The sequence below is a fragment of the Staurois parvus genome, unplaced genomic scaffold (assembly GCF_062004578.1).
Source record: "Staurois parvus isolate SC_StPar_1 unplaced genomic scaffold, SC_StPar_1.0 ptg000496l, whole genome shotgun sequence".
Lineage (NCBI taxonomy): Eukaryota > Metazoa > Chordata > Amphibia > Anura > Ranidae > Staurois > Staurois parvus.
The window spans coordinates 302,501-547,500 of record NW_028318292.1 but is presented as its reverse complement, the minus strand read 5'-3'; the positions used below and the strand labels follow the sequence as shown (position 1 = coordinate 547,500).

General features: G+C 46.9%; 2 protein-coding genes across 2 annotated transcripts in view; both read right to left on the bottom strand.

Annotated features, from left to right (window-relative positions):
* The window catches only part of LOC149452112 (galactosylgalactosylxylosylprotein 3-beta-glucuronosyltransferase 1-like), a 13,440-nt gene extending 1,471 nt beyond the window's left edge, over nt 1–11,969 (bottom strand). The window contains exons 1-2 of the mRNA XM_089689745.1: nt 11,900–11,969; nt 9,889–10,274 (exon numbers count right to left, since the gene is read on the bottom strand). Of these exons, the coding sequence (XP_089545871.1) occupies nt 9,889–10,274; nt 11,900–11,969 (456 nt within the window). The remainder of the gene's footprint in view (nt 1–9,888; nt 10,275–11,899) is intronic.
* Nucleotides 11,970–35,668: 23,699 nt separating this feature from the next.
* Nucleotides 35,669–217,644, bottom strand: BSN (bassoon presynaptic cytomatrix protein). The gene is made up of 12 exons (XM_089689755.1): nt 217,448–217,644; nt 172,927–173,332; nt 146,030–147,181; nt 64,259–64,804; nt 55,618–62,355; nt 51,273–53,478; nt 49,869–50,905; nt 47,984–48,080; nt 47,671–47,805; nt 43,877–43,931; nt 42,025–42,080; nt 35,669–39,000 (listed from the first exon to the last, which is right to left on the bottom strand). Exons 1-10 carry the CDS (start codon nt 217,570–217,572, stop codon nt 43,891–43,893), a joined length of 12,483 nt encoding a protein of 4,160 aa, XP_089545881.1. The 5' UTR covers nt 217,573–217,644; the 3' UTR covers nt 35,669–39,000; nt 42,025–42,080; nt 43,877–43,890.
* Nucleotides 217,645–245,000: the final 27,356 nt, after the last annotated feature.

Here is a 245,000-nt window from a genome sequence, read left to right as displayed (position 1 = left end):
ATAGAAATGAAAAAGTCCAAACATTTTGAAAAAAAAAACTGTTTTTCTTATAAAATTTTGCAAATAAATAATCTTTCTTCATAAATCTTGGCCAAAATTTATTCAGTTATCTTTTTAGTAAAAACAAAAAAATAACCCAAATTAGTTTATAACTAAAAATTATAATGTTTCAAAATTATTTTTTAGATTTTTTTTTTTAATTTTATTTTATTATTTATGTTTTTTTTTCACCCTAGCAGTACAGTGTCACCAGTGACACTGTACTACTTGTGGGGGGGTGATGAAGATTTTTTTTTTTTTACACTGATTGCTTTTACACCCATAAAGGCTTTAAAAGCAATCAGTTCTTCTCTCTGGCTGCATCCCTGCAGCCATTGAGAAATACTGTGTGAGCTGTGATTGGTCACAGCTTGTCACATGGTACAAGGCTGTTGTGAATAGCCCTGCACCATGTGACCTCTGTGATCATTCATAGATTTCACACGTAGTAAGCAATGATGTCAGGGAGTGACATCTTGATTACTACTATTCATGTGATCACTGATTGGCCAATCACTGATCACATGATCGGGACCTGCACTGCTCCTGTCCGGCCGTTTATATACATGGTTAATGTCAAATTTTCATTACTTTCAGTTGATTCTTTTTTCTATCTTTTGTAAACAATTTACCATTTCCCATCCACCCGGGCATAATCAAGTACATGTATGCCTACAGGCACATGGGTGTGCAGTGCGCCGCCCCTGTGACCACTGTGTCCAAAGGATTGCTGTTACCGGTATGTGATTGGTCATAGCGATCACATGATTACTATGTCCATAAAAAAAAATCATGATTGGTTCCCATTCATGACTTCTTGCTGATTGAAGCTGTGATTCACTCACAGCTATCACATGGTACCTGGCTACCTGTACTATGTGATTAGCTGTAGCCAATCACAGCATGTCAAAAAAAGTTGTCATAAATGTTAACTCATTCATGACAGCTAAAATGATTGCTTATAACAGTGAACTTCACTGTTGTATGCAAAAACAGTGTAAAAGAAAAATCCCTGATCATTGAACTACTCTGATGACAAGATGTAAAAAAAAAAAAATAGTAAAAAAAGAAGTTAAAAAAAGAAAAAAAATGGAATGAAAAATTATTTAATTTTTTTCTTTAACATTCTGTCACCAGTCAGTATTCCTAATCACCGCCATATCAGTCATATGATGACGCTGTACTGCACTGGTGACAGCATATTAAAAAAAAACTGTAAAAAAAACTAATTTTATTTCATTCATTTTCCAAAAAATTGTGACTAAAAATTACAACTTCAAAAAACTCTTCATGCCTCTTACTAAATTCCTCGGGGGAAGGGGGGCTTTGTACTGCCCTGGCATTTTAGAGCCTCAAGAAATGGGATAAGCAGTCAGTACAGCAGGATTGATCAATTTTCAGATATATACCATAGTTTGCAGACTCTAGCACTTTCATACATATTATACGCTGATTTGGGTAATTTTTTTTACCAAATAAATGTAGCAGAATACATTTTGACCTAAATTTCCGGAAAAATATTTATTTGCAAATTTTTTTTAACAAAAACGAAGAAACTGTTTTTTTTTCAAATTGTTAGGTGTTTTTTTAATTATATTGCAAAAAAAAAAAAAATTTAAAAAACCAAGTGGTGATTAAATACCACCAAAAGAAATATCTTTGTGTCTAAAAAAAAATGATATGGGTACAGCGTTGCATTAATCAGTAATTCAGTAAGTCATTCAAGGTGTAACAAAAAAAAGTATCAAAACTAAAAAAAAAAAATACACAGCTTTCTTTTTTGTGATCACTTAAACAAACAAAAAAGTTTTACTGTATAAATTGTATTCTATAATTTGTCCTATTTAAAATTACACTAAAATTGTTATTCTGGTAAAAAGTTTTGCAAAGTTATTTAGAAATAAAATGACATAAATATATAAATAAATACATACATAAAAGTTTTTTTTTTTCAATTGTTAAATCTGGCACAAAGAAATTAACAAATAAAATGGAAATAAAGTTTAAATATTAACGGTTAATAAAATATAAATAAAAAGGACTGATTAGGTTAAACTAAGAATTACCAAGGAGTTAACTAGACAATATTTTAAAGAAACTTTTTTTTTTTTACTTGTCAGGTAAAAGGATTTGTTTTTTGCCATTTGTCTATTGGGAGATTTTATTAAATTGTCGCATACATTTTTGCTAGAAAGTACTTTAAACCCCCCCAAGCAATTAGATATTTTCTGAAAGCAGAGACCCCAGAGAATAAAATGGTGGTAGTTGCAATTATTTATGCCAAAAGATAATTGCGCAGCTATTTATCAAATGCATATTTTCAGGGAAAAAAATACACAATTTTAGTGCAAATAAACACAATAGTATACCCATTTTGTTTGAGAAAATATAAAAGTTGGGGTTGCATCAAGTAAATAGATACCAAACATGTCAAGCCTTAATATTACGCATGCCTGTGAAATCGCAAAAAATAAGATGGTACCCAAAAATCTCCATAGGTGACATTTTGGAAGCTGTTACGGTTACTGATTTGAAGGTAACAATGAATGAAGCCCTAGAATTATTCCTCCCACTCCTACGTCCCCTCTGATATCGCAAATGTGTGGTGCAAATTGTGTTTACATGCACATGGTCTCCCTACAATGCGTGTTTAAATTGGGGCATGTACAGGGGTTACAGGGGTGCTATAAAACATTTTATTTGTCATTTTTATCTACATTATTTTTATTTACATTTTTTTCCTTTAAGTTTCTTGCTATCTATGTGATCGTATTGGGCAGATGACAGATCTCCTTCATGGAAACATTGGGGGGACATCAGGAGATTTACTAAAACGGGTGTGCTCAGAATCTGGGAGCCAATCAGCTTCTGACTTCAGCTTGTTAATGTGTTACTAATCCCCCGGACCCCGCATTCACTATATCCGCTCTCCCCGGACCCCGCATTCACTATATCCGGTCTCCCCGGACCCTGCATTCACTATATCCGCTCTTCCCGGACCCCGCATTCACTATATCTGGTCTCCCCGGACCCCGCATTCACTATATCCGCTCTCCCCAGACCCTGCATTCACTATATCCGCTCTCCCCAGACCCTGCATTCACTATATCCACTCTCCCCGGACCCCGCATTCACTATATCCGCTCTCCCCAGACCCTGCATTCACTATATCCGCTCTCCCCAGACCCTGCATTCACTATATCCACTCTCCCCGGACCCTGCATTCACTATATCCTCTCTACCCGGACCCCGCATTCACTATATCCGGTCTCCCAGGACCCTGCATTCACTATATCCGCTCTCTCCGGACCCTGCATTCACTATATCCGGTCTCCCAGGACCCTGCATTCATTATATCTGGTCTCCCCCAGACCCTGCATTCGCTATATCCGCTCTCCCCGGACCTTGCATTCACTATATCCGCTCTCCCCGGACCCTGCATTCACTATATCCGCTCTCCCCGTACCCTGCATTCATTATATCTGGTCTCCCCCAGACCCTGCATTCACTATATCCGCTCTACCCGGTCCCTGCATTCACTATATCTGCTCTCCCCGGTCCCTGCATTCATTATATCCGCTCTCCCTGGTCCCTGCATTCATTATATCCGCTCTCCCCGGTCCCTGCATTCACTATATCTGCTCTCCCCGGTCCCTGCATTCACTATATCCGCTCTCCCCGGTCCCTGCATTCATTATATCCGGTCTCCCCGGACCCTGCATTCATTATATCTGGTCTCCCTGGACCCTGCATTCCCTATATCTGGCCTCCCCGGACCCTGCATTCACTATATCCACTCTCCCCGGACCCTGCATTCACCATATTCGCTCTCCCCGGACCCTGCATTCACTATATCCGCTCTCCCCGGACCCCGCATTCACTAAATCCGCTCTCCCCGGACCCTGCATTCACTATATCCGCTCTCCCCGGACCCCGCATTCACTATATCCACTCTCCCCAGAGCCTGAATTCACTATATCCGCTCTCCCCGGACCCTGCATTCACTATATCCGCTCTCCCCGGACCCCGCATTCACTATATCTGATCTCCCACAGTACACAGAACATGGAAATGCAATTATTGTAGTAAATATAAAATTCTAAATACCTTTTCTCATCAGCAGTATATAGCAGTCTTGTGACTTCTATCAGTGTCCAGCAGAGCACTGTTTAAAGCTTGTAGGAGGAGTTTTCATTCTGCTCTAGGAGGATGCAGGACCCCTTACCTCTGTCTGGACATTGCTGATTGGCCCTGTGCTGATCACATGCACTCTCCCAAGAGAAAAACAAACACTCCCTAGCAATACAGACCAAACTGAGCATGTGCAGCTTGCCCCAAGGCTCTGTTCTATCAGCAGATGAATTGGGAACAGTAGAAGAAGGGGAGGATCAGAGAAGACAGGATCAAACAGCCTTTTTAAACAATGTGGAGGATTAACCCCTTAGGTTCCACAGTGAGTATAACAAGCATGTTTTCCTGCATCTACAGACTGATTGTACTTTAAATTAAGCTTTGGCAATAAAATCTGGAAGCTGATTGGTTTCTATGCAGAGCTGCACCAGATTTTTCACGCTCCAGCTTTAGTAAATAACCCCCCCATGCCCCCCGTCCTCTACTTCAGCTAACCAAGTACAAATTGTGCTTGTTTAGCTGCTTCCTTGGCTTCAGTAGCCGAGGGACGACAGCTGTGACCCCGGAAGTGAGGCAATACACGTCATTTATAAACGTTTGTTGGTATAGAAGGGTTAACTGAGAACAAATGCAGATGGAAGCTCTTCCCCTGGATCTGCTGATGAATGAAAGACCTGAGGTACAACAATGTGACTTTGTATCCATTTGGCCTCAGAACAATGTTGATAAACACTTGTTGGACGATCTCTTATTGACGGCAGCAGCTGCTAGAGCCGCTGTATTTACACAGGAACTCCCAGCTTCATTTAAAGAGCTGCGAATTGTCAGCAACTGAGCGGCGGGGGGGTTAGGAAACGAGTGTTCTCTGGCTTGGATGCAGCTTCTCGGCCATGGAAACCCATTCCATGAAGCTCTCTACGCACTGTTGTTGGGCTCATCTGAAGGCCACACCAAGTTTGGAGGTCTTTAGCTATGGACTCTGCAGACAGTTGGCGACTTCTGCGCACTGTGCGCTTCAGCATGCGCTGACCCCGCCCTGTCATGTGACGTGGCCTACCACTTGGTGGCTGAGTTGCTGTTGTTCCCAGTTGCTTCCACTTTGTTATAATCCCACTAACAGTTGAGCGTGGAATATTTAGTAGCCAGGAAATGTCACGGATGGACTTATTGCCCAGGTGGCCACCTATCACGGGACCACGCTTGGAGTCACTGAGCTCCTGAGAGCGACCCATTCTTTCACCAATGTTTGTAGAAGCCGTCTGCATGCCTAGGGGCTTGATTGTATACACCTGTGTCCATGGAGGGGATTGGAGCACCTGAATCACATGATATGGAGGGGATTGGAACACCTGAATCACATGATATGGAGGGGATTGGAACACCTGAATCACATGATTGGGAGGGGATTGGAACACCTGAATCACATGATTTGGAGGGGATTGGAACACCTGAATCACATGATTGGGAGGGGATTGGAACACCTGAACCACATGATATGGAGGGTGGGCTGAATACTTTGGCAATATAGTGCGTATATAATATATATATATATATATATATATATATATATATACACATACACATAGTATATGTGAGTTTCAGAACCATTTTCAGAATTGTATAAAGCTGGAAAAGGAGATCTGAGTTATTCTGAAAGGCTGTATCTTTATTAACTCAAGTTGACCAATAAAGCAGATCACTTGTACCGCAAACTTTCAGCATTGACCAACGGATATTACAGGAGAAGACTCTGCTGTAGCTTTTAGATAACTCATTATTCTTTTGACTTTTCTTGCTGCGATCTCAAGCCTAATGTCTACTGTGAAAGACATGGATCTCCCTTTCAAAACTTTCCTTTTTCAAAAAGTTGTATTTATGTCCACGATTCCTGAAATTTGGCGCACACTCAAATCATGCGGTGTCACACTGGAGGCCATATGTCTTGGAGAGATGTACAGGGGCAGATTCAGTGAAGCTCTTTTTCTGCTTTCAGTCTTCTGTATTTCTATGTATACAGAACTCCCTTCTCTGTGAGTGTTACAGTCCACGCATGGTCCCTTCTGGTCATAGCTGGTTGAGCGTGGAATATTTAGTAGCCAGGAAATGATGGACTTATTGCCCAGGTGGCCACCTATCAAGGGACCAGTGAGCTCCTGAGAGCGACCCATTCTTTCACCAATGTTTGTAGAAGCAGTCTGCATGCCTAGGGGCTTGATTGTATACACCTGTGTCCATGGAGGGGATTGGAACACCTGAATCACATGATTGGGAGGGCGGGGCCAGTACTTTTAGCAATATAGTGTATTTGAGACCCTTACCATGATAATACCAACAAGAACAATCACTGACATTTCAATACGGAAAAAATGGCATTAAACATATGTGAGATCCTAACCATGATGATAGCACCAACCAACACCTGTGGCCATGGAGGTGGTTGGAACACCTAAATCCAGTGATCTGGAAGGGTGGTCCAATACTTTTGGCAATATAGTGTATTTGAGACCCTTACCATGATAATACCAACAAGAACCATCACTGACATTTCAATACAGAAAAAATGGCATCCAACATATGTGAGATCCTATGCATGAGGATAGCACCACCCAACACCTGTGGCCATGGAGGTGATTGGAACACCTGAATGCCATGATTTGGAGGGCGGGGCCAATACTTTTGGCACTATAGTGTATTTAAGATCCTTACCATGATAATACCAACAAGAACCATCACTGACATTTCAATACAGGAAAATTGGCATCCAACATATGTGAGATCCTAACCATGATGATAGCGCCAACCAACACCTGTGGCCATGGAGGGGATTGGAACACTTTAATCTAATGATCTAGAGGGCAGGGTCAATACTTTTGGCAATATAGTGTATTTGAGATCCTTACCATGATAATACCAACAAGAACCATCACTGACATTTCAATACAGAAAAAATGGCATCCAACATATGGGAGATCCTGACCATGATGATAGCACCACCCAACACCTGTGGCCATGGAGAGGATTGGGACACCTGAATCCAATGATCTGGAGGGCAGGCCCAATTCTCTTGGCAATATAGTGTATAGAAACTGTTCAGCTGCAAGATTCAGTCCCTGTTGCCACCTTGTTGGAACTTTGTGTTAATACGTTGTGCTGCATTCTCTGGTCTCCGTGTGCATTTACTTCCCGTTGGGTACCAAACATCTGGCCCCGCTCATAAGCCAGCAACCAATAAGACAGGGAACACTTTAATCAGAAGTATGTAATGTACTTCACAACGTACAGAGTTATGTAATGGACATCACAGCGTACAGAGCACAGGGGTCATGAGAATACAAAGTATACACAAGAGACAGAGTTTAGTGGTCAGGAGTATGTAATGCAATATACAGTATAGTGTACAGAGTGCTACAGTCAGGAGTATGTAACATACAGCCCTGTACATGGTGGCCAGCGAGATGAAGTGTCCCCAGCTGTTGTGGTCATTGGAAGGAAAAATTCCTCAACATTGCTGCTCAGTGGAAGGAATATTTTCCTTTGTCGGTAGTCAGGGAAAGGAGTTCACATATTTGGTGGTCTGTGGGAGGAAAAATTCTCATAATAGGTGGACAGTGGGAGGAAGATTGTCCATTACATAGGTGGTGCGTAGATGGAAGACTGTCCATTACATTGGTGGTGCGTAGATGGAAGACTGTCTATTACATTGGTGGTGCGTAGATGGAAGACTGTCCATAACATTGGTGGTGAGGTGGAGGAAAACTATCCATTACATTGGTGGTGAGGTGGAGGAAAACTATCCATTACATTGGTGGTGAGGCGGAGGAAAACGATCCATTACATTGGTGGTGTGTAGATGGAGGACTGTCCATTACATTGGTGGTCAGCAGGACAAAACTGTCAATTCTATTGGGTATGAGTTGAAGGAAGACTGTCCATTACATTGGTGGTGAGAAGGAGGAAAACTGTCCATTACATTGGCGGTCAGTGGGACAAAACTGTCAATTCTATTGGGTATGAGTTGGGGGAAGACTGTCCATTACATTGGTGGTGAGAAGGAGGAAAATTTTCCATTACTTTGGCGGTCAGTAGGACAAAACTGTCAATTTTATCGGGTATGAGTTGAAGGAAGACTGTCCATTACATTGGTGGTGAGAAGGAGGAAAACTGTCCATTACATTAGTGGTCAGTGGGACAAAACTGTCAATTCTATCGGGTATGAGTTGGGGAAGACTGTCCATTACATTGGTGGTGAGAAGGAGGAAAATTTTCCATTACTTTGGCGGTCAGTAGGACAAAACTGTCAATTCTATCGGGTATGAGTTGAAGGAAGACTGTCCATTACATTGGTGGTGAGAAGGAGGAAAACTGTCCATTACATTAGTGGTCAGTGGGACAAAACTGTCAATTCTATCGGGTATGAGTTGGGGAAGACTGTCCATTACATTGGTGATGAGAAGGAGGAAAACTTTCCCTTACATTGGTGGTCAGTGGGACAAAACTGTCAATTCTATCGGGTATGAGTTGGAGGAAGACTGTCCATTACATTGCTGATGAGAAGGAGGAAAACTGTCCATTACATTGGCGGTCAGTGGGACAAAACTGTCAATTCTATTGGATATGTGTAGAGGGAAGACTGTCTATTACATTGGTGGTGAGAAGGAAGAAAACTGTCCATTACATTGGTGGTCAGTGGGACAAAACTGTCAATTCTATCGAGTATGAGTTGGGGGAAGACTGTCCATTATATTGGTGGTCTATAGGAAGGGCAATACACAGAACTGGTGCTCAGGAGGGGGAGGAAGACGTTCCCTGTCCTTTGCTGGGTTTTGGTGTACAATTGTATCACTTGGACAGAGGATTTATTTCAGTATGGTTGAGCCCAAAGACTGCGTGTTGGATGGACCATAAACCAACCCAGTAAATATATCCCTATTATAAAGAACAGTGGGCTCCAAATTGCAGCCTGTGGGCCGTATGCAGCCCTATGCTTGTTTGTTTCCGGCCCCTGGGGTACTGTCCCTTTCAATGACACAAGGCATTATTCCTTTCACTGACACCAACGATGGGGCACCAGTCCTTCCACTGACATCAACAGTGGGGCAAAATACCTGCACTTGACACTAACAGTGGGGCACTGTTCCTTCCACTAACAGCAACAATGGGGCACTATTCCCCCCAACCGACAACAATAATGGGGCACTATTCCTCCTCCTACTGACCAAAGGCACTATGTATTTTTTTTTCTCCCACAGCCCACCAAGCCTTTGTCTACTCCCAGTGGCTACAGTCTTACCCCCTAATGTCTGAAGGCCTGTAAACTGGTCCTTGTTTAGAAAGTTTGGAGATCTGTGATACAGAACATAAGGTCATTAAAATCTTTCTAAGACAGGGCATACACAGGTAGATCTCTCATCAACTGACCGTCTAACAGAGAGATTTTCTTTTTCCTCTCTGCAGATAAAACCCTGTTAGACCATTTTACATACTTGGGTGCTCATTTTGTTCTATTCACCAAAACATGATTTCCAAAAAGTTTGTTGTTTGCCAATTTCTACAGCTAGAGATGCCCAGAGTGGTCACACGGATATCACAAACCAATGTGTATATGGGCCAAGCTGATCATGATACTTGGCTGCATTCAGAATGAGACAAGGTCAGTGCAGCCTCTTTGACGCCCTCTGTGGATGACACTCAGATAGTGTAGATGTCCCCACTTCTCACCTCTTCAAAGATCTCCAGGCTGTAGGTGTTGTCATCATCAGCGAAGTACACCACACCCTCAGGGGCATCCTCGGGGTAAAACGTCTCCCGCAACCAGCTGAGGCCCAAATTCCTTTGGGAGGTCCCACGAGCTTTGGTCACCCCTTTCGTGGTCTTGATGCAAAGGTGAGTGTACGGGATCCCTGAGCTCTGCAGGAGGTTCCTGACTAGCTGAGTCTTTTGCAGGGCATCTTCCACCACAATCCAGTGCAGGGCCGGGACTTGACGAAACGTGTGGGTGAGGCGAGTCAGCTCTGCTTTCTGGACTAGACGTTTGTATGTTGGGGTGATGATGAAGATGGTGGGAATTATGACCTTCTCTGACACAAAACTCAGGAATTTAATAGCTGAAAAAATGAATATATGGATTATTCCCAATAACTTATAGTTTTTTTTTTAAACTTGCCAATTTTTGTGGTAAATGTTGAAAAATAAAAAGAGAATTGATAAGCTCTTAGGACGTGACTGGACTCAAATTGGTAAAACAGATATTCATCCTTAGATTTGCATGTTTGTAGTGGGATTGTCCCAGGGTTGGGCTCCAGGGTTGGCTCTCTATAGACCCCTTAGTAATGTTTACGCAAAAACACCATCAAAGAGCCACCAGAATCACCAGATAATCCTAGGCTTTAATTCCATTTCTCATCCAATCCCAAATTTAAACCTTACCCTAGTTCTACCTCCACCTCTCACCCTAGTTCCCATCTTTATTCGAACCCTAACACTAGTTCTGAACCCAATACTATTTCTTGTTTCTTTGTTCTAACCCAAGTTCTAGCTCTAACTCTGATTATCCTGGAGCGGGACTTTAATTCCATTTCTCATCCAATCCCAAATTCAAACTATACCCTAGTTCTTTACCAACCATTCTATATCTGCCATCCCTCTCTGCCAATCACTCCACTGGTCTCCACTCAGTGTCCTCCACCCCTCTCTGCCAATCCCTCCACTGGCCTCCACTCAGTATCCTCCACGCCTCTCTGCCAATTCCTCCACGGACCTCCACTCAGTGTCCTCTATCCCTCTCTGCCAATCCCTCCACTGACCTCCACTCAGTGTCCTCCGCCCCTCTCTGCCAATCCCTCCACTGGCCTCCATTCAGTGTCCTCCATCCCTCTCTGCCAATCCTTCAGCTGGCCTCCACTAAGTGTCCTCCACCCCTCTTTGCCAATCCCTCCACTGGCCTTCACTCAGTGTCCTCCATCGCTCTCTACCAATCCCTCCACTGGCCTTCACTCAGTGTCCTCAAACCCTCTCTACAAATCCATCCACTGGCTTCCCATTGCTCAATTAATAAAATTCAAAACATTAATAATCACATATAAAGCCATTCCCAACTCTGCCCCAAACTACTTCACCGATCTTGTCTCCAAATGTCACCCAAACCGTCCTCTCTGCTCCTCCCACGACCTCCTGCTCTCTAGCTCCCTTGTCTCCACCTCCCATGCTCATCTCCAAGATTTCTCCAGAGCCTCCCCCATCATCTGGAACTCTTTACCCCAATCTATCCGTCTATCGCCAACTCTGCCCACTTTTTGGATATCTCTGAAAACCTATCTCTTCAAGGAAGCCTATCCTGCCTTCAGCTAATAACTGAATCTTCTCTTCCTCCTACCAGTCCATCCCCCACAGTTATTATGTTTGCACCACCAGCCCCTCCCTCTTAGATTGTAAGCTCCAAGGATCAGGGCCTTTATAACCCTCTTGTATTGAACTGTATTGTTGCTGTATTGTCTCCCATTATATTGTAAAGCACTGAGCAAACTGTTGGCTCGATATAAATCCTGTATAATAATAATAACAGTTTTAATTATAGTTTTACACCTAACTTTGGTTGGACGAACTACTACTAGATATACCATGACCTGAATGAATGAGAACCTTCACATACAGTACATGCCGGCAATCATTTTGAGTTGTATACCCTGCAACTGGTGAGAATTGAAGAAGTGGCTCAAATAAGCTACAGTACCAGACGTCTTTAACACTACAGAACCAGAACAGAAGTCCAGTTGGATTCGACTAATTACTACTGGATACATTATGACGTAGATAAAAGGGAAATGTCGCAGACGTATTGGCAAACATTTTGAGATAACCCTGAGGACAACTGGTTCCTCCCTGGATGACTGGCGGTTTTGGAATTATGGTAGGTACGCAGCAAGCGGATGCGCAATCCCTCAGATACGAAACATCTTCCAGCCGGTCTTTCAGAGGGAGCATCAGTTTGAGCCACCAAAATCTGCTCCCCCAAGGGGAGAAGTCAGGCTGGTACGAATGGCAGCCAGAATCTGATCCAGAGGTATGACTGAGGTCGGCTCAGAGTCCTCCCTGGACAGCTCAGAGTATTGCCGTGACAAGGCATCAGCCCTGACATTCTTGGAGCCAGGCAAATAGGAGACCACATAGTTAAAACGCGACAAGAACAGAGCCCATCTGGCCTGACGGGGCGTCAACCTCTTAGCTTCCGAGAGATATGTCAGGTTCTTGTGGTCAGTGAGAATGAGAACCGGAACCGCAGAACCCTCGAGCAGGTGCCTCCATTCCTTGAGAGCCTGAATAATGGCCACCAACTCCTTGTCTTCAATCTGGTAGTTGCATTCTGCGGAGGAAAGCTTCCTGGAGTAGAACCCACAAGGAAGTAGGGGTCCCTCGGGTGACCGATGCTGAGACAAGAGGGCGCCTACTCCCGTCTCAGATGCATCAACCTCGAGGACAAAAGGCAACCCAGGATTGGGATGAGACAGTATCAGAGCCGAAGCGAAGGCGGATTTCAGAGCTTTGAAAGCTAAGATGGCCTCGGATGACCACTCGTGGGGATTACTGCCCTTCTTGGTCTGATCTGAGAGAGGCTTGGCCAGCGTGGAGAAGTTCCTGATAAACTTCCGATAATAGTTGGCGAATCCCAAAAAGCTCTGAATGGACCGAAGACCACTAGGATGAGGCCACTGCAGAACCGCCGAAACCTTCTGAGGGTCCATGGAAAATCCCACAGCGGAAATGATGTAGCCCAAAAAGGCAACCTGGGATCGGTGAAATTCACACTTCTCGAGCTTACAGAAAAGCCCGTTCTCACGTAATCGTTGCAGACTTGCTTAACATCCTGGATATGAGACTCCATAGACGCAGAGTAAACCAGGATGTAGTCCAAGTAAACCACCACGCACTGCTGCAACAAGTCATGAAAGACATCATTAATGAACTCCTGAAAGACCACAGGTGCGTTACACAACCCGAAGGGCATAACCAGGGATTCATAGTGGCCGGTTCTGGTGTTGAACGCGGTCTTCCACTCGTCGCCCTCCTTGATCCGTACGAGGTTGTACGCAGCCCTAAGGTCGAGTTTAGTAAAGACCGATGCTCCCTTGAGGCGGTCGAACAACTCGGTTATCAACGGAATTGGGTAAGCATTCATAATCGTGATTCAATTGAGACCCCTAAAATCAATGCAAGGCCTCAATTTACAAAGAAAAAGCCAGTTCCTGCAGGAGAAGTAGACTTGCGAATGTGCCCTCAGGAAAGCGCATCTGCAACGTACTCCTCCATGGCCTGATTCTACGCAACCGAAAGAAGATACACCCTGCCACGCGGAGGAGTGGCACCGGGTTGTAAGGTTATGGCACAATTGTATGGACGGTGAGGAGGCAGAGCACCGGCGTGCACCTTGTCAAACACAGAGTCCGAGGAGGCACAAAACACCTTAACAGGTCCACGGATGCACCCGGCCCCACAGTGTGGAGACCACGAGAGAATCTCGGCCGACCGCCAATCAAAGGTCGGATTGTGCTTCTGAAGCCAGGGATATCCCAAAACCACGGAGTAGTGTGGGGAAGAAATTACCTGGAAACAGGCCAACTCCCTGTGAACAGCCCCAATAGCTACTTCTACCGGCAGGGTCTCGTGGGTAACCTGCGGTGGTTCCAGGGGCCTGCCATCTATCGCCTCGAGGACCAATGGAGTAACTCGAGCCTGCAGAGGAATGGAGTACTGGGCAGCAAACGAACTGTCCATAAACAACCCTCCAGCACCAGAGTCTACCAACGCCTGGGCTGTCACCGAGCCTTCCGCCCAAGAGAGGACAACAGTGATTAGCGGTTCATCTTTGCGGAAAACCGGGGACGAGGAAACTCCACCCAAGATCTGCCCCCGACAGGATCTCAGGTGCAAGCGTTTCCCGGACGGACCGGACAGGACTGACGAAAATGCCCACCGAGACCACAGTACACGCAGCGACCCTCCCGATGCCGAGAGGCCCTCTCCCCCTCGGAAAGGCGAGCAAACCCCAGCTGCATGGGCTCACCACCAGACAAGCCATCCCCAGGAGGCGTGGGAGGAGAAGGAAGGAGGAGGGAGGAACGGGTGGGACAGAAAACGTAGGTGAGCGAGGGCGTACCTGCACCATCAGGATTCAGGGCATTCGTGTAGTGTCAGGGAGTGAGGAGCCAGACACACAAGGAGGTGCAATTAAAGGTAGGTTTATTAATATAAAAATAAGACAAGAGTCTATGCAAGTCCAACAGCGGAAATCGTAGCCAAAGCCGGGGTCAAGAGCCAGGAAGAATCGTCACCAGAGCCGGGATCAGGAGCCAGGAAGAATCGTCACCAGAGCCGGGATCAGGAGCCAGGAAGAATCGTCACCAGAGCCAAGATCAGGAGCCAGGAGGAGTCTTAGCCAAAGCCGAGTCGGTATCCAGGAAAGCAATGAGTAGCTAAACAGGAGCTTGCTGCTGTGCAACAGACAGGACACAAATGCAATGGACAGCCACAAACAGCAGACTTCTTTGTGATAAGCCGCCACCTCATGGGGGATGATCCGCAGAGGGCTGAAAGCATGAAGGATCCCACAATGCTTCGCAGACACCTAAGATGGATGCCAGCACATGGAGCAGCACAAGGTCTGAGGAAAGGTAGGACCTTGACAAACTCTTGTTCAAATATTACCCTTAGTTGAACCCTCCATGTACTTTAATCAGAAAATTGATAGAACACTTTACTCTGGCCCCTTTATCCATAGGAATGCATTGAAAATCAATTAATCCGTTCAGGAGGTCAGGAAAAAGTAAAAAAAAAGTATTTTATCTGTTCAAAACTCTTTATAAAGTGCACTTTAAAGGCATAAATACTGTACAGGGACATGATTAAAAAAAAAATTGTAAATGCATTGAAAACCAATTAATCCGTTCCGGAGGTCAGAAAAAAGTAAAAAAAAAGTTTTATCTGTTCAAAACTCTTTATAAATTGCACTTTAAAGGCATAAATACTGTACAGGGACACGATTAAAAAACAATTCATAAATGCACTGAAAACCAATTAATCCATTCTGGAGGTCAGAAAAAAATCTGAAAAAGTTTTATTTGTTCAAAACTCTTTATAAAGTGCACTTTAAAGGCATAAAGGGACATGATTAAAAAAAAATTTGTAAATGCATTGAAAACCAATTAATCCGTTCCGGAGGTCAGAAAAAAGTAAAAAAAAAAAAAGTCTTTTATCTGTTCAAAACTCTTTATAAAGTGCACTTTAAAGGCATAAATACTGTACAGGGACATGATTAAAAAACAATTCGTAAATGCATTGAAAACCAATTAATCCGTTCATATTGCAAAAAAAATTAGTAAACCGAGGCGTTAATGACAATGGATTTTCATTCGTAAACCGAAAATTGCGCTCCCCGAGGCCTTCGTAAACCGAGGTGCGCCTGTACGTGTATTCAATGGCTAACACTGAAGTGCAATAGTAGCTACTTTAACAGGTACCTACCTGGATCTACATACATACCCACCTGGGAGGTTTGCTGTATGCAGCGAAAAATAGCACAGAAGACCCAGAGAGAGAAGAAGCAGCAAGACGAGCAAAACCCTCCGTGACTTCATTGTGAAGACTTTATCCTGCAGAGTCAGCCAAACAATACAATATGACCAGATGGATAATAATGAACTTGCGTGTGCCAAAACATAACAACACGACATTCGCTTCCCTTACCGTGTAAGGAATGGAGAACATCAAAGAACACGAACAGAGAAGAGCTTCCAAAGCTGGCGATGGAGGTCCAAGTCCATAATGATGCCACACCAGGAGACCAGGAGAAGCGACACTCTGATATCTGAGGGTCCCAGATGGATAGTTCTAAAATAACGACCGATCGGATGTTGAATTTTCTCTGGTCGTATGAGATATGCGATCTCCTCCCTGCTTACCTCTCCCTGATATCAAATATGACACAAAAGGTATTGTCCCGGTTAGTGGGACGACGGGTGACCTTCTATAAAAGTTTTCTTGCTGATAAAACATTTGAACCGCCACCAATCCAGAACAAGAAGCACACAGTCTGCTCAGAGAATCCATAAAATATCCGGTTGTTGTGGATCGTGCATTAACTCCTTTAGTGCCTTTAACGAGGATTTAGAATAGGAGCCAAGCGCCAGGAATATATTCACTAAAAAATCCTCTAAGTAGGGGTGTGACTACGGATCATGGGGCCCCAGTTGATGGGGCCCCGAGTGTAAGCAGGTGCTTCCAAAGGGTTAACATTTTTTTTTTCTGTTGTGCTGACTCATGTTCTGGGTTCCTCAGGTCAACTTGTGTTTATGTGCAGACCAAATGTTACCGTGTATCTTTCTGCACCTTTTGTCCTTGGTTGACCTGCTAGGTTGGAACCTCCGAGAAGGAAAGGTTAACGCAATTGGTCGGGTTTTCCCACTTTTTCTCAGAATGTTACCACCCTCTGCAGGTCATACCGTACAAAAAGGGGCTCATCTGTGCCCCGGAGAGAGCTGATGAAAAGACTACCAAGATGTAGCTGTTACTCAGTTGGTCTTTGCTCTCATTTGAGGGACCAGTCGAGGTTCCCTGTTGGGTTTGAAGCCTGAGGGCATGGACTAATAGCTGCCAATTGTATACTCGGGGTCCCAGGACAATGACAGATTGATACTTGGGGTGCCAGAACATTGACACACTGACACTCGGGGTGCCAGAACATTGACACACTGACACTTGGGGGTCCCAGAACAATGACACACTGACACTTGGGGGTCCCAGAACATTGACACACTGACACTTGGGGCTCCCAGAACAATGACACATTGACACTTGGGGGTCTCAGAACAATGATAGACTAACACTTGGTGGTCCCAGAACAATGATAGACTGACACTTGGGGCTCCCAGAACAATGACACACTGACACTTGGGGTCCCAGAACAATGATAGATTGACACTTGGGGTCCCAGAACAATGACACATTGACACTTGGGGGTCCCAGGACAATGACACACTGCCACTTGGAGTTCAGAACAATGACACACTGACACTTGGGGGTCCCAGAACAATGATAGACTGACACTTGGGGGTCTCAGAACAATGACACATTGACACTTGGGGGTCCCAGAACAATGACACATTGACACTTTGGGGTCCCAGAACAATGACACAGTGACACTTGGGGCCCAGAACAATGACACAGTGATACTTGAGGTCCAGAACAATCTGGGGTGATCAAAAGGTTAACTATGTGCTGTGTGTGCTTTAATGTGTAAGCATGCTGCTGTGCAGAGCCATACAAAGCAGCATGCTGGAGCCAACAGGGACGAGATTGTATTGTTTACATACAGACCTCTCCCCCATCAGTGTTCCTCAGCGATTGCCGGGTGCCAGAGGGAAATCTCTGGCCAGGACCCTGTGATCAACAGCTGTAGCCGCCAATGGCAATGACTTGATTTTGCACAGCCCTGTTGCCCTTGTAGCAGTAGTTCTGCTATAGGGCGGTCGGGAAGCGGTTAATATCAGCTGGTTCAGTCTCAATGATGGCCTATAAGAAGGTGTCTCATTACCAAGGTGTGACACAAAAAGCAAAGAGCTCTCTCAAGACCTTCGCAACCTTATTGTTGCAAAACACACTGATGGCATTGGTTACAGAAGGAATTCTAAACTTCTCAATGTTCCATTGAGCACTGTTGGGGCCATAATCCAGAAGTGGAAAGAGCATCATTTCACCATAAACCGGCAAGATTTCTGACACAGGAGAAAAAAGAATTATCGGAAGAGTTGTGCACTTGAGGAGAGCTTCAGAAAGACCTGGAATTAGCTGGTACAACTGTTTCAAAGAAAACAATAAGTAATGCACTCAACCGCCATGGCCTGTATGCACGTCACCACGCAAAGACACCATTGCTGAAGAAGAAACATGTTGAAGATCACTTACAGTTTGCTGCACATTTAGACAAGCCTGTGACATATTGGGAGAACATAGTCTGGTCAGATGAGACCACAATGGACCTGTTTGGATGCCATAATACACACCATGGTTGGAGGTCAAATGGCACTGCACATTCCCTCAAAACACTGTACCAACTGTGAAGCATGGAGGTGGGAACATCATGGTGAGGGTCTGTTTTTCAGCATAAGGTACTGGCACACTTCATATCGTTGAAATAAGGACGAATAGAAAAATGTACCAGGACATTCCTGATAAAAATCTGCCGCCATCTACCGGGATGATGAAGATGAAACAAGGGCAGACATTTCAGCAAAGACAATGACCCTCAAACACAAAGCCATGGAGACTCTCCATTGGTTTCAAAGAAAGAAAATAAAGCTGCTAGAACGGCCCAGCCAATCAACTGACTTGAATCCAATAGAAAATCTATGGAAAGAACTAAAGCTCAGAGTTCATAGAAGAAGCCCTCGGAACCTTCAAGATTCGAAGACTGTGGAAGAATGGGCTAAAATCACACCCGAGCCACGCATGCGACTGGTTCCTACATACAGGAGGTGTCTTGAAGCCGTCATTACCAGCAAAGGATTTTGTACCAAGTATTAAATAAATTTCAGTTAGCGTGTTCAATACTTTTTCCTGGTGTCATTCCAGTTTATTGCACAGAACTGAATGTTCTTTATATGTGTGGATTGGATGGGTTGTTACCGCCATGTGGTGAGAATTTCATGCCAATAGCGCCTTTTAGAAATATATTTGCAGAGAAAAATGGTGACGGGTTCAATACTTATTTCACCCGCTGTGTGTGTGGTAGTTATTAGAGCCGAAGCACCCCCTCCTACATAATCTCTCCTCATACTATACCACAGCAGTCAGGACTGGTTTGGGAACATGTTAAGGACAGGCAGGGCCGTGGGGCTGGCAGCTGGGTGAATTGGATGTGGGCAGGGAGGGTGATCGGCATGGCAGGGGGGCAATTACTAGAACAAATCCACTATATGTCTCTCCCTGCAGCAGCTGAAATCCGGCTTCTTCTCCTCTCCTCTAACCCCCCCGCTGGCTTTCAGCTGCTGCATAGAGAGCCGTAGAGGGGATTGGTTCCAGTCATTGCCCCCCCCACCGCTGCCATCCCTCTCCCTGTGCACCATACTTTTCCCCCTGCTGCCCAGGCACCCAGGGAATGAACAATGACTGCCCCTTTAAAAATGGTACTTTTGGCAAAAAAATTTTTCACTGATTCATGTCCCTCAGGGCGGTCCTCGAGTCCCCATGCCCCTTTTATGGCCAATAACCTGGTCATTACGGCTCTCTCTGCAGCAGCTGAAAGCCGGCTCCTTCTCCTCTCCCCTGCTGCCAAGGCCCCCCTATGTGCCACCCACCACCCACAGTGCTTCCGGCTTCCCTCCTCTCCCCTGCTGCCAAGGCAGCCCAATGTGCCACCCACCACCCACAGTGCTGCTGGCTTCTTCTCCTCTCCCCTGCTGCCCAGGCCTCCCCTATGTGCCCCCCACCACCCACAGTGCTGCCGGATTCCCTCCTCTCCTTCCAGCCGGAAGCTGCAAGCACACAGGTGGATCTTTCAGGATAAAGAGTGGGGGAAGGGTCCAGTAAATATCACATTTACCAGCCCCTTGATTTCCTGAAAGAACACAATGAGTGATTGGTACTGATCACTTACTGCGTTCATTCATAACTGAAGCCTAGTAAACTGTTGTCTTTGGCGGGGGCCCCGTCAGGTTGGCTGTGTGGGGCCCCGTGGTGTCTAACAGCAGCCCTGAGGATGTGACGAGAGATATGAGAGATGTACAATATTTTAAGCGGTTTTTTTTCAAGCCGACCTTGATCTGCGATCTGTTTGCCATCCTAAAATGTTCCTCTCATTCTCTTTGTTTACTTTGATTGATAAGATACTGTATGGTGACCGATACCACAGATCCCATCGAATCGGGAGATAGGAATCGGAGGGATGATTGTCATCTGAGAAGTCGTGTTTTCCCTTCGTCCTCCTCTTCTCCTTGTAAAATGTTTTGTAGACCACGTGATGGAGCCATTCCTCCGAATCATAAAACATTTATTGTGCTTCTTTATGACTTCGTAACACAAGATAATTCTTGTTTAAGGTGTCTTCATAGTCCCATCCGGGATCGTAAATATGTCTTTACCAACACGTTCATATAACTGACTGGCACATTAGTCAGCGGGACGGTGACACCTATATCTTTGTACGAGAGTGACAGTGAAGGAAATGCGTATCTGCTCCCCTGCTGATTTTGAATGTTCGCCCCTCACACAGAAATGATCGGTCTACAAATCGAATGTTCGGTGTATTGTAACACTGAGAGACAGAATACAACAACAAATTCAGCAGAAATGCGTCTAACAAATGATGACTGATCTGCATGTTCATGAGGGAAATAAGGATTTGATCCCCTTCACAAAACATGACTTAGTACTTGGTGACAAATCCCTTGTTGGCAATCACAGATGTCAGACGTTTCTTGGAGTTGGCCCCCAGGTTTGCACACATCTCAGGAGGGATGTTGGCCCACTCCTCTTGACAGATCCTCTCCAAGTCATTAAGATTTGGTGGCTGACGTTTGGCAACTCGAACTTTCAGCTCCCTCCACAGATTTTCAATCGGATTAAGGTCTGGAGACTGGCTAGGCCACTCCAGGACCTTAATGTGCTTCTTCTTGAGCCGCTCCTTTGTTGCCTTGGCCGTGTGTTTTGGGTCATTGTCATGCTGGAACACCCATCCACGACCCATTTTCAATGCCCTGGCTGAGGGAAGAAGGTTCTCACTCAAAATTTGACAGTACATTGCCCCGTCCATCGTCCCTTTGATGCGGTGCAGTTGTCCTGTCCCCTTAGTAGAAAAACACCCCCAAAGCAGAATGTTTCCACCACCATGTTTCACAGTTGGGATGGTGTTCTTGGGGTCAAAGGCAGCATTTCTCCTCCGCCAAACACAGCGAGTTGAGTTGATGCCAAAGAGCTCAATTTTGGTCTCCTCTGACCACAACACTTTCCACCAGTCCTCCTCTGCATCATTCAGATGTTCAGTGGCAGACTTCAGACGGGCCTGGACATGTGCTTTCTTGAGCAGAGGGACCTTGCGGGCACTGCAGGATTTCAGTCCTTGTCGGCGTAGTGTGTTACTAATTGTTTTCTTGGTGACTGCGGTCCCAGCTGCCTGGAGATCATTGACAAGATCCTCACGTGTAGTTCTGGGATGATTCCTCACTGTTCTCATGATCATTGACACTCCACGAGGGGAGATCTTGCATGGTGCACCAGACCTAGGGAGACTGACACTTGTTTTGTGTTTCTTCCATTTGTGAATGATTGCACCAACTGTTGTCACCTTCTCACCAAGCTGCTTGGCCATAGTTTGGTAGCCCAGGCCAGCCTTGTGTAGGTCTACAATCTTGTCCCTGACATCCTTGGACAGCTCTTTGGTCTTTGCCATGGTGGAGAGTTTGGAATCTGATGGTTTGATTGCTCCTGTGGACAGGTGTCTTTTATACAGGTAACAAAATGAGATTAGCAGCACTCTCTTTAAGAGACTGCTTCTAATCTCAGCTTGTTACCTGTATGAAAGACACCTGGGAGCCAGAAATCCTGCTGAACGATAGGGGATCAAATACTTATTTCCTTCTGTCACTCTCGTACACAGATATAGGTGTCACCGTCCCGCTGACTACTGTGCCAATCAGTTATATGAAAGTGTTGGTAAAGATATATTTACGATCCCGGATGGGACTATGAAGACACCTTAAACAAGAATTATCTTGTGTTATGAAGTCATAAAAAAGCACAATAAATGTTTTATGATTCGGAGGCATGGCCTCACCACATGGTCTACAAAACATTTTACAAGGAGAAGAGGAGGACGAAGGGAAAAGCTCTATGTTTGTGAAAAAAAATGATAAAAACATTTTTTTAAAAAGTGCGTGGGGTTCCCCCTAAAAGCCACAGCAGGCCCTTTTGGGCCTGGTAGGACATTTAAGGGGATCCCCACCCTCAAACAATGGAGGGGTGAAAAACATGGGGTCCCCCCTGAATTCCTACCAGACCCTTGATCCGAGCACAGGCATGGCAGGAAAGGAAAAGGGGGGGGGGGGAATCAAGCGAGCACCCCCCCCTCCTCCACCATACCAGGCCAAACGCCCTTAGCATGGGGAAGGTGCTTTGGGGTAGGGGGGGGGTCTCCCCCAAAGCACCTTGTCCCCATATTGATGGGGACAAGAGCCTCTTCCCCACAACCCTGGGCTGTGGTTGTGGGGATCTACAGGGGGTGACAATGGGGCCCCCAAATCCTGCCCCCCCCCTTGCTAATGAGTATGGGGCACATGGTACCTCTACCCATTCACCAAAAGAGTATAAAATGTGAATAAAAAAACAACGGTTTTTGCCAAAAATAAAAAGCCAAAAAAAGGTTCCATCTTTGTAATCCATCGTCAATCATGGCGTCCAGCATTGTCAGGGCAATGACGACTGCCCAAAATAAAGAAACCCCGACACCCGCTGACCCGTCCACACCCGCCGAGCACTTGTCGCAATCTGACATTTTGTCACCGCTAGCTCCGCCCAGTTGTGCCGTGATTGGCCAAAGCATTGCCCCTGACCTGTAGGGGGTAAAGTGAATAACATTGATTTTCTCGTTACAATGGCATCTGAAAGTGGGCGGGATATATTAGGCAGCGAGTGAACATGTTGTCCCTGAAGTTGATGTGTTGAGAGCAGAAAAAATGTTCATCGCAGTGTGTTGTGTATGGGGCTGTGTAGCCACATACCGGTCAGGGTACCCATGCTAACCCGTCTCTACAGCCAGAAGTGCCTACAATGGGCACGTGAGCATCAGAACTGGACCACGGAGCAATGGAAGAAGGTGGCCTGCTCTGATGATCGATGTTTTCCATCATGTGGATGGCTGGGTGGGGGCGCATCACTTACCTGGGGAGGAGAAGGCACCAGGAAGCAGTATGGGGAGAAGACCAGCCGGCGGAGGCAGTGTGATGCTTTCAGCAAAGTTCTGCTGGGAGACCTTGGGTCCTGCCATTCCTGTGGATGTTACTGGACACCGACCACCTACCTAAACATTGCTGGTGACCAAGTACATCCCTTCATGGAAACCATCTTCCCTCATGGCAGTGGCCTCCTCCAGCAGGACCATCCTCTGTAAACCCTAGAGATGGTTGTGCGTGAAAATCCCAGATCAGCAGTTTTTGAAATACTCAGACCAGCCCGTCTGGCACCAACACCCGTGCCACGTTCAAAGTCACTTAAATCCCCTTTCTTCCCCATTCTGACGCTCGGTTTGAACTTCATCAAGTCGTCTTCACCACGTCTAGATGCCTACATGCACGGAGTTGCTGCCGTGTGATTGGCTGATTAGCAATTTGTGTTACTGAGCAATTGAACAGGCGGACCTAATAAAGTGGCCGGTGAGTGTAGATTCTATTAGCTAACGTCTTCTTTGTGGTGAATGTAGGAGGAAAGACGTCTTTGTGGTGAATGTAGGAGGAAAGACTTCTTTGTGGTGAATGTAGGAGGAAAGACTTCTATACGACGAATGTAGGAGGAAAGACTTCTATACAACAAATGTAGGAGGAAAGACTTCTATACGGCGAATGTAGGAGGAAAGACTTCAATATGGTGAATTTACGATCAAGGTCTTCTTTGTGGTGAATGTAGGCAGAAAGACTTCTTTGTGGTGAATGTAGGAGGAAAGACTTAAATGAGGCGAATGTAGGAGGAAAGATTTCTTTGTGGAGAATATAGGAGGAACAACATATTTCCAGTGAATATAGGAGAAAAGACTTCTTTGTGGTGAATGTAGGAGGAAAGATTTCTTTGCGGTGAATGAAAGAGGAAAGACTTCTATACAGTGAATGTAGGAGGAAAGACTTCTTTGTGGTGAATGTAGGAGGAAATACTTCTTTGCATTGAATATAGAAGTAAAGACTTCTATATGTAGGAAGAAATACTTCTTTGCAGTGAATGTAGGAGGAAAGACTTTTTTGTGGTGAATGTAGGAGGAAGGACTTCTTTGCGGTGAATATAGGAGGAAAGACTTCTTTGTGGTGAATGTAGGAGGAAAGACTTCTTTGTGGTGAATGTAGGAGGAAAGACTTCTTTGTGGTGAATGTAGGAGGAAAGACTTCTTTGTGGTGAATGTAGGAGGAAAGACTTCTATACGGTGAATGTAGGAGGAAAGACTTCGATATGGTGAATGTAGGAGGAAATACTTCTTTGCATTGACTATAGGAGGAAAGACTTCTATATGTAGGAAGAAAGACTTATTTGCAGTGAATGTAGGAGGAAAGACTTTTTTGTGGTGAATGTAGGAGGAAAGACTTCTTTGCAGTGAATATAGGAGAAAAAACTTCTTTGTGGTGAATGTAGGAGGAAAGACTTCTTTGTGGTGAATGTAGGAGGAAAGACTTCTTTGTGGTGAATGTAGGAGGAAAGACTTCTTTGTGGTGAATGTAGGAGGAAATACTTCTTTGCATTGACTATAGGAGGAAAGACTTCTATATGTAAGAAGAAAGACTTCTTTGCAGTGAATGTAGGAGGAAAGACTTCTTTGTGGTGAATGTAGGAGAAAAAACTTCTTTGTGGTGAATGTAGGAGGAAAGACTTCTTTGTGGTGAATGTAGGAGGAAAGACTTCTTTGTGGTGAATGTAGGAGGAAAGACTTCTTTGTGGTGAATGTAGGAGGAAAGACTTCTTTGTGGTGAATGTAGGAGAAAAAACTTCTTTGTGGTGAATGTAGGAGGAAAGACTTCTTTGTGGTGAATGCAGGAGGAAAGACTTCTTTGTGGTGAATGTAGGAGGAAAGACTTCTTTGCGATGGATGTAGGAGAAAAAACCTCTTTGTGGTGAATGTAGGAGGAAAGACTTCTTTGTGGTGAATGTAGGAGGAAAGACTTCTTTGTGGTGAATGTAGGAGGAAAGACTTTTTTGTGGTGAATGTAGGTGGAAAGACTCTTTTTGCTTTGACTGCATGAACAAAAGGATTCCTTGCAGTAATTGTAGAAGAGTTGTTTTTCCTTCTTCTCTGTGTAGAAGAATTTGGGGGCCAAATCTTTAGAGGTCTCTATAGGAAAACAGTTCATACTGGTTTGTGAGTTGTGTTCCCAAGTTGGTCCTCCAATGTCTTTCGATTGCAAGCTCCTCTGCAGGACAGGAACAGCTGTGAATGGATCTATGTACTGTATAAAGTGCTGCATGGTATGATGGTGGTGGAGGCGGTGTGATGTAATCTCACAAAGTGACACTAGGAGTCAGTATGGTCTCATACTTTATTATTCTGTCATTCATACCCAGCAGCAGGAAATTCTCTTCCCGCAGATCAGAATCTCCTTCATCCCAAAGCAATCTGATTCTTCCAAATCCTAAATTCCAAATGACTTTCCTTCCATGACCTCAGTCCTAACATGATGATGTCAGCGGTGTGAATCCACATGCGTTCGGCCATAGGGCTTTTTTTCAGTGGGAATGCGGGGGAACGCAATTCCAGAACCTCCAGCACTGAATGGATGGCAAGGGGTGCTGGTCTATTGATGCTGGCTGCTGGGGGATTTATTGTCACTGATGACACCTGATATATATTAGACACCTGATATAAGGGGGACCCTCATGGGGACACCTCAGGGGGCACTCTGATGGGGACACCAGATGTAAGGGGGCTAACTGATGGGGACACCTGATATGAGGGCACACTGATGGGGAACCTCATGTATGGTAACACCAGATGTATGGGGGCGCTCTGACTAGGACAACTGATTTAAGGGGGTACTCTGATGGGAACACCTGATATATGAAGGTTCTCTGATGGGGACATCTGATGTATGAGCGTACTCTTGTGAGGACAGCGGATATATGAGGGTTCTCTGATGTGGATACCTGATATAAGGGAGTTCTCTGATGGGGACACCTGATATAAGGGGGTTCTCTGATGGGGACACCTGATATAAGGGGGTTCTCTGATGGGGACACCTGATATAAGGGAGTTCTCTGATGGGGACACCTGATATAAGGGGGTTCTCTGATGGGGACACCTGATATAAGGGGGTTCTCTGATGGGGACACCTGATATATGAAGGTTCTCTGATGGGGACATCTGATATATGAGCATACTCTTGTGAGGACAGCGGATATATGAGGGTTCTCTGATGGGGACACCTGATATATGAGGTTCTCTGATGGGGACACCTGATATATGAAGGTTCTCTGATGGGGACACCTGATATATGAAGGTTCTCTGATGGGGACACCTGATATATGAGCGTACTTTTATGAGGACAGCGGATATATGAGGGTTCTCTGATGGGGACACCTGACATATGAGGGTACTCTGATGGGAACATCTGATATATGAGGGTTCTCTGATGGGGACATCTGATATAAGGGGGTTCTCTGATGGGGACATCTGATATATGAGCGTACTCTTATGAGGACAGCGGATATATGAGGGTTCTCTGATGGGGACACCTGATATAAGGGGGTTCTCTGATGGGGACACCTGATATAAGGGGGTTCTCTGATGGGGACACCTGATATATGAGGGTACTCTGATGGGGACAGCTGATACAAGGGGGTACTCTGATGGGGACACCTGATACAAGGGGGTACTCTGATGGGGACACCTGATATAAGGGGGTTCTCTGATGGGGACACCTGATATATGAGGTTCTCTGATGGGGACACCTGATATATGAGGGTTCTCTGATGGGGACACCTGATATATGAGGGTACTCTGATGGGGACACCTGATATATGAGGGTACTCTGATGGGGACACCTGATATATGAGGGTACTCTGATGGGGACACCTGATATATGAGGGTACTCTGATGGGGACACCTGATATATGAGGGTTCTCTGATGGGGACACCTGATATATGAGGGTACTCTGATGGGGACAGCTGATACAAGGGGGTACTCTGAAGGGGAAACCAGATTTAAGGGGGCACTCTGATGAGGACACCAGATTTAAAGGGGCAAACTGATGGGGAACCTCATGTATGGTGACACCAGATGTATGGGGGTAGAATTTTAGAAGCTTTTAGTAGAAGCAGCATTTACAAGCAGGAAAAAAGAAAACCCAGAGCCAGTGCATCCAGGAGCAGCAGCGTTTTGGCAGAAGAAACGCTTGACGCATATAAACATGCCTAAACGCGTGGTAATGCTCGGCATGCTTAGCGCTTGAGCAATCATTCATTTCAATGGATAGAATAAATTATTTTAAAAAATCAAGAAAATTAATGCCCAATCACTTGACTGTGTGCATGAGGCCCTAAGCATTTAGGAGCGTTAGCGTTTTTACACTACATGTAGGGAAAAAAAAGTTAGAAAACAGCTGTTTGGAGCGTTTTAGTAGCGTTTAGAGTTTTTTCCTGCTGGAAGGCTCTGTGCACAGTAGCATTGTTTTAAGCTCCTAGAAGCTGTTATCAGCATTTTTTTCTGCTGCTAGAAGCTACTAGTGTTCCCCTATGTGTCCATGCACACTATTTTAGGTGATTAGCGTTTTTTGAGCTTCAACGTCTAGGAGCAGAAAAAAAAATAGTATTCGTGGAGTTTTTTGGAGTATTTTTCTAAGGAGCTAAGCGCTCCTAAATGCTGCTAAATGCTACTTAACACTCCTAACAGCTTTTTTTATACATGTACTGTAAAAATCGCTAATAAAATGCTAATGCTCCTAAATGCTACTAAAAAATGCAATTACCAGTGGTTTTTATTCAGCATTTTTTCCAGCATTTTTTGAGCTTAACCCCTTCACGCCAGCCGCATGCAAATGTGAGGCCTCCAGGTGTCGGGTCTAGACTCGAGCGGCCGCACATTTGCATTCATGTAACAAAAAACATATGTGCTGAGAGCGCTCACCCTGCCCGCTCCCAGCACACACGTGAAGTACTCACGGAAAGGTCCCGGTCCGCTCTTTCCATCGGGACCTTCTTTCCCGATCATGTGACTGGCCGTGCCGTGACGTCACGGCGGCCACATGACACTAAGCCACACCCCGTCCCGCCCACCTCCTGGTGCAGGAACTCCTCTTCACGCCGATACGGCGTGAAGGGGTTAAAGTGATTCTAAAGGCTTGAATTAAAAAATATATATATACTTACCTGCTGTGTGTAGTGGTTTTGCACAGTGCAGCCCAGATCCTCATTTTCCCGGGTCCCCCGCAGGCTCTCCTGGCCCCTCCCTCCTTTCAGGTACCCCCACAGCAAGCAGCTTGCTATGGGGCACCCGAGCATACTCACTTCACAGCTACTGCTCCGTATGCCCATTCACACATGGAGCTGCAGCTCAGCCCCGCCCCCTCTTCTCATTGGCTCACTGGCTGTCAATGACAGTCTCAGCCAGTGAGGAGAGGGAGTACCGGGATAGCTTTACTCCAGTGCACATTACTGGGGGGGCTTAGGTGAGTAATAGGGGGGGCTGGGGCAGGGGCGGACTGACAACTCATGGGGCCCCTGGGCATTAGGGGATCATGGGGCCCCTGTGTCCTTGCCCAAACTAAAAAAAGCCTATGAAAAAGGTACCAGGGGCATCTCATGGGGCCCCCTACTGACCCCGAGTTTCCAAATGGTTAGTCCGCCCCTGGGTTTGGGGGTTGCTTACCTTCATGCATCCAATGCACAGAGGGCAAAAAAAACCTTCAACCTTTACAACGACTTTAACCGCTTTGCTCTCCAGAGGATTCCCCCCCCCCCCCCCTTCCTGACCAGGCCAATTTCTGCGATACGGCGCTGCGTTACTTTGACAATTGCGTGATCATGCGACGCTGCACCCAAATGAAATTTACTTCTTTTTTTCCCATGCATAGAGCTTTCTTTTGGTGGGATTTGATCGCCTGTGCGGTTTTAATTTTTTTGTGCTGTAAGCAAAAAAAGACCGACAATTAAAAAAACATTTGTGACTTTCTGCTATTAAACATGTCCAGCAAAAGAAATCAAAAATTCAAATTTCGCCATAAATTTAGACAAAAATGCATTCTGCTAAAAAAAAAAAAAAAATAAATCCCAATACGTGTAAATTAGTTGGTTAACGTGAAAGTTATAGCGTTTACAAATGGCGGGAAAGATACTGGGATTTCTTTTCTATACTAGTAATGGCGGCGATCAGCGACTTATAGTGGGACTGCGCCGGACATTCGACACTGAGGGTGGGAACTGACTTGGTGTCAATGACATCCCCAGTGACACCAATACACTGATCAGTGCTGATAAAAAGCACTGACGCTGTACTAGTGGCACTGGGCAGGAAGGGGTTAACACCTGGGGAGATCAAAGGGTTAACTGTGTGCTGTTTTACTAGGGAGACCTGCTGTGTAGAGATACACAGCAGCATGTCCTTGTGTGACAGGAGAGAGATCTGTTTACATACATTTCTCTCCCGTCACCTTTCCCCGACAATCGGCGGAATATCTGCTCGGGACCTGGTGATTGACATCCGTAGCGGCGCGGGCAGGTTTGCGCGCGTGCGCACCCCCTACCTGGAAATGAAAATCACGTATATTTATATGAGTTTTTGCGCAGCCCTGTAGGGCGACGGGGAAGCGGTTAAGGTTGCCTGCCCCTGATCTACATAAATCCTTCACCAGTTTTTGCCATCGTTGAATTTTTACCTTTTATAATGACGGCAAGCGATCAACTTCCAGAGAATAGTTTTATAGCAACAGAATCAGATCTGATTGGCTCCTGTGAATCTATTTTTTTTTTTTTTACAGTCCTCCAGCCTATGCCACGCCAGACTTTTGTATTATTACAGAATATTTGAAGTTGTAATTCTCATGAACGCGTCCTAATGACAATAATAATGTCACGGAATGTCGGCCCGCGCGTCTTCTGCGCCGTCACGCCAGGCCCTCCGCAGACACCGTGGAAAGTGATTTGTGGTCCCGCTGACTCCACACACAGAAATCGGAGAGGAAATGGATTTTTCTGTCTTCCGAGGTAATAGGAGAAGATTGTGTGCAGCCGCGGTGGAGATTGGAGGTCACGGAATTCAAGGTGAGACCAAGAAACCGACTCCAAGTCATACATCTGTACGTGTGTGTGTACGACGCTCCTGCCTCTGACAGTGACATGTGACCATCTCATGCGTGGGACGTCCTTCTGTGTATTGTGGAGAGGATGAGCCTCCCTCATCGCTGGGGGGGGGGGGGGATATTGTATATTTAGTCATGAGCGTGAATATTTTATGAATATTGACCACACCAGGGAGGAACTGAAAAATAGATGCTTCTTAAAGGAACACTCCATTCAGGCATGAACATTTTGCATTTAACCACTTGAGCTCCAGAACATTTTATCCCCTTCATCACCGGGACATTTTTTTTGCTATTCAGCACTGCGTTACTTTAACTGGCGGTCATGTAACGCTGCACCCAAATGAACTTTTTTTTTCATTCTTTCACACAAATAGAGCTTTCTTTTGGTGGTATTTGATCACCGCTAGATTTTTTTTTTGCTATTTAAACATAAAAAAGGACAATTTTGAAAAAAAAAACACCAAATAATATTTTCTACTTTGTCATAAAACATATCCAATAAAATCAAATTTTTGCATTAATTTAGGACAAAATATATTCTGCTACATGTCTTTGGTAAAAAAAAAGTGTATATTAATTGGTTTGTGTGAAAGTTATAGTGTCTACAAACTATGGGATATATACTGGATTTGAGCCTGAAGTACTGACAGCCTCTTTCATTTCTTGAGGTCCTAAAATGCCAGGACAGTACAAATCCCCCCAAATGTCAGGACAGTACAAATCCCCCCCAAACATCAGGACAGTACAAATCCCCCCCCAAATGTAGGGACAGTACAAATCCCCCCAATGTCAGGACAGTACAAATCCCCCCCTCCCCCCAAATGTCAGGACAATACAAATCCCCCCCAAATGTCAGGACAGTGCAAATCCCCCCAAATGTCAGGACAGTGCAAATCCCCCCAAATGTCAGGACAGTACAAATCCCCCCAAATGTCAGGACAGTACAAATACCCCCCAAATGTCAGGACAGTACATATCCCCCCTCCCCCTAAATGTCAGGACAGTACATATCCCCCCTCCCCCTAAATGTCAGGACAGTACATATCCCCCCTCCCCCTAAATGTCAGGACAGTACATATCCCCCCTCCCCCTAAATGTCAGGACAGTACATATCCCCCCTCCACCCAAATGTCAGGATAGTTCAAATCCCCCCAAATGTCAGGACAGTACTAATACCTCCCCCAAACGTCAGGACAGTACAAATAACACCCCCCTCTCCAAACATCAGTATGGTACAAGCACCCCCCAAATGTCAGGACGGTACAAATCTTGCCCCCAAACGTCAGGACGGTACAAATATCCCCAATGTCATGACAGTAAAAATACTACCCCCCCCCCCAAATGTCAGGGCAGTACAAATACCCCTTCAAATTTTCGAACGACACAAACGCCCCCCAAATGTCAGGACAGTATAAATAACCCCCAAATGTCAGGATGGTTTAAATATCCCCCAAATGTCAGGACAGTATAAATCCACCTGAATGTCAGGATAGCACAAATTGCCCCCAAATGTCAGGATGGTACAAACACCCCCCCAAATGTCAGGATGGTACAAACACCCCCCCAAATGTCAGGACGGTACAAACACCCCCAAATGTTAGGACGGTACAAATACCCCCCCCCAAATGTCAGGATAGTACAAATCCCCCTCCCAATGTCAGAACAGTATAAATACCCCCCAAATGTTAGTGATACATGACAGTCTCTCCAGTAACATGGTAATCTCTCTAGTAGGTTGGCAGTCTACTTAATACATGAGTGTCTCCAGCAACATGGCGGTTTCTCCTGTAGGATGGCACTTTATTTGCTACACGTAGTCCTCCCAGTTGCATGGCTGTCTCTCTGATAGAATGGCAGTCTCTCTGATAGGATGGAAGACTCTCCAATAGGATAGCAGTCTCTTCAGTAGGGTGGCAGTCTCTCCTATTGGGTGGCAGTCTCTCCGATTGGGTGGCAGTCTCTCCGATTGGGTGGCAGTCTCTCCGATTGGGTGGCAGTCTCACCGCAGCATATCAAATCATTAGCTTTCCTGGCTCTCCAGTAATATGCCAGTCTCTCCACAGGATAGCAGTCTATTTACTGCATGACATTCTCTACAGTCTCTCCATTAGCCTTCCAGTCTCTATAGTAACATACAGTATCAGTTGATGCAATCAGATGGCAATCAGTCAGATCTCCAGTAACATGGCAGTCTCTCCAATAGGAAGGCAGTCTCTCTACTACATGACAGTCTCTCCAGTAACATATCAGTCTCTGCAATTAGACAGCAGTCTATTTACTACTTTACAGTCTTTCCATTAACACAGCAGTCTCTACAATAGGAAGGGAGTCTCTCTGCAACATATCAGTCTCACTATTAGCTTTTCAGTGTCTATGATCACCAGTCTATGTATTACATGACAGTCTCGAAAGCGGTATTTTTGTACGATTTTCTGATCATGTGTACTAGGCTTAAATTATTTAGAGACTATTGCTGAGATTGTTATCTTAGAGACTTCTGTTATGAGAAGACTGCCAACCAACTGGAAGAGCCAACAAAGATCTCAAATTTATATAGGAAATGAAGAACTCTCTTCAGTGTGGATCTTGACCTCAACTCAAAATGAGACACCACCCTGCTTAAAGTGTGCCTGTGATGAGAAATATATATGGAGGATACCATAGTTTATTGGCTTCAATACTTTGTTTTTACTAATTAAACTGGAACCTGAAGCCAAACAAACATTTTGAACGTTCACAAGAAGATCAGTTGGATGGAGCTCCATCTTCAGGGTTGGATAATTGGGTACCTGGTCAGGATACCCACCATGAATACATTGAGTACCCATTTATTCTCCAGCTTTTAACGCCAAACATACATTTTGAACATTGTCTGTAAAGTTTTCCAGTGGATGTGAAGGACACAAGAAGACCATTTGGATGGCGCTCTATCTTCAGGGTTGGTTAACAGGGCACCTTGGTTAGGATACCTACCATGAATACATGGAACACCCATTTATTCTTCGACACTTGACTCCAAACATCGTGCAGTCCTGATTCCTGAAAACGGAAGGCCTTCTAGATTGACCCGAATGTTTCCTTTCATCTACTTTCACCTCATAGTAAATAAACTGCCAACCTATTGGAGAGATTACCATGTTACTGGAGAGACTGTTATGTAGAGACACCATCCTGCTTAAAGTGTACCTGTCATGAGAGATATGTATGGAGAATACCATAGCTTATTGGCTTCAACACTTTGTTTTTACTAATTAAACTGGAACTTGAAGCCAAACATTTTGAACGTTCTCTGTAAAGTTTCCCAGTGAATGTGAACAAAAGACCATTTGGATGGAGCTCCATCTTCAGGGCTGGTTAATAGGGCACCTGGTCAGGATACCCACCATGAATACGTGGAACACCAATTTATTCTTCGACACTTGACTCCAAACATTGGTGTCCCTTTATCATGCAGCGGTAAATGACATCTGCTCAGTTCTTTGGCGTTCTCAGAGGAGAGAGTTCTCCTCTGAATGCCTTTTTATGAAGCGGTGTAGATCGCTTCTCCGAATGAAAGGAGAAGCGATCTACAAATACTTTGAACGCTGGAAAACGGCTCCTGTTACTATAATCTCGTGAGATTACAGTCAGAGATCAGTCAAACACCGTTTACTAAGCAGCGGTAAATTATCGCTGCTTCGTTTGTGGTTCCAATTCTCCAGCTCTGGGTTGGAGAATCTGGAGGGAGAACACAGATCGCCAGTGAAGGGCTGACATCGCTCCTTCATACACTGGCCATCTGTGGCCTGAGATGATCAGTGGAGAACATGTTCTCCACTGATCAACTCTGTTTCCTAAACCACTAATGATCGGAGATCAGCAACGATTCTTAGGATCGCCGCTGATCTGTTTCATAAAAGGACACCATTGTGCAGTGCCGATTTCTGAAAACGCATTGAGTCATTGAGAAGCGGGAAGAACTCAAGAAGTTTTAACAGAATGTGAATTTCCAAACAGAAGGCCTTCTAGATTGACCTGAACGTTTCCTTTCATCTACTTTCACCTCGTAGTAAATAAACTGCCAACCTATTGGAGAGATTACCATGTTACTGGAGAGACTGTTATGTAGAGACACCACCCTGCTTAAAGTGTACCTGTCATGAGAGATACGTATGGAGGATACCATAGCTTATTGGCTTCAATACTTTGTTTTTACTAATTAAACTGGAACTTGAAGCAAAACAAAGATTTTGAATGTTCTCTGTAAAGTTTCCCAGTGGATGTAGACACAAGACCATTTGGATGGAGCTCCATCTTCATGACTGGTTAACAGGGCACCTGGTCAGGATACCCACCATGAATACGTGGAACACCCATTTATTCTTCAACACTTGACTCCAAACATTGGTGTCGATTATCATGCAGCGGTAAATGACATCTGCTCAGTTTTTTGGCATTCTCAGAGGAGAGAGTTCTCCTCTGAATGCCTTTTTATGAAGCGGTGTAGATCGCTTCTCCGAATGAAAGGAGAAGCGATCTACAAATACTTTGAACGCTGGAAAACAGCTCCTGTTACTATAATCTCGTGAGATTACAGTCAGAGATCAGCCAAACACCGTTTACTAAGCAGTGGTAAATTATCGCTGCTTTGTTTGTGGTTCTGATTCTCAAGCTCTGGGCTGGAGAATCTGGAGGGAGAACACAGATCGCCAGTGAGGGGCTGACATCGCTCCTTCATAGACTGGCCATCTGTGGCCTGAGATGATCAGTGGAGAACATGTTCTCCACTGATCAACTCTGTTTCCTAACCCACTAATGATCGGAGATCAGCAACGATTCTTAGGATCACCGCTGATCTGTTTCATAAAAGGACAACATTGTGCAGTGCCGATTTCTGAAAACGCATTGAGTCATTGAGAAGCGGGAAGAACTCAAGAAGTTTTAACAGAATGTGAATTTCCAAACAGAAGGCCTTCTAGATTGACCTGAACGTTTCCTTTCATCTACTTTCAACTCATAGTAAATAAACTGCCAACCTATTGGTGAGATTACCATGTTACTGGAGAGACTGTTATGTAGAGACACCACCCTGCTTAAAGTGTACCTGTCATGAGAGATATATATGGAGGATACCATAGCTTATTGGCTTCAATACTTTGTAAGTAACTAAACTGGAAGTACGTAGCCAGTGAAGGAAAACCTTCTGATTTAAATGCTTCTTTTAGGTTACAGGCTTAAAAGTAGAAGAGAACCTAGAAGAGTAATAGAGTACTTAGAAAGCATGAAAGACAAAGGAATGATTGTCCGTTAGCTAGAATCTGCAGAAGAAGGCAAGCAATGGTGGAGCCAACAGTTTACTTAAAATTGACATGGCTGAATAGGTGGAGCTGATTGTTGAAGGAGGAGACCTGGATAATGTATCTCACCTGGAACAAGAGGTTGGTAAAAACCAAAAGATGTTTGTCATTGAAGAGTTCAGAAATGAGACGAGTCATATCAATTCCTCTTTATTTTTGGGGTCACAGAAGTATCTGCTAGGGTCATTGGGATACTGAATTACAATACATGGGGTGACACATTCAGATACTACAGCAGGACAGACACAAATTACAATTGTCATATCAAGGGTTCAGCTCATTGCACTTACAACTGTAAACTTTAATCTTTTTTAGATTTTTAAATAGAATTTATTTATACATAACTTTCCTCTCCCCCCCTCCCCCGCCCATCTCTAAGCTGCTGCCCACCCGACTCGACCAGACCGATATAAAGGGCCTTGGCTCCACCCAAAGAAGTGGTGGCGTGTCCAATGGAACATTCCACGGCCCTTCAGGTGATACCCGCCCTAAAGTCGTGAAGAGTCGGCCATAATATATTATCCTATCTCTTTATATGAATATATCTTTCTTTTATACACAAAAAAGCATAAAGGTTGGCAGATGGACTTATAAGAACGCTGACAACAGCACACATGGCTATTGGTTGTCATGCTGGATTGTACAGTTGCTTTTTTTTGTGTTTTTTTTTACTTTTTTTTTTTTGTTTGCATCACTTATAATAACACCGTAACATTTACACACTGTACATTTATATACAATGGTGGCCAAAGAAACAGCAGACAGAACCGAATATGCAGACTGCAAAATGCCCCCAGACAAATGAATTGGATCTGTGCGCATCCAAGAGTGGTGTCACCCCCTCCCCTGAACATCCCACTTCTTATCATCCCTCTCCCCCCTAATATCTACGTGGCTTTGTAGCTGGGTGGAGGAAGCCAGCGAAAAAACTGTACAGCCTCCAATGTAACTCCTTATAGCTAGAAATATTTCTCTTCTATATAAGTTATCAGAGAAGAAGAACTGCTTGTGTGGTGTCAATGCATCATCGAAGGAGGAGACCTCTAATGTCACGTCTCCATCACCCCATCTTGACATTAAATTTTCTTCTCTTAGATTTTCATTTGTGTACTGTGTTCCTGATGTACATTTGCAAATTAGTGATATGTGGATATTAATACTAAATAAGACGTTCTGAAGGTTCTCTGTAAAGTTTCCCAATGGATATGAAGGACACAAAAAGATCAATTGGATGAAGCTCCATCTTCAGGGCTGGATAACTGGGCACCTGGTCAGGATACCCACCATGAATACATGGAATACCCATTTATTCTCCAACACTTGATGCCAAGCATATATTCTGAATGTTTTCTGTAAAGTTTCCCACTGGATGTGAAGGACACAACAAGATCAGTTGGATGGAGCTCCATCTTTAGGGCTGGATAACTGGGCACCTGGTCAGGATACCCACCATTAATACATGGAATACCCATTTATTCTCCAACACTTGATGCCAAGCATATATTCTGAACGTTCTCTGTAAAGTTTCCCACTGGATGTGAAGGACACAAGAAGATCAGTTGGATGGAGCTCCATCTTCAGGGTTGGATAATTGGGTACCTGGTCAGGTTACCCACCATGAATACATTGAACACCCATTTATTCTCCAACACTTGACGTCAGGCATACATTTTGAATGTTATCTGTAAAGTTTTCCAATGGATGTGAAGGACACAAGGAGACCATTTGGATGGAGCTCCATCTTCAGGGCTGGTTAACTGGGCACCTAGTCAAGAAAGCCACCATGATTTACATGGAACACCCATTTATTCACCGACACTTGACCCCAAACATTGTGCAGTACCGATTCCTAAAAACGTGTCGTGTCATCAAGAAGCAGGAAGAACTCAAGAATTTTTAACAGAATGTGAATTTCCAAACAGAAGACCTTCTGGCTTGACCTGAACGTTTCCTTTTATCTACTTTCACCTCATCGATTACACCACGTGCACAGACTGTTTGGACAGGGTTACTAAGAGTCCAGGAATATTTGGGGGAAAAATGTAAAATAAAACCTGTCGTACCAAGAATCTGTAATAAACATAAATGAGATGAAACCGTGCAAAGTACAAGAATTGCTAGCCATGCATTATGACGAGAGACGAATCATTGTACAGGCTATATGGCTACTAGCCTTTGGCAAAGTCCTGGGAGAGGTCAAACATGCCACTAACATCATACACACGGGGCATTAATATAAACATATCAATCTCAATAGCACATATTATAAATAAATCCATATACATAACATTGAAATGTCGTAAGATATGAACACGGTTTTACCCTCCCTCCCCCCTCCCCTCCCAAAATTTGTTGCATAGACAATCAGACATGATAATCAGTTGCCGCAACCCAAAATGGATGGAAGCGCCAATGGGCAGGACCAGGAGACGGTCAGCTTAGAGCATGCTCAACAGGACAGAGAATCGCCCAACCAGAAGCAGACACAGGAGCGACTTTTACAATACTGGAGCAATTCGGGGTAATGTGTAAGGTAACATGCGGCAGAAGTACGAGGCTCTTCTGTTCGAAGGCCGTGTCATCTCTTTGAACGTGCCGGCTGGCGATGGCTTAAAACTGGATTTGCACAGTCAATAGAAAAAGGGAGGACGAGGATGACAGGGCCTCATCTCCCCTCGTTAAGTATTTTGTGCTCTTTGACTGCTCTCTATTGCTTCTAGAGATACCTTATGTGCTAATCTGATCACAAAGAGAGATATACAAAAATGAATAAAATAAAAATAATGAGGTGAAGTACGCATGCTGAAGAGCAAAATAAATATGAGGTATATGAGTACGTGAATCTGGAATGGTTAAGGCTGCTCTGAAATGAACATAAGTAGAAATTAAAAGATACAGACATGGGTTTTCGCCATTGCAATGGCTCATTGATGGCTTACTGATCGCTGACAGAAATGTCTGGCCGAGGTGGGGCTCAGCCAGTCCACACACTGCCTCTCAGAGTCCTATGGCCTCGAGTTTCAGAAGGATGAACAGTGCTAGGTCCTCGCTTGTCTGTTTTGCAGACGCCTGGCGCCTTGGATTTGGTTTTTACGGCTCCTGGACAGTGCAGGAGCACAGGATCTTACCAGTGGTCAGAAATGGAATGCTGTAGGAGATGTGGAGCCCTCTTTTCAAAGCTCTTTAGTGGAGATCACGGAAGACATATAAAGACAGACCGGAGAAGTGCCAAGTTTCAGAACTCCGAGTATAAGATCGCACAGAGAACCGGTGGATTCTGCCTCCCGAGGAACAAGAATTACTCCCCAAGTGTCCTGGACCCCCATAGAAGGAACATTTGTTCATATATTTATATATTTCATAATCTCTTATAAAGTCTCTCATGAATCACACGAAGGGCCTCATCCAACACATGAATACTTGTTCAAGGGGTCACCATCGGGGGCATCCATTTTCCTTTAATAGACTGGAGAAGAGAGAAGTTGTCATTCCTTTATAACCACAAAGTGTATATATTAGAGTTCAATTCACAAAGACATCATATCTCCACTTCACCAGAATAAAACAGAAGTCAAAAGATAGCAACATAAACCAGACTTTGACAATGACTAGGAACTCGCTGTCAGAGTCATCTGGGGACCTTCTCTACATGTTGAGTGGTTATCTTATAGATTAGGTGAATAGCTGGCAGCCCTGAGACACTTTTTCCTATGAATTACACATTTAAAATCATGAATTATGTACAGTCATGGTCAAAAATATTGTCACCCACCTCGCATTTCTGTCAGATAATGCACCGCTTCGCACAGAAAATTGTTGCAATTACAAATGTTTTGGCATTCTCATGTTTATTTCTTTTGAAGAAACAAAAAAGCCAAATCTGACACGCAAAACCTCAAAAACTGATTAGACCAAAATATTGGCACCTTCTCGAAATTGTAAGAAACAATTGCAATTCAATTATGTGTGATGCTCCTGTAAATTGTAATTAAACTCACCTGTATCAATTAACAGATCTTAATGTTCCTGTGTCCACTGTGCGCAACATTGTCAAGAAGTCTACAGCCCATGGCACTGTAGCTAATCTCCCTGGACGTGGATGATAGAGAAAAACTGATCAAATATTGCAACAAAGGATTGGTCGATTGGTAGCTAAAGAACCTCGATCAATTTCCAGACAAATTCAAGCTGACCTTCAAGCTGACCATCTGAATGAAAAGGGATGCTATGGTAGGAGACCGACTGTTGACACAGAAACATAAAAAAGATAGATTGGAGTTTGCTAAAACTTACTTGAGGAAGCCAAAATCCTTTTGGGAGAATGTGCTGTGGACAGACAAAACAAAATGGTAGCTTTTTAGTAAAGCCCATCATTCTACTGTTCTCAGAAAAAGCAATGAGGCCTTTAAAGAAAAGAATCCACTCCCTCCAGTCACACATGGTGGGGGGTCACTGATGTTTTGAGGTGGCTTTGCTGCTTCAGGCACTGGATGTCTTGGCTGTGTGCATGGCATTATGAAATCTGAAGACTACCAAAGAATTCTGGGGTGCAATGTCGGGCCCGGAGTCGGAAAGTTGGGTCTCCATCAGAGGTCATGGGTCTTCCAGCAGGACAATGACTCAAAGCACATGTCAAAAAAACCCCAGAAATGGTTTCAAACAAAGCGCTGGAGAGGACTGAACTGGCCAGCAATGAGTCCAGAACTCCATCCCATAGAGCTCCTGTGGAGAGATCTCAGAACATCAGTTGGGAAAAGGAACCCTTCCAATCTGAGAGACCTGGAGGAGTTGGAGGAAGAAGAGCGCTCCAAAATTCCAGTAGAGAGGTGGAAGAAACTCATTGATGGTTACAGGAAGCCATTGATTTCAGGTATTTTTTCCAAGGGGTGTGCGACCAAATATTACATTGAGCGTGCCAATAATGTTGTCCAGTCCATTTTTGTGGTTTTGCGTGGAATGCATCAGATTTGGCTTTTTGTTTCTCTACTTTTTTTATGTCACCAATACAAACAAAAGAAATAAACATGAGAATGCCGAAACATTTGTCATTGTAGAAATTTTCTGGATGAAGTGGTGCGTTATCTGACAGAAATGCCTGGGGGGACAAGATTTTTGGCCATGACTGTATGTTTTTAATTGGTACATGAATTAATTGTTGTAGGAAGCGCTACACTGACAAATAGTCTATCTTATAGAACAAGATTCTATTATTTCTTCATGCCATTTAATGAATACAGAATATCTGCTTAATACGGCTCTCTGTTTTCGATTAATGATCATGCATTTTACTTTGTCACCAGAGACTTCACTTTCCTCCTCGTCATTTGTCAGTTACCATCATTATAGAGGAATGGAGCTGCAAAGACATAACAACCCTTGAAGGACATATTAGTTCAACTACGGCCCGCGGGACGTATACGGCCCGGCGGACCTTTTAATCCGGCCCGCAGAGCGTGGCAAACATCGGCTGTCAGAATGTATGTAGGCGGGGCAGCGTGAGGAACGTGAGGGGAGCTAGGCTCCTCTCACAGTCCGCCTTGAAGACCGGAACGGCGCGGGAACACGGCGAGAGGAACGCGCGGAGCAAAGGTAAGTGAATTGACACAGGGGGGACTTGGCTTACTACTTGGGGGGGGGATAGTACTGTGGGGGATGAAATACTATATGAGGGATGAATTAATATGGGGGATGAATTAATATGGGGAATGAATTACTATAGGGGGGATGAATTACTATGGGGGATGAATTACTATATGGGGGATGAATTACTATATGGGGGATGAATTACTATGGGGGATGAATTACTATATGGGGGGTGAATAACTATATGGGGGATGAATAACTATATGGGGGATGAATTACTATATGGGGGATGAATTACTATGGGGGATGAATTACTATATGGGGGATGAATTACTATGGGGGATGAATTACTATGGGGGATGAATTACTATATGGGGGATGAATTACTATGGGGGATGAATTACTATATGGGGGATGAATTACTATGGGGGATGAATTACTATATGGGGGATGAATTACTATGGGGGATGAATTACTATATGGGGGATGAATTACTATGGGGGATGAATTACTATATGGGGGATGAATTACTATGGGGGATGAATTACTATATGGGGGATTAATTACTATGCTTACTATGGGGGATTAATTACTATGCTTACTATGGGGGAATATTACTATACTTACTATGGATGACACATACACATCATTCATCTACTCTTGGTCCGGCCCCCGGGTCCAATATATGAACCCATTGCGGCCCTCAAGTCAAAAAGTTTGCCCACCCCTGTATTAGTTCCTGTCTGTTGTTCAGTCTGGGTCAAGACCTAACCAAACCTTCCGTTTACCTTCACCCTCCAAACCTTTCTCAAGCCTTGGCAAGAAGAGTAACTCTTATCCAACCCAAGTCCTATCAGTTAATTATCTCCAGTCTGTTGTCTCTGTATACATTGAGGACAATACTCACTTTTATACCCAGAGTTCAGTGTGGGGGCTTCATATGTCTCCATCGCTGGATCTCCACTATGTTGGTTTAGGAGAGAGAACAATTTAGACATGTCATCAAGGTACGTGATGGTAACAAAAGACACAGTCATAACAGAACTTCTTTCCATTGTGTCTCCATTGTGCAGCGGCAACAGGGCAATGTGCAGGAACCGTTCTCAGAAGAAAGGCAAAGTCAAGACATGCCATACAAAGCCATAAGATGTGCACCGTCCAGCCTCCGCTACCCAGTGAAGAGGACCATCCTTACATCCTCCAGCACATACACATAGCAGCCTTTTCAGTGCCAAAAGCGAGAACCCGTTATCCACCATTTCAAAATCTAGTATTCACCATTTCCCAAACCAGACATCACCATTTTAAAAACCAATATCCACCATCTACTGCAGGGGTGCTCAACCTTTCGAAAAGCGAGGGCCACTTAAGTGGTTTGGTAACTGGTCGCGGGTCACAATAAAATGAAATGGTTCAGAATTTCACATTTCTTCATTTTGAATAGCATAATGAACATTTTCCACCTGCAGTAGCTGAATGACGGTGGGAGGGAGAGGAGGAAAAGCCGGCTTTCAGTAGGTAGAGGAGGAAAATGGAGAGGATCGGTTCCTGTATACAGGGTCGTTTTAATAGCATAATGGGCCCCTGGGCAAAGTAATGCACTGGGGCCCCTACAAGCCTGCCCCAATTTACGCACCTACTTTAAATAATTAATGTATAAATAGTTGATAGAATGAAACGTATATTTATTAGTACTTTTAATAAAATTGATTTTAAACAAAACAAATGCCATAAATCAAAAACTAATCAACACAAAGGGAGGCAGGAGGGCACAGTACAGGGGGGGTCAGGAGGGCACAGTACAGGAGGAGTCAGGAGGGCACAGTACAGGGGGGGTCAGGAGGGCACAGTACAGGGGGAGTCAGGAGGGCACAGTACAGGGGGGATTCAAGAGGGCACAGTACAGGGGGAGTCAGGAGGGCACAGTACAGGGGGAGTCAGGAGGGCAAAGTACAGGGGGGAGTCAGGAGGGCACCGTACAGGGGGAATCAGGAGAGCACAGTACAGGGGGGAGTCAGGAGGGCACAGTACAGGGGGGAGTCAGGAGGGCACAGTACAGGGGGGAGTCAGGAGGGCACAGTACAGGGGGAGTCAGGAGGGCACAATACAGGGATCAGGAGGGCACAGTACAGGGGGAGTCAGGAGGGCACAATACAGGGATCAGGAGGGCACACTACAGGTTCTGGGATGCAGTTGACGAGCATGACATAATGCAAGATTATTATGGGCCCCCCGGGCACCTGGGCAGTGTGCCCATACATTAGGACAGCCCTGCCTTAATATGCTACCCTTGCAGCCTTCCTATCCAAGTGTAAAACAGAATGTGACAGGGAGGCTGCACGGGCCCCCCGCATGGGGCAAGGTCACCACTGCGATCCCTGACACTACACCAGTGGTTGGGGGTGTGGTAAAACCACAACTCAACTATGAGGTTTTAACGCCCCCCCCCAAACCGCAAATGTAAAGAAGCCCTTACTGTCCTGAGCCCCCTATAAGGCTGATTTCACACTGATACGCTGCAGTTTGCCATAGACTTCTACTATATCTTGCAGGTGTGGTGCACCAGAACTCCTACAGTTTTAGTTTGAGGGCCACATCAGAGGGCTTGGAGGTTGAGCACCCCTAATCTACTGTATATGCCATTCAGGACTCCCACATTTACATTGTTACAAACAGAGAGTGCTGTTATACAGACACCCAGACCTCCTACTCTTCATAGAAGGAAAGAGCTTACAATTAACTATGAAACTGTAACTCACCTTACAGAGCTCTTTTACCAAAATGATGAAAACTTCTTGCCGAACGCAGACACAGCTGTGAAATAAAGCACAAAAGCATGTCAATGTCACAAAAGAATAATGGTTTGTGTTACATATTTACATGCTAAGCAATACTGACATACATCATATCCTTTGTTGTGTCAGAGGCTTGGCCTGAGCTGAGAATATGTGTTCTGCGATGGATGTTATACGTCTGGACCAGAATCATGTTCCTATTCCCTCTTGTCAATGATGCAAGCCCATGTGGCTGGCTAACTGAGGTGAGGCCATTGACAGGGGTAGGAGGGAATGAGGGGGAGCTCGCTTCAAGTAAAACTGGTTGTGATACCCATTGGCCAATCAACCTTGGGGGAAAGGGTGGGGTATTCCTTTCCAAGCCCATAGGACGGTTCTGTGGTCCAAAGTGAATAGGGTTAAATGGGCCATGAATGGTTCTGATGGCTGGGTCAAGGATAGGATTTTCAACACCAGCTCATCGGTCCAATCGCAACAATACCAATCATCGCTTGGCTGTCGCGATCAGGCTCCCTTCCTAGCTCACAGGACGGTTCTGTGTTCCAAAGTGAATAGGGTTAAATGGGCCATGTATGGTTCTGATGGCTGGGTCAAGGATAGGATTTTCAACACCAGCTCATCGGTCCGATCGCAACAATAGCAATCATCGCTTGGCTGTCGCGATCAGGCTCCCTTCCTAGCTCACAGGACGGTTCTGTGGTCCAGAGTGAATAGGGTTAAATGGGCCATGTATGTTTCTGATGGCTGGGTCAAGGATATGATTTTAAACACCAGCACATCAATCCGATCGCAACAAGAATAATCACCGCTTGGCTGTCGCAATCAGGCTCCCTTTCCAGCCCACAAGACGGTTCTGTGTTCCAAAGTGAATAGGGTTAAATGGGCCATGAATGGTTCTGATGGACGGGTCAATGATAGGATTTTCAACACCAGCCCATCTGTCTGATCACAACAATACCAATCATCACTTGTCTGTCGCGATCAGGCTCCCTTCCAAGCCCACAGGACGGTTCTGTGGTCCAAAGTGAATAGGGTTAAATGGGCCATGAATGGTTCTGATGGCTGGGTCAAGGATAGGATTTTCAACATCAGCTCATCGGTCCGATCGCAACAATACCAATCATCGCTTGGCTGTCGCGATCAGGCTCCCTTCCTAGCTCACAGGGCGGTTCTGTGGTCCAGAGTGAATAGGGTTAAATGGGCCATGAATGGTTCTGATGGCTGGGTCAAAGATAGGATTTTTAACACCAGATCATTGGCTCGATCAAAACAATACCAATCATCGCTTGGCTGTTGCGATCAGGCTTCCTTCCCAGCCTACAGGACGGTTCTGTGTTCCAAAGTGAATTGGAATAAATGGGCCATGAATGGTCCTGATGGCTAGGTCAAGGATAGGATTGGCTGCCACAATCAGGCCCCACACAACCGTTTTGTGGGTTTCTCTCGGATTCTATATATACTACACAAACCATTTTATATGTACACGGACCCCAAAATGTGTCCGATCAGAAGGAATTATTTTCATCTCTCTAATATTTTAGTTTTTATGAGAGATAGAATAGATTCCTCTGATCTTTGATATACATCAATGGTCGTAGACATTTGGAAGCCTCCAGAGTGCACAGGCTTCATCCCCTGCCGGGCCTGAAGACAAACTGACTAGATCTTTCCTTTGAGGCTTCAGGAGGTGATAATTCTACATCTACAAGGATAGGGGAATTTTATTGGCACCCAGATGTCACTTCTGGTCTAAAGGCTTGCTCCTTTTCATACTTTAATTGAGGAACATATACGGGTTGGACAAAAGTATGGAAGCACCAGGTAAAAGAATGAAATCGTTACCCAATGTGGTGTTGGACCACCTTTGGCACCCAATACGGCCTGAATTCTCCTGGGAATTGACAAATATAAGTCTTGGATGGTGGATAATGGAATCTGATACCATACTTCATGCAAAAATCGCAGAGATGCCGGAGGTGGAAAACGAGCCTTGTTCTCCAAAATTGACCATAATGGCTTTATGATGTTGGGGACCGGTGACTGCGGTGCCCAAGGAGGGTCTGTATGATTATCAAACTTCGATTTGACAGCACCAGCTGTGTGAACTGGAGCGGTATCATCTTGGTAAATGGCGCTGTCTTCGGGAAACAATGTCTGCACCATGGGGTACACATGGTCGGCCAAAATGTGTACATAGTCACTGGCAGTGATTGTACCTTTCAAGGTGATGATGGGGCCTACAGAATACCAAGATATGGCCGCCCAAACCATGATTGCACCACCACCTTGCTATACCGTTGGCACAAGACAGTCCTGGCGGTAACACAAAATAAATAAGCACAGCGCTAAAAGTAATGAGTATTATAAATATCTGTCCATAAATATATAAATAAAATTAATACGTAATACGTAATGTATATACGTATTAAATGAATCAGTAGAGGTCCCCTTTAGGAGTTGGATATGATCCTGGTCAAGGATAATTCTCCCTCTAGGCAAGGTGGTGCTGTCAGGAGCTCACAGAAGGTAAAGGATCCAGCTGGCCAGAGGTCCCTTTAAGGGATGGATGGGTGTAGATGCCTGCTTACAGGAACCCCCCTCTCTGGATACTGCAGATAGCTGGGTCAGGTGGGCTCTACAAATAAATTGCTCCTTCTCCTTTGTCTTCAGAAAAGTCCTGAATCTTTCATCTGTTGGATCATTTTGTAATAGACTGTAAGAGCCGGACTCCAGCGGGAGGCCATCAGCGAGAAACAAGCAGCCTCACCTCTTCTCCTCACAACACCAAGGCCGACCTCTGACACAGGCACGCTTCTACACTTCAAAGCGGGCCTCCTTCCCCGCCCACGATTGGCTACTAGCAGGGGTGGACTGACAACTCATGGGGTCCCCGGGCAATAGGGGATTATGGGGCCCCCGTGTCCTCGCCCACACCCAAAAAAGACAATGAAAGGTACCAGGGGCATCTCATGGGGCCCCCCTACTGACCCTGGGCCCTCAGGCAGTGCCCAAGTGGCTAAATGGTCAGTCCGCCCCTGGTTACTAGCAATGTCAAGCTTGACCTTGCTGCTGGGGGTCAATTGTTGTTTGGATGGAACTAATGTTGAGTGGGGGGTCTACTGTTGCCGGGGGATCTATTGTTGCTGGAGGGGTCTCTTGTTGCTGATGGGCCTGTTGTTGCTGGGCAGGGTCTTATGTTGCTGGGGGGGTCAATTGTTGTTCAAATTAAACTACTTTTGAGGGAGCGGTCTACTGTTGATGGGGATCTATTGTTGCTGGAGGGTTTTATTGTTGATGATGGAACTATAGCTGCTGGGCAGGGTCCTATGTTGTTGAGGGGGGGTCAATTTTTGTTCGGATGGAACTACTGTTAGGGGGGGTCTACTGTTGCTGGGGATCTATTGTTGCTGGAGGGGTCTGTTGTTGCTGGCTGCATTGGATCTATTTTGCCGCTTTTCATGTTATAATGAACACATTCTTTAGCACCACAGAATGATATTTGGCTCTGTATCCTCTGAAAGGGGCAGTACTGGGAGGCAGGTAGGGGGTAGAACCAATGGACAGTACTCGGAGATGGGTAGGGGGGTGGACACAAGGGGGGGATTCGGAAGGGGGGGACCTACACCTTGGTTGCAGGTATTTACGCTTGTTGAATGTAATCAGCAAGTAAAGGATCAAATGATGTCTTCTATACCTGCCTGGAGTTCAGCCCACGTACTACCTCCAGGCCACACTGATGGGCCCCCCTTGAGCTTTACCTTCAGTAAGTTTGCCTGCTTGTTCAGCTGCACCTCCAGGAAGAATTTTGGAGAACATGCTCTCCCCTTCGGGTCCAGGATGTCCCGGTGCCGTTCCTCCAGGCGTTGCCATCGGCTTCTGACCAATTTTGATACCTGTGAAAAAAAAAAAAAGTCAGAGAGGTCAGAGAGTGCAGAAGGCTGATGAGGTTGAGCAGCACCTCCCATAAGCACCCCGTCCACTCTCCTCTATCTGATCATCTGCGGGGGGTTGTAGGAGGTGGTCACACTTTTCATGGAAAACTCCCTCACAATCCCAGAGCCATGAGCTTACCTGCAGCTGGCCCTGGTGCTGGAGCCTGCGGTCCCCTTACTGGCTGAGGAGTCGGTTTTGCAGCAGTCTTGGAACTGTCCACTGGCTCGACTTTCGGCTGGAATTGGAGAGAAGAAAAAATCTGTATAACATGCTTTCCTCGGGTTTCTCTTGGATCTTTCGCATACAGAAACTGACGAGATTCGCGGAGGGTGTCACAGGGCGAATATGCTACGTTGTGCCCCCCCCCTCCAAGATGTGCGAGCACTATGTGTCAGCAAAAATCCCCCCCAAAAAAATGTGAGCACTAATATGCATGCCTAGCCCCTAAGCATATATTCCCCCTCCTCCCAGTATAAACCCAGCCCCCTTCTGAAATCCCCCCTCCCAGCACAAATCCCTGCCCTACCCCATCCCCCCAGCTTAAATTCTTTCACTCCTCATATGCCCCTTCACAAACCCCCCCCCTAAAAAAAATCCCCCTCCTCCTATTTGTGAGCACTGTGTGTCAGCAAAAATCCCACCCCCCTCAAAAAAAAATTGAGCACTAGTAAGCATAAATCCCCCCCCCCAGTACAAATCCAGCCCCCTGCTGAAATCTCCCCTCCCTGCACAAATCTTCACAACACCCCCCCCCCCCCCCGTAAAAAAAAAATTCCCCCTCCTACCACAAGTCCTCTGCCCCTTAAACTTTCCATCCGAGCACAAATTATCTCCCACTCCCACACCAAATCCCCCCTCAAAACTCAAATTCCCCTCCCCTAATCCCCCATCCTAGCACAAATCCCCCCCCCCCCCCAAAAAAAATATTTTCCCCTTCTAGCATAAATCCCCCCCAGCACCATATTACCTTTTCTAGCACAACCCCCCTAAATCCCCCCTTCTAGCACAAATCCTCTTCCCACCCCAACACAAATCCCCCCCCCCCCCCCAAGTCACCACACCCCAAATGTCCCCTCCTTGAACAATTCTTACCCCCTGCAGCTCCCCAAATTCCCCCTTCCAATACAAGTCCCCTCCTCCCTGAATCCAGTGAAGGGAACTCTTAAGCAACATTTTTGACAATTTCATGCTCCCAACGTTGTGGGAAGAGTTTGGGGATGGCCCCTCCCTGTTCTAACATGACTGCCCACCAGTGCACCAAGCAAGGTCCACAAAGACATGGAGGAGCCAGTTTGAGGTGGAGGAACTTGACTGTCCTGCACAGAGTCCTGACCTCAACCCCATAGAACACCTTTGGGATGAATTAGAGTGGAGACTGCGAGCCAGGCCTCCTCCCCTGACATCAGTGCCTGACCTGACAAATGTGCTTCTGGAAGAATGGTCCAACCTTCCCATAGACACCCTCCTAAACCTTGTGGACGGCCTTCCCAGAAGAGTTGAAGCTGTTATAGCTGCAAAGGGCGGGGCCAACTCAATATTGAACCCTACGGACTAAGACTGGGGGGCCATTAAAGGTCATGTGTGTGGAAAGGGCGGGGCCAACTCAATATTGAACCCTACGGAGTAAGACTGGGGGCCATTAAAGGTCATGTGCGTAGAAAGGCTGGTGGACCATTACTTGGGACAGTATAGTGTATATCAAGCATGCTATCCCATGGGACATGAGTAGGGGCGGACTGACCATTTGAAACTCGGGCACTGCATGAGGGCCCAGGGTCAGCATGGGGCCCTATGAGATGCCCCTGGACAGGAGCCCCATGATCCCCTATTGCCCGGGGGCCCCATGAGTTGTCAGTTCGCCCCTGGACATGAGTGGCTTTTATAAAGACCAAACTTGATGTCCTTCAGTTAAAGCTGGCTTCCTCCCCTGCAGTAAACGTCTAGGCTTTTGTACATTAGCACTGATATTAATTGTTTAGTGACATTTACAAGTGATATTTGCACTGAAAGTTGTTTTACTTACTGGCACAGTCGATGGAGCACTGGACTGCAAGGTCTGTTGAGTCTGTTTTACTGGTTGTTGTGGCGGCGGCTGCTGCTGTTGCTGCTGTTGCTGCTGTTGTTGCTGCTGCTGCTGCTGTTGTGTTCTCGAGGTTGTCTGACCTTGACTTCCTTGTGGCGGCTGCTGCTGCTGCAGATGCTGCTGCTGCTGATGCTGCTGCTGCTGCTGCTGCTGCTGCTGCTGCTGTTGTTGTCGAGAAGCTGGCAGTCCTTGGCCTGCAGATTGCTGCTGTTGCTGCGGTTGTTGCTGTTGTCCCTGTCCTCTTGTTGGTTGAGACAAACCCTGCTGATGCTGAGTCTGAGGATGAGTCTGGTGGGAAGACGGTTGGTGAGATGTTTGATGTGAGCCTGGCTGATGAGAAGATGGATGAGAAGATTGTTGTGATGGTCCCATCTGCTGCTGTTGCCTTGAACCTTGTTGCTGAGGCTGCTGCTGTCTTGCTTGCTGTGCCTGGCCTGATTGGGACTGTTTAGTTTGCTGTGGAATCTGATGGTGGGAATCTGCTTTTTGTTGCTGAGACATCTGGGCCTGTCGTTGGGACTTCTGTGATTCTGAACTATGGTGATAACTGGATGATTGCCTCGACTGCTGTGAATACTCAGAACCTGGTGGATATCCACCCTGTGACCTTGCATCTGATGGCTGTGATTTTTTCATAGACGATGATGGTTGGGAATGTGATCGAGATTCATGACGCACTTGGTCCCTGGGATGTTGCTTAGAAGATCGCCTTGGCTGATCGTCTATATGACGGGAAGAGGAATGTCTTCCAGAATCTCCGTGATGTCTATGATCTTTAGAAGATGAATGGCGAGGCTGAGAATAGTCATCATGTTGCCACATATCCTCATCTGGAGGCTCATCGTAATCATGATAAGTGTGTTTAACTGGAATCTTTTTCTGAACCGAAGTGTGGCTGCCATGATACCTTGACCGCTCTGAACGAGCTTCTCTTGGTTTATCAAACCAGTCTGTTTCCTCCTGACCCAAATGATAGGCTTTGGAAACCAAAAACAAATCACGATCAGCTGTTGTGGCCAATGGTGAAGCGTAGATAGACTGAAGCCATGCAACAAATGGACAGGAAGCAGCTGATAACATGCAAAAGTGGTGGAAAAACACCAAAGAAACCATCAACTGACTGACAAAATAAAATATCGGGACGCACCATAATCAACGACATGAAACAGAAAAACACAAATGAAACTGCTGAACAGCACCATGCTGACACAAAAAATAGGATGAATAAGAAAGGCACATCATGCAAATTCAGGAAGAAGGCATATCATTCTATGAACTGCACGGGACAAAAATATGAGGCGCTCGACTCCAGCATGCTGAGATCTCACCATTTATAGTGTTTACCTTCACTGTCTGACACAACACAGTGTGAATCGTCCATCATGTAATTTTCTTCTGGCTTGTATATATGGTTTCTTGGCACTTCCTTTACATGTTCTTGTACATCAGGCAGTGAGTGACTGGAGCAGAACTGGGGACAACTATCCACTGTGGACTGGGACATTCCACCACTTGAACGAGACCCAGACTTTCCTAGTGGGCTGACAGGACTTTCTTCTTCTGAAGCCTGCGATCGCATTGGAGCTCGCCCCCGACTTTGACTCATAGTGAGTGTAGAAGGTTTGGAGCTTGACTTATGATACCTGTCCGATGAGTCCCTTTCGTAGGATTTGCTCCTACTGCTTCCTGAATCACGACTTGACTTTTCCAGACCATAACTGGATGCTGACCTTGAACGGCTTCCGGAACTGTAAATTCTATCGTCTTCTTCTACCATGTCTCTACCGGACATTCCATAATATTTTTGCTGCTCGTACACATTTTTCTTTAGGCCGTATGTTATCTCATCCTGAAGTTTTTTTGCTCTTGAGGACACACTACTACTACTGCTCATTGATGTTGTCACTGGATAGGAAGCTGCCAGGTCAGATTCGACGTCTTTAGCTTCCTCAATTGGAGAAAATTTAGAAATTTTTTGTTCCATTCCCTGTTTTCTGTGCTTGCTGCGCTTGGATGACACAACAGCTGGAGCCAAATTCTTGGAAGGGTGTTTTGGCATTCCCATGCTAGAACCATGTTTATCTAACCGTGACGGGTGTCGAGGATCATTATCTACATAGTAGTAAGAGCCACCAACAGAATCACGACCGTTACCATCACTGGTACGTTGATAGCTGTTTCTTCCACGATAATCTGAACCGTGGTGGTCATATACATCATCTTCCGACTCTTCCTCTGCTCTAGAATAACAACATGGCTTGTTTAAACTATCGCTTTCCATATGACCGTTTCTCTCCTTGATATGACGGCCATTGTTATTCTGTTGAAGAGACTGAGAAGGAGGTTCGATTTTTTGGCATTCTGATACTGGTGGGTTCTCTTTAGTCAGTTCACTTATATCGTCAATCATCACATAGTTACGAGGGATATTTTGTTCCAGATTTGTGTAAAGGGAGTCTGATGTGTAACTATTTGAGGGGCTTTCTGCTCCGTTACCTCTGTCAGTCTGCCTTGGGTCTCCTGCCTTGTACTGGTCAAAAGTGCTGGCTGCAGTTGTGCTACTGAAGGCTGTGTCTGGAGTTGCCGAGGATATGACCACAGTAGGATTTGCTATCACTTCATAATTTGTAGGAACTTTGTGTTCTAGATCAGCCAGCGATGTCTGCCTTGGCTTCTGGTGGGTGCTAAGTGTGTCTGTATGTGATGGAAAACCTGAGTTCAAAGAAGTTTGTAATGGAGTTTGATTTGCATAGGTAGTGTGGGCTTGATAATTAGGATTTGGTGGTCGGAAACCTGTATGATTTTGCAGGCCTAAATCTGTCTGATAGTTTGTTGTTGGGGCAATGTTGTGAGTCTGATATGTTTGTGTAGGATAATTTGATATTTGAGCCTGAAAGCTATTTTGAGATGGACCATTGGTAGATACAGGATATTGGGACTGCTCAAATCTGGTTTGTTGGAGAGAAGTAGTAACTGGGGTAACTGTTTGGCCGGTTGTGTACTGGTAAGTGTTAGAGATGTAAGAAGAAGTTGAAGTTTGAAACTGCTGTGCACTCTGTAACTCTGAATATTGAGGGGCAGGACCTGGCCTGTTCAATAGGTTGCTGCTGTCATAACCAGAAATCCGCATATTGTTGAGTTCACTGTCTGACATGTAATCCCTATTTTCACCCATAGATCTGATGTAAGAGACATCTCTTCTACCACCCGTATCTTTCACCAGAGACTCCTTCCTCTGAGTGATACCAAGCTCGAGATATTTGAGTTTAGCATCAATCTCCTTCTCTTCTTCTTCCAGTTCTGCTTGCTGCTTGCGAAGTTTTGTTGATTCTTGCTCTACAATCTTCAGGTCATGGTCAAGAGTTTTCATAAAACCAACTTTTGGCAGCTGAATTGCTTGCCCTGCTGTCATCTTCTGTGTGAGAATCGGCATGTACATTTGGGTGTGCGCCTGACTTGTGGTGAGAGGAAGATGACCTTCATCGGGAGGTGGACTGGGTAGAGTCCGCTTCACTTTGCGTGTCAATGTATTTGGCTGGAAAGCTGAAATCTACAATGAATAAAATACATGTGTAGACTGCCATGGTATATACAATTAACAATAAGCTAAGTATTGTCCAATAATAAATAATTAGATGACTCTAATACCTATATTAATAATAATATTGTATACAGACAACTAACAATGAACTGAAAACTGCCAACAAATCTATGTAACTGAGGAATCTATGTACTGAAGGAAAACCAAATGGTGTCATCTGTAGACAATATATTATACATTGGTGTTCTAGCCCAGGGGTCTCCAAACTTTCTCAACAAAAGTGCCACTTTACTGTCCTTCAGATTTTAGAGAGGCAGTTCCCCATCTTTGTATCAGTGGGAGGAATTGTGCTCCATCATTGATGTCAATGGCAGAAAAAGTGCCTCATCATTGGTATCAGTGGAATGAATAGTGTCCCATCATTGGTGTCAGTGGGAGGAATCGTGCCCCATCATTGGTGTCAGTACGAGGAATAGTGCCCCATCATTGGTGTCAGTGGGAGGAATAGTGTCCCATCATTGGTAGCAGTGGGATGAATAGTGTCCCATCATTGGTATCAGTGGGAGGAATAGTGCCCCATCATTGGTATCAGTGGGATGAATAGTGTCCCATCATTGGTATTAGTGGGAGGAATAGTGCCCCATCATTGGTGTCAGTGGAAGGAATAGTGCCCCATCATTGGTGTCAGTGGGAGGAATAGTGCCCCATCATTGGTATCAGTGGGAGGAATAGTGCCCCATCATTGGCATAAGTGGAGGGAATTGTGCCCCATCATTGGTATCAGTGGGAGGAATAGTGCCCCATTGTTGGAGTTAGTGGGAGAAATAATGCTCCATAATTGATGTCAGTGGGAGGAATAGTGCCCCATCATTGGTGTCAGTGGGAGGAATAGTGCCCCATCCTTGGTGTCAATGGGAGGAATAGTGCCCCATTATTGGTATCAGTGGGAGGAATACTGCTCCATAGTTGGTGTCTATGGGAGAAATAGTGTCCCATCATTGGTGTCAGTGGGAGGAATAGTGCCCCATCATTGGTATAAGTGGGGGGAATAGTGCCCCATCATTAGTATCAGTGGGATGAATAGTGCCCCATTGTTGGTGTCAGTGGGAGGAATAATGCTCCATAAATGGTGTCAATGGGAGGAATAGTGTCCCATCATTGGTAACAGTGAGAGGAATAGTGCCCAAGCATTGGTGTCAATGGGAGAAACAGTGCCTCATCATTGGTATTAGTGGAAGGAATGGTGCCCAATAATTGGTATCAGTGGAAGGAACAGTTCTCCATTGTTGGTGTCAGTGGAAGGAATATTTCCCCATTATTGGTTTCTAGAGGAGAAATTATTCCCCATTGTTGGTGTCAGTGGAAGGAATATTTCCCCATTATTGGTTTCTAGAGGAGAAATTATTCCCCATTGTTGGTGTCAGTGGGAAGAATAATGCCCCAAAGGCTGGATAAAGGCAATCAAATGGCCGCATCCGGCCCCTGGGCTGCAGTTTGGAGACCACTGTTCTAGCCTATTAGGACTAGGATGGGCCCATCCCCATCAAGAAAAACATTCTGAACAATACAGAAAGACACAATTCGGTTGTATAACTGATGAAGTGAGTCAGACTGGGAAGACCAATGGCCTTCTTATTAAAAATGGAATACTTTCCACTCCACCTTGATGGATTATTTCTATTTGGTCTATTTTAACTTTGTTCATCTGAATATAAACTTGGCCTGTCTTATTTCCAGTGCCTCAAAATACTAAACTTCTTTTAGAAAATATTTATGTAAAAATATTGTGGCTTCTGCTGCCTGGTGGGTCCTTGAGGTGTATCCTGAAATCAAGGTTATAAATCCACTCTGGCTGTATTGGCACTGATGAATCTCTGGCAAAAAATAAATAAATAATTAAATGTGTACCCTTGCAAGCGTAAAAAACTGGCTCTCATATTCTATCATTATAGGTAGATGAACAAATGCACACACCACCCGTCTCTTAAGGAGACTCTGGTAGAGTACAATCGAACATTTGTACACGTACTTAGAGAATGCATTCAAATCTGCACATAGCATAACAACAAAATGGAAAAAAATGTTTGATGTGTGTGTCTACGGAATGTCAGTGTAATGTTATGCAGGATAGTACAGAATACCTCTTACCTGGGCACCTTGCAGTAAGTGTTGCTGATACATAGAGAATCTGTCCTTGGCAGACTCCTCAGAGGTGGGGCTGATGGGTTTTGGATCTGACAAGGATCTTTGCATGCTTTTGATTGGACGGGGAAGTATCTGCTGCCGTTGGGTGGTTTCAGCTGTGAAATGTTTCTGCGGGGTGACGTGAGCTTTGTTGAGTCTCTCAGTAGAAGCAAATGTAGATTCCAGAAGTCTGTGAGGTGAGAGTGGAGATACTGGTGAATAAAGAACTTGGGGGGACTTGGGAGGTTGTCTATGAACTAGCTGAGAGAGAGTGTCTGAGGGAAGGTGGGACTGATAACCAATCTCCAGGGGATCAGGTTTCTTCTTTTCAAACTTTGCTGCTCCTTGTTGTCTTGCCAAATTAGCATCTAAAGGCCCAGATGTTCCAGTCTGGATATGGGAGGAATAAGGCAAAATTGTTGTAGGAACACTCAGCTGTGGTACCACAATGCCATGGGATTGAGTCTCTGGTTCTGTTTGGCAGGCCAGGCTCTCACCTCGATGTGTCTTCTCTGGAGCAGATATATATTTTACAATCTCCACTTTGGGATCTGGAGTAGTGATATGTATGGATGGGGAGACTCTCTGAAGCTGGTCTGGCTCTGTTTGCACTGAACAATCAGTGATGGTCTGGATGGCAATGCTAGACATTCCTTTGGAATCATGCTTGCTGTCTGAGCTGGAATCGGAATGCCGTGAAAACCTGGACCTACGTCTTCGGACTGGCTGCTCCCATTCTGCATTGTCTTCGTCATCTGTTTGAACGCTGCAATCGGTGCTCCTTTTTGTCCTGCGGCGTCGTGACATGTAAAACCTCTCTTCTCCATCTTCATCATCAGTCTGGACGCTGCTGTCCGTTATCTTCTTAACGATGTACGGTTCATGACCATCATCGGTGTTGTAAGCATCCCTTAGCCTTGGCATTGAGTTTCTCTTCTTAATGGTTCTGTTTACTTCCCACTGCTCTTCTGTTTGAAGAGACATCTCTGAAGCAGAGTTAGTTAGTGGCCTCTGTGGTCCAGGGTATCGTGGCTGTCCTTGCACATCTGGCACAGTAGGTGCCACAGCAATAAAGGGAGGGTTTATTTGCGGCCAATATTGCCCACTTTGGGCTAGGGTTCTTTGCATTTCAATTGCAATCTCAGCTGCTGTCTGGGCTGGCAACCTTGCTGGCTGCTCATTGGCTGGAGGAGGTGCAGCCTTTTGTCTCTTCTGTTCCTCCAGTTGGTGCTGAAGTTGATGCTGCAGCTGCTGAATCTGTTCAAGCTGCAATCTTTGTTGGGCCAGCTGCTCCCGCTGTAAGGCAAACTGCGCTTGGCGTTCTTCCTGCTGCTGTTGCAGAACTTGATGCTTGATGGATTGCAACTCTTGCAGCTCCCTCTGAACGAGCATCTGTTCCTTTTCTCTGTGTCGTTGTAGTTCTAAGCGTTCCCTTTCCAACTCTTCATGTAACCGCATTTGTCTCAGAGCCTCTATTTCCACTCTTTCTCTTTCAATCTGAAGAAGATGTTCTTGCTGTTTCCTCTGTCGCTCCTCTTCTTTCTCTTTTTCGTCTTTTTCATTTGTGACTTTTTGAGCTGATCTGGTTATCTGGCTTTCTGGAACTGGCCTTTGGCTGGCGGGCTGCTGTCCAGCATCTTTAGCATTCACTTGCGTTGCAGAGGTGGCCCCAGGATGCTCCTCAGAGGTTGCTGCCGTTGTAGGTTCTGCATGTACAGTTGAGGCAACAACAGTGGTTGTAGGTGTTGTTGAAACAGGAAGAGATGACACTGTACTTGTGGTAACTGTACATGTAGTAGTTGTTGTTGGAAAAGTGCTAGCGGGTTTTCCCAAGTAAACAGGAGCCTCGATTACTGACGCTGTAGAAGCAGGAGGAAATCTACTTACTCCAGGGTAGCGATACACCGGTTGTGATCCTAGTGCCATCCGTGGAGCAACAAGTGGCACTCTAGTCAAGCTTGCCAGTGGTACAGCTGTGATGTTCCCTGGGCCATATGGTCTGTACAAACCTCTTATCATTGGTCGAAGTACAGAGCCTGGCTGTGTGGTGATTGGAAGGGTGGAGGCAATGGGTGTATTTATTGTTGAGTAAATCATGCCATCGGCAGCTCTGACAGTGGCGGGAGATGGGTACATCTGTCTAATAGCTGCAGACCGGGCACCAGCAACATTATACTGTCCTAAACCTCCAAAGCCTTGACGTGTTTCTGGGAAATGGGGACCATACATTATGTTTTGCCTAATGGGTGTAATTCCTTGCTGACCGGGTGCCATGTTTGCTCCAGGCCCTGTCCCTATTGTGGTAGGACCATACTGCAGAATATCTGCACTGTTTGCATGTCGACCCCCATACTGATCCATAGAGTTTAAGGCTGCACACATCCTGCTGATTTCTCTAGCTGTTGTGGCACTATACTGAGCAAGGCTAGACTCTTGAAAGTTAGACAGGTCTCTAGAGGAATATCTGTAGTCAGAATATATATTAGACATTGAATTGTACCGTCTCATAGGTAACGAGTTATTAAATAAATCGGTGGGCTGACGTAAGTCTGTAAAGGACCCATACTGCATTCCCTGGCTTAGGTAGTTCCCATCAGAGAAGTTCATGCTGTAGGAGCTTTTCATGGTAGTTAGGTCCATCGCACTCTCTCCACCGCCAGCATGGTAGGGATGATATAAACCGATATCTGAAAGATTGGTCTCTGACATGGAGGAGTACAGCCTTCCAGGAGGACCATAAGGATAAAATTTTTGCTCTTCATATAAATTCTGAGTGGGTACAACAGGTGCTGGTTGTACTGGTGGCATTGGTTTGGACTCCCTATAATGATAATTATCTGCAAGCTCTTGTTCTCTCTGCCCATAGTACTGACCCCCAGGCCTGACTGCTTGAGCTGGTTCTGCACTTTTTTCTGCTACCTTAGGGTTATATGCACCTGCACAACTTCCACCAAAGGGGAACTTGTAGACCACATCACAGCACACCACCTGGTTCTCGGGTTTTATGTTTGTTAGGTCCAAAGCATTTGATGGCTGTTCTTCTTTCACAAGTTTTGTAACTGTGTTAGATGCCATCTCATCAAGCTGTACCATCATGGTGTGAGGCTGGGCTCCAGCAATGTTCACCGGTGGATGTTGTACTTTAGGCTCTGGAACACCCTTATACGCTTCAGGAAAACCCATGGCCTGCTCCTGATGAAACTGTCTGGGCATGGCACTGATGTTAGCAATGTTCTGAACATTACCAGTCTGTGATACAATATCTCGTTTAACCGCTGATGTTACCTGACTTGGAAGATTGTATCTGGCAAATATGTCCTTCTGCATAGCGCTAATATCTTCTGGCTTTCCAATGGGTGCCGCAGTGCCAGCACTAATAACTCCTGCCCTCATACCAGGTTGTGCTGCTTGTTCCATCTGCCTGACTTGTGTCAAGCACACTGCGCTTCCAGTGCCCTGACCGAAGTCCACCCTATTCTGAAAAGGATCCCCATACACTACAGGCTGCTTTGGCTGTGATACAATCATGGACGTTGCAACAGTTATGCTGACAGTTGTGGCTGTGCCGATAACAGCATGTGGCTGCTCTTGGGCATTTAAATTCACAATTAGCGGCTGCACAGCTGTAGTCTGCCGTGTGGGAGATTGGTCCATCGATAGAGAGTATCGTCTTGATTCTGTAGCCAAAGATGTGAGATCCATGCCTTGGTCAGTCATAATGACTGGTGCGGATTTAATTGCAGTCCGTAAATCAACAGCACTGCTACTAGGCTTTGGCCCAGGCTCAACCCTAGATGTTCCAGGTACAGAGGAAATTCTACACAGTGAGATATTTTCAGGTGGCAAAGAACCCCAGTTATAAGTGTTGGATGAGCTATCTACCATTGCTGTCTGCTGTCCTTTAGCAACTGTATGCATTGCCATAGTGGGAGCTCTTTCTATAACTGTGTGTCCCTTACTGTAGCTAGGCTGTATTTGCTCTTGCTGGGTTTGTGAACCACTAGCTGATGTCTGGCTATAGCTGTGAATGGTTTGCTGGCGGTTTAATCTAGTAGGAGATGTGACTGGTGAGGTAGAGGAGCTAACACTCTTAGGCCTAGTTTGGCTGGATGAATCTGATGCTAGTGTAATAACCATAAATGGAGAATCTTGGGAAGATTGCTGCCTAGACAGACGAGGTGACCTAGTGCGCTCGGGTGTCTGTGTACCTTGCGCTACCATAGGGGAAGAGCCACCAGATGAGGGCCCACTTATATCAGTCCTGTGGATGGTTTGAGTCTGGGATGAAAATTCCGCAGTACTTTTGCTTCCCGTTGACATACTTATTCTTGGAGATGAATGAGTTGGACTTTGTGTGGGAGAGGTAGGGGAAAGTGGGGGACTAGTACTCTTAAAAAAAGAAATAACTTTTGATGTCAGTGACACATTTGTGCCCACATTCTGTGCTTTATCTCTTGATGATATGTTAACATCTGCAGCCATTCTGTTTCTATATTGTTCTTCATTGATGCTATAGTCAGGAGTTGCTCTGGTATGTGAGTAGCTTCTGTGAGAAGGAGAAGTAGACGAGACATCAGTACTTGCAGTAGACGTAGTAGCTGTGGACACTTTGCTGTACTGGTGGGTTGATGTCATTGTCTTTGAGGTGGGTACGGTAGAGGAACTGTGGAGTTTCGTCTGGTCATGTCCATCTTTGGAGAAGTGCTGTGTAACACGTACATCAGGTATGACTCTTCCTGAGCTGGTTTCAGAAGATGAAAAGGACACTGGTGCAGACAGCTGAGTCGGACTTGTTCCAGGAGTAAGAGGACCGCTCACTTGCTTCATCATTTCATTATATGCATTTTCAGCATTTAAAAATTGCTTTTCAGTGTAGGCATCTGTCTTCTTATCATCTTGTAACGAGAAGTCAATCGATGACGACTGATGCATTCTTGAGATATTTTGAGACGTCTGTAAAATTTCATCATACACTGTTCCAGAGGTTGACATGTCAAGATGGTAGTCATTTTGCGTAGAACCAATTCTACTACTGTCATAGCCATAATCATCGATATACTGGTACTCAAAGTTGTTCTGGCTCTCTGTGCCCACATAACCAACCTGCTGGTAACTGTTTCCATACATCACATTTTGTTGCGGTTGCTGCTGTTTCTGAAACATTTCGGCTTTTCTCATCATCTCCTCATAGACCTCTTCTGCACTCTTCAGTGGCTTGTTACCAGAGCCAGCAGATGTCTTTTCTGTTGGAGAGTACAGAGACATAAATGTAGGCAAATTGTATTCACTCCCTGACTTGTACAGCTTTGAAGCCATGATCTCGAATCCCTCTGCCTCTGAGTCAATAGATGGTGAATATTCTGAACAAGAAGACCTATGCAGCTCTTCCATTTCTGCTGCCTGTCTCATTTCTTCAGTAGGCGAGGCATCTTCAATTGGAGACAGATTGCTAGGCGGTGTTTTTGATCGTTCTCTTCTTCTTTGTGCTCTTAGTTCTTCCTTGTCTCTTTTGGTCTTGCGTGCAGTGCTTCGAATTCTTTGTTGTTCTACTTCTCTCATTTTTTCCTGTTCTCGAAGAAGCTCTTCCTCTTCTCGCAGTTCTTCTTCTTCTGAGGAGTCCTCAATTGTAGGTAGTAAGGGACCATGTGAGCGATGTCGAGCTTTCCTTTGCTGCTTTACCTCCTCCAGTCTCTGTCTTCGACTAGGGCTGCTGTCACTATCTTCTTCAAGGGATGATAAGGATGTGGGTGATGTACCACTGGTGTAACTTGGAGTTGTTGCAGGTAATGTGGATGAGTACTCTCCCCTAGACCTTTCCTCGGGGGATCCAGTCAGACTTTCCATCTCCAATTCAGGTTCCCTGTCTAAACTAATGTCTGTCTCATGGTCAAGTTCAATGTCTCGATTGTAGTTGTTTGTGCTGTTCAATTCAATAGTCTTAAACCGTCGGAGTCCCCCTTGAGATGCAGTCATATCTTCATCTTCCACCTCTATACCTTTTCCATTCTCGTCATATAAGTTAGATGAATTGTAGGCAAGGGATCTCTTTGAGGTACTTTTGGATTTTTCTGAGTCTGCTTTGTGTCCATTTTTACCACTGCTGTACTTGACATGGTTATATTGTTCGTCATCATCTTCAAGATTGTCTTCTTCTGCACTCATTTCTAAGAGCTGTCTCCTCATAAACTCTTCATCGGTGAAGTTTCCTTGAGGCTGCCTTGTTGGTAAAGGTGAGAAGCCTTCACTACTGTCTTCGACATAATCATGACGAAGTTTGCTGCCAAATTCATCAGACGACTCCATGCGCTCTCTTTGGTCTCGCTGGTTTTCCCATTCAAGAGAGTCTTCATCTTCTTCCAAGATATCTTCCAGTTCCTCATCAGAGTCAAATGCTTCGGGTGTAATGGTTAGTGATTTGGGTCTCTGCTTTTGTTTTTGATCTTCCCGTAAGCTATGGAACAGCTTCCCATTGTCGCTTTTTGATTCCAGCAGGGGCCGCATAGAGCTTTCCAGCTTGGTTAATTCAGATGGGCTTGGTGGGCTACGCTGAGAGATGCCAGTTGTGTTCAGTTTTTCTTCCTCTTGTTGTAGGAGTCCTGCAATCTCACTTTGAGAGCTGGAGATTCCATCGGAAGAATATCCGGTGTCACTAAGACTTTGAGGGCTGCGGGATAAGTCATGGGAATAAGGCTTGCTGATATCCTGTAGAAAAAAACAACAACAAAAAAAGACTGGTTTATGCTAGAAATCACAGTATCAATTTTTATACGGTGAGTACATTGATCCACAAATCAGGATAATCCAACAGGCTGATAAATCTGACATTTTTTGGTGAACGGATTTCTTTGATGAAGACCAGATTTTTTTTTCCTCTCCACTAACAACCACACAATTCGTCAGTCCTGATTGCCAGGATTCCCACATTGAGTGATTCCCCTCAGGTCTGACAAATCCACTTAAACAAGATATTAAAGAAATCGCAAGCTGCCAGACATTATTATACTGTATGTGTCCAATTAGGAGATCAATTGACTCATCTTTACTGGTGAATAAATATAATTGGTTATCCCGAAGGATAGAAGAAGCAGCAGGACCTTTACTGAGAAAATGAAACACAAATTTTCTTTAGAGGATATAATTTTATGTTATAGGCCAGGGGTGTCCAAACTATGGCCCTCCAGGTGTTGAGGAACTGCAAGTCCCATGAGGCCTTGCAAGACTCTGACATCCACAGGCAAGACACCCAGAGGCAGAGGAATGATGGGACTTGTAGTACTTCAACAGCTGGAGGGCCATAGTTAGGACACCCTTGCTATAGGCTCAGCTCCACCCCAGGTTTGGGCCTAGTGAGGGAGGGTTAGAGACCCTACTGGCTTTTTAATTGCTCAAAGACAGACGCCCACAATATATTCCTAGGATGTATGTCGCAACCCAACAGCAAACCACCATAGCAAATGTATGAAAAACATATGGAAAAAAGGAGGACCCAACTGTAGCAAACACTACTGCTTTATTGCATTCTGTAACCCTTTCTCTGCCAGGTCTGTACATTTTACGGACCTGACAGTGGGGAGTTTTCCACACTGCGGCTGCAGCCACCAAGATTGTGTCTAAAACACTTCTGCCTGTCAGATGGAAGCAGTCGGGTGGCTGCTTGATTGCTTCCACAACCCCCAGTAACGTGCTCCTCCATGCGCCCCCGCCAATGGGGTATTTAGGTTTTGTGCTGCCCTAGGCAACACAAAAATTGGCCTCCTCCACAGAGAGAGAGAGACCTTGACACTGTCCACATGGGGAGACACTGACATTGACCAACAACACCCCTGTCCCCTCACCCAAGAGAGCCTTCCACTACCATCACCCCCGATACACCAGACGCCCAACCCCCCCCGACAAGAGAGAGAAGACACAGCTCCGGACATCCCCAGGAACTAGAGTCGGGCTCTACATACACCGTCAAGCAGTCCGCAGTCTCTCTCAGTTTCCACCTGGTCCCCATGGCGCGTGTGTCCCTTCTTCCTTCTCTTCTTCCAGGTGGTGCTGCCCCCCCCCTGAAAAACGCCACCCTAGGCAAATGCCTTGTTTGCCTTGTGATAAACATGCCCCTGGCCCCTGCCATGTATTCCGGGCTCTGCTTGCCCATTTGCGGGCCCGGGGTGATATGGCAGGTGCAGGCTGGTGGAGCGGAGAGGACACACATCCCTTCTTGCTGTGGCCCACAAAGCAATGTAGATGATATCACTTTCGGGTCACCCTGTCAATTTCCCCGGCTAGAATAGCCAGAGCGAGATGTATTGCAATGCAACTCCAATACATCCAGTGGAGCCCAGAGGAGATATTGGGGGTCTTTTAGACCCTGCATGTCCCATTAAAGAGAACCTGTCACCTAAAAATTATCATATGAGGGACTTTGTGTCCCTTATGTGAGGAATGAAAAGTTAATTAAAAAACAATAGTTTTTTGGTGCAAAAAAATAAAGTTACACCAAAGACATAACAACCCCCTCAAAAAAATTTTGAGGCCACCCCACCCGCACATATACGCACACACAAATAAATGCTTGCACCGGGGGCTCCTACGCGTAAAATGTGGAATTCAATCTCACCTCTTGATCTTTGATTTTTTGAATTTCGGATGATGACTTCCCATTCCTGGAAATGGCTTCTTTTTTGCTGCTTACAGTTTTACTCTTTGGCACCGTCTGCTTTGACACCTTTTGAGACTCTGCAGGAGTTCTGTGCTGCGAAGTGTCCTCAGGGGCTTTTTTCTCTTCAGTCCTGGGCTGGGTTTTAACCTGTTCTGAACTCTTGGGTTGGCTGAGTTGAGAAACTCGCTTGTCCTGTATTGATTCTGGAAGATGTGCTGTGACAAGCTTCTGCTGGCTTGCTATGCCAACTTGGTGTTGTGGAGATGCAGTCGGTCCTGTTTTCTGGTGTAGAGGTGATGCAGTCTGGCTTGGTGCCGGCTGGTGCCTTGGTGAACCTGTCGATATTGCTCCTGGAACATGCTTGGGAGATCCTGTTGGGGTAACTCCTGGCTGGTGCCGTGGGGATCCTTGCTTGGATAAAGGCAAGGGTGAAGGTGGACCATCTCCTAAGCTTCCCTCCAATAGCCTTTGAGTTTGGCAGTTCAGGCATAACCATTCATTTTTCTGTAAATACAAAAAAAAATGTGGTTAGAGAGCAGTTCTGAAACTCTACAAATCCGACTGAACAGATCGAAACAGTCAACCACCAACAGACTCTACTGAAACCATGAAGCAGTCACAATGGTTGGTCATTGGCTGCTTTGATCCATTTTGGAACTGAAAAACCTGATGATGGACATACAAATGGTGGTTCTAAGGTCATTTCAAACTATTTCAACTAGTTTTTCATCTACAAATCCAACTGAACAGATGGAAACAGCCAACCACCAACAGTCTCTACTGAAACCATGAAGCAGTCACAGTGGTTGGTCATTGGCTGCTCTGATCCATTTTGGAAATGAAAAATCTGATCATGGAAACACAAATGGTGTTTCTAAGGTAATTTCAAACTGTTTCAACCAGTTTTTCATCTACAAAACGGACTGAACAGATCGAAACAGCCAACCACCAACAGTCTCTACTGAAACCACGAAGCAGTCACAGTTGTTTGTCATTGTCTACTTTGATCCATTTTGGAAATGAAAAACCTGATGATGGACATACAAATGGTGGTTCTAAGATAATTTCAAACTATTTCAACTAGTTTTTCATCTACAAAACCGACTGAACAGATCAAAACAGCCAACCACCAACAGTCTCTACTGAAACCATGAAGCAGTCACAGTGGTTGGTGATTGGCTGCTCTGATCCATTTCAGTAAATTAAAAACCTGATAAAAGTTGTTTGACCTTTCCCAAAAATTTGGGGTGTCAAAACCGTTGGGAGGGCTGGTCAGGGTTGAGACTAAACTTATTCAGACATATGAAATGTTGGTTGGACATACAGTCCTGTTTTGTAAACCATTGTTGCAGGATGATGTACAATCATATCACCCAATAAATCATCTGTGAGGCTCACTCGGTGGTTGAGGAGTTGGAGTTTGTCCTCAAACCTTGTCTTGTTAAGGAGCTCAATATCTCACCTAGCCAAGTGAATATTTCCCTGAGATCAGTCAGCCTGGGGTGACTTGGTTGAATCAGTTGGGCAACAGTCATTGCCAGTCGTTGGAAACATTACAAAGCAGAGACAATGCTAACCATTGGGGAAAAACAGCAATAAGGTTAGGGTATAAAGGTTGGGATAACGGGGTCTCTGTCCTCAAGGAGCTTACAATCTAGGTTCCCTATCTTACGTGCATACATACGCATACTAGGGCCAACTTAGACAGGAGCAGATTAACCTACCAGAATGTCATTGCAGTGTGGAAGGAAACTGGAGCACCCCAGAGGAAACCCAGCAGAGCCCAGGCTGGAATTCAAGCCAAGAACCCCAGTGTTGCAAGTGCTAACCACTAGCATATGGGTTATAGGGTGATATCATGCATTACGGTTGGAGATTATGGTTGTTTGTAGAAATATTGTATCACGGTTGGGGTTCAGGTTAACCCAAGCCAGTCAGGCGCTAACTAAACAAAGACCTCACAATCTGTTGGAGGGCTGCAAGAACACAAGTTCCCAGCAACCTAACCCACATAGTCTTCTTGCAGTTCTTGAAAGTTAGCTTCTTATGCTCTGGGATAGAGAGAGAGTTCTGCCACAAGCTTTTCCTGATTTCTCTGCTCACAGCCATACAAGTAATTAAAGGTTGATAGAAACAAAGCCTGGCCTGGATCAAAATGAACCACACACCCCCACCTACCCCTGTACTCAAGCTTTTGCAGTTGGACAACTATCAATGACAGATAATGGATCCATGAAAGTGTAACCACGGTACTCTGAAGTCTACCATCTGTGTCTCAGACCAGGGGTCTCCAAACATTCTAAGCAAAGGGCCAGTTTACTGTCTTTCAGACTTCTGAAGGTCTGGATTGCGGCCAGTGGGAATAGAAAAATGTCATGGCATCAGTGAGATAAAGCAATGCCCCATCTTTGGTGTCATTGGGAGGAATAGTGCTCCACTGTTGGTGACATAGAGAGGAATAGTGCCCCACCGCTGGTGTCAATGGAAGGAATTTCTGTCCCAATGTTGGTGTCATTGAGAGGAATAGTGCCCCACTGTTGGTGCCATTGAGAGGAGTACTGCCCCATTGCTGGTGTCAATGGAAAGAATTTCTGTCCCAATCTTGGTGTCATTGGGAGGAATTGTGCCCTGTCGCTTGTGTCAGCGGGTGCAATTGTTCCTCTTCATTGGTGTCAATGGGAGCAATTATGTCCTAAAGTTGGTGTCAGTGGAAGGAATAGTGCTCCACTGTTGGTGCCATTGAGAGGAATAGTGCCCCATCGCTGGTGTCCATGGAAGGGATTCTGTCCCAATGTTGGTGTCATTGAGAAGAATAGTGCCCCACTGTTGGTGCCATTGAGAGGAATAGTGCCCCATCACTGGTGTCAATTGAAGGAATTCTGTCCCAATGTTGGTGTCATTGAGAGGAATAGTGCCCCACTGTTGGTGCCATTGAGAGGAATAGTGCCCCATCGCTGGTGTCAATGGAAGGAATTCTGTCCCAATATTGGTGTGATTGAGAGGAATAGTGCCCCACTGTTGGTGCCATTGAGAGGAATAGTGCCCCATCGCTGGTGTCAATGTAAGGAATTTCTGTCCCAATGTTGGTGTCATTGGGAGGAATTGTGCCCTGTCGCTAGTGTCAGCAGATGCAATTGTTCCTCTTAATTGGTGTCAATGGGAGCAATTATGCCGTAAAGTTGGTGTCATTGGAAGGAATAGAGCCCCAAGGGCCAAATAAAGGTAAGCAAAGGTCAGTATTTGGCCCCTGGGCCGCAGTTTGGAGACCACTGTCTTAGACCATAACCTTAAAGCTTTAAATGCGAAGAACCACTTAGTTACCTGGCTATTTTTTCCCTATTTTCATACATCCATTTGAGGGGTGCAGGATCAGTAACCAGTTTAAATTTACCAAAAGGTAATACCTGAGGTCTTCCAGTTTCAACAATGGCACAGATTCTCTCATGTGCATTTATTAGGTTCTGACTTTGTTACACCACAGGCTGCACTGATCAGGGATGGCATGGCACCCATTTGCACATCAGAAGCATCAGTCTGTACTAAAAATTCATAAGGAGTCACCAACACTGGTTGAGCACAAGAAGCGTGCTGGTCTCAGCATTCAGCAGACTCTGGCAGCTGACTCCAGCCCTCCTCTGGTCCTCCTACAGACCCTGCACTTTCTGCTTCCCAGCTTCGCCCCAGCTTTTTTCCCGGCAGCAGCACAAGGTAAGGGGGGGTGCACTGTGACGTAAAAGAGAGTGACTTCAGATGTTGTTGGGCTCTTGACATCTGATGTAAGGGGGGTGGTTGTGCTCTGGACATATAATCTTACGTATACAACCGGCTCTTTGAGGGCAACCATTACGCTGATGTGGCCCTCGATGAAACTGAGTTTGACACCCCTGCTGTAGAAGATTGACGTGATAGATTTCTTTGGGGTTTCCTTTCCTAGGCTGATGGACCTGATGGTTTACTTTCTCCATGCACTGAAAAGGGGCTTTTCATTTAGCCCAGAATTTGCTGTTGACTGTGGGAACTACAACTGTTAGGTCGGTCCCAGGGGCGGACTGACAACTCATGGGGCCCCCGGGCAATAGGAAATCATGGAGCCCCTGTGTCCTCACCCACACTCAAACCACACCCAAAAAAGCCTATGAAAGGTACCAGGGGCATCTCATGGGGCCCCCTACTGACCCTGGGCCCTCGGGCAGTGCCCGAGTGGCTAAATGGTCAGTCTGCCCCTGGTCAGTCCACACTCTCTGCAAAGAAAAACGTTCAGTTTGTTTTCTGCAGTATAGTGACTGCAGCTGGGGAGCGGTGCCTTGTGTTTTTATGTCTTTGATTATATCAGTATTGCATCCTTGCTTAACCTCCCTAGCGGTCTGATTATGTCAGTATTTCTGTGCTCAAAGCGGTACTTTTTTGCATGGAAATATGTAGTTTTTTTATTGTGGGCCTGTAATTCTTAGGAATAACTCACTGAAATCTGTCCGAACAAGAGTCTAGTAAACATCCCGGGTATGATAAAATTTGAAACATGAAATTATAAATTATAATTTAATAAATAATCATAAAAAAATAATAATATAAAAATAATAATCGCTGAGCTCAGTCGCAGAATTGTTTTCAGTGTCTGATGAGGAATTTCCCCCACAAATCATTATCACTCAATTCTGCAAGTGGTTCTGATTTACTATCGCTGTTCTCTAGCCGGTCTAAAACCGCGTCTGACCTAAAGGGACGCTTTTTGGACGCCATGGACGTTTCTCAGTTTCCAGGCAGAAAGAACAGTAAAAATGCAGGCAGGGCGCCGGACAAAGCACTCGGGACAAAATGTATGTGAAATGGTTTGATACAGGAATGTTATACTATGTGATTTTAGTGTATTCAGTGAATTTCACTTTTTGACATTTTTAAATTTCCCACCAGTTCCATCCCCCGTACGTCCCGACATCGCAGGGAACGGAACCCAGAAGCCAGATGCCGGCATCGGCCGGAGGACATTGCTGGGGACACTGCAGGGGAGACATCACAGGAGCGCAGGACAAGGTAAGTGAAGAAGAGATCCCGGAGCAACGCTGCAGTGTATTCCCGAGTGTAGCTCGCGGTTACCGCTTGTGGTGCTGAAACTTTACCCCGAGCTACACTCAGGAATACCGCCAGGGGGGTTAAACCATTCTGACTCAAGTGTTGCCCACATTCTCCACCATATGTAAAAATGGAATCTAGTGGGATCACTTCGTCTATGATAAGGGTACACTCAGCCTTTAGAGAGTGTGGTAGTTTTTAAACCGACAGACGGCAAACTTTATTACATTAATGTATTCTTATTATTATTATCATTGTTATTATTATTATTATTATTATTATTAATAATAAAGGTTGCAAATACAAAAAAAAACAAAAACAAAATAAAGAGAAAATAAACCATAGCCAGTCAAGCAAGGAGGTTATATGGTTATACAGTGATATAATGTATTAGGGTTGGGGGTTCTAGGGTTATATAGTGATATAATGTATTAGGGTTGGAGGTTCTAGGGTTATATAGTGATATAATGTATTAGGGTTGGAGGTTCTAGGGTTACATAGTGATGTAATGTATTAGGGTTGGGGGTTCTAGGGTTATATAGTGATATAATGTATTAGGGTTGGAGGTTCTAGGGTTATATAGTGATATAATGTATTTGGTTTGGAGGTTCTAGGGTTACATAGTGATATAATGTATTAGGGTTGGGGGTTCTAGGATTACATAGTGATATAATGTATTAGGTTTGGGGGTTCTAGGGTTATACAGTGATATAATGTATTAGGGTTGGGGGTTCTAGGGTTATATAGTGATATAATGTATTTGGTTTGGAGGTTCTAGGCTTACATAGTGATATAATGTATTAGGGTTGGGGGTTCTAGGATTACATAGTGATATAATGTATTAGGTTTGGGGGTTCTAGGGTTATACAGTGATATAATGTATTAGGGTTGGGGGTTCTAGGGTTATATAGTGATATAATGTATTTGGTTTGGAGGTTCTAGGGTTACATAGTGATATAATGTATTAGGGTTGGGGGTTCCAGGGTTACATAGTGATATATTGTATTAGGGTTGGGGTTCTAGGGTTATATAGTGATACAATGTATTTGGTTTGGAGGTTCTAGGGTTACATAGTGATATAATGTATTAGGGTTGGGGGTTCTAGGGTTATATAGTGATATAATGTATTAGGGTTGTGGGTTCTAGGGTTATACAGTGATATAATGTATTAGGCTTGGGGGTTCTAGAGTTACATAGTGATATATTGTATTAGGGTTGGGGGTTCTAGGGTTATATAGTGATATAATGTATTAGAGTTGTGGGTTCTAGGGTTATATAGTGATATAATGTATTAGGGTTTGGGGTTCTAGGGTTATATAGTGATATAATGTATTTGGTTTGGAGGTTCTAGGGTTACATAGTGATATAATGTATTAGGGTTGGGGGTTCTAGGGTTACATAGTGATATATTGTATTAGGGTTGGAGGTTCTAGGGTTATAAAGTGATATAATGTATTTGGTTTGGAGGTTCTAGGGTTACATAGTGATATAATGTATTAGGGTTGGGGGTTCCAGGGTTACATAGTGATATATTGTATTAGGGTTGGGGGTTCTAGGGTTATATAGTGATACAATGTATTTGGTTTGGAGGTTCTAGGGTTACATAGTGATACAATGTATTTGGTTTGGAGGTTCTAGGGTTACATAGTGATATATTGTATTAGGGTTGGGGGTTCTAGGGTTATATAGTGATATAATGTATTAGGGTTGTGGGTTCTAGGGTTATATAGTGATATAATGTATTAGGGTTGGGGGTTCTAGGGTTACATAGTGATATAATGTATTAGGGTTGGGGGTTCTAGGGTTATATAGTGATATAATGTATTAGGGTTGGGGGTTCTAGGGTTATACAGTGATATTATGTATTAGGCTTGGGGGTTCTAGTGTTACATAGTGATATATTGTATTAGGGTTGGGGGTTCTAGGGTTATATAGTGATATAATGTATTAGGGTTGTGGGTTCTAGGGTTATATAGTGATATAATGTATTTGGTTTGGAGGTTCTAGGGTTACATAGTGATATAATGTATTAGGGTTGGGGGTTCTAGGGTTATATAGTGATATAATGCATTAGATTTGAGGATTCTAGGGTTACATAGTGATATAATGTATTAGGTTTGGGGGTTCTAGGGTTATATAGTGATATCACGTATTAGGGTTGGGGGTTCTAGGGTTATATAGTGATATCATGTATTAGGGTTGGGGGTTCTAGGGTTACATAGTGATATAATGTATTAGGGTTGGGGGTTCTAGGGTTACATAGTGATATAATGTATTAGGGTTGGGGGTTCTAGGGTTACATAGTGATATAATGTATTAGGGTTGGGGGTTCTAGGGTGATATAGTGATATCATGTATTAGGATTGGGGGTTCTAGGGTTACATAGTGATATAATGTATTAGGGTTGGGGGTTCTAGGGTTACATAGTGATATAATGTATTAGGGTTGGGGGTTCTAGGGTTACATAGTGATATAATGTATTAGGGTTGGGGGTTCTAGGGTTACATAGTGATATAATGTATTAGGGTTGGGGGTTCTAGGGTGATATAGTGATATCATGTATTAGGATTGGGGGTTCTAGGGTTACATAGTGATATAATGTATTAGGGTTGGGGGTTCTAGGGTTACATAGTGATATAATGTATTAGGGTTGGGGGTTCTAGGGTGATATAGTGATATCATGTATTAGGATTGGGGGTTCTAGGGTTACATAGTGATATAATGTATTAGGGTTGGGGGTTCTAGGGTTACATAGTGATATAATGTATTAGGGTTGGGGGTTCTAGGGTTACATAGTGATATAATGTATTAGGGTTGGGGGTTCTAGGGTGATATAGTGATATCATGTATTAGGATTGGGGGTTCTAGGGTTACATAGTGATATAATGTATTAGGGTTGGGGGTTCTAGGGTTACATAGTGATATAATGTATTAGGGTTGGGGGTTCTAGGGTGATATAGTGATATCATGTATTAGGATTGGGGGTTCTAGGGTTACATAGTGATATAATGTATTAGGGTTGGGGGTTCTAGGGTTACATAGTGATATAATGTATTAGGGTTGGGGGTTCTAGGGTTACATAGTGATATAATGTATTAGGGTTGGAGGTTCTAGGGTTACATAGTGATATAATGTATTAGGGTTGGGGGTTATCGGATTATAAAGTGATATTTGATTATTATAGTAATATATGATTGTCCAGTGCAGCTAAGACTGCAGAGAAAAGGATGGAGGAACCTACGTCCTCAGTCCCTTTCTCTGTCTCAAAATTGAAGCATCGGGGGTAAAAATTGTAAAAAAAAAAAAATAATATAACAAATTAAGGGTTCTTTCACACAAGCCCATACAGTGTGAGTAAGAGGCTTGTTTGTTATGATCTGCACATGTTTTTGGACTAAAGCAATCTGCAAGATGTCATTTGGATCGAGTTACTGCCTGCCAAGCTACTGAGACTGTAAGTTAAGCTATCTCACCATAACTGAATCGGTTATATCACATACATTACACTTTCAATGCTGATAATGAGGAAGCAGAACTGTCAAAAAAAAAAATCATAGCGTGTCTAGCTTCAGCAGTGGTGAATGGAGGCTAAAGCATGAAGAAGAAGGGTGGGACTAACGACAAAGAGCACCCCCTAGCTATGGAGTAAGGTACGGAGTAAGGCAAACAGACAATGCATGTGTGACATGATAGATATGGGGTAATACCGTGGGGTTATAGGCTTGTATAGTAGTATGATTTACTGAGCTTGGGATATACTGTATAGTGGCAGAGGCATCCCTCGGGTTGGTGTCACTCGGTTCGGTAACGTGGTGTCATCCCTTCAGAGAGGAAGGTGCGGTTCCGGTGTAGCGGTAAAATGAGTATCCCTTGAAGACATGTATCCCCTGAAGCAACTGCGCATGTGCCGGTTTCAGACCGAAGAAGCCGATCTCTGACTTTAGCACAGAGCCAGCGATTGGCTTCTTCAGCCTGAAACCAGCACATGCGCAGTTGCTTCAGGGGATACTCATTTTACCGCTACACCGGGGCGGGGGCAGCTGTCACTGTGCCGGAATCCTGCTCCTGCACCCCCTGTGATGGTGTCACCCGGTGCAGCCCGCACCCCCCTAGAGACGCCACTGTATAGTGGTATAATGTAATAGGGTGATCCAATATCCAGCATCATCAACAATACATCAGGAAGGAATTTAATCTCCAAACACGGAAAGGTTTCTTCACAGTAAGAGCTGTGAGAATGTGTAATAGACTCCCTCAAGAGTTGGTTGTGGCCAGCTCAGTGGATTGCTGTAGGAAAGTCCTGGATTCTTTCTTGGATACACAGAATATAACTGGATATAACATTTATAGGGAAAGTTGATCCAGGGAATATCCGATTGCCTTTCGGGGGATCAGGAAGGAATATTTCCCCTGCAGGAGCAAATTGGATCGTGCTTTGCTGGGTTTTTTTTGCCTTCCTCTGGATCAGCTGCGGGTGTAGGATTAGAACTTTTTTTTTTTTTTTTTTAATGGTTGAACTGGATGGACTTTTTTCCTTTTTCAGCCAGACTAACTATGTAACAATGTAACTATGTAACATGATTCAATAATACAAAATATCTCTGTATCATTGTGTCTCTTAAATCCCCTCCAGCTTTAAATAGCCCCAGGTATTACCGCCCTTGTATGATGACAGGGCTGCTCCTCTATCTGATCCCAACCTGATTGCACAAAACTCTGCAAATTTGTGAAAAGGGAATAAAAATGTTAGGGGGGGGATGATTACCTCTCCACCCCGCTGGGAATCAACAATTAACCTAATGAATCACTATGGAGGTGTAATTAGCGCATATGAGGAGGGAATGGATGCCGCCGTTTCTCCCGTCTCTCCCCGCAGCTGCAGAGCAACAGACGAGCCGAACCGCTAACTGACACAAACTGACATCCGCAGTTATTTTAGAGATTCAACTTTTATCATTGATTCTTTGGGAACGCAAACAAGTCCTCCTTTACCATCGGTTTCTCTTCTGCAGTCTCGCGATCCCTCAGATTTCTCCACATTGCTCCACGCACAATAAAACCAAAGACGATCCCTAGGAATACACACAGCCTGGGTGCAGCCACTGCTGACAATCAGCTGGAGATCTGGGGACACCATCTGCTGGACCATGCCAATATGCAGGCAAGATGTTCCCGACTCCACCCATCTCTGACTTCTTCCTGGTCAGCCAAGAACTATGGGACTGATTTCAATTGTTGCTTGAACATCCCCTTTCAGTCACCAATGGGACTCCCTACAGGGACTGCAGAGCACAATGGAGGGTAAGTTTGTGTGAAAGTTCCGCTTATATCTGTATGGGATCCATCTAACATCTGTATGGGATCCATCTAACATCTGTACTGGATCCCTCTTATATCTGTACTGGATCCCTCTTATATCTGTATGGGATCCATCTAACATCTGTACTGGATCCCTCTTATATCTGTATGGGATCCATCTAATATCTGTACTGGATCCCTCTTATATCTGTATGGGATCCATCTAATATCTGTACTGGATCCCTCTTATATCTGTATGGGATCCATCTTATGTCTGTATGGGATCCATCTAATATCTGTACTGGATCCCTCATATATCTGTACTGGATCCCTCTTATATCTGTATGGGATCCATCTTATGTCTGTATGGGATCCATCTAATATCTGTACTGGATCCCTCTTATATCTGTACTGGATCAATCTGATATCTGTACTGGATCCCTCTTATATCTGTACTGGATCAATCTAATATCTGTACGGGATCCATCTGATATCTGTATGGGATCCATCTGATATCTGTACTGGATCACTCTTATATCTGTACTGGATCAATCTAATATCTGTACGGGATCCATCTGATATCTGTATGGGATCCATCTGATATCTGTACTGGATCCCTCTTATATCTGTACTGGATCAATCTGATATCTGTATGGGATCCATCTGATATCTGTACTGGATCCCTCTTATATCTGTACTGGATCAATCTGATATCTGTATGGGATCCATCTTATGGGATCCATCTTATGGGATACATTTGATACCTGTATGGGATCCATCTAATATCTGTATCGGATCCCTCTTGTGTCTGTATCGGATCCCTCATGTGTCTGCATCGGATCCCTCTTGTGTCTGCATCGGATCCCTCATGTGTCTGCATCGGATCCCTCTTGTGTCTGCATCGGATCCCTCATGTGTCTGCATCGGATCCCTCTGGTGTCTGCATCGGATCCCTCTGGTGTCTGCATCGGATCCCTTTGGTGTCTGCATCGGATCCCTCTGGTGTCTGCATCGGATCCCTCTGGTGTCTGCATCGGATCCCTCTGGTGTCTGCATCGGATCCCTTATGTGTCTGCATCGGATCCCTCTTGTACCTGCATCGGATCCCTCTTGTACCTGCATCGGATCCCTCTTGTACCTGCATCGGATCCCTCTTGTACCTGCATCGGATCCCTCATGTACCTGTATCGGATCCCTCATGTATCTGTATCGGATCCCTCATGTATCTGTATCGGATCCCTCATGTACCTGCGTCGGATCCCTCTTGTACCTGCGTCGGATCCCTCTTGTACCTGCGTCGGATCCCTCTTGTACCTGCATCGGATCCCTCTTGTACCTGCATCGGATCCCTCTTGTACCTGCATCGGATCCCTCTTGTACCTGTATCGGATCCCTCTTGTACCTGCATCGGATCCCTCATGTATCTGTATCGGATCCCTCATGTATCTGTATCGGATCCCTCATGTATCTGTATCGGATCCCTCATGTATCTGTATCGGATCCCTCATGTATCTGTATCGGATCCCTCTTGTACCTGTATCGGATCCCTCTTGTACCTGCATCGGATCCCTCATGTATCTGTATCGGATCCCTCATGTATCTGTATCGGATCCCTCTTGTACCTGTATCGGATCCCTCTTGTACCTGCATCGGATCCTTCTTGTATCTGTATCGGATCCCTCATGTATCTGTATCGGATCCGTTTTGCATCCTACAGTTTTTTTGTGTTGTGATTCCAGTTTTTAGTGCTCATGGATTCAGAATTTTGCAGCAGTAAACTGGTCAAATACAACTTCCACTTCCCATGGGGTCTCATTCCTCCCGCTGCACTGACTTCTTCACTCCAGGAGAGGGAGGACGAGCCTCAACAATGTGTGGGTGGGTGCTATAAGTGAGCCGAAATCTCACCACCAGAGACAATAATGATCCTGTATATGGGCAATGAACACTACTGTATGCTCTATATGGCTAATGTCTGCTGTAAATGGCTAGTGTACCCTGTATATGGCTAGTGTACCCTGTATATGGCTAGTGTGTCCTGTGTATGGCTAGTGTACCCTGTATATGGCTAGTGTACCCTGTATATGGCTAGTGTGTCCTGTGTATGGCTAGTGTGTCCTGTATATGGCTAGTGTACCCTGTGTATGGCTAGTGTATCCTGTGTATGGCTAGTGTACCCTGTGTATGGCTAGTGTACCCTGTGTATTGCTAGTGTGCCCTGTATATGGCTAGTGTACCCTGTATATTGCTAGTGTGTCCTGTATATGGCTAGTGTATCCTGTATATGGCTAGTGTGTCCTGTATATGGCTAGTGTGCCCTGTATAAAGCTAGTGTACCCTGTATATGGCTAGTGTACCCTGTATATGGCTAGTGTGTCCTGTATATGGCTAGTGTGTCCTGTATATGGTAAGTGTGTCCTGTATATGGCTAGTGTACCCTGTATATGGCTAGTGTACCCTGTATATGGCTAGTGTGTCCTGTATATGGCTAGTGTGCCCTGTATATGGCTAGTGTGTCCTGTATATGGCTAGTGCCTGTTGTATATGGCTAGTGTCCCCTGTATATAGCTAGTGTCCCCTGTATATGGCTAGTGTATCCTGTATATGGCTAGTGTACCCTGTATATGGCTAGTGTACCCTGTATATGGCTAGTGTGCCCTGTATATGGCTAGTGTATCCTGTATATGGCTAGTGTGTCCTGAATAGCGCTAGTGTACCCTGTATATGGCTAGTGTGTCCTGTATATGGCTAGTGTGTCCTGTATATGGCTAGTGTACCCTGTATATGGCTAGTGTGTCCTGTATATGGCTAGTGTGCCCTGTATATGGCTAGTGTGTCCTGTATATGGCTAGTGTGCCCTGTATATGGCTAGTGTGTCCTGTACATGGCTAGTGTACCCTGTATATGGCTAGTGTACCCTGTGTATGGCTAGTGCCTGTTGTATATGGCTAGTGTCCCCTGTATATGGCTAGTGTGTCCTGTATATGGTACTGTAGGTGTATACTGTGTATGGCTAGTGTCCCCTGTATATGGCTAGTGTGTCCTCTATATGGCTAGTATACCCTGTATATTATTATTATTATTATACAGTATTTATAAAGCGCCAATGGTTCGCTCAGCGCTGTACATTACAAATGGCTAGTGTCCCCTGTATATGGCTAGTGTCCCCTGTATATGGTAGGTGTATACTGTATATGGCTAGTGTACCCTGTATATGGCTAGTGTCCCCTGTATATGGCTAGTGTGTCCTGTATATGGCTAGTGTCCCCTGTATATGGCTAGTGTGTCCTGTATATGGTCGGTGTACCCTGTATATGGCTAGTGTCCCCTGTATATGGCTAGTGTCCCCTGTATATGGCTAGTGTGTCCTGTATATGGCTAGTGTACCCTGTATATGGCTAGTGTCCCCTGTATATGGCTAGTGTGTCCTGTATATGGCTAGTGTGTCCTGTATATGGCTAGTGTCCCCTGTATATGGCTAGTGTGTCCTGTATATGGTCGGTGTACCCTGTATATGGCTAGTGTACCCTGTATATGGCTAGTGTCCCCTGTATATGGCTAGTGTGTCCTGTATATGGCTAGTGTCCCCTGTATATGGCTAGTGTGTCCTGTATATGGCTAGTGTCCCCTGTATATGGCTAGTGTCCCCTGTATATGGTAGGTGTATACTGTATATGGCTAGTGTCCCCTGTATATTGCTAGTGTGTCCTGTATATGGCTAGTGTGTCCTGTATATGGCTAGTGTCCCCTGTATATGGTCGGTGTATACTGTGTATGGCCAGTATGTTTCTATAGATAGCTCTGACTGTATCTTCTACAGGTTGGCATAGAGCCGGCACACGTCATCCCGTTTCTTCTCTGGATATGATTTCAGTTTATAGCGGAGTGGGTTGGATCTCTCCGTGGTGCAGTTCTCTCCTCGTCTATAAAGGGAGCGCTGACCCACTTTTTCCTGACAATCACACGGCGATTCCCTTCAAGGGGAAGAGTGACATGGAGACCTCTATCACATCCTCCGATAACCCTCAAAGCGCCTGTTAATATCCCCCTTTTACCACAGCGGATTGTGCGCCAGAATAACCTTTTCCAAGGAGAAATCTTATTAATATTTCCTTTGAAGTGAGGCTCACTTTTCATGCCGTACAGCAAAGTCAGTCCAGCTCACTCCGCGCGGCAGAATTTCTGCTTTCTCTGGCGTCAGACTTTGTTATATCCGCACCCCGTCCATCCGATGTCTGTGCCAGATTGGTCTTCTGTCTGTATGGGATCTGTCTTATATCTACACTGAATCCATCTTAGATCTGTACCAAGTCCATCTGTACCAGATCGGTCCAATGTCTGATCCATATCTATGTTATATCTGTACCAGATCAGTAATATATCCATCTTATATCTGTACCGGATCAGTAATATATCCATCTTATATCTGTACCGGATCAGCAATATATCCATCTTATATCTGTACCGGATCAGCAATATATCCATCTTATATCTGTACCGGATCAGCAATATATCCATGTTATATCTGTACCGGATCAGTGATATATCCATCTTATATCTGTACCGGATCAGTAATATATCCATCTTATATCTGTACCGGATCAGTAATATATCCATCTTATATCTGTACCGGATCAGTAATATACCCATGTTATATCTGTACCGGATCAGTGATATATCCATCTTATATCTGTACCGGATCAGCGATATATCCATCTTATATCTGTACCGGATCAGTAATATATCCATCTTATATCTGTACCGGATCAGTAATATACCCATCTTAGATCTGTACCAGATCGGTCCAATATCTGATCCACATCCATGTTATATCTGTACCGGATCAGCAATATATCCATCTTAGATCTGTACCAGATCGGTCCAATATCTGATCCACATCCATGTTATATCTGTACCGGATCAGCAATATATCCATCTTATATCTGTACCGGATCAGTAATATGTCCATTTTATATCTGTACCGGATCAGTAATATATCCATGTTATATCTGTACCGGATCAGCAATATATCCATCTTATATCTGTACCGGATCAGTAATATATCCATCTTATATCTGTACCGGATCAGTAATATATCCATCTTATATCTGTACCGGATCAGTAATATATCCATCTTATATCTGTACGGGATCTGTCTCCTATCTGTACGGGATCTGTCTCCTATCTGTACGGGATCTGTCTCCTATCTGTACGGGATCTGTCTCCTATCTGTAAGGGATCTGTCTCCTATCTGTAAGGGATCTGTCTCCTATCTGTATGGGATCTGTCTCCTATCTGTACGGGATCTGTCTCCTATCTGTACGGGATCTGTCTTCTATCTGTACGGGATCTGTCTCCTATCTGTACTGGATCTGTCTCCTATCTGTACGGGATCTGTCTCCTATCTGTACGGGATCTGTCTTCTATCTGTACGGAATCTGTCTCCTATCTGTATTGGATCTGTCTCCTATCTGTACGGGATCTGTCTCCTATCTGTACGGGATCTGTCTCCTATCTGTACGGGATCTGTCTCCTATCTGTACGGAATCTGCCTCCTATCTGTACGGGATCTGTCTCCTATCTGTACGGGATCTGTCTCCTATCTGTACGGGATCTGTCTTCTATCTGTACGGGATCTGTCTCCTATCTGTACGGGATCTGTCTTCTATCTGTACGGGATCTGTCTTCTATCTGTATCAGATCCACCCTTTACCTACAGTCCCCTAAGTTAGTTGAATAAAGGGACGGATTTTGGGGGCTGTGGTCCCTCGGGGTTCCAAGGTTTCCCGCTCGCCCCATGCACATGGCGGGGTTATCCTGTGCGTGTGACGGTCTGCGGCAATGTGGCGGAATATAATTGGCAGCCTGTGCAGGACGCGACGTTCCCTTCCCAGTCTCTCTCATGCCGCGCCGGCTGTTCCTGCCATGAAAGGGTTATATTGTCAGATCTGCGGGGGAGCCGGGTATTTGTTATCGGATCTGTGTGTGTCAGTCCTGCCCACTCACCACCTTGACTGTTCCAAGATAAAGACGTTCTGACAACTCCAGAAATATTTTGCTTTCTTCTCTAACTGGTATGATGAGAGGGGGCCCTGCCGCTCTTGGGGGTCCAGAACTGCCCCCCCACCCCCCACACTGCCCCTCCAATAGGGACCGTCAGCGACACCAGGAAATCATTTTACATTTACATTAAAAAAGTGTTTAGAGGGAAAATATGTAGAATTTAGGGAATTAATCCATCCCCCATTATCAACCGACGAACCCTGGCAGTTGCAGGAGGATCAGGATTGACGGGTGTATGGGGACTAATGAGACATGAAGACATTTTCCATCATCCCCCATAATCTTTAGATGAATGACGAAGTATGAGCACCGATCCCCGCGCTGGGGGTGTCACATCAAAGCCACGAGTGTCCATCTAGCACAGTGGTCTCCAAACTGCGGCCCATGGGCCGCATGTGGCCCTTTGCTTGTCTCTATTCAGCCCTCGGGGTAGTATTCCTCCTACTCATAACAAGAACGAGGCACCATTTCTGCCACTGACACCAATGATGGGGCATTTTTCCTTCCACTGACACCAATGATGGGGCACAATTCCTCCCAATTATATAAACAATTAGGTACTACTCCTCCAACTAATACCAATGATGGGGCACTATTCCTCCCCGACACCAATGATGGGGCACTATTCCTCCCCGACACCAATGATGGGGCACTATTCCTCCCACTGACACCAATGATGGGAAATTATTCCTTCCACTGACACCAATGATGGGGCACTATTCCTCCCACTGACACCAATGATGGGGCACTATTCCTCCCACTGACACCAATGATGGGGCACTATTCCTCCCACTGACACCAATGATGGGGCACTATTCCTCCCACTGACACCAATGATGGGGCACTATTCCTCCCACTGACACCAATGATGGGGCACTATTCCTGCCAATTATAGTAACAATTAGGTACTATTTTTCCAACTAATACCAATGATGGGACACTATTCCCCCCCCCCTGACAACAATGATGGGGTGCTATTCCTCCCACTGACACCAATGATGGGGCACTATTCCTCCCACTGATACCAATGATGGGACACTATTCCCCCCCCCCCCCGACAACAATGATGGGGCACTATTCCTCCCACTGATACCAATGATAGGGCACTCTTCCTCCCACTGACACCAATGATGGAGCACTATTCCTCCCACTGATACCAATGATGGGGCACTATTCCTCCCACTGATACCAATGATGGGGCACTATTCCTCCCACTGATACCAGTGATGGGGCACTATTCCTCCCACTGATACCAATGATAGGGCACTCTTCCTCCCACTGACACCAATGATGGGGCGCTATTCCTCCCACTGACACCAATGATGGGGCGCTATTCCTCCCACTGACACCAATGATGGGGCGCTATTCCTCCCACTGACACCAATGATGGGACGCTATTCCTCCCACTGACACCAATGATGGGACGCTATTCCTCCCCCTGACACCAATGATGGGGCGCTATTCCTCCCCCTGACACCAATGATGGGACACTATTCCTCCCACTGACACCAATGATGGGACACTATTCCTCCCACTGACACCAATGATGGGACACTATTCCTCCCACTGACACCAATGATGGGACACTATTCCTCCCACTGACACCAATGATGGGGCACTATTCCTCCCACTGACACCAATGATGGGGAACTATTCCTCCCACTGACACCAATGATGGGGCACTATTCCTCCCACTGATACCAATGATGGGGAACTATTCCTCCCACTGACACCAATGATGGGGCACTATTCCTCCCACTGACACCAATGATGGGACATTATTCCTCCCCCTGATACCAATGATGGAGCACTATTCCTCCCACTGATATCAATGATGGGGCACTATTCCTCCCACTGACACCAATGATGGGGCACTATTCCTCCCACTGACACCAATGATGGGGTACTATTCCTCCCACTGATACCAATGATGGGGCACTATTCCTCCCACTGATACCAATGATGGGGCACTATTCCTCCCACTGATACCAGTGATGGGGCACTATTCCTCCCACTGATACCAATGATAGGGCACTCTTCCTCCCACTGACACCAATGATGGGGCGCTATTCCTCCCACTGACACCAATGATGGGGCGCTATTCCTCCCACTGACACCAATGATGGGGCGCTATTCCTCCCACTGACACCAATGATGGGACGCTATTCCTCCCACTGACACCAATGATGGGACGCTATTCCTCCCCCTGACACCAATGATGGGGCGCTATTCCTCCCCCTGACACCAATGATGGGACACTATTCCTCCCACTGACACCAATGATGGGACACTATTCCTCCCACTGACACCAATGATGGGACACTATTCCTCCCACTGACACCAATGATGGGACACTATTCCTCCCACTGACACCAATGATGGGGCACTATTCCTCCCACTGACACCAATGATGGGGAACTATTCCTCCCACTGACACCAATGATGGGGCACTATTCCTCCCACTGATACCAATGATGGGGAACTATTCCTCCCACTGACACCAATGATGGGGCACTATTCCTCCCACTGACACCAATGATGGGACATTATTCCTCCCCCTGATACCAATGATGGAGCACTATTCCTCCCACTGATATCAATGATGGGGCACTATTCCTCCCACTGACACCAATGATGGGGCACTATTCCTCCCACTGATACCAATGATGGTACACTATTCCTCCCACTGACACCAATGATGGGGCACTATTCCTCCCACTGATACCAATGATGGGGTGCTATTCCTCCCACTGACACCAATGATGGGGCACTATTCCTCCCACTGACACCAATGATGGGGCGCTATTCCTCCCACTGATACCAACGATGGGACACTATTCCTCCCACTGATACCAACGATGGGACACTATTCCTCCCACTGACACCAATGATGGGGCGCTATTCCTCCCACTGATACCAACGATGGGACACTATTCCTCCCACTGACACCAATGATGAGGCACTATTCCTCCCACTGATACCAACGATGGGGCACTATTCTCCCCACTGATACCAATGATGGGGCACTATTCTTCCCACTGATACCAATGATGGGGCACTATTCCTCCCACTAACACCAATGATGGGGCACTATTCCTCCCACTGACACCAATGATGGGACACTATTCCTCCCACTGATACCAATGATGGGACACTATTCCTCCCACTGATACCAATGATGGGGCACTATTCCTCCCACTGACACCAATGATGGGGCACTATTCCTCCCACTGATACCAATGATGGGGCACTATTCCTCCCACTGACACCAATGATGGGGCACTATTCCTCCTTCCACTGACACCAATGATGGGGCACTATTTCTCCTTCCACTGACTACAACACGCTCACCGGATTATATATCGCTTTGCCACTCAACGCAGTCCAGTAAAACCGACATAAATTCTGGATAATCATCCCCAACCTGGAGCTGGGAAGTTACATGCGGCTCGCAGACCTATACAGGGGCTTATTCAACCACTTGACCTCTGGAAGGTTTTACCTCCTTCATGACCAGGGATTTTTAAAATGTATTTGCTATTCAGCACTGCGCTACTTTAACTGGCAATTGCTCGGTCCTGCAACCCTATACTCAAATTAAATTTATATCATTTTTTTCACACTAATAGAGCTTTCTTTTGATGGTATTTGATCACCACTGTTTTTTTTTACAAACAAAAAAAGACCGAACATTTTGAAAAATAAACAATATTTTCTACTTTGTGTTATAAAACATATCCAATAAAATCAAATTTTATCCTAAATTTAGGCCAAAATATATTATGCTACCAGGGGCGGACTGACAACTCATGGGGCCCCCGGGCAATAGGGGATCGTGGAGCCCCGGTGTCCTTGCCCAAACTCAAACCACACCCAAAAAAGCCTATGAAAGGTAACAAGGGAATCTCATGGGGCCCCCTACTGACCCCAGGCCCTCAGGCGGTGCCCGTGAGCTCGAATGGTCAGTCCGCCCCGTATGCTACATGTCTGTGGTACAAATAAATCCCAAAAAGTGTATATTGATTGGTTTGTGTGAAAGTTATAGCGTCTACAAACTATGGGATATTCACTGGAATTTAGGTAGCTATGCACGCTATATTAGTAATGAAGGTGATCAGCGACTTATAGTGGGAGTTGCTAGTGTGGCGGGCAATCTGGTGCTAACAGACGCTCGCTGGGAGGGACACTGACTATTGACAAGGGGCAAGCAAGGGGTTAACTGTGTGCCTAATGAATGTAAAGTGTGTAATGTGCGCTGCTTTTACTCACAGATCTGGCTGCTTTTTCCCCCTGAGCTCAGATTGCAGGGAGAAGAAACAGCCAGATCTCTGTTCTGTGTTTTTGTAAACACAGGGCTCTGTACTGTGATTGGCCACAGCCAATCAGCAGATATACAGCCAAAATCATTGGCTTAAACCTGCTGACAACCTCGTGCTGTGTCCAATCACAGCACAGGTCATCAGGAAGCGCACAAACGTGCGCCTGAAACCTAGAAGCAGGAGGCGATGTCCGTCTATGTTGCTGAGCCTGCGGCTGCTGCCTGCTTGCGGTAAATATGCCGTGAGTGGGCGGGAAGTGGTTAATATAGGTATTCTGATCAAATATGGGGGTGAAGAATGAAACATCCACCCAGCCCCCCAACACACCACCGGGACCCCCCCCCCCCAACTGTAAATATGGAGTGTGAGCCAAACAGCCTCTGCTAATTCCAGGAACAATGCAGATGAGTTCGGTGGAATAAATAAGAAATGTGAATATCGTTTCTATAGCCCCTCGGCCTGCCTGAAGATCGATCTGTGTACACAAAGACACCCCAAAACCCACCCACAAAGACCCCCAAAACCCGCTCACAAAGACCCCAAAAACCCGCTCACATCGAATATCACATTATCATAACCCCCCGATCTGGGAAAAGCCCCGTTAGGAACGCAGCGAGAATGTGCCGGAAAAAATAGTCTGCAAAAGACACGTTTTTCATTAGAGATGAATAAATTAGAGGATGAAGTGATACCAGATCAGTGCAAAGTGCTGAGGAGGGAGAGAGCGGAGAGGGGGAAACACAAGACGAGGGGGGTCACTGCTAAGGAGGAGGACCCTCATATCTCCTGTCCTCTATTAGATTTAATGACGAGGACCCTCATACCTCCTGTCCTCTATCAGATGTAATGATCGGGACCCTCATACCTCCTGTCCTCTATTAGATTTAATGATCGGGACCCTCATACCTCCTGTCCTCTATTAGATTTAATGACGAGGACCCTCATACCTCCTGTCCTCTATCAGATGTAATGATCGGGACCCTCATACCTCCTGTCCTCTATTAGATTTAATGATCGTGACCCTCATACCTCCTGTCCTCTATTAGATTTAATGACGAGGACCCTCATACCTCCTGTCCTCTATCAGATGTAATGATCGGGACCCTCATACCTCCTGTCCTCTATTAGATGTAATGATCAGGACCCTCATACCTCCTGTCCTCTATTAGATGTAATGATCAGGACCCTCATACCTCCTGTCCTCTATTAGATGTAATGATCGGGAAACTCATACCTCCTGTCCTCTATTAGATGTAATGATCAGGACCCTCATAGCTCCTGTCCTCTATCAGATGTAATGATCGGGACCCTCATACCTCCTGTCCTCTATTACATTTAATGACGAGGACCCTCATACCTCCTGTCCTCTATTAGATGTAATGATCGGGACCCTCATACCTCCTGTCCTCTATTAGATGTACTGATCGGGACCCTCATACCTCCTGTCCTCTATCAGATTTAATGATCAGGACCCTCATACCTCCTGTCCTCTATTATATGTAATGATCGGGACCCTCATACCTCCTGTCCTCTATTAGATGTAATGATCGGGACCCTCATACCTCCTGTCCTCTATTAGATGTAATGATCGGGACCCTCATACCTCCTGTCCTCTATTAGATGTAATGATCGGGACCCTCATACCTCCTGTCCTCTATTAGATGTAATGATCGGGACCCTCATACCTCCTGTCCTATATTAGATTTAATGACGAGGACCTTCATACCTCCTGTCCTCTATCAGATGAAGTAATGATCAGGACCTTCATACCTCCTGTCCTCTATCAGATGATGTAATGATCAGGACCTTCACACCTCCTGTCCTCTATTAGATGACGTAATGATCAGGACCTTCATACCTCCTGTCCTCTATTAGATGACGTAATGATCAGGACCTTCATACCTCCTGTCCTCTATTAGATGACGTAATGATCGGGACCCTCATACCTCCTGTCCTCTATTAGATGTAATGATGAGGATCCTCATACCTCCTGTCCTCTATCAGATGACGTAATGATCAGGACCTTCATACCTCCTGTCCTCTATTAGATGACGTAATGATCAGGGCCCTCATACTTTCTGTTCTCTATTAGATGTAATATTCAGGACCCTCTTACTTTCTGCCCTCTATTACCTATTACAAGAAGACTGTAAGAAGTAGGACCCTCATACCTCTGTCCCCATATTATAGGCAAGATGTAGTTTGTTGCTCCCTCATATGTCATAGTCAGGGGAGGACTAAAAACTCACGGGGCCCCCGGGCAATAGGGGATCATGGGGCCCTGTGTCCTTGCCCAAACTCAAAAAAGCCTATGAAAAAAAAAAGGTACCAGGGGCATCTCATGGGGCCTCCTACTGGCCCCAGGCCCTCGGGCAGTGCCCGAGTTTCCAAACGGTCAGTCCGCCCCTGCTCATAGTTACCATGAACTCTGTTGGCCATAAGTCAGTTTCAGAATTTTATGGAGGTTTTTTCCTCCAGGGTCAGAACTGGGTGAACATCTCAGGAAGGTCCAAGCTGAGCTCTGATATTTCAACACAGCATTCTGGTGTCAGCGTGGAGAAGTGTTAGATGTCCTTTCATCTGCTCTGCATCTTCTCATAATGCAGCTCTACAGAGACAAAGAGGCTGAATCAAAGCTAAGTGCAGCCAGCTGAGCTCTGCGTACAGCATGAAACAGAATTGTGTATTGTATGTTCATAAAAACACCCCAAATCCTCTACAGAGTGCAGGGGGCAAGGAACACCCAGACCCCCCTACAAAGTGCAGAAGGTGGAGAGCCACAAAGACACCCCAAATCCTCTACAAAGCGCAGAAGAAGGAGAGCCACAAAGACATACAGGCCCCTGAACAAAGAGAAGAAGGTGGAGAGCCACAGACACCCCAATATCTGTACAAAGTGCAGAAGGTGGACAGCCACAAAGATACCCCGACCCCTCTAATAGGTGCAGAAGGTGCAGAGCCACAAAGACACCCCAACCCTCTACAAAGTGCAGAAGGTGGAAAGCCACAGACACCCAGACCCCTCTACAAAAGAGCAGAAGGTGGAGAGCCACAAAGACCTCCCAACCCTCCACAAAGTGCAGAAGGTGAAAAGCCACAAAGACACCCAGACCCCGCTACAAAGAGCAGAAGGTGGAAAGCCACAGACACCCAGACCCCTCTACAAAAAAGCAGAAGGTGGAAAGCCACAAAGACCTCCCAACCCTCCACAAAATGCAGAAGGTGAAAAGCCACAAAGACACCCAGACCCCGCTACAAAGTGCAGAAGGTGAAGAGCCAAAAAGACACCCCAACACCTCTACAAAATGCAGAAGGTGGACAGCCACAAAGACACCCCGATCCCTCTACAAAATTCAAAAGGTGGACAGCCAGAAAGACACCCCGATCCCTCTACAAAGTAAAGAAGGAGGCGAGCCACAAAGACACCCCGATCCCTCTACAAAGTGCAGAAGGAGGCGAGCCACAAAGACACCCCGATCCCTCTACAAAGTGCAGAAGGAGGAGAGCCACAAAGACATCCCAATCCCTCTACAAAGAGCAGAAGGTGGAGAGCCACACACACCCCAATTTCTTTACAAAGTGCAGAAGGTGGAGAGCCACAAAGACACCGCAACACTACACCACAAAGATGCCCCAACCCGTCTACAAAGTGCAGAAAGTGGAGAGGCACAGACACCCCAATCCCTCTACAAGGTGCAAAAGGTGGAAAGCCACAAAGACACCCAAACTCCTTTATAAAGTGTAGAAGGTGCACAGCCACAAAGACACCCCAACCCTCTACAAAGTGAAGATGGTGGAGAGCCACAAAGACACCCCGATCTCTCTGCAAAGTGCAGAAGGTGGAGAACCACAAAGACACCCTGACCCCTCTACAAAGTTCAGAAGGTGGAGAACCACAAAGACACCCTGACCCCTCTACAAAGTTCAGAGGGTGGAGAACCACAAAGACACCCTGACCCCTCTACAAAGTTCAGAGGGTGGAGAACCACAAAGACATCCTCGACCCCTCTACAAAGCGCAGAAGGTGAAGAGCCACAGAGACATCCCGATCCCTCTACAAAGTGCAGAAGGTGGTGAGCCACAAAGACATCCCGATCCCTCTACAAAGTGCAGAAGGTGGACAGCCACAAACACACCCAGACCTCTCTACAAAGAGCAGAAGGTGAAGAGTCACAGACACTCCAATTCCTCTACAAACTGCAGAAGGCTGAGAGCCACAAAGACGCCCGAACACCTCTACAAAGTGCAGAAGGTGGACAGCCACAAAGATACCCCAACCCTTTACAAAATGCAGAAGGTGGAGAGCTACAAAGACCGACCCCTCTACAAAATGCAGAAGGTGGAGAGCCACAAAGACACCCCGATCCCTCTACAAAGTACAGAGGGTGGAGAGCCACAAAACCTACCCAATCCCTCTACAAAGTACAGAAGGTGGACAGCCACAACGATACCCTAATCCCTCTACAAAATGCAGAAGGTGGAGAGCCACAAAGACACCCCGATCCCTCTACAAAGTGCAGAAGATGGAGAGCCACAAAGCCCCCCCCGATCCCTCTACAAAGTACAGAAGGTGGAGAGCCACAAAGCCCCCCCGATCCCTCTACAAAGTACAGAAGGTGGAGAGCCACAAAGACACCCCGATCCCTCTACAAAGTACAGAAGGTGGAGAGCCACAAAGACACCCCGATCCCTCTACAAAGTGCAGAAGATGGAGAGCCACAAAGACACCCCGATCCCTCTACAAAGTACAGAAGGTGGAGAGCCACAAAGACACCCCGATCCCTCTACAAAGTGCAGAAGGTGGAGAGCCACAAAGACACCCCGATTCCTTTACAAAATGCAGAGGGTGGAGAGTCACAAAGACACCCCGATTCCTTTACAAAATGCAGAGGGTGGAGAGCCACAAAGACACCCCGATTCCTTTACAAAGTACAGAAGGCAGAAAGCTACAAAGCTAAAAAGACCCCCCGATCCCTCTACAATGATAGAGCTTTCAGGTTCTGCTCGTGGGAGAATTATGGACGCATCGCACTTAGTGCATGCTGCAGGGTTAATATCATATTTGCAGACAGTACGGAGTTAACATCCGCATTCAGCGTAGGTTATGATCATACAAACTGCCAACATTGTAAGCAAGGAATTGTATAATGAAATATATTGGTGAATCATAAAGTGCGTTTTTGTTGGAATGAAGAATCCGATTGTCTAATAAATGAAGAGACATCTGTGCCAGGCGGGAAACACAAAACTATTAATGATCATTTTCCCCGGGGCAGATTCAATTTCCTTCGTCTGTCTCTTTGCTTCTCTGTAATCCCCACAATGTGCCGGGCTGGAATGGCTGAGAGATTTGAGGGATTTCTCAGAGTAATGAAGCCATCTCTGCTAGGGCAAAACAATTGTAGAGGGCCCCCCACTGGCCTGGGTGCTCTGCCACCCCCTCATGGCGACTTCTCTCAAAAAAATCAAATGATTGTCAGAAATTGGGGATATGGGGACATCTGGATTTCAGCTCTCCCTAAAATGTTCACAGCAGAGGGAAGTTGAGATTTTTATCAAGATTTTTACTCCTCCATTTTTACTAAGGAAAAGGAGGGGTATAGTCATCAAGACTGTATCATTAGTAGCACATCACAGTGGCTAACATGAGCCAGAGACCGAAAAAGACTTGAAATGCTTAACACAAATAAATCACCAAGACCAGATGACTTACACTCGGGATACCTCAAAGAACTCAGTCAAGAGGGCAAAGAAGTGACAGATGGGAAATAAAGGGGTGGAGCATTAACATTACTGGGAGGAGCAGTGACAGTACGACGATAAAAGGGGAGAAGGAATAAGAGATGGAAAGTAAAGGGGTGGAGAAAAAACATTCTGGAAATAATGGGGGTGAGCAGTGACAGCTGGGAAGTAAATGGGGGTGAAGGAGTGCCAGATGGGAAATAAAGGGGTGGAGCATTAACATTTGAGAAATAACTGGGTGGAACAGTGACAGTAGGGAGATAAAAGGGGAGGAGGAGTGACAAATGGAAAATAAAGGGGTGGAGCAATAACATTCAGGAAATAATGGGGTGGAGCAGTGACAGTTGGGAAGTAAAGGGCGTGAATAAGTGACAGATGGGAAATAAAGGGGTGGAGCATTAACATTCGGGAAATAATGGTGTGGAGCAGTGACAGCTGGGAAGTAAAGGGGGGTGAAGGAGTGACAGATGGAAAATAAAAGGGTGGAGCAATAACATTCGGGAAATAATTGGGTGGAGCAGTGATAGCTGGGAAGTAAAGAAGGGCGAAGGAGTGACAGATGGAAAATAAAAGGGTGGAGCATTAACATTCGGGAAATAACTGGGAGGAGCAGTGACAGTAGGACGATAAAAGGGGAGGAGTAACAGATGGGAAATAAAGGGGTGGAGCATTAACATTCGGGAAATAATGGTGTGGAGCAGTGAAAGCTGGGAAGTAAAGGGGGGTGAATAAGTGACAGATGGGAAATAAAGGGGTGGAGCATTAACATTCAGGAAATAACTGGGAGGAGCAGTGACAGTAGGATGATAAAAGGGGAGAAGGAGTGGCAGATGGGAAATAAAGGGGTGGAGCAATAACATTCAGGAAATAATGGTGTGGAGCAGTGAAAGCTGGGAAGTAAAGGGGGGTGAAGGAGTGACAGATGGGAAATAAAGGGGTGGAACATTAACATTTGAGAAATAATGGTGCGGAGCAGTGACAGTTGGGAAATAAAGGGGCACAGCAGTGAAAGGTGGGAAGTAAAGAGGAAGAGCAGTGACAGATAGGAAATAAAAAGGGCGGAGCAACAACAGATCCTTTCTCTGGGAAGACTGGGTTACAGTTACACTGGCTAGGGTACAAGAAATGAGAAGCATTGCTCTGGTCAGGAGGTGGGGGAATCATTAATGGTTGCCAGCATATAACAGGTAGGATGCATTGGCCCAGGGCGGGGTAGTACAGTGACCCACACAGGGGTACAACGGTTAGGACGCATTGGGTGGGGGTGGGGGGGTTCTGGGCCACTCTGACACCAATTCAGATTTCAGTTCATGTCAGACTGGCCAGCACAATAACATTGCGCCATACACGAAGACTATTCCCAATTGGCGTTGGTCTGCCGTATGGAATATACATGAGAAGGCTTCCATCATGGCTGACGCGGTTTGTGCGTCGGTATATTATGTTCAGATAGCCTCTCCTGTATTACCGGGAAAGGACGCAATCAGGACCCCCACACACAATTACAGGCGTGTGAAGGTATCGCGCCTGTGACGGCAGGAGAGGAGATCGGAGCGGCTGATTCACACTCTCCAGCTGGCAATCTGTTATTTTCTGGATTGTTAAACGCATTCACCATCAAAGCGAAGTTTCCGTCATACTGAACGGCTGAGCGGCGTCAGAAATCGACCTTTGATTAGAGAGATGGAGAAAGAAGAAAGGATTTCATGTCATTTCTCCCTTCCGCGGCTGTAAGCACCTCTGATCTCCAGCACGCTAAACCCGTACGGATAAAAGAGGGTGCAGCACCAACACAGGCTGAGGCGATATCTGCACACAGGCCGCCGCCTTATTCTCACCGCCAACACGTGTAGCTGAACCCAGCCGAGAAAACTAATGAGACGCCTCCTGGAATGGACAAGATCTGGGTCACAATCTACATATCACATCTACCAACGTTACATCTACATAATGAGGCCTAATGGAAAGGCAGTGGGCAGCACCGCACATCCCGGGAGGCTCCATGGAAGGCTGTGATTACATACAGCAATACATCTATGGGGGGCTCAGACAAGGAAATGAGTGCTAGGGAGAGAGTTGTCCAGGATGGTATGTACCACCATAAAATATAACGGGGAGTACCCCATGGCCCGCTGACCTCATGGGCCCCAGGACAGCTTCCCCTTCTGCATCACTATTACACCTCAAAGAGGAGGGTGAAACTACCAATCATCCCTCCAGTGCTGGTGCCCCACCCATTATGGTGTCAACCTGGGGTAGGCGCAGGCTGGTGAGGCAGCAGTAATGAGGCCCGGGATATAGAATCCAACGCACTGAAGAACCTAAAGAACAGTTACAACAACCAGGCGGGGAGGACACCTGTCTGAGAACTCACAGTCAGTGCAGTGGAGAGTGAGCAGTGGTAGGCCCGAGCCAAAGACAGCACCTGCCCAAGGAAGCAGAGTGCAGCGCGGCTGGTCCAACCCAAGAGGGAGCTTGCAGAAGTGTAGACGTAGGCCTTGCGCTTTCCCTACTCCAATCGAACCTCTCTTGGGTTGGACCAGCCACGCCGCACTCCGCTTCCCTCGACAGGTGCTGTCTTCAGCTCGGGCCTACCACTGCTCACTCTCCACTGCACTGACTGTGAGTTCTCAGACGGGTGTCCTCCCCGCCTGGTTGTTGTAACTGTTCTTCAGGTTCTTCAGTGCGTTGGATTCTGTATCCAAGGCCTCATTACTGCTGCCTCACCATGCTGCACCTACCCCAGGTTGACACCATAATGGATGGGGCACCAGCATTGCAGGGATGATTGGTGGTTTCACCCTCCTCTTTGAGGTGTAACAGCGATGCTGTCAAGGTCCTACCTTTCTTGTGCATCTCCATGTGCTGGCGTCCATCTTGGGTTTCTGCAAAGCATGGTGGGAACCTTTATGCCTTCAGGCTTTTGCGGCTCCTCCTCAGAAGGGTGTGGCTGAGCACATTTAAACCTGCTGTCTGCAAGTGCCCTCTGTATGTTCCCTTGTCTCAAGCTCTTGTACTGTTCCCGTTGCTCTCCTGGTAACCGACTCGGCTTGGACAAGACTATTCGCTGCTTTGACCCTTTACTTGACCTCCCGTTGCTGAACCCGGCCCGTGACCTGATTATTCTTTGCCTACCGTCTAGTACTGTCTGCTCCGCTGTTATTGACCCGGCCCGTCTGACTACGCTACACGTGTTCCCATCTAGCTCCCACCAGCGGTACGCCATTGGCGGCAGTCGTTACCGCAGCTGGGGTCACTCGGGGGCCGCAACCTGGTCTCAGGCTGCGTCAAGTCCATCCCCACTATCAGGGGCCCTGGTGAAGGGTAGCCTGGGGCTTAGACTCCACGCCCTGAGGGACTCTGGTCTGTGGGTAGTGGCTGTCATCAGTCGCGGCATGACCGTACCATAGGCCTGCCTGCCCATTCCATCATTCCTGCCCTGACAGGTGCAGAAGGGGAAGCTGTCCTAGGGCCCATGAGGTCAGCGGGCCATGGGGTACTCCCCATTATATTGCTCACTCTCCACTGCACTGACTGTGAGTTCTCAAATGGGCATTCTACCCACCTGGTTGTTGTAACTGTTCTTCAAGTGCTGTCCCTGACAGGTGAGTGAACTCTGCCTACAATAGGCACTCCACAAATACTTGTGAAAACCTTGGGGCAGGGACTTAAAAAGACTCCGCTTGACCCAAGATGGCCGCCAGGGTCACCTGGATGCAGCATCAATAACCTGAACTCTGCTCCGGGGCACAAAAGAAATCATGACTTCCTCTTCAACTGCAGTACCGTTCTGGTTGAGTGCCACCTACAGTGGAGACTGCACCTGCCTACACTGGAGAAAAAGTGGAATTACTGGAATCAGTCTACATCGGTGACAGCAGCCCCACCAACACACTGTTGTGCCCCTGGACCACCAATGAGAGCAATACTTGGGACATTACATGGGGCATAAGTTGTATCAGACTACCAGAAGAGCGAGTGGCCAAACCCTTCCACCAATCAGGAAGGGCTTACACTGAGTGGAAGTGTGACAGTATGGTTGGGGATCCCTAGGCCTTGTTGTGATTGGTATTTAGGTATCTATACACAGGCCAATCTGACAACAGTCACAGGACCTCTAAGTGGACATCCTGCTAAAGCCTATGATGGGATCAATACTGTCCCTTCTGATCCCACCATGTGTGCAGAGCTAAGCTCTCTGACCCCACCGCATGTGCAGTGCTGATCTCTCTGATCCCACCACATGTGCAGTGCTGAGCTCTCTGATCCCATCACGTGTGCAGTGCTGAGATCTCTGATCCAACCACGTGTTCAGTGCTGAGCTCTCTGATCCCACTACGTGTGCAATGTTCACCTTTCTGATCCCACCATGTGTGCAGTGCTGAGCTCTCTGATCCCACCACATGTGCAGTGCTGAGCTCTCTGATCCCAACACATGTTCAGTGCTGGACTCTCTGATCCCACCATGTGTGTAGTGCTGGACTCTCTGATCCCACCATGTGTGTAGTGCTGGGCTATCTGATCCCACCATGTGTGCAGAGCTAAGCTCTCTGATCCCAGCACGTGTGCAGTGCTGAGCTCTGTGATCCCACCACGTGTGCAGTGCTGAGCTCTGTGATCCCACCACGTGTGCAGTGCTGAGCTCTTTGATCCCACCACGTGTGCAGTGCTGAGCTCTCTGATCCCACCACGTGTGCAGTGCTGAGATCTCTGATCCCACCACGTGTGCAGTGCTGAGCTCTCTGATCCCACCATGTGTGCAGTGCTGAGCTCTCTGATTCTACCACGTGTGCAGTGCTGAGCTCTCTGATCCCACCACGTGTGCAGTGCTGAGCTCTTTGATCCCACCACATGTGCAGTGCTGAGTTCTCTGATCCCACCACGTGTGCAGTGCTGAGATCTCTGATCCCACCACGTGTGCAGTGCTGAGCTCTCTGATCCCACCACGTGTGCAGTTCTTGAAAGTGCTGTGATCTTTCACATATTTTACCATTTGTCTCCAGTTTAGTTCTTTAATTCCAGATGACTTCTCTACATTTTGTCAGCTGAACCATTTCCAATTGACTTTGGCGTCCCGGAGGAAATGTACGCCGCCTCTCCACTGCAGTCTGCTCACTGATCAATAACCAATTACTGAAACAGATACAGCTGGCCTGGCACGCCTCCACTCTCATCCGCAGACTAAGATGGCTGAACAGAGAGAAGGTGTGGACAGGTGCGGGTTCTGCGTCTAGAACAGAGACGTGTTCAGGAGCGCATCACCTGATGCAAGAATGGCGCAATGCCCCACCCAGAAAAAAAGTACATAATGGGGTTGATTTACTAAAACTAGAGGGTGCAAAATCTTGTGCACCTCTGCATAGAAACCAATCAGCTTCCAGTGTTTAATATAGGGGGCAGGGTATATATTGCGTGGCACAATACAGGGCAGATTATATATAGAGATGAGCGAAGAAATGAAAAATTCGATTCGACTGATTCGGCGAATTCGTGGACAATATTCGATTCGAGTCGAATAAATTCGCTGTGAATTTAACTTAAAAAAGGGTGTTTCTAGGCTTCAGAGAGACTTAATATTAGTGCAGAACACTGTACCTTTAATTTAAATGCCCTTGGAGTCTGCTGGGGAAGAGAAATAATACTGTCAGTCAGTATGACATGCAGATGAGTGCCGTCGATCTTAGAATCACCGCACACTTCACTCATTTGGGCAGTCACGGGGCCAAAACCAGAGTGTGGAGCCACAGTGTGGCGGTGGAGGCAGCAGCAATGGGAGGCCATACAGCACCCTATGACAAAAATGGAAACCACCAGCAGTGTGAGGAGACCTGAAAGTGGCACATGGCAGAGTGTGGCGATAGAGACAGCAGCAATGGGAGGCCGTACAGGGACCCATGACACACTCTGGACCTGGCAGCAGCATGAGGAGGCGGTACAGGGGCCCATGACAGATTACGGGCCTGGCAGCAGCATGAGGAGTCGGTACAGGGGCCCATGGCAGATTACGGGCCTGGCAGCAGCAATGGGAGGCCGTACAGGGACCCATGACACACTCTGGACCTGGCAGCAGCATGGGGAGGCGGTACAGGGGCCCATGACAGATTACGGGCCTGGCAGCAGCATGAGGAGTCGGTACGGGGGCCCATGACACACTCTGGACCTGGCAGCAGCATGAGGAGGCGGTACAGGGGCGCATGACAGATTACGAGCCTGGCAGCAGCAACTTGGACAGGAGGACGTTCAGCTTCTGCACCGTCGGGTGCGTGCTCGCAAACTGTTGTCTCTTGGAAACGGATTCCAAGAAAGACTGCTGACGGAATCCGTGAAGAGGAGTAGCAGGAGAAGGAGCATCTGAACGAGCGGAATATGCCAACAAGCGACAACAGGGGCCCATGACAGATTACGGGCCTGGCAGCAGCATGAGGAGTCGGTACGGGGGCCCATGGCAGATTACGGGCCTGGCAGCAGCTATGGGAGGCCCGTAATCTGCCAGCACCCTATGACAAAAAATGGAACCCACCAGCAGTGTGAGGAGACCTGAAAGTGGCACATGGCAGAGTGTGGCGATGGAGACAGCAGCAATGGGAGGCCGTACAGGGACCCATGAGAGACTCTGGACCTGGCAGCAGCATGAGGAGGCGGTATAGGGGCCCATGGCAGATTAGGGGCCTGGCAGCAGCTATGGGAGGCCCGTAATCTGCCAGCACCCTATGACAAAAAATGGAACACACCAGCAGTGTGAGGAGACCTGAAAGTGGCACATGGCAGAGTGTGGCGATGGAGGCAGCAGCAATGGGAGGCCGTACAGGGACCCATGAGAGACTCTGGACTTGGCAGCAGCATGAGGAGGCGGTATAGGGGCCCATGGCAGATTAGGGGCCTGGCAGCAGCTATGGGAGGCCCGTAATCTGCCAGCACCCTATGACAAAAAATGGAACACACCAGCAGTGTGAGGAGACCTGAAAGTGGCACATGTTTGGGGCATGATTCATGGCGGATTTAGTCAGTTGTGTCAGGAACTGGTGGTTTGAAATCCAGACTAATCCACGCCTGATTCATTTTCACAAACGTGAGTCTCTCCACACTTTGGGTGGACAGTCGTGTCCTCCGCGGAGTTGCAATACCTCCTGCCGCACTAAACACGCGCTCCGATGCCACGCTACTGGCCGGGCATGACAGCCTTTCAAGGGCAAATTCAGCTAGTTGGGGCCAAAGGTCAAGTTTCGTTGCCCAGTAGTCAAGGGGATTGTCTACCTCGGTTGGCAGGGTGCTGTCCAAGTAGGCCTAAGCCTGTTGTTTGAGGTCCTGCTCCAGGTCCACCTGATGCTGCTGCTGCTGCTGCGGCTGGTTAGTAGTTTCCTCACTGCGCTGGTGAAGAAAGCTACTCATCATCGACTGCAGACTGAGGCAGCCGCTGCTGGTGGAGCTGCCACTGCTCCTACCACCCCACCCCTCCCCTGCTGCCATGGCAGCGGAACACGAGCGCACAGGGCCCACAGTGTCTGAGGATGGACGTTGGCGCAGACAGGCAGAGACCAGCTGACTACATAGGTGTTTTTTATAGTACGTTATTTTGGCCTCCCTCTCAGCAGGTGTGAAAAAGGCCACCATTTTTGAACGGTAGCGAGGGTCCAACAAGGTGGACAGCCAAAAGTCATCCCTCTGTCTGATGGTTATTATTCGGCTGTCGCTACGCAAGCAACCGAGCATGCTATGGGCCATTTGTGCCAAGGAATGCGAGGGACTCCCTGCCTCCATCTCCACAGCATACTGCCACGGTGCGTCTAGGTCCTCTGTCTCCTCTTCCTCCTCCTCTACCAGATGCTCCTGCTCCTCCACTCCTGTCCGCTGAGTGGAAAAACCACCCATTTCACTCAATAATTCCTGAGCACCAATGTCCTCCTCTACCTCCTCCTCTTCTTCCAGTCCTGCCCCCACAGGGGCCATGTGGCGTTGAGATCTGTGCGCCACGTCTACCGCACCCTGACCAGCCATTGTTAACAGCATTTGTTCCAGGACGTGCAACAGAGGAATGACGTCGTTCATCCCATAGTCCTGCCGACTCACGAATAGCGTGGCCTCCTCAAAGGGCCTGAGCAAGCGCAGGTGTCACGCATGAGCTGCCAATGGCTGACATCTAAGTTACACAGGGAGTACCTTTATCTGCTTTTAACCTCAGGAAATCTGTGATGGCCTTTTGCTGTTCGTAAAGGCGGTCTAACATATGTAGGGTTGAATTCCACCTTGTTGCAACGTCACAGCATGAGGAGGCGGTATATAGGGGCCCATGGCAGATTAGGGGCCTGGCAGCAGCTATAGGAGGCCCGTAATCTGCCAGCACCCTATGTCAAAAAATTCAACACACCAGCAGTGTGAGGAGACCTGAAAGTGGCACATGGCAGAGTGTGGCGATGGAGACAGCAGCAATGGGAGGCCGTACAGGGACCCATGACAGACTCTGGACTTGGCAGCAGCATGAGGAGGCGGTATATAGGGGCCCATGGCAGATTAGGGGCCTGGCAGCAGCTATGGGAGGCCCGTAATCTGCCAGCACCCTATGTCAAAAAATTCTACACACCAGCAGTGTGTGAGGAGACCTGAAAGTGGCACATGGCAGAGTGTGGCGATGGAGACAGCAGCAATGGGAGGCCGTACAGGGACCCATGACAGACTCTGGACTTGGCAGCAGCATGAGGAGGCGGTATATAGGGGCCCATGGCAGATTAGGGGCCTGGCAGCAGCTATGGGAGGCCCGTAATCTGCCAGCACCCTATGTCAAAAAATTCAACACACCAGCAGTGTGTGAGGAGACCTGAAAGTGGCACATGGCAGAGTGTGGCGATGGAGAAAGCAGCAATGGGAGGCCGTACAGGGACCCATGAGAGACTCTGGACCTGGCAGCAGCATGAGGAGGCGGTATATAGGGGCCTATGGCAGATTAGGGGCCTGGCAGCAGCTATAGGAGGCCCGTAATCTGCCAGCACCCTATGTCAAAAAATTGAACACACCAGCAGTGTGTGAGGAGACCTGAAAGTGGCACATGGCAGAGTGTGGCGATGGAGACAGCAGCAATGGGAGGCCGTACAGGGACCCATGAGAGACTCTGGACCTGGCAGCAGCATGAGGAGGCGGTATATAGGGGCCTATGGCAGATTAGGGGCCTGGCAGCAGCTATAGGAGGCCCGTAATCTGCCAGCACCCTATGTCAAAAAATTCAACACACCAGCAGTGTGAGGAGACCTGAAAGTGGCACATGGCAGAGTGTGGCGATGGAGACAGCAGCAATGGGAGGCCGTACAGGCACCCATGAGAGACTCTGGACCTGGCAGCAGCATGAGGAGGCGGTATATAGGGGCCTATGGCAGATTAGGGGCCTGGCAGCAGCTATGTGAGGCCCGTAATCTGCCTGCACCCTATGTCAAAAAATTTAACACACCAGCAGTGTGAAGAGACCTGAAAGTGGCACATGGCAGCAGAGTGTGGCGATGGAGACAGCAGCAATGGGAGGCCGTACAGGGACCCATGAGAGACTCTAGACTTGGCAGCAGCATGAGGAGGCGGTATATAGGGGCCCATGGCAGATTAGGGGCCTGGCAGCAGCTATGTGAGGCCCGTAATCTGCCTGCACCCTATGTCAAAAAATTTAACACACCAGCAGTGTGAAGAGACCTGAAAGTGGCACATGGCAGCAGAGTGTGGCGATGGAGACAGCAGCAATGGGAGGCCGTACAGGGACCCATGACAGACTCTAGACTTGGCAGCAGCATGAGGAGGCGGTATATAGGGGCCCATGGCAGATTAGGGGCCTGGCAGCAGCTATGTGAGGCCCGTAATCTGCCTGCACCCTATGTCAAAAAATTTAACACACCAGCAGTGTGAAGAGACCTGAAAGTGGCACATGGCAGCAGAGTGTGGCGATGGAGACAGCAGCAATGGGAGGCCGTACAGGGACCCATGACAGACTCTAGACTTGGCAGCAGCATGAGGAGGCGGTATATAGGGGCCCATGGCAGATTAGGGGCCTGGCAGCAGCTATGTGAGGCCCGTAATCTGCCTGCACCCTATGTCAAAAAATTTAACACACCAGCAGTGTGAAGAGACCTGAAAGTGGCACATGGCAGCAGAGTGTGGCGATGGAGACAGCAGCAATGGGAGGCCGTACAGGGACCCATGACAGACTCTGGACTTGGCAGCAGCATGAGGAGGCGGTATATAGGGGCCCATGGCAGATTAGGGGCCTGGCAGCAGCTATGTGAGGCCCGTAATCTGCCTGCACCCTATGTCAAAAAATTTAACACACCAGCAGTGTGAAGAGACCTGAAAGTGGCACATGGCAGCAGAGTGTGGCGATGGAGACAGCAGCAATGGGAGGCCGTACAGGGACCCATGAGAGACTCTGGACTTGGCAGCAGCATGAGGAGGCGGTATATAGGGGCCCATGGCAGATTAGGGGCCTGGCAGCAGCTATGTGAGGCCCGTAATCTGCCTGCACCCTATGTCAAAAAATTTAACACACCAGCAGTGTGAAGAGACCTGAAAGTGGCACATGGCAGCAGAGTGTGGCGATGGAGACAGCAGCAATGGGAGGCCGTACAGGGACCATGACAGACTCTGGACTTGGCAGCAGCATGAGGAGGCGGTATATAGGGGCCCATGGCAGATTAGGGGCCTGGCAGCAGCTATGTGAGGCCCGTAATCTGCCTGCACCCTATGTCAAAAAATTTAACACACCAGCAGTGTGAAGAGACCTGAAAGTGGCACATGGCAGCAGAGTGTGGCGATGGAGACAGCAGCAATGGGAGGCCGTACAGGGACCCATGACAGACTCTAGACTTGGCAGCAGCATGAGGAGGCGGTATATAGGGGCCCATGGCAGATTAGGGGCCTGGCAGCAGCTATGTGAGGCCCGTAATCTGCCTGCACCCTATGTCAAAAAATTTAACACACCAGCAGTGTGAAGAGACCTGAAAGTGGCACATGGCAGCAGAGTGTGGCGATGGAGACAGCAGCAATGGGAGGCCGTACAGGGACCCATGAGAGACTCTGGACTTGGCAGCAGCATGAGGAGGCGGTATATAGGGGCCCATGGCAGATTAGGGGCCTGGCAGCAGCTATGTGAGGCCCGTAATCTGCCTGCACCCTATGTCAAAAAATTTAACACACCAGCAGTGTGAAGAGACCTGAAAGTGGCACATGGCAGCAGAGTGTGGCGATGGAGACAGCAGCAATGGGAGGCCGTACAGGGACCATGACAGACTCTGGACTTGGCAGCAGCATGAGGAGGCGGTATATAGGGGCCCATGGCAGATTAGGGGCCTGGCAGCAGCTATGTGAGGCCCGTAATCTGCCTGCACCCTATGTCAAAAAATTTAACACACCAGCAGTGTGAAGAGACCTGAAAGTGGCACATGGCAGCAGAGTGTGGCGATGGAGACAGCAGCAATGGGAGGCCGTACAGGGACCCATGACAGACTCTAGACTTGGCAGCAGCATGAGGAGGCGGTATATAGGGGCCCATGGCAGATTAGGGGCCTGGCAGCAGCTATGTGAGGCCCGTAATCTGCCTGCACCCTATGTCAAAAAATTTAACACACCAGCAGTGTGAAGAGACCTGAAAGTGGCACATGGCAGCAGAGTGTGGCGATGGAGACAGCAGCAATGGGAGGCCGTACAGGGACCCATGAGAGACTCTAGACTTGGCAGCAGCATGAGGAGGCGGTATATAGGGGCCCATGGCAGATTAGGGGCCTGGCAGCAGCTATGTGAGGCCCGTAATCTGCCTGCACCCTATGTCAAAAAATTAAACACACCAGCAGTGTGAAGAGACCTGAAAGTGGCACATGGCAGCAGAGTGTGGCGATGGAGACAGCAGCAATGGGAGGCCGTACAGGGACCATGACAGACTCTGGACTTGGCAGCAGCATGAGGAGGCGGTATATAGGGGCCCATGGCAGATTAGGGGCCTGGCAGCAGCTATGTGAGGCCCGTAATCTGCCTGCACCCTATGTCAAAAAATTTAACACACCAGCAGTGTGAAGAGACCTGAAAGTGGCACATGGCAGCAGAGTGTGGCGATGGAGACAGCAGCAATGGGAGGCCGTACAGGGACCCATGACAGACTCTAGACTTGGCAGCAGCATGAGGAGGCGGTATATAGGGGCCCATGGCAGATTAGGGGCCTGGCAGCAGCTATGTGAGGCCCGTAATCTGCCTGCACCCTATGTCAAAAAATTAAACACACCAGCAGTGTGAAGAGACCTGAAAGTGGCACATGGCAGCAGAGTGTGGCGATGGAGACAGCAGCAATGGGAGGCCGTACAGGGACCATGACAGACTCTGGACTTGGCAGCAGCATGAGGAGGCGGTATATAGGGGCCCATGGCAGATTAGGGGCCTGGCAGCAGCTATGTGAGGCCCGTAATCTGCCTGCACCCTATGTCAAAAAATTTAACACACCAGCAGTGTGAAGAGACCTGAAAGTGGCACATGGCAGCAGAGTGTGGCGATGGAGACAGCAGCAATGGGAGGCCGTACAGGGACCATGACAGACTCTGGACTTGGCAGCAGCATGAGGAGGCGGTATATAGGGGCCCATGGCAGATTAGGGGCCTGGCAGCAGCTATGTGAGGCCCGTAATCTGCCTGCACCCTATGTCAAAAAATTTAACACACCAGCAGTGTGAAGAGACCTGAAAGTGGCACATGGCAGAGTGTGGCGATGGAGACAGCAGCAATGGGAGGCCGTACAGGGACCCATGAGAGACTCTAGACTTGGCAGCAGCATGAGGAGGCGGTATATAGGGGCCCATGGCAGATTAGGGGCCTGGCAGCAGCTATGTGAGGCCCGTAATCTGCCTGCACCCTATGTCAAAAAATTTAACACACCAGCAGTGTGAAGAGACCTGAAAGTGGCACATGGCAGCAGAGTGTGGCGATGGAGACAGCAGCAATGGGAGGCCGTACAGGGACCATGACAGACTCTGGACTTGGCAGCAGCATGAGGAGGCGGTATATAGGGGCCCATGGCAGATTAGGGGCCTGGCAGCAGCTATGTGAGGCCCGTAATCTGCCTGCACCCTATGTCAAAAAATTAAACACACCAGCAGTGTGAAGAGACCTGAAAGTGGCACATGGCAGCAGAGTGTGGCGATGGAGACAGCAGCAATGGGAGGCCGTACAGGGACCATGACAGACTCTGGACTTGGCAGCAGCATGAGGAGGCGGTATATAGGGGCCCATGGCAGATTAGGGGCCTGGCAGCAGCTATGTGAGGCCCGTAATCTGCCTGCACCCTATGTCAAAAAATTTAACACACCAGCAGTGTGAAGAGACCTGAAAGTGGCACATGGCAGCAGAGTGTGGCGATGGAGACAGCAGCAATGGGAGGCCGTACAGGGACCCATGAGAGACTCTGGACCTAGCAGCAGCATGAGGAGGCGGTATATAGGGGCCTATGGCAGATTAGGGGCCTGGCAGCAGCTATAGGAGGCCCGTAATCTGCCAGCACCCTATGTCAAAAAATTAAACACACCAGCAGTGTGAGGAGACCTGAAAGTGGCACATGTTTGAGGCATGATTCATGGCGGATTTAGTCAGTTGTGTCAGGAACTGGTGGTTTGAAATCCAGACTAATCCACGCCTGATTCATTTTCACAAACGTGAGTCTCTCCACACTTTGGGTGGACAGTCGTGTCCTCCGCGGAGTTACAATACCTCCTGCCGCACTAAACACGCGCTCCGATGCCACGCTACTGGCCGGGCATGACAGCCTTTCAAGGGCAAATTCAGCTAGTTGGGGCCAAAGGTCAAGTTTCGTTGCCCAGTAGTCAAGGGGATTGTCTACCTCGGTTGGCAGGGTGCTGTCCAAGTAGGCCCAAGCCTGTTGTTTGAGCTCCTGCTCCAGGTCCACCTGATGCTGCTGCTGCTGCTGCGGCTGGTTAGTAGTTTCCTCACTGCGCTGGTGAAGAAAGCTACTCATCATCGACTGCAGACTGAGGCAGCCGCTGCTGGTGGAGCTGCCACTGCTCCTACCACCCCACCCCTCCCCTGCTGCCATGCCAGCGGAACGCGAGCGCACAGGGCCCACAGTGTCTGAGGATGGACGTTGGCGCACAAAGGCAGAGACCAACTGACTACATAGGTGGTTTTTATAGTACGTAATTTTGGCCTCCCTCTCAGCAGGTGTGAAAAAGGCCACCATTTTGGACCGGTAGCGAGGGTCCAACAAGGTGGACAGCCAAAAGTCATCCCTCTGTCTGATGGTTATTATTCGGCTGTCGCTACGCAAGCAACCGAGCATGCTATGGGCCATTTGTGCCAAGGAATGCGAGGGACTCCCTGCCTCCATCTCCACAGCATACTGCCACGGTGCGTCTGGGTCCTCTGTCTCCTCCTCCTCCTCCTCTACCAGATGCTCCTGCTCCTCCACTCCTGTCCGCTGAGTGGAAAAACCACCCATTTCACTCAATAATTCCTGAGCACAAATGTCCTCCTCTACCTCCTCCTCTTCTTCCTGTCCTGCCCCCACAGGGGTCATGTGGCGTTGAGATCTGTGCGCCACGTCTACCGCACCCTGACCAGCCATTGTTAACAGCATTTGTTCCAGGACGTGCAACAGAGGAATGACGTCGTTCATCCCATAGTCCTGCCGACTCACGAATAGCGTGGCCTCCTCAAAGGGCCTGAGCAAGCGGCAGGTGTCACGCATGAGCTGCCAATGGCTGACATCTAAGTTACACAGGGGAGTACCTTTATCCGCTTGTAACATCAGGAAATCGGTGATGGCCTTTCGCTGCTCGTAAAGGCGGTCTAACATGTGTAGGGTTGAATTCCACCTTGTTGCAACGTCGCAGATCAGGCGATGCTGTGGAATTCCGTTCTGCCGCTGCAGCTCAATGAGGGTGTTCTTTGCGGTGTAGGAATGGCTGAAATGCATGCACAGTTTACGTGACATTTTAAGGATGTCTTGCAGTGGGATGGTGGATTTTAGGAACCGCTTGACAACCAGATTGAACACGTGAGCCATGCATGGCGCATGGCACAACCTTCCTTGACGCAGAGCAGACACCATGTTCTTTCCGTTGTCAGTCAACATGGTTCCGATTTTTAGTTTGCGCGGAGACAGCCATCTGTCGATTTCTCTGTTCATTACACTCAGCAGTTCCTCCCCTGTGTGACTACGTTCGCCAAGGCATACCAGGTGCAGCACAGCGTGACACCGTTGCGCCCTGCACATGTGATATGCCGGTCGGGTAATGGGACTTGGCACGGGGGTGGCGGCTGAGGACACGGCGGAAAAAGAGGTGGTAGAGGCGGACATGCTTGCTGGACCAAGGACGTGCAAACGTGGAGGCAAAAGCGTCGTGACCTGTCCAAGTTGCTGGTGCGGCTGTGCCGGCACCACGTTCACCCAGTGGGCCGTAAATGACATGTACTGTCCCTGACCGTAGTTACAGCTCCACACGTCGGCGCTGCCGTGCACTTTGGCAGAGACCGACATGCTCAAAGACTGGCCCACCATCTCTTCTACATGTGAATGCAGGGCTGGCACTGCCTTTTGGGCAAAGAAATGACGGCTTGGCACTCTCCACCGCGGCGCGGCACAAGCCATCATTTCTCGGAAAGGTGCTGAGTCCACCAGTTGGAAAGGGAGGGACTGCAGCACCAGCAACTTGGACAGGAGGACGTTCAGCTTTTGCACCGTCGGGTGCGTGCTCGCAAACTGTTGTCTCTTGGATACGGATTCCAAGAAAGACTGTTGACGGAATCCGAGAAGAGGAGTAGCAGGAGAAGGAGCATCTGAACGAGCGGAAGATGCCAATGAGCGACAACTCCCCTCAGCAGAGGTGTTGGAGCCTTGACTGGCTGATAGAGGGCGATTGACGACGTCGGGTGACGGAGCAAGTAACGGAGCGGGTGATGGAGCGGGGGCTGGGGCAGGCAGAACCGCCGTATGTTTATCACGGTTTTCCCAGGCCACCGAATGGTGACGCTGCATATGCTGACGCAACGCTGTAGTCCCAACATGGGCCCCCTGGCCACGCTTGCATTTCTGGCCACATAGTCGACATACGGCTACGTTTACTTCCTCGGGCGGCTTGAGGAAAAATTGCCACACCACCGAGTAGGAAACTTTGCCCCCGCTACTCTTCACTGGCTGACTGCTACTTCCTCCGTGCGCACCGGCACCACTACTGGCCGTGGTGGTAGGCTGCAGTGGAGCTGGTGCTCTACTCCGTGGACGTTTGGCTCCACTGACACTGATGCGACCCTGCTGCTGTCTCCTGGGCAACCCACCGACTGTTTTGCTCGCTGCCAAGCTGCCACCCTCTTCTCCTGATGATGCGGAAGAAATTGCCTGATGACGACGAGGCTGCCAAGTGCGATCAACCTCCTCATCATCAAGTAGGGTCTCCGCCTCACTACTAGCCCCCTCGGCTGCGTCTGGGTCAGGAGACAGACCTGTCTCTAGACCGGCTACCGAGCCACTCTCCTCGCCAGTACTTGTTCGCTTGGCTGCTGAAAAGGCCGATGTCTCCCCCCGTTCCTGACCGCCCTCTGTTAGCTCTTCCTCACTGTACAGTGGGGCTGAGCCCACAGCATGCGATACTTCGCTTGGTGAGGGAACAGCAAAGGACAGGGGCAGGTAGAGGACACGTGATTTCAGTGGGCTTGGTCCCGGGCCATGCCAACTAACGGTTGTGTCTGACGTACCCACCGACCGTTGGCTGTAGGTGTCAGAGGTGACCTGGGAAGAGGAAGACGACCGAGCCAACCAATCAATGACGGCAGGGTTGTCGGTGGAGACACGACCGCTGGATGACACCGGGAGCACTGGCCTCTGGCTGCGAATACTGCTGCCTCGACCCCTTCCTCTGCTGCCACGTCTGCTCGCTCCTAAAACATTGCCTCCTCTGCCACTCCTCTGCATGTTGTCTGACATACTATTTAATTCAACGATTAGGTGTCCCTGAGTAACAATTCTCTGGCACTCAGTAACAATTCTGTCTGTCCCTGAGTATGAATTCTGTGGCCCTGAGTAACAATTCTGTGTCTGTGCGAGTAACAATTCTGTGTCTGTGCGAGTAACAATTCTGTGTCTGTGCAAGTAACAATTTTGTGTCTGTGCGAGTAACAATTCTCTGGCACTCAGTAACAATTCTGTCTGTCCCTGAGTAACAATTCTCTGGCACTCAGTAACAATTCTGTCTGTCCCTGAGTAACAATTCTCTGGCACTCAGTAACAATTCTGTCTGTCCCTGAGTATGAATTCTGTGGCCCTGAGTAACAATTCTGTGTCTGTGCGAGTAACAATTCTGTGTCTGTGCAAGTAACAATTTTGTGTCTGTGCGAGTAACAATTCTCTGGCACTCAGTAACAATTCTGTCTGTCCCTGAGTAACAATTCTCTGGCACTCAGTAACAATTCTGTCTGTCCCTGAGTAACAATTCTCTGGCACTCAGTAACAATTCTGTCTGTCCCTGAGTATGAATTCTGTGGCCCTGAGTAACAATTCTGTGTCTGTGCGAGTAACAATTCTGTGTCTGTGCGAGTAACAATTCTGTGTCTGTGCAAGTAACAATTTTGTGTCTGTGCGAGTAACAATTCTCTGGCACTCAGTAACAATTCTGTCTGTCCCTGAGTAACAATTCTCTGGCACTCAGTAACAATTCTGTCTGTCCCTGAGTAACAATTCTCTGGCACTCAGTAACAATTCTGTCTGTCCCTGAGTATGAATTCTGTGGCCCTGAGTAACAATTCTGTGTCTGTGCGAGTAACAATTCTGTGTCTGTGCAAGTAACAATTTTGTGTCTGTGCGAGTAACAATTCTCTGGCACTCAGTAACAATTCTGTCTGTCCCTGAGTAACAATTCTCTGGCACTCAGTAACAATTCTGTCTGTCCCTGAGTAACAATTCTCTGGCACTCAGTAACAATTCTGTCTGTCCCTGAGTATGAATTCTGTGGCCCTGAGTAACAATTCTGTGTCTGCGCGAGTAACAATTCTGTGTCTGTGCAAGTAACAATTTTGTGTCTGTGCGAGTAACAATTCTCTGGCACTCAGTAACAATTCTGTCTGTCCCTGAGTAACAATTCTCTGGCACTCAGTAACAATTCTGTCTGTCCCTGAGTAACAATTCTCTGGCACTCAGTAACAATTCTGTCTGTCCCTGAGTAACAATTCTCTGGCACTCAGTAACAATTCTGTGTCTGTGCGAGTAACAATTCTGTGTCTGTGCAAGTAACAATTTTGTGTCTGTGCGAGTAACAATTCTCTGGCACTCAGTAACAATTCTGTCTGTCCCTGAGTAACAATTCTCTGGCACTCAGTAACAATTCTGTCTGTCCCTGAGTAACAATTCTCTGGCACTCAGTAACAATTCTGTCTGTCCCTGAGTATGAATTCTGTGGCCCTGAGTAACAATTCTGTGTCTGTGCGAGTAACAATTCTGTGTCTGTGCAAGTAACAATTTTGTGTCTGTGCGAGTAACAATTCTCTGGCACTCAGTAACAATTCTGTCTGTCCCTGAGTAACAATTCTCTGGCACTCAGTAACAATTCTGTCTGTCCCTGAGTAACAATTCTCTGGCACTCAGTAACAATTCTGTCTGTCCCTGAGTATGAATTCTGTGGCCCTGAGTAACAATTCTGTGTCTGTGCGAGTAACAATTCTGTGTCTGTGCAAGTAACAATTTTGTGTCTGTGCGAGTAACAATTCTCTGGCACTCAGTAACAATTCTGTCTGTCCCTGAGTAACAATTCTCTGGCACTCAGTAACAATTCTGTCTGTCCCTGAGTAACAATTCTCTGGCACTCAGTAACAATTCTGTCTGTCCCTGAGTAACAATTCTCTGGCACTCAGTAACAATTCTGTCTGTCCCTGAGTAACAATTCTCTGGCGCTCAGTAACAATTCTGTCTGTCCCTGAGTATGAATTCTGTGGCCCTGAGTAACAATTCTGTGTCTGTGCGAGTAACAATTCTGTGTCTGTGCAAGTAACAATTTTGTGTCTGTGCGAGTAACAATTCTCTGGCACTCAGTAACAATTCTGTCTGTCCCTGAGTAACAATTCTCTGGCACTCAGTAACAATTCTGTCTGTCCCTGAGTAACAATTCTCTGGCACTCAGTAACAATTCTGTCTGTCCCTGAGTAACAATTCTCTGGCACTCAGTAACAATTCTGTCTGTCCCTGAGTAACAATTCTCTGGCACTCAGTAACAATTCTGTCTGTCCCTGAGTAACAATTCTCTGGCACTCAGTAACAATTCTGTCTGTCCCTGAGTAACAATTCTCTGGCACTCAGTAACAATTCTGTCTGTCCCTGAGTAACAATTCTGTCTGTCCCTGAGAATGAATTCTGTGGCCCTGAGTAAGAATTCTCTGGCACTCAGTAACAATTCTGTCTGTCCCTGAGTAACAATTCTCTGGCACTCAGTAACAATTCTGTCTGTCCCTGAGTAAAAATTCTGTGGCCCTAATAACGTTTCTGTGGCCCTAAGTAACAATTCTCTGGCACTGAGTAACAATTCTGTCTGTCCCTGAGTATGAATTCTGTGGCCCTAACTAGCGTTTCTTTGTCCCTAAATAACGATTCTGTGGCCCTCATTAACAAGTCTGTGTCCCTGAGTAATGGTTCTCTGTCCCTAAGTAACTTCTCTCTGTCCCCAATTCTCGTTTCTGTGGCCCTAACTCTGTCCCTGTCCCTAGTACAGAGCGGTCTGCCTCTGTTCAATGACTGCAGGCAAATGAAGATTTCCAAAATGGCCGCTATATATACCTCGACCATTACACAGTGCTGGCTGGCTGGCTGCTGATTGGCTGATGCGATCACATGTCGTTGAGGAATGCATTATGGGGCAGCGCGCCTTGTCTGCGCGCCTTCCCCGACATCCCCGCTCCGTCGCCGCACATGTCAGCCGCCATTTTCGGAAAAATTTCGATTCGCGCGTCCGAATTAGGCTGTTTTTCGGATTCGGCACGAATCGAAATTTTTCCGATATTCGACTCGAATTCCACTTCGGATACTTCGATTCGCTCATCTCTAATTATATACTTTGTGTGGCACAATACAGGGCAGATGATATACTTTGTGCGGCATGATTCAGGGCAGATTATATACTTTGTGCGGCATGATTCAGGGCAGATTATATACTTTGGTTGGCACAATTCAGGACAGATTATATACTTTGCGTGGCACGATTCAGGGCAGATTGTATACTTTGCGTGGCACGATTCAGGACAGATTATATACTTTGCGTGGCACGATTCAGGGCAGATTGTATACTTTGCGTGGCACGATTCAGGACAGATTGTATACTTTGCGTGGCACGATTCAGGGCAAATTATATACTTTGCGTGTCACCATTCAGGACAGATTATATACTTTGCGTGGCACAATACAGGGCAGATTATATACTTTGAGTGGCACAATTCAGGGCAGATTATATACTTTGCTTGGCACAATTCATGGCAGATTATATACTTTGAGTGGCACAATTCATGGCAGATTATATACTTTGAGTGGCACAATTCAGGGCAGATTATATACTTTGCGTGGCACGATTCAGGAAAGATTATATACTTTGAGTGGCACAATTCGGGGCAGGTTATATACTTTGTGTGGCATAATTCAGGGCAGATTATATACTTTGCGTGGCATGATTCAGGGCAGATTATATACTTTGCGTGGCACGGTTCAGGGCAGATTGTATACTTTGCGTGGCACAATTCAGGGCAGATTATATACTTTGCGTGGCACAATTCAGGGCAGATTATATACGTTGCGTGGCACAATTCAGGGCAGATTATATACTTTGCTTGGCACAATTCATGGCAGATTATATACTTTGAGTGGCACAATTCATGGCAGATTATATACTTTGAGTGGCACAATTCAGGGCAGATTATATACTTTGCGTGGCACGATTCAGGAAAGATTATATACTTTGAGTGGCACAATTCGGGGCAGGTTATATACTTTGTGTGGCATAATTCAGGGCAGATTATATACTTTGCGTGGCATGATTCAGGGCAGATTATATACTTTGCGTGGCACGGTTCAGGGCAGATTGTATACTTTGCGTGGCACAATTCAGGGCAGATTATATACTTTGCGTGGCACAATTCAGGGCAGATTATATACGTTGCGTGGCACAATTCAGGGCAGATTATATACTTTGCGTGGCACAATTCAGGGCAGATTATATACTTTGCGTGGCACAATTCAGGGCAGATTATATACTTTGCGTGGCACAATTCAGGGCAGATTATATACTTTGCGTGGCACAATTCAGGGCAGATTATAAACTTTGCGTGGCACAATTCAGGGCAGATTCTTTACTTTGCGTGGCACAATTCAGGGCAGATTATAAACTTTGCGTGGCACAATTCAGGGCAGATTATATACTTTGCGTGGCACGATTCAGGGCAGATTATATACTTTGCGTGGCACGATTCAGGGCAGATTATATACTTTGCGTGGCACGATTCAGGGCAGATTATATACTTTGCGTGGCACGATTCAGGGCAGATTATATACTTTGCGTGGCACGATTCAGGGCAGATTATATACTTTGCGTGGCACTACAGTCACTCTATATTCATCCTCTGTCCATTATGCGGAGAAGCCCTATCTGCTGAAGGCACAATATTTTTCTCAGCCGTGGATATTCAGGTTAGCGTGGAGCTGAGCGTCCCAGATTCCTCCTCTCCGCCCATGAGTTCAGCTTCTCCTGAAGGCATCTGGGAAAAGTGCTTTTCTGACAGATTTCACTGAATTGCAGGACGTAATCACTACATTTTAACATGGTAACATTTAGGAATCAGAGTCTTCTGCCTGACAATCGGCGGGTAATTAGGGCTCGTTTTTTTCAAGGCATTTGGCGGATGGAGGAAGCGTCCTGGGGGCGATGTCACGGCGAGACACGCACGTTCTTCTCTTCTGTCTATAGCCGATACTCTGTATTACATAACTTGCATTCAAACACATAACATTGTTAATGGCAATAAAAAGAAGCCAGAGGGACCCTGGATGTATTTCAAGAAAAACATGGCGTGGTTCAAGCGGTTTGTTGGGTCATTCGAGGGGACATAGCACAGCAGTTGTGATTTTTCCTGCATTCCCAAAGTATTGGGTAATAGAAATAGGAATCTATATTATTATTGGTTTACTCACAATTTAAATGTTATCAGAAATAAAAAAAAAGGACAAATGGAGCCTTGAAGCTCTCCAGACCAAGGCAGGAGCCTCTGTGGCCATTCTTCAGCTCCGGGTCCGGAGCGGGCCACCCTGATCCCACAGAATGCACCAATCACAGCCACGCTGTGCCAAGACTTGATAGATAGATAGATAGATAGATAGATAGGTGTCTTTCATACAGGTAACAAGCTGAGATTAGAAGCAGTCTCTTAAAGGGAGTGCTGCTAATCTCATTGTGTTACCTGTATAAAAGACACCTGTCCACAGGAGCAATCAAACCATCAGATTCCAAACTCTCCACCATGGCAAAGACCAAAGAGCTGTCCAAGGATGTCAAGGACAAGATTGTAGACCTACACAAGGCTGGACTGGGCTACCAAACTATGGCCAAGCAGCTTGGTGAGAAGGTGACAACAGTTGGTGCAATCATTCACAAATGGAAGAAACACAAAACAAGTGTCAGTCTCCCTAGGTCTGGTGCACCATGCAAGATCTCACCTCGTGGAGTGTCAATGATCATGAGAACAATGAGGAATCATCCCAGAACTACACGTGAGGATCTTGTCAATGATCTCCAGGCAGCTGGGACCACAGTCACCAAGAAAACAATTGGTAACACACTACGCCGACAAGGACTGAAATCCTGCAGTGCCCGCAAGGTCCCTCTGCTCAAGAAAGCACATGTCCAGGCCCGTCTGAAGTCTGAACATCTGAATGATGCAGAGGAGGACTGGTTGAAAGTGTTGTGGTCAGATGAGACCAAAATCCAGCTCTTTGGCATCAACTCAACTCGCCGTGTTTGGAGGAGGAGGAATGCTGCCTTTGACCCCAAGAACACCATCCCAACTGTGAAACATGGTGGTGGAAACATTCTGCTTTGGGGGTGTTTTTCTGCTAAGGGGACAGGACAACTGCACCGCATCAAAGGGACGATGGACGGGGCAATGTACCATCAAATCTTGGGTGAGAACCTTCTTCCCTCAGCTAGGGCATTGAAAATGGGTGGTGGATGGGTGTTCCAGCATGACAATGACCCAAAACACACGGCCAAGGCAACCAAGGAGTGGCTCAAGAAGAAGCACATGAAGGTCCTGGAGTGGCCTAGCCAGTCTCCTCACCTTAATCCGATTGAAAATCTGTGGAGGAAGCTGAAAGTTCGAGTTGCCAAATGTCAGCCACCAAACCTTAATGACTTGGAGAGGATCTGCCAAGAGGAGTGGGCCAAAATCCCTCCTGAGATGTGTGCGAATCTGGTGGCCAACTCCAGGAAATGTCTGACTTCTGTGATTGCCAAAAAGGGATTTGACACCAAGTACTAAGTCATGTTTTGTGAAGGGGAGCAAATCCTTATTTCCCTCATGAACATGCAGATCAGTCAACATTTGTTAGATGCATTTCTGCTGAATTTGTTGTTGTATTCTGTCTCTCAGTGTTACAATACACCGAACATTCGATATTTAGACCGATCATTTCTTTGTGAGGGGCAAACATTCAAAATCAGCCGGGGAGCAAATACGCATTTCCTTCACTGTAGATAGATAGACTGTTAGAACATATATAGACAATCTTCTTGCTTTGGGTGGAATCCAGACTTCCAATCCATGGAAAGATCCAGCTTAGAAGAATTGTTTGGAGATCTAAACTGGCATTTAATTACACCCAGAGTCCGTCTGTGGCGTCTAATCAGTTCCAGGCGGAGCGGAGGGGCTCCCTGCATTTGCTGTGATCTATGCAGCATGCCAGCTTCCTGCCTGCCCAGTGTGATAGATAATCGGATCAGAGGCCGCTCTCCTCCGGATAATCTCATCTGATCTATCGCTCTCACTCTTCTCTGTCGTCTTCCTGAATGGCGTTTTACACACGTGGTTTGAGTAACGGTCAGATGTCAGAGTGCCACTAACTGGAACACGTGCGTGTCTGACATCAATACGCAGGGGATTACCACTATCTCTGCATCACGCGGACACCACGAAGGAGAGAAACATTCACTGCACAGTAAATACACACAATACTATGATATGGAGGACACAAGACCATGGAAGGGAAAGTTGCAGTGTGATTCGGTCATGTGATCACTGAGACCCAATGTAGGGTAAGCTGACAGTGGGATGTCATGTGATTACTCAGACTGCCAATCCTCTAACTCAATAGATTCTCAGAGATAAAAGGCCTTTCTCTAGAACAATGGTCTCTAAACTGTTTGGCTTTGGTTGTCAGTTATTCCAGTTCTAGATGTCAATTTCTCTGGTTCTGGGATCTTCCAGGTAAGGTTGTCATATCTTCTGAGACAGATTGTCGCATCTGCCGGATCAAATTGTCAGATATGCCGGGTCAAATTGTCGGATATGCCGGGTTAAATTGTCGGATATGCTGGGTTAAATTGTCGGATATGCTGGGTCAAATTGTAGGATATGCTGGGTCAGCTTGTTGGATCTTCCAGGTCACACTGTTGAATCCTCCAGGTCAAGTTGTCAGATCTCTTTTTGGTCAGGTTATCAGATCATCCAGGTCAGGTTGTCGGATTCCCCCCAGCCAGGTTATCAGATCTTCTTGGTCAATTTGTTGCATCCTCCGGGTCAGATCATCAGATCTTTTAGGTCAGGTTGCATGATTCTCCAGGTCTGTTTGTTGAGTCAGGTTGTAAGATCTTTTTGGTCATGTTGTCGAATCCTCCAGGTCAATTTTTCAGATGTTTTTTCTTGTTCGGGTTGTCGGCTCCTCCAGATCAGGTTGTTGGATTCTCTGGGCCAGGCTGTCAGATCTTCTTGTTCAGGTTGTTGGCTCCTCCAAGTTAGGCTTTCGAATACTCCAAGTCAGGTTATCAGATCTTCTTGGTCAGGTTGTTGGATCCTCTGGGCCAGGCTGTCAGATCTTCTTGTTCCGGTTGTTGGCTCCTCCAAGTTAGGTTATCCAATACTCCAAGTCCGGTTATCAGATCTTCTTGGTCAGGTTATTGCATCCTCTGGGTCAGGCCGTCAGATCTTCTAGGTCAGGTTTCTGGATTCTCTGGGTCTGGTTGTCGAATCCTCTGAGTCAAGTTGTTGGATCCTCCAGGTCAGGCTGTCAGATCTTCTTGTTCATGTTATCGGCTCCTCCAGGTCAGGTTGTCAAATCCTCCAAGTCAGGTTATCAGATCTTTTTGGTCAGGCCATCAGATCTTCTAGGTAAGGTTGCTGGATTCTCTGGGTCAGGTTGTAAGATCTTTTTGGTCAGGTTGTCGAATCCACCAGGTCAATTTTTCAGATCTTTTTTCTTGTTCAGGTTGTCGGCTCCTCCAGGTCAGGTTGTTGGATCCTCTGGGCCAGGCTGTCAGATCTTCTTGTTCCGGTTGATAGCTCCTCAAAGTCAGGTTTTCGAATACTCCAAGTCAGGTTATCAGATCTTCTTGGTCAGGTTGTAGGATCCTCTGGGTCAGGTCATTAGATCTTCTAGGTCAGGTTATTGGATCCTCCGGGTCAGGCCGTCAGATCTTCTAGGTCAGGTTGCTGGATTCTTTGGGTCTGGTTGTCGAAGCCTTTGAGTCAGGTTGTTGGATCCTCCAGGTCAGGCTGTCAGATCTTCTTGTTCATGTTGTCGGCTACTCCAGGTAAGGTTGTCTAATCCTATAAGTCAGGCTGTCAGATCTTTTTGGTCAGATCATCAGATCTTCTAGGTAAGGGTTGCTGGATTCTCTGGGTCAGGTTGTAAGATCTTTTTGTTTAGGTTGTCAAATCCTCTGGGTCAATTTGTCAGATCTTTTTTCTTGTCCAGGTTGTTGGCTCCTCCAGGACAGGTTGTCAGATCTTCTTGTTCAGGTTGCCGGCTTCTCCAGGTAAGGTTGTCGAATCCTCCAAGCCAGACTGTCAGATCTTCTCATTCAGGTTGTCGGCTCCTCCAGGTCAGGTTGTCAAATCCTCCAAGTCAGGTTATCAGATCTTCTTAGTCAGGTTGTTGGATCCTCTGGGTCAGGTCATTAGATCTTCTAGGTCAGGTTATTGGGTCCTCTGAGTCAGGCTGTCAGATCTTCAAGGTAAGGTTGCTAGATTCTCTGGGTCTGGTTGTCGAATCCTCCAGGTCAGGTTGTCAAATCCTCCAAGTCAGGTTGTCAAATCCTCCAAGTCAGGTTGTCAAATCCTCCAAGTCAGGTTGTCAAATCTTCTTTCTTCAGGTTGTCGGCTCCTCCAGGTCAGGTTGATGGATCCTCCAGGTCACGTTGTCAGATCCTCTGGGTCAGGTTGTCAGATCTTCTGGAGCAGGATGTTGGTTTCTCCGGGTCTGGTTTTCAAATCCTCTGGGTCAGGTTGTGGGTCTGTCAGATCTAGCTGGAGAGCGTGGGTGCTAGGTTCAGATGTGATCCAATCTACAGTCAAACGTTCACAATAGTTGGAGAATCCAGCATCTCGTTTCCTGGATTTTCATCTGTTCACACATTCAGCTCCGGCGCAGCAGGGAAGATTCACAGGCAGCAAATTACCATCAGTGTTAAAACATTAAGCAGTGGCTGCATTAAGCAATCAGAGCAGCACGCTGAGATCTCTCCTCGTAATGCCAATTCAAGAATAAAAACGAGAGGAGGAGCTCCTGGGCAAGACACAAATGCCAGGAGTTACCAGCCATCCATCCGGGCTGGACAGATGGATTATCTGTTTTGAGCCCAGATCTGAAACATTTCGCTGATTTTCATGGCTGGCAATCATGCAAGCTCCACCTACCTTAATTATCAGTCTTGATGGAAGACAGATTCACTATGGGTGGAGCACAGCATGGTCCATTGTTAGGAAGAATTGCTGCACATGTCTGTACATCCCCATCCCCCATATAACAAATAGATTACACATCTGTACACAAACAGGAAAAGATCACTTAGTAATGGAAAGAAAATCACCATTCGGTCCATCACTGTGGCATTCAGTGTTTGACCAATATCTGGACCTACCCATATGGAAGAAAAATATATTTGAAATATATTTTAAAAATATTCTTCCCAAATATATTGGCATACCGTATTTTTCGCCGTATAAGACGCACCTGACCATAAGACGTGCCTAGGTTTTAGAGGCAGAAAACAGGAAAAAAAATTCTGAACTAATGGACTGCAGACACAGTACAGGAGATGACCAGAGACTGCGGACAGCACAGGGATGACCAGAGACTGCGGACAGCACAGGGATGACCAGAGACTGCGGACAGCACAGGGATGACCAGAGACTGCGGACAGCACAGGGATGACCAGAGACTGCAGACAGCACAGGGATGACCAGAGACTGCGGACAGCACAGGGATGACCAGAGACTGCGGACAGTACAGATGACTGCTGACCTTTGGGGAGGTGAGGAGCGGGTACCTGAATTTGACAGGTACCCGCTCTTACTTCCACAGAGTTTTTGTTTGATCTTACCTGTTCCTCGATCCAGCCGCGCGCTGTCTTCCCGGCTTCTGTAATGGCGCTCGGCATGACAGCCGGGTGCCCAGTGCGCATGAGCGAGAAGCACTTGCGCTTTGTGATTGGTCCGGCGGCTTCTGGGATCTGTCATGTGTCCCAGGTACCGCCTTACCATTCACAAAAAGCACCGCTTCCTGCGCATGCGCACTTGGCACCCGGCTGTCATGCACAGTGCCCACACTACAGAAGTCGGGAAGACAGCGCGCAGCTGGATAGAGGAACAGGTAAGGTCCCGCTGCAGAGCTGAGCGGCCGGCCCGGTATTCTGACACAGCTGCGGTGGAAATACCGGACCGGCCGCTCCATATTCGCCCCATAAGACGCACTGACATTTCCCCCCCAGTTTTGGGGAAGAAAAAGTGCGTCTTATACGGCGAAAAATACGGTATATTTGAAATACTAAAATTTTGGCCATATTCAATATATTTCAAAATACATTTCAATAAAAAAAAATATATATATATATTGTGACAGTGTGGCGATCTGTCACACTATAAAAAGGATATTTCACCCGGGATTCTCACCATGCAGGTTGAGGGGCTCCAGGGTACTTGTTTGATGCAGAGGAAAGTGGCTTTTTCTCTTTCCTCATTTGTTTGTAAAGGCCATTTTGGGACCTGGAGCCTGGAGATTTCAAAGTGATTTGGGAGGGGTCAGGGGCGGACTGACCATTTGGAAAATCGGGCACTGCCCGAGGGCCCGGGGTCAGTAGGGGGCCCCATGAGATGCTCCTGGTACCTTTTTCATAGGCTTTTTTGAGTTTGGGCAAGGACACAGGGGCCCCATGATCCCCTATTGCCCGGGGGCCCCATGAGGTGTCAGTCCACCCCTGGGAGGGATGAAATCTCCAATCCTGGGACCAGGTTTTGGGAATGGCCAGGAGACTGATTGTCAGGACCAAGGTTCTGGGCTCCACCCTGGGACAGGAGGTCACTGCTCTGGAGTCAGGAGTGCTTACAAAGCTCTGCCCTTGGTGCTAGTTCCCACAATATATATATATACTGCATGTTGATATGCATTTTTATTACAAAATATATGGAAAATATTTTTAAAAATACACTTCAAATATACTGCATGTCTTTAAAAATGCAAATCTAAATTTTTGGAATGTATTTACACATATATGTAAAAATATATATTAAAATGACTTTTTTTTATTAGTTAAAAAAAATCTGAAGAATAAGTTTTTAAAAAATATATTTTTAAAAATATATTTTTTAAAAAATATATTCTTCAGATTTTTTTTAACCTATAAAAAAGTCATTTTAACATATATTTCTACATATATTTGTAAATGCGTTCCAAAAATGTAGATTTGCATTTTTAAAGACATACAGTATATTTGAAATGTATTTTTCATATATTTTGTAATAAAAACGCATTTCAACATGCAGTATATATATATATATATATATATATATATATATATATATATATATATATATATATTTATTTATTTATTGAGATATATTTTGAAATATACTAAATATGGCAAAAATTGTAGCATTTCAAATAAATGGCAATATATTTGGGAAGGATATTTTTTTAAATATATTTTTCTTCCATATGGGTGTATATGACATTTTATTTACAATTTTATTGTCTTCTAGGCCCCATTCAGATCTCACAATTTGACACTGCAGAATCGTTGAACTTCTGAATTGCAGCAGAAAGTACAACGCGCATTTGGGTGCCATTAAGGAATATTGTGGAGTCAACATGGTTGGCCACTTATGCCTGCAATGCCCTCCTTGCAGGAACAATTCAAGATTTACGGCTCTACCCGTGCAGATATCTGTCCCTGAAGAGAGAGAAGAAATCTGTTGTAAAGCTCCTTTAATTATTGATGCATGGGCTGCTGGATCATGACTGGAAGGCTACGAATGGCCCTGGACTGGCAGCTGTGGGATCATGACTGGAAGGCTACGAATGGCCCTGAACTGGCAGCTGCCGGATCATGACTGGAAGGCTACGAATGGCCCTGGACTGGCAGCTGTGGGATCATGACTGGAAGGCTACGAATGGTCCTGGACTGGCAGCTGCCGGATCATAACCGGAAGGCTACGAATGGCCCTGAACTGGCAGCTGCCGGATCATGACTAAAAGGCTACGAATGGTCCTGGACTGGCAGCTGCCGGATCATGACCGGAAGGCTACGAATGGCCCTGAACTGGCAGCTGCCGGATCATGACTGGAAGGCTACGAATGGCCCTGGACTGGCAGCTGCGGGATCATGACTGGAAGGCTACGAATGGTCCTGGACTGGCAGCTGCCGGATCATGACTGGAAGGCTACGAATGGCCCTGAACTGGCAGCTGCCGGATCATGACTAAAAGGCTACGAATGGTCCTGGACTGGCAGCTGCCGGATCATGACTGGAAGGCTACGAATGGCCCTGAACTGGCAGCTGCCGGATCATGACTGGAAGGCTACGAATGGCCCTGGACTGGCAGCTGCTGGATTATGACTGGAAGGATACGAATGGCCCTGGACTGGCAGCTGCCGGATCATGACTGGAAGGCTACAAATGGTCCTGGACTGGCAGCTGCTGGATCATGACTGGAAGGCTACAAATGGCCCTGAACTGGCAGCTGCCGGATCATGACTGGAAGGCTACGAATGGCCCTGGACTGGCAGCTGCCGGATTATGACTGGAAGGCTACAAATGGCCCTGGACTGGCAGTTGCCGGATTATGACCGGAAGGCTACAAGTGGCCCTGGAATGGCAGCTGCCTGAAAGGAATACTGTGAAAAAGACAAAAAAGACAACGGAGGAGAGATCCTGATTGTCAGCAGATGTCACCCGCACCAAAGGAAGAAACAACTACAACAGTACTGATAAGTCAGGCCTTAAGGCCAGACAGGAAGAGAATTGCTGTTCTATTAAAATAGAATTCCTTAGGACTAAGGTTTTGCACCCGCGCACCCGACCCGGAACTGCCAAATCACATATCCAGGTGTACCCCGGTTTACGAACGTCTCGGGGAAAGAAACTAAAAGGAAACTGTGCCGGGAGTGACTTTGGGTGGGGGGGCCCATGGAACACAGCTCACTTTGGAGAGGAGGGGAGACCCCTGTCTCAGCTTCCCATATCCCTCTTATGTGTAAGTCACCCTGTGCCTGTTAGGGGTACAGGGTGATCTGTCCTAATATTGGGGTGGGAGGTTGTTGATTGGTGTTATGTGGTTGCATCCAATTGTTCTATTGTGTGTCTTGCTTGGGAGCGAACTATTATGGGATGTATGTGTTTATGTGTATTGGCTTGGTGGGGGGTGTTTCCGGCAGCCCTCCCTTCTGATGGGACTGTTTGTTGGTGTGTCTCTTGTTACTAAAGGTAGATTGCCCCGCCCTGTGTCATTATGCAGGGAGGGGGGTTGTTCCCTTGAATGTATATATATTGTATCTGTGTTAAAATAAAGTAGTCTATTTCCTGGTTTACTTCAAGTTTGGTGTCATCTAGTCTTGTATGGTCGGCTGTGGTGTCTGTTGTCGGTGTTCAGACGGGGAAGCGGTATTCTAACGGAAGTACCCAAGCACAGTCTGGGTCGGTTCCATTACAGAAATGTTGTTTCTTTTAACTCAGGGAAATAAACTAATAGGATACTTTGTTTCTTTTGTCCCGGGAAACAAACTAAAAGGAAAAGTTTCTTTTAACTCGGGGAAGGAAACTAAAAGGAAACGTTGTTTCTTTTATCTCGGGAAACAAACTAAAAGGAAACATTTCTTTTAACTCGGGGAAGGAAACTAAAAGGAAACGTTGTTTCTTTTATCTCAGAAATAAACTAAAAGGAAACATTGTTTCTTTTAACTCAGGGAAATAAACTAAAAGGATACTTTTGTTTCTTTTAAAATTTAGACTTAGGGTTACATACTATGGTTAGACATGGAGTTAGACATTATGGTTAGACATTAGGGTTAGAATGTAGACTTAGGGTTACGTACTATGGTTAGATGTTACAGTTAGACATTGAGGTTAGGGTTAGACATTAGTGCTAGGATTAGACATTAGGGTTAGGCATTAGTTTTAGGGCCAGCTTACATTACAAAAACGTGCACTCCGGATACGTTTTTGCTTACAGTTCACACCACACGCAGTTCCGGTGCAGTTTTGAAGCACTTAGCCATGTTCCAGTACGGTTCTCTGCAGAAAAAAATGCAGTGTGCTCTATTTTTTTTTTTTGCACTGGAAACTGTCTGGAACTGACTGCACTAGTGTGAACCAGGGCCATCGGAATACATGGAAAACAATGTGCATGAACTTTTGATGCAGAAAAAAAGAGCACTAAACTGCATCTAGTGTGAACTAGCCCTTAGGGTCAGACATTATGGTTAGAATTAGGATTAAACATTAGGGTTCAGATAAAACATTATGGTTGGACATTAGGTTTAGGATTAGACATTATGGGTAGATGTTAGAGTTGGACGTTAGGGTTAGCCCTGGAGGTTAGGGTTAGACGTTATGGCTAGGATTAGACATTACAGTTGGACGTTAGGGTTCAGATAAGACACTAGGGTTAAACATTATGGTTGGACATTAGGTTTAGGATTAGCCATTTGTGTTAGGATTAAACATTAGGGTTGGACATTAGGGTCAGGGTCAGGCATTAGATTTGGATTAGACACTAGGGTTAGTATTAGATATTGGGAATAGGATTAGACACTAGGGTTAGACATTAGAGTCAAACATTAGATTTAGGCTTCAGCATTATGGTTGGAGACTTTAGAGTTAGAATTAAACATTAGGGTTAGGATTAGATACAGTATTAGGGTTCAACATTATAGTTAGGGTTAGACATTAAGGTTTGGAGAAGACATTAAGATTAGACATTAGAGTTCCATATTATGGTTAGATGTTACAGTTAGACAATAGGGTTAGCTTGGAGGTTAGGGTTAACTGTTGAGGTTAGGGTTAGACATTATGGCCAGGATTAGACATTATCGTTAGATGTTAGAGTTACATTTTCGGGTTAGCTCCGGAGGTTAGGCTTAGACATTATGGTTAGATGCTACAGTTGGACATTAGGGTTTGCCCTGGAAGTCATGGTTAGACATTATGGCTTGGATTAGACATTAATAGTTGGATGTTACAGTTAGACTTTAGGGTTAACCATTGAGGTTAGGGTTAGATGTTATGGCTAGGATTAGACATTATGGTTAGATGTTACAGATGCACGTTAGGGTTAGCCATTGAGGTTAGGGTTAGACATTATGGCCAGGTTTAGACATTATGGTTAGATGTTACAGTTGGACATTAGGGTTTGCCCTGGAAGTCATGGTTAGACGTTATGGCTAGGATTAGACATTAGGGTTAGATGTTACAGTTGGTCGTTAGGGTTAGCCATTCAGGTTAGGGTTAGACATTATGGCTAGGATTAGACATTATGGTTAGATGCTACAGTTGGACGTTAGGGTTAGCCGTTGAGGTTAGGGTTAGACATAATGGCCAGGTTTAGACATTATGGTTAGATGCTACAGTTGGACGTTGGAATTAGCCATTCAGGTTAGGGTTAGATGTTATGGCTTGGATTAGACATTAGGGTTAGATGCTACAGTTGGACGTTGGGTTTAGCCATTCAGGTTAGGGTTAGACATTATGGCTAGGATTAGACATTATGGTTAGATGCTACAGTTGGACGTTGGAATTAGCCATTCAGGTTAGGGTTAGATGTTATGGCTTGGATTAGACATTAGGGTTAGATGCTACAGTTGGACGTTGGGTTTAGCCATTCAGGTTAGGGTTAGACGTTATGGCCAGGATTAGACATTAGGGTTAGGCATTAGAGTTAGGGATAGACATTTGGGTCTTTGAATTACATGTAACCTTAATAGTTTACATGTGGTCACGTGACCGCTAACCCTCAGTGCTGGTGAGCAGCGGGTGGAAATTTACCTGAGGAGTGATGTCAGGAGAGGGAGCGACGTTGCCACCTTGCACTGCATTCACATTAAGGGAACAGAGAGGGGAGGAGAAGTTACGTATGCTGTGAGCATGCTCAGTGAGGGGAACTCAGAGCTGTAGAATAGCTTTGTCGGAACTGTGAGCATGCACAGTGAAGGAGTGAGGCAGCAAAGCTTCTTGGTGCTGACAACGCTTTGGGAATAAACCATTTTATTGCGGTTGTGAAGCTTTGTTGGACTGGACCCAGAACTAAGGTCATAAGGAAATGGCTGAATCACCAGGTCTATTAATACTAGCCAAGCCCAATACTGACCGGAGTATACTGCCAATGGACACACAATATGGGGACCTTGCACCGCAGGACTTTTCATTTTTGCCTGGGGAGACACTTTCAGAGTTCAGTCAGCATTCTCTGTTCTAGTTTTGCTGATCTCTATGACTAAATATCGTTTTGCTACTTATGACATAACCTTGTGCATGGTCAGCGGGACAAATTCTTGCGACTGGTGGTGATACAAACTGTAGTGGTTGTGTAACCTGATACTTGAACAGAGAGTTTGCTTTCACATCACAATTTGCTGTGGTAGGATCAGAGGCTTCTCAGAAAATAGTTGCAAGCACTCCTTCAGAGTCAAAACCTTGTCTCCGCCCCCCTACCCACCTCCGAGCACCGTCCCTTGGTTCCACCACCTACCCACCTCCGAGCATGGTCCCTTGGTTCCACCACCTACCCACCTCCAAGCATCGTCCCTTGGTTCCACCACATACCCACCTCCGAGCATGGTCTCTTTGTTCCACCACCTACCCACCTCCAAGCATGGTCCCTTGGTTCCACCACCTACCCACCCCCGAGCATGGTCCCTTGGTTTCAGCACCTACACACCTCCGAGCACCGTCCCTTGGTTCTACCACCTACCCACCTCTGAGCACCGTCCCTTGGTTCCACCACCTACCCACCTCCGAGCATGGTCCCTTGGTTCCACCACCTACCCACCTCCAAGCATCGTCTCTTGGTTCCACCACATACCCACCTCAGAGCACCCTCCCTTGGTTCCACCACCTATCCACCTCTGAGCACAGTCCCTTGGTTCCATCACCTACCCACCTCCGAGCACCCTCTCTTGGTTCCACCACCTACCCACCTCCGAGCACCGTCCCTTGGTTCCACCACCTACCCACCTCCCAGCATGGCCCTTTTAGAGATTACACAGCCAAGCATAATTTATGGTGTTAAGTAAGATGTATGGAATTTTTTATTGATAATAAGAAAAGCAAACAAAATGGATCACCTGCAGCCAATAACAGTAGACCCCCTTCAGCAACAACAGGCCCCCCGCAACAAAATATCCCAGTAACAATAGATCACACTCTGCAACAATATATCTCCCAGCAGCCAGCAACAATAGGCCCCCCTTAAATAGTAGATCCTTCCCAGCAACAACTGACCCCCCACCAACAATAGATCCCACACCAGCAACAATAGACCTCCCTAGAAACAAAAGACCCCCCCACCAGCAAACAGACCTCCCTAACAACAAGAGACATCCCCCACAATAATAGATCCCCCGCCGACAATATATCCCACAGCAACCAGCAACAATAGACGCTCCAGCATACCCTATCGGCCCTTGCCATTAGATCCTTTCCAACAACAATTGACCCCCAGCAACAACAGACTCCCCACCAGAAACAATAGACCTCCCTAGCTTTAAAACACCCCCACCAGCAGCAATAGACCTCTCTAACAACAAGAGACATCCCTCGCAACAATAGATCCCCCACTGACTAAAGCTCCCCACCAGCAACAATAGACGTTCCAGCATACCCTATCGCCCCTTGCCATTACATGCATTCAGTGCTGGAGGTGCCAGAACTCCAGGTTTCCCTGCATTCCCACTGAAAAAAGCCATGGGTATGACCTGTAGGCAGCAACACTCCACCCCCTGCAACAAAATACCTGCAGTGACAATAGGTAAACCTGAGCAACAATAGACCCCCCCAACAGTAGATCTTTTCCAGCAACAATTGACCCCCAGCAACAACAGACTCCCCACCAGAAACAATAGACCTCCCTAGCATCAAAACACCCCCACTATCAGCTATAGACCTCTCTAAAAACAAGAGACACCCCTTGCAACAATGGATCCCCCACTGACAAAAGCTCCCCACCAGCAACAATAGATCCACTGTCAATAATAGATCCCCACAAGCAACAATAGATCCCCCTTGACAACAGAGACCCTCCAGCACACCCCAACACCCCTTGCCATTACATACATTCAGTGCTGGAGGTGCCATAACTGCATCCTCCCCACATTCCCTCTGAAAGAATGCCATGGGTATGACCCTGGATGCAGCTCCTGTGTGGAATACAACATATCAGCTTGGGTTTTTGCTTTCCGAGACCGATCTTTGGCTCTCCCCTGTTCACAATGCACATATTATTGAAGAGCCTTCTCTACGTACAGGCTCTCGAAGTATCCGTTGTGCCCAGCAGGATCAATTCAGTGGGATGGTTTAATCCTGAATTCTATTTGAACCAGGGGCGGATTGACCATTTGGGTACTCGGGCACTGCCCGAGGGCCCGGGGTCAGTAGGGGGCCCCATGAGATGTCCCTGGTACCTTTCATAGGCTTTTTTGGGTGTGGTTTGAGTGTGGGTGAGGACACAGGGGCCCGATGATCCCCTATTGCCCAGGGGCCCGATGAGTTGTCAGTTCACCCCTGATTTGAACCCTTTATGCTGGGACTGTATCCCAGCATGAAGGGTTCAATAGAATTCAGGATTAAGCCATCCCACTGAATTGATCCTGCTGGGCACAACAGATACTTCAAGAGCCTGTACGTAGAGAAGGTTCTCGGCTGCCCTTTGCAATGCCAAATCTGCCAAAACTCCACAAGAACTTCACTCGGTCCTGGGGGGGTCCCGCCACGGGAATATTATCGGTATTTGCAATTGCGCCACTGGGTCCTATTCCTCCGTCGTACCTCTACATATCCTTACCTCAAAACGCCCTTTGAACACACTTGTCAGCATTGCCCAGGGTCCCCTGGCCTTATTTCTGTAATTTATGCCTCCCTTAACAGTAGGTCTTCCTCATCGCCCCTGTCTTATGTTTCTCAATGGAGTGAGATCTGGGTGTTTCGATTGCGGCGGAGGATTGGCGTAAGGCCTGGAGGATGGTGGCGAAATGTTCATTTAATACAGTCACTCATGAGGCAGCCTAAAAAGTTCTACTACGATGGTACTGGGTCCTAGCTCGGACTGCTCACTTTAATCCGACTGGCGGAGATGGGTGTTTCCGGAACTGTGGTCTACGTGGGGACATCGTGCACATTTGGTGGTCGTGCCCGCGATTGATAGGCTTCTGGTCTAGGGTTTTCGGCTTGCTTCAAACACTATTTCATATTACGGTCCGTAGGGATGTAAGGGTGGCCCTCCTGCATTGCTCAATTTTGGGTCTGTCTAGGTCTCAACAGAAATTGGCATCCTACCTATTCATTTCGGCCAAACGTGTTATAGCTCAAGCTTGGAGAACCCCTTCGGTAGTCTTCCAAGGGGTGAGGACCCGGATGAATGCTATGTTGTTCAATGAGCAGATGTCTAGAATTCTTCATGATTCTCATCCGAGATTCCTTAAGGTTTGAGAACCTTGGATACGTTATTCCTTGCCATCCCTGCCTCCTACTAGTTATGGCCTCCTATAGTTGCTGCTGGTGCTAGCCGCGGATCCGTGATTCCTTTAGTTTCCCTTCTTTCATGTTTTCTTTCTGATTCCCTTTTGTTTTATTTTCTCTTTTCTTCTAACCTCTTTTCTTTTCTCTTTTTTCCAATATTATGTTGGATTATTGCTGCTATTTGGCTCGGCTGTTTGCCGTCCCTTCTTGATGTCATTGGACTTTTTTTTATTTGCCTAATACAAGTCAGCAGGATGTCCCGGTTTATATGTTACTGTCCTGCTCTGCCCCTGCGAGGGCGTATTTTGAGCTTGTTATATTCTTAAAAATCAACACTTTCCTAATAAAAATATTGAAACAGAAAAGACCTCTTGGGACGGTGTCATTCCCTTCAGGTCTTTTGTTTCTGGGAAGATTCAATACTTCTGGGATATTGACGATGCCGGGGAGTCGAGTCGGGATTAGGCCACGAATTCTATTCTACTTTCATGTCACGTAGATTAATAAATGCTGTGACCTCCGCACGTCGGCGCCCTGATCTCCAGACTGGTAATACATACAAGTGATGGGAAGATGGATGTCACGGTGATAAGCTGCAGGAGTGCCGTGTGGAATATGATTGTAATGTCTGGTAATGAGATTACGGCATCCAGTAATAAGATCACCAGCACTATTACCGCCCATACAGTGACTGCGCGCTTCCACCTCGACCCGCACACCGCCAAGACAAAGCCTCCATGTGAGATAGAGTCATCTCCATCTAAAACTCCTTCCACAAACGGGGGATTTCCTGATCTTCATGCACAGCAGCGGAGGTGGCCGTCATTCCCTGGATGATGGTATTTGTAGTGCACAATGATGAGATCACGGAAATCGCCATACTCAGCGCTCTATGCCAACCTTTCCCAACCTTTCCAACATGGAGAAACCCTTCAAATAATAGTCAAGTCTCATGGAAGCCTCTGATAAAAGTTACTATATCTACAGCTGATGGTACATGAGTGTAATGGTCAGGGAAGAATGCTCCTTACATTGGTGGTTTGTGGGAAGAATGTCCCTTACATTGGGGGTCAGTGGGAAGAATGTCCCTTACATTGGTGATCAGTGGGAAGAATGTCCCTTACATTGGTGATCAGTGGGAAGAATGTCCCTTACATTGGGGGTCAGTGGGAAGAATGTACCTTACATTGGTGGTCAGTGGGAAGAATGTTCCTTAAATTGTTGATCAATGGGGAGAATCCTACTCTTACAGATAGCTAAAAGATCAATGGTGTCAGTGGTTACTCATCTGAGAGATAGAAGTTGCTCATTGCTCAAGGGACCCCTAGCAATCTCTGAAGGAACCCTGGCTGGGACATCCTGCATAATATCCACATCGCACACATTCCTTGGAATGGCTGGAGATAAGGAACATTCTTCCCACTGACCCCCAATGTAAGGGACATTCTTCCCACTGATCCCCAATGTAAGGGACATTCTTCCCACTGACCCCCAATGTAAGGGACATTCTTCCCACTGACCCCCAATGTAAGGGACATTCTTCCCACTGATCACCAATGTAAGGGACATTCTTCCCACTGATCACCAATGTAAGGAACATTCTTCCCACTGATCACCAATGTAAGGGCATTCTTCCCACTGACCTCCAATGTAAGGGACATTCTTCCCACTGACCCCCAATGTAAGGGACATTCTTCCCACTGACCTCCAATGTAAGGGACATTCTTCCCACTGACCTCCAATGTAAGGGACATTCTTCCCACTGACCCCCAATGTAAGGGACATTCTTCCCACTGACCCGCAATGTAAGGGACATTCTTCCCACTGACCACCAATGTAAGGGACATTCTTCCCACTGATCGACACTCAAATATATATATACTGCATATCTATCTATCTATCTATCTATCATCTATCAATCTATTATCTATCTATCTATCTATCTATCTATCTATCTATCTATCTATCTATTATCTATCTATCTATTATCTATCTATCTATCTATCTATCTATCTATCTATCTATCTATCTATCTATCTATCTATCTATTATCTATCTATCTATCTATTATCTATCTATCTATCTATCTATCTATCTATCTATCTATTATCTATCTATTATCTATCTATCTATCTATTATCTATCTATCTATATGAGTGTCTGAAATTTTTTGGCAGGTGGGGGCAGGGAGGATAGACGGGATTTGGCAGAGAAAGTTAATGAAATCATTGTGTGGGAATTGTGCAGCAAAACTCGGTTCAAGCCGTTAATTACAGCCGAGTAAATGGATTAAGCGATCGGAGTTCAGGAACACAGCGGTGTCACGACTTCCACAGCGGGATTTTCTTCAGACTGTCAGAGCGGAGAGACGAGTCCATCCGCAGCCATTTACTGGCACCACCAACAGGAGAACGGGCGGCTTTGTATAAGACGCGGGGAAACCTCTGTACTGCAGACCGAGGGCCACAATGATGGGCGGGTTCTCCCTGACTGTGGAAATGCTGAATCTCCACACTCAACTGCCCAACACATCATACACCGCTACCCATCCCATATGTAATATAGTGTAGAACAGAGGTCTCCCAACAGTGGCCCGGGGACCGGATGTGGTCCTTTGCTTTAATCTGGCCCTTGGAGCACTATTTCATCCATTGACACCAACAATGAGGATTAATTCCCCCAACTGACACTGCTGAAGGGGCGCAATTCCATCCAATGACACCAATGATGGGACACAATTCCTCCCAATGACACCAACTGTGAGGCACAATTCTGTTCAATGACACCAAAAATGGGGCCCAATAGCATCAATGATGGAGTACAATTCCTCCCAATGACACCAAGGATGGGGAATGATTCCCCATTGACACCAACAATGGGGTACAATTCCTCTTATTGACACCACCTGATATATAACATAACTATCACCATTCTATATATAATGTACTCCCCTCATGCCTGTCTGTCCATATAATACAGACAGGGCTGGTGCTAGACTATTTTGTGCCCTAGTCAAGACAAGCTACTTACACCCCCCTTCCCCCTCAAAATAAATAAATAGATAAATAAATAAAAATAAAACTTCACCTATAGTTCTACTTCACCCCTCCTAGCACAAATCCTCTCCCCCAAATCCCCCATCCCAGCATAAATCCCCCTCAATCCCTTCTCCTAGCACACACCCCCAATCCCCTTTCTTAGCACAACCCCCCCCAATCCCCTCTCCTAGCACACACCCCCAATCCCCTCTCTTAGCACAACCCCCCCAATCCCCTCTCCTAGCACACACCCCCAATCCTCCCTCTTAGCACAACACCCCCCCAATCCCCTCTCCTAGCACACCTCCCCAATCCTCTCTCTTAGCACAACCCCCCCCCCCAATCCCCTCTCCTAGCACAACCCCCCAATCCTCTCTCTTAGCACAACCCCCTCCAATCCCCTTTCCTAGCACACCCCCCCAATCCTCTCTCCTAGCGCAAATCCCCCCCATCCCCACTCCTAACACAAATCCCTCTCCTAGCACAACCCCCCCCCCCAAATCCTCTCTTCTAGCACACACCCCCAATCCTCCCCCCTTATACAAATGCCCCCAAATACCTCCTCTAGCTAAAATTCCTCCCAATTACCCTTCCGAGAATATAATATTTCTTCTTTAATCCCCCCCAGCACAAACAGCCCCCATGCCTCCTCCTGCACAAATGATTGTTAACCCCCCCCTTTTATTGAGTAAAGTTCCCCCAGCCTGTAAGCTGCCTACCCCAACTTACAGGCAGGAGACCAGGTAGAGGTGCAGGCTGTGCTCTCACTCCCATCAGTGGAGCAATCCTCCATGCAGCAGATGACACAGGATCACGATTGTATCAGGATGTACAGTTTGATTACCCCGCCCCCTATTTCCACCAATGACTGCTCATTTCTCGGTAGCAGGCAGCCAGGGAATGAATCAAACACTGAACACGCCGATGTAAGACCGATCCTGTGTCATCTATTTATGTGTCATTTATTCAGTGCTCCTACTCCTTGACCTCTCTGCGGCCTTCGACACAGTCGACCTCCCCCTCCTCCTTAAAAAACTACACTCCCTCGGCCTCAGAGATTCTGCTCTCTCCTGGCTCTCATCCTACCTGTCACAACGCTCCTTCAGCGTTCCCTATAATGCTACCACCTCCCCCTCACTCCCCCTCTCTGTTGGGGTCCCTCAAGGCTCCGTCCTCGGGCCCCTTCTCTTCTCCATCTACACCTCCTCCCTTTGCCAACTCATACACTCTCACGGCTTCAACTACCACCTCTATGCCGACGACACACAAATCTATCTCTCAACCCCCCACCTCACCCCCTCGGTCTCCGCCCGAATCACACACCTACTGAGCGACATATCAGACTGGATGTCGCTCCACTTCCTTAAACTGAACCTCTCCAAAACCGAGTTTCTTGTCTTCCCCCCAGCCCGAACACCACCCCCCATTGACTTCTCCGTCACATCCAACAACGCCACCATCAAACCCGCCCTGCAGGCCAGAGTACTGGGTGTCATTCTGGACTCCAACCTATCCTTCCAGCCCCAAGTCCAATCTTTAACAAACTCATGCAGACTCCACCTCCGCAACATCGCCAAAATCCGCACGTTCCTAACCCCAGAAACCACTAAACAGCTCATCCACTCCCTCATCATATCACGACTCGACTACTGCAACTCCCTCCTCACTGGCCTGCCTCGCCGTTGGCTATCCCCGCTTCAGTCCATCCTGAATACGGCTGCCGGACTCATTCACCTTTCCAACCGCTCCGTCTCCGCCCCCCCCCCCCCCCCCCGCCAATCCCTCCACTGGCTTCCGATTGCACAACGGATCAAATTCAAAATCCTAACACTGATGTACAAAGCCGTCCACCATACTGCCCCGTACTACATCACCGACCTAATATCCAAGTACCGCCCAGCACGCACACTCCGCTCCTCACAAGACCTCCTTCTCTCTAGTTCCCTGGTCTCCTCCTCCCATGCCCGCCTCCAGGACTTCTCCAGGGTGTCACCCATCCTCTGGAACTCCCTGCCCCAACCAATCAGATTATCACCTACTCTCCTCTCCTTTAGGCGCACCCTGAAAACCCATCTCTTCAGGGAAGCCTACCCCACCCCCTGCTAACTTGCCGACCTCCTCCACTCTTCCTACCACTCCATCCCCCACAGCTATCTCCTCCTGTGCCACCATCCCCTCCCTCCTAGATTGTAAGCTCCAAGGAGCAGGGCCCTTGATCCCCTCATGTTTTGCATTGTATTGTTATTGTTCTGTCACATGTTCTGTCCCCCTTTGTAATGTACAGCGGTGAGCGAACTATCGGCGCTTTATAAATACTGTATAATAATAATAATAATAATCTACTTTATGGAGGATCGCTCCACTGACAGGAGGAGAGAGCACAGCCTGCACCTCCCACCTCTCTTGCGTCATTTCTCCTGTGCAGGCTTCACTGCTCCACAAAGCTCTCTCCTTGGCCCAGCCATGAGTGCAGGGATAAGGGAAGGCACTCATTGGTAAGGCACAACATCCATGGAAAGACTGGCCTGGAGGGCACAACAGAAATATGAGAGGGCTTAGCCCATCCCAGCACCCCCCTAGATCTGTCCATGGTGGAGAGTAGGGAAACCAGGGGCCGTGGCTGCGCCCTAGACAGCTGCCTAGTTCGCCTAGTGGTAGCATGGCCCTGAATACAGGGAATATTGTGTCCTCCTGTCTGTCCATGTAATACAGGGAATAATGTGTCCTCCTGTCTGTCCATATGATACAGGGAATAATGTGTCCTCCTGTCTGTCCATATGATACAGGGAATAATGTGTCCTCCTGTCTGTCCATATGATACAGGGAATAATGTGTCCTCCTGTCTGTCCATATAATACAGGGAATATTGTGTCCTCCTGTCTGTCCATATAATACAGAGAATAATGTGTCCCCCTGTCTGTCCATGTAATAGAGGGAATATTGTGTCCTCCTGTCTGTCCATATAATAGAGGGAATATTGTGTCCTCCTGTCTGTCCATATAATACAGGGAATATTGTGTCCTCCTGTCTGTCCATATAATACAGGGAATATTGTGTCCTCCTGTCTGTCCATATAATACAGAGAATAATGTGTCCCCCTGTCTGTCCATGTAATACAGGGAATATTGTGTCCTCCTGTCTGTCCATATAATACAGGGAATATTGTGTCCTCCTGTCTGTCCATATAATAGAGGGAATATTGTGTCCTCCTGTCTGTCCATATAATAGAGGGAATATTGTGTCCTCCTGTCTGTCCATATAATAGAGGGAATAATGTGTCCTCCTGTCTGTCCATATAATAGAGGGAATATTGTGTCCTCCTGTCTGTCCATATAATAGAGGGAATAATGTGTCCTCCTGTCTGTCCATATAATACAGGGAATATTGTGTCCTCCTGTCTGTCCATATAATACAGGGAATATTGTGTCCTCCTGTCTGTCCATATAATACAGGGAATAATGTGTCCTCCTGTCTGTCCATATAATACAGGGAATATTGTGTCCCCCTGTCTGTCCATATAATACACGGAATAATGTGTCCTCCTGTCTGTCCATATAATACAGGGAATAATGTGTCCTCCTGTCTGTCCATATAATACAGGGAATAATGTGTCCTCCTGTCTGTCCATATAATACAGGGAATAATGTGTCCTCCTGTCTGTCCATATAATACAGGGAATATTGTGTCCTCCTGTCTGTCCATATAATACAGAGAATAATGTGTCCCCCTGTCTGTCCATGTAATAGAGGGAATATTGTGTCCTCCTGTCTGTCCATATAATACAGGGAATATTGTGTCCTCCTGTCTGTCCATATAATACAGGGAAAAATGTGTCCTCCTGTCTGTCCATATAATACAGGGAATATTGTGTCCTCCTGTCTGTCCATATAATACAGGGAATATTGTGTCCTCCTGTCTGTCCATATAATACAGGGAGTAATGTGTCCTCCTGTCTGTCCATATAATACAGGGAATATTGTGTCCTCCTGTCTGTCCATATAATACAGGGAATATTGTGTCCTCCTGTCTGTCCATATAATACAGGGAATATTGTGTCCTCCTGTCTGTCCATATAATACAGGGAGTATATGTGTCCATATTTCTGTCTGTCCATATAATACAGGGAGTATATGTGTCCATATTTCTGTCTGTATAAGGCCAGCAGGTGCCTCCAGACACAACAATGATGAATGGAAGAATTATTGATCAGTTATTGGAATTAGATTTTTGCAATCTATGATCTGGAATACAGGGTGAAGAGGGATTGTTAGTGTTCCCTATCTTGAAATAAAAGCTCCAGAAGGGTCACCATGGAGGCGCTGTGACCTGAAGATTGACGTTTGTGACATTTCCAACTATTACCTGATGTAAATAGTGCAGAGAACCCCAACTGTCATCAATGGCCTCCACTGAGCGCCCCCCGCTGGATAATGAGAGGCGCCTTCCATTATCTTTCCGGCAGAGGAGTGTTAACCCCTGACATGCCTCATCCAGTCTGATAGTTGTTGCGTCCTATTTATTCCTGTGTTATAAACGCACAAACAACATTCCGTATCATCACCGCGATACGTCATCTGCTGGCAATGCGTGACGCGTGTCCAATACAGAACCTACATTTCCATGTAAAGTGCTGCGTAACGTCCGCACTGTATAAATACAGAAATAAATAGGAAGTCATAAAAAGGAGCTCCAGTTATTGTGTGGCGCGGTGAGCGCTGTACACCGCAATCCATCTACATTTCCAGCATCAGCAGAACCCGGCATTTCCTAATCCTGAAATGGATGGATTTTGTGTTAATTCTCTTATCACAGGAAAGCAGAGGAGACGGCTCTGCACCGAGCAGACAACAAGACAATGGCCGGGCCGCAGCAGGGAGACGGCAGATTATAGAGGCAGAGCTGTACGTGATGAGGTGTGATGTCACCCCCAACAGCTCCCTATATAGATCTGACTTTGTATAATATGTTCATGACATGTTCATCTTCTATCCCATGTATCCCCCATCCCATATATCACCCATCCCATGTATCCCCAATCCCATATATCCCCCATCCCATGCATCCTCCTGTCCCATATATCCTCCATCCTATGTATCCCCCATCCAATGTATCCCCTATCCAATGTATCCCCCATCCCATGTATCCCCTATCTCATGCATCCCCTATCCTATGTGTCTTTTATCCCATGTATCCCCTATACTATGTGTCCTCCATATCTTTCCCCTATAACATGTATATCCTATGTTTCCTGTTCTATGTATCCTATATGACTTGTATCTCTTAAACCTATGTGTTTTGTCACCAATGTATCCCCTATCTATTGTGTCCCCATTCTATGTATCCCCTAAACCAGGGGTGTCCAAACTTTTTTCAAAGAGGGCCAGATTGGATGAAGTGAACATGGTGGAGGGCCGAACATTTTTCCAAACATTCTTTGAACCATTACAATTAAATGCAAATAAATTATTTTATGCCAAGTTACCGTATTTTTTGCCGTATAAGACGCACCTGACCATAAGACGTGCCTAGGTTTTAGAGGCAGAAAACAGGAAAAAAAAAATTCTGAACTAATGGACTGCAGACACAGTACAGGAGATGACCAGAGACTGCGGACAGCACAGGGATGACCAGAGACTGTGGACAGCACAGGGATGACCAGAGACTGTGGACAGCACAGGGATGACCAGAGACTGCGGACAGCACAGGGATGACCAGAGACTGCGGACAGTACAGATGACTGCTGACCTTTGGGGAGGTGGGGAGCGGGTACCTGAATTTGACAGGTACCCGCTCTTACTTCCGCGGTTGTTCTTTGATCTTACCTGTTCCTCGATCCAGCCGCGCGCTGTCTTCCTGGCTTCTGTAATGGCGCTCGGCATGACAGCCGGGTGCCCAGTGCGCATGAGCGAGAAGCACTTGGGCTTTGTGATTGGTCCGGCGGCTTCTGGGATCTGTCATGTGTCCCAGGTACCGCCTTACCATTCACAAAAAGCACCGCTTCTTGCGCATGCGCACTTGGCACCCGGCTGTCATGCCCAGCGCCCACACTACAGAAGCCGGGAAGACAGCACGCCGCTGGATAGAGGAACAGGTAAGGTCCCGCTGCAGAGCTGAGCGGCCGGCCCGGTATTCTGACACGGCCGCGGTAGAAATACTGGACCGGCCGCTCCATATTCGCTCCATAAGACACACTGACATGGAGGGCCGTATTAAACCGACCCTCGGGCCGTAAATGTCCCGCGGGCCAGACTTTGGACATGCCTGCCCTAAACCATGTATCATATATTCTATGTGCCTCCTATTACATGTATCTCCTGTTTTATATGTAATTTATCCTATGTATCCCCTATCCCATGCATCCTGTATACTATGCATCCCCTATCTTATGTTTTCCCATATTCTATGTATCCCCTATCCTAAGTATCCTCCATTCTATGTATCCCCTATACTATGTATCCCTTATCCCATGTATCCCCCATTCTATGTGTGCTCTATACTATGTATCCCCCATCCCATGTATCCCCCATCCCATGTATCCCCCATCCCATGTATCCCCCATCCCATGTATCCTCTATCCTGTACATCTCCTATCCTTATGAGTTACTCTGTAATGTCCATAAAGTAAAATTATTCATCAGAAATGTTCTCCACTATGAAAATAAAAGATAACAGAAACTGCACCCTGCACTACATCACTGTCCCCTCCCATGGCACCCATGGTGGACATGACACCCGTTTGTGTGACACTTTATAGTAGAGTCACATGGCTGATAGTATGTCACCGGATAACATTACAGGAGAATCAGTGAGGTCAGTGAGCAGATATCGTGTTCAGGTCTTCTCTGCCATCACACACACGGCCAGAACACCTAGGACACGTGTCACCTATAGCTGTCTATTGTGCACACCTACTATATCCTTACTGCCTACCCTGCACACCTACCATCCCCTCACCTACCATCTCCTCACCACCAAACCTGCACACCTACCATCCCCTTACCACCAAACCTGCACACCTACCATCCCCTTACCACCAACCCTGCACACCTACCATCCCCTCACCGCCAACCCTGCACACCTACCATCCCTTCACCCCCCATCCCTGCACACCTACCATCCCCTCACCTACCATCTCACCACCAACCCTGCACACCTACCATCCCCTCACCTACCATCCCTCACCACCAACCCTGCACACCTACCATCCCCTCACCTACCATCTCCTCACCACCAACCCCGCACACCTACCATCCCCTCACCGCCAACCCTGCACACCTACCATCCCTTCACCCCCCATCCCTGCACACCTACCATCTCCTCACCACCAAACCTGCACACCTACCATCCCCTTACCACCAACCCTGCACACCTACCATCTCCTCACCGCCAACCCCGCACACCTACCATCTCCTCACCGCCAACCCCGCACACCTACCATCCCCTCACCGCCAACCCCGCACACCTACCATCCCCTCACCGCCAACCCCGCACACCTACCATCCCCTCACCGCCAACCCTGCACACCTACCATCCCCTCACCTACCATCCCCTCACCTACCATCTCCTCACCACCAACCTCGCACACCTACCATCCCCTCACCGCCAACCCCGCACACCTACCATCCCCTCACCTACCATCCCCTCACCTACCATCCCCTCACCTACCATCTCCTCACCACCAACCCCGCACACCTACCATCCCCTCACCGCCAACCCTGCACACCTACCATCCCCTCAGCTACCATCTCCTCACCGCCAACCCCGCACACCTACCATCCCCTCACCGCCAAACCCGCACACCTACCATCCCCTCACCGCCAACCCCGCACACCTACCATCCCCTCACCGCCAACCCCGCACACCTACCATCCCCTCACCGCCAACCCCGCACACCTACCATCCCCTCACCGCCAACCCCGCACATACCATCCCCTCACCACCAACCCCGCACACCTACATCCCCTCACCACCAACCCCGCACACCTACATCCCCTCACCACCAACCCCGCACACCTACCATCCCCTCACCACCAAACCCGCACACCTACCATCCCCTCACCACCAACCCCGCACACCTACCATCCCCTCACCACCAACCCCGCACACCTACCATCCCCTCACCACCAACCCCGCACACCTACCATCCTTTCACCACCAACCCTGCACACCTACCATCATTATCTCTAACAATCCCTGTGACCCCCTACTGTGGTCCCTGTAGACTGACCACAGCAATCATTATCTATAACAGTCCCTATGTCCTTCCACCAAGGCCCCCGTTAACTGACCATAGCCATTGTTATCTATGCCCCTCTCTGTGCCCCCCCCCCCACCCCATGGTGGCCCTTTGAACTGACCCCAGCAATCATCATCAGTGGCAGCCCCTGTGATTGCTGCATCTGCCTGGCGGTCCAGGGCGCCTTATTGTTCCGTCCAGATGCACCCTAATAATAGAGGCTGACTTTGTATTTGCAGAGATTTTGTTGGGTGTTTGCTGGGATTTGGCAGAAGCCTTTCCTGCAGAATCTGTGTGATTGTTGAGTCTTCATTTGTGCGCCGGATGGTGACAATCTGCTGATTGTGTGCGGAGGAGGAAGACGAATACAAATTTCTGCAATCAAAATTGTTTTATTATCTCTGCTGAAGGGCTTTGAATTAAAACTGATTTCTGAGCCGTTTCCACCCCTGCAATCCGGGAGGGTGAATGAAGCCACCCAACGTCATAAGACGGCCCAGCGGGATGCATCCTGTCCACTTCAAAGAGCCGGGGCGGTGGCACCTACACGTGGCAGCCGGAGACAATGGCGTGAATAGAAGAGCGGAGTAATTATAGAACAGCGACTCTCTGAATGGAAGCACAATTCATAGATTATCAGTGCAGATCCAAGCGCTGCACTCCTTCCCTACCGCCATGCAAAGCAACCAGAGTGCACCACCCTCCCCACCAGGCCAACTGCTGCGGGGGCTGGGCAAGCAAACATACAGTCTAAAGACCCGAAATATTGTACCCAGTACTGAGGATCCAGAAGAAGGCCAAATACAAAGGAATGAAATGATTCAGTGAGGCATCAACCAATTTATTCTTCCATACCCACAAGGAAGAAAAATATATTTGAAATATATTTTATTTATTTATTTCAGGTACTTATACAGTGCCGTCAATTTACGCCGCACTTATATAGTACATTCCAGGGGCGGACTGACCATTTGGAAACTCGGGCACTGCCCGAGGGCCCGGGGTCAGTAGGGGGCCCCATGAGATGCCCCTGGTACCTTTTTCGTAGGCTTTTTTGAATTTGGGCAAGGGCACGGGGGCCCCATGATCCCCTATTGCCCCATGAGTTGTCAGTCCGCCCCTGGTACATTCACATCAGTCCCCGCCCCCAAGGGGCGTACAATCTAAGGTCCCTAACTCACATTCATACATACACATACTGGGGCCAATTTAGACAGGAGACAATTCGCCTACCAGCATGTCTTTGGAGTGTGGGAGGAAACTGGAGTATCCAGAGGAAACCCACGCAGGCACAGGGAGAACATGCAAACTCCAGGCAGGTGGTGCTGTGGTTGGGATTCGAACCAACAACCCTAGTGCTGCCTGGCGGAAGTACGAACCATTTTGCCACTGTGCTGCCCATTTTAAAATATTCTTCCCAAATATATTGACATATATTTGAAATGCTACAATTTTGGCCGTATTCAATACATTTCAAAATATATTTCAATAAATAAATATATATGATATACATGATTTCCCTTTTGGGAGAATCTCACCAAAAATGACATTTTTTATTTTTGCAGGGGATGCCCAAAATCTGGCTTGCATGTTAGTGCGGACCAGGCGCGGACTGACCAATTGAGGACTCAGGCACTGCCCGAGGGCCCAGGGTCAGTAGGGGCCCCCATGAAATACCCCTGGTACCTTTTTTAGGCTTTTTTGGGTTTGCTTTGAGTGTGGGCAAGGACACAGGGGTCCCATGATCACTTATTGCCCAGGGGCCCCATGAGTTGTCAGTCCACCACTGGTGCGGACTTCTGGGAAAATCAGCGAGCCAATCACACAGGCAGGAAATGACAATTCTGGGGACGTTACGTGCACCATCTGTGTACAGAATGCCTCCAGGTTGCCGTATTGCGTTTTACAGAAATTTTTTAATAACATTCAATCACAACATTACTTTTCTAGCAATTGTATACGCTATATTATATTTTTATATTTATTTTTTTTTTTTTTTGCTACCCGTTACTCTGTTGGATGAGCAACCTCCACACACATCGTCGCATCCCTAGGATAGCACGCTTCCGCTTACCCAGTTGGCTGACATAAGCCGGCCATACACGGGTCGAAATCTAAAAGAATTTTCTTTCGAAAATCTTTTCTAAGAATTTTCGTTCGAATTTTGCACCATTAGTGGGTCACAGAAATGGCGGATTTTCATGTGACCATCAAATTTGAGTGATCGGGCAAGCTTGAAATTTTTTTCATAAAGGAATGAATTTCGAATCAATGATGGGAGAATCGTGCGAGAAATATAAAGCTGTGACCTGGAAAGAAAAGAAAATTCTTGGCCACGAAAATTCTTTTCTGTAGGAACATGAGGAGAAATTGAAGGCTCGGTTGGTTGAATTTTGGAATCAATGGTGGCACCATCGGGTTACAATCGCACAAAATTTCCAATTTTCTAAAGAAAATTTGTTTGGAATTCGACTCGTGTATGGCCTGCATTAGTCTCAGATACAACAGGCCAAGTTAGTCTCCTGATATGGAGAGCTTTGACCCATTGTTGGCTTCCTTTGCAGCAGATGGTGAGAGTAAGGTCTCTCAGCTGTCAGTAAAATTGCCGCTATGGCCCAATCTTGAGGGCCACCATGGACATGAGAAGGCATTCTGACAGCAGTAATGATCACCGGCCTCAGGGAACAACAACAGCAACGGCACAATGTGTTCCGGCTTGGCTGATTGTTATTTATCCGAGAAGCTCCGCTCTGCCGTGACTGCTAAAAATTCGAAGGCATCACATAGAGAGGCTGGCCTCTACCCTTGCTCCTCTCCTCTCTCCCTGCCCCACCTATACTCCTCACCTTCTTCTCTTCATTCATCTTTCTCTCCTCTCCTCCTCCTTTACCAATGTTCTCTACTATCCTCCACTGCTCTTCTCCCCTTCTCCTCCTCCTTCCATTCTCTCTGCGTCTATCCTCTTCTCACCTCCTGCTTTCTTCACCTCTGTTTTCCAACTTGACTGACTACTATTGCCCCGACAAGTCCCAGTCTGCAATGTTTGCTAAAGACATAGAGACATTAGATTTGGGGGGCTGCTCTCTCTTCCTCTCCTCCACCTACCCCTTCAATGTTCTTCTCCCCTCCTCCCTCTCTCCTCTATCTTTTTTTTTTAATTCCTCCTCTACAGCTCACCTCCTCTTTCCTCCCCTTCTACCCCTTCTCTCTTCTCCCTTTTTCCTTTTGTCGCCTTTCTCTCCTCTCCATTCCTCTTTTCTATCCTCCTCCTCTCCTTTCCTCCACTCCCAACTTCTACTCCTCTTCTCCACTTCTTCATACCACCTCTTCTCCTCTGTTCTTTTCTCCTCTTCTTCCATTCTCTCCTCTCCACTCCTCCTCCTCTCCTTTCCTCCATTCCAAATTTCTACTCCTCTTCTCCATCTTACCTCTTTTCCCCTGTTCTTTTCTCCTCCTCTTCCATTCTCTCCTCTCCACTCCGCCTTCCCTTTTATCCTCCTCCTCTCCTTTCCTCCACTCCCAACTTCTACTCCTCTTCTCCACTTCTCCTTCTTACCTCTTCTCCCCTGTTCTTTTCTCCTCTTCTTCCATTCTCTCCTCTCCACTCCTCCTCTTTTATCATCTCCTTTCCTCCACTCCCAACTTCTACTCCTCTTCTCCTTCTTACCCCTTCTCCCCTGTTCTTTTCTCCTCTTCTTCCATTCTCTCCTCTCCACTCCTCCTTCTCTTTTATCCTCCTCCTCTCCTTTCCTCCACTCCCAACTTCTACTCCTCTTCTCCACTTCTCCTTCATAACTCTTCTCCTCTGTTCTGTTCTTTTCTCCTCTTCTTCCATTCTCTCCTCTCCACTCCTACTTCTTTTTTATCCTCCTCCTCTACTTTCCTCCACTCCCAACTTCTACTCCTCTTCTCCACTTCTCCTTCATACCTCTTCTCCTCTGTTCTTTTCTCCTCTCCTTCTATTCTCTCCTCTCCACTCCTCCTCTTTTATCCTCCTCCTCTCCTTTCCTCCACTCCCAACATCTACTCCTCTTCTCCACTTCTCCTTCATACCTCTTCTCCTCTGTTCTTTTCTCCTCTCCTTCCATTCTCTCCTCCTTCTCTTTTATCCTCCTCCTCTCCTTTCCCACCCTCCTCTCTTTTCCTCCACTCCCAGAGTATTATACCTCAAAGTGCCTTCTATTAATTTGTTAAGTGACTCCACTTTGTGACCCTCTGAAAATGGTTTCACTTTGGTATGAACTGTGAACAGAGAGACAGATATTGCATCAAGAGTGGTGAGAGGGGGATGATCTCCATCATTTACAGTACCGGCACCTTTTTTGTGGAACAGACTAAAGCAGCGCATGCAGGGTCAACAAGGGAAACCTTATTTAGGTAATAGTGAGCATTTGCCCTGTAGAGTACTCAAAAGGGCCCATCCTTCACCCAAGCATAGCAGGAAGCCTTTGGATAAGTGGTGGGATTGGACTCCTCAGGGTCAGACTAAAGCCTTGACTTTCTAGACTTTAGGGCTAAGCCACACCCACTCACGACATGTTCAGAAGAGCAGTTTATGTTGCCAAGCAAATTCTCTTTTCCCGTTCCCTGTACATTTTACACTCACCGGCCACTTTATTAGGTACACCTGTTCAATTGCTTGGTAACACAAATTGCTAACTAGCCAATCACATGGCAACAACTCAGTGCATTCAGGCATGTAGACGTAGTGGAGATGACTTGGCGAAGTTCAAACCGAGCATCAGAATGGGGAAGAAAGGGGGTTTAAGTGACTTTGAAGATGTCATGGTTGTTGGTGCCAGACGGGCTGGTCTGAGTATTTCAAAAACTGCTGATCTACTTGGATTTTCACGCACAACCATCTCTAGGGTTTACAGAGAATGGTCCGAAAAAAAAGAGAAAATATCCAGTGAGCAGCAGTTGTGTGGAGGAAAATGTCTTGGTGATATTGGAGGTCAGAGGAGAATAGACAGACTGGTTGCTGCGACATTCAGATGGTAGGGTCAGAATTTGGGGTAATCAACATGAAAGTATGGATCCATCCTGCCTTGTACCTTGTATCCATGGTTCAGGCTGGTGGTGGTGGTGTAATGGTGTTGGGGAGATTTTCTTGGCACTCGCTAGGTATACCTAATAAAGTGGCTGATGAGCGTAGATGAAGAAGACGATCCGGTTGCTATCTTCAGACATGTTTGTGCCTATAAACCATTAACTCTACTTCCACCTTCACCGTATCCATGACTGGACTGTAAATAATATTCCTTTTTCGCCATTACTGTCTTCATGACTGGACTGTATGACAATTATCTTCAAAGTACTTAAGCAAGAAATGTAAACGGCCACTCCAGCTAAAACTGATATTTTGGTTATGGGTGTACATAATTCAGCTGAACTATATATTGAGGGTATTTACTAAAATTGGACAGTGCAAAATCTGGTGCAGCTCTGCATAGAAACCAGTCAGCTTCCAGGTTTTATTGCCAAAGCTTAACTGAACAAGTTGAAGTAGGAACCTGACTGACTGCCATGCACAGTTGCACCAGATTCTGAGTGCTCCAGTGTTACTAAATACCCTGAAATGGTTTATTTTATTGTTCAAGGTTGCACATAGATCATCTTTGTGTTTCCATCAACTTATGGAGTCTTATTTCACTTGTTACAGCAAGAAAAGTTTAACTCCTCCTGCTGCAACCACTATGATGATCAGCAAGGGCAGTGAGAAAGACCTTGCCATGGCAGTACCTGGGAATAGTTAGTTCAGGTGTTCCCAATTTCTCCACCAGATTTCCTCAGACTGAACCAGCCCAGCTTGAAATGTGAAGGACCTCTGAAAATGTTAGTTGCCTGGTTGTCATGACGTAATCCTCCAAAGACATATGGAGGACATTATTGTTGACCTCTGAACATTTTAGTTGCCTAGCTGTCATGATGACCCTCAATCCTCCAAAGAAACATGGAGGACCTCATTGCTGACCTGTGAAAATATCAGTTGCCTAGATATTACGATGACCCTCAATCCACTAAAGAAACAAGGAGGACATCATTGCCGACCTCTGAAAATATTAGTTGCCTAGTTGTCATGATGACCCTCAATCCACTAAAGAAACAAGGAGGACATCATTGCCGACCTCCAAAAATATGAGTTGCCTAGTTATCATGATGACCCTCAATCCTTCAAAGAAACATGGAGGACCTCATTGCTGACCTGTGAAAATATAATTTGCCAAGATGTCACGATGACCCTTAATCCACTAAAGAAACAAGGAGTACATCATTGCCAACCTCCAAAAATATTAATTGCCTAGTTGTTATGATGACCCTAAATCCTCTAAAGAAACAAGGAGGATATCATTACTGGCATCTGAAAATGTTAGTTGCCTAGTTGTCATGACCCTCAATCCACTAAAGAAACAAGGAGTACATCATTGCCGACCTCTGAAAATGTTAGTTGCCTGGCTGTCATGACCCCAATTCTCCAAAGACACACTGAGGATGTCAATGCTCACCATCAAAGACCCATCGGCTTTAAATTTTTGATTAATTAACCTGAAACAAATCAGTAGATAAGAAGTTCTGACTTTTCTCCAACTTTCCTAACCTCCATACTTGTTCCATCCAGGTCAGTGGCTCAGAAAACATTGGAGCCAGAAGATAAGCATACCAGCCAGGCACCTAGCATTTCCAGGACATCCCCAACCCCGGTATTCCTTTGATGATACAAACATAGCATAACATAAGCAGCGACTGAAGAATTAAGTGGGGTCCTACCTCCAGCAAGTGAGGAGTTGGGTTGAAGCCACACATATTGCACACTTGTTTTTTACACGATGTACAGCTGTTGTAATTGGCGGGCTCAGCGGATCCCACATTAAGTTCTGTTTTACACAATGGGCACATGACTTTCGGCACTTCCTTTGGCTTGACGTAGTCAATCTTCCCCGGCTTGTGAAGAGGGGAGCTCTCTGTTCTGCTAGGTATGGTAGAAGCTGGTCCCTGGCCTTTCGTGCCAATGTCCTTGCTGGCATCACTAAAGACGATTTTTGGAGACACTTTGCTAGGGGACGCCTGGCTCTGCGGGGTGGTTTCAGGGACAGAGATGAGCGTGCTTGCCTGGTTCAGGAGGGAGGCTCCAAAGCCAAACAGTTTACCAGTGAGCCCCTCCTGGCTTTGATCCTGGGGCCCATGGGAGGGAGCAGCAGGGGTTTTTGCTGGAGAACTTCCTGGAGTTTTTCTCTGCTCTGCCGGTGATGGTTTCATCTGAGGTTGCTGAGACCCCCTCAGAATGTCCTGGGGGCCAGTTGGTTTTGGGTGTCCTTGGCTGATTTGTTCTCTTGCGTGGATGGGCTGAGGTTTTCCTTGCTGACTTGACATAGTTGAACTGTGAAGGCTTTCCATCGGCATGGTCCCCAGAGAAGACTCTGACACACTTCTCATCTGGGACTGGTGTGCAGTTTGGGGCTTGTGGTGCATTTGTTGTTGGGTTTGGGAGAGTGGGATATTCTGCGCATGTGGTTTTTGCTGTACTTGTGAATAGGGAGACTTTTGCTGAAGACCACTGAGAATGGGATCATGAGACTGAGCCGGCGGAGGTCCCTGTTGCTGGGAGTGTAGCTGAGTGCGGTGCTGTGGTGGGGTTTGCGGCTGCTGAAGTGGAGTTTGCGGCTGCTGAAGCTTTTGGGGTTGCATATGATGCTGCAGTTGGGGCTGCGAAGGGGGCTGTGAACGGGACTGCGGTGGGGAATGGGACAGCGGTAGCTGATGGAGTGACTGGGACATGGTAGGTTTCGCTTGTTTGGCTGGAGATTGAGACGGAGACAGAGGAGAGTGCAGTTGCTGTTGACTCTTTGATCTTGTTGCAGTTTTCATATCCATCCCCAGAGCCCTCTGCATCTGGCAGTTCAGGCACAGCCATTCTTTCACCTGTGGAGAGAACACAGAAGAGTTAGCCACCCTCCAAGTCTGAGGATCCATGCTATGCTTCTTACTTAGCCTATCAGAGAAAATGATTGTGGGTGGAAGATAGCAGCAACTAGCAAAGACTGAAGGCTGAAACGGAGTCCTTGAGTGTAGCGGCGGAGACTGAGGGCCTTCCATACGTCTTTCCTGCTGTAGTGGAAGCTTATGTTGACCCGTCCAGGGGCGGACTGACCATTTGGAAACTTGGGCACTGCCCAAGGGCCATAGTAGGGGGCCCCATGAGATGCCCCTGGTACCTTTTTCATAGGCTTTTTTTGAGTTTGGGCAAGGACACAGGGGCCCCATGATCCCCTATTGCCCGGAGGGCCCCATGAGTTGTCAGTCCACCCCTGGACCCGTCCTTTAACAAAGAGAACATCAGGTCCTTCCCAATAGGTCCTAAGCACAACAGTGATGTTCTGCCCCAACGATCTATACTGCTTTCCCAACCTTTGCAGAGTAACTGAAATGGATAAAGCATAATTAGAATGTTTTTTCCCATAAAGAACTCAAATCTGCCCTCCCCATGTTGCTAATTTAGCTTGCCATTCAGTGAATGCTGAACCAATGAATGATCAATCCAAGACAGATCTGGTCTGCTGGTCATGTGACATTATTCCTACCCTGCCAAGGGCTTTCTAGATATAAGAGGCTGGGCAGCACAGTGGCTAAATGGTTAACACTTCCACCTGGCAGTACTCGGGTCGTTGGTTCGAATCCTGACCACGGCACCACCTGCCTGGAGTTTGCATGTTCTCCCTGTGCCTGCAGGCGTTTTCTCTGGGTACTCCGGTTTCCTCCCACACTCCAAAGACATGCTGGTAGGTGAATTGGCTCCTGTCTAAATTGTCCCTAGTATGTGTATGTATGAATGTGAGTTAGGGACCTTAGATTGTACGCTCCTTGAGGGTTAGGGACCTTAGATTATACGCCCCTTGAGGGTTAGGGACCTTAGATTGTACGCCCCTTGAGGGTTAGGGACCTTAGATTGTACGCCCCTTGAGGGTTAGGGACCTTAGATTGTACGCCCCTTGAGGGTTAGGGACCTTAGATTGTACGCCCCTTGAGGGTTAGGGACCTTAGATTGTACGCCCCTTGAGGGTTAGGGACCTTAGATTGTACGCCCCTTGAGGGTTAGGGACCTTAGTTTGTACGCCCCTTGAGGGTTAGGGACCTTAGATTGTACGCCCCTTGAGGGTTAGGGACCTAAGATTGTACGCCCCTTGAGGGTTAGGGACCTTAGATTGTACGCCCCTTGAGGGTTAGGGACCTTAGATTATACGCCCCTTGAGGGTTAGGGACCTAAGATTGTACGCCCCTTGAGGGTTAGGGACCTTCGATTGTACGCCCCTTGAGGGTTAGGGACCTTAGATTGTACGCTCCTTGAGGGTTAGGGACTGATGTGAATGTACAATATATATGTAAAGCGCTGCGTAAATTGATGGCGCTATATAAGTACCTGAAATAAATAAAATAAAATGAACAAAAAATATAATAAAAACAACATAGATATGTGTATCGTTTGCTCACAAATGTTCCATTAGCACCAGGACTCCAGAAACCTCCTACAAATTGTTAATGCGTTGGTACGCTACACCGGACTGGTTAAAGAGGTGGTTCCCCCAGACAAGTCGCCTTGACCATGCCTAAATGCATTGAGTTGCTGCCAGGTGATTGGCTGATTAGAAATTTGTGTTACTGAACAGGTGGACCTAATAAAGTGGCCGGTGAATGTACTGTACATGCTTACATACACTATATTGGGTAAAAGTATTGAAAATAATGGCACTTGAACCCACATTTTGAGATTGCGGCGATTCTGTCGCAATCCCAAAACGTCCGGGTGTGAATGGAGCCGCCCTGGTTCACACAGATGCGATTCTGGAGGCGTTTTCAAACTCCCAGACTCACATCACAGGTTGGATTTTATGCGCTTCTTTTGAGGTGGTCAACACGGATGCAATCCACACACATTGTGTTTTGAGTGCCATTACAAAAAGGATCCTGTGTGGGTTTGTACCGGTGCGTTCCAGACTCGAAAGTAATAGAGTGGCATGCGAAGATAAGTGTTTCACATAGGATTGCTATTGACAGGAGTTTTCACACTGAAGTGAATGGAGGGCATTTTTGCAATAAAGTCTATGGGAGGCGTTTTTTCATTAAAGTCTATGGGAGGCGATTTTGCATTGAAGTCTAAAGGACACGATTTTGCACTGAAGTCTATGGGACACGATTTTGCATTGAAGTCAATGGGAGGCAGTGTGTGAACCCAGACGCCAAGACGCATTGGCGACCTGGCACCTGGGATCTGTCGAGCCCTGGCTTAAAGGGTTAGTTCACCTTTAACAAACACCGGCCTATGTGGGTAAAGGGTGCCTGTAGATCAGCCTTTCTCAGCCTTTTTAACACAGAGGTACCCTTGAAAGATCTTTCCTGGCTCAGGAAACCCCTGATAAGAATGGCCATATCTACAACTCATGATACATTAGTGTGATGGTCAGTGGGAAGAATGCCCCTTACATTGGTGGTCAGTGGGAAGAATGCTCCTTACATTGGTGGTCAGTGGGAAGAATGTCCCTTACATTGGGGGTCAGTGGGAAGAATGCCCCTTACATTGGTGGTCAGTGGGAAGAATGTCCCTTACATTGGGGGTCAGTGGGAAGAATGTCCCTTACATTGGTGATCAGTGGGAAGAATGTCCCTTACATTGGTGATCAGTGGGAAGAATGTCCCTTACATTGGGGGTCAGTGGGAAGAATGCCCCTTACATTGGTGGTCAGTGGGAAGAATGTCCCTTACATTGGTGATCAGTGGGAAGAATGTCCCTTACATTGGTGATCAGTGGGAAGAATGTCCCTTACATTGGGGGGTCAGTGGGAAGAATGTCCCTTACATTGGGGGTCAGTGGGAAGAATGTCCCATACATTGGGGGTCAGTGGGAAGAATGTCCCTTACATTGGGGGTCAGTGGGAAGAATGTCCCTTACATTGGTGGTCAGTGGGAAGAATGCCCCTTACATTGGAGGTCAGTGGGAAGAATGTCCCTTACATTGGTGGTCAGTGGGAAGAATGTCCCTTAAATTGGTGATCAGTGGGAAGAATGTCCCTTACATTGGTGGTCAGTGGGAAGAATGTCCCTTACATTGGAGGTCAGTGGGAAGAATGCCCTTTACATTGGAGGTCAGTGGGAAGAATGTCCCTTACATTGGGGGTCAGTGGGAAGAATGCCCTTTACATTGGAGGTCAGTGGGAAGAATGCCCCTTACATTGGAGGTCAGTGGGAAGAATGTCCCTTACATTGGTGGTCAGTGGGAAGAATGTCTCTTACATTGGTGATCAGTGGAAGAATGTCCCTTACATTGGAGGTCAGTGGGAAGAATGCTCCTTACATTGGTGATCAGTGGGAAGAATGCTCCTTACATTGGTGGTCAGTGGGAAGAATGTCCCTTACATTGGGGGTCAGTGGGAAGAATGCTCCTTACATTGGTGGTCAGTGGGAAGAATGTCCCTTACATTGGGGGTCAGTGGGAAGAATGTCCCTTACATTGGTGGTCAGTGGGAAGAATGTCCCTTACATTGGGGGTCAGTGGGAAGAATGCTCCTTACATTGGTGGTCAGTGGGAAGAATGTCCCTTACATTGGGGGTCAGTGGGAAGAATGTCCCTTACATTGGAGGTCAGTGGGAAGAATGTCCCTTACATTGGTTGTCAGTGAGAAGAATTACCCCCTTACAGAGCCAAAAAGATCAATGGTGCCAATGGGAACCTATCTGAGAGGCAGAAACTGGTCATTGCTCAAAGAACCCCTAGCAACCTCTGGAGGAACCCTAGCTGAGAAACTTTGCTGTAGATAAACACAAACTGAGCCAAGTTAAACAATGCCCTTGCTATAGGTATCAGCCATTTCCATACCTCCCTAAGCATGTCTGAAAAACTCCCCAAGATTGCATCATCCCATCCTACCTTGTTGCTAGGATGTTGCTAAGACATTCCCAGCTGTTTAAAACCCCCTCACATGTGCTCTCTCTCTCCCCTGTCACAGTAGCTTTGAGCTCAACAATGCTGTGATGGAGGAGATAGTGGATCACACATGTGCAGAGGTTTGAGAACTCCCTTCTGTGATGGTGGGGGGTGAGCAGTAACAGCTGAGAGTTGTCTTAGCAACATCCTAGCAACAAGGCAGGAAGGAGGGAAGCCCCATCTGGGCCTATGCAGGTAAGGGGAGCCTGTAGATAAAAACAAACTGTGTGTGTTATGATCCGCCAGGTGGTGCCTCAGGCTGCCAACTGACAGACCTACTCAGAGCGTGGGGTCTAAGCCCGGGCTGTGCTTTCACCAGAGCCCCTGATGGTGGGGATGGACTTGAAACAGTCCCGGGCCAGGTCACGACCTCCGAGCAGGCCCACCAGTGGCTGAGGAGACCTTTGGGGACAGGTACCGGGAGAGCCAGATATGAAGAGGATGGCGGCCCCAGCAGGGTAGTAACGGATCGTTGGCCCGTGAGGGTAAGCGGGGTACAGAATCGGTAGGCGAAGAGTAGTCGGGTCACACGCAGGGTCAGCAGGGAAGTCAATCCGTAGAATGGTCAGGGCAATCCGGGTCAAACGCAGGAGCAGGCAGAGTAGTCAGGACAATCCGGGTCAATCACAGGGGCAGGCAGCGTAGTCAGGGTCAATCAGGGTCACTAGACAGGTGCAGGAACTCAGGATCACAGGAAGACCTTGCGGCAATCTGTGACAGTGCAGGGCATCTTTAAATAGTGCGCCCTGCACTGTCATTGGCCGGCTAGGACGCGCCCCCGGCTGTCATTGGACGCCTGAGGCGCGCCCCCGGCACCTACTGCGCATGCGCGGCGTCCTGTCAGCCGCGGCTTGCCGGGACATAGTGCCTGTGTGCCGGCGCAATCTGCCGCCAATGCGCATGCGCGGGGGACAGAGCCGCGATCGTGGACCACGGAGCCGCGATCCCTGACAGTGTGGCTCTATAATAAAGTTGGAGGGGTTTCCTCAGCTAAGCACGCCATCTTGCCTGCATGTCTGAACTAAGGGCAGATGGATGCTACTCCCTCTTGGAATGCTGGGGTTGACCAGTAGCTGCTGGGAGTGTCTTAGCAACATGCTAGCAACAAGGCAGGAAGGAGGGATGCCACCCCTGTTGGCCAGGCTTCGGGAGGTATGTAAATGGCCTACACCTATAGCAAGGGCATTATCCAACTTCAATCAGAGATGCAGGCAGGGGCAGACTGACAACTCATGGGGGCCCCCCTGGCAATAGGGGATCATGGGGCCCTGTGTCCTTGCCTAAATTCAAAAAAGCCTATGAAAAAGGTACCAGGGGCATCTCATGGGGCCCCCTACTGACCTCGTGCCCTTGGGCAGAGCCTGAGTTTCCAAATAGTCAGTCCGCCTCTGGATGCAGGTGAAAGGTGAACTTACCCTTTGACCCTAACACTTTGAAGGGGGAGGGGGTCAGATTGCGATGGGGGGGGGTAAGATTGCGATGGGGGGGCAGATTGCGATGGGGGGGGTGAGATGCGCTGCCACCGCGCCGGTGTGATATTCCTCTCCGCTCTGAACTCTCCGCCGCATTCTGTTGATACATGAAATATTTGCCCCCCGGGAGACTCTCTGTGACACAATAATGTCTGAATTAAGTTAATTAAAGCGGCTGTGCGGATGGAAGGCGGCTGTGATTGCCGGAGTCCCCGGGACACACCGCGCCGGCACAAATATTGACATATAATACAGTTTACGGGATAATCGGCATCCCTCGCACACCGCGCAATGATACACAGAACACATCTACCAAGTCATGTATAGAATCTGGCCGCTCTGGTCACAGATCTGACATCATATTGTTACCGGAGGAGTCATCCTGGATTACGGCGTAGAATGAAGAACTGTACAGTCCCTGCCAGGGACACCAAACGTACTGCGAAAAAACATCAGCATGGTGGGAGGGGCAGAGACACAGACTACTGCAGGGGAATCCTACCATTGTGGGAGGGACAGAGACACAGACTACTGCAAGGGAATCTTCTCATTGTGGGAGGGGCAGAGACACAGACTACTACAGGGGAATCCCACCATTGTGAGAAGGGCAGAGACACAGACTACCGCAGGGGAATCCCACCATTGTGGGAGGGGCAGAGACACAGACTACCGCAGGGGAATCCCACCATTGTGGGAGGGGCAGAGACACAGACTACCGCAGGGGAATCCCACCATTGTGGGAGGGGCAGAGACACAAACTACTGCAGGGGAATCCCACCATTGTGGGAGGGGCAGAGACACAAACTACTCCAGGGAAATCTCATTGTGGGAGAGGCAGAGACACAAACTACTGGGGATAAATCTCCCCATTGTGGGAGGGGCAGAGACACAAACTACTGCAGGGGAATCCCACCATTGTGGGAGGGGCAGAGACACAAACTACTGGGGATAAATCTCCCAATTGTGGGAGGGGCAGAGACACAGACTACTGCAGGGGAATCCCACCATTGTGGGAGGGGCAGAGACACAGACTACTGCAGGGGAATCCCACCATTGTGGGAGGGGCAGAGACACAAACTACTGCAGAGGAATCCCACCATTGTGGGAGGGGCAGAGACAAACTACTGCAGGGGAATCCCACCATTGTGGGAGGGGCAGATACACAAACTGGGGAAAATCTCCTCATTGTGGGAGGGGCATAGACACAAACTACTGCAGAGGAATCCCACCATTGTGGGAGGGGCAGAGACACAAACTGGGGGAAATCTCATTGTGGGAGGGGCATAGACACAAACTACTGCAGGAAATCTCATTGTGGGAGGGGCATAGACACAAACTACTGCAGGAAATCTCCCCATAGTGGGAGGAGCGTAGACACAAACTACTGCGGGAAATCTCACCATAGTGGGAGGGGCAGAGACACAAACTACTGCAGGAAATCTCACCATAGTGGGAGGGGCATAGACACCAACTACTGCGGGAAATCTCACCATAGTGGGAGGGGCATAGACACAAACTACTGCGGGAAATCTCACCATAGTGGGAGGGGCATAGACACAAACTACTGCGGGAAATCTCACCATAGTGGGAGGGGCAAAGACACAAACTACTGCAGGAAATCTCACCATAGTGGGAGGGGCATAGACACAGACTACTGCGGGAAATCTCACCATAGTGGGAGGGGCATAGACACAGACTACTGCAGGAAATCTCACCATAGTGGGAGGGGCATAGACACAAACTACTGCAGGAAATCTCCCCATTACAACTATTGCCCATACATTTGTAATTCAGGAGCCAATCAGTTCCATCGGGGGCACTTAGAACAGCAGCAAAGGCTGCGGAAGTCTCTAGAGTGCATTATTAGGAGTATTGTGGTTGGTTATCCCCCTCCAATCGTTTATGTGGTTTGCACCGGATGCACATTTGTTACAGATCACTATAACCAATCACAAGCCCCCCCACTAATACTATGCGGTCACAATGACTGTCCAATGTGACAACCCCAATCACAGCAGAAGGTTAACGTGTCATCGTGAACATGGATAACCAAAGAAATCCGCAATGTCACGTCAATAAATGCCGCAGAAAGACTGCAAGATGGCGGCTCAGATTACACATTTCCATTTACAGAAATTCCCATCCCGCTAGACCTGAAAAGGCTCATTTACCACCATGTAATAACCCATGTACCACCAAACACTGCAATGTCGTCACCCACACAAGGCTCATATGACCATGCAGTGTGTTCCATGGCCTGGCCCCATATCCTCCCTATATACGGCACACTAAAGAGCACCTGTCACTCACAAAACACAGAATCAGAATAAATATCAGAGGGAGTTTATGCTATGGATTTCCTCATAAGTCAGTAACTGTCCCCGTCCTCAGAGATTTCACCCCCCATACTGCGTACATGATGCTGAGGATGCTGCATGCTGTTTCCTACATCTGGCTACAATGTCAGACTTCTGAAAATAGAATTTTCTGTCAGCGCACACAATAGATGTCCTCTGTCTGTTCAGGAGCTTTTGTTGCTATGAGCTTGAAGGATTTGGGAATATCTGAAGATCAGCCAGCGTAACTGCAGCTAACCAAACCATATGGAAAATCATTGAAAATGCACTTGTGATGTGTCGTAGAGATGCATAGTGGGAAATTATATCTGTGTTGGAAGTGCGGTTCCTTTTACTGGATGAATCTCAATGTCAATGAACAGACCCCAATGTTTAAAGATAGTCCCCAATGTTTATGGACAGACTCAACATCTATAGAAAAATCTTGACATCTATGGATGGACCTCACTGTCTATGGACACACCCAAAAGTCAATGAACAGACCCAATGTCAATGGACAGACCCCAGTGTCTTTGGATGGATCTCAATGTCTTTGAATAGGCCCCAAGGTCTACAAAGTCCAAAGTCTACAGATAGAGCTCAATGTGGGTATACAGACTCCACTTTCTATGGATAGACCACAATGACTACAGCCAGTACCCAATGTCTACGAATAAACCGCAATGTGGGTGGACAGACCCCTGTGTCTATGGATAGTCACCAATGTCTATAGTCCCAAATGTCTACGAATAGACCTCTATGTGGGTAGACAGACCCCAGTGTCTATGGACAAATACCAATGTCTATGGACATCCCCCCAATGTCCGTGGATGGCTCTCAATGTCTGTAAATGGGCCCCTGTGTCTAAGGACAGAGCCCAATGTCTACAGATAGATCTGAATGTGGGTGGACAGACTCCAATTTCTTTAGATGGACCCCAGTGGCTACAGTCAGTACCCAATGTCTACGGACAGACCCCAATGTGGGTGGACAGACCCCAGTGTCTATGGACAAATACCAATGTCTATGGACATCCCCCCAATGTCCGTGGATGGCTCTCAATGACTGTAAATGGGCCCCTGTGTCTAAGGACAGAGCCCAATGTCTACAGATGGATCTCAATGTGGGTGGACAGACTCCAATTTCTTTGGATGGACCCCAGTGGCTACAGTCAGTACCCAATGTCTACGGATAGACCCCAATGTGGGTGGACAGACCCCAGTGTCTATGGACAAATACCAATGTCTATGGACATCCCCCCAATGTCCGTGGATGGCTCTCAATGTCTGTAAATGGGCCCCAGTGTCTAAGGACAGAGCCCAATGTCTACAGATAGATCTCAATGTGGGTGGACAGACTCCAATTTCTTTGGATGGGCCCCAGTGGCTACAGTCAGTACCCAATGTCTATGCACAGACCCCAATGTGGGCGGACAGACCCCAGTGTCTATGGAAAGTCACCATGCCTACATATAGACTCCAATGTGGGTGGACAGACCCCAGTGTCTATGGGCACATACCAATGTCTATGGACATCCCCCAATGTCCATGGATGAATCTCAATGTCTATAAATAAACCCCAGTGTCTACAGACAGAGCCCAATGTCTAGAGATAGATCTCAATGTGGATGGACAGACTTCAATTTCTTTTAGATGAACCGCAGTGCCTACTGCTAGTACCCAATGTCTACAAATAGACCCCAGTGTGGGTGGACAGACCTCAGTGTCTACGGACAGACACCAATGTCTATGCATGGACCCTATGGGGTTGGTTTAATAAAACTGAAAAGTGCAAAATCTGGCTAGAAATCGATTAAGCTTCTAGTTTTTTTGTCAAAAATTAAAGCGGAACTATACCTAGAATCCAGCAATGCGCCATCCTTGGGACTATTCGGACATCTTCCAGGTCTCAGTCACCAGATGCTGTCATTGGCCAGACTGGGCCGAGTTGACATCAGGAAGTTCCATCAGATATGCTTACTCTACAGGGGCGGACAGGCAGGTAAGTAGCTTTAATGCAGAAAAGATAAAGCATGTCTCTTCTGCGTTAAAAATCCTGCCTGTCTGCCCATTTTCATTGTGAAAGCTAAGGTTCCACTGTAATTGAACCAGCTGAAGTTAGAAGCTGATTGGTTCCCATGCACAGCTGCACCAGATTTCGCACTCTCCAATTTTAGCAAATCAACCCTATATATGTAGAGACTAACCCCAATGTCTGCTGCCAAAAAAACTGTCTATAAGGCCTGTGCATGTAATTCACACTGGAAAAACCCTGGTGAAGGGGGCACTTGGACCCCTGGAACATGTTGGCTATTTTTCTGGATTGTACTCATGACTTTTAGGCCCCATGTACACGGGACACTTCTGAACGATGGAAATTGACTGCTGGAAAATGTAGGTAAAAAACGTTTGTTTAGCCGCGTTTGCATAATGCATTTATTCGCATTTATGTGCGTTTGCGTTTAGAACCATTTTTTAAAGATAAGCACAGGAGAACCTCCCAAATGCCCAGAATGCACTGAAAAGTGGTAAATTTTTAACTATTTCAGACTGTTTCAGAGAAATACAGAGAGTAGAAGCAGAGACAGCAGTATGTGTTGAGATTAGCTTAGGTGTGAGTTGCTCATTAGCATTTATTTTGTTTCCAAGGGTGGGAAAGGTGTCTGTTGGAGGGAGTCAGTAAGGCCACCTGGCAGGGGGTCCTCATGAGGAATTTGAGGTGTGAATGGTCATTAACATATCTTTTGTTTCCAAGGGTGGGAGAGGTCTGAGGTGTGAATGGTCATTAACACATCTTTTGTTTCCAAGGGTGGGAGAGGTCTGAGGTGTGAATTGGTCATTAACATATCTTTTGTTTCCAAGGGTGGGAGAGGTCTGAGGTGTGAATTGGTCATTACAAGGTGTGACAAACTTGGTAGGAACATCCTGTGATGAAAAAAGGTTCTGGACAGCATCGGGAACTGGAAGAGTTTAAAATAAATTTCAAACGCAAACACTTATAAACGCGATTTGCCGCGTTTGCAAGCGTTTTGAGTTTGAAACGCTGATAAAATTGACTGCTGAACGTTTGGTGCGTTCAAAAAAACAACTGTAAACTCAAACGCTTGTAAACGACTGTAAACGATGATGTGTACACGGACACATAGGAAAACATTAGTGGGAGTTCAGGGGCTGCTGGAAAAAACGCAGAAAGGCTCCTAAACGTGAGTTTATCAGCTGCAGTGTACATGAGCCCTTAATGGAATAAAGTTGTATCTGGACCTCTTACCAATGGTGTGGTGCTTCAGTTTCAATTTTAGTTACATCACCCAATGTCTGTGGGCAGACGGTGGTGTTTATGGGTAGCCCCAATATCCTTGGAAGGACCCCAATGTCTACCGACAGACTGCTGATGTTTATGGAGAGATTCAAATGTTGATGGATCACAATGTGTATGGCCTGCCACCCCCGTATCTATGGACGTGCCCCAATTTCATTACCAGAGTACAGCCAGTGAGTACTACCGGCACCAGATGAGACATCACATGAGACATCCTCAGGGGCGGACTGACAACTCATGGGGTCCCTGTGTCCTGGCAATAGGGGATCATGGGGCCCCTGTGTCCTGGCAATAGGGGATCATGGGGCCCCTGTGTCCTTGCCCACACTCAAAAAAGCCTATGAAAAAGGTACCAGGGGCATCTCATGAGGCCCCCTACTGACCCTGGGCAGTGCCTGAGTTTCCAAATGGTCAGTCCGCCCCAGGACATCACATGACCCTGCAGCATGGCAGTTGACGGTGGAGAATACATGCAGATGTGGAATGACGTGTTGACGAGAGGCATCCATCCCCTCCTCTGAGCTGACTTTAAAATTGCATTTTTCATTTCTTGTAAAATTGTTTCCAGGGACATTTTGCTGTGCAGTTCTGATGGCCAATCGGGTAACTTAAGACAATCCCATCGCCGGATTCTGTAACTATTTATATCCACACGAATATTTTATTCATCACACTTGGCACATGTCAAGGCGGACACGGGCAGATTATTCAAAAGGAAAATAGATTTCATTGCACAGAAGGTTAAAGTAGAACACCAAAGACATTTCCGGGGATAAATCTCTCTTCCTCTGCCCCTGGACGCCTGGGACTACGCGTTTGATGCTGCCATGTGAAGGCTAATCATCCATTGTTCCTGCTCAAAATGTGAAATAGATTTCAGCAGTCCCCCCCGTTGTGTCTTAGTCCTCCACGTGACATCTTTTCCACTCGAAATCCACGTTGTCTCGGAGTTCCCTGCCTGGGCACATCCAGATTACAATCAATGTTCATTGATGATAACTCTGAGGAGCCGCTCCGACTGATCCCCACTCTCCGTGAACATGGGGTAATTAGCGCGCACTGTACAGTTGATGCGAGTGGGCACAACTGCGTAATTCAAATCGCCTTTCCACCGACGCTTTTGTTGGAAAATGTCTGTTTTTTGGTTTTTTTTTTTACATTTCCCTCGAAGGAAAAAAATCGCCACGTAGGAGGACCGCCATTATATTCCCTGGCATGCCGGCATGCCTCAATAAAGTGTCTTCTGCTGGGTGACCTCGTTATCTGCTCGTTAGGCTGTTATGACTAGAGTGATGAGAAGGTGATTAGAGCGACTCATAAAATACAGAGAGAAATACGTCTGCGCAGCGTCTGAATTGTGGTGAAATAGGCCGATACAAGGCCCTATAATGAATGATCGGAGCAATTATTATGGAGGAAATACGCTGCCCAAAAATGATGGTAGACACATGAAGAGCACTCAGAGCCACTGCTGTAAAGTTAATTAGCAAAAAAAAAAAAACATTCAGGAGAGATGGCCCAGAGCCAGGGGCGGGCTGACAACTCATGGGGCCCCTGGGCAATAGGGGATCATGGGGCCCCTTTGTCCTTGCCCACACTCAAAGCACACCCAAAAAAAGCCTATAAAAAGTACCAGGAGCGTTTCATGGGGCCCCCTACTGACCCTGGGCCCTCGGGAAGTGCTCGAATGGTCAGTCCGCCCCTGCCCAGAGCATGTATCATACAGGCTGTTATCAGGCCAGGAGGAAAGCTGCTTCTTCACTGGCTCCTCGGTGATCATGTAGATGCTGAGTGTGCGTCAATCCTTCAATGATATAAGCCACATGTGTCAAACACAAGGTCCACGGCTGAATCTGGCCGGCCAAGCCATTTCACACAGACCTCGGACCTCTCCTGCAGCTGCAGCACCCCCCACCCTCCCCTCATCTCAACAGTCGGAAACAGAGAGGAGGACAGAACTCCTCCTACAGATCCTGCGTCTCTCTGTGCAGCCGCAGCACCCCCTCTATCTATGCCTCCCCTGGTCTCAGCATTCAGCAGACTCCAGCAGCTGACTACAGCCCTCCTAAAGTCCTCCTCCATACCCTGCACTTTCTGCTTCCCAGCTCTGCCCCCATCTTCTTCCCAGCAGCAACACAAGGTAAGGGGGATGCACTGTGATGTAAGGGAGGGTGTGGGACCCTTGACTTCTATATAAGCCACATGTGTCAAACACAAGGTCCACGGCTGAATTCGGCTGGCCAAGCCATTTTCGCACAGCTCCTGGACCTCTCCTGCAGCTGCAGCACCCCCCACCCTCCCCTCATCTCAACAGTCAGAAACAGAGAGGAGGACAGAACTCCTCCTACAGATCGTGAACCTCTCTGTGCAGCCGCAGCACCCCCTCCATCTATGCCTCCCCCAGTCTCAGCATTCAGCAGACTCCAGCAGCTGACTACAGCCCTCCTCTAGTCCTCCTCCAGCCCCTGCACTTTCTGCTTCCCAGCTCTGCCCCCAGCAACAACACAAGGTAAGGGTGGTGCACTGTGATGTAAGGGAGGGTGGGGGACCATTGACTTCTGATGGTGGAGGGGGGCTCTTGACATCTGATGTGGGGGAGGGGGGTGCTCTGGACATATATTCTTACAGATACAACTGGCTCTGTAAGGGCAACCATGATTTTGATGCAACCTTCAATAAAATTGAGTTTGATACCCCTGATATAGGCCCTGACAATCATCATCATCATCAAGTGATAGCGCTCTAGGCTGTCAATCACAAACGTTGCCCACCCACCTCCCTGACGTCAGTGAAAGCCACTGGTTTGCTGTGCTGAATGCGCAGATATAGATGCTTCTAATGCAAAAAAAGAAATTTTCAGCAAAAATAAGACTTTTTTTTGGTTTTCTGAGGGAAAACAACTAGTATACAACCAATGTGTATTAATGAGAGTTATTTAGTGTTTATCACATGTTTTGCTTTATAGTACCTCATATTTGTAAAGATGCAGGGTTTTGAAGCTGATTTGGGGTCTGAAGTGTATGGATTAGGGTGATCTGAGGCCTGAAGTGCATGTACTGGGGGTGATCTAAGGTCTGACGTGTATGGATTGGGGTGATCTGAGGTCTGACGTGTAATGATTGGGGTGATCTAAGGTCTGACATGTATGGATTGGGGTGATCTAAGGTCTGACGTGTATGGATTGGGGTGATCTGAGGTCTGACGTGTATGGATTGGGGTGATCTAAGGTCTGACGTGTATGGATTGGGGTGATCTGAGGTCTGAAGTGTATGGATTGGGGTGATCTGAGGTATGAAGTGTATGGATTGGGGTGATCTGAGGTCTGAAGTGTATGGATTGGGGTGATCTGAGGTCTGAAGTTCATGCATTGGGGGTGATCTGAGGTCTGAAGTGTATGGATTGGGGTGATCTGAGGTCTGAAGTGTATGGATTGGGTGATCTGAGGTCTGAAGTTCATGCATTGGGGGTGATCTGAGGTCTGAAGTGTATGGATTGGGTGATCTGAGGCCTGAAGTGCATGCATTGTGGTGATCTGAGGTCTGAAGTTCATGCTTTGTGGGTGATCTGAGGACTGAAGTGTATCGATTGGTGTGATCTGTGGTCTGAAGTGTATGCATTTGGGGTGATCTGAGGTCTGAAGTGTATGGATTGGTGTGATCTGAGGTCTGAAGTGTATGCACTGGGGATGATCTGAGGTCTGAAGTGCATGGATTGGGGGTGATCTGAGGTCTGAAGTGCATGCATTGGGGGTGAACTGAGGTCTGAAGTGTATGCATGGGGGGTGATCTAAAGTGTATGCATTGGGGGTGATCTAAATTCTAAAGTGCATGCATTGAGGATGATCTGAGGTCTGAAGTGTATGGATTGGGGTGATCTGAGATCTGAAGTTCATGCATTGGTGGTGATCTGAGGTCTGAAGTGTATGGATTGGAGTGTTCTGAGGTCTGAAGTGCAAGCATTGGGGGTGATCTGAGGTCTGAAGTGCAAGCATTGGGGGTGATCTGAGGTCTGAAGTGCAAGCATTGGGGGTGATCTGAGGTCTGAAGGTTCAGGAATTGGGGCAGATTTGAGGTCTGATGTGTTTTTGCTCCTAGCCTAATGAAGATCTAGATATGGTTTAAAAAATTGCTATTTGAAATGGGAGCTTGACTTTTTTTAATGCCACACATTTGTAATTAAATGAAATAAAGAAATTGTGGCTGATCTGAGGTCTGATGGTCCAGATATCGTGAGGTGTGATGGTGCAAGAATTGGAGTCATCTGAGGTGTGAAGGTGCAGTGATTGGAGCTGATCTGAGGTGTGATGGTGAAGGAAACATCTAACGTGTGAAGGTGCAGAGATTGGGGCTTATATTATGCCTGAAGATGCAGGGAATGTAGCTGATCTAATGTCTGATGGTTCAGATATCGTGACAGATCTGAGCTGCGAGAGTGCAGGAATTGGGGTGATCTGAGATGTGTAAGTGAAGAACTGGGGTGATATGAGGTATGAAGGAGAAGAAGTTAGGGTGATCTGAGGTGTGAGGATGAAGGAACCGGGGCAATCTGATGCGCAGGAACTGCAGTGATCTGAAGTTTGAAGGTGCTGTAATTGGAGTGATCTGCGCTTCAATGGGGCAGGAATTGGGGTGATCTGAGGTTTAAATGTGCAGGAATTAGGATGATCTGAGGGGTGACAGTGAAGGAATTGAAGCTAGTATGGGTGTAATGAAATTGTAGAAATCGGAGGTGTGAAGGTGAAGGAACTGGGGTGATCTGAGGTGTGAAGGTGAAGGAATTGGGGTGATCTGAGGTAGAAGGTGAAGGAACTGGGGTGATCTGAGGTGTGAAGGTGAAGGAATTGGGGTGATCTGAGGTGTGAAGGTGAAGGAATTGGGGTGATCTGAGGTGTGAAGGAACTGGGGTGATCTGAGGTGTGAAGGTGAAGGAATTGGGATGATCTGAGGTATGAAGGTAAGGGAACTGGGGTGATCGGAGGTGTGAAGGAATTGGTGTGATGTGAGGTGTGAAGGTGAAGGAACTGTGGTGATCTGAGGTGTGAAGGTGCATAAACTGGGGTGATCTGAGGTGTGAAAGTGAATGGATTGGAGTGATCTGAAATGTTGAGGTAAAGGATTTTGGGCTGACCTGAGGTCTGATGGCACAGGAATTGGGGTGATCTGAGGTGTGAAGGAATTGGGGTGATCTGAGGTGTGAAGGTGCATGAACTGGGGTGATCTGAGGTATGAAAGTGAAGGGATTGGGGTGATCTGAGGTGTGAAGGTGAAGGAATTTGGGTGATGTGAGGTGTGAAAGTGAAGGAACTGGGGTGATCTGAGGTGTGAAGGTGAAGGAATTGGGGTTATGTGAGGTGTGAAGGAGAAGGAACTGGGGCGATCTGAAGTGTGAAGGTGAAGGAATTGGGGTGATCTGAGGTGTGAAAGTGAATGGATTGGAGTGATCTGAAATGTTGAGGTAAAGGATTTTGGGCTGACCTGAGGTCTGATGGCGCAGGAATTGGGGTGATCTGAGGTGTGAAGGTGAAGGAATTGGGGTGATCTGAGGTGTGAAGGTGTATGAACTGGGGTGATCTGAGGTATGAAAGTGAAGGGATTAGGGTGATCTGAGATGTTGAGGTAAAGGATTTTGGGCTGACCTGTGGTCTGATGGTGCAGGCACTGGGGTGATCTGAGGTAAGAAGGTGAAGGAATTGGGGTGATCTGAGGTGTGAAGGTAAAGGAATTGGGGCGATCTGAGGTCCGATGGTGCAGGAATTGGGGTGATCTGAGATGTGAAGGTGAAGGAATTGGGGTGATCTGAGGTGTGAAGGTGAAGGAACTGGGGTGATCTGAGGTGTGAAGGTGAAGGAATTGGGGTGATGTGAGGTGTGAAAGTGAAGGGATTGGGGTGATGTGAGGTGTGAAGTTGAAGGAATTGGGGTGATCTGAGGTGTGAAGTTGAAGGAATTGAGGTGATGTGAGGTGTGAAGGTGAAGGAATTGGGGTGATGTGAAGGTGAAGGAACTGGGGCGATCTGAAGTGTGAAGGTGAAGGAATTGGGGTGAGCTGAGGTGTGAAAGTGAAGGGATTGGAGCGATCTGAAATGTTGAGGAAAAGGATTTTGGGCTGACCTGAGGTCTGATGGCGCAGGAATTGGGGTGATCTGAGGTGTGAAGGTGAAGGAATTGGGGTGATGTGAGGTGTGAAGGTGCATGAACTAGGGTGATCTGAGGTGCGAAAGTGAAGGGATTGGGGTGATCTGAGATGTTGAGGTAAAGTATTTTGGGCTGACCTGAGGTCTGATGGTGCAGGCACTGCGATGATCTGAGGTATGAAGGTGAAGGAATTGGGGTGATCTGAGGTGTGAAGGTGAAGGAATTGGGGTGATCTGAGGTGTGAAGGTGAAGGAACTAAGGCAATCTGAGGTGTGAAGGTGCAGGAATTGGGGTGATCTGAGGTGTGAAGGTGAAGGAACTAAGGCGATCTGAAGTGTGAAGGTGCAGGAATTGGGGTGATCTGAGGTCTGATGGTGCAGGAATTGGGGTGATCTGAGGTGTGAAGGTGAATGAATTGGGGTGATCTGAAGTGTGAAGGTGCAGGAATTGGGGTGATCTGAGGTGTGAAGGTGCAGGACAAGGATCATACTGACATTGTAAGTCCAGTTTCCTATTCAGTACATGTAAATCTGAACATTTTTGGTGCATTCACCAGTCATTATAATGATGATTAATAAGGTCAACTTGCTATTTTACAACTATAAGTGCAAACATTGAACACAAGCGATACCACTACGGCGCGCCATTGTTCACGGGCGCAACGGTTGTCCAATTCTTGTGGAATATTTGCTGACCCAACCCCCCTTCCGCTCTGGTACAATATTTCAGAAATAAAAGTTTTCTCTTGCAGTAATGAACGCCGATACCCTTAGATTGTACGCCCCGGAGGATGAGGGACGGATGTGAATGTACAATATATGTGTAAAACACTACATAAATGTACGGCGCTATATAAGGGCCTATAATAAATAAATAATATGCAGAGAACTCCATTTCTTGCACCGCGGCCTCCCGGCCTCCTCAGACACGGCCGGGTGCAGAGCAGACGTTGTCCGCGGTGTCAGGAGACAGATCGGCGTCTCGGAGATGGAGAGTAAATAGAATGAAGATCACACGCTCCGCTCTGCTTGAATACAACCGCCTGTGAAAAGCTTTGTATCCCGCGAATCGCTGAACTCCGCCTGAGTGACTCTGACCACTTCACTGAACTCTCTGTTCTCACCAAGTATCAACTTTCACCACCATACAACAACCAGACTGACAGGACCCAACACCAGATACCATTCTCGGTATCAGTTCCTATTCTGTATGTATGGACTCTGCACAGTCCCACTTCTCCTGTCGTGGATGTCGGGTGTCATTCTCGGTATGTGTCCTTATTCTGTATGTATGGACTCTGCACAGTCCCACTTCTCCTGTCCTGGATGCCGGGTGTCATTATCGGTATCTGTTCTTATTCTGTATGTATGGACTCTGCACAGTCCCACTTCTCCTGTCCTGGATGCCGGGTGTCATTCTCGGTATCTGTTCTTATTCTGTATGTATGAACTCTGCACAGTCCCGCTTCTCCTGTCCCGGATGCCGGGTGTCATTCTCGATATCTGTCCTTATTCTGTATGTATGGACTCTGCACAGTCCCGCTTCTCCTGTCCCGGATGCCGGGTGTCATTTTCGGTATCTGTCCTTATTCTGTATGTATGGACTCTGCACAGTTCCACTTCTCCTGTCCTGGATGCCGGGTGTCATTCTCGGTTTATGTTCCTATTCTGTATGTATGGACTCTGCACAGTCCCGCTTCTCCTGTCCCGGATGCCGGGTGTCATTCTCAGTATCTGTTCTTATTCTGTATGTATGGACTCAGCACAGTCCCACTTTTCCTGTCCTGGATGTCGGGTGTCATTCTCGGTATGTGTCCTTATTCTGTATGTATGGACTCTGCACAGTCCCGCTTCTCCTGTTCGGTATGCCGGGTGTCATTCTCGGTATCTGTCTTTATTCTATATGTATGGACTCTGCACAGTCCCACTTTTCCTGTCCTGGATGTTGGGTGTCATTCTCGGTATCTGTTCTTATTCTGTATGTATGGACTCTGCACAGTCCCACTTCTCCTGTCCTGGATGTCGGGTGTCATTCTCAGTATCTGTCCTTATTCTGTATGTATGGACTCTGCACAGTCCCACTTCTCCTGTCCTGTACGTTGGGTGCAATTCTCGGTATATGCCAGTATATACTGCCTTCCTTCTGTAAGCAGAGGATCAGTCAGTGAAGGCAATATCCCAGAAACCCAATGCTTGTGCTCATCATTCCCAGGTCCTGTATGCATGGAGTCTGGAGATGACGGTCCACCAATGATGTCACAGAGCAGACCAGGCGTGGTGGGTAGATGCAGAATCACCATCATAAACATAGCTGGCTGCCTCCCCCCTCCATCTGTACAACACCCCCGCCATTATCAGAATGGCGGGATTTAATGCCTGCACTCGGGGAACAGCGCTGCTTTAATGTGATGAAATAAAACCCAAGAACTATCTGAATGAGGCACTAAGAAAAGCCGCCGTGCCGTCCGCGGCACTTTATCCCTGTTAGAGCTCATTTCACAGCGTCTCGCTAGATGTTAATGACGTGTGCGGGAAACTGTCTGCAGGAAAATCTGCCCGGCACACGCCAAAGACTTTTATACCTCATTAAAATGTGGAGCGCGGCGGTCTCCATCGCAGCGGAGAACCTTAACTAGCCACGGGCCACGTATTTCGTCCTCCACCGGTCAGGACCCATTCACACCTAGTGCTGTGATCTCAGCTGGTCAACGCAGGATCAAGGCAAAGACACGGCAAATATTACCGCTGTGCGAGGCACACTAGAAACGCATCACAAATTACTTTTATACAGTTGTGTTGAAAATAATAGCAGTCAGACATCACTAACCGGATCAATCTCTGTTTTTGGTGGAAATGATATTTCTACATGGCAAATAATTTCCTAGCAGGTGTAGTAGAGTAATAGAAATCCAACAGACCCAACAGTCATGACATGCATGCTGCTGATTCTGTGTCATTGAATCACTCATTGAAAGGGGCGTGTTCACAATAATAGCCGTGTGGAGTTCTATTAGTGAGGTCATTCATTCTTTGAAAAACAGGTGGCAATTATTGCCCTTATTTAAGGAAGGAAGGCAGCAAATGTTGGACATGCTGGTTACAGTGCATTTCTCTCTGAAATTCTGAGGAAAATGGGTCGTTCCAGACATTGTTCAGAAGAACAGCGTACCTTGATTAAAAAGTTGATTGGAGAGGGGAAAACATATAAAGAAGTGCAGAAAATGATCGGCTGCTCAGCTAAAATGATGGCAAATGCTTTAAAATGGCAACCAAAACCTGAAAGACGTGGAAGAAAGCAAAAAACTACCATTGGAATGGATAGAAGAATAGCCAAAATGGGGTGGACTCAGCCAACAATCAGCTCCAGGAAGATGAAAGAAGGTGTGACGTTCCCTGTGAGGACTGTTACAATTAGAAGACGCCTATGTGAAGCCAAGCTATCTGCAAGAAGTCCCCGCAAAGTCCCACTGTTGGGAAAAAGACGTGTGCTGAAGAGGTTACAATCTGCCAAAGAGCACATTGACCGGCCTAAAGAGAAATGGCGCAACATTTTGTGGACTGATGGAAGTAAGATTGTTCTTTTTGGGTCTAGTGGGCGGAGACAGTTTGTCAGACGACCCCCAAACACTGAATTCAAGCCACAGTACACTGTGAAGACAGTGAAGCATGGTGGTGCAAGCATCATGATATGGGGATGTTTCTCATACTACGGTGTTGGGCCTATTTATCGCATACCAGGGATCATGGATCAGTTTGAATCCATCAGAATACTTGAAGAGGTCATGCTGCCTTATGCTGAAGAGGAAATGCCCTTGAAATGGGTGTTCCAACAAGACAACGACCCCAAACACACCAGTAAACGTGCAACATCTTGGTTCCAGACCAACAAGATGGACGTTATGGAGTGGCCAGCCCAATCCCCGGATCTTCATCCAATAGAAAACTTGTGGGGTGACATCAAAAATGCAGTTTCTGAGGCAAAACCAAGAAATAGAGAAGAACTGTGGAATGTGGTCCAATCATCCTGGGCTAGAATACCTGATCACAGGGGCCAGAAGTTGGGGGACTCCATGCAACACAGATGTACAGCAGTTCTCAGAAACAGTGCGACTACAACCAAATATTCATGAAGTCATTCAAAGGAAAGCAAAATCTTCAAACATTTCTCAGTTTATATAGTGAATGTTTGAGTTTGTAAAGAAGAATACAAACACTGCGATTTTTTTGAACCGTCTAATATTCACTTTTTTTCAATTTGTTTAGAGGAACAACACAAATTTGATGTATTTTTCTTCATGTTGTGATTTGGAATAGAATGTGTCGTGTTCCCAATGCATTTGTGTGGATGGAAATAAAAGCTATTAGAAGGATTTTCAGCTTTATTCACTTTTTCATCACACTGCTATTATTTTGAACACAACTGTACCTCATTCAAATGTGGAGTGTGGCAGTTTCCATCGCAGCGGAGAACCTTTCCTTGCCACCAACCACATACTACATCCTCCACCAGTCAGGACCCATTCACACCTAGTGCGGTGATCTGAGCTGGTCAACGCAGGATCAAGGCAAGGACAAAATATTACCGCTGTGCAACGCGCACTAAAAACGCATCACAAAAGATTTTTATACCTCATTAAAATGTGGAGCATGGCGGTTTCCTTTGCAGCAGCAAACCTTTCCTCGCCACGGACCGCATACTTCGTTCTCCACCGGTCAGGACCCATTCACACCTAGTGCGGTGATCTGAGAAGGTCAACGGAGGATCAAGGCAAGGACAAAATATTACCGCTGTGCGAGGCACTAAAAACGCATCATGAAACGCGGCAGTATTGCTGTGCGTAGCATCACATGAAGGGTAAGGCCCCAGTCCATGACATTGCATGAAGGGTAAGGCCCCAGTGCATGACATCGCATGAAGGGTAAGGCCCCAATCCATGACATCGCATGAAGGGTAAGGCCCCAGTGCATGACATCGCATGAAGGGTAAGGCCCCAGTCCATGACATCGCATGAAGGGTAAGGCCCCAGTCCATGACATCGCATGAAGGGTAAGGCCGCAGTCCATGACATCGCATGAAGGGTAAGGCCCCAGTCCATGACATCGCATGAAGGGTAAGGCCCCAGTCCATGACATCGCATGAAGGGTAAGGCCCCAGTCCATGACATCGCATGAAGGATAAGGCCCCAGTCCATGACATCGCATGAAGGGTAAGGCCCCAGTCCATGACATCGCATGAAGGGTAAGGCCCCAGTCCATGACATCGCATGAAGGGTAAGGCCCCAGTCCATGACATCGCATGAAGGGTAAGGCCCCAGTCCATGACATCGCATGAAGGGTAAGGCCCCAGTCCATGACATCGCATGAAGGGTAAGGCCCCAGTCCATGACATCGCATGAAGGGTAAGGCCCCAGTCCATGACATCGCATGATGGGTAAGGTCTAAGTCACATCGCATAAAGGGTAAGGTCCCAGTCCATAACATCGCATTAGAAAACGTGTGTTAAAGTGTTAGTTCACCTTTGCAGAAAAAATGAAAAGGTGAATGAACACTGTACACCCTCTCCACCCCCTTGGTCCTCGTTGTACTTATGGGAATGCTGGGCTGTCAGTACCCATGCCACCGATCCAACAGTCCGGGGATCTGAAAACCCTGCTCTTCTCCCTTTTCTCTGTACAGCTCTTGTGGGAAGGATCAAAGCGATGCTCTGTGAGGGCACTGACCAATCAGAATCGCTCTGGCCCATCCAGTGCTGTACAGAGAAGAGCGGGGATTTTAAACCCCCATACTGCTACACTGGCAATGCATAATGCGTTTTATGTACATTTTGTCTGGGTTTTACATGCTTTTTCTTCTTGCAGGCACATGGGAAATATAAACACGTGACTTGAAAAACGCGTTTTAGTGCATTTTTCATGCACTGCCATTGACTGTAATGCAACTTGCATTATTTCCAAGGAAGGAAAAGTCAAACCGTCGCACATCAGCTCAGCCCCAATCCGTAGATCCGGCTTTAGCCCGGCTCCCTCCAGGCCATGCCCCGCTCCGGCGCGTTTCGTCTCACCTACAAGGCATAGTCATCTACTGATTCTATACTTGGACTGAGCTGGTATGCGGCCATTTGACTTTTTTCATTCCAGCGGTGCCTACGCAGAGCTGGGGCGAGCTCTTTTTTCTGCCTGCACCCAATAGTGGGAGTCACAGGACCTTTGGATGTTTATCTAGCCAATGGATGTTTATCTGCCAATCTTTGCATGGTCATGTTCTTTCCAAAACGGACAAAAGATGCAACGAGCACGATTTTTGAACATTTTCCTCCAATGCAATGCAGGTGAGGAGCTTCATAGATTATAATGGTAACTAGTTTTCATGCTCTCTGCATATTAATCTACGTAAAATGTGATGAGGTGATCGGGCGCTAACCGAAATCTTTGTGCTACCCCAACCTTTCCACAGAACATCACCCCAGAGGAAGCACCGGCGCCCCATCCAACATAAAAAAACAAAAACTCTGCCTTCATCCAATCCATCGTACTTCCTCCTATATCTCCCCAAACATCACATTATGGCCTCCCTACACTTCTGCACTTAAAAGCAAAAGTTTCATTTAGTTGTGGATAGAATGGGAAAGAATCAACATTTTATTTCTGTCTGTGACCACACTAAGGACATTATTTATACTTCCCTGTCCTGTGACACCCATGCAAGAAAAGAACAGTGTGGTTGTCGCAGGGAAAAGAAAGCACAGGCAGCAAGTTGGTGGACAGACAATTCAAGCCAAGACGGTAGACAGGAGGACAGATCGAGTAAGAAAAAGAAAGAAATAGGCAGGAAGGAAGATAGGAAGGCAGATAGACAGGTAGGCAGGCTGACAGCCAGATAAATAGATAGACAGGAAGGCAGATAGGCAGGCAAGCAGACAGATAGATAGACAAGCAGGCAGGTAGGCAGATAGGAAGGCAGATAGAGAGGCAGGCAAGCAGACAGACAGACAGGCAAGCAGGCAGCTAGTAAGGCATATAGACAGATAGGCAGACAGATAAACAGTCAGGCAAGCAGGAAGCTAGTAAGGCAGGCAGGCAGACAGATAGACAGGCAGGCAGATAGATAGGCAGGCAGGCAGGCAGGCAAGCAGATAGTAAGGTAGGTAGACATGCAGGCAGACAAAAAAATAGGCAGGTAGGCAGATAGTAAAACAGATAGACAGGCAGGCAGATAGACAGGCAGGCAGATAGACAGGCAAGTAGATAGATAGACAGGCAAGTAGATAGATAGATAGATAGATAGATAGATAGATAGATAGATAGATAGATAGATAGATAGATGATAGATAGATAGATAGATAGATAGATAGATAGATAGATAGATAGATAGATAGATAGATAGATAGACAGGAAGATAGGAAAACAAATAGATAGGCAGGCAAGCAGGAAAATAGACAGGCAGGCAGACATTCAGACAAACAGGCAGGTAGGCAGATAGACAGGCAGGCAGACAGATAGACAGGAAAGTAGGCAGGCAGGCAGAGAGAGAGATAGACAGACAGGTAGACAGACAGACAGGAAGGTAGGCAGACAGAGAGATAGACAGACAGGAAGATAGGACAACAGATAGATAGGCAGGCAAGCAGGCAGACAGACAAACAGGCGGGCAGGCAGATAGACAGACAGGCAAGTAGGCAGGCAGGCAGACAGAAAGATATACAGAGAGATAGACAGTCAAGTAGGCACGCAGGCAGAGAGATAGAAAGACAGGTAGACAGACAGACAGACAAGAAGGTAGGCAGATAGATAGACAGGTAGACAGATACACAGACAGGCAGGCAGACAGATAGATAGACAGGCAAGTAGGCAGGCAGACAGAAAGATAGATAGACAGGCAGGTAGACAGATAGATAGACAGGCAAGAAGATAGATAGACAGGCAGGTAGACAGATAGATAGACAGGCAAGAAGATAGATAGACAGGCAGGTAGACAGATAGATAGACAGGCAAGAAGATAGATAGACAGGCAGGTAGACAGATAGATAGACAGGCAAGAAGATAGATAGACAGGCAGGCAGGTAGCCAAACAGATAGACTGACAGGCACGCAGGGAGGTAGGCAGATATAGGCAGACAGATAAATGGGCAGCTAGACAGGAAGAATAACAGGCAGGCAGACGGGGGGGTGTATGCAGACAGACAGGCAAGAAGACAAACAGATAGGCAGACAGGTAAGGATATAGACAGGCAGGCAGATAGGCAGGCAAAAGGACAAACAAGAAGGGAGGAAGACAGACAGGCATGAATATAGACAGGCATGCAGACAGAAAGGCAAGTAGACAGATAGACAGGCAGGCAGGCAGGCAGACAGACAGGCAAGAATACAGATAGGTAGGTAGGCAGGCAGGCAAGAATACAGATAGGTAGGTAGGCAGATAGGAAGGCAGACCTACCTCTGTCAGGTGAGGGTTGGGGTTGAAGCCGCACTGGTTGCACACCTCGTTGTGACACTGGGTGCAGGTGTTGAAGTTTGGCTGATTATTGGGGGACGAGGTGAGATCTGTGGTGTTGCATATAGGGCAGAGGGTGCTGCTGGGTAACGGAGCGATTTGCGGCACGGAGTAGGGCGAGGTGGGGGTGGTGCCCCTGTCCGGAGACGCTGAAGGGGACCTCCCCGTCCAATGACCCTTGCTGTCCACCTGCAGGGTCCTCCGGGAGACGTCGGACGTCGGGTGGGACGGAGACGCATGGCTTCTCAGTTCTTTTGTGCTCTCGGTGGTTGAAGGCGTCTGTCGGAAGTTCTGCGGAGCTGAGGTCTGTGCGGCCAGACGTCCGGGGTTCTCCAGCCTGCCGGGGGCGCTGAAACATGAAAAGGAAGAATCAGTCATGACATGGCTCATCTCAGCGAACCTTCACTGTTACTGATAAATACATGGAGGGAACGCACAGAAAACACGTATATTCTCTGCACTCTGTGGATGGAGGGTGACACCACTATTCAGAGTCTGCAATTCTGCATGTTACTACCCTGCCTCATACCCTGAACCCCTCCCTCCTGTAGGCCCGCCTACAAGTCACATGCCCAGCATACACACCCACTGCAAGCCTGATGTCATCATTCAAACAGATCTCAGGTATAGGTGCATTGGCTGGTTTACTTTTTTTTTTTAAACATTGCTTTTGTACATTCCACTGTGGATAGGCAAACAATGATTCTGACTTTTCTTTTTTTTATGGAAAGGTTTCCAGCAGTGAGATGGGGAGAGAGACATTTCCTGCCCCGATAACAGATTTATCGCCTCCGAGGCTGCAGTGCAGGCGTGCTGCTCTTATCAGAAGAGTCCAGGCTGCGAGTTCCCGGAGATCAATATATCTCTCAATGTTACTTCATTACACGGTGTCAATCCTGCAAAATCTATACCTTCTCAGCGTTCCGTTATGAAAAACTGGAGGCGAGCATGCCAGGAAGAGGAGGCAGGCAGGGCGGGAAGAGGAGGCAGGCAGGGCAGAAGGAGGAAGAAGACAGGGCAGGAAGAGGAGGCAGGCAGGGCGGGAAGAGGAGGCAGGCAGGGCAGAAGGAGGGAGAAGACAGGGCAGGTAGAGGGGAGGGCAGGGCAGGAAGAGGAGGCAGGCAGTGCACAGAGAGGGACGGAAGAGAAGGCAGGCAGTGTGCAGACAGGACAGGATGAGGGGAAGGCAGGGCAGGAAAAGGGGGCAGGCAGGGCAGAAGGAGGGAGTAGACAGTGAAGGAGGAAGGGGAAGGCAGGAAAGGAAGAAGAGGCAGGCAGTGCTCAGATAGGGTGGTTAAGAGGAGCTAGGTAGGGCAGGAAGAGGAGGCAGGCAGTGCACAGTAAATGTAGTTAAGAGGAGGCAGGCAGGGCAGAAAGAGAAGGCAGGCAGGGCACAGACAGGGCAGGAAGAGAAGGCAGGCAGGGCACAGACAGGGCAGGAAGAGAAGGCAGGCAGTGTGCAGACAGGGCAGGATGAGGGGAAGGCAGGGCAGGAAGAGGAGGTAGGCAGTGCAAAGGCAGGACAGGAAGAAGAGGCAGACATGGCAGGAAAAGGAAGCAGGCAGGACAGGAAGAGGAGGCAGGCAGGGCAGGTAGAGGGGAGGGCAGGGCAGGAAGAGGAGGCAGGCAGTACACTGACAGGGCAGAAAAGAGGAGGAAGGAGGTGCACAGACAGGGCAGGAAGAGAAGGCAGGCAGTGTGCAGACAGGGCAGGCTGAGGGGAAGGCAGGGTAGGAAAAGGAGGCAGGCAGAGGAGGAGGTAGGCAGTGCAAAGGCAGGGTAGGAAGAAGAGGCAGACATGGTAGAAAAAGGAAGCAGGCAGGGCAGGAAGAGGAGGCAGGCAGGGCAGGTAGAGGGGAGGGCAGGGCAGGAAGAGGAGGCAGGCAGGGCACAGGCAGGGCAGGAAGAGAAGGCAGGCAGTGGACAGACAGGGCGGGATGAGGGGAAGGCAGGGCAGGAAAAGGAGGCAGGCAGAGCAGAAGGAGGCAGCAGACAGGACAGGAGGAAGGGAAGGCAGGAAAAGAAAAGGAGGCAGGCAGGGCAGGAAGAGGAGGTAGGCAGTGTGAAGGCAGGGCAGGAAGAAGAGGCAGACATGGCAGGAAAAGGAAGCAGGTAGGGCAGGAAGAGGGGAAGGCAGGGAATAAAAACGAGGCAGACAGTGTGCAGACAGGGTAGGAAGAGGGGAAGGCATGGCAGGAAAAGGAGGCAGGCAAGGCAGATGGAGGGAGCAGACAGGGCAGACCGAAGGGAAGGCAGGAGAGGAAGAGGAGGCAGGCAGGGCAGAAAGAGGAGGTAGGCAGTATAAAGGCAGGGCAGGTAGAGGAGGTAGGCATCGCAGGAAAAGGAGACAGTCAGGGCAGGAAGAGGGAGCATACAAGGCAGAAAAAGGGCAAGCAGTACAGGAAGAGGAGGCAGGTGGGGTGCAGGCAGGGAAGGGAAAGAAGACATTCATGGCAGAAACAGAAAACAGCCAGGCAGCGCAGGAACAGAGAGCAGGAAGAGGGAGGCAAGCAAGGCAAGAAGAGGAGGCCAGCAGGGCACAGGGGGGGCAGAAAGAGGAGGCAGGCATGACAGGAAGAAAGAGTAGGGAGAGAGGGGCAGGCAAGGCAGAAAGGGGAAGCAGACAGGGCAGGAAGAGGAGTCAGGCAGGGTGGGAAGAGGAGACAGACAGGGCAGGAAGAAGGGTAGGTAAAGAGAGTAGGAAGAGAGGGCAGGCATCGAAGGAAGCGCTGGGCAAGCAGGGTGAGGGGGGCAGACTGAGCAGGGAGAAAAGGGACAGGCAGGGTAGGAAGAAGGAGTAGACAGGTAGGTGGGCAGGAGGGAGGGTGGGCAGCAGAGCAGAAGAGGAGGCAGGCATTGCAGGAAGCTGCAAACAAGCCCACCAATCTGAAACCCGACAGAATGTATTTCAAACTGGGATAACCTTCTATATTCAACTCATGAACTCCCATAGGAAGGTTTTCTATATGTGTGCTTCCCATGGGACTTTAACAGCAATAATCTTCAATTGGAATCAAGATACAGTATATAGTAAAAACTTTATATAGCATCTTTATAAAAAAAAAAATGAAACAGTCACTCTAAAATCACATATTGATATGTTCACACCATACCCAACAGTCAATAACTGGGGAAATGTGTTGTATCATATCTAAGATGTAGCAGTAAGCCAAATGCTTCTCAGGATTGGACGGATACAACGCGTTTCAGAAATTCCTTCTTCAGGGGTATAACAGGTACAGTGTGTATTAGAAACTGTAAAGCAAGCCAGCCATGTTAAAATCCATATAATGAACAATGTCTTGTCACCACCCTCCGAATGTAGACCAAACCAGGAACACCCCCGGAGGACAACAACATATGTTCACTGAGGCCACCAGAACCACAGCCCTAATCCTAGGTGTGTGTCCCTCATTAGTCTTACCAAACATTCCCCATGCAGACAAAGAGAGGGAAAAAGGAGATAATCTCCTATAGACAACTCATGAACTTCCACAGGAAGGCTGTGCGAGGCCTGAGCTCTGTTCTAAAAATTACATGGCTGAGTCACGCTGAGAGAGAGCTTTATAAGTATCTTCTACCAACTAATCCCCTTAGACCCCTCAGATCTCATCTAGATAATCAGCACAGAAAGCTCAGACACCATTCAACCCTCAGCATGGAAGGGTCAGACCTCACCCAACCCTCCATACAGAAAGGTCAAATTTCACAGAGATACAGCATCAGCACAGGAGACTCAGACCTCACCCAGTCCTCAGTGCAGAAGGCTCGGACCTCACCCAGCCCTATGAGCAGAAGGCTCGGACCTCACCAAGCCCTTAGAGCAGAAGGCATAGACCTCCCCCAGCTTTCAGAGCAGAAGGCTCAGACCTCACCCAGCCCTAGGAGCAGAAGTCTCAGACCTCACCAAGCCCTCGGAGCAGAAGGCATAGACCTCCCCCAGCTTTCAGAGCAGAAAGCTCAGACCTCACCCAGCCCTATATGCAGAAGGTTCAGACCTCACCAAGCCCTCAGAGCAGAAGGATCAGACCTCACTAACCCTCCATATAGAAAAGTCAGATTTCACTGAGATACAGTATCGGCACAGAAGACACAAACCTCACCCAGGTGCAGAAGGCTCAGACCTCACCCAGCCATCCACACAGAATGCTCAGACCTCACCCAGTCCTAGAAGCAGAAGGCTCAGACTTCATCCAGCCCTCAGCACAGGAGGCTCAGACCTCACCCAGACCTCAGCACAAGGCCTCAGATCTCACCCAGCCCTCAGCACAGGAGGCTCAAATTCCACCCAGCCCTCAACACAAAAGGCTGAGATCTGACCCAGCCATCAGCACAGAAGGCTCAAAACTCACCTAGTCCTCAGCACAGAAGGATCAGACCTTACCCAGCCCTATGAGCAGAAGACTCAGACCTCACCCAGTCCTCAGCACAGAATGTTCAGACCTCACCCAGCCCTCAGCACAGAAGGATCAGTCCTCACCCTGCCCTCAGCACAGAAGTATCAGACTTTACCCAGCCCTCAGCACAGAAGGATCAGACCTCACCCAGCCTTAGAAGCAGAAGACTCAGACCTCACCCAGCCCTCTGCATAGAATGTTCAGAACTCGCCCAGCCCTCAAGCACAGAAGGCTAAGTCCAAACCCAACCCTCTATACAGAATTAATAAATAATTTGCGCTAGAAACTAGCGCAAATTATTTATTAATTGGTACACTTTATATATGGTGGTTTTTTTGCAGCTGGTACACTATTAGTAAGTTATACAATTTTGACCATAGGCGCTATTATTAATTTTTCTTATTCTCCTCTATACAGAATGCTCAGACCTCACCCAGCCTTTAACACAGAATTCTCAGACCTCACCCAACCCTCCATACAGAAAGGTCAGATTTCACACAGATACAGCATCAGCACAGAAGACTCAGACTTCACCCAGCTCTCAGCACAAAAGACTCAGACCTTACCAGGGGCTGACTGACCATTTGGAAACTTGAGCACTGCCTGAGGGCCCGGGGTCAGTAGGGGGCCCCATGAGATGCCCCTGGTACCTTTTTCATAGGCTTTTTTGAGTTTGGGCAAAGACACAGGGGCCCCATGATCCCCTATTGCCCGGGGGCCCCATTAGTTGTCAGTCCGCCCCTGGACCTTACCAAACTCACCATACAGAAGTGCCAAATTTCACCCAGATACGATATCAGCACAGACGGCCTGGACCTCAAACATCTCCCAGTATAGAAGACTCATACCTCATCCAGCCCTCAGCAACGAAGGCTCAGACCTCACTCAGCCCTCAGCACAGAATACTGAAACTTTACCCAGCCCTCAGAAAAGAAGGTTCAGACTGCTCCAGCCCCCAGTACAAAAGGCTCAGACTTCACCTAGATAGCACAGAAGGCTCAGACCTCACACAGCCCTCTTCACTGGAAACTAAAGAGCTGAAGGCTATAAATTACAAACTGCTTCTCTGAAGGTAGAAAGAACGCATCTCTTTTTTTTGAGGATATTTTTTAATAACCGGGTATTTATTTTGGGATTGTATGAAGTATTTACATAGAACGCCATGTTCATGCTGGGAACATTGGCCATCTTCCACCCTCTGCTGCAAAGCGCAATATGGTAATTGCAATGTTTAGGAAGACACACAGAAAACGTACTGCTGGCAGCAGAAACCGAGAGCGTCCATAAATACATGACAAGAGCCGAGTACATTACCATAATTGGACGGAGCTCCAAGAGCTGCGCAGTGATTTACAGACATTAATGGAAGACGGGATCACATCTGTCTCCTGTCACTGAGTGCAGCTCCGCACCTCGTCGTTGATAGGAAACACCGGGGCGGAGGGAGCTCACCTGACCACAGATCTACATTCATGTCTTGTATACACAATGCCAATTAGAACCCAAGGAAGAAGTGTGTCCCCTCTCAACCAGATTTTCCAGTTCCCTGCATATACATTTCCCTACAAACTTCCTACCCTGTCACCAGTCCCCATTATATAGACCAGTGGTCTACAAATTGCGGCCCTTTGCATACCTTTATCCCTCTTAGGGCACTATTTCTAACACTGATATGAGGCGCCATTTCTCCCACTGTCACCAATAATGGGGCACTATTCCTCCCATTGACACCAATAATGGGGCACTATTCCTCCCATTGACACCAATAATGGAGCACTATTCCTCCCACTGTCACCAATAATGGGGCACTATTCCTCCCATTGACACCAATAATGGGGCACTATTCCTCCCACTGACACCAATGATGGGGCACTATTCCTCCCACTGACACCAATGATGTGGCACTATTCCTCCCTCTGACACCAATGATGGGGCACTATTCCTCCCATTGACACCAATAATGGGGCACTATTCCTCCCATTGACACCAATAATGGGGCACTATTCCTCCCACTGACACCAACAGTAGGGTACTATTCCTCCCATTGACACCAATAATGGGGCACTATTCCTCCCACTGACACCAATGATGGAGCACTATTCCTCCCACTGAAACCAATGATGGGGCACTATTTCTCCCACTGACACCAATGATGGAGCACTATACCTCCCACTAACACCAATGATGGGGGACCTATAATTCCCCTATTACCAAAGATGGGACATTGTTTACTCGCACTGATGCCAGGATATTTCCTACTCCCACAGGCTATAAAGTCTGAATGACATTAAACTGGCCCTTTGTTTAGAAAGTCTGGAGGCCCCTGATATAGACTATGGTAGATATATAAATTCACCATATTGCATTTTCCTGCATGTGGTAGGACCAGGAGTCAGAATGGTGGCCTGCTGGCAAAGACTGGGCTTTCCTAACAATAGCAGGCATTAGCGGGCATGCCTTTTGTGTTGTTTTCCAACCCAACTGGCAACCACTTATATGTGTGCTAGGCTACCAAACTCCTGGGATCCAGGTTAGTGCCTCACTGCCCTTAGATTGGCCATAGACAGCTCAAGGAAGGACGAAATGTCCCTGATTTTAGCACTGCTTGTGGCTATTGGGCCATTTCTGCACTACAGGATGGCAACGAATCTTCTACTGACTATGAGCTGTGAACTACCCTAGCAGCATAGAGTACAGGTCCCCCCCCCCCTCCCCATATCAATAAATAAATAAAGTACAGCAATGACACCACATAGTGCCAGCTGTACCTCCATTTCCTATGATAATGAGTTTCATCATATTTGTGTGGAGTCTCCCAATACTCAGGAGAAATGAAGTCATCAGAGGAATATGACCGGGAATAGAAGCACAGACGCAGATCATAGACTCAGGTGTATGTAAATCCTTTGTATCCCATGGCAGCCAATCACAGGTCAGTTTTCCTTTGACAGCACTGAGACTCCAGTTTTACTGGCACACAGCTTCCATAATTCTACAAATACACAAGGGAGTCTCCTATAGACCTGTATAAGGTCTGGAGAGTCCTGGCAGCCATTGTGCCTTTATATAGTCTGTATTCTTCAACCTTCTAAAGAGAACCGGTCATCAAAAAAGAGCGCATGGACTTGCAGCATGTGTCAATTGAGTCTGTCCATGTTTGAGAGTGGTGGTAATTGGTTGAAGTATAACAGATATTATTTATTGTTTCCATCTGCCTCACAATACTGGGAGCATGCGAAGAACGTGGACCCTGGAATCTGATGGACAAGGTTGGGGCACCATAGCAGCTAGGTGGATTCTGAACAGGGGTGGACTGACAACTCATGGGGCCCCTGGGTAATAGGAGATCATGGGGCCCCTGTCAAAAAAGCCCAAAGTCAAAAAAGCCTATGAAAAAGGTATCAGGGGCATCTTATGGGGCCCCCTTCTGACCCCGGGCCCTTAGGCAGTGCCAGAGTTTTCCAAATGGTCAGTCCCCCCTGATTCTGAAGACCAGGGATTGGGCCGTCTGGGCAATGCCCTGTTCTTCGATGTCTCTTCTTTGCCATTGGCACTATAGATCCCCCGAAATTTTCAAATGACATCATCCCCCATCTTTGCTGTCATCCAGTTGGTCCATCTTCTGGTGACAGCACCATGTGACATCACTGTATGAAAAAAAGAGATGCAAACTGGGACGTTTATACATCCCTCCAAAGGCAGATACAAAGTATAAATATGAAATATTACCACTTTATTTCATATATAGCAATTCAAATCCATTAAAATAATTTAAAACCATATAAGCATCTCAGCCATCCAAAGTGTCCATTTATATGCTCTTGAGATCTGCTTGTAAATGGTCGACGAGTTTTGCAGGAAATCCCGCTTCATCAGGACCTCGGATCCCAATATAAAAAAACTGCTGAAGCAATATATACAAATAGACTGTAATTAGAAAAAATCTTTTTTTTTTTTACAAAATCATGAATTGTTATTTTTTCCTAATTACAATCTATTTGTATATGTTGTTTCAGCAGTTTTTTTATATTGGGATCCGAGGTCCTGATGAAGGGGGATTTCCAGAGAAAAGTGTCGACCATTTACAAGCTGATCTCAAGAGCATATGAATGGCTACTTTGGATGGCTAATGCTTCTATGTTTTTAAATTCTTTTAATGGATTTGTTGAAATATATGAAGTAAAGTGGTGATATTTTACATTTATACTTCATGTCTGCCTTTGGAGGTACATATAAAGTCCCAGTTTGCATCTTTTTTACATGTACCTCACAGGGTTGAAGATTTGTAACATCTAGACCCCACACACAATTTATGTGGTTCCATGTTACAACATTGGCAGACACCGTGGGGTAGATTTACTAAAACTGGGGCATTCAGAATCTGGCGCACCCGTGATGGCAGCCATTCAGCTTGTAACTTCAGCTTGTTCAATTAAGCTTTGGAAATAAAACCTGGAAGCTGATTGGTTTCTCCACTTTTATTAAATAACTCCACCCTCCTACCCATAGTTCTTACTTAGAACTACATATGCCAGGCAGGTGGCAGCAAGAAGCTGCTATGAAAGTTGTCATTCCGGCATCTCCCCAATACTATGCTATGAAAGTTGCCATTCCGGCATCTCCCCAATACTATGCTATGAAAGTTGCCATTCTGGCATCTCCCCAATACTATGCTATGAAAGTTGCCATTCCGGCATCTCCCCAATACTATGCTATGAAAGTTGCCATTCTGGCATCTCCCCAATACTATGCTATGAGAGTTGCCATTCCGGCATCTCCCCAATACTATGCTATGAAAGCTGCCATTCCGGCATCTCCCCAATACTATGCTATGAAAGTTGCCATTCCGGCATCTCCCCAATACTATGCTATGAAAGTTGCCATTCCGGCATCTCCCCAATACTATGCTATGAAAGTTGTCATTCCGGCATCTCCCCAATACTATGCTATGAGAGTTGCCATTCAGGCATCTCCCCAATACTATGCTATGAGAGTTGCCATTCAGGCATCTCCCCAATACTATGCTATGAAAGTTGCCATTCCGGCATCTCCCCAATACTATGCTATGAAAGTTGCCATTCCGGCATCTCCCCAATACTATGCTATGAAAGTTGTCATTCCGGCATCTCCCCAATACTATGCTATGAGAGTTGCCATTCAGGCATCTCCCCAATACTATGCTATGAGAGTTGCCATTCAGGCATCTCCCCAATACTATGCTATGAGAGTTGCCATTCAGGCATCTCCCCAATACTATGCTATGAAAGTTGCCATTCAGGCATCTCCCCAATACTATGCTATGAAAGTTGTCATTCCGGCATCTCCCCAATACTATGCTATGAGAGTTGCCATTCAGGCATCTCCCCAATACTATGCTATGAAAGTTGTCATTCCGGCATCTCCCCAATACTATGCTATAAGAGTTGCCATTCAGGCATCTCCCCAATACTATGCTATGAAAGTTGCCATTCAGGCATCTCCCCAATACTATCTTATGAAAGTTGCCATTCCGGCATCTCGACAATACTATGCAATGAAAGTTGCCATTCCGGCATCTCCCCAATACTATGCTATGAAAGCTGCCATTCAGGCATCTCCCCAATACTATGCTATGAAAGTTGCCATTCCGGCATCTCCCCAATACTATCTTATGAAAGTTGCCATTCCGGCATCTCCCCAATACTATGCTATGAAAGTTGCCATTCCGGCATCTCCCCAATACTATCTTATGAAAGTTGCCATTCCGGCATCTCCCCAATACTATGCTATGAAAGTTGCCATTCCGGCATCTCCCCAATACTATGCTATGAAAGTTGCCATTCCAGCATCTCCCCAATACTATGCTATGAAAGTTGCCATTCCGGCATCTCCCCAATACTATTTTATGAAAGTTGCCATTCCGGCATCTCCCCAATACTATGCTATGAAAGTTGCCATTCCGGCATCTCCCCAATACTATGCTATGAAAGTTGCCATTCAGGCATCTCCCCAATACTATGCTATGAAAGCTGCCATTCCGGCATCTCCCCAATACTATGCTATGAAAGTTGCCATTCCGGCATCTCCCCAATACTATGCTATGAAAGTTGCCATTCAGGCATCTCCCCAATACTATGCTATAAAAGTTGCCATTCCGGCATCTCCCCAATACTATTTTATGAAAGTTGCCATTCCGGCATCTCCCCAATACTATGCTATGAAAGTTGCCATTCCGGCATCTCCCCAATACTATGCTATGAAAGTTGCCATTCCGGCATCTCCCCAATACTATCTTATGAAAGTTGCCATTCCGGCATCTCCCCAATACTATGCTATGAGAGTTGCCATTCCGGCATCTCCCCAATACTATGCTATGAGAGTTGCCATTCCGGCATCTCCCCAATACTTCCAGAAAAGTTGGGAGCTGCTGTATGTAGAAATGGATCTCTGGCATCAAGCAGCCAAGGTTTCGTGCCTTAGATGAAATGATGTGGTTGTTGGGGGCAATAACTCCAGTTTCTGTAACTCTACTCTTGGTTCTTCAGACATGACTGCCTCTTCAAACACTGATAGAGTGCAGTGGGCAGTAACCCACCTAGACTAGATTAGATTCTACTTCACTGTACTCAGGCTAGAGGTAGATGACTGAAATTGGTTTTTGGGGGTCTCTGTATGGCTTTGTCAGGGTTCTGTCCACAGCAGAAGTTCTGGGAGACCTGGCAATCCTGCCAGTAACCTGCATGGCTGCAGAAGTGAACGCTGGCGAAGATCCATGCGCATTGGTGCACAGACACGAGCCGGAACACGCATGCGCACTGGCACATAGTTGCGCATGCATTGGCCCAGACCACCTTTATAAGGAGGCTCACCACACCCTCAACTTGCTGGTTGATCTCTGGCTCCCCAGTACCATTGTCTGTGTTCCTTGCTTTAATGATTTCCCGTTACCGACCCGGCTTGCTCTTGGACCTGTCTTCTCTGCCTGACTCCTGACCTGACCTTGGCCTGGCAAAAGGATATTCTCTCCCGCTCCTCTGTGCATGACCCCGGTTACTCTACTGACTACATCTGCTCCAATCTCCACCTGGCACTTGACCTTGGCTTTGAACCGACTATTCTGTGGTCCTCTGTTTCGCTGAAGGATTGCATACCTCTCACAGGTGCCACCTGTCCGCAGACTCCATTCCAGTGCATCAGCTGTGCTCCTGGTGTACCTCTGACCAGCACTCCTACAGGCAACCTGTACTAGTTTGGGCCTGACTCCTGCTGTCCCATATCCAGAGGAGTCTGGAACTTAGCCGCAAGGGAAGCCCTCTCTCCATTGACCTCCATCACCAGGTATGTGATAGGCTTCTTATTAGACAAGCCAACAATTTGTAAGTGGGAGTGTCCTGTGCCTCTGGTTTTGCTTCTTCCCATGTAATGGGAAATCTTCAATGGGCTTTGCCTATAAGGTGCGATTTTCTGCTCACACAGATAGGGACGCCGTTCCATCACGTAGGCAGTCTTGTAAGTCTCTGGAGTCTTGTAGACACAGACATGTGGAGGCGTCATATGTCTCCAGTGGACACTCCAGAACACCAATGAAATGTCAGCAATTGTTCCTGAATTTTCTGACTGTAGGGTTGTTAAACCTCACCCCTTTCCTAATAGGCTCCTCTTCCCACCCTCTATTTTGCAGCAGATGTAAAATGCTGCACTGACATTACCTACATATGAATCCAATGTATGAACTGAGAATTACACCTCGCACATTAATGGGAATCCATTGATTTTCCCACAGCTGGATGCTCTCCGGCTCCATGCTGATCTGAATGGGCTGATGTAGTTTTTTTCCTTCCAGTTCCAATTCATGAACACAATGTCAATATTCCAATACGGATAATTAGAAGCTGGAATCAGAGGTGAGAACAGGCGTCTCCTGGGTCACATGACAGCCCAGCCGAGCACACAATGTCTCCTTCAGTGATGTTATTTACTATTTATTACCATTAATCAATTGATATAGAAGTACCGCAAAGCTGAATCAGCCAAATGCTATAAAGGAGGCCAGGAAGGAGCCAGGAAAGGCCATGAAGAGGCCAAGAAAGGGCAAGACAAATGTCAAGAATTGACCATCAAGAAATCAACAAGAAACCAGGAAAGAAAGGGAAAGAGATCAGGGAAAGGACAAGTAAAAGGAAAAGAAGTGACCAGTAAGAGGTCAAGAAGGAGCCAGGAAAAGGTCAGGAAAGGGCCAGGATGTCAGCAAGAAACCAGGAAAAAAGAACTCAGGAAAAGGACATAACAGGGCCATGAGGAGGCTAGGAAGTGGTCAGGAAGGAGCCAGGAAAGCAAATGAAGAGGCCAAGAAAGGGGAAGACAAATGTCAAGAACTGACCATCAAGAAATCAACAAGAAACCAGGAAAGAAAGGGAAAGAGATCAGGAAAAGGACAAGTAAAAGGAAAAGAAGTGACCAGTAAGAGGTTAGGAAGAAGCCAAGAAAAGGTCAGGAAGGGCCAGGACGTCAGCAAGAAACCAGGAAAAAAGAACTCAGGAAAAGGACATGACAGGGCCATGAGGAGGCTAGGAAGAGGTCAGGAAGAAGCCAAGAAAAGGTCAGAAAGGGCCAGGACATCAGCAAGAAACCAGGAAAAAAGAACTCAAGAAAAGGACATGACAGGGCCATGAGGAGGCTAGGAAGAGGTCAGGAAGGAGCCAGGAAGGGTTAGGTAAAAGGACAAGAAATGACCAGTAAGAAGTCAACATGAAGCCAGGAAAATAAGGGAAAGAAATCAGGAAAGGACAAAATAGAGCCATGAGGAAGACAATAGGAGGCCAGGAAGGGGCCAAGAAAAGAATAGGAAAGGGCAAGGAAGAGGCCAGGAAAAAGACCATTGAGTGACAAAGAAGGGGAAGTAAAAGGAAAAGAAGTGCCCAGTAAGAGGTCAGGAAGGAGCCAGGAAAAGGTCAGGAAAGGGCCAGGAAGATGTCAGCAAAAAACCAAGACAAAGAAAAAAAAAGAAGATCACAGGGTCACAGGAGGCTAGGAAGAGGTCAGGAGGAAGCCAAGAAGGGTCAAGTAAAAGGACAAGAACTGACCAGTATGATGTCAACATGAACACAGGAAAAGAAGGGAAAGAAATCGGGAAGGGACAAAGTAGAGCTATGAGGAAGACAGTAGGAGGCCAGGAAGGCACCAAGAAAAGAATAGGAAAGGGCAAGGAAGGGGCCAGGAAAAGGCCACTGAGTGATCAAGACAGGGAAGGAAAAGGAAAAGAAGTGCCCAGTAAGAGGTCAGGAAGGAGCCAGGAAAAGGTCAGGAAAGGGCCAGGAAGATGTCAGCAAAAAACCAAGACAAAGAAAAAAAAAGAAGATCACAGGGTCACAGGAGGCTAGGAAGAGGTCAGGAAGAAGCCAAGAAGGGTCAAGTAAAAGGACAAGAAATGACCAGTACGAAGTCAACATGAAGACAGAAAAAGAAGGGAAACAAATCAGGATGGGACAAAGTAGAGCTATGAGGAAGACAGTAGGAGGCCAGGAAGACGCCAAGAAAAAAATAGGAAAGGGCAAGGAAGAGGCCATTGAGTGATCAAGACGGGGAAGTAAAAGGAAAAGCAGTGCCCAGTAAGAGGTCAGGAAGGAGCCAGGAGGATATGAGCAAGAAGCCAGGAAAAAGAAAAAAAAATAGCTCAAGAAGAGGAAACAACAGGGCCATGAGGAGGCCAGGAAAGGGATATAAAGTGGCCAAGAAGGGACCCTCGGGAATAAAATGATGGGTGTTGCAATTTTTTTACGTTGCGCAGCAGTTTTTGAAGCACGAATGTCTTACAAAAGAATACACTTTAATGAATTATAGTGAACAATAACAGAATATAATACCTAATTTTTCAGTAAAATATTCCAATCCCCTCCATGGACACAGGTGTATACAATCAAGCCCCTAGGCATGCAGACTGCTTCTACAAACATTGATGAAAGAATGGGTCGTTCTCAGGAGCTCAGTGACTCCAAGCGTGGTCCCGTGATAGGTGGTCACCTGGGCAACAAGTCCACCCGTGACATTTCCTGGCTACTAAATATTCCACGCTCAACTGTTAGTGGGATTATAACAAAATGGAAGCAACTGGGAACAACAGCCACTCAGCCACCAAGTGGTAGGCCACATCACGTGACAGGGCGGGTCAGCGCATGCTGAAGCGCACAGTGCGCAGAAGTCGCCAACTGTCTGCAGAGTCAATAGCTAAAGACCTCCAAACTTGGTGTGGCCCTCAGATGAGCCCAACAACAGTGCGTAGAGAGCTTCATGGAATGGGTTTCCATGGCCGAGCAGCTGCATCCAAGCCTTCCATCACCAAGTGCAATGCAAAGCGTCGGATGCCGTGGTGTAAAGCACGCCACCACTGGACTCTAGAGCAAAGGAGACGTGTTCTCTGGAGTGACCAATCACGCTTCTCTGTCTGGCAATCCGATAGACGTGTCTGGGTTTTGCGGTGGCCAGGAGAACGGTAATTACCTGACTGCATTGTGCCAAGTGTAAAGTTTGGTGGTGGGGGGGATTATGGTGAGGTTGTTTTTCAGGGGTTGGGCTTGGCCCCCTAGTTCCAGTGACGGGAACTCTTAACACGACATTTTGGACAATTTCATGCTCCCAACTTTGTGGGAAGAGTTTGGGGATGGCCCCTTCCTTTTCCAACATGACTGCCCACCAGTGCACAAAGCAAGGTCCATAAAGACATGGAGGAGCCAGTTTGGGGTGGAGGAACTTGACTGTCCTGCACAGAGTCCTGACCTCAACCCCAAAGAACACCTTTGGGATGAATTAGAGCGGAGACTGCGAGCCAGGCCTCTTCCCCCGACATCAGTGCCTGACCTCACAAATGTGCTTCTGGAAGAATGGTCCAACCTTCCCATAGACACCCTCCTAAACCTTGAGGACGGCCTTCCCAGAAGAGTTGAAGCTGTTATAGCTGCAAAGGGCGGGGCCAACTCAATATTGAACCCTACGGACTAAGACTGGGGGGTCATTAAAGGTCATGAGTGTGGAAAGGGCGGGGCCAACTCCATATTGAACCCTACGGACTAAGACTGGGGGGCCATTAAAGGTCATGTGTGTGGAAAGGGCGGGGCCAACTCCATATTGAACCCTACGGACTAAGACTGGGGGGCCATTAAAGGTCATGTATTCCCGCCCAGCCCATGTATATAAATGGCCAGACGGTGGCAGTGCAGGGTCGGGTTTCTGTTTATAAACATCCTTCCTGCTCCCTGCTTGTGCGCACTCTTTGGGAACACACAGCACCGCGATCCAGTCCTCCGGACACAGCAGACCATAGATCACTTTACGGGACCTCTGTGCAAGGTACCTGTCAGGGATCTCCTCGATCCCTGCCGCGATGGTCCCGGCGCAGGCGCAGTGCACCGCCCTGTGCAGGGACACGGGCAATAGGTCCGGGCCGGCCGCGGCGTTCGAGTTCGCGCATGCGCAGTAGAAGCCGCGGCCGCCCGCTGGGCACCAATGGCAGCGCAGGGCGGGATATTTAAATGGCCCTGAGCTGTCATTCAGTGCCTTCTGGTCTTCTCTGCATCCTGTGAACCTGTACCTTTGTAAGTTTTGACCCGGATTGTACCTGACCTTGCTGCTTTCTCCTATTCTGACCCTTGCTTTGCCTGACCTCTCTCTTGAATGCCCCTGATTGGATTTGACCTGCTGTTGCTGACCTAACGTGTGACCCGACCATTCTATGCCCGCTGCCTTGTACCTTGCCGTCCTCTCTGTTACCGACCCGGCCCGTCTGACCTTGCTCATCCATCCATCCATCCCTTGCAGTGGGGTCTTCTGACCTCCTCACATCAGACTCTTCCCCGTGGGAGCCCTTGGCGCATACCACTACCACTGACGGACGCACCCAGTAGCCACGACCTGGTCTCGGGGGGCTCCAAGTCCATCCCCACCATCAGGGGCCCTGGTGAACAAGCACCCTGGGACTTAGATTCCGTGCGCTGGGGACGCCTATTCAGTGGAGTGCTAGTGGTACCGCCAGGCGGTCCCTTACAGTACCAGAAGGCCATGACTGAGTCTAGAGGAGGGCCCTCGCCGCTTGAGGAGATCTGCAGGCACCTGTCTAACTTGACACAGGCCGTATCGGCCCTGCAGGATAGATGTCAGCAGATTGAAACCCAATTCCAGACCTGCACTATATCCGTTCCTGCCCCACAGGCCACGGTCCCCGCACCCCCAGCCGTAGCAGCCCCTGTGCTGGTGTCTGGGGCATCCGCACCACTCCCGGCGGCCGAACCCCGAGTACCCTTACCGGAACGTTTCCACGGGGACCGCACACGCTTCAGATCATTCCGCGAGTCCTGTCTTCTCTATTTTGAGTTACAACCCCGGACCTTCGTGACTGAATCCGTGAAGGTGGGGTTCGTCATCTCCCTCCTGCAGGGTGAACCCCAAGACTGGGCCCACCGATTACGGGGAAAAAATGACCCTCACCTTAGTTCGGTTGACAATTTTTTTGATGCAATGGCCATCCTTTATGATGACCCACAGCGGGCAGCTTCTGCTGAAGCTACTTTGTACACGCTCCGGCAAGGCCGCCGAGCGGCGGAGGAGTACGCGTCTGAATTTAGGCGCTGGATGGGGGACACACGCTGGAACGAGTTCGCACTCCTGCATCAGTTCCGTATAGGCCTATCAGAAGGCCTCAAAGATGAGCTCGCCCGGGTGGAGGTACCTGAGACTTTAGAGGACTTAATAGCACTGACCATTAAAATTGACCGTAGACTGCGGGAACGCAGGTTTGAGAGGTCCGGCCAGGGTCATGGAAATCCCTGGGGGTCATTTCAAGGTCCCAGTCAAGCACCTAGGCCAAACATCCAGAACCGGCCACCTGGAGATATCCCTGAACCCATGCAACTTGGCCTGGCACGGCCTAAACTATCCCCAGAGGAACATCAGCGCAGACGATCCCAGAACCTGTGCCTCTACTGTGGTGAAGCTGGTCATATGGTACGATCCTGCCCGCAGAAACTGAGTAAGTGCACCTCTTCTTCCTTATCTATTGGCAATGTTGGTCCATCCCAATACTTAGTGGTACCCCTTTCCTTTCAGCTTCCAGAAAGGACCGTGGAAGTATCGGCCATAATTGATTCGGGGGCATGCAGCTGCTTCTTGGACATTAATTTTGCTCACCAGCAGGGTATTCCTCTCCAATTTAAACAGAAGGGGTTCAATATTTATTTGGCTGACGGTTCCCGAATAAAATCGGTGGTAGTGAACCAGGAAACCCCCTCCATCACCACTGTCATTGCCGGCCAGCACCAGGAACTCCTCCGCCTGGATGCTATAGCTTCACCCCTCTTCCCAGTCATTCTGGGGCTCCCATGGTTACGGGCCCATAACCCCCAGATTGACTGGGAGACCGGAGTAATCTCGTTCCCTTCCCCATACTGTCGGGTATACTGCCGCACTTCGGGCCCGGGGGTCCCCCAAATCCTCCTGTGCTCTGAGGGGGAAGCTGAATTAAAACAAGTAATCCCTGCAGTCTATCATGGGTTTCTAGATGTGTTCAGCAAACGGGGAGCCGATACTCTACCCCCCCACCGCCCTTATGACTGTCCCGTTGACCTGTTACCCGGCTCAGAAATTCCTTTTGGGCGAATCTTCCCCCTTTCAGAGCTCGAATTGGGGGCCCTAAAGGAATATATCGAGGACAGCCTCCAGAAGGGGTTCATCCGCCCCTCCACTTCACCGGCGGGGGCGGGAATTTTCTTTGTTGAAAAGAAAGACAAAACCTTAAGGCCGTGTATCGATTACAGGGAGTTGAACAGGGTCACGATAAAGAACCGTTACCCACTGCCGTTAGTACCAGAGTTGTTCCAAAGTTTAAAGACAGCAGTGGTTTTTACCAAGCTGGATCTGAGGGGGGCGTACAACTTGATTCGCATAAGGGAGGGGGACGAGTGGAAGACGGCCTTCCGCACCCGCTTCGGCCATTTTGAATATCTGGTCATGCCGTTCGGGCTGTGTAATGCTCCGGCCACGTTTCAACACTTTGTGAATGATATTTTTAGGGACTTTCTGGATGTCTTTGTTATCGTTTATTTAGACGACATTCTGATTTTCTCCCCCATTACCCAGCTAACCAAGCTGGGAACCCGGTTCAGATGGACACCAGAGGCGCAGGAAGCTTTTGAAGCCTTGAAGAAGCTGTTCACCTCGGCACCCATTTTGGGTCACCCAGACGCCGCCCTGCCCTATATCTTGGAAGTAGATGCATCGGAGAATGCGGTAGGTTCCATCCTCTCCCAGCGGAAAGGCACCAAGGAACTGCTCCATCCTGTAGCATTCTTCTCACGGAAGCTTACCCCAGCGGAGAAGAATTATGATATCGGTGATCGAGAGCTACTAGCGATCAAAACGGCGTTAGAGGAATGGAGGTACCTGCTGGAAGGTGCGGTGCACCCCATCTTAATATTTACTGACCACAAGAACTTAGAATATCTGAGAACCGCCAAGCGTCTACGTCCGCGACAGGCGAGATGGGCACTATTCTTTTCAAGATTCAACTTCCACATTACGTACCGGCCTGGATCAAAGAACACTAAGCCGGATGCGTTATCACGGATGTACGAGGACGCCAAGGAGATCCCAGTACCCGACACCATCCTGTCCTCGGTAACTTCTTGGCCCTTCAGTCGGACCTTCGTTCCAAGCTAATGGAGGCATCCACAACCTTCTCTACCCCAGGCGGAGGGCCGCTCCAGAACAAGGGGGGACTCCTATGGAGGGAAGATCGAATTGTGGTGCCGGAGGAAGCCCGAACCCTGGTCTTGGGGCATTGCCATGACCACCCGATGGCGGGGCACTTTGGCCCAGAAAAGACCCTGGAACTTCTCCGACGCTCATTCTGGTGGCCAGACATGGCTAAAGATTGTAAGGGCTATGTAAGGTCCTGTATCACCTGCCAGAAGAACAAGCCAGCAAGAAACAAAGTTTGGGGTCTGCTGCGACCCTTACCTATTCCTGAACGGGCTTGGCAAAAGATCTCATTAGATTTTATAGTCGAGCTTCCGCCATCCCTAGACCACACGGCATTCCTGGTGGTCGTGGACCGCTTGTCCAAGATGGCCCACTTCATCCCGTTGAAGAAAACCCCCTCGGCGGCCGAGACCGCGCGAGTCTTCATTCGTGAGGTAGTAAGGCTGCATGGGGTCCCCCAAGACATTGTCTCGGACCAGGGGGTCCAGTTCACGCCCAGATTTTGGAGAGCACTGTGCAAAGCCCTGGACATCAAATTGTCTCTCTCCTCTGCGTTCCACCCTCAAACTAACGGTCAAACCGAAAGGACCAATCAGACCCTAGAGCAATACTTGAGATGCTATACTTCATTTACTCAAGATGACTGGATGCCATTTCTACCTCTAGCGGAATTTGCGTACAACAACGCCCGCCACTCAGCGACGGGACAGTCCCCGTTCTTTGCCAACTATGGCTTTCACCCAGTCTTCCTCCCGGATTTGGTCTCGGAATGCCCAGTACCAGAAACGCAAGATGTGGTAACGTTTTTCTCCGCAAACAATAAGAAGCTTCAAGAGGCCATCAGTCGGGCCCAGGAAGACTACAGGAAAGCATTCAACAGGAAACGGAGAGGAGATCTGGTGTTGCGGCCTGGGGAGAAGGTTTGGCTAGCGACGTCCAATTTAAAGATGCTTTGCCCGTCAAAGAAATTGGGACCCAAATTTATAGGCCCCTTCTGCATTAAACGGATGGTTAACGAAGTGGCCTACGAACTCGTCCTCCCTGACACGCTCAAGATCCACCCAGTCTTCCATGTGTCCCTGCTGAAGCCAGTGGTCCCAGATGCCCTCCCTGACCGGGAATCTAGACCCCCGGAAGCCATAACGGTCAAGGGTGAAGAAGAATTTGAGGTTGAAACAATCCTGAAGTGTCGAAGGAGGGGAGGCCAGACCCAATTCCTTATCAAATGGAAGGGCTATGGCCCTGAGGACAATTCTTGGGAACCAGCCCATAATGTACATGCACACAGACTTGTCCGGAGGTTTTTTCGCGATCACCCGTGGTGGAGAGATCTCCTCGATCCCTGCCGCGATGGTCCCGGCGCAGGAGCAGTGCACCGCCCTGTGCAGGGACACGGGCACTAGGTCCGGGCCGGCCGCGGCGTTCGAGTTCGCGCATGCGCAGTAGAAGCCGCGGCCGCCCGCTGGGCACCAATGGCAGCGCAGGGCGGGATATTTAAATGGCCCTGAGCTGTCATTCAGTGCCTTCTGGTCTTCTCTGCATCCTGTGAACCTGTGAACCTGTACCTTTGTAAGTTTTGACCTGGATTGTACCTGACCTTGCTGCTTTCTCCTATTCTGACCCTTGCTTTGCCTGACCTCTCTCTTGAATGCCCCTGATTGGATTTGACCTGCTGTTGCTGACCTGGCGTGTGACCAGACCATTCTATGCCCGCTGCCTTGTACCTTGCCGTCCTCTCTGTTACCGACCCGGCCCGTCTGACCTTGCTCATCCATCCATCCATCCATCCCTTGCAGTGGGGTCTTCTGACCTCCTCACATCAGACTCTTCCCCGTGGGAGCCCTTGGCGCATACCACTACCACTGACGGACGCACCCAGTAGCCACGACCTGGTCTCGGGGGGCTCCAAGTCCATCCCCACCATTAGGGGCCCTGGTGAACAAGCACCCTGGGACTTAGATTCCGTGCGCTGGGGACGCCTATTCAGTGGAGTGCTAGTGGTACCGCCAGGCGGTCCCTTACAGTACCGATCATGTGATCACTGATTGGCCAATCAGTGATCACATGAATAGTAGTAAGCAAAAATGTCACTTCTGACATCATTGCTTACTACGTGTGAAATCTGTGAATGATCACAGAGATCACATGGTACAGGGCTATTCACAACAGCCTTGTACCATGTGACAAGCGGTGACCAATCACAGCTCTCACAGTAGTTCTCAATGGCTGCAGGAATGCAGCCAGAGAGAAGGAGAAATTATTTATTTTACAGCCTTTATGGGTGTAAAAGCAATCAGTGTAAAAAAAAAAAAATCTTCATCACCCCCCACAAATAGTACTGTGTCACCATGGTGACCTGTACTGCTAGGGTGACAGTATGTAAAAAAACATAAATAATATAAAAAAAATAAAATAAAAATGTAAAAAAAAATTTGTATAATTATAATTTTTGTTATAAACTAATTTGGGTTATTTTTTTTCCATTACTAAAAAGATAACTGAATACATTTTGGCCGAGATTTATGAAGAAAGATTATTTATTTGCAAAATTTTATAAGAAAAACAATTTTTTTCAAAATTTTTGGACTTTTACATTTATATAGCAAAAAATAAAAATCCCAGTGGTGAATAAATACCACCAAAATAAAGTTTTATCTGTCTCAAAAAAATGCTAACAAATTCATAAGGGTACAGTGTTGCATGACCGCGCAATTGTCATTCAAATTGTGACGGCGCTGAAAGCAGAAAATTGGCCTGGACAGGAAGGGGGTGAAAGTGTCCGGACTACAGTGGCCAATCACAATTCACCTATAAGTGATGTCCAATGACAGCCGCGCTGTACACATAATCAGGGCTGGTGGCTGGACGGACGTTAGGGGGACTGAATGCAGAAGAGGGGGGGCAGGGAGGGCAAGAAAACCCAATCAATGATCCTATTGGCGCTCTTAAATATCCCATTGCAAGTGTTCCGTTATGTCCGCGTGACGCAACGCTTGTTGATCCCGCCAGAAATCTTGTGTGCCGATAAACTAAACTAAAAGACACCGAGGGTTTAATATTACTTTAGAGCAGTAATAAACCCCAAACCAAAAATGTCCTATATTGCAGCTTACCAATCATTATTTATAGTTCGTTTTATTTATTTATGTATTTATTTATTTAATTGAGTAATTAATGAATTAATAATATCCAATTGAAAACTCAATTAATTAATAATAAATTAAAGAAAGAAAGAAAAATGTAAACAAATAGATGAATTAAACATTAAACAAAGAAATAAAAATTCATTAGCGTCATTGTTTTAATTTGTTTTCACAAAAAAAAGGCTAAATAAAACAAACTATAATTAATTAAACAAACCAATTGAAAACTCAATTAATTAATAATAAAAAAATTAAAGTAAAGCTAAATAACTAAATAACTAAAACAAACTATAATTAATTAATGGATTTAATTAATTAAGTAAACCCATTGGAAACTCAATTAATAACTAATAAATAAATTAAAGAAAGGCTAAATAACTAAATAAATAAAGCAAACTATAATTAATTATTAATTAATTAATTAAACCCATTGAAAACTCAATTAATAATAAATAAAGAAAGAAATAAAAATGTAAACAAATAGACTAATTAAACATTAAATAAAGAAATAAAAATTCCTCAGCCTCATTGTTTTAATTTGTTTTCACAAAAAAAAAACAGCTAAGTAAATAAAACAAACTATAATTAAATAATTAAACCAATTAAAAACTCAATTAATTAATAATAAATAAATTAAAGAAAGAAATAAAAATGTAAACAAATAGACTAATTAAACATTAAATAAAGAAATAAAAATTCATCAGCCTCATTGTTTTAATTTGTTTTCACGAAAAAAAAAACAGCTAAGTAAATAAAACAAACTATAATTAATTAAACCAATTGAAAACTCAATTAATTAATAATAAATAAATTAAAGAAAGAAATAAAAATTTAAACAAATAGATGAATTAAACATTAAAGAATTAAAAATTTGTTTTCATTTAAAAAAGGCTAAATAAATAAAACAAACTATAAATAAATAATTAATTAATTAAATTAAACCAATTGAAAATTCAATTAATTACTAATAAATTAAATAAATAAATAAACATTTAAACAAATAGATTAATTAAACATTAAATAAGGAAACAAAAATTCAATAAGTCTATAATTTTAATTAAAATTAAATAAATACAACATTTTAAATAATGAATTACTTTAATTAACTAAAATTTAAATTAATTAATTAAATAAAAAAAATTAAAACCACATATACAAAGATCAGTAAATGCAATAAAATACCCCAAATATAATTAAAAAAAAAAAGTCTAAATAAATAAAAACTCAAACAGACCATTTTTTTCCCAATGAGTGAAACTAACAAAATAAACAATTTTGCTGCAAAAATCAATTTTCCCAAAATCACTCCCCCCCCCCCCAAATCGGTATCCGTGGGAAATTGATGGCTGACATCTGTTGTCATGACAACGCAGATTCTTCATACCACCTGACATTCTAAAGTTTTTATTTCCAGGGACATTTAGCTGCTGAGGTGCCCCAGGAGGTCGGCGAATCGCCATTGAGCGCCGTCCTGAATACAACGTCCCGCGTTCTGGGACGCCATGTGAAGGCCGCAATGGGCTCACAGATGGCAGGAAAGGAGAACGCACGGCGGATAATACGGAATTTTCTACGGGGCAGAAGGCCAGGCGGTCCCAGGGACAGGAGGGAGCCGTGACGTTTCCCCTTCGCTCACATTGCGGGGCCCGGATCGCTCAGAGACGTCAGTAGGCAGCCGAGCAGAACAGACTTCGGTGTTTCACATGCAGATCACATCTGTACGGCTCCCCGGCGAGCAGATGGAGATTACAGCACATACGCTCTGCATTCCGCTACAATGTATCACCGGCTCAGGAAGAGGAGAAGGGGGCCCAGCACGGGGCCCATCTGGACGATTCCTGGCCACCCCCCAGCAGGGCCTTCAGAGATCAGCGATATGCAGTGCAACAACCAATCAGAAATGACCTGTTGCTAGAAGGATGCGGAATATTGCAGAACACAAAGTCCATCCAATTCAGACCTCCATATGTCCCATAGATGAGGAGACTGAGCCGATAGACCTGATAGACCCGATATACCCGATAGACATGATAGACATGATAGACCCGATAGACCTGATATACATGATAGACCCGATAGACCGATAGACATGACAGACCCGATATACCCGATAGACATGATAGATCCGATAGACCTGATATACATGATAGACCCGATAGACCGATAGACATGATAGACCCGATAGACCTGATAGACCCGATAGACCCGATAGACATGATAGATCCGATAGACCCGATAGACATGATAGACCCGATAGACATGATAGACCCGATAAACCTGATAGACATGATAGACCCGATAGACCTGATAGACATGATAGACCCGATAGACATGATAGACCCGATAGACATGATAGAACCGATAGACCTGATAGACATGATAGACCCGACAGACCCGATAAACCTGATAGACATGATAGACATGATAGACCCGACAGAGCCGATAGACCCGACAGAGCTGACAGACTCAAAAGACATGATAGACCCGATAGAAATGATAGACCTGATAGACCCGATAGACATGATAGACATGATAGACATGATAGACCCGATAGACCCGATAGACATGATAGACCCGATAGACATGATAGACCCAATAGACCCGATAGACATGATAGACCCGATAGACCCGATAGACATGATAGACCCGATAGACATGATAGACCCGATAGACATGATAGACCCGATAAACCTGATAGACATGATAGACCCGATAGACATGATAGACCCGATAGACCTGATAGACCCGATAGACATGATAAACCCGATAGACATGATAGAACCGATAGACCTGATAGACCCGACAGACCCGATAAACCTGATAGACATGATAGACATGATAGACCCGACAGAGCCGATAGACCCGACAGAGCTGACAGACTCAAAAGACATGATAGACCCGATAGACATGATAGACATGATAGACCCGATAGACCTGATAGACCCGATAGACCCGATAGACCCGATAGACCCGATAGACATGATAGACCCGATAGACATGATAGACCCAATAGACCCGATAGACATGATAGACCCGATAGACCCGATAGACATGATAGACCCGATAGACATGATAGACCCGATAGACCCGATAGACATGATAGACATGATAGACCCGATAGACATGATAGACCCGATAGACATGATAGACCCGATAGACATGATAGACATGATAGACCCGATAGACATGATAGACCTGATAGACATGATAGAACCGATAGACCCCACAGAGCCGATAGACCCGACAGAGCTGACAGACCCAATAGACATGATAGACCCGACAGGGCCGGCCGGCATGTGCGAGATCCAAAGATGGAGTCCAGGGGCCACCCTGGAGAGCAACGTGGACGTCAGCGTGATGACGTGGGGATGTCCGGCATGCAATGTGACGTGTTTCGGAGCCGATGAACGGCAAAGGTGCGCTCCCTTCTCAAACACTGAAGGAAATCAGTGAGAGGAATTTCGCTTTTTTTTTTTAGGGGGAGAAACAAGTACGGATTTCAGATATGTCAGGACCAGTATCGGTCGCTCCTTTATACATTTGTTGTTTTTTTTTGGCGCAAAATGGTCGGCTCTCACACATGTTCACGTCGTCAAATCTGGCCCTCTGAAAAAAGTATGGACACCTCTGGGCTAGGGAGTTGCGGTCTATTGATTCACCTGCCACTTTGAAGAGTAGTGATGACATCATCCATACTGTATATGAAGAGTAGTGATGACATCATCCATACTGTATATGAAGAGTAGTGATGACATCACCAATACTGTATATGAAGAGCAGTGTTTGTCAGCAGGCTTCAGCCCATCATTTTGGCTGAATACCTGCTGATCGGCTGTGGCCAATCACAACACAAGGTTTCTGTGTTTACAAACACACAGAGCTCTGTACACAGACCAGCAATCTCGCTGTTTCTTCTCCCTGAAAAGCAGGGAGGAAAAACAGCCAGACCTGTGCGTAACATCAGCACACATTACACATTGTTGATGTTGACTCTTTCCCAGAGTCATTAGTGCAGTGTTGTCACCGCTCACTGTCACAAGCGACGTCAGTCAGTCAGTTAGTGACCCTCCCAGCCAGTGTCTGTTAGCGCCAGATTGCCCACCGCGCTATCATAGTCCTACTATAAGTCTCTGATCACCACCATTACAGCAGGGCTTGACAAATTTGCTTTGAATCTAGGGGCCATTTTATTTTTTGGGTTGTCAGTGTCCGGGGCAAGGCAACTTTTGGGTGACAAGCTTCATTTGAGTCAATGGGAGGCGATATGCATTGAAGCCAATAGCAGGTGTTTTTGCATTGAAGCCAACGGGACACAATTTTGCATTAAAGTCAGTGGGAGGTGTTTTTGCAATGGAACCAATGGGAAGTGATTTTGCATTGAAGTCAACAAGAGGTGTTTTTGTATTGACATCAATGGGATGCAATTTTGCACTGGAGTCAATGGGAGGCAGTGTGTGAACCCAGGCACCAGGACGCAATGTCTAGTTGCCATACCGACCCGATGTCTGGGATTTGTCGAGCTTTAGAGTAGAGAGGCATGCAGAGATAAGTGTTCACATAGGATTGCTATTGACAGGAATTTTTGCATTGAAGTCAACGGGAGGCGTTTTTGCATTGAGATTAATGGGATGTGATTTTGCATTGAAGTCAACAGGAAGTGTTTTTGTATTGAAGTCAATGGGATGCAATTTTGCATTTAAGTCAATGGGAGGCGATATGCATTGATGCCAATAGGAGGTGTTTTTGCATTGCGGTCAATGGGAAGTGTATTTGCATTGAAGTCAATGGGAGGCGTTTTGCATGGAAGTCAATGGGACACGAATTTGCATTGAAGTCAAAAGGACACGATTTTGCATTGAAGTTCAAGGGAGGCATTTTTGCATTGAAGCCAATGGGACACAATTTTGCATTGAAGTCAGTGAGAGGTGTTTTTGTATTGAAGTCAACTGAATGCAATTTTGCATTGAAGTCAATGGGAGGCAGTGTGTGAACCCAGGCATCAGGACACAATTTCTAGTCGCCATGGCGACCTGACGTCTGAAATTTGTCGAGCCTTAGAGTAGAATGGCATGCAGAGATAAGTGTTCACATAGGATCACTACTGACAGGAGTTTTTGCATTGAAGTCAACGAGAGGCGTTTTTCATTGAAGTCAACGGGAGCCGTTTTTGCACTGAAGTCAATGGGACACGATTTTGCATTGAAGTCAAAAGGACGTGATTTTGCATTGAAGTCAATGGGAGACATTTTTGCATTGAAGTCAGTGGGGCACGATTTTGCATTGAAGTCAAAAGGACGCGATTTTGCATTGAAGTCAATGGGAGACATTTTTGCATTGAAGTCAATGGAAGGAATTTTTTGCATTAACTCAATGGACACGGTTCTGCATTAAAGTCAACGGGAGACAGTGTGTGAACCCAGAAACCAGGACACAATTTCTAGTCGCCATGGCAACCTGACGCCTGGGATTTATCGAGCCTTGCATCACAGTATGGAATCTACAGCTGCGTAAATTTCAGTATCCATACCATAGTTTGTAGACGCTACAATTTTCACACAAACCAATTAATATACACTAATTGGGAAAACCAAAGACATGACGCAGAATACATTTTGGCCTCAATTCATAACAGAATTTTTTTTTTTCATTTTTGTTTTTTTTTGTTTATATACTAAAAAACAAAACCTCAAATACCACCAAAAGAAAGCTCTATTAGTGTAAAAAAAAACAATTTAAATTTAGCTTGGGTACAGGGTTGCACGACCGAGCAATCACCAGTTACCCCCGGTTCACATATGTGCGTTCCTGCAGGCCGCGTTTTGCATGGGTACGAGAACCCATTCATTTGAATGAACTCCCATGCACCGAGACACGCAGGGAAGAAGTCCCGGCACTTCTTTGGAAAACGCAGCTGAGGTTCCCAGTGCGGGTGCGATTTCCAGTGCGGGCGGCGTGCCATTAGAACCAATGGCACCCACCCGCGGGACCGCATTCTTCTGTGCGGGTGGTGCGGCTGCATGGATTTTCCTGCGGATCCGCAGCTGCACCACCCGTACAGATGTGAACCTAGGGTCAGCCCTGGTTCACATATGTGCGTTCCTGCAGGCCGTGTTTTGCGCGGGCACGCAAGCCCATTCATTTGAATGAACTCCCGTGCACCGAGACACGCAGGGAAGAAGTCCCGGCACTTCTTTGGAAACCGCAGCCAAGGTTCCCAGTGCGGTTGCGATTTCCAATGCGGGCGGCGTGCCATTAGAACCAATGGCACCCACCCGCGGGACCGCATTCTTCTGTGCGGGTGGATTTTTGTGCGGATCCGCAGCGGCACCACCCGCACATATGTGAATCTAGCCTTAAAGTAGCGCAGTGCTGAATAGCCCAAAAAATGGCCTGATCATGAAGGAGATAAAACCTTTCGGCGGTGAAATGGGTAAAGGGGGTCACCGCCAGATCTAGAGAAGGAAAACCACGTCGATATTGCTTTACGATGGACTATCCTGCGCTGCATTGAGGAATAGCGGCACAGCGGGTGCAGCGTGCGTTGGCGATTTGCTGAGCTCCGTCCGTACGTAGAGAAAGCGGAAATGCAAATTGCATCTAATTAGCTCTTCGGATTCATAGACACGACGGTCCGTGTTCCCCCCCCCCAGGAAACTCCTGTAGAGGGTCATTGTCAGCTGCTCCTATTAAAGGGTAACTCCGACAATGTACACATCGCAGGCTGGACTGGCGTTCCGCCGGCGCAGCAAAAATCATCAATTCATTAGCCGTTTAGCGGCATTAGGCTTGTGCGGGATATTGAATTTCCACCGTGTCCAGCTGGGAAGGTTTCATGTTTGTTTGTTGCCGTGTGAGAATCGAAGGAACGGAATAAAGCGGAAGAATCCAGCCTGACCCCCAGAGATTCACCGAACGGGGACACCATGCCAGGACGGGACACGGAGACACACCGGAAAATGCAACCCCGGCAGCAGCAGTTATTGGGTCACAGCGAACGTTCACAGGAGGAAATTGGTCTTCGAAGGCGGAGTTCTCCTTTAAAGGGAGAAAGTGGGGGATGGCATGTGAACACCGTCCTGGTACACTGCCATCTCCTCCTGTCACATGTCAGCTCCTCGTAGTCTGTGCGCCAAACGCGTCCCCGTTCACCCGCGATGGGAGATGGCGTCCTAACGTGAACCTAATGAGAGCTCAGCCATGAGAGGTCAGAGGGAAGCATGGAGAGGCTGAGCCAGGGACGCATCCTGAGATTACACAACAGTGTGCGCCAGATATACACGCAGTATACGGATGGGAGGATGTAGTATATGGATTGGAGGATGCAGTATACGGATTGGAGGATGTAGTATACAGATAGGAGGATGTAGTATACAGATAGGAGGATGTAGTATATGGATTGGAGGATGCAGTATATGGATTGGAGGATGTAGTATATGGATTGGAGGATGCAGTATATGGATTGGAGGATGTAGTATATGGATTGGAGGATGTAGTATACAGATAGGAGGATGTAGTATATGGATTGGAGGATGTAGTATACAGATAGGAGGATGTAGTATACAGATAGGAGGATGTAGTATATGGATAGGAGGATGCAGTATACGGATAGGAGGATGCAGTATATGGATTGGAGGATGTAGTATACAGATGGGAGGATATAGTATATAGATCGGAGGATGCAGTATACAGATGGGAGGATGCAGTATATAGATCAGAGGATGCAGTATACAGATGGGAGGATGCAGTATATGGATTGGAGGATGCAGTATACAGATCGGAGGATGCAGTATATGGATCGGAGGACATAGTATACAGATGGGAGGATGCAGTATACAGATGGGAGGATGCAGTATACGGATCGGAGGATGCAGTATACGGATCGGAGGATGCAGTATACGGATCGGAGGATGCAGTATACAGATAGGAGGATGCAGTATACAGATAGGAGGATGCGGTATACGGATCGGAGGACATAGTATACAGATGGGAGGATGCAGTATACGGATGGGAGGATGGAGTGTACGGATCGAAGGATGCAGTATATAGATCAGAGGATGCAGTATACAGATGGGAGGACTCAGTATACAGAGAGGAGGATGCAGTATACAGGTGGGAGGATGCAGTATACAAGTGGGAGGATGCAGTATATAGATCAGAGGATGCAGTATACAGATAGGAGGATGCAGTATACAGATAGGAGGATGCAGTATACAGATGGGAGGATGCAGTATGCAGATAGGAGGATGCAGTATACAGATGGGAGGACGCAGTATACAGATAGGAGGATGCAGTATACAGATAGGAGGATGCAGTATACAGAAGGGAGGATGCAGTATACAGATAGGAGGATGCAGTATACAGATAGGAGGATGCAGTATACAGATGGGAGGATGCAGTATACAGATGGGAGGACGCAGTATACAGATAGGAGGATGCAGTATACGGATGGGAGGATGCAGTATACAGATAGGAGGATGCAGTATACGGATGGGAGGACGCAGTATACAGATGGGAGGACGCAGTATACAGATGGGAGGATGCAGTATACGGATGGGAGGATGCAGTATACGGATGGGAAGATGCAGTATATAGATTAGAGGAGGGTATACAAGTGTTACAGATGCAGTATACGGATCAGAGGAGGGTACACGGGCTTTACAGATGTAGTATACAGATTAGAGGAGGGTATACGGGTGTTACAAACGCAGTATACAGATTAGAGGAGGGTATACGGATGTTACAGATGTAGTATACAGATTAGAGGAGGGTATACGGGTGTTACAGATATAGTATACAGATTAGAGGAGGGTATACGGGTGTTACAGATGCAGTATACAGATTAGAGGAGGGTATACGGGCTTTACAGATGTAGTATACAGATTAGAGGAGGGTATACGGGTGTTACAGATGTAGTATACAGATTAGAGGAGGGTATACGGGTGTTACAGATATAGTATACAGATTAGAGGAGGGTATACGGGTGTTACAGATGCAGTATACAGATTAGAGGAGGGTATACGGGTGTTACAGATGTAATATACAGATTAGAGGAGGTATACGAGTGTTACAGACGCAGTATACAGATTAGAGGAGGGTATACGGGTGTTACAGACGCAGCATAGAGATTAGAGGAGGGTATACGGGTGTTACAGATGTAGTATACAGATTAGAGGAGGGTATACGGGTGTTACAGATGTAGTATACAGATTAGAGGAGGGTATACGGGTGTTACAAACGCAGTATACAGATTAGAGGAGGGTATACAGGTGTTACAGATGTAGTATACAGATTAGAGGAGGGTATACAGGTGTTACAGATGTAGTATACAGATTAGAGGAGGGTATACAGGTGTTACAGATGTAGTATACAGATTAGAGGAGGGTATACGGGTGTTACAGATGTAGTATACAGATTAGAGGAGGTATACGGGTGTTACAGATGTAGTATACAGATTAGAGGAAGATATACGGGTGTTACAGATATAGTATACAGATTAAAGGAGGGTATACGGGTGTTACAGATATAGTATACAGATTAGAGGAGGGTATACGGGTGTTACAGATGTAGTATACAGATTAGAGGAGGGTATACGGGTGTTACAGATATAGTATACAGATTAGAGGAGGGTATACGGGTGTTACAGATGTAGTATACAGATTAGAGGAGGGTATACGGGTGTTACAGACGCAGCATAGAGATTAGAGGAGGGTATACGGGTGTTACAGATGTAGTATACAGATTAGAGGAGGTATACGGGTTTTACAGATGTAGTATACAGATTAGAGGAGGGTATACGGGTGTTACAGATGCAGTATACAGATTAGAAGAGGTATACGGGTGTTACAGATATAGTATACAGATTAGAGGAGGGTATACGGGTGTTACAGATGTAGTATACAGATTAGAGGAGGGTATACGGGTGTTACAGATGTAGTATACAGATTAGAGGAGGGTATACGGGTGTTACAGACGCAGTATAGAGATTAGAGGAGGGTATACGGATGTTACAGACGCAGTATAGAGATTAGAGGAGGATATACAGGTGTTACAGATGTAGTATACAGATTAGAGGAGGGTATACGGGTGTTACAGATGCAGTATACAGATTAGAGGAGGATATACGGGTGTTACAGATGTAGTATACAGATTAGAGGAGGGTATACAGGTGTTACAAATGTAGTATACAGATTAGAGGAGGGTATACGGGTGTTACAGATGTAGTATACAGATTAGAGGAGGGTATACGGGTGTTACAAATGTAGTATACAGATTAGAGGAGGTATACAGGTGTTACAGATGTAGTATACAGATTAGAGGAGGTATACAGGTGTTACAGATGTAGTATACAGATTAGAGGAGGGTATACAGGTGTTACAAATGTAGTATACAGATTAGAGGAGGGTATACGGGTGTTACAGATGTAGTATACAGATTAGAGGAGGGTATACGGGTGTTACAGATGTAGTATACAGAATAGAGGAGGGTATACGGGTGTTACAGATGCAGTATACAGATTAGAGGAGGGTATACAGGTGTTACAGATGTAGTATACAGATTAGAGGAGGTATACAGGTGTTATAGATGTAGTATACAGATTAGAGGAGGGTATACGGGTGTTACAGATGTAGTATACAGATTAGAGGAGGGTATACGGGTGTTACAGATGTAGTATACAGATTAAAGGAGGGTATACGGGTGTTACAGATGCAGTATACAGATTAGAGGAGGGTATACGGGTGTTACAGATGTAGTATACAGATTAGAGGAGGGTATACAGGTGTTACAGATGCAGTATACAGATTAGAGGAGGGTATACGGGTGTTACAGATGTAGTATACAGATTAGAGGAGGATATACGGGTGTTACAGATATAGTATACAGATTAGAGGAGGGTATACGGGTGTTACAGATGCAGTATACAGATTAGAGGAGGATATACGGGTGTTACAGATGTAGTATACAGATTAGAGGAGGGTATACGGGTGTTACAGATGTAGTATACAGATTAGAGGAGGATATACGGGTGTTATAGACGCAGTATACAGATTAGAGGAGGATATACGGGTGTTACAGACGCAGTATACAGATTAGAGGAGGGTATACGGGTGATATAGACGCAGTATACAGATTAGAGGAGGATATACGGGTGTTACAGACGCAGTATACAGATTAGAGGAGGATATACGGGTGTTACAGACGCAGTATACAGATTAGAGGAGGGTATACGGGTGTTACAGATGTAGTATACAGATTAGAGGAGGATATACGGGTGTTACAGATGTAGTATACAGATTAGAGGAGGATATACGGGTGTTATAGACGCAGTATACAGATTAGAGGAGGGTATACGGGTGTTACAGATGTAGTATACAGATTAGAGGAGGGTATACGGGTGTTACAGACGCAGTATACAGATTAGAGGAGGATATACGGGTGTTACAGACGCAGTATACAGATTGAAGCGGAATATACAGGTATTTGTATTAGGTGCCCTATATACGATGCTACAACCTTCATTCATAAAATGCCGAGTTCCCATCCTCCTCCTCCTCCTCCTCGTCCCTCCCGACTTTCCTCCTCCTTCCCCATCTCTCATTGCTGGCTTTGCCTCCCCATCCATTTTCCTCTCCTCTTTCCTCTCTCTCCCACCCCGCTCCCTCCATTCTCTGCTCCCCTCCTCCACCCCCCTCCCAGGTACCGCATGTCTCTCAGTTCTGGCCCACAGCTAATTCCATGCTTCATGGATCAGGTCCATTTACAGCCAACATTGAGAACACAATAATAGAGGTCCCAGTAATGGCCCAGGGTCCTCGGGAACCTTCTAGCGGCCTGTCAATGGCACAATAGGAGTAGATCCAGCCTCTATTACACAGAATTCCCCATCCCCGGGACTGCTCGGAGATTGAGATTTCTGTGTCAGGTCTGGAGGATGCGGATAGAGAACAGAGCGAGGAGATGGAGACATGACTGAAGGGGGGTGCCTGTGTGCTGGAACAATCAGGGAGTCTATGGAAGCATGCCAGTACTAGTATGAAACACAGACAATTCCTCCTGCTGCAAAACATACAAAATCATCTCTGATGCTCAATATACAGCAAATGTAAAATAAACAACAAATAATCTATGATGCAAAAACCGCGCAATCTCCAGTGCAGGGAGCCAACGTGTCCTGCACCTAATATACAAAAAAAGTATTGCAATTCACATCCAGCCAATGATACAAAGAGTATTCGATTGTGTTATATCTTGTGTTGTAGATGTGTTATATCATGTGTTGTATATTTTATATCATGTGTTGTATATTTTATATCATGTGTTGTATATTTTATATCATGTGTTGTATATTTTATATCATGTGTTGTATATTTTATATCATGTGTTGTATATATTTTATATCATGTGTTGTATATTTTATATCATGTGTTGTATATTTTATATCATGTGTTGTATATATTTTATATCATGTGTTGTATATATTTTATATCCTGTGTTGTATATTTTATATCCTGTGTTGTATATTTTATATCATGTGTTGGGTTTATATTTTATATCCTGTATTGTATATTTTATATCATGTGTTGGATTTATATTTTATATCATGTGTTGCTGTATATGTTACATCCTGTGTTGTTGTCTATGTGTTATATCATGTGTTGTATATTTTCTATCATTGTTGGGTTTATATTTTGTATCATGTGTTGGATTTATATTTATATCATGTGTTGTTGTATATTTCATATCCTGTGTTGGGTTTATATTTTATATCCTGTGTTGGGTTTATATTTTATATCCTGTGTTGGGTTTATATTTTATATCCTGTGTTGGGTTTATATTTTATATCCTGTGTTGGGTTTATATTTTATATCATGTGTTGCTGTATATTGTATATCCTGTGTTGTTGCATATGAGTTATATCATGTGTTGCTGTACATTTTATATCATGCGTTGGGTTTATATTTTATATCATGTGTTGCTGAATAAGTATCATATCCTGTGTTGTTGTATATTTTATACCCTGTGTTGGGTTTATATTTTATTTCATGTGTTTTTGTATATTTTATATCCTGTGTTGTTGTATATTTTATATCCTGTGTTGGGTTTATATTTGATATCATGTGTTGGGTTTATATTTTATTTCATGTGTTTTTGTATATTTTATATCCTGTGTTGGGTTTATATTTTATTTCATGTGTTTTTGTATATTTTATATCCTGTGTTCGTTTCATAATATATATAATGTATTGTTGTACTATAGGCGTTACATGGGAAGCTCGGCTCGCTCTGCTCCTTGGACATGTCATGCTGGGGCTGCAGTACTTGTGACGGGATATAAAACAGGCGGCCTAACCCGAGCCTGACTCAGCTGCTGCCATAAACAGGAGAGCAGTACAAGGAAGAAGCGATTCCTCTCCTATGGACGGTGCAGAGCGGCTGTGTGCGGAATCACAATACAGTGCAAAAACCAACATCACACCGAGCAGCGCAGCAATCACATGACAGCAGAGCATGCAATCTATAATGTATAGACAGGAATCTATCATGTATAATGTACTGACAGCAATCTCTGCTATGTAATGTATGGAGAAGCAGCTATAATATCCAGAGAGACATCTGTAATGTACAGAGAAGAAGCTATAATGTACATGGAGAGATCTAGAATATACATAGAGGGATCTATAATGTACATGGAGAGATCTAGAATATACATATAGGGATCTATAATGTGCATGGAGAGATCTATAATATACATAGAGGGATCTATAATGTACATGGAGAGATCTAGAATATACATAGAGGGATCTATAATGTACATGGAGAGATCTAGAATATACATAGAGGGAGCTATAATGTACAGAACGAGATCTATAATATACATAGAGGGATCTATAATATACATAGAGGGATCTATAATATACATAGAGGGATCTATAATGTACATAATGGGATCTATAATGTGCAAAATGAAATCTATAATATACATAGAGGGATCTATAATGTACAGAACGAGATCTATAATATACATAGAGGGATCTATAATATACATAGAGGGATCTATAATGTACAGAAAGAGATATATAAATCGTGGAAATGATAACATTATGTATATAAAGGGAGCTGTAATGTACAGGGAGGGGACTGTAATGTAAATAGAGGCATCTGTAAAGTACAAAAGGATCCATAATGAACAGAGGGATCTATAATGTACAGAGAGGGATCTATAATGTACAGAGGGATCCACAATGCACAAAGGGATCTATAATGTACACAGAGCGATCTATAATGTACAGAGCGGGATCTATAATGTACAGAGCGGGATCTATAATGTACAGAGAGGGATCTATAATGTACAGAGAGGGATCTATAATGTACAGAGGGGTCTATAATGTACAGAGTGGGATCTATAATGTACAGAGAGGGATCTATAATGTACAGAGAGATCTATAATGTACACAGAGGGATCTATAATGTACAGAGAGGGATCTACAATGCACCGAGGGATCTATAATGTACAGAGAGGGATCTATAATGCACAGAGGGATCTATAATGTACAGAGAGGAATCTATAGTGTACAGAGGGATCTATAATGTACAGAGAGGGATCTATAATGTACAGAGGGATCTATAATGTACAGAGAGGGATCTATAATGTACAGAGAGGGATCTACAATGCACAGAGGGATCTATAATGTACAGAGAGGGATCTATAATGCACAGAGGGATCTATAATGTACAGAGAGGAATCTATAGTGTACAGAGGGATCTATAATGTACAGAGAGGGATCTATAATGTACAGAGAGGGATCTATAACGTACAGAGAGGGATCTACAATGTACAGAGGGATCTATAATGTACAGAGAGGGATCTATAATGTACAGAGAGGGATCTACAATGTACAGAGGGATCTATAATGTACAGAAAGAGATCTATAATGTACAGAAAGAGATCTATAAATAGAGGAATTTAAACCATAATGTACATATAGGGAGCTACAATGTACAGAGAAGATTCTGTGATGTACATATATGTGGCCGGCAGTCTATAAGGGACAATCTATAACCTACAGAGAGGGATATATAAAGTATATTGCACCAGGAAAGATCTATAATGTACAGAGAGGGATGTATAATGTACAGAGAGGGATGTATACTATACAGAGAGGGATGTATAATGTACAGAGAGGGATGTATACTATACAGAGAGGGATGTATAATGTACAGAGAGGGATGTATAATGTACAGAGAGGGATGTATACTATACAGAGAGGGATGTATAATGTACAGAGAGGGATGTATAATGTACAGAGAGGGATGTATAATGTACAGAGAGGGATGTATACTATACAGAGAGGGATGTATAATGTACAGAGAGGGATGTATACTATACAGAGAGGGATGTATAATGTACAGAGAGGGATGTATAATGTACAGAGAGGGATGTATAATGTACAGAGAGAGATGTATAATGTACAGAGAGGGATGTATAATGTACAGAGAGAGATGTATAATGTACAGAGAGGGATGTATAATGTACAGAGAGGGATGTATACTATACAGAGAGGGATGTATAATGTACAGAGAGGGATGTATAATGTACAGAGAGGGATGTATACTATACAGAGAGGGATGTATAATGTACAGAGAGGGATGTATAATGTACAGAGAGGGATGTATAATGTACAGAGAGGGATGTATAATGTACAGAGAGGGATGTATACTATACAGAGAGGGATGTATAATGTACAGAGAGGGATGTATAATGTACAGAGAGGGATGTATAATGTACAGAGAGGGATGTATAATGTACAGAGAGGGATGTATAATGTACAGAGAGTTTGGTCAGCTGGAGGCAGCAGAGATGCTCAGACAATGCGGGAGTGAATGAGGTCACATGGTGAGGAGGGAGCAATACATACTGAGCTATAAATAGGAATGTGTCCAATCTCAGGGTATATACCGGGTAGGTGCGTGTGCGGTGCGTGTGCGTGTATATGTACAGTATGTATGTGACTGGCTGATGTCATGTGGCCCCCCAGATGTTACATACATCTGTGAGCCTGACAGATATATATTTATGGCGGGCCTGAGAGAGCACACAGTGCTGTGCAATGTCCCCCCCCCCCCCCCCCCCCCGGGTGTGCAGTCTATAGTGGTCCTACCTTTGTAAAATCTGTAGGGAAGCCTGGGCTGTATAGAGGGCCAGGGGGGTATGGAGTTTGTACAGAGGCCCTGGCAGTATGAAGTCTGTATAGAGGGCCTAGGATGTATGGAGTCTATATAGAGGCCCAGGATGTATGGAGTCTGTATAGAGATCCCAGACTCTATGGAGTCTATATAGAGGCCCAGGCGGTATGGAGTCTGTATAGAGATCCCAGACTCTATGGAGTCTATATAGAGGCCCAGGCGGTATGGAGTCTGTATAGAGATCCCAGACTCTATGGAGTCTATATAGAGGCCCAGGCGGTATGGAGTCTGTATAGAGATCCCAGACTCTATGGAGTCTATATAGAGGCCCAGGCGGTATGGAGTCTGTATAGAGATCCCAGACTCTATGGAGTCTATATAGAGGCCCAGGCACTATGGAGTCTATATAGAGGCCCAGGCACTATGGAGTCTATATAGAGGCCCAGGCTCTATGGAGTCTATATAGAGGCCCAGGCACTATGGAGTCTATATAGAGGCCCAGGCTCTATGGAGTCTATATAGAGGCCCAGGCTCTATGGAGTCTATATAGAGGCCCAGGCTCTATGGAGTCTGTAGTGAGACCTGAGGCTGTATAAACTCTGTACAGAAACCCAGGTGTTATAAAGTATGTAGAGTGGCCCTGGCTCTATAGAGTCTGTATAGAGGCCCAGGCTATATGGAATTTGTATAGAGGCCCTGGAATGTATGGAGTCTGTATAGAGGCCCAGGCTGTATGGAGTCTGTATAGAGGCCCTGGGATATACGGAGTCTGTATAGAGGCCCTGAGATGTATGGAGTCTGTATAGAGGCCCAGGCTGTATGGAGTTTGTATAGAGGCCCTGGAATGTATGGAGTCTGTATAGAGGCCCTGGGATATATGGAGTCTGTGTAGAGGCCCTGGGATGTATGGAGTCTGTATAGAGGCCCAGTCTGTATGGAGTCTGTATAGAGGCCCGGGCTGTATGGAGTCTGTATAGAGGCCCTGGGATATATGGAGTCTGTATAGAGGCCCTGGGATGTATGGAGTCTGTATAGAGGCCCTGGGATGTATGGAGTCTGTATAGAGGCCCTGGGATGTATGGAGTCTGTATAGAGGCCCAGGCTGTGTGGGGTCTGTATAGAGGCCCAGGCTGTATGGAGTCTGTATAGAGGCCCAGGCTGTATGGAGTCTGTATAGAGGTCCTGGGATATATGGAATATGTATAGAGGCCCTGGGATATATGGCGTCTGTATAGAGGCCCTGGGATGTATGGAGTCTGTATAGAGGCCCTGGGATGTATGGAGTCTGTATACAGGCCCTGGGATGTATGGAGTCTGTATAGAGGCCCTGGGATGTATGGAGTCTATATAGAGGCCCAGGCTGTATGGAGTCTGTATAGAGGCCCTGGGATATATGGAATCTGTATAGAGGCCCTGGGATGTATGGAGTCTGTATAGAGGCCCTGGGATGTATGGAGTCTGTATAGAGGCCTTGGGATATATGGAGTCTGTATAGAGGCCCTGGGATATATGGAGTCTGTATAGAGGCCCAGGCTGTATGGAGTCTGTATAGAGTCCCAGGCTGTATGGAGTCTGTATAGAGGCCCTGGGATGTATGGAGTCTGTATAGAGGCCCTGGGATGTATGGAGTCTGTATAGAGGCCCTGGGATGTATGGAGTCTGTATAGAGGCCCTGGGATATATGGAGTCTGTATAGAGGCCCTGGGATATATGGAGTCTGTATAGAGGCCCAGGCTGTATGGAGTCTATATAGAGGCCCAGGCTGTATGGAGTCTGTATAGAGGCCCTGGGATGGAAGGAGTCTGTATAGAGGCCCTGGGATATATGGAGTCTGTATAGAGGCCCAGGCTGTATGGAGTCTATATAGAGGCCCAGGCTGTGTGGGGTCTCTATAGAGGTCTGTAGTGTAGCCGAGGCTGTATATAGTTTGGCTGGTGACTGTACCATAGTTTGGTCCCGGGCTCTATGGGGACTGTAGGGAGGCCTGAGCTGTATTGAGTCTGCATTGTGGCTCCTAAGCTGTATAGAGTGTGGAGGAAGGCCCCTGGCTATAGGAATGTACTAATGTATTAGGATACAGTACAGGGGCCCCGGATACTGTAGAGGTGGAGGGTGGAGGCAGTGGGGCCCCAGTGTATACCATGTGTATGATGGTGGAGGAGCTGGCCGCCCTGTCCGGTGCTGAACTGGCTTTGTGTCCTGGGCTGCTCCCTGTGCTGGTGTAATAGGATGCGGTATGGGGCCCTGGTATTACAATGATGTGGCCCCTGGTGGGGTTTGGGCAGAGAGACCCCTGTGTATGGAGTGCAGAAAGGTAGAGGAGCTGTCTGCCTTGTGTGGTGCTGACCTCACTCTGTATGAAGTGGGGTGTATTCATGGGCCCCTGGTTTAGTGTGGTGTGGCCCCTGACAGGATATCTGAAAGAAGACAGAGAAGCTGTCTGCCTTACGTGGTGCACAACTCTGTCTTTGTGATGATGGGGCCCTGGATTAGTGTACTAAGATGCAGTGTGGCCCCTGTGTATACAGTGTATGATGGTGGAGGAGCTGTATGTACAGAATTCTTGTATTATAACAGTGTGGCCCCTAGTGAGGCTGAGGCAGCAGGGCCCCAGTGTATACAGTGTATGATGGTGGAGGAGCTGTATGTACAGAATTCTTGTATTATAACAGTGTGGCCCCTAGTGAGGCTGAGGCAGCAGGGCCCCAGTGTATACAGTGTACACACAGTTACTGTGTGATGTATAACATGTGTATGATGGTGGAGGAGCTGCCAGTCCTGCCCTGGACTAGTGTACTGGGATGCAGGTCGGGGCCCCGCTATTATAATGGTGTGGCCCCTGGTGGGGTAGAGGCAGTGTGGCTCCTGTGCATACATTGTACAATATTGGTGTAAGTTGTAGTCAGTGTGATGGAGGAGCTGTCACTCATGTGGTGCTGAACCCTCTCTGTGTGATGGTGGGGCTCGGGTCAGTGTAACAGTACAGTGCAGTACAGGGGCCCCTGGAATTATACCAGTGTAGTGTTGTGGCCCCTAGTATGGTAAAGGCACTTTGGCCCCTGTGTACACAGTGTACGATGACAGTGTGTGACATCAATGTATAATATATGGGAGATGGTGGAGGAGCTGTCCGCCTGGGTGGTGCTGAACTCTACCTTTGTGTGTAGTAGGATCCAGCACACGGGCCCCTGACATTTTACAGCTGGAGTGTGGTGGGGCCCCTGTATATACACTATGATGTCTCTATGGTGGGAGGAGCTGTCCACCCTGGGTGGTGTTGAAATCACAGCAGGATGCAGTACAAGGGCCCTGGCAGTATACTGGTATAGTCAGGACCCAGAATGGTTTACTGGGGTGCAGTACAGGGGCCCCTGGCAGTATACTGGTATAGTGGGGACCCAGAATGGTTTACTGGGGTGCAGTACAGGGGCCCCTGGCAATATACTGGTATAGTGGGGATCCAGAATGATTTACTGGGGTGCAGTACAAGGGCCCCTGGCAGTATACTGGTATTGTGGGGACCCAGAATGGTTTACTTGAGTGCAGTAGAAGGGCCCCTGACAGTATACTGGTATAGTGAGGACCCAGAATGCTTTACTGGGGTGCAGTACAGGGGCCCCTGGCAGTATACCGGTATTGTGGGGACCCAGAATGGTTTACTTGAGTGCAGTACAGGGCCCCTGGCAGCATACCGGTATTGTGGGGACCCAGAATGGTTTACTTGAGTGCAGTACAAGGGCCCCTGGCAGTATACTGGTATAGTGGGGACCCAGAATGGTTTATTGGGGTGCAGAACAGGGGCCCCTGGCAGTATGCTGGTATAGTGGGGGCCCAGAATGGTGTACTGGGGTGCAGTACAGGGCCCTGATATTATAATAGTGGGGCCCCTGTCTATACACTATGATATCTGTATGATGGGGGAGCTGTCCGCCTGGGTGCTGCTGAACTCTGTGCGGTAGGATGCAGCACAAGGGCCCCTGACAGTATACTGGTATGGTGGGGCCCCGAACTGGTATACTGGTAAGCTGTACAGGGGCCCCTGACAGTATACTAGTATAGCAGGGTCCCTATCCATTGTACAGGTCCCTGATTTTTATAATAGTGGGGCCCCTGTGTATACACTATGATCTCTGTATGAGAGTGGAGGAGCTGTCTTCCTGGGTGGTGCTGAACTCCGTGTGCAGTAGGATGCTGTTCAGGGGCCCCTGACAGTATACTGGTATGGTGGGGTCCCCAGCTGGTGTACTGAAATGCAGATCGGTGGGCCTGGAATGTTACTATCATAGGGTGGCCCCATGTATACACTATGATCTCTGAATAATGGTGGGGGAGCTGAAGCTGCTATGGCAGGGCCTCTTGAAGTAAGCCGGAGCGGTGGGGCCCCAGACCAGTGTACAGGGCCCCTGTATTATAATACCATGGCCCCTATGTGTACAATCTGATATGATGGTGGAGGAGCTGCCTGTCCTGGGTGGTGCTGAACGCAATCTGTGTGGCACTGGGGCCCAGACCAATGTACTGGGATGCAGTATAAGGGCCCCTGGCAGTATACTAGTATTGTGGGGTCCCCAGCTTGTGTACTGAAATGCAGTACAGTGGCCCCTGGCACTTCATTGATGGAGTGTGGTGTGGCCCCTGTGTATACTCTATGATATATGATGGTGGAGGAGCTGTCCACCTGGGTGGTGCTGAACTCAATCTGTGTGTAGTAGGATGCAGTACAAGGGCCCCTGACAGTATACTGGTATGGTGGGGTCCCAGACTGGTACATTGGTATGCAGTACAGGGGCCCGAACAGTATACTGGTATAGGGGGTCCCTATCCATTGTACAGGGCCCTGATATTATAATAGTGGGGCCCCTGTGTATACACATGTATGATGATGGAGGAGCTCTCCGCCTGGGGTGGTGCTGAACTCATGTTGTGCCGTGTTGGGGCCCCTGCTGATGTATTGTGATTTAGTACAGGGGCCCCTGGCACTATGCTGGCGTGGTGTGGCCCCTGTATAAAGGAGGAGTGTCTGTATGATGGGGGAGGAGCTGTCCCTCCTGGGTGGTGCTGAATTCAGTCTGTGCAATGTCAGGGGCCCGGACTGATGTACTGGGATGCAGTACAGGGGTCCCTTGCCGTATGCAGGTGCGGTGGGGCCCCTGCTAATATAACAGAATGCAATACAGGGGCCCTGGCAGTATACTGGTATGGTGGGGCCCCTGTGAATACACTATGGTGTCTGTATGATGGGGGAGGAGATGTCCGCCTGGGCGGTGCTGAAGTTGCTCTGGGTATGGTGGGGCCCCTGTGCAGCGTTGTGGCCCAGACTGATCTACTGGAACACAGTACAGGGGCCCCTAGCAATATACTGGTGTAGTGGGGCCCCAGCTAGTGAAACAGTATACAGTACAGGGGCCCATTGAAATGCACTGGTGTGTTGGGGCCGCAAGCTGGAGGTATTATAGTAGTGGGGCCCCTGGCAGTGTACCGGTATGGTGGGGCCCCTGGCAGTATACCAGTATGGTGGGGCCCCTGTGTGTACACTATGGTGACTGTATGATGGGGAGGAGCTGTCCACCCGGGTGGTACTGAAGCTGCTCTGGGTATGGTGGGGCCCCTTGAAGTGTACTGCATTGTGGGGCCCTGCTAGTGTAATAGGCTGCAGCACAGGGGCCCATTGAAATGTAGCAGTGTGTTGGGGCCCCAGGCTGGTGTATAGTGGGGCCCCTCTATGATATCATGCAGCATGGGTCCCTCCTGGTGGTGCTGAACCTTCTCTATGCCATACTGGGGCCCCTACTGGGGTACTGGGATGATGTGTTAGGGCCCCTACTGGGGTACTGGGATGCTGTGTTGGGGCCCCTGTTAGTCTGCTGGTATAATGGGGCCCCTGCTGGTGTTCTGGAATGCAGTCCAGGGGCCCCTGCTGGTGCACACTCAGGGCCCCTGGCAGTACACTAGATCGGAGGGGCCCCTGGCCGGTGTAGGAGGGGCCCCTGTGTAGGAGGGAGAGGGAGGATGTCTCACCTGGCGGGCCCCGGGCTCGGTGGTGCTCCTCCCCCTCCTCTCGGTACCGGCTCGGTGGGGGGTCTCGGTGCCCCGGCAGGTCCTCCCCCGGGTTCCCCGGACTCCAGGCTGGCCTCGTTCCCCATCGCTGTGCCGATCCGGGACAACCGAGATCAGATCCGCCCGACCTCCGCCATCAGCTCCGTGCGCGCCCCCGACACAGACTCTCTGCGCGGCCCTGGACACTGCGTCACGTGTCCTCCCCTCCGCTCCTCCCACATCTGTACAAGGGGAATGAATACAATGTATCAGAATAGTGTGATATCCGCTGTATACAATGTATCAGTATGGAGTGTGATATCCGCTGTATACAATGTATCAGTATGGAGTGTGATATCCGCTGTATACAATGTATCAGTATGGAGTGTGATATCCGCTGTATACAATGTATCAGTATGGAGTGTGATATCCGCTGTATACAATGTATCAGTATGGAGTGTGATATCCGCTGTATACAATGTATCAGTATGGAGTGTGATATCCGCTGTATACAATGTATCAGTATAGTGTGATATCCGGTGTATACAATGTATCAGTATAGTGTGATATCCGGTGTATACAATGTATCAGTATAGTGTGATATCCAGTATATACAATGTATCAGTATAGTGTGATATCCAGTATATACAATGTATCAGTATAGTGTGATATCCAGTATATACAATGTATCAGTATAGTGTGATATCCGGTATATACAATGTATCAGAATAGTGTGATATCCGGTATATACAATGTATCAGTATGGAGTGTGATATCCAGTGTATACAATGTATCAGTATGGAGTGTGATATCCGCTGTATACAATGTATCAGTATAGTGTGATATCCAGTATATACAATGTATCAGTATAGTGTGATATCCAGTATATACAATGTATCAGTATAGTGTGATATCCGGTATATACAATGTATCAGTATGGAGTGTGATATCCGCTGTATACAATGTATCAGTATGGAGTGTGATATCCGGTATATACAATGTATCAGTATAGTGTGATATCCGGTATATACAATGTATCAGTATAGTGTGATATCCAGTGTATACAATGTATCAGTATAGTGTGATATCCAGTGTATACAATGTATCAGTGTGGAGTGTGATATCCGGTATATACAATGTATCAGAATAGTGTGATATCCGGTATATACAATGTATCAGAATAGTGTGATATCCGGTATATACAATGTATCAGTGTGGAGTGTGATATCCGGTATATACAATGTATCAGAATAGTGTGATATCCGGTATATACAATGTATCAGTGTGGAGTGTGATATCCGGTATATACAATGTATCAGTATGGAGTTTGATATCCGGTATATACAATGTATCAGTATGGAGTGTGATATCCGGTATATACAATGTATCAGTGTGGAGTGTGATATCCAGTGTATACAATGTATCAGTATGGAGTGTGATATCCGGTATATACAATGTATCAGTATGGAGTGTGATATCCGGTATATACAATGTATCAGTATAGTGTGATATCCAGTATATACAATGTATCAGTGTGGAGTGTGATATCCGGTATATACAATGTATCAGTATGGAGTGTGATATCCGGTATATACAATGTATCAGTATAGTGTGATATCCAGTATATACAATGTATCAGTATAGTGTGATGTGCAGTATATACAATGTATCAGTATGGAGTGTGATATCCGGTATATACAATGTATCAGTATGGAGTTTGATATCCGGTATATACAATGTATCAGTATGGAGTTTGATATCCGGTATATACAATGTATCAGTATAGTGTGATGTGCAGTATATACAATGTATCAGTATAGTGTGATGTGCAGTATATACAATGTATCAGTATAGTGTGATGTGCAGTATATACAATGTATCAGTATAGTGTGATGTGCAGTATATACAATGTATCAGTATAGTGTGATGTGCAGTATATACAATGTATCAGTATAGTGTGATGTGCAGTATATACAATGTATCAGTATAGTGTGATGTGCAGTATATACAATGTATCAGTATAGTGTGATGTGCAGTATATACAATGTATCAGTATAGTGTGATGTGCAGTATATACAATGTATCAGTATAGTGTGATGTGCAGTACAATGTATCCAGAAAGTATTCCCAGAGCTTCACTTTTGCCACATTTTGTGATGTTTCAGCCTTATTACATATCAATAAATAACTCCGGTGAATGAACAGACAAGTACCGGCCTTATTCCAGGATGGAATGAACTCATTGTTTCCTCCACATTCTACACACGATCCCCATAATGACAACGGGGAAGGAGTTCGTTCTGAAATCTTTGAAATTTATTAAAAATAAAAAACGAAAGAACCCCCTCCCCCCATGTACATAAGTATTCCCAGCCTTTGCCATGACATTCAGCTCTGGTGCCTCCTGTTCCCACTGATCATCCTTGAGATGTTTCCACAACTTGATTGGAGTCCACCTGTGGGACATTCAGTTGATTGGAGTCCACCTGTGGGACATTCAGTTGATTGGAGTCCACCTGTGGGAAATTCAGCGGATTGGAGTCCACCTGTGGGACATTCAGTGGATTGGAGTCCACCTGTGGGACATTCAGCGGATTGGAGTCCACCTGTAGGACATTCAGCGGATTGGAGTCCACCTGTGGGACATTCAGCGGATTGGAGTCCACCTGTGGGACATTCAGCGGATTGGAGTCCACCTGTGGGAAATTCAGCGGAATGGAGTCCACCTGTGGGACATTCAGTTGATTGGAGTCCACCTGTGGGACATTCAGCGGATTGGAGTCCACCTGTGGGACATTCAGTTGATTGGAGTCCACCTGTGGGACATTCAGAGGATTGGAGTCCACCTGTGGGACATTCAGCGGATTGGAGTCCACCTGTGGGACATTCAGCGGATTGGAGTCCACCTGTGGGACATTCAGCGGATTGGAGTCCACCTGTGGGACATTCAGGGGATTGGAGTCCACCTGTGGGACATTCAGCGGATTGGAGTCCTGTTGTGGGACATTCAGCGGATTGGAGTCCACCTGTGGGACATTCAGCGGATTGGAGTCCACCTGTGGGACATTCAGCGGATTGGAGTCCACCTGTGGGACATTCAGCGGATTGGAGTCCACCTGTGGGACATTCAGTTGATTGGAGTCCACCTGTGGGACATTCAGAGGATTGGAGTCCACCTGTGGGACATTCAGCGGATTGGAGTCCACCTGTGGGACATTCAGTTGATTGGACATGATAAGGAAAGGCATAAACCTGTCTATAGAAGGTCCCACAGGTAGCAGAGCATGTCAGAACACAAACCAAGCCATGAAGTCCAAGGAATTGTCCTAGACCTCTGAGAGAGGATTGTATCAAAGCACAGATCTGGGGAAGGGTACAGAAACATTTCTGCAGCATTGAAGGTCCCAATGAGCACAGTGGCCTCCATCATCCGTAAATGAAGAAGTTTGGAATCACCGGGAATCTTCCTAGAGTGGGCTGCCTAGCTAGAGATCGAGGGAGAAGGCCTTAGCCAGGGAGGTAACCAAGCACCCGATGGTCACTCTGAAAGAGCTGTCAGTGGAGAGAGGAGAACCTTCCAGAAGAACAACCATCTCTACAGCACTCCACCAATCAGGCCTGTATGGTACAGTGGCCATTCAGAAGCCACTCCTCAGTAAAAGGCAAATGGCAGCCCGCCTGGATTGCCAAAAGGCACCTGAGGGACTCTCAGACCATGAGAAACAAAACTCTCTGGTCTGATGAAACAAAGATTGAACTCTTTGGCCTGAATGCCAAGCGTCATGTCTGGAGGAAACCAGGCACCGCTCCCTACCTGGCCAATACCATCCCTACAGTGAAGCATGGTGGTGGCAGCATCATGCTGTGGGGATGTTTTTCAGCAGCAGGAACTGGGAGACTAGTCAGGATTGAAGGAAAGATGAATGTACAGAGACATCCTTGGTGAAAACCTGTTCCCGAGCACTCTGGACCTTAGATTGGGGCGATGTTTCGTCTTTCAACAGGACAACGACTCTAAGCACACAGCCCACATAACAAAGGAGTGGCTACGGGCCAACTCTATGAATGTCCTGGAGTGGCCCAGCCAGAACCCAGACTTGAACCTGATTGAACATCTCTGGAGAGATCTGAAAATGGCTGTGCACCAACGCTCCCCATCCAACCTGATGGAGCTTGAGAGGTCCTGCAAAGAACGGGAGAAATTGCCCAAAAATAGGTGTCCAGGCTTGTAGCATCATACTCCAATGACTCGAGGCTGGAATGGGGGCTAAAGGGGCTTCAACAAAGGATGGATCAAAGGCTGGGAATACTTATGTACATGGGGGGAGGGTTTTTTTTTGTGTTTTATTTTTAATAAATTTCAAAGATTTCAAAACAAACTTCTTTCCCGTTGTCATTATGGGGGATTGTTTGTAGAATGTTGACGAAAAAATGAGTTTAATCCATTTTGGAATAAGGCTGTAACAACACAATGTGGCAAAAGGTAATCGCTGGGAATACTTTCTGGATGCGCTGTATACACGGCTCACAAAATGGAAGGAAGACTTTGAAAATCCATCAGATCTCAATGGGGAGGAATCTCCTGCTGGATCTCTATACTGACATGGACGGGGGATGGGTGAGGAACGTACAGTTACAAGAAAAAGTATGTGAACCCCTTGGGATTACGTGGAGTTTTGCGTGAATTGGACATAAAATGTGCTCTGAACGTCATCTAAGTCACAACAATAGAAGAACACAGTCTGCTGAACATAATACTACACAAACATTAGATGTTGCCATGGTTTAATTGCACATAACATGTAAACATTCACAGTGCAGGGAGGAAAAAGTATGTGAGGCCCTAGCTTAATGACTTCTCCCAGAGCTAATTGGAGCCAGGAGTGAGCCAACCTTGACTCCAATCAGTGTGATGATATTGGATGTGTTGCTGACACCCGTTTTGGGTTTACTGGTTTCAACAAGCACTGTCTGATGTGAACCATGCCTCGCAGAAAAGAGCTCTCAGAAGACCTACGATCAAGAATTGTTGAGTTGCATGAAGCTGAAAAGGGTTACAAAAGTATCTCCAAAAGCCTTGATGTTCATGTGTCCACGGTAAGACAGACTGTCTACAAATGGAGAAAGTTTAGCACTGTTGCTACTCTCCCTAGGCGAGGTCGTCCTGTAAAAATGACTGCAAGAGCACAGCGCAGAATGCTGCATGAGGTAAAGAAGAATCCCAGAGCATCAGCTAAAGACCTACAGAAATCTCTGGCACATGCTAACATTTTTGTTGACACATCTACAATAAGGAAAACATTATACAAGAATGATAAAAGAAAAGTAGGTGCAGCGCTAAAAGCAAAATAAAATATTTCTCTGTAGGATAAATATATAAATATCAGTGGTCAAACAGATATACCACAAGGTGAATAGTGCATTGAGTCTATAAAGGGTGCTGAGAGCACGTACAAAGTTCTCATCCCAGGGTGATGGTAGTAAAAGGTAGAGGGAATCCTGGAAAACAGATAGAGTGCGCACTCACCAGAAGTGCGTTAAAATAACGCATGTAAGGAAGTAGCTGCTGCAAGATCTCTCCAGCATCAGGGATCTGGTCAGGTCGCACTGCGTCCTATCCACTGTCTCACCGCAAGAAGAGGTGGCCAAGTAGCATCCGAACGTGTGAGCGTCAGGGAACTCCTTGGTCCAAAGAAGTGCTGTGGGAGATGGTGCTCTCATAGAGAGCCCAATGAAGGACGCCACATGGTGTAATATTGTTTGACTTGCGTTTAATAGTCAAAAAAAGGGGGGTAAACAAAAAAGTACTGACCATAAGTAGTAGGCCACATATAGTGGCTAGATGTCCATAAGCTGTAGCCCCCTTGACGCGTTTCGTGCGATGCACGTCCTCAGAGGGTCAGGGCTTACTTATGGTCAGTACTTTTTTGTTTACCCCCCTTTTTTTGACTATTAAACGCAAGTCAAACAATATAACACCATGTGGCGTCCTTCATTGGGCTCTCTATGAGAGCACCATCTCCCACAGCACTTCTTTGGACCAAGGAGTTCCCTGACGCTCACACGTTCGGATGCTACTTGGCCACCTCTTCTTGCGGTGAGACAGTGGATAGGACGCAGTGCGACCTGACCAGATCCCTGATGCTGGAGAGATCTTGCAGCAGCTACTTCCTTACATGCGTTATTTTAACGCACTTCTGGTGAGTGCGCACTCTATCTGTTTTCCAGGATTCCCTCTACCTTTTACTACCATCACCCTGGGATGAGAACTTTGTACGTGCTCTCAGCACCCTTTATAGACTCAATGCACTATTCACCTTGTGGTATATCTGTTTGACCACTGATATTTATATATTTATCCTACAGAGAAATATTTTATTTTGCTTTTAGCGCTGCACCTACTTTTCTTTTATTATTGACTATTGCAAGGAGGATTGGTTGCCTTTTTGGTGTTCTAGCTGCTTGTGCTCTTGTACCTGTAGCGCTCGCTATACTTTTTTCACACATTATACAAGAATGGAGTACATGGGAGGACACCACGGAGGAAGCCATTGCTGTCCAAAAAGAATATTGCAGCACGTTTGAAGTTTGCAAAAGAGCACCTGGATGTTCCACAGCACTACTGGCAAAATATACTGTGGACAGATGAAACCAAGATTGAGTTGTTTGGGGAGAACACACAACACTATGTGTGGAGAAAAAAAGGCACAGCACACCAACATCAAAACCTCATCCCCACTGTGAAACATGGCGGAGGGAGCATCATGGTTTGGGGCTGCTTTGCTGCCTCAGGGCCTGGACGGATTGTTGTCATTGATGGGAAAATGAATTCCAGAGTTTATCAAGACATTTTGCAGGAAAACGTACGACCATCTGTCCGCCAACTGAAGCTCCGCAGAGGATGGGTGATGCAACAGGACAATGACCCAAGCATACAAGTAATTCAACAAAACAATGGCTGCAACAGCACAGAATACGCCTTCTGGAGTGGCCCAGTCAGAGTCCTGACCTCAACCCCATTGAAATGCTGTGGCTTGACCTTAAGAGAGCGATTCACACCAGACATCCCAAGAATATTGCTACACTGAAACAGTTTTGTGAAGAGGAGTGGTCCAAAATGACTCCAGATCGTTGTGCAGGTCTGATCTGCAACTACAGGAAACGTTTGGTTGAGGTTATTGCTGCCAAAGGAGGGTCAACCAGTTATTAAGTCCAAAGGTTCACATACCTTTTCCTCCCTGCACTGTGAATGTTTACATGTTATGTGCAATTAAACCATGGCAACATCTAATGTTTGTGTAGTATCATGTTCAGCAGACTGTATTCTTCTATTGTTGTGACTTAGATGACGTTCAGAGCACATTTTATGCCCAATTCATGCAAAACTCCACGGAATCCCAAGGGGTTCACATACTTTTTCTTGCAGCTGTACAATGTATCAGTGTGGAGTGTGATATCCGGTATATACAATGTATCAGTGTGTGTGTCTGTAATGTATATGTATACACCAGGGGCGGACTGACCATTCGGAAACTCGAGCAATGCCCAAGGACCCGGGGTCAGTAGGGGGCCCCATGAGATGCCCCTGGTACCTTTTTCATAGGCTTTTTTGAGTTTGGGCAAGGACACAGGGGCCCCATGATCCGCTATTGCTCGGGGGCCCCATGAGTTGTCAGTCCGCCCCTGGTATACACTGTGTGCATTATTGTATATAGTGTGTATTAGATGTGTGCAGAACTAAAAACATTTGTTTAGATTCATCACGTAAATAATTTTGTTTTGTTAAATTTGCTTAATTCATTTTCAGATTTTGTTTCATTTTCTAATTCGATTTGAATACAGTTCAACCAAATTCAGAAAATTCGCATTTGAATTAGAATTGATATTCAAATTCTAATTTATTCTATTTGAATTTCAGAAGACAGTTCTATTTTCTTTTATTGTCTTTTCTATTCTACTCTATTCTATTCAAATTCTTTCTATTTTATTCTATTCCATTTTTATTTTATCCTATTCTATTCTTTTCTCTTCTATTCTATTCAAATTTATTCTATTTGAAAATTGAATTTCAGAAGACAGTTATATTCTATTTTATTGTTTTTTTTCTATTCTTTTTCTGTTCTATTCAATTTAATTCTTTTCTATTCCATTCAGATTTATTCTATTAAAAATTTTAATTTTCAGAAGACAGTTATATTTTTTCTATTTTATTCTATTCTGTTTTTTTTTCTATTCTATGCTATTCTTTTCTATTTGAATTCAAATTTATTTTATTCAAATTTCGAAAGACAGTTATATTCTCTCTATTTTATTCTATTGTATTGTCTATTCTATTCTGTTCTATTCTTTTATATTTTATTCTATTTTTTTATATTCTATTCTTTCCTATTCTATTCTTTAATTTTTGATTCTGTTTTATTAGATTCTTTTCATATTCAAATTTGAGTCAAATTCAATTATAACTTGAGTCGTTCTTTCAGATTCATTACTATTGTGATTTGGAAATTCAGATATATCTGAATTTCTGAATAACAAAAAATTAGTCCGAATTTTGATTTGGAATTAACTGAACGGCACGTGTCTAGTGTGTATCATGTGCCTGTAGGTGTGTATACAGTATATACAGTCAGGTCCATAAATATTGGGACATCGACACAATTCTAACATTTTGGGCTCTATACACCACCACAATGGATGTGAAATGAAACGAACAAGATGTGCTTTAACTGCAGACTGTCAGCTTTAATTTGAGGGTATTTACATCCAAATCAGGTGAACGGTGTAGGAATTACAACAGTTTGCATATGTGCCTCCCACTTGTTAAGGGACCAAAAGTAATGGGACAGAATAATAATCATAAATCAAACTTTCACTTTTTAATACTTGGTTGCAAATCCTTTGCAGTCAATTACAGCCTGAAGTCTGGAACGAATAGACATCACCAGACGCTGGGTTTCATCCCTGGTGATGCTCTGCCAGGCCTCTACTGCAACTGTCTTCAGTTCCTGCTTGTTCTTGGGGCATTTTCCCTTCAGTTTTGTCTTCAGCAAGTGAAATGCTCAATCGGATTCAGGTCAGGTGATTGACTTGGCCATTGCAGAACATTCCACTTCTTTCCCTTAAAAAACTCTTTGGTTGCTTTTGCAGTCTGCTTTGGGTCATTGTCCATCTGCACTGTGAAGCGTCCAATGAGTTGTGAAGCATTTGGCTGAATATGAGCCGATAATATTCCCGAAACACTTCAGAATTCATCCGGCTGCTTCTGTCAGCAGTCACATCATCAATAAATACAAGAGAAGCAGTTCCATTGGCAGCCATACATGCCCACGCCATGACACTACCACCACCATGATCACTGATGAGGTGGTATGCTTAGGACCATGAGCAGTTCCTTCTCCATACTCTTCTCTTCCCATCACTCTGGTACAAGTTGATGTCGGTCTCATCTGTCCATAGGATGTTGTTCCAGAACTGTGAAGGCTTTTTTACATGTCGTTTGGCAAACTCTAATCTGGCCTTCCTGTTTTTGAGGCTCCCCAATGGTTTACATCTTGTGGTGAACCCTCTGTATTCACTCTGGTGAAGTCTTCTCTTGATTGGTGACTTTGACACACATACACCTACCTCCTGGAGAGTGTTCTTGATCTGGCCAACTGTTGTGAAGGGTGTTTTCTTCACCAGGGAAAGAATTCTTCGCTCATCCACCACAGTTGTTTTCTGTGGTCTTCCAGGTCTTTTGGTGTTGCTGAGCTCACCGGTGCGTTCCTTCTTTTTAAGAATGTTCTAAACAGTTGTTTTGGCCACGCCTAATGTTTTTGCTATCTCTGATGGGTTTGTTTTGTTTTTTCAGGCTAATGATGGCTTGCTTCACTGATAGTGACAGATCTTTGGATCTCATCTTGAGAGTTGACAGCAACAGATTCCACATGCAAATAGCACACTTGAAATGAACTCTGGACCTTTTATCTGCTCATTGTAATTGGGATAATGAGGGAATAACACACACCTGACCATGGAACAGCTGAGAAGCCAATTGTCCCTTTACTTTTGGTCCCTTACAAGTGGGAAGCACATATGCAAACTGCTGTAATTCCTACACCGTTCACCTGATTTGGATGTAAATACCCTCAAATTAAAGCTGACAGTCTGCAGTTAAAGCACATCTTGTTAATTTCATTTCAAATCCATTGTGGTGGTGTATAGAGCCAAAAATGTTAGAAATGTGTCAATGTCCCAATATTTATGGACCTGACTGTATAGTGAGTGTGATCCATGTATTATTATTATACAGTATTTATATAGTGCCAATAGTTCGCTCAGCGCTGTACATTACAGAGGGGGACAGAACATGTGACAGAACAATACCAATACAATGCAAAACATGAGGGGATCGAGGGCCCTGCTCCTTGGAGCTTACAATCTAGGAGGGAGGGGATGGTGGTACAGGAGGAGATAGCTGTGGGGGATGGAGTGGTAGGAAGAGTGGAGGAGGTCGGCAAGTTAGCAGGGGTGGGGTAGGCTTCCCTGAAGAGATGGGTTTTCAGGGTGCGCCTAAAGGAGAGGAGAGTAGGTGATAATCTGATGGGTTGGGGCAGGGAGTTCCAGAGGATGGGTGACACCCTGGAGAAGTCCTGGAGGCGGGCATGGGAGGAGGAGACCAGGGAACTAGAGAGAAGGAGGTCTTGTGAGGAGCGGAGTGTGCGTGTTGGGCGGTACTTGGATATTAGGTCAGTGATGTAGTTCGGGGCAGTATGGTGGACGGCTTTGTACATCAGTGTTAGGATTTTGAATTTGATCCGTTGCGCAATCGGAAGCCAGTGGAGGGATTGGCAGAGGGGGGTGGCGGAAACGGAGCGGTTGGAAAGGTGAATGAGTCTGGCAGCCGTATTCAGTGTATGATATTTATAGACTGTTTATGTACCAGGACTGGAGAAAATTCTGGAAACACCAGGTAAAGGAAGGAAATCGCTACCCAACATGGTGTTGGACCAACTTTGGCACCCAAGGCGGCCTGAACTCTCTTGGGAATTGACCAATCTAAGTCTTGGATGGTGGATAATGGTCTGACACCGCTCTTCCAGTTCTCGCAGAGATGCCAGAGGCGGAAAACGAGCCCGAAGCTTGTTCTCCAAAACTGACCATAGTGGCTCCTAGATATTGAGGTCCTGCGACTGTGACGCCCATAGAAGGTACAAGATTTTGTCTGCATGCTCGTCAAACCACGATTTGACACCAGCTGTGTGAACCGGAGCGTTATCGTCTTCGTAAATGGAGCTGTCTTCGGGAAACTGGGGTACACATGGTTGGCCAAAATATGTACATAGTAGCTGGCAGTGACTCTACCTTTCAAGGTGATGATGAGGCCTGCAGAATACCAAGATATGGCCGCCCAAACCATGATTGTGCCACCACCATACTTTACCGTTAGCACAAGACAGCCCTGGTGGTAAGCTTGGGAAGGTGTTCACACACATAAACACGTCTGGTGGTTGGGAACAGTGTGAAGCTCGATCATCGGACTATATTCCAGTCTTCCATTGATCGATCATCCACCAGTTATGGGTGTTGCACCACTCTCTCCTCTTCTGACAATTAATATCGGTCACTAGTGGTTCGGCAATTGCAGCTCGCCCGTGAATGTTCTGCTTTTGGAGTTCCTTCTGCACCGTGTTTGTGGGAGACTGAGATTGAGCTCTGCAGTCACATTTGCAGCAATTGTTTTCTTACTCCGGGTCACAATCCTGCGCAACATCCTCAATGTCCTCTCGGTCATGTTGACCATGTCGACCGCGCTTACAGACGATGTTTTCCCGGAAACTCTATATGCCGCCATAACCTTTGATACCGGACCTCACAACACGGCAAATAAATTGGCAACTTCAGTCACAGAGGCACCAGCTAAGTGACACCAACAATTTGCCCTCTTTGAAGCTCAGGAAGCTCTGACGTGACTCTGTATTACTAGCAGTGAATGACGACAGTGAGGCTTCCCACCTGTTAGCTAGGTGTCTCATCACACAGCAGAAGCAAAAGAATGTTCCATCACTTCCGCTTTCACACCTGTAGTGTTTCCATATTTTTGTCCAACCCGTGTATATATGTACTTGCTGACCATGCTATAGTGGAATGATGACTAAAGCGCAGTCATCTAGTTCTGGGAGGGTGTCATGACGTCCTCCCAGAACCGAGCCCCCCCATGCACCCGTTGCTGTGCACAAACACACAACTGATCACACGTCATGGTAAAGGGCCAATCACAGTGGGCCTTTACCATGTAATCAGCTGTGTCCAATCAAAGTAATCACACTTGCCAGTTATCGATAGAACTTTCCTCAAGCTGTCAGTCTGCCAATAACCAGCAAATGAGAAAGGAGACATCTACACTGATAATCAGTGGTGGAAGCAGTCTCTGGTACGGTGGAAGCAGTCTCTGGAATGACGGAAGCAGTCTCTGGTATGACGGAAGCAGTCTCTGGAATGACGGAAGCAGTCTCTGGTACGGTGGAAGCAGTCTCTGGTACGGTGGAAGCAGTCTCTGGAATGACGGAAGCAGTCTCTAAAATGACGGAAGCAGTCTCTGGTATGACGGAAGCAGTCTCTGGAATGACGGAAGCAGTCTCTGGTACGGTGGAAGCAGTCTCTGGAATGACAGAAGCAGTCTCTGGAATGACAGAAGCAGTCTCTGGTATGACAGAGGCAGTCTCTGGTACGGTGGAAGCAGTCTATGGTATGGTGGAAGCAGTCTCTGGAATGATGGAAGCAGTCTCTGGTATGACAGAAGCAGTCTCTGGTATGATGGAAGCAGTCTCTGGTATGGTGAAAGCAGTCTCTGGTATGGTGGAAGCAGTCTCTGGTATGACGGAAGCAGTCTCTGGTATGATGGAAGCAGTCTCTGGTATGGTGCAGGCAGTCTCTGGTATGGTGGAAGCAGTCTCTGGTATGGTGGAAGCAGTCTCTGGTATGGTGGAAGCAGTCTCTGGTATGACGGAAGCAGTCTCTGGTATGGTGCAGGCAGTCTCTGGTACGGTGGAGGCAGTTTCTGGTATGACGGAAGCAGTCTCTGGAATGACGGAAGCAGTCTCTGGTATGGTGGAGGCAGTCTCTGGTATGGTGGAAGCAGTCTCTGGTATGGTGCAGGCAGTCTCTGGTATGGTGGAAGCAGTCTCTGGTATGGTGGAAGCAGTCTCTGGAATGACGGAAGCAGTCTCTGGAATGATGGAAGCAGTCTCTGGTATGGTGGAGGCAGTCTCTGGTATGGTGCAGGCAGTCTCTGGTATGGTGGAAGCAGTCTCTGGTATGGTGCAGGCAGTCTCTGGTATGGTGGAAGCAGTCTCTGGAATGACGGAAGCAGTCTCTGGTATTGTGGGCAGGGTGTCCCTATTCATTGGGGGTTTTTGTTTTTTTCAGATTGTGTGTTTTGATATTTCTATGTGCAGCACATTCGTGGAGCGGTTGGGTTTGAATCGTTTCTTCTGGGAGCGGACGACTTATCTGTGTTTGTTCTCCAGGCTTCTATTACATTTATATAATTTTTTGAACAAAGGTAGAATGGCCCTTTATGTAATCCTTCGGTTGTCTCCCCGACAGTCTCGTCTGATAATTGTCTGGTAAATCTAAAGACACCTGGCGCAGTTTTCCATCCGTTTGATCCATCATTTTGTGGCGTCACGCTGCGTTCCTATCACAGCTCCAGGAGTCGGCTCAGACGTGTTGCCAGCACAATGATAGAGACCCGGTGCGCTTTTTTCCCTCATTACCTCCTGGAAGGGGAGACGGGCCGGATTAGGGCTCTGCAGCTGGTTGCGATCAGAGCGATAAAGGTGCTAATGGCGGATATTAATAGTAGATGTGAAAAGACTTCATTGTCCTCTGAAAGCTTCACACACATTGACCTGGTTCATCCGCCGCAGGCCGCCTTGTGCAGGCGCGTGGACCTGGATGCAATTGCGCTTATGATAAGGATTTAATTGGCGCTGAATCAGCCGTCGGTAAATCTCTTTACCTTCCATCTCACCTCTCTGCTCATTGCAGCCTTGAATCGGCCCTTCCACTCTCATTATGGCCCTAATGCAAAGACCGCGGGTGATTCTGTTACACTTGTCATGGAAAATATCGTTTCCCTCAGCTTTACCTATTTATAAAGGTGCTCCACGCAGTTCTTCAGCTCATTCCTGCTATTCTTCTGACATGGGTGGAAGTCATTCTCACATGACTTTTTTTCAATGAAGTTTGCCATTCAAAACCCCGGACCCTGCATTCACTATATCCGCTCTCCCCGGACCCCGCATTCACTATATCTGGTCTCCCCGGACCCTGCATTCACTATATCCGGTCTCCCCGGACCCTGCATTCACTATATCCGCTCCCCCGGACCCTGCATTCACTATATCCGCTCTCCCCGGACCCCGCATTCACTATATCCGCTCTCCCCGGACCCCGCATTCACTATATCCGCTCTCCCCGGACCCCACATTCACTATATCCGCTCCCCCGGACCCCGCATTCACTATATCCGCTCTCCCCAGACCCCGCATTCACTATATCCGCTCTGCCCGGACCCTGCATTCACTATATCCGCTCTGCCCGAACTCCGCATTCACTATATCCGCTCTGCCCGAACTCCGCATTCACTATATCCGCTCTCCCCGGACTCTGCATTCACTATATCTGGTCTCCCCGGACCCCACATTCACTATATCCGCTCTCCCCGGACCCCGCATTCATTATATCTGCTTTCCCCGGACCCCGCATTCCCTATATCCACTCTCCCCGGACCCCGCATTAACTATATCTGGTCTCCCTGGACCCCGCATTCACTATAGTCGCTCTTCTCGGAACCTGCATTCATTATATCCGCTCTCCTCGGACCCTGCATTCACTATATCTGGTCTCCCCAGACCCTGCATTCACTGTATCCGCTCTTCCCGGACCCCGCATTCGCTATATCCGCTCTCCCCGGACCCTGCATTCACTATATACACTCTCCCCGGACCCTGCATTCACTATATCCGGTCTCCCCGGACCCTGCATTCACTATATCAGGTCTCCCCTGGACCCCGCATTCACTATATCCGCTCTCCCCGGACCCCGCATTCACTATATCCGCTCTCCCCGGACCCTGCATTCACTATATCCGCTTTCCCCGGACCCCGCATTCACTATATCCGCTTTCCCCGGACCCTGCATTCACTATATCCGCTCTCCCTGGACCCCACATTCACTATATCCGCTCTCCCCGGACCCCGCATTCATTATATCTGCTTTCCCCGGACCCCGCATTCCCTATATCCACTCTCCCCGGACCCCGCATTAACTATATCTGGTCTCCCTGGACCCCGCATTCACTATAGTCGCTCTTCTCGGAACCTGCATTCATTATATCCGCTCTCCTCGGACCCTGCATTCACTATATCTGGTCTCCCCAGACCCTGCATTCACTGTATCCGCTCTTCCCGGACCCCGCATTCGCTATATCCGCTCTCCCCGGACCCTGCATTCACTATATACACTCTCCCCGGACCCTGCATTCACTATATCCGGTCTCCCCGGACCCTGCATTCACTATATCAGGTCTCCCCTGGACCCCGCATTCACTATATCCGCTCTCCCCGGACCCCGCATTCACTATATCCGCTCTCCCCGGACCCTGCATTCACTATATCCGCTCTCCCCGGACCCTGCATTCACTATATCCGCTCTCCCCGGACCCTGCATTCACTATATCCGCTCTCCCCGGACCCTGCATTCACTATATCTGCTCTCCCCGGACCCCGCATTCACTATATCCGCTCTCCCCGGACCCTGCATTCACTATATCCGCTCTGCCCGAACTCCGCATTCACTATATCCGCTCTCCCCGGACTCTGCATTCACTATATCTGGTCTCCCCGGACCCCACATTCACTATATCCGCTCTCCCCGGACCCCGCATTCATTATATCTGCTTTCCCCGGACCCTGCATTCACTATATACACTCTCCCCGGACCCTGCATTCACTATATCCGGTCTCCCCGGACCCTGCATTCACTATATCAGGTCTCCCCTGGACCCCGCATTCACTATATCCGCTCTCCCCGGACCCCGCATTCACTATATCCGCTCTCCCCGGACCCTGCATTCACTATATCTGGTCTCCCCGGACCCCGCATTCACTATATCCGCTCTCCCCGGACCCTGCATTCACTATATCCGCTCTCCCTGGACCCCACATTCACTATATCCGCTCTCCCCGGACCCCACATTCACTATATCCGCTCTCCCCGGACCCCGCATTCACTATATCCGCGCTCCCCGGACCCTGAATTCACTATATCCGCGCTCCCCGGACCCTGCATTCACTATATCCGCGCTCCCCGGACCCTGCATTCACTATATCCGCGCTCCCCGGACCCTGCATTCACTATATCTGGTCTCCCCGGACCCCGCATTCACATCACCCTCTGTCTGGACAGTGCTGATTGGCCCACATGCACCCTCCTAAAAAAAAAAAAAAAAAACCTCTCTAGCCATGCAAACTAAACTGAGCATGTCCAGAGTTCCTTCTAGGGCTCTGTACTTTCAGCAGTTGGATTGGGGACAGTAGAAGAAGGGGAGGATCAGAGAAGACAGGATCAAACAGCCTTTTTTTTTTTACACAATGCAGAGGAATAACCCCTTAGGTCCCACAGAAAGTATAACAAGCACGCTTTACAGCAAATACAGACTGATTGTACTGTTGTGGGTTTAGTAACACTTTAAATCGTAACGCCTATCCATGGTCAAAATGTACACTCCTGTTTTCATCATTTCTTCATTTCCACATTGTGTCACACACATTTACTTCATGGAATTCTGTGACCCGTAGTCACTATGTCCTGTGAGTAGCCCCTGCTGTCTCACACATTTCACAGAGCCCGCCGACTGGAGGAGTTTCAGGAGGCAGAGTCAGTACAGGAATCACGGCTTACAGGCAGCATGGTACCATGGGATATGTAGTCCCTAGAAATGGAGGAGAAGCTGCAAAGCAAGCAGAGAATCTGGGAAGTTGTGGAAAGAGGCAGCTGGCTGGCAGAACTCAGAACACGAAAGGAGATTGTTCTAGTAATCCTTTATTGCGAGGGACTCTATACTTTAAAATCAAATGGCCAGCTCAATGACCTTCAAATATTAGGAGGGCTGGACTGTGGTCAGTGAGAGCAGAAAATGTCCTCGCATCGGCGGGAGTAAACAGTGCCGTAGGCTTGGTGGTCGGTGGGAGGAATAACATTACAGTTATAACAGTGGAAGGTCGTCGGAGGGGTGACACCAAGTGTTACCGCACCGGGTGACACCAACCCTAGGGAAAGCCCCTGTAAGCAAGGGTGCAATCCGATAAACTCACAAAAAACTTATTAAAGTATTGCACTTACATAGATAAGGTGCATAAAGGCAGTACACAGATTTAAAAATTCTGCGGAACGTGGTGACGTCACAGAAAGCTCCGCCCAAGTCTTGTTATACATCTATGGTCAAGAAAATGAGCAAAACTAACCTCAGGTTCCTGACATCACTAATTGAGCTGGAGGATGGGGATGGAGCAGGTTCCAAGCCGAGAGGAGACTCTTTTTCTCCCTTTTTTTTTTCTTTCCTGATTCCAAGGCTTGTAATCATGTCTCTCTTGTTTGATGAATTCGATCAGATCATTTCTCGATCTCCATATAGCTCTGAAGGCTGTTGGCATTACTAATAGAAATACTTAGGGTTCCGGGCCCCTAGTCAGGTTGATGGACCCCGCAACACTTTGATTTGCTTTTCCTCCATTGCCACCTGCTGACAATGCTGCTGAACCCTCTCTCGTCTGACCGAGATCGAATCATTACCCCCACGCAAGCCTTCGTTGTACACGTTTGTATGAAAACATGTAAGCTCGCACACAGGTATGTGCAACGGCGCAAGGGAGCACGCATGGGCACGCCCACAGATTCTGGCACCTGGCAACCTACCTAAACCAGAGGCTTGGCTATCCCATATGGAAGAAAAATATATTTGAAATATATTTAAAAAATATTCTTCCCAAATATATTGCCATATATTTGAAATGCTACAATTTTGGCCGTATTCAATGTATTTCAAAATATACTTAAATAACTAAATATATATACTGCATGTTGAAATGCGTTTTTTATATAATACAAAATATATGAAAAATATTTTTACAAACATATTTTGTTTAACTATATTCTTCAGATTTTTTTTAACATATTAAAAAGTAATTTTAACATATATTTTTACATATATTTGTAACTGCATTCCAAAAATGTAGTTTTAAAATTAAAAAAAAAACATATATATATATATATACTGCATGTTGAAATTCATTTTTATTACAAAATATTTTTAAAAATACATTTCAAATATACTGTATGTTTTTAAAAAATTTACATTTTTGGAATGCATTTACAGATATATGTAAAAATATAGGTTAAAATCTGAAGAATATATTTCAAAAATAATACCAAAGATTAGGCACTATCCATCCCACTGACATCAATGATGGGGCACCATTCTTCCCACTGACACCAATGATGGGGCACTATTCCCCCCACTGACACCAATGATGGGGCGCTATTCCTCCCACTGACACCAATGATGGGGCACTATTCCTCCCACTGATACCAATGATGGGGCACTGTTCCTCCCACTGACACCAATGATGGGGCACTATTCCTCCCACTGACACCAATGATGGGGCACCATTCTTCCCACTGACACCAATGATGGGGCACTATTCCTCCCACGGACACCAATGATGGGGCACTATTCCTCCCACTGACACCAATGATGGGGCACTATTCCTCCCACTGACACCAATGATGGGGCACTATTCCTCCCACTGACACCAATGATGGGGCACTATTCCTCCCACTGACACCAATGATGGGGCACTATCCATCCTACTGACATCAATGATGGGCCACCATTCTTCCCACTGACACCAACGATGGGATACTATTCCTCCCACTGACACCAAAGAGGGGACCCTCCCACTGACACCAGGACATTTTCTACTCCCAGTGGCTACACTCTAGCCCCCTAAAGTTTGAACGTTCATCTAGAAAGTTGGGAGACCCCTGCACTTGACCGTCAGAATTTTAATTTTACGTTTGCATAAATTGGGGAGACATGGCCGCACAGTTGGTCATCAAGGAGAAGCAGTTTGTTTGTTGATGAGTAAGCACCGCAGAGGGTGGACTGAGAACTCATGGGGCCCCCCGGGCAGTAGGGGATCATGGGGCCCCTGTGTCCTTACCCACACTCACAAAACACCCAAAATAGCCTATGAAAGGTACTAGGGGCATCTCATGGGGCCCCCTACTGACCCTGGGCCCTCGGGCAGTGCCCGAATGGTCAGTCCGCCCCTGGTTGCCAGCGTCCTCGAAGCGCACACGTTAGCTCAGCATAGACCTCAGTGGGACTATTAGGATAGCACTAAGTCCCTCATGCCGTATTTAATGGACATATAAAAGCCTTTTCATTCATGGGGAATCTTTCTATCCAAGCCTGCTAGGTGGGTACTCGAGGGGTCGACAGTAATGTTCCAGGCGGAGACCTTCCATACATGGTGCACGGCGGAGCTACATCCAGATAAAACAGTACAATGTGAGGATTCGGCGGGAGGCCAGGCTGTCTCTCGTATTGTTCCATTAGTGTCTCACCGCCTCCGGTGTCAACGTTCCTAATGCTTTTCCGCCATCACTGCTTCAGAATTAAATTGTTTCATTCTGTATAAGAAATCATGTAGATGAGAGAAAAAAAAGCAGCAACAAGAAGAAATGAAATGTCATATTGATGTAAAGCATCTCTCTGCAAATTCTCTGTTCCCTGGAAGAGCCAAGAGCTCAGATAATAGGAGGGAGACAATGGATATGAGAACTCTAGAGATGGGAGAGAGGAGGAGGAGGAGGAGAGGAGCATTGTAGGGGGGGAGAGGGACCGGTAGGTGGAGGGGTGAGGGATATTTAGAGGCAAGGGATGGAGGATGGTGGTGGGGTAGAATTGGACAGATAGAGGAAGGGTGGGATAAAGATGGGAACAAGAAGGTGAAATTCACAACAGCAGACAGTCGCATCAGGAGTGAGGGCTGTTGGAGATGTCCCCCCCCCCCCCCCCACCACCACCAAGCCAATACACATAAACACATACATCCCATAATAGTTTGCTCCCAAGCAAGACACACAATAGAACAATGGGATGCAACCACATAATACCAAACAATCAACAACCCCCCACCCCAATATTAGGACAGATCACCCTGTACCCCTAACAGGCACAGGGTGACTTACACATAATAGGGATATGGGGAGCTGAGACAGGGGTCTCCGAACCTCTCCAAAGTGAGCTGTGTTCCATGGGCCCCCCATCCAAAGTGACTCCCGTCACAGAGGGGTGAGGAATATTTAGAAGCGAAGGATGAAGGAAGGGTAGAATTGGACAGATAGAGGAAGGGAGGGGTAAAGACGGGAACAAGAAGGTGAGGGGGGGGCAGAGAGAGTAAGGAAAAGGGGGTGACAGGGAAAAGGGGTAGAAGGGGTAGCATAGGCCCCCCAGCCCCCCCACAACTTGGCTCTCTATGCTCTCCCTGTGCTTCCTGCACATAACATTGCCTTCATGTTCCCCAGTGCCTGCACCCAGATCACACCATGTATGTGTGGGGTGCCCAGCTATCTGACCCCCTGCTGCAGCAACAGAGGCAAGGAGGGCACCAGACACCTGGACATTGCAAGCCAGGGGGGAAGGAGACCTCTTCAGTGCAAGCCTCTCCGTGTGGGGACAGTGGCTAGGCCTCCAGGACTTCCTCCTTTGCCCACCTTCACTCAGGAGCCATCTCTATATGCCTGCAAGGGGGGCCCAGATTATTTCCATGTGGCCAACACAAGCAGCTGGGCTCCTACACATGCAAGGTTGCAGAGCGTCATATGAGTGTTCAACCTAACCGACATACCGTCACGTGCATGGATGTTGGTCCTACACCTCTTCTCCTCATCCTACTGGTCACTTCACACTTGACACCCTTACTGCCTGGAGTACTTACACAAATAGGTCTCCATGACTGGGCCCTGTGGGTAAGGTGAAATGCATTGGAGATGGGAAGGAGCCGGGCTGAAGTCCTTTACTACTACAGATATAGGCTGAGCCAATGTGCGGTGGCTGGATGTTTTTTTTTCCACTTGATGTTGCATAGAGCCAGGACAGGCTCTCTCTTCCGCCTGCACCCACACAGAAGGTGTCACTGGACTATTGGAATTATGTTTAGAGCAGCACCCTAAGTTTTGCATGGTCACATAGGCCAATGTTTGACAAGTGGTCCAATCAGAAGCTCCAGAAGCCCAAATGTTCACCCAGGACCCAAGCGACAACGGCCAATCGGGACACCACAACTAGAGCAGTGGGAAAACCCCTTGACGTAAAGGTAAATGAAAAAAGTAGGCCTAAAGACAACGATGACGGAAAAAGGATCAAGTGGTCTTTTAAGTCTGCCTCCATTCTTTTAGATCTAGAGCTCAGGTGTCAAACACAAGACTGAATCCGGCCCTCCAGGCCATTTCATTTGGCCCTTGCACCTCTCCTGCAGGTACCCCCTTGTCTCCGCCCCCACCTTGTCTCAGCAGTCAGCAGCAGAGAAGGGAATGGAACTCCTCTGCCAAATCCTCCACCTCTCAGTACAGCTGCAGCACCCCCTCATCTCTGCCTCCCCTGGTCTCAGCATTCAGCAGACTTTGGTAACGGACTCCACTGGTTCTCCTCCAGACCCTACACTTTCTGTTTTCCAGCTCTGTCCCCAAAGGGGTTGCGCAGTGATATTAGGGAGGGTGTGGGATTCTTGACATCTGATGTAATAGGGGGTGGGATGTTCTGGACATCTAGTCTTCCAGATACAACTGGCCCTTTGAGGGCAACCATAATGCTGATATGGCCCGCAATGAAATGGAGTCCGACATCCCTGATCTAGAGTATAGATCTGTTTGTCCCATGCATACATAAATCCACTTACTGTTGACTGGCTCATGACCTCTGCTGGAAGTCTTTTCCAAGCATCTACTTTTGGTAAAATAGTAATCTATACGTTTTGGTTTTGAAATTTCCTCCTGCCAGTATTAGGTCATGTGAAGATCAAGAACACGTGGACATGTGGAGGAAAGTATGATTAGCAGAAAAACCTGCATGAAGAGCTTGCTCATACCCCGGCACCCAGATGGTAACTCCAGTAGAACAGATTTACCTGTCCACATGGGGGTTGACCACCTGAACCAAGGTGGGATGTTCTGGATATGGTGATCCTGGAGCGAGGACAAAACTGGAAGCCTGGTATAATGTGCATTATCTCTTTTATAAACTAGGTAAAGGTGTCCTGTGGGGTCATGATGGTGGACGTGTCCTGTGGGGTCATGATGGTGGACGTGTCCTGTGGGGTCATGATGGTGGACGTGTCCTGTGGGGTCATGATGGTGGACATGTCCTGTGGGGTCATGATGGCGGACGTGTCCTGTGGGGTCATGATGGTGGACGTGTCCTGTGGGGTCACAATGGTGGACGTTTCCTGTTGGGACAGGATGGCGGACGTGTCCTGTGGGGTCATGATGGCGGACCTGTCCTGTGGGGTCAGGACGGCGGACGTGTCCTGTGGGGTCATGATGGCGGACGTGTCCTGTGGGGTCATGATGGTGGATGTGTCCTGTGGGGTCAGGATGGCGGACGTGTCCTGTGGGGTCAGGATGGCGGACGTGTCCTGTGGGGTCAGGATGGCGGACGTGTCCTGTGGGGTCATGATGGCGGACGCGTCCTGTGGGGTCATGATGGTGGATGTGTTCTGTGGGGTCATGATGGTGGACGTGTCCTATGGGGTCAGGATGGTGGACGTGTCCTGTGGAGTCATGATGGTGGACGTGTCCTATGGGGTCAGGATGGTGGACGTGTCCCGTAGTATGGTGTCATGAGGAGTGCCCAGAAAATATTTAATGCCTGCTTGTATTTCTTGTCATACTCCTGAATATTTCTACAGCCAGGCCAAGCATTGATCGATTTTTACATCATGTCGATAATTGAAGAGCTTGTCCCCCTTCCTCTAATTTTACCTGATGATTTGTTTTTTTCAGATCTGTGATTCACATTATGGTAATAAAAGTGGCTGGCAAAACGTATTCAGAAAACTTGTGAGAAATGGAAGTAATCAGCGCAGTGGAAATAATGGATGATTTGCTTGACGAAGGTTAATTGGCACTTTTGTTATCCACTGAATATCTGGTGGAGCGACAGACGTAGCATAGCGAGCTTAACCCCCTCTGCGCTGACTGCGAGTTGTCACTCATAGGGTTCATCTGCCAATTAACCGCTTCACAGCCCAGGGGACGCATGAAAAATGCCTGTGATGTTATAGCGACCAATCAAATTCCAGATGTGATTCTTAAAGTTAATGCTGCAGAGTGAAAAGAAGCATGTGATTGGGTGTAATCAGAAAGCTTTTCTTCAGACACAGAGTCCAGTCTATCCGGCAGCCTGCAGATAATACGGCACACACTACAATGTATCATCATTGTCACTCATTTCCTTGTCACATACTGAATATCCAAGCTCTGCAGATTCCCATGCATGACATTCTCTGTGTGAGGGGAGGGATGTCCATCGACCCAAATTCATCCAGAGAGCCGGAACATCATTGTGGAGCTTCACGAGAGGAGGAGCCTGGGAGGAATGTGCTTCGAGATTTTCTTCACCCCCTCCACCCTTATCTTATATCCACCCATTAACTGTAGAAAAAAGGTTCATATTGCAATCCGAAAGATATCAGAGTATCTATTCATTGAAGATAAAGGTTACATCCTTCCACGTGAGCTCCTCTCTCTAATGTGTTTCATCCATAATTGGGCCTTCAGTTCACCCTCCTCCACCCGTGCTTCATTCTACTCTACTTATACTTCATCCTCCTCCACCAGTACTTCACCCTACTCTACGTATACTTCAACCTCCTCCACCAGTACTTCACCCTACTCTACGTATACTTCACCTTCCTCCACCAGTACTTCACCCTACTCTACGTATACTTCACCCTCCTCCACCTGTACTTCACCCTACTCTACGTATACTTCACCCTCCTCCACCTGTACTTCACCCTTCTCTACGTATACTTCACCCTCCTCCACCTGTACTTCACCCTACTCTACGTATACTTCACCCTCCTCCACCAGTACTTCACCCTACTCTACGTATACTTCACCTTCCTCCACCAGTACTTCACCCTACTCTACGTATACTTCACCCTCCTCCACCTGTACTTCACCCTACTCTACGTATACTTCACCCTCCTCCACCTGTACTTCACCCTTCTCTACGTATACTTCACCTTCCTCCACCTGTACTTCACCCTACTCTACGTATACTTCACCCTCCTCCACCTGTACTTCACCCTACTCTACGTATACTTCACCTTCCTCCACCAGTACTTCACCCTACTCTACGTATACTTCACCCTCCTCCACCTGTACTTCACCCTACTCTACGTATACTTCACCCTCCTCCACCTGTACTTCACCCTACTCTACGTATACTTCACCCTCCTCCACCCGTGCTTCATCCTACTCTACTTATACTTCACCCTCCTCCACCAGTACTTCACCCTCCTCTACTTATACTTCACCCTCCTCCACCAGTACTTCATCCTACTCTATGTATAGTTCACCCTCCTCCACCAGTACTTCATCCCACTCTTCTTATACTTCACCCTCCTCCACCTGTACTTCACCCTACTCTACGTATACTTCACCCTCCTCCACCAGTACTTCACCCTACTCTACGTATACTTCACCCTCCTCCACCAGTACTTCACCCTACTCTTCTTATACTTCACCCTCCTCCACCTGTACTTCACCCTACTCTACGTATACTTCACCCTCCTCCACCAGTACTTCATCCTACTCTATATATACTTCACCCTCCTCCACCAGTACTTCATCCGACTCTACGTATACTTCAACCTCCTCCACCAGTACTTCATCCTACTCTTCTTATACTTCACCTTCCTCCACCAGTACTTCACCCTACTCTACGTATACTTCACCCTCCTCCACCAGTACTTCACCCTACTCTACGTATACTTCACCCTCCTCCACCAGTACTTTATCCCACTCTTCTTATACTTCACCCTCCTTCACCAGTACTTCATCCTACTCTACTTATACTTCACCCTCCTCCACCAGTACTTCACCCTACTCTACGTATACTTCACCCTCCTCCACCAGTACTTTATCCCACTCTTCTTATACTTCACCCTCCTCCACCTGTACTTCACCCTACTCTACGTATACTTCACCCTCCTCCACCAGTACTTCACCCTACTCTACGTATACTTCACCCTCCTCCACCAGTACTTCACCCTACTCTACGTATACTTCACCCTCCTCCACCAGTACTTCACACTACTCTACGTATACTTCACCCTCCTCCACCAGTACTTCACCCTACTCTACGTATACTTCACCCTCCTCCACCAGTACTTCATCCTACTCTTCTTATACTTCACCCTCCTCCACCAGTACTTCATCCTACTCTACTTATATTTCACCCTCCTCTTGACCATTCTCCACCTGGACTTGACCCTTCTCCACCTGGACTTGACCCTCCTGCACCTAGACTTCACCCTCCTGCACCTGACTTCACCCTCCTCCACCGGGAATTCACCCTTCTCAACCTAGATGTAACCCTTCTCCACCTGTATTTTATCCTCCTCCAAATGTACTTCATTTTTCTTTTCTTCCACCTGTACTTCGTCCCCCAACCTCCCACCACCTTGCTTCATCCCCATCCACCTTTATCTCATCTCCATCTGCCTGTACTTCATCTTTCTGTGTGTCCTTCATCTCCACCGACAATATTCCAGCATATAATGGATATTTCTATCAATTCTTCTTTTTATTATCTGATAAGATCTTATGTAGACATGTCATTTAATGAAACTTTTAAAAATTCTAAAATACATTCTATCAGAGCTGGAGACATTAAAACTGTACACTTGGTGCCATCTGGTGGTTTTATGGGAAATTACCTCTCAGTTTCCTGCCCTGGATCATTGATAATGTTCTCCAGTGTAAGGTGACTTAAGAAGAGCAAAAAAAAAGGCAATCATATTAGTTCACAGTGATGCTTCCTGTTCTGGGTGGGGTGCAGAGCTGGGAATACAATCTGAAGGAGAATATGTGATTGTGTTAGTTTTGTAAGGGCCTGGCTCCATGACCTCCATGTGCAGTAACAACCACATGGTGAGGGAGCACCCACTCTCTTTAACACTCTCTTTAGCCCATTACCTGCCAGCATAGGTTGGTACCCTTAGAACCATTGGGCACTATGGGCACAAGATCCTCCCGGGGGGACCCTTAGGTCTGACCAATGTATTGCATTGCATGTAGAGCATTCCCTGGGAGGCGCCCAGCCTGCCTTAACCAGCACTACCAGTAGTCTTTCCCATACCACCCCAATGGAAGTCTCACCCAGTACCAGTTCATAGGGTGGTGATGGCACATTCTTTTTTAGGTTGCAAAAGTTTAAGCAGAAAGACAAATCTAGGAGCCTATACATTTTTGGGCATTTGCCAGAGTCCTGCATGTCATGCAAAAGAGACACAAGTAGTCCCAACAGTTCAATAGCTTTCCTCCAATGCTTCCCCACCCACCAAGGGGAAGCTTCCAGAAGCTTGAGCCCCAAAGATCACATCATCATGGTCTCGTCCGTCCTTGCAAGGCTTCCCGTGATGACCCACAGGTGGCCTCCCACCATGCCCTAGATCAGTCTTTTTCAACCAGGATTCCCAGGCACCCTGGGGTGCCTTGAGGTTTCTTCAGGGGTGCCTTGGCAAAATGTCTAAAAATTGCCCAAAACAATACAATACAAGCCTGTGGGTGGAACAAGCCTGCCTTTTTGTTACACAAAGCCACAAGTTTTCATTGTGCACCATTACGAGCTTCTAGCCACCAGGGTCCTGACAACCAATGACATCATCAGTTGATAAGAAGAATGTCAGTTGCCTTCACAACATCCTTGTTTGACCCTCCCCCGCCCCTCTCCATCAGTGCTGGGGTCACATTAGCTCAGCGATGGATAAAAACTGAGGGAGAGGAGAAACACTGGAATACTAGCCAGTACCAGTGTGCAAAAGTGTATTTGCTTTGAAAGAGTAAATCTAACGTTGGGTGTCCTATGTGTGTGGATGTTGCTGCGTTATAAAAAACTATTCGAATAATTTTTTACATTTTGGAATGGGGTGCCTCAAGACTGTCCATGAGTTTAAAGAGTGCCTTGAAATTGTCCATAATTTTAAAGGGTGCCTTGACTGAAAAAAGGTTGAGAAACACTGTCCTTGATCACCAGGGTCAGGTCTGCCACTACCTCAGTATCCATGGGCACACCCAACTCACTACTCTGGTGACCTCTAGTGGCTAATTAGAATACAACACTGCATATTCTCACTACAATGGTTCCTAACCCTAACTATGGCAGGACCTAGTGGCCAAATTGGGAAACTACACCAGG

Bases quoted from the DNA above. Each gene is read 5' to 3' on its own strand.
- BSN (XM_089689755.1), bottom strand. From the start codon at position 217,572: ATGGGGAACGAGGCCAGCCTGGAGTCCGGGGAACCCGGGGGAGGACCT. The intron at 147,182-172,926 runs GTAGGTCTGCCT...TTCTCTCCACAG, and splicing joins CCAACCCTCACCTGACAGAG to GTGAAAGAATGGCTGTGCCT. The intron at 43,932-47,670 runs GTAAAGCTCAAG...TTTATTTCACAG, and splicing joins AGCAGGCAAACTTACTGAAG to CTGTGTCTGCGTTCGGCAAG.